The sequence below is a fragment of the Carassius auratus genome, chromosome 14 (assembly GCF_003368295.1).
Source record: "Carassius auratus strain Wakin chromosome 14, ASM336829v1, whole genome shotgun sequence".
In the NCBI taxonomy this organism is placed as follows: domain Eukaryota; kingdom Metazoa; phylum Chordata; class Actinopteri; order Cypriniformes; family Cyprinidae; genus Carassius; species Carassius auratus.
Genome location: NC_039256.1, coordinates 9,623,573 through 9,898,021, shown reverse-complemented (window position 1 = coordinate 9,898,021; position 274,449 = coordinate 9,623,573). Strand labels below are relative to the sequence as shown.

The following is a 274,449-nucleotide window of genomic DNA, read 5'->3' as shown; positions in this document are numbered from 1 at the left end:
ACAGTTCTGTTTTTGCACCAAAATGCCTGGATAATACAGTCTTCCCCATGGCAATTCACAGTTTACAATACACTAACAGGTAGTTTGGTTTTGTGATTATAACATGTATATGTACTGCTGGATGATGACATCACTGAATTCAATGATGAACTGCTTTTTGCATTAATGTCACACTATTTTCTAAATGCAACACAGTTTCTAAAAATAAGTGACAAATTTGCTGTTTTGATGATTAAAAGTCATGAAAAAGAAGCAAGGGGCAATCTTACTCCCTGCCTGCAAAAACATCTGATAAATAGTAAATAATGCTATTTTAATTTTTAAAATAAATGGACACCGAAAAATAAAAATAATACAATCATATAACAATGTAGCCTGGAATGTAGTATCCTGTTAAGTGTGTACTTTTTATGTTTATGGCAGCACTAAATAAAAATAGCATATAGTGATAGATATCAAATGCAGGTGCAAATATAGATAGTGTATCATCTTTATTAGAATTATATACTGTATGCTGCCTTATTGTGACAATAAAAGCCCTCCCTAAACCTACCCTAACCCTAGCCATACTTCATTTTCAGCTTTTCGATTATTTTCTTCATTTTAATAAAAAATAAACACCTTTCTGATAAGAGAAGTGAAAAGGGAGAAGAACGAGTTCAGCAACAGGCGGATTCTAACTGGGGTCAATCGTGACATTAAGACTGCATTAAAGTGCTTTATTATCTAAGCTATTGTATCCATTGCTTGTCGACTGTCTTTTGTAGTGTTGTCCAGCCCAACCACATGTTGGTGGGTGGTGGTAGTACAAATAGCTTTGGTCAACAAGACTGGCTATATGCAATTATTGTAAATAGACATTTGGATTATTTTGACTGTACTGTAGACACAGTGACTGAACTGTAGACACAGTATCCAGTAAGAAGTATGCTAGTGTTTGATTTTGAAAACTGCAGATGTGATGTGGGAGATGGATTAGTTAGTTAGATCAGTAGCTCCTGTCAGCTGAAGGTGAAGGAAGTGCTTTAGCAATGGCTTTATTGACCCTGTGTGCTATCAGGACCAAGGACACAATGTGCTCTGAACGTAATCCATTCACTCTGAAACAGAACTGAAGGACAAGGGTGATGACTGAAGGAGCTGTTAGGTTCGCTAATTAACTACGTCCTTGTGTTTCATCAGTGTCAAACATTAAAATCAATCAAAAAAAATCAAAAGGCTCTGTGATGTTCGAGAAGAAATCTGAGTAATAAAAACACACAACAAGCTAAACTGGATAGCAATAACCTAGTCATTAATGTCACAACGTCTTTGTATTGAAATATGTAGTTATACATTTATATTTATTTATATATTCAGTGTTACTGTTCATTTACCAAAATAATATTTAATAAACAAAATATATATAAAAAAAAAAAATTTTCAGGGGCAAGAAAATACTCTAATCTAAGAGTAGTTTATTTGTAATCTAAATTTAGTATCAATCTTATTTAAAGGTATTATACTGTATGTTCATTCGTTTTATATATATATATATATATATATATATATATATATATATATATATATATATATGTGTGTGTGTGTGTGTGTGTGTTATGCATTGGTGAGGTACAAGCATTCGAGGATGAAGGAGATCAACAAAAAGGTATTTTAATTAGAATATCCAGGTGACAGGTAAATAAATCCACATTAAAACAACGAATAAACATCAACGAGAATGGACAAAATGCAAAAGAGGAAAAAGGCTTTAAATAAGGCGGCTGATGAGGGGAAACCAGGTGGAGGGAGTTAACTAATAATGAATAATGAGCAAATTAATCAAAAACCATGGAAACAAACAAGGCAAGAAAAAGGGAATCACAGAAAACTAAACCAAAACAGATCATGACCATAACAAAATAATATAGAATAATTATAAATTAGAATATATTTAGAATTATAAAAAATATATAATTTATATCAATTTTTGACAATTTCTATATTTTGAAGAAAAACAAAATATATGTATACATTTATATTAAATCTAAATTATATATTTATATATGACCACAGTATTGCTACTGGATGTAGGGAGTTGATGAAATCCAGAGTAATGTGTGCCCAGGGTCAGGACAGAACAGGGAGAGAGAGAGCAGCAGACCAACAGGAGGTAAACTGGAGGCATAGACCGAGTATGTGCCCATAAACTGATGGATATCCTTCACCATGGCCATAGCGCTAACAGTCAGCAGCCAATGGCCTCCTCACTCCTGGATGGTAAGCCAACTTGGACTGTAGAGCAAATTGCCAGCAGACCTGCCAGACAGCTCTCAAATCCATTCTAGGCCCACTTTACACGGTCTTTCGATACACCAAGAAACTCGCCCCACCATACAGGCCAAAAGAGAGATAGAATAGGGGTGAGGAACACTGTCCAAAGCAGCAATGCACAATAATAAAGCCTCAGGCTTACCATTCCTGGAACATTGCTGTTAAAGGGGTCATGGAATGCCTCTGGTTTTTATCTTGTACTGTTATCTGTAAACTCAAAAGGTGTTTTACCGCCTACATTCCTCATAGATGAACCCTGCTATGATTTAGGTCAAAACACATAAATACTCATATCAAATTATGTGTAATAACAGACAAAGCAATCATTTTGGTTTCTGTGACGGGTGGGGCGGGGCCGAGGGATGTGAGAACGAGCGAGGCCGGTGGAGTGATTGGGAAATGAAGTCCTACAGAGGAGATGGAAGGATATAAAACTGGAGCGACGACAGTGAAGGACGAGAGACAGCGAGAGAGGACCAGGCCTGGGCTTTATTTTATGTTTTGCTTTTTATTTGTGCTTTTTATTTTATTTCTTCAGTCGTCCATGAGGGGCTGATGCACTGTTTTGTGTTTATTTTGTAATTAAAGTTTCGTTTTGATTTTCCGCCGGTTCCTGCCTCCTTCTTCCCGATGATTAGGAGGTTTTTATTATTACAGTTTCAATCTCCAATCTTCAAATCCTAACGCTGGGATCAGAAGGAAGGCAACACAAAAACCAAAACTTGTTTTTTCAAACCTTGGCACTGCAAAGCATCTTGTTGTCTTCAGAGCATATTAATAGATTGGTTTCTGTGTAGACCTAAGTTCGTTTCTCCCGTAAACACTAGGCTACATGCACAGATCGGTTGGCAGGGGATAAACAAGCAGTGATGTCAATCTTGTTCTGTGGAGGTGGTGCCTATTCACACTATTACATCATATGGCGCTTTTCCATTACCAGTACCAGCTCAACTCCACTCGGCTCGACTCACCTCGTCTCGGCTCGGCTTGCTTTTCGCTCAGTTTTCCATTGCAGATAGTACCTCCACAATAGTACCTGGTCATTATAGCAATGACAAAGGAAGCTGCCATGACGTAATCTTCTATGTGACACACACCACTACCAACACACACACAGGACAATGGAGGAAATCGAGTGTATGCTGTTTTTGATCCTCAGGACGTGGCTATTTCTCACAGCAAGAAGACAAACATTGTTTCTGGAGAGGCTGAGGGCAGCAAAACGAAACCCTGCTGGCGTGGTTATTCAGGATACTTTGTCTGGCGTGTGCAATAATGACGCAGTCAATAGTGGCGACTCTCTCTGACCAATCAGTAGTCTGCCGTGTTTTCATGTCACATTTTGGTATTGCCTCAGCTCGCTCAGAACCTCACCGGAGTTGATAGAAAAAAAAGTACCTGGAAGCAGGTACAGGTACAACTTTTACACAGTAGGAAACCAAACAAATGTGAGTCAAGCCGAGCTGGTTCTGTGTAGTGGAAAAGCGCCAATAGACTAGAACTTTCCACAAGCTGTCATTTTGGCAGACTGCCCTCAATTTAAGATGTTTTTAGACTAACAACAAAGTTTTGAGTTCTGAAACTTACAGGATGTTTTTATAGATCAATGTCCTCTTACATGTCAAAAGATCAAGGGAATTTTGGTTTCTCAGTTAATTACCCCTTTAAGACATGACAAAGTCACAGCGCCAGAAGAACAATGTCCACCGAGCCTGTTAGGAGTTCATGGTCTGATGTGCACATGTTCCAGTGTTCGTTCCACAGCCTCTGCCAGCTGATGCCATTTGCTCAAGGCAAGAGTTTCCAGTTGCCAGTTTCATAATTTCTCTCTTTGGGAGGCAAATGATGGTATTAATAGTCACAGAGATATAACTTATTTACCTGAGGAGATATCTAGATCCACACAGACTACTGCCTCTGATATGTGTCCATCCCACCACAGTTGGCTCTTAAAAAAAGGAGCCAATGTGAATTTTGTTTTTAAAGCAGGGCTGTCATATTCCATTCCCTGAGGGCTACTGTCCAGCCCTAATGAAACACACCTGAACCAGCTAATCAAACGCTTCCAGCCAGGTGTTTTGGAGCTGGTCGGAGCTACTCTGCAGTTTGGCACCTGTGACTTTAGAGTTGAAGTTAACACCATCAGGGGGGCCTCCTCCTGCTGAAATCGAGGATGAACTGCCAAGAGAAGTTGGCAAAGCTCAGGAATTGTTGCAGTTACTGGCCAGCAGTGACAGCTCTTAGATTTGCTGGATCCATGCGATTCCACTCCACTGAAATAATGAACCCAAGAATAGTATCTGTTCTGAACTCTAATGCAATTCAGCATGCGATAATCCATACTCAGGCCCAAAGAGCTGCTTTTCTTTTCACAGAGAACAACTCCAGGCAGAGATGAAGAGTGACAAAAACAAAAGACTGACAAAGTGCCAGAAACAAACATTTCTCCATGGCTGCCATTCAGGTGCGGACAAAGGGAAAGATGTCCGCTGGGCAGAGAAGTGCCAGGTAGGAGATTGATGGCACAATCATACAGTCATTGTGGAGGAAGAGAAGCAGCTCTAGAGCTCCTGAAGACAGATCATAATACACCGCCTTGACCCGCGTCACCAGATCCACAATCCTGACTGAACTGGAGCTGATGCAGCTGGCCTGAGAGTTCAGAGACTCAGAGAGTGACCAGAGCATCCGCTGTTTTACGTGTTCCACAGTGCTGCATTTATTTATTTGTTTGTTTTATTTTTTTGCTACGTCTACGTTACTTCTAATTTTTTTACCTTTAAGTACAATTTTAAGTTGTACATTTGTACTGTTACTCAAATATTAAAAGTACAGGTACTTGTACTTCTTAATAGTACTACTTAATTGAGTACAAAGTTCATTGAGTATCTGTATTTTCCATTGAGTATAATTTTTGAGAATTTTTCAGGCCTGTGAGAAGCAGACTGAATTGTGCAGAGAGATGGCGTTAGCCCAGGACACACAGGTAATCAGGAGATTTTAACAGACCGAGAGAAAGAGAAGATGAGAACAGACAAAATACCCTGAGACCGAAGAGGTGCAGAGCGAGCCTAGATACAGAGACAAATAATGAGAGAAGAGAGAACAAGTGTGAAACTGTGCTTATCGCCGAAGGCAGTCAATTGTGTGCAGCCAAGAGTGGGGAAATGAAAACAAAGACAAAAGGAGAACAGAGTGAAAAGAACAGATAACAAACCCCAGTCCTGACACCATACTTGCTAAGATATTTACTGCATATATCTTTTTTTTATTAATTTACTTCTTTTTATAACAAAAATTGCATTTAGACAGAAAATCCAAGTCTGTCCACTTAGGTTAAATAATATAATCTCTGCTCAACAAGCAGCATGATTTCATGTCCACCATTACCTTTTATAATAATACCAACACTTGGTCACACTTCATTTTAAAATCCAATTATTGTCATTAACAATCCATTAACTATTACTTTTGCCTCAATAAACTACTAGTTTGCTTTTTTTAAATTTAGGTATTGTCTAGGATTAGGGAAGCAGAACATGCTCAAGCAGAATATGTGTTTCATATGTACTAAAAACAGCCAATATGCTAATAATAGGCATGCTAATAAGCAACCTTTTAATAGTGAGAACTAGTCCTTATACTAAAGTTTTACCATAATAACACCCTAAAATTGAACTATAGTATAGTCTTACTTTGTAGATTCCAAACCTACACTTGACCTCTTCTGAATCACAAGCCGCATGCACACAGTGTTCAGTGTGATCTGTTTTGGGCAATCCTACACAGTGCTCATAACTTAACCAAGCACCTATGCTAAGCCCTCTCAAACAGATATCACCAGCCTGCTAGATAACAGTACTGAGTAAAAAAATAAAAAATAAAAAGCTTCTAGGATTGATCTTTGCAACAGCAGATTCTGAGGAACTGTAGAACACTACTCTCATGCAGATAAAGATAAACTGTATAAAATAGACTATGTACTTGTGCCTCAGAGAAATTCAGACAGATAATACACCAAGACATACAAGGAAATGCACAACAAAACACAGGCCTACTTAATTACAGACAGAAGCAGTGGAGATGAACATGATGAATAACGCTGTAATAATAATAATGCTATAAACAGAATAAAGGTATGTTGGGTAAGCCAACCTTATGATGTATACTACAGTTTGAAGGTTTTTTTTTTTTTATTATAACTATTATAGAACTCCTTAAAGGGGGGGGGGGGGGGGGGGGGTGAAATGCTATTTCATGCATACTGAGTTTTTTACACTGTTAAAGAGTTGGATTCCCATGCTAAACATGGACAAAGTTTCAAAAATTAAGTTGTACGTTTGAAGGAGTATTTTTGTCCAAAAATACCTCTTCCGGTTTGTCACAAGTTTCGGAAAGTTTTTTTCGAGTATGGCTCTGTGTGACGTTAGATGGAGCGGAATTTCCTTATATGGGTCCTGAGGCACTTCTGCCGGAAGAGCGCGCTCCCGTATAACAGAGCACTGAGAGCACAACAGACTTCACTGATCAGAGCGAGAGACCGAATTGTCACAAAAGAAGTGTGTTTTTGGTTGCCAGGGCAAGACAACCCTGCACAGATTACCAAAAGAGAAACAGCATTAGGGGACCAGTGGATGGAGATTATTTTTACAGAGCATCAACGGAGTTGTGCAAGTGTTTGTGTTTGTTCCCTGCATTTCGAAGATGCTTGTTTTACAAACAAGGCCCAGTTTGACGACGGATTTGCACATCGTTTATTTCTTAAGGATAATGCAGTCGCAACGAAAAGGGTCACGATCGTGTGTTGGAACCGCAGGCGGTGAGTAAAACTGATTCAAATATCTCTGTGTTGTCAACTTAGCTATCGGCGCGTAAGCACATCAAGTAAACAACATGCGATGTTGTCATCAAACTGCACTTTCCACATGTACAGCTTTAAGAAAAATAAAAAATAAAAAGACGACATAAAGTGGAACTTAGTCATTTTCCAAAACCGCTAAGCAAATATATACAGTTTCAATACATACCACATAGAGACGTCCTGCTGTAGTCGTTGCTGCTGATGCTGCTCTTGTTCAATTTCAGCCTCTGGATCTGATTCTGGATCATAAATATACGCTGAATCTGACTGTTACCGATGGTTTGTTTTGGATGATGGTTTTTTCCTCACGGTAATGTCACAGCTTCCAGACGCAAAAGCTTACGCATGCTCATGATTCTTTAGCTCCGCCCACACGTCACGCCTCCAGCCGATCGTGTTTTTCCGTAAAAAAAACGGTACAGACTATCTTTCTCTTATGAATATAATAAAACTAAAGACTTTTTGGAATTATGAAGGATGCAGTACTACTCTATAGGTACTCAAGATTAACAGGAGATTGAGTGAAAATGAGCATTTCACCCCCCCCCCCTTTAAATCATTATAATAGATCAGCATTAAAATGCGTATTTCATTGATAGCTATTCAGAATGCTGTACATGTAAAAAAAAAAAAAAAAAAAAAATCATGGTATTACCCACTGATTCGATTGCAGCAGCAGCTGGTGATACACAACATAATCTATCATGGGAAATCCTCTACATTTTACAAATGTTGACACATTATTGTTGCATGTAGCATGTTCAAATGTAATGTTTGTCTTTTTTTCATCTTTTTTTTTAGTACAATTAAACAGATCTCTGCATTTCATAAAGTCGAGCAGAAACGCAATGATGCACAGATGAAATTATATTCAGTGTGAACAGAGCAGTCGTCTCATCTCATCTCTGCTCTTTGAGGTTCATTTATCTAAATAGCTCAGTGTGGCTCAGGCTTAATGCTCCTCTGTTTGGAGGAGTCTAATGGGGTCAGCCTAGTTTTAATGTGACAGCGCCTTTATTAATTCTTGGAGTTAATCACAAAGTACTTACAATTCCCTATTAATTGGGCTTTTTAATATGTCTGTGAAGAATTAATATGGCTGTGTGTTATTATTCAACATGAAAAGATTCATTAGAAGAAATGTGATTGTTGCAAATATCCTTTAAGTAATGACATAGAAACCCAAATGTAAGACCTTACGTTTTCTCAAGAAAATGTGAGTGGTTCTTGCACATACAAGCATTATGTTCCCAAAGCTGAAGTGTTCTGGGAAGTTGCTTGACAGATACTTAAGTCAAAGGAGTGGCTGTTTTTCTTTTCCCTAATGACTTCATGAAATAAAAGCATGAAAAACAACAACTACAGCAACAACAAAAATTGATATTTAAAATTTACTTAAATTATATATCAAAAGCAATCAAAGAATACTTTAATTTTTCAAATGAAAAACTCTGGTCATTGCATTCTTGCATTCAACACTCTCTACAATGGTAAGTGCTTAAAAAAAAACAGCAACAACAACAACAACAACAACAACAACAAAAAAAATTAATAATTTAGCAGATGCTTTTATCCAAAGCGACAAATGAAAAAATAGAAGCAATCAGACCAACAAGAGAACAACAACAGTATACAAGTGCCACGACAAGTCTCAGTTAGTCTGCTGCATTCTGGATCATTTGCAGATGCTTGACAGTACATGCAGGAAGGCCCACCAGGAGAGCTTTACAATAGTCCAGTCTGGAGAGAACAAAAGCTTGGACAAGAAGTTGTGTGGTTTGCTCTATCAGGAAGGGTCTAATCTTCCTAATGTTGTATAAGTCAAATCTGCAGGACCGGGTCATTGTAGCAATATGGTCTGTGAAGTTTAACTGATGACCCATCACAACTCCTAGGTTTCTGGCTGTCCTGGAAAGAGTTATGGTTGACAAACCCATCAATATAGAGTAGTTGTGATGAAACGATGGGTTAGCTGGAACCACAAGCATTTTTGTCTACGGTAAGGTTGAGCTGAAGGTGATGGTCATTCATCCAATGTCTTTCGGACAGGCTGCCATGTGAGCAGCTAACGTTGGGTCATCTGGCTGGAATGAGAAGTAGAATTGAGTGTCATCAGCATTACAGTGATAAGTAAAGCCATGCTTCTGAATGACAGATTCTAATGACGTCATGTAGATGCAGAAGAGAAGTGGTCCAAGCACTGAGCCTTGAGGAACCCCAGTAGCAAAACATTGTGACTTAGAAACCTCACCCCTCCAAGACACCCTGAAGGATCTACCTGAGAGGTAGGACTTGCCAGTCGCAGGGCTTCAGTAACCATGAGCAGGACAGTGTCAGTTGGGTTGGTGCTTTTGAAGGCAGATTGGCTGTCCAGGAGGTTGTTTTGTACAAGAAACATAGAGAGTTGGTTGAACACAACTCGCACAAGTGCTTGCAATGAATAGAAGAAGGGATGTGTACCATGAAGAGAGTTAATAATGTGATTAAGTGAAAGTATGAGTAACGAAGAAATGGCCCGAAGGAGGTGAGTGGGGATATGATCAAGTGGACAAGTAGTAGGATGACTGGAAAGGATATACATTTGGAAACGTCCGTCTCCTAGAGTGGAGAGAAGGAGGAGAGACAATGTGTATTAATCATTATGAAGATATCAGTCTGCGGTGTGGGGATATGGTCACTGATGATTCTTGTCTTATTTGTGAAGAAAACTGCAAAGTCATCAGCTGTAAGAGATGATGAAGGAGGAGGGGGAGGAGGACAGAGAAGAGAAGAGAAAATTTGTAAAAAAGAGTCAGAACAGTTGTTAATTTTGTTGTGGTACTATGTTCTTTTAGCAGAGAAGGAAGAGAGGAGTGACTGATAAACACTGAGGTCAGTAGAGTTTCTTGATGTGTGCCATTTCCTCTCTGCAGCCCTGAGTTTATAGTAATGTTCACTGAGAACATTGGACAGCCAGGGGGCAGATGTGTAGACTTGCTGGTCTGGATGACAGTGGCCAAAAGTTGTCCAAGCAAGAGGTTAGAGTGGAGCAAAGAGTGTCAGTAGCACTGTTTGTGTCCAGTGCTGGTAACTGAGAGGTTGAAGAAAATGAGGATGAAACCACAGAGGTTAGGTGAGAAGGAGAGAGTGGGGATAGGTTGCGTCGAAAGGTGACCTGCAGAGGAATGTGTGCTGTGTCAGGAATAAGTGTGAGGTGTGCAGTGGAGTAACTAAAGTGTTTTCCATGGAACAGCAGCATGTGTTGATGAGCTCCAGTTGGTTACCTGATTTCCGCACATAGTACTCAGCACGTAGTGATTACAGTTGATCTAAATAAGTATTTGAGGACAAGCTGTAGAAAAAGTTAAGAAAAGGGAGAAAAGCAATACTGAAGTGGCTTGTCCTTGCTCGGTGGAGTCGCGCATGTGGAGTCAATGGTCTTTACACTCGTCGGTCTTCACACAAGGGCTGCCGCGACTGCTGCTGCGGTTAAACTAAACACTTTTATACTTGTCTGAGTACTTGTTATTGAAGTCAGCTGGCCACCCCTTATTATTTGGCAAACTGAAAATGCAAAACACTTTGTCCTTTTCTGTTGCTTGACTGCTTCCTGATTAACACTTTACACATTGCTTCAACAGTTCCACATCTAAAACACTTTAAATACAAAGATGTTACAATTATAGCAGAAGCTGTTTACATTTAAGTTTTAAAGAGGACATATCCCTTTAAATGATTGTTAATTCAGAGAGCTAAAATCAGGGTAAAAATAATAAGTGGACCTCAGGGAACATTATAAAATAATTTTAATGAATGCAGTTTATGACCGCATTAAAGAAAAGAACACTCATAATATTTTTTTTGGAAAGCTCGATTATTACCAGGAAGGGAGACAAGCTATCCTAAAATTTAAAGCCATGAGCCTAAAATAAATTCTTTATGAAAAATGTGGCATATGAAGCTTAATGAAACATTTAGCTTTGCAATATGGGGCATATAAATGAGATTTTGAGTGACAATTGTTTCACCTGCCCACAGGCTACTTCTTAGTCTCTTTATTTATTGTATTCATAAACATTGTGATATGTGACCGAAGAAGAGGACACAGTTGGTGAGGTTTGATTTCAGACTTCCAGAGAGGCTGCTGGACTGTAGTGAGTCATGGCATTAGCCCCCGGATACAGACAGCTCTCATAGATCACGCCTTTCCAATGAGTGCTGCTGCAGATTTCATTCATGGCCTTTAATTGGAAAAGTGGTTCTCATCTCTCTCTTTTCCAAAGGATTGGTTTTCCTCCAAGGGCTTGTAATATTAGAGTTCACTGCTTTTGCAAAAAAGTTTAATTTGCTTTATTCCCCTGCTCTTGATTAGTAAGCAAACTGCTTTGAAGGCATACAGTGAGTCAGGTAAAAAGGCCAGATGTCAGAAATGAGGTTTTCAAAGGTATTTCAGTCTGGTTACCTTGTCTCCCAGTCTGAGAAATTAGGATAAGTCTGACCAGCTTTTAAAAAAAATAACATTGATAAAACCTGCCTACTAAACACGTTACGACCAGGCCAGATAACCATCTATGACCACCATTTTTTTTTTCAGCAGGATGTTTGTATAAAATCAGGTACTTATAACAACTTAATCTACACTCAAATCTTCATGTACAGCACATGTTTAGAATTACAATCACAATTATATTTTATATTCATATAGTTTATACTTTTTCAAATGCATGCAAAGGATTTGATGTATTTGACACAAAAGGCAAACAATTATTTAATAGATATTTTGAATGAATGAATGATATTACATATATATATATATATATTATCATATTATATAGTGCTTTATCATGTATTGTTGTACACCCAAAGCACTTTACAAGTATGTGAGGGGTCTCTCCTCAACCAACACCAGTGTGCAGCATCCACATTTTGGAGAACCTATACCCACCCTACTCCAAACATAACTGCTTCTCAACTAAATAAAATTCTTCACAGGCAGATAAATATAAAGTCATATTTATTGCCAAAAATGACCAGAAAACAGTATAAAATATTTCAGAATACATGTCAAATAAACAACCTCCTTGACAGCAACCAGTCTGGTTTCAGAAATGGATATTCAACTGAGGCTACCTTGCTCTCAGTTTTTGGAGCCTTAACACTGGCAAGAGCAGAATCCAAATCCTTAACACTTATCTTGCTGGATCTGTCCACTGATTTTGATAGAGTTAACCACCAGATCCTTCTGTCAACGCTACTGGCAAAGGGCATTTACATTTATGCATTTTGCAGATGCTTTTATCCAAAGTGACTTACAACGCATTCAGGCTATAATTTTGTTTTACCAGTATGTGTATTCCCTGGGAATCTAACCCACAACATTTTGAGCTGCTAACACAATGCTCTACCACTGAGCGACAATTGGCATCTCATGAACAACACTCCAGTGGTTTGAATTTTATCTCTCTGATAGGTCCTTATTGAAAAAAATTCTCATGGCATCTTCTGTCATTCAGAAACATGGCTTTTCATATCACTGCTATGCTGATGACACTCAACTCTACCACTCATTCCATCCTGATGATCCGATGGAAGCTATTCACATCTCAGTTTGTCTAACAGACATTTCTTCCTGGATGATGGACCATCACCTTCAACTCTACCTTGACAAGACAGAACTGCTTGTGGTTCCAGCAAACCCATCGTTTCATCACAATTTCACCATCAAGTTAGGCACATCAACCATAACTCCTTCAAAAACAGACAGAAGCCTTGGAGTTATGATTGATGATCAGCTAACTTTCTCAGACCACATTGCCTGGAGATTTGCTTTATTCATCATTGAGAAGATCAGGCCCTTTTATAGAACATGCTTCACAACTCCTTGTTCAAGCTCTTGTTCTGTCCAGGCTGGACTATTGCAATACTCTCTCGGCAGGTCTTCCAGTCAGTTCTATCAAAACATTACAATTAATCCAGATTGCAGCAACAAGATTCATTTTTAACACGCTGAAAAGAATACACGTCACACCTCTGTTTATCAGTTTGCACTGGCTTCCAGTACCTGCTCACATAAAATTCAAGGAATTAATGTTTCCCTACAAACCACCACTGTCTCTGTTCCCCTTTACCCAAAGTCATTACTTCAGACTTATGTGCCCTCTAGAAGCTTGTGTTCTGCAAGTGAACGTCGCTTGATTGTGCCATCCCAAAGAAACACAAAATCATTTTCACAGACTTTTAAATTAAATGTTCCCTCCTGGTGGAATGACCTGTCAAACTTAGTCCGAGAAGCTGAGTCCTCAGCCATCTTCAATAATCAGATAAGAATATCTCTTTCTATTAAAAAATTAATAAATCAAGGTTTCTCTATTTTTTTCTAACTTTTTGTGTTCTATCTTTGTTTTCTTTTTATTTATTATACAATTAACAAAAGCAAAAAAGGCCTCTAACACTAGCTTGATCTAATCTTTTTCTATTCTGTCTGTTTTCTTTTTATTTATTATATTGATTAAAAATAATAAAACTAGCTTGAGACTTGTTATAGCACGTGAATGTCATTGATCTTTTGTTGATTGTGATTACTCCCAGTGTCCTCATATGTAAGTCACTTTGGATAAAAGTGTCTTCTAAATGTCTAATTGTAAATTAGATCTCAATGCAAACTGGATGTTACAGTCGTTATGTTTGCCACAACAACATCTATGATCAAAACTGTTCACATGCTACAGTCTAAGATTAAATTAATTTCCATTTAACCAGTTTAATATAGTAAGACACTGAAATGTGGACCTTTGTTTATGTTTTTTTTTTTTTTTTTTTTTTTTTTTTTTATTAAACTGTACATGACGTGTGAACAGTTTGCTATTTGTGGTTATACATTAGTATGGACTTAATAACTTTAACGTTAGCTAGTTTTATCAGTGCTGAAGCACAAGATTACATTAACGTTCTGCTTTGTATTAATTGAGACTGGGGTTGAATGCTTAGGGACATTTTTGCACTGTTTTGTTTGAGTTTAGGAAATAGATTCTATTGCCTGTCCTCTCAGGATACCTGGAATCAGTGTTACAAATAGCCCAGGCACATTGCTTTTCCATTTTTGTAGCATTAACACCATCAAACCGAGGAAAGCTTCGGATCATCCATTGTTTCTCTAAAGTGCTGAAACTGAAAGATGTCTGAGTTCTGGTCCCCATACAACTGGTACTCGACTGCCATTGGCTCATCTGCATTCGAGGGGAGGGGCTTACTGATAGGTTTATTATTGAATTATTTTATATTGAAATAGGATTAACTCCTTCATTATTTCTCATGGATGCAGCATGGGAGCGTGGCTCAAGAACATTCTGCTTCAAGCGTCGAGAGAATGAATATGGACAAGTGTGGACCAATGATAATTCTCACAGGCATGAGGTGTGATAAACACTAACACAGAGAGGCATCTGTGAGATACCATACTGAATTCAATTCTAGAGTCAGTCATGGCCTCTATCATGCAGATCATTTATTTTATTCTTCATGGATGAGATTTCTTTTCTAGAGCCATAAAATGAGTGCAAAGCAATTAAATGGTTAATTCGCCTAAAAAAATAAACATTATGCCATTATGCTCACCCTTATACAGTGAATTTCTGAAGTATATCCTGAGCTTACTTTTTAATACAATGAAATTGACTGAGCTAACTGCCAAAATTGCAAATATGCACCATAAAAGCATCATAAAAATGATCCATATGACTAATGTGCCATTCAGTAGCTTTGTGTAAGGAAAAGAGCATAAGTCACTGAAAATCTTGAGATTCAGGCCAAATCATCAGCAGGTTTATGAGAATTCATGAGAGAAGCAACAATTTCTTCTTGACCCATTCTCTTGAGTTGGCTCTTATCAGTGAATGGATTTATTCAGTTCACAAATCTGGCCAGAATTATTCATTTCGATACATGTTTGCAACTTAATGAGGAACATTTTACACGAGGGGAGATTTATCAGAGAATAATGAATCAAATCTAGGGATGTAAACAATGCACCCCGAGCTGGCTGAAAGTCGATTGGGGTGGGACTGTGAGTTAATATGAATGTATCTGGAGAGGAACTGACTGTCTTTAGAAAAGTTTAGATGGTATTTTCTTTTTATCTCATCTCTATATAATGGATATTAAAATAGTGTTCATAATCGCAGTGCTGCTTTGTTTACAGTGGCAACCAAGGAAAAGCTGTATCGCTGCGAATAGTCTAGAATAATCTAGACTCTTCTTGAAAATGGCCAATATATTCAAACAAGTTTTGTAGTGGTTGTTGTGAGTTTTATCAACCGTGAGCTATGAATCATGCCTGCCGTAGCTAACTGCTTTATTACATACTGTGTTTGATTTGTGGATTACTATTTTGTTCAATAGATAAGTGTTAATACAAACACATTTGTTCAGAAAACATTGGCATTCTAATAATGTTTTGCCTCTGTAGTTAATTCTGTAGTGATCATACAAATAGTGAAATGAAACAGGTGTGGTTGGTTCCACTTCACCTTTTTTGACTGAATGTGCTGTCAAGCGAGAGTCTGGACTTAACCTTCTAGTGAAACACTGAGGGGGTGTTTGCCCATAATGATGTCACAGGACAACCCCTCTTAGTCATCTCATTATGAATGCTTGCTATTTCATTGCTAGATATTATTATTATTATTATTTTCATGTGATCTGCTCCGGATGACAATGGTTTAGTGTGTATGGGTTTTTCTGAATTTGAGGAAGTAAAATTAAAAATAGTTATAATAAAATGTATGACTTCACAGGGTGTCCCCAGTTTTGCCAAAAAGGACAACTTCTGGGACAAACAGCATGTTGGTCATTATTGAATAGCATTGCTATCTGTCAGTGGTCATTGATGATGGCTGATTTCTTCCTGTGATCCAAACAGCAACTTGAGCCTTAAACTTTAAAACCCTCAGCCCCAGGAAAGATGAATGACTTTTAACCATTTGCTCAATTTAAAGTCTTGATTGTTAATCAGTTTAGATTAAGAATCCATATTCTGCTCTGTGAATTTGCTGCTGGTTTTATCCTGGCCTTCTTCAAAGTCATGGACATGCATCTCCAGACATATGGCAGATGTCCGCTATCTCTCTCTGCGTGCCTGACAGCCCAGTCGATGCTTTTAATCAGCTGATTGGATGCCAAAGCAAATCCCATTCCACACAGAGGCAGGTGAAGGGAATTGATTCACCAACAAATGGCCTTGGGAGGTTCAGTGCAGATGTTTACTCAGTGTTTGTCCAGCTATTTTTTTTCTGATCCCTGTAATGTTATAGCTCTAAACTGATAAAAATAACCCAGGCTCAGCATAAAACAAACATGCATGTATCTACATTTTTGCAAAACTCCAAAAACTTAAACATCACTGTAGTTTCCAGCTGAAGTTATGAAACTAATGACTTACTAGTAACACTTTAGTATAGGGACCAATTCTCACTATTAACTAGTTGCTTATTAGCATACCTAATATTAGCATATACTGTAGCTGTTTAGTACTACTTATTCAGCACATATTTTGCATCCCCAATCAGTGTTGTAGACTGTATTTAATTAACTTGATATAGGTTGAAAAAATATTATCAGTTAAGGGTAAAAAGGCCACATATCACAGAATGTTTCTTTTTTAGAGTCCTACTGCACACAAACTCTTTGTGTCTCTTATATGCAAACTGAATAACAGATGATGTATCAGATGTTTTAAAAAGTTAATGTGTTAAGTTCATGAGACATCCTGACCTGAGTCCTGCTAGCATCTCACATCACAAGAAAATCACCAGTCATCGAACGTGTCAATCATAGGGCCCTATGAAATCAGTTTTATTTTTTTCCAAATTCAGTTTTTTTAAATTTTAATTTTCTGGATCACATTTTTTTCTGTTTTAATTTTTGTCAACTACTTTTTAATGGTTAAATTTAATTGTATTAATCAAAAAACATGTCTAATTAATTAAAATCATAACGCTTATACATTTTCACAACAATTTATTAAAAGTTTAACAAAAATTACATGGTTAGGGTTTTATTTTTTCTTCACCATATGTTTTATTGTTATCTAATTATGTTTAACATGTCTAATTATTTAAACGCAAAAACGCTTAAAATAGTCTTATGAAATGTTTTTTTCCCCCTTAGAATTTCTGTTGTGTATTTAAATTTTTCTGGTTATCTTATCTTTTAATTATTGAAATTTAAGCAAACTTAATTTTTTTGGGAAACAAAGGGGATTTACTTTTAAAATAAAACATGGAAGAAATGCTGTGTGATTATTCCTTAATAAAATATTTTTTGTTTCATTTTATTAGTAGTAGCAGTAGGCTACTGTATGTACATTCTGCTGAACATTTCTGGCAAATACTTGTCTTTAAACAGGACTTTTATTTTGATGGGTTGTCGTGAACACAGTTCTGTGTATGTAATGTGATGTTAGTTTTACTCAAATAAAACAGTCAAATGCTCATGAAGTGACTCTCAGAGCAGTTCTGGAGATGTTGTTAATGTGTTCACGTCCTCATTTAGTGAGATGCAGTGCTATGGTGGGCCGGTTCGCACCAGTACTCAGTACCGCCACTTCCAAATATAGCTCTTGAGCGTACCGCCACCTTTCCGTGCACCCAGAAAGTGCTTTTAGCGTACCGGTACACTCATTTGGACATCTGTTTTAATAGAGGTTTTAATCCTTTGCCTGCGCTGCCGCTTTTCAGAGCGCCCTTCACAATGCACGCTTCCTATATCGCGTCTTTTGCACGCTCAAGTTCGTTATTTCCAATGTAGGCGCGCGTCATGCGCGCTCATAATGGAAGCGACGCGGTTGCGACGCGGATGCTACTTTTGATTAATTCATTCAAAAATAATTCTGTGACATTCTATGTTAAACTCTAAATTCCGTTTTTATGACTGGATTCCGAGACTCCGTTCGCGTTTTCTGCATCGCGGAAATCATAGGGCCATACAATCATATATAATTTAAAAAAAAAATATTAACATACAGTAATAATCAGAAAATATTTTGATTGGGTCTCGAGTGGACTCAGGAATAAGTCTGATGTTAGAGTCTGAGGCAATACAGAGTCAAAATGCACATGAGTCCATGACAAGACCAAGACCATTAATATACGGTCTTGAGACCAAGTTCAAGACCAAGTCCGAGTCTCGAGTACTCAACACTGTCTCCAATCCTAACCAATACCTAAACTTAATAACTACTTTATTAAATACTAATAAGCTGATAATTAGAAGTTTACTGAGGCAAAATTTGTAGTGTAATGGTTTGTTAATAGTGAGAACTGACCGTTCACAAAGAGCTTGATTGACAGATGATCGGACCAATCATAACACTAAAACATCCATCTTGTTCAACAGCTATAGTTGGAAACTAACAATAAATTCATTTTTCTGCCTATCAGATTGTGTTTTATTTATGTCTACCCTAACTCTAAAAAAATAAGGCAAAAACAGTAATTAAGCATGTGATGGAAATGTTGCGCCCCTTACCATCCTGTGCTGCTGTGTCCTAGTCATGTCCAGACAAAAACAATAAAGCCCATTACAAATAAACCATTTGTTGCATCCAGTGGGGACATAATTACTGATTATAATGACTTATACTGTCTTTTTACGCATTGTGTTGCGTATCTCGCTGCGTAAACAAAAACCATGTCTGCATTTGTGATCGGATAAATGACAAACAACAAGTTTCGCTACTCTACACTGCTCAAAACTCACGTTTGAATCATCAGTGGCAAATTCTTTGAATATGAAAATGTACTTTAAGGCTGTGAGTCAGAAGAATCAAACTGTCCTTGCAAAATTGGAACTGCCTCACTTTATAGAAACAGAAACCGGCATTGTAGGCTCCTCTACAGGAAACAGTTCTCAGTAAAATGTACTGCACACATCTGAATATTTGGGTCGAACTGTTCTGGAACAGTGTTATTAATGCAACTTAACCACTGATTTCTAGTTGCGTCCTCTTTTGGAAGGACAAAAGAAGCAGTTTCGCTTCTCCACAACATGGCAGTAGCGACAACAGTGATAATAAAAGTTACCCCTTCTATCTTTGGTTGAACATTTTGGTTGGCGTTATGCAAATCTTCTCGCAAAGTGACATAGAGATGTGGGGCATTTTAGAACGAGCCATTTTAGGAGGGCGTGGTTGACTCTTAAAGCTGCAGTCCGTAACTTTTGACGCTCTAGTGGTTAATAAACAGAACTGCCTGTCTTGCGGAAGAACATCGTAGCCGGAGCTACTTCTCTCTGTTTATGTCTATGAAGAATCACAAAGGTACTGGGTTACTCCGCCGCGGTACCCCCGAAGCAATCTAAAATATAAACTAAATCTAGATCTAAATATAAACACTTATTATAGGTGCACCCTAGTGATTCAGGACAAGCCAAAAACACGGTTTGGAATTGTTCCACAGTGGAACGATGGAAGGGCATGCCTGGAAAGTCTCTGCTTACATGGTTATGGCTTTGTCTTTATACCATTTTATAAACAAGACTCACTTAAATGAATTAAAGAAAGAAAGAAAGAAAGAAAGAAAGAAAGAAATATGTTGTGTTTCCAGGAAATAAATGCAAACATGTTTTGGAATAACTTGAGGTTAAATGATGACAGAATACACATTTTCAAAAGTATGCAACTATGGCTTTAATGTAATAATACAAAAAATGCAGTTGTTACAATTCGATATAAGATAACAAAGGCAAATCTTTTTTTCTTTTAGTGAAATAGCATTCAGATGAATTGTGCTCAATAAAACCAAGAAAACATGCTTTAAGAAAATAAATCTAGCACAATATGATTGTGTTTTATAATAACAGGGTTAGCTAGGCTAGTGACAATGCCCCTGAATTTTCGAGATACCCCTACCGGAGGTAGAACTAAACCCAACAATGTTTTTCCTCATCTCTAAGGTCTCCCATATATGAAATGGATTCTTGGCTAAAAATATTTTACTGCTAAGATTGTTAAATTAACAGATATTGTTATACACCACAAAATCAATAAAGGACTAAAATATAGCCTGTCCGTATGGGAGTTAAGGCATATAAACTAATGCAGATCAATCACACAAGCTCTGAGAGCTTTGAAACTTGACATGTTTGTAGTCAGGAAGTTGATTTAACTACTAGAAAAGACTGGATGTAAATATCTTGATGTATGGAATAAATAGACACATGTAAACACATATCTAAAATAAGCGGACATGCACAAATTCAATATCTATGCAGAATGTTTTCATTTACTTTGTGTTTGCTTTGCCTGGCATTATCATAGAAACACATATGATGGCTTGTTGGAAAGGTGGGGTTGTGCTGAATCCAGCAATACCAAATATGTAAAAATATGATAAAAGAGAAGTGTTCTGTCACTCAATGTATGAGGTGTCCAAAATGAATGAAAATGGAACACTGACATAATTGAGTCCAAACCCATTCATTATCAGTGGTGAGGAGAATGTTGAGAAATTCAAATATAAGAGACATCAAAAAATATTAAATATGGCACCTTGTACTATGGAAACAAAGATTGAAATCGAAAGATAACACCTTACCATAGCACAAACAGGAGACCAGGAGTTTTAACTTAATGAACTTATTAATAAAACTATAACTTAACTTCACACAATACAACCTAAATTACTGTCTTAAATAAAACAAATGGCAATCTAACTAAAGAAACAAACACTCTTCGGGGAAATGAGCCCTGTCTTCTCAGGCTGTTTAGTTTATTTTCTAGCAGCAACCATTTGGAACATCAACTGCTTTTGGTAACCATTGGAGAAGGGTCTGGCTGCAGACTTGCACTTGCACTCTCAGACACTGCTTCTGCTAGCGACGTCACTTGCAGTCTTTATTTTTTATTTTGTTCTATTTATTGATAACTTTTTGTTTGAATTTCCCAACATTTTATAACAGTTGCCATGTGGCGAAGACAAGAAAAAATAAACTAAATTACAATGTCAATTGCAATCACTACTTGCACTCTCTGCTACCTGTGACTTCACTTGCAATCAACACAAATCGTGCATGTTGCCACTGGAGACAAGACGCTGTGGTGGTGATTAAACGATTAAAACTAATTTAGTACTATAACGTACAGGGTCCTGCAAGAAAAAGACAAGCACAGACCTTGGCCACAGAACAGCAGAATATGAACGCAATGCACAAAGTCTTTTGTTAAGCGTTTTCCTCCTGTAGAAAAAACCTAACACTTAATATGGCATAATGTATTCAGACACATTAAGTTCAATTAAAAGATCAAATTCGATATATAGTTATTATTCAATGTACTGCAAGTCAAGCAGATGGCTATGAACACAATGTGCAAACTTTGTCCTCCCATACAAAATAACGCTTAATGTGGCCTAATAACAGACTAAGATGATAAAGACAATTTAGTAGGCCTAGCCTAGCCTATATGTCTTGTTGTTGACTCTAAGTACATACAGACCAGCAAATATGAACGGGCATTATGCATTAAGTGATTTTAAAAGGATCAACTCCGTACAGGCAAGAAGACGAGTACAGAACGCAGTGCGTTAAATTGTACATTAAACATTTTCCTCCTATAGAAAATCAATATAAATAAAACACATAATGTAGGTTAATGGAAAAAGACAGTGATATAAACAAGTTGTAGACAGTTTATTCTATATGGAAAAATGCTTAATGTGAAACTTTGCGTGTTGCGTTTATTCTGGGCTCACCTGCTTGCCTGTACATATTAGTTATGTATTTTAATAAAGTAGAGAAGCATGAGTTTGGCCTTTCTCATCTATGTCCATTATGCCACATTTTGCGGTATGTGAGGAAAATACTATATACATATTCCTTATATTAATGAACTGTACATTTAATTTGATATTTTAATAGCATCTTAATATATTAAGCCATGTTAAGTGTTTTTTTTCTACGCTTAGCTAGAGACTTTGTGCAAATGTTCATATTCTGGTGTTCTGGCCATGGATTTGCCGATCTTGTCTTTTTCTTGCAGGACCCTGTACGTTATAGTACTAAATTAGTTTTAATAATTTAATCACCACCACAGCGTCTTGTCTCCATTGGCAACATGCACGATTTGTGTTGATTGCAAGTGAAGTCACAGGTAGCGAAGAGTTCAAGTAGCAATTGCAAGTGACATTGTAATTTAGTTTCTTTTTTCTTGTCTTCACAACCTGGCTTTATAAAATGTTGGGAAATTCAAACGAAAAGTAATAAAAAAAATAAACAAAATAAAAAATAAAGACTGCAAGTGATGTCACTAGCGGAAGTGCAAATGTCTGAGTGTGCAAGTCTGAGAGTGCAAGTACAAGCCTACAGCCAGACCCTCTTGAAACATTATGGGGTCAACTCCCCATGATGTTACAACTGCAACACACCACTCATCCACATTGTCATCAGTGACAAAGTGGGTCATATTTGGACAGTCAGGGCAAGAGCAAAACCCTGTGCAGGTCAAGCCCACAGAAAGACACTGGCATTTGGTGGCATCGGTGCAGTTTTCGTTTTTACAGTAGAGGTGGGTGAGGTCTCTAACTCCTTTAGGTGCTGGTGCCTTCTGGAACATCACAGATTAAATGCAGCCACCTTCTCTGAGCCTCCATCCTCTACCAACTGGGTTCCAGAGAAGAGGTTTGGCCAGGTGGCTGTGATGCCACACTGCTGTTTGGTACACGGCTCTCAGCACATGTTGCTGGAAGCCATCTTCTGTTGGGGGTAGTTTTGCTGCTGACACCTCAGCTCATCCAGGTTGGTGCTAGGAAGCCCATCTTGGTGCCTCTTCTTTGTCTTTCAAGATCTTTGATTGAGTGTTGGTGGTCATATCTATCAAAAACTATAACGACACAGCTGTTACCTTCCTTTCCCATTAAAGTTGCAATCTTTTTCCAGACACACTCACCCAGGTCATTGTACGTTTGAAAGGCTGAATCATTGAGCATTTGAAGAAGATCCATGCCATCAATGATATATGCTGATGGTTATTTTACACTTTGCAGCTGCTGTTGTCTTCTTTATGCTTCCATCATCAAAAAACAAAGAGGGTGGGACAAAATCATGTTTAATCTGAGATACGAGATTTTTATGACTTGGGAGTGGGGAGATACGAGGTTATGCACTCATTGATAAGAATGATACAGACACAGACGTCGCTGCTGCCAGCAGTGTTCATCAAAGTCTGCGGTAGTGTCGAGCCTTTTGACAAGAGATAAGGCTTTAAGGGGTAACTAAACCCCTGGTCAGAGCCTGACTCCACCCACTGGCAATATTTGAAAAATGCTGAAAAGTGGGCAGACCACACCGGAGATAGAGGGGACAAACCAAGGGCAGGGCTGAGCCGGTGGGGCGTGAACCTGAGACCCTCAGTGACAGATTAATTGACAGCTGCTGTTAGAGTCGCTAAAATGGAGAGTGACTCTAGTGACGCAAGTAGTTTTGCAACAGAGCGTTCATTTCAAGTAGAGGACTTTTCTCCCCCACCTTCACCTGAAGTGGAGGATGCCGAGGTGTCTGAGGACACAGGGCCAGGGCCTGAGCTATATCAATTCAAGCCACTGGCTCAAACTGCGGTCTTAACTCCCGGATTCTGATAGGCATCCGATGATGCTAGCGAAGCATCCGTGCAAGAGAGAATGGGGCCAGTCTCCGAGTAAGGCACTGCGTCGCTTTTCAGCGTGAGCTGTGTGGAGCCTTACAGCTGTGTGGACCATTACCGAAGCATTACAGCTATGGATTTTTAACAAAACAAGCCTACTCAAATGTATCTAACCTAACGATTTTCATTCGTTATTGTAAGAAATGAAAAAGAGTTATGCAAAGATAGGCTTACTTGGTGCCAGTAGACAGACCTTTTTTCTCCCATAAATAAAACCTGTCGGCCTACTTGGGGCATTTTACATGCACAGTGCCAACTTTGAGTCAGTAAAATAATAATACAAACAATAATTTAATGCTGGTATCCAAAACATTTAATTCAATACAAGTAGAATTAGAAATTAGATACATTTTAAAACTTCAATGCACATGTATAATAAGCCTAGTAATAATAACCCTAGTACTATCGATCATAACATACTTCTACAGAGACTGGAAAACTGGGTTGGGCTTTCTGGGATGGTACTCAAATGGTTCAGGTCATACTTAGAAGGGAGAGGCTATTATGTGAGTCTAGGAGAGCATAAGTCTAAGTGGACGTCCATGAGATGTGGAGTGCCACAAGGGTCAATTCTTGCACCGCTCTTGGTTAGCCTGTATATGCTTCCACTAAGTCAAATAATGAGAAAGAACCAAATTGCCTATCACAGCTATGCTGATGATACCCAGATTTACCGGCACGTCTGCTGCTTTAAATTCTCGAGCTCATTACAGCAGGATTGATTCTGATTGGTTGGCAATGTTTTATCGTTCATCAGGGGGGAAAATCATTCTGAAAGTGATTCCAACGATATTGTTTCTTTATTGTTATAGTTATGGTGTGGACTCTGCTATTCTTTAATATTGAGAACAATTTTTAGAACTATATCTTTATCGTTATCTTTATAGTTATCGTGCTTGGTGTGAACGGCCTTTAGCGGGCAAAATCCTCAATAAATAAGCACTTTAACATCTGAAGACCGGAGGAGGTTTGGAGAGAAGCTCAAAATTTGTATTGGTGACAAAATCGAAGCTATTCAAAGCCCATATGAAATCTGGGATGACAAAAAACGTTGGTCCGACTCGCCCGTGTCTTGGCCACCAATCTGCTGGGGAGACATTTATTCTTATTTAATAGAAACCCCTGGACCCTTCACTCATGAAAGATTAAAGGCTTTCAAAAGTCTGAAGGCCTATGATTATTTTGTTTCTCGAAAAGTTGGGCCAATCTTTTCTGCCAAACAGAAAGCAGTGATCGTGCTAAAAGCAGAGGTTAGACCTGGCCAAGCAGAGTCACAGCATGATTCGCATCTCCCGTGGGTGATCGCCAAAGAGAACGGCAAAATAATCACTGCTCACTGTGACTGCAAATCCGGGTAAGTCTTCATTGATCAGTGTTCTTATTTCCTTATTTATTTACTGAAAATGTAGTGACTGTTGTACCAATTCAATTGTTTTCAGTGTGAGACTTTCAATGGCGTCTGTACTAATGGTGAAAAATTGTATATCACAGCTTACAAATTTCTCCTTCTTTCAAATCCAGTCTTGGAGAATTTAATGTTTAAAGTAGAAGCAGCTGTCAGGATAGGACTTACAAATGCTGCATGTACTAGTGAGGCTTGCAGCAAAGCACAGCTACAGAATGATGTGAGGAACATAGTCTGGGAGCTGTGGATTGCGGTTTGGGACACCTGAATCAGAAAGCGAAAACATATGACTCGGTTGATTTGACTCAGTTTTATTTATTTTTATTCAATCTTCTATAAATACATAGTCACTAAGACTTATCATGAACAAAATGTGCCTCACAAACTCGATCAGAAGCTGCAGGCTTTCTTCGGAACGTCCAGGTTCAATCGCCTAATTGCACGCAACAATTTCTTTCATTTTTCGCTATCCTTTTCGGAGGGAATTCGAAAAAACTTTTTATCAGGCCCCCAACTAACCGTACAATCGACCACACAGCAAGAGTGAACCATCCTCTTCTCTAAATCCTCCTCCAAACGTGCAAAACAATCAAATTACAGGTATCTAGCGGTGTTTCCTGCCACACGATTCCCATGATGCAACGCGACAAACATAAACAATGACGTCACAAAAGATCCGCCTATTGACTCCCTTTGCCAATGCATTGATAAAATTAATAGTTGGATGTGCCAGAGCTTTCTTCAGCTAAACAAGGAAAAAACTGAAGTCATTGCATTTGGAAACAAACATGAAGTGTTCAAGGTGAATGCATACCTTGACTCTAGGGGTCAAACAACTAAAAATCATGTCAGGAATCTTGGTGTGATTCTGGAGACCGGTCTGAGTTTCAGTAGTCATGTCAAAGCAGTAGCTAAATCAGCATACTATCATCTCAAAAACATTGCAAGAATTAGAGGTTTTGTTTCCAGCCAAGACATGGAGAAACTTTTTCATGCCTTTATCACCAGCAGGGTGGACAATTGTAATGGGCTCCTCACCGGCCTTCCCAAAAAGACCATTAGACAGCTGCAGCTCATGCAGAACACTGCTGCCAGGATTCTGACAAGAACCAGAAAATCTGAGCATATCACACCAGTCCTCAGGTCCTTACACTGGCTTCCAGTTAAATATAGGATTGATTTTAAAGTACTTTTACTCGTATATAAGTCACTAAATGACCTAGGACCGAAATATATTGCAGATATGTTCACTGAATATAAACCTAACAAAGCACTCAGATCACTAGGATCAAGTCAGTTAGAAATACCAAAGGTTCACACAAAACAAGGGGAGTCCTCCTTTAGTTACTATGCTGCCTGCAGTTGGAATCTGCTTCACTATACTGATTGCACTATATTTTCACTTTTTTTATGTAAAATCATTTTCTAACTGTTTTTAAATTCATTTTAGTTAAGTAGTGTTTTTCATAATTTTAAAAGTTTTAAAATTGCTTGTCTTTATTTTTATTATTTTTCTTCATGATTATTTTACTTTATTTTATGTAAAGCACTTTGAATTACCATTGTGTATGAAATGTGCTATATAAATAAACTTGCCTTGCCTTGCCTAGTAATAAGTAGACATTTAAAATACATCAATAACTGATATCATAGTTTAAAATAGATAAAATCAGAGTTAAGGCTTGCTTTATGTGTTGCTCGATGAGGATTTCTCAATCGTTGCGACTTTAAATCCTGAGGACACAAAATGGCGTGGAAGCTCCTGCCGTGGAGTGAAGAAGAGGTGGCGTTACGAGGATTCTCAGACAGTTGAAGTGCCCAATGGAGTTAAGAGATTTGCTCTCAATCTATTTTCAACACTTTAGATTGTTTACCACGTGGGGTTTGACCAATAGCATTGAATTGTGAAATAATATGAAATAGACAAAATTTGGACATGCGAGGATTCTGCCCGTCAGTGACGATATTTTAATAAAGGTGTTCCATTCCAGTGTTAACCTGATTCAATTGGATCTGTGGTTCATATGAATTGTATAGTATACTGTGCCTTATGAAATGTATCATTATTAAATGTATCATAAATATAGATCAGCACTTACCTAATGTAAGTTACTTTGCAGTAACCATGAATTTGTCAACATTTCTCTCACCACTGTTAATGTGATTTGGACTTGAGGCTATTTTGTCCATCGTTCTTTCATTTTGGACACCTCATACATTGAGTGACAGAACACTTCTCTTTTATTATATATTTACATATTAATAATTTAAGTTGTATTGTGTGAAGTTAAGTTATAGTTTTATTAAAAAGTTCATTAAGTTAAAACTCCTGGTCTCCTGTTTGTGCTATGGTAAGGTGTTATCTTTCGATTTCAATCTTTGTTTCCATATAGTACAAGGTGCCATATTTAATATTTTTTTATGTCTCTTATATTTGAATTTCTCAACATTCTCCTCACCACTGATAATGAATGGGTTTGGACTCAATTATGTCAGTGTTCCATTTTCATTCATTTTGGACACCTCATACATTGAGTGACAGAACACTTCTCTTTTATCACATTTACATATTTGGTATTGCTGGATTCAGCACAACCCCACCTTTCCAACAAGCCATCATATGTGTTTCTATGATAATGCCAGGCAAAGCAAACACAAAGTAAATGAAAACATTCTGCATAGATATTAAATTTGTGCATGTCCGCTTATTTTAGATATGTGTTTACATGTGTCTATTTATTCCATACATCAAGATATTCACATCCAGTCTTTTCTAGTAGTTAAATCAACTTCCTGACTACAAACATGTCAAGTTTCAAAGCTCTCAGAGCTTGTGTGATTGATCTGCTCTAGTTTATATACCTTAACTCCCATACGGACAGGCTAAATTTTAGTCCTTTATTGGTTTTGTGGTGTATAACAATATCTGTTAATTTAACAATCTTAGCAGTAAAATATTTTTAGCCAAGAATCCATTTCATATATGGGAGACCTTAGAGATTAAGAAAAACATTGTTGGGTTTAGTTCTACCTCCGGTAGGGGTATCTCGAAAACTAAAGCACTTTTTGACCATTTGTCACTAGCCTAAGCTGGCTTTTGCTGCTGCATGCCCCGTGGCTGTTAGTTAACTTTTTGCCAATGAACCAACATAATTGTCTTTCCATATGGCAACTGTTAATTCAAGGTCAAAGGAATAATTTAATGCAATTAATTTTTATCCTGGCTAAATGATGTGAGTTTTTCCAAAGATACTGACTATATAATACAGGCATAGTAGGTATGAAAACAAATTCAGAAGAAGAAAAAAATGCTGGAATTCAGTGAAATATGTGTATTGCTTTACAGCAGTGAAGTGAGTCTTATTAAGTATGTTTAATAAATTTACATTTTGTCATATAAGGAAAAACAGAGAAAGAGAGAGAGAGAGAGAGAGAGAGAGAGAGAGAGAGAGAGAGAGAGAGAGACTTCTTATTTATCATAGTGGGTGATGTGTGCTGCATGTCATCATTATGTCCCTCAGTACCTTGCTGATAAAAGCTCAAATCAAAGGCTTTTTACTCATATGGCATAAATTCATAACAGCTAGAAGTTGTATAATTTGTGTCTTGCAGTGATCTCCCACATTAATTATCACCTGTAATAAATATAATGAAGCCCTGAGTCATTTCACTTTGTTCTCTGCAAAAAGAAAATCAGCAGGTGATGTGGACCATCTAATAACCTGAGGAGGCCAAATGTGACGAAGGAAGACCCTTTTCAGGCAGATAAAACTGTCTGCTTGAGAATCAGCCAATCATGAGCGTCACTGTGCTCTGCGGCTCGCGGAAGCAGACAGCTTAAGTTTCAGTTTTTGAAAGGTTATTATTTTATAAATAATATAATATAGTGTCGCTGTACTTATTTACAAGTTCCTAGTATTGTGTGCGTGCAACTACCAGTAAGTATACTGAAATTTGTTGTTGTTTTACCTCACAATAATTTCGTGGCATGTTGCTGCTCATTGTCATATAATGGCGGAACTTCGTACTGCTCGTGTGTTTAATTGTTGAGGATGTTGTTAATTAATGGAGGTGTTGCTCTGCAAGCCTTACGTGCCACAATTGAAATAATTTATGTTGTTCTTGCACAATGTGTAACATTGTTTATTTTAAGGAGTAACTCTACAGCTCATAATTATTATATATTCAGCTGAATTTGGCATGTTGTATATTGTTGCAGTTAATGGGCTGCAAAGTAATCTTTGCACAGAGCTGTAATGTACTACTGCATTTCTAAATTTGTATTTTCTTAGTAATAAGCATTTATTATAACACTGCATTCAGGTCATACATGACAAAACTATAATTTAATTTTGATTGTGTTTGTTTTATTATATACCTGCTAGGCATGTAATAATTCTTTGATATCCATATAGGCATTTTGCATTTAATGATTTATGCCTGTATCTCTATTCGAGAACCACACACACTTTAAACCGTTATCTCATTAAAACACCTAAACTGAACATCTCATCTGCATTCTTATTGATGCCCCCTGGTGGTCACAACCTTTTAAAGACCAGTCAAATTATACAGTCCTTACCAATCACCATAACACAAAACCTTGATCTGTGATTCACCCATGACATTGTTACTTGGTGCTGACAGGGTTCATTTCTATGGAATGACATTAGGTTCAATAAAAATGAACGTAACTTTATAAAACTGAGCATAACTTTTTCAGAAACTATGAAAAATATGCCATTACAAAAGAAGAATAACACAATGAAAATGAAAAAAATGAACTCGGTCGCAAAAATATAACAGGCGCTTCAAATATGCTTCATTCTTTGTTAATGTTTTTCAAAGATTCGTTTTCGCTAATCGTGGATTCTGAATACATTGCCACAGATTTTGATTATGCATCACAGTTTTTCGTTAGGTATTTCGACACAAACCTTTCGTGGGGGCGGGCATAACAGTGATCTACTCTGATTGGATAGTGAGCTCTTGATGGACAGGTGGTCTCTGACTGGGAAGTCACTCAGTGGCACGCATATTGGAAAGCTCTTGCTGTGGTTAAATCTGGTCTCTACTGCAAAAAAATTATTTTTCATAGACAAAGTGAAAGATATGTATTTTAAGCTCATACACAGGTTCTATCCTGTAAAGAAGTTTATGCAAATATTTTAACCTGACATTGATCCCACATGCTCTTTTTGTTTGATTATTTATTGACTTATTTTGGTCATGTCACTACACTCAGAAACATTGGGATGATATTGGTGTGTTTGTCAAGTGTAAGATTTTGCCAGGCTTCTCAGTACATTGGGTATTATGACGCTGATCCCATTAATTTATTCATTTAATTAAAAAATGTAATTAAAATAAACAAATTTCACATTCAATAAAGCTAATTCTCCAACTGTAAACCTGTCTTCTCTGTTTTCCTAAAAGAAATGGAAAACTATTTGAATGTACTCTTAGTATCTACTAATAAGAAATCTATAATGACTGTTAGAATTTGCTCTGCTTTTGATCTCTTTGTGTAATTTTGTTTAGTTTTTGGCCCTCTATTCTTTAGTTCTATTTTATTCTTTATTGGTATGTTTTTGTTCCCTGCATTAATAAAAAAAGAAAAAGAAAAAAAAAAAGCTCTCACTGTGATTTGTATGCAATACGTCATGCTTTGTATTACTAAATATGTAAATAATATTTGACCTTCGATCGTCTCAGTCTTTAAAGATGAGCTCTTAGGAGAGAACGGAGAGGCATCGTCTTCCTCCTCCGCTTGTCTTTCAAGGCAGCTTGAAGTCAGCTTGTGTTACTGAGTGGTTACTAGTGGTTACTTCAGTAACACAAGCTTACTTCAAGCTGGCAAAGAGCTGTAAAGAGCTCATCTTTACAGACTGAGACAATTGAAGGTCAAATATTATTTACATATTTTGTAATACAAATCATCGCTAGAGCTTTCCAATATGCACGCCACTGAGTGGCGTCTGTACTTCCCGGTCAGAGAGCACCTGTCCATCAAGAGCTCACTATCCAATCAGAGTAGATCACTGTTAAGCCCGCACTAGAGGTTTGTGTCGAAATACCTAACGAAAAACTGTGAAGCATAAGTGAAATCTGTGGCAATGCATTCAGAATCCACGACTAGCGAAAACAAATCTTTGAAAAACATTAACAGAGAATGAAGCATATTTGAAGATCCTGTTAAATTTGTGCGACTGAGTTCATTTTTTTCATTTTCATTGTGTTTTTCTTCTTTTGTAATGGCATATTTTTGATAGTTTCTGAAAAAGTTACGTTCAATTTTATAAAGTTTCGTTGATTTTTATTGAAGCAAATGTAATTCCATACATTTGAACTATGGGTGGACAGTGGCAGCTCCAGACAATTTTGATTGGGGGGGGGGGCAATGGGGGGTCCTGGTGCTTTCAAGGGGGGTCTCATGAAAACCCCCCAAAAAAATACAGTGGGCATGGCTAATAACTGCATATTACTGCATCGAAAATACATTTTGGTGCAAAAATATCAAAAACTATGACTTTATTCAGCACTATCTTCTCTTCAGTGTCTGTTGTGTGAGATTTCAAAACACTGAAGTGTAGTGATATCCGGTTCACGAGCGAATCATTCGATGTAACTGGATTTTCTTGAACCAGTTCTCCAAATCGAACTGAATTATTTGAAATGGTTCGCGTCTCCAATAAGCATTAATCCACAAATGACTTAAGCGGTTAACTTTTTTACCGTGGCTGACACTCCCTCTGAACAGGGCCGTGCAGAGACCTTTGGTTGGGCAGGTGCTCAAAGTATAAAAGAGGCTCATGGAACAAGGCTTTAAATGGCGCTGTTCAAAATATCAATACAGCAATATATTGTGATGCATTCCTTGCTGATTCACGTATAGATATGGATGATTATGTATTGATACAGCAGCAAATGCTTTGATGCAGTTTTGAAAAAGAAACAATAGAGAAGACAATTTTAAGTTTAAAATAATAATAGCTCTGGGATTAGAAACTGAAATGTCTTAAGTTGTCCCAACCTGAAGGCTTTTTCTTCTCTGTTCTACAGAATAATTAAGAACAGTGATTATAATAAAAACTATAGGAAACACTTGTGCCTCTACATTTTCCTCTTTCTCACCAGCCTCTGTCTCCTGGCTTGCTGTTACCTGCTCTCTTTCTGTCACTTGTGCCTCTACATTTTCCTCTTTTTCTTCCTCTATCTCCATCTCCTCATCTGATCTATTACTTTCCACTCTCTGTCCATCTAGGAACAAGGCTAAATGTACCATTTCAGATTTAATCTATTATTTTAACCATCACTACTACTCTTGCACCTAATTAATAAGTCCTCCTTAAATATTGATACAAAACATAAAAAAACTGATACACTGGAATATAGTGATTAATATTATTATTACTGTTGTAGTTGTTATTGTCTAAAATCGAACACCTTTGCAATGTAAACAAATGACAGGCTACATTTGTTATTCATATCCTTCACACTGCACTTTGATGTCAGGTATATTATGCATTTTTTATTGACATTGATATTTTTACATTTATTTCCAGAGAGATATTATTGAGTTTACATGCTAAAGTGATCTTGCTCTTGTAAACACTGTTGTTGTTGTAGAAAAAAAAAACGTTTAAAATATAATTATATAATTAATTTCTGAATTGTTTTTATTCTTATAATGATAATTCAGAGAATGATAAAATCTGAATAAGCCTTACCAGTGTTGTGATAATTATTTTTAAGGCACTCAACATGTTAAAAAATAAATAAGTACTGTAATATAATAAAAGTTTAGTCAAATAACATAAAAAAGACCAGACCCCTCGATGCCTGTGAAACTTTTCTCCCTCAAACAGCACGCTAGTGTTACTTCTACACTACAGACTACAAAAAATAAATAAATAAAAAAATTTGAGGAAATTTTGCTTTGACAAAAGGGCACGTAAGGGGCAAAGGAGCAGGTGCTCAAGTGAACCGGTTCTTTCGGACAATTCGATCAAATAAACCAGTTGAAAAAAAAACGGTTCACCGGTTCTTTTGCGCTCGATGTAATGTCATTAGAGATGACTTGCCCTTCATTCATGCCTTCAGTATACCCGCGCTTATAACATTAGCACAGAATCAGTTCAGAATCAATCACCAAAAGAATCAGTTCGGTTCAGACGAGCTGTGAGTCAGTCTGCTTCACACTGAATCACACATGCGCAGTATCATCGGCTCCTCGGTTCTCGAATCAGACGCGTCTGACAGAAACGGTTCACAGTTCAGTGTACGAATACTTGTCGAAATAATTTTTATTTATTATTGTTTTGCGTAGTTTGAAGATTATTTTTTTTAATCTTCATCCCGGATATATATTTTTTAGTCAGGAAGAGGATGGGGGGGTCAAATGGGGGGTCAGAGCGTTTTTTTTGCAGGGTCTTGAAACCCCCTAAGACCCCCCTGGCGCCGCCGGTGTGGGTGGACAGGACTGAATATTGTTTAAGTGGCACAATCCAATGACAAGATGAGCAGTTTCATCTTAGCTCAAGGATACTCTTTACTTGATCTGATTTGTCAATTTAGACCGGTAGTTACATTAGAGAAACTAAGTACTTTTCCTGCTTTCTTGTCCTGGAGCAGCAGCATGTGTTACAGATCTGTTCTGCCAAAACCAAATTCATTAACATATTTATTAACATACAAAAACATACTCTGAGAGTCACCGTGACAGAAATATAGGTCTGGATTGACTGTCCAGTGTCCTTCTTTGACCCTTTCCTCATTCATCAACTGGGTTTTATTTGGATTTCTTGATTGAGAATTTTGGTAGTCAGGATGCTAACTCATCAGGGTAGGAAAAGGTGACAGACAGGCTAATTTGATACTTGAGAAAGTAGTTTTTTTCTTATTCTTGTTGCTGATGCCGTAGCAATCTCAGGGGTGACTCCCAGATTCACTCCAGTAATTAAATGTTTGTTGCTCCAAAAACATTGCAGTACATGGATGTTGTTCCTCTTAGAAGTATGAAAACAAGATTTTTCTTCAATTGTGATTGGATTTTATACAGAAAGCGAGCAAAGAGTCCTGATACAACAGCATTTCATTTTAATTTGTACGGTTCTTCTGTAATTCTGCTGGGCTAATTATTGGAGCCTACTATTTATTTTCACATAGCATCAATATTTTTGTAAATACTAAGGTCAGGTAAATGTCAGAATTTCTGTCACTAATTATGAAACATAGGTTTAGTGCAGATTTTTGCGTTTTTTGCACTCATTTTGCATGTGGATTTTGCAAGGATGGGAATATTATAATTTCTTTAATATTCTGTAATATTCTAGTGCTTCCTGGAGCATTTCAGAACAATGACTAAGATCATCTACACTTCTGAAGTTTTGGATGATTGACTTATTTAACTGTTTATGTTAAACTTGTTTTCGTTAGCTAAGTATTATACATGTAGAATGCTATTTCTATGCATGAGTACTAATAAATTAACTGGATAAGTTGGAACAAATGTAATTGTTCTTAATAATGAACACTTGGCAGTGAGGGAAACATACCTGTATCATCTCAATATTTAAAGAGTTGGAAAAGGGAAAATCTGTTAATGATGCACAAAATTAACATGATTTTCATATTCAGCATGTCAAACTTTGTAAAGAAACATTATTAATAAAAGTTAAACAAAACTTTTTATAAGAAAAAAAAAAAACATTATTTATCGGGTAACCAATGATTCTGATTAGACACTGCACAAACAATCTCAATCAATTTACTAAGTGGCTAGGCTTTGTTTGTCATAATGAGAGGATCTGTGGGTGATTAGAACTCAGTAAACTTCTAAAAACAAAACGTGTTGTAAGAATACCGAGCAGATTCTGACTAACCTATAGTAAACTCCTCCTCAATGAAGAAAATAAAAAACAACAACACGTACTTATAAAGCAGAGCACATAAAGACACATATACACACAGGTTGGTGCTGAGATTGTATATTTGTATACTGACCTGGAATGCCTAATTATTTGTTATAAAGTCTGGGTATTTTGCAAAGCGAAATGTCATTAAACACATCTGAGAATTTCTAATTATTTTGTCCTCTACCATCTGTTACATGAGAAATGAGGCAACAGAAACTGAGTCATTTTGGCTCAGTCTTCATCTCCTTCTCATTTCCTGGCATTTTGCTATCACAATGCAAATACTCTTCAGTATCTCTCATTAATAACATCTAAATGTCCTCCATAATTTTCCTTTAGCTTAAGACACTTTTTTTCCATCTAGCAAGTCACCTTTATTTATATGGCGCTTTTAACAATATGGATTTTAACAAAACAACTGAACAATATTAAAAAAGAAAATAGTGTGTCAATAAAGGAAAAAGGCAGTCCATCATTGAATTAATTTATGTCATCATCCAGCACAGTTCAGTTTAAATTGTATCTGTGCAATCAAGTCAACAAAAATGCTGGTAATTAAGTGTCCCCAACTAAGCCAGAGGCGACACCGGAAAGGAACCAAAACTCCATCGGTGACAGAATGTAGAAAAAAACCTTGGGAGAAACCAGGCTCAGTTGGGGGGCCAGTTCTCCTCTGACCAGACGAAACCAGTAGTTCAATTCCAGGCTGCAGCAAAGTCAGATTGTGCAGAAGAATCATCTTTTTCCTGTGGTCTTGTCCCAATGGCGGTCTTGGAGACAATGTCTTGACTGCGGATCTGTCTCTGGGGCTCATCTAGTTGTGGTCTCCGCTGTCTTTCAGGACTGTAAAGGTCCTTTCTAGGTGCTGATCCACCATCTGGGCTAGATACGTACTGGATCCGGGTGACTGCAGTGACCCTCTGATCTGGACACAGACTGGATCTGGTGGCTACGGTGACCTCGGAGTAAGAGAAAAACAGACTAATATTAACTTAGATTAAATTTTTCTAACAATGTAGCAAATACATTGTGTGTTATGGGAAGTGTTCCCGGTTCCGGATATTTTAACCATACATGATTTCGGTTTGGATGATTTAACAAGTTTATAAAATTCTCCCTCTCCTATAGTAGAGAATGTGTGGAACTGTTCCTCAGGGGGTCTATAGTGCACTGTCTGATGCAATAGTGTACGGCTGCATGGTCACAATTTTATCTCTAACAGTAACGATTTTGGTAGTAAAGTAGTTCATAAAGTCATTACTGCTGTGATGTTGGGAAATGTCAACACCTGTTGATGCTTTATTTTTTGTTAATTTAGCCACTGTGTTGAATAAATACCTGGGGTTATCTTTGTTTTCTTCTAAAAGAGACAAAAAAAATAATCAGATCTAGCAGTTTTTAATGCTTTTCTGTAAGATAGTGTACTTTCCCGCCAAGCAATATAAAATACCTCTAGTTTTCTTTTCCTCCAACTGCGCTCCATTTTCCTGGCTGTTCTCTTTATGGTGATCTCTTTATAATCGTCTTTAAGCATAAAGGAGCAACCGTATCTCAAATGCAAGAAAAGAGAGAGTCCATAGTTTCTGTCACATCTTCAAGATGTTCTGCATTTTTGGATATGTTAAGGAATTGAGATAAATCAGCAGATTAAGTACAAAGCAGTCTTTTGTGGTAGAAGTGATGGTTCTACCATACTTGTGACAAGAAGTAGAATTTACAGTTTTAGCTATTTGAACTTTACATGAGACTATATAATGATCTGTGAAATGGCTGCATAATTTCAACACCATCAACATAAATTCCATGTGATGTTTATAAAAGTATTCTTGGGGGTTAGACTGATTTAATATAATGTAGCCAGGTTTCTGTCAAACAGAGCACATCTAGGTTATGACCAATGATCACATAATTTACAAAAAATGCTTTCGTAGGAAGAGACCTGACATTCAATAAGCCAAACTTAATCATTTGTTTATCTGTTTTTATTTGCAGATGGTCTGTTTAGCAAGTCTGTCTGCTTCCTGACCTGGGAGAGAGAAGAGTTGCACCCCCCCAGGAGGAATCAGGACCATCTATTTTCAACAGGTCAGGTCTGCCCCAAAAACCTGTCCAATTGTCGATGAAACCTATGTTATTCTGCGGTCACCACATAGACATCCATCCAATGAGTAGCAAAATATATGACCAAATCTTAGCAACACGGACTTCAGAATCTTTTTCTTCCATGAGAGTTTTCTCTATTACCCATGATATCGAAACAGTCCTCCATTTGGAAAATATCCTGAAGATGAGCTTCATGGTGCTGTTTGCTCTTGCAGAATGAAATGAAGCATGCAGGGAAAGCTTAGAGCGACCAAAAGCTTAATGAAGCTAAGGAAACTTTTTTGAAGTCATCTCTATGTGGTGAGGAGCCATGCTGCTACAATCAGCTACAGCAGAAAGCTTGTGATTTTGTTTGGCCAGGGAAATTACAGGAAAACAATCATGCTGTTTACTGATTGTAGCACTCATGAGAGGCCAGTAATGAGACTTTACTACAGCAGTGGATTTTTTCACACTTGGAAGAAGCCCTTTTCTATCTATTTTTGGATCAGACATCACAACTTACCCTTTTGTATTTTGTTTGTTAAGTTTCTATTTGTCAGCTTTTAAAACAATTAAAATTCAGTTAGAGATGCTGCCTTCAACTAAGGTCAGAATGAGATGAGACCACAAAAACCTGCAGCCACCTGTCAGACCAGACAGACTTTTTTAGTCTATGGAAATAATATATGTGTATTTAGATTCAAAACAATGATCGAGAAAAGTATATAACCACAAAGGTATTTTTCCTTCTTTTCCAACTCTTTAAATATTGAGATGTTATGTCGCCCTCATTGCCAAGTGATCATTAGTAATAATGGTAACACTTTATTTTATTGGCCAATTCTCACTATTACCTAGTTGCTTATTAGCATGGCTATTACTTACACATAGGTTGTTTATCAGTACTTATAAATCACTGATTTTGCATGACCATATGCTACATTCCTAATCCTACCCTTAAACCTAAACTTAACAACTACCTTACTAACTATTAATAAGCAGCAAATTGGGAGTTTATTGAGGCAAAATCATAGTTAATGGTTTGTTAATAGTGTGAATTGGACCATAAAATATAGTGTGACCGTAAGAACATTTCCATTTGTTCCAAGGTAAAGGGATCAAATGTTAACACTGTACAATAAGGTTTTCATTTCTTCAACATTTTATTTTAAGCTCCAGTTCCCTCTCGAGGCGGTAACTCAACATTACGTCAGCTAAGACGTATATGGGAACTCTTCCCTTCTCCACTTTCACTGAAATCTTATTGGCTAACGCCAGCTGGGGACAGCTGGCCAATTGACGCGAAGCATGCAAATACTGGCGGGTAAGCGTGCAGTATAAAATGCATGGGCGCGAAAATTACGTCAGAATCTCTTTCTTCACGCTAGAAGTCTTATCTAAGTCATCGTGGAAGTTGCAATAGAGGACTACTCACCCTGTTTTTCCTCTCCGCATCCGATGGCTGCTAATGCTAGATTCGGACCTTCAACAGTTCTGTGTGACCTGCTTGGGATTCTCACACGGACAACACTTGCGCCCAGTGTACCGAGCTGCCAGTGCGCGCCGTCAGAGCCAGAGTGGCTCGGAGGACGGCGGGAATGAGGCCCACTGCCGCCAGCGAGCCGCTGGTGGGCCCTCCCCCGCCCGAAGACGAGTTTGACGTCGGCGTGGTGGACTATAGCTTCCGCGAACTTCGTCCTCTTCGGAGCTGGCGAGGAAAACGACTCCATGTCGCTTCGACGTCGAAAAAGGTTTGGGCCTCTCAGTGGTACCGCCCCGACCAAGAGGGCCCTGAGACCTCCAGGAGAAGCTCGTCAGGGTCTTCGGAAAGGTCGTCTCGGAGCTGAGTCTCGCTTGCAACGCACATGACGAGCCTGTGATGGGTAACTAGACTCGTGGCTCCTCCAGTCGAGCTGCTACCAGATGGCATTTAGGCATGCAAGAGCTCGTGGTGAAATCGTGGGCTGCACCCCAATCGGCGCGCACCCACTCTGCTACGAAGGCCATATCACGCACGTGGACGGGACGGAAACCCTCCCCCCCCCCGTCTAGGAGACTGTTACCACACACCTGTGCTCGTCTCCCTCTGCTTTTGGTCCGGACCACAGTCTAGAAAGAGCAAGTGCAGCTTCTGCTCTTTACCAGGGCAATACTCAAGGTGTTTCAGGCAAACGGCGGCACAGTAGCGCTGACGTCATCAGGATCGCGGCAACTGATCTCGCGCTGATTGCTATTAAGCGCTCTGCTCAGCTGTTTCACGGAGCTCATGGTCATCTTTACAGGCACCTATGGCTTCCCTAGCTGTCCTGAAAGACGCGGACCGTAGGCCGCTCCTAAACGTTCCAGTTGCTCCCTCCGGCCTCTTTGGTGACGTCATGGAGCTATTCTCAGAGACGCAGAAAGCGCGCCAAAGTATGAGCCACGTGATACCCCGTCGCTCACCCCAGTCTTCTTCTGCGAGATTCTTAAGCACCGGGCCAGGCTCTGAAACCAGCTAAAATAACCCGCAGTGGCACCCCGCTCTGAACCGGACGCTCGTTTCTGCCGAAACCAGCAGTGGTAAGAGCCTGGAAGGTAACGTCAGGGTCAGTTGAGGACCCCGCGCCGCGAGAGAGCCAGCGCGCCATACGAGCCGTCTCCCTGACGGTGAAAGAGTGAGTGAGCAGGAGGCCCCGCCCCCAAGCGCCATGTTCATATGCATCATGTCCCCCATTTCCTTCGGGCGACGATTGCTATGTCTGTTTGAATGCTGTTTGTGTGAGTTCCACAATAAAAGCATGTTACAATCAACTAAAGAGCTTTACTTCCTCTTACGCTCATCTCTGTGTCACTCGCCCTGTCTCAGAACAGTGCAGAGCCACAACCCATGAGTATACTGGCCTCGCGAGAGTGCCAACACCACATAAACACGGTGTCACCCTCAATGTTCAAATGCATCATGTCCCCCATGTTTCTTCGGGTGACGATTGCTATGTCTGTTTGAATGCTGTTTGTGTTAGTTCCACAATAAAAACAGGTATACAATCAGCGAAAGAACTTTACTGCCTCTTACACTCATCACTGTGTCACTCGCCCTGTCTCAGAACAGTGCAGAGCCACAACCCATGATTATACTGGCCTCGCGAGAGTGCCAACACCACATGAACACGGTGTCACCCTCAATGTTCAGATGCATCATGTCCCCCATGTTTCTTCGGGCGACGATTGCTATGTCTGTTTGAATGCTGTTTGTGTGAGTTCCACTGTTTGAGAGAAAGGACCACAGGTGCTTAGGAGGTTATAGTTCTCGCCTTGGAGCGTCTGTCAGAACGCAGGACAGGAGGCAGGAATCAGTTTGAACAATTTACTGAACTTTCTTCAGCAGCACAGACATACATTCGACAGCAACATTGCCACACTTTACAATATAGGTACAAAGTTGGATGCAGCAGTTGGCACTCAGCTTATGTTTATGGAGATGGTAGATTTAGATCATAATCATAAGCATGTTGGTTGTGTGTGTGTGGCTGCAAATAAACAAAACAGTAATCAATGTTACATAAAGCATAATTATTGATGTTGATTAGCTAAGCATCATGTCTAGCACAATACAACAGCTTAACCAGGCTGAATCATAACTTAGAAGTCACAATTTCTTCACTTATTAAATTGTACATAACAAATAATAAGGTATGTGTTTCAATAATCCAAGAGCAACACTTCAATCTCTAACAAACAACGTGCATGAACATTTTACAATGACGTTCATCCAATACTAACGATATGGCATGACTCATCAATTCTATCGAGTGGATGTATTACCCAAATTCTCGATTATTTCTAGATATTCACATATATAATAAATCTTAAACAAATGATGAAAAATTAGAGACTCACTTTTCTCAAATGGACGCACACAGTTATTAATAATTAACCCCAACACTGCATCGCGACTTCAGGAACAGTTTTCCTGTGGCGTAGCTGTTATTGTCATGTGCAATCACTTCCAGCACATCTACTAAAAGCCACTAGATGGCGCTTTTGCGCTACCTTTGTAACAGCCGCCCCCACATTTGCAGTGTAAATGTGTTCCAATTGAATTTTAATCATCATTAGGCAGTTCAGGCAGCTTAATTAACCTTACCACAGGTCTGGTAAAACTCTTGTTATCGACCTTCACCTCAGCTGCTCTTACATGTCCATCAGCACTAGGAAACACCCTCACCACTTTGCCAACTAACCATAGAGCCCTTGGCAATTGGGGATCAACCATCATCACGACAGACCCCTCTGTAAGATCCGCAGTAGTTCCTTGCCATTTCTGCCTCAGCTGCAGACCAGGTAAGTAGTAACTTATAAACTTGGCCCAGAAGTGATCCACCAGTATCTGACTTTGTCTCCACCGTCTGCGGCTTAGGCGTTCAGAATCTTGGTAGACAACTTGCGGAAATGAACTACTGGGCCGCCCCATCAGAAGATGATTCGGTGTTATTGGGTCAACATCTGAGATGTTGGATGACACATACCCCAACGGTTTAGAATTCAAGATCGCTTCCACCTCAATTAAAACTGTTCTGAGTACTTCCTCGGGAACGCTCTGTGCTCCAATTGTGGTGCTAAGTGCTGCTTTCACAGAGCGAATCTCTCGCTCCCACACTCCTCCAAAGTGTGGAGCTGTTGGAGGATTGAAGTGAAAGTTGATCTGATGTTTCGCCAGCAAACCTTGCAGGTCAGTACTCATAACAGTGAAAGCCTCTCTCAACTCTTTCTCTCCTCCTCTGAAATTTGTCCCTTGGTCTGAGTAAAGCTCAGCAGGGGTACCACGGCGTGCGGTAAACCTCCGTACAGCCATCAAGAAGGCATCTGTATCAATGGAGGTGAGTACGTCCAGATGCACTGCTCGAGTGGTAGGGCATTTAAATATAATACCCCACCGTTTTTCTGTACGCCTGCCAATCTTCACCTGGAATGGCCCAAAGCAGTCCATCCCAGTGGAATAAAATGCTGGCTTGAACAAACGGAGTCGAGCAGGAGGCAAGTCAGCCATCTTTGGTACAACAGGTTTAGATCTCAACTATCCAGTAAGACCGCCGAAGTTCAGCGAAGACACGCTCTGGTCCAGGGTGGCATAATCTCTGGTCACAATCCTGGATTAATAATTTGGTGATGTAATGGCTCGGATCTAGCACAATAGGGTGTTTGAAGTTTGGATCCAAATCCTCTGCTCTACGAAGGCGGCCGCCAACTCGGATGATCTCATCTGTTGCATCAAATTCAGGAGCCAGAACAAGAAGGCGACTACTGGAAGGGACTGATTTGTTGGCCTTGAGAAGGTGGTATTCCTCCGGGAAACTTTCGAGCTGGGACTGTTTAATGAGGAAAAGGACTGCCTGCTGATAAGCCCTGGAAGTAGGTGAAACATCTTGCTCTGCTTTATCATGCTGAAGTGTGCGTGCTGTGGCCTCCACCAGTTCACTCCATGTAGCATACTGACTTGAATCGGGGACAGACTTATCCGAGCTGGTTGAGATGAAATGACAGAACAAGGACCGTCGCAACTCCGTAGGGTCTTCTTCATATGTCCCAGCTGGAGCTTCAGGCCACTCATGAGGTGGTTGCAAGAGAAAGGATGGGCCTTGACACCACCTATTTGTTTGTGCTAGTTCCACCAAGGATTTGCCCCTGGTCAGGTCATCTGCTGGGTTAAGGGTGGAGCTCACATACCTCCATGACTGCTGATCTGTGAGCTCTTGGATTTCAGCAATCCTGGTTCCCACAAAGACCTTGAATCGACACGAGTCTGACCGGAGCCATGTCAGGACGGTGGTCGAGTCGGACCACAGGATTGTTCTCTTGATGGGTAAGGTGAGCTCACTGACTATCAGCTTTGCAAGTTGAGCTCCAGTGACTGCTGCACATAGCTCCAGTCTTGGCATGGATTGTTGTCTTTTTGGTGCAACTCGAGATCTGGCCAGCAGGAAAGCCAGGTGAACTCCACCATAGGCATCTTCAGAGCGTAGGTAGGCCACTGATCCATATGCTCTGTCAGATGCATCACAGAACACATGGACCTCTCTTGTCCCATCTGGCTGGTCCATTGTTGTGGGAACATAGCAGCGAGGTAAGGTAATACGAGATAATTCAGGCAGTTCTGATACCCATGCATTCCAGGCTTGCAGCAGCTCCTCAGGTAGTAATGGGTCATCCCACTCCCTTTGTTTATCCCAGAGTCGCTGTACAATCACCTTGGCTCGAGTTGTATATGGCAATATTAGCCCCAAAGGGTCATACTGTTTGGCCAAAGTACGGTACACAGTACGCATTGTTGTTGGGCCGTAGTCATCCAGTCTATGCTTATAGCCGATGGTATCTGTAGGGCAGTGCCATCTTAGTCCTAATGTAGACTCTTGAATATCAGCAGAGTTTTGGGTGAGCCACAGTTCAGCATTATCTGAGCGAGCTTCTTGAGGAAGATGGCTGAGAATTTCGGGGGCATTACTAGCCCACTGGCGGATCTCAAAGCCCCCTGATGCCAACAGGACTCGCAATTTGTCAAGTAGTTCTTTGGCTTCAGCTTTTGACGGTAGACTCTGTAGACAGTTGTCTACATAGAAACACCTATCTACCGAATTCCTGACATCTTCTTCCTCATTGCTGTGATCGTGCACATGTTTTTGGAGGGCAAAGGTGGCACAACAAGGAGAACATGTGGTGCCAAATGGCAGGACCTGCCACTCATACACCACAGGAGGCACATCACGGCAGAGGTTTCGCCACACAAACCGAAGAAGGGACTTGTCCTCAGGCAGGAGGCAGACCTGGTGGAACATGGCCTTTATGTCTCCACTTATCGCGATGGCATGCTCGCGAAAACGAAGCAGCACCCCCAGGAGTGACGGACCGAGGGTTGGCCCAGGAAGAAGAGATTCGTTGAGGTTGCGGCCATGAAATTGGTAAGAACAATTGAATACTAGGCGGTTCTTCCCATTATGATGTACTAAATGATGAGGAATGAACCATGATTCCTCACTCTGTGCAACCTCTTCCTCGGTCAGCTTGCGTACTGAGCCTGCCAGTTCAAGTTTACTGATTTCTGTTATGTATGCTGAGGCTTTGTCTTCATCTTTAGCGAGTCGTTTCTCTGTACCTCGGAGACTTGGCATGACAGCATCTCTAGTTGCGTGAAAAGGGGAAGTATTTCTCTTCCGTAGCAAAGGGGTTGCATAGTGCTGGACCTTGTTATGGTCAACACGGATGGTTTTACTTTCCAGCAGTGAGAGTGCCTCTTGATCCTCTCGTGATCGAGTTACCTGTTTCTCTGATTTGAATGGTAGCGTGTCCACCTGCCACAACTTCTCCACATTTCTCAGAAGTTCAGCTGTTTCAGGGTTTACTGAGGTCAGGTAACAGTTCTGAGATCTAGGATGGTGTGGTAGACCTCTGGCTGGGCCTTGTAGTGTCCACCCTAATCTGGTCCGAATAGCAACAGGTCCTCCTGGTGGTCCCAGACGCACTGGTTCTGTTGGAGTTATCAGATGAGGTTGATCGGCTCCAATGAGAAGGAGAGGAGATACTCGATCGAATGGCTCAAGTGGCAAGCCTCTGAGGTGCCGGTACCTTTTCTGTAAGGTGGCTAGTGGGTAGGAATGATCAGCCAGTCCCAGATTCTGAGCAGTGAATGCACCACTAATGTGGTAATTTCGTTTAGGCTGTGAGGCAGAGGAAACACTGAAAGAGACAGAGGCTCCTTGAAGTACTTGGGTTTCTTGTCTGATTGTTCTCAATGCCAGTTCCTCAGGGATTCCACGCAAGCCGAGCTTATCTGCTGCTTCACATAGAAGAATAGTCCTCTCAGAGCCATCGTCGAGGACAGCATAAGTCTCCAGAACTCGTTCACGATACTGCAGACAAACTTTCACCACTTTCAGTAATACCCGGCTGCAGTCTGTTGGACGATTCAAGTAAGCAGTGCCAACTGCAGAGCTCAACATGCATATGCCCTCTTTACCTGCCTTGGAATTGACTTCATGCAGTATCTGAAGGTGTTTGTTTTGACAAATGCTGCATGGTTTCTTAAGAGTGCAATGTGTAACAGCATGAGATCTACCACATTGTATGCACCTCTTGTTATCAGTAATCCATGTACGGATCTGCTCAGCAGTGAAAGTCTGGAAAGTAGCGCACTGACTTAAGAAATGTTCAGAGCTTTCACAATATGGACAATAAGGTAGCACTTTACCCCTTTTCCTACTTGAGGTGGATGTTTTAGTTCCTGGATCTGGGCCCTTTATCTGTGAGGCAGCTTTGGCACCATGGAGGACCGTGGCTGGTCTGGTTAGGCGGGCTGGCTTGGTTCGGCACTCAGGATTTCCTTTGGTGAATGGTTCGGTATGGCCCTGACACCATGCTTCGTACTGGAGCCACTTAGAGAATTCAGGTAATGTATAAACTGAATCGGACTGATAATACAGGTGTCGGCGGAAGTCTGCACGCAACTCTGGAGGTAGTTTGCCAAGCAGTCTGGCAACATGGGAACCACATTTCAACTCCACTTCTCCCTCTACACCAAGGGTTTCCAACATCCCCACAAGAGCTCTGATCTGTAGTGCAAACCTCTGAAATGCCTCATGATCCCCTCGCTTAATGTCAGGAGCATCCATGACTTGGGCAATTCTTTTGAGGGCTAACTGATGCGGTTGACCAAACCTCTCGTTTAAGGCTGTCATTGTATCAGAGTATGGGGTGGCAGAGTTCAGATAAGAGTCAGCAATAAGGGAGGCTTCCTCTAATTTGAGATGGTCAACCAATATCTGGTACTTAAAGAGCTCGGTGGTATCAGCTGGCAGTAGATTCTCCAATGACATCTTCAACCTGGCGAATTCTGCAGGATCTCGATGAACCAGCATGGGGATTCGTGGCTTAGGGCCTAGATAGACTTTCTCCTGTGCTAGCAGTGATGTGGGAAAGGTTTCATAAGGCGATGGCTGTGGCTGGCTGTATGGCATTTCTGAGTGTTTAAGCCATGGTTCAGTCTGTTGCACTGATCGTGGAGCATACATAGATTGTTGCTGAGCTGGTGGAGCAACATTCGGCCAGGGTGTAGAATAGGGCCTTGAATACGGAGCTTGAGTTGGAGGGCGTGCGAGGGAAGGATACAATGAACTGCTCGGACCCTGTGTATCATGTGAAATGGGGTTAGTTCTTATATCCCCTCGATCAGGTCTGAGTGACGGATTCTGGAATGAGTTTACACAGGCTGGAACATAATGAGCATAGTAGGGCTGTGCTACTGCTCTCTCCACAGCTAATTCCACTGGGTTTGAATAACTGATAGAAGTAGCATAACTGACTGGGAATTCACGCTCTTCCCTAGCTCTGTATGGTGCATCATCACATACAGAAGGTGGTGGTTCAGGCCATGACTCGTCCTCCTGAGGAGGTGGATTTACTTCCAATGTTGTTCTGAGTCTCTGTGGTGTTAGGTGGGTAACTGAATGGGACTCGCCTGAGGACACAGCTGATACTTGGGTCTGGAGTGATGAGACTTGGGATAAGGCTGAGAAGGAGGCTGGTGAGGATGATAAGTGAGCAAGGTTTGAAAGGGGCTGCCTGGTTGCAGGCGAAGAAACTCTGTCATCTCTCAGTAATGGGCGTGTATCTGCATGTGGGATTTCCTCCCCACAGCATTTGGATAATACATGCTGGCGCACTCTATCTCGTAAACTCCGTATGAGCTGGGTGTCCTGGCCAAGCTGAGCTTGAATGTCCTCTAATTCAGCATAAAAGGTTCCCCACTCATCTCTTGTCGAATACTGACTTCCAGGTCTGGCCGATGCTGAACCAGCTGAAGGCACTTTCCTAGCAGTTCCATCACTCTCTGCACTGCACTCCTCTTCTCGTCTAAATGTAGTCTGTGCTGCAGTATTTGCTGTATAAGAGGAAGCCAGTTCTCTGTGGCTGGATACATTTACTTGGTAGTCTGACAAATAGGCTGGCAGTCGGACTTGACGTCTTGGCCGCACAGATTCTGGAAGGACTCCACTCTTGTCTTTAGAAGTAGCCATCTTTAACCAAGGTAAGCACTGAGATCCGGCTCGAAGGACCAAATTGTTTGAGAGAAAGGACCACAGGTGCTTAGGAGGTTATAGTTCTCGCCTTGGAGCGTCTGTCAGAACGCAGGACAGGAGGCAGGAATCAGTTTGAACAATTTACTGAACTTTCTTCAGCAGCACAGACATACATTCGACAGCAACATTGCCACACTTTACAATATAGGTACAAAGTTGGATGCAGCAGTTGGCACTCAGCTTATGTTTATGGAGATGGTAGATTTAGATCATAATCATAAGCATGTTGGTTGTGTGTGTGTGGCTGCAAATAAACAAAACAGTAATCAATGTTACATAAAGCATAATTATTGATGTTGATTAGCTAAGCATCATGTCTAGCACAATACAACAGCTTAACCAGGCTGAATCATAACTTAGAAGTCACAATTTCTTCACTTATTAAATTGTACATAACAAATAATAAGGTATGTGTTTCAATAATCCAAGAGCAACACTTCAATCTCTAACAAACAACGTGCATGAACATTTTACAATGACGTTCATCCAATACTAACGATATGGCATGACTCATCAATTCTATCGAGTGGATGTATTACCCAAATTCTCGATTATTTCTAGATATTCACATATATAATAAATCTTAAACAAATGATGAAAAATTAGAGACTCACTTTTCTCAAATGGACGCACACAGTTATTAATAATTAACCCCAACACTGCATCGCGACTTCAGGAACAGTTTTCCTGTGGCGTAGCTGTTATTGTCATGTGCAATCACTTCCAGCACATCTACTAAAAGCCACTAGATGGCGCTTTTGCGCTACCTTTGTAACATCCACAATAAAAGCATGTTACAATCAACTAAAGAGCTTTACTTCCTCTTACACTCATCTCTGTGTCACTCGCCCTGTCTCAGAACAGTGCAGAGCCACAACCTATTATTATAATGGCCTCGCGAAGGAGCGAGAGTGCCAACACCACAAAGACACATGCATCATGTCCCCCACATCACTATGGGTGACGATTGCTATATGTGTTTAAATGATGTTTTTGTGAGTAAAAATTGTACTAAAGAAGCATATATACAAATTCTTGCACCCAACGTTGTGTCACTCGCCCTGTCTCAAACAGCGCAGAGCCACAGTCCATGAATATAATGGCCTCATGATGGCGCAAGAGTGTCACACCATTTAGCGACGCGCCCGCCCTCCCGCCAGTGCTTCCAGCCTCGCGGGGGCGGGGCCCTAATAAAACAAGCCATCAGTGGCTGTAGACGTAACGCGTCCGCCGTGTCATCTCATGGACGGGAAGAGGGCTATCCCGGGCGTTTCACCGTGGATACTGGGAATAATTCACGACGGATATTCTCTCCAATTCAAACGCAGACCTCCCCGCTTCAATGGCGTGGTCCCGTCACTGACTTTGCCCCAAAACCGTCCTGTTCTGCGACAGGAAGTTCTCAGTCTGCTCGAGAGAGAGCGATAGAGCGAAGTTTCCCCTCAGATCGAGCGGAATGCGCATGTTTAATTATATGGACGATTGGCTGATTTTAGCCCACTCAAGAGATGTGCTATCAGTCACGTGGAAACAATGCTTCGCCGTTTGGATACGCTGGGACTGCGTGTGAATATGCAGAAGAGCGTGTTTTTACGAGTCGGACTGTAACATATCTGGGAATATGTTTGGACTCGATGGCGATGCGAGCCCATCTCTCTCTAGAGCATTTCATCGACTCTGCGCTGTTTCTGACTGGGCAGGTCGTTTGCACTGAGGGAATTTCGGAGGCTTCTGGGACTGATGGCGGCGGCTTCTTCAGTGTGCCATCTGGGTCTGCTACATTGCGGCCGCTACAGTTTTGGCTGTAACTCGAGTTCCGCCGAGGGCGTGGTCTTCGGTCCACAAGCACTTACGGTCATTCACAGTTGCGTCAGCACTCTGAGACCGTGGAACAGCCCGGATATGTTCAGCCCAGGAGTTCTTTTCTCTGCGAACGCGATCTAGGCCGGGGAGCAGTGCGTCTGGGCCTGTGGTCGGAGTCACAGAGAAGGTGACACAAAACCGTTTGGAATAATGGAAGCGGTGTCCTAATATCCCTGCAAGCCTTTCGGTCGAAATTGGAGCGGAAACATGTACTGATTCAAACCGACAACACGTCTGTGGTCTCGTACATAAATCGCCAGGGCGGCGTGCGCTCCAGAGCTCTATTCAAACAGGCAGCGAGTTTCCTGTTGTGGGCGGACCGACACTTAATCTCCATAGGAGCGTCGCACATCCCCGGTACTTTGAACCGTGGAGTGAGCATGCTTTTGAGGAACGGGATTCCTTAAGGAGATGTTGGCTTCACCCAAGATCAGATCTAATGATTTGGGAGGGAGGAAGTGGATTGTTTGCCACGAGCGAGAACACGTTTGCTATCTCACTCCCCCCCTGCTGGGAGATGCTCTGACATCGCGCTGGCCGGAAGCCAGGCTTACACATTCCCTCCTGTGAAGATTCTGCCTGTGTTGTGCAAAATCAGTGAGGAGAAAGCATCAGTTATACTCGTGGCCCCGAACTGGCCGAATCAGCCCTGGTTCGCGGACCTGAGAGAGTTACTGATGGCTCCCCCATGGCGAATCCCCCTCAAGCAGGACCTGCTGTCTCAGGCGAATGGCACAATATAGCACCCCAGCCCCGAGCTGTGGAACCTTCATGTGTGGCCGCTGCGGGGACCCTAATGAGCGGGACACTCTGCACTGACGAGTGCTAAACACACTTACTGAGACGCGAGCATCATCAAACATTCGCTGCTACGCGCAGAAGTGGTGAGTTTTCACAAAATGGTGCGAGAACATTTATATTGACCCGGGGACCTGTTCCGTGTCGGATGTTTTGCGCTTTCTACAGCACAGTTGGATAGCGGGAGTTTGAAACCATCCACGCTGAAGGTGTATTTGACCGCTATTGCCGCTTTCGTTCCCCGGTTACGGGTAAACGATCGGTAAGCACGCTCTGGTATTCAGTTTTCTCAGGGGAGCAAGTAGATTGTGTACTTCATGGCCGCCCTCCGTGCCGCCGTGGGATTTCGCTCTAGTTTTGAGGGCTCTATCTCTTATTACCGTTCGAGCCATTAGCTTCGATTGCGGTTAAGGAGCTTCCCTGAAGACTGCCTTGCCTCTTGCTCTCGCCTCAGCGAAGTGCCTTGGAGAATTTCGTGAGTGTTTGGTGAACGATATTGCATTGGTTTCGGGCCTGGCGACTGTAATGATCACTCTCCGGCCGAGACCGGGTTTCGTTTCGAAGTCACTCAATACACCGTTTTGTTTCCCTGCCCGCCTTATCTGTTGAGCCGTCAGCCTCGCGCGACGCTGATACTCAGAGCGCCGGGACCCTGTTAGGGTTTTACGGATGTATATGAATTGCTCGGCCGCCTTTCGTCAGTCGGACCAGCTGTTCGTGTGCTTGGTGGATGTAATAAGGGACGTGCTGTTTCTAACAGAGACTTTCTCACTGGATCGTGGACGCAATCAAATGCCAGGGGAAGGATTACCCCCTCAACATCAGAGCTCATTCTGCGAGGACATTATATATGCTTCCTGATGGGCCTGGTCTAGAGGTATGTCTGTCCAGTATTTATGTTTTGCTGCTGGCTGGTCTTCCCAGAACACAATCGCCAGGTTTTACAAGCTGGATGTACCCTCTGTAGCGTCACATGTTTTTCGGTGAGTTAAGTTTTATTCATTAAAGCTGTTATAACCAGCTATACAGTAGTTACCATGGCTGCTAACTCTGTGTTATGGTTTAAATGGTTTATGCAGCAGTCACCGCAAACGCCGTCGACTCTGTTTAACTCTCATGCTTGAGTGCTTATTGCTTTGTGTCTGCCCTGGTTAGTGCAGATTTCGATATATTGCTTGAAGTTATGCATATTTTGTTAGGGTCGGAGCAGATGTCTCATTGGCCTAGTTCCGCCTATCAGATGCAAGCACTCTTAGCGACACGGCCATTGGCTAGAACTGTACTGCTTGTGTGAGCGTGATTGACTCCGTTCAGGGCTTATCTTCACTGCTCTCACGGCGGGATTTTATACAGTTCCCATATACGTCTTAGCTGACGTAATGTTGAGTTACCGCCTCGAGAGGGAACGTCTCCGGTTACTATCATAACCTCGGTTCCCTGAGAGGCGGGAACGAGACATTACGTTAGCCGCCGTGGTCGCTGTTTGATCAGCTGTGCTAGCGTTCAGTCGTGATTCTGACGTAATTTTCGCGCCCATGCATTTTATACTGCACGCTTACCCGCCAGTATTTGCATGCTTCGCGTCAATTGGCCAGCTGTCCCCAGCTGGCGTTAGCCAATAAGATTTCAGTGAAAGTGGAGAAGGGAAGAGTTCCCATATACGTCTTAGCTGACGTAATGTCTCGTTCCCGCCTCTCAGGGAACCGAGGTTACGATAGTAACCGGAGACGTTCTTTTGCCTCAAACTCTGAATTTGCTGCTTATTAATAGTTAGTAAGGCAGTTAAGTTTAGTTATTGGATTAAATTAAAGGAAAAATATGGTCATCATTAATTTGTGCTTTACGTCGTTTGTCGTTTCTCTGATCACAAATGCAGACATGGTGTTATGTTTATACGTGTTATGTTGATACTCAATGCAATGCGTAAAAATAAAGTATAATTCATTATTATAAGCAATTATGTCCCCATTGATGTAACAAATGCCAATTTGTAATGGGTTTTATTGGTTTTGTCTCATTGCGCCAGTGTCCTGACATTTTGTCCCACCCATCAGGCACACACGGCATCACAGTGTTGAGGGGCGTAACATTTCCATCACACACTTGAGGCATTCGGCCAATCACAATGCACTAGATAGCTGGCCAATAAGAGCATGCCTTGCTTTTCAGAGCCATGAGCTTTGTTAAAATCAACGCATTTCAGAAAGGCAGGGCATAGAGCAGTGGTTTTCAACCTGTGGGTCGCGGTGGTTGTGATGGTTTTGCAGGTGGGCCACCAATTACTATTAAAAGAAATAATAATATTGTTCATATATGTAAAAAAGTCATAACATAATAACATAATTTCATATATAAAATTAAATAACAAAAAATAAAATTTAAACTGTAACTATGCTTCCACTATTCAAGCTCGCTGATTGGTTTAAGAATAAGCCATCAATGTATCTTAGATATTTTTGCTGCATATGCTACAGAACAATAGCAGTTGTGCCAAGCGGTGCCATCCCGAGTTATTTTCTGTTTATTACTAGTTCATTCAATAAAGAAAGTTAACAATCTAACTTCTGAGTACTAAGTTATTAACCCAACAATAGCAGGGTCAGTTAATTTTTTTTTTAAGTGGGCCTCGCAAACATATGTGTTTGGTTGTGTGGGCCGCGGGTTGAAAAAAGTTGGGAACCACTGGCATAGAGGATAGACAATAATGTACAGTATGTGGAAATGTGGAATGTGTTTTCTGAACCTCAAACCACATTACACCAAATACACAAAATAATGTCCTTTTTAGCAATATGACCCCTTTCAGCCAGAACTCCCCCAGGCCATGGATGAGTCAGGACATGATGCCAGAGCTTTCAGTGCTGGAGCACCCCTTATGTCAAGTCAAGTCAAGTCCACAGTTGCCAACTCTCGCGAGACAAATAAGCAACTGGAGCTTCAAAAACAAGCCCAAAACAAGCCCGATATTATTTGATTATTTATTTCCCGCATTATCATTTATTAACAATAAATGAGCCTGGAACATATTAAACTGAAACCACTGCTTTATTAGAAAAGGATAAACTGATTAGGAAAAAAAGGATAAAAATAAATAAAAATCAGGGAACTGCAACAAAGCGGAGAGACAGCACTTTCCTCATCTCCGATCACCTGTGAGGCTGAATCGGATTGGAGAGAAGGAAAAGGACAAAAAGACAAGAAGGGAAAGACAAGAGCATTAAGGGTAGCTGTAACATATATTTAGCTTAATAAAATAAAATTCTCCACTTCATTGGAGGCATTGTTTGTAGAAATTGAAATACGTGTATTTCTGTAGATCATAGAGCGCGCCACCTGCACGTTGAACGTGATTTTACTCCAATGAGGGGGATAAGGGGGCGGATTCATCGGAATGTTTTGTCGAATGTTACGCCACAGCACTTACATGATTGCACTGATTTGGCTATATCTGTAAACAGATAGTGTCAATCAATGTATTAGTATCAATGTACATGATAGACGTAAAGAAAACGAAGTTGCTTGTCAGATTTTCCTAACAAGCAACCATATATTCTTTAATAAGCCCAAAAAACTGCAACCCGCAACCCCGTGCTGTTTTAACGCGACTTACAAAAAAAAAGCCCAAAGTCGCGTATTATAAGCGGACTTGGCAACAATGGTCAACTCACCTTTATTTATATAGCACTTTAAACAAAAATGATTGGGTCAAAGCAACTGAACAACATTCATTAGCAAAACAGTGTGTCAATAATGCAAAATGTCTTGGTTACGTATGTAACCCTCGTTCCCTGAAGGAGGGAACAGAGACGTTACGAATGGGATCTCGCCCGAGAGCCCAATCACCTTCGAGTGGTACAAAACGAGCCAATGGTACACCAAGTACCTTGGTCTGCAGAATTTGCATCGCGAGCTCCGCCTCGCAGAGTGGGTATATAAGGAGCAACGCGAGCAACTCACATTCAAGTCTTCGCTGAGGAGCCGAGCCAGTGACCCGGCCATTCAGCGGAACAGCGATGTGGCAAGGGGATGTAACGTCTCCGTTCCCTCCTTCAGGGAACGAGGGTTACATATGTAACCAAGACGTTCCCTTTCAGTCGGTCACGTTTGACGTTACGAATGGGGTCCCTTACAAAACGCCACATGGCTGTCTTCCAGCGACCCGTGTGAGTGATAGCACCTTGTCGTGAGGCCAGCACGAGTGAGGGCCTATAGCTCGCACAGATTACACTGGGTAGCATATTCCAGCTGGACATATGCTTGCATGCTGCCTGCCCGTGGGAGGATTTACAGAAGGCAGGTATCACCAAGGTAGTGATACATAAGAACTCTGAGGTACCCAGCCCACAGGGTGGAAGTTTCAACAACAGAGCTGGCAAGGGGCTTGCCAAGGGAAAGACACATGCTGCGCAGAGACTTACTGTGGACATACACACGTGGGATTACCCAGAAAGGAACTCACCTGAGGGTAATAGCGCACGCATACAGTCCGCGGAGTGGAATGGCGCAGAAAGCGGATTGACACCGAGCAGGTCCTTCCTGGCCCGAAGGGGCGAGTACTCGGGAGGACATGGGCTCTACACGGAGATTATAAAATCTCGCGAATGTGTTAGGTGTCGCCCAGCCCGCAGTTTTACAGATGTCTGTTAGCGAGGCGCCATGCGCCAGTGCCCAGGAGGAAGCTATGCTCCTAGTTGAGTGAGCTCTCACCCCTAGGGGGCATGGCAGGTCTCGAGCCTGATAAGCCAGGACAATAGCATCCACTATCCAGTGGGATAACCTCTGCTTGGAGACAGCCTTTCCCTTCTGCTGGCCTCCGTAACAGACAAAGAGCTGGTCTGAGGTCCTAAGGCACAGAGTTCTGTCCACATAGGTGCGGAGCGCACGTACTGGACAGAGCAGCGCCAGGGCTGGGTCTGCCTCCTCCAGGGGCAGCGCTTGCAAGTTCACCACCTGATCCCTAAAAGGAGTGGTGGGAACTTTGGGCACGTACCCAGGCCGGGGTCTCAAGATAACATGAGAGTTAGCCGGCCCAAATTCCAGGCATGCTTCGTCAACTGAAAATGCCTGCAGGTCCCCGACCCTCTTCACTGAAGCCAAAGTCGTCAGGAGCGCAGTTTTCAAAGATAAAAACTTTAGCTGTACTGAGAGCAAGGGTTCGAAGGGAGATCTCTGCAGTGCTGATAGAACCACTGCGAGGTCCCAAGAGGGGACTTGCTGAGGGCGAGGCGGATTGAGCCTCCTTGCTCCTCTCAGGAACCTGATGATTAGATCGTGCCTCCCAAGAGACTTACCTTCAACAGGGTCATGGTGAGCCGAAATGGCAGCCACATAGACCTTGAGGGTGGAAGGAGACAGCCTTCGTTCCAACCCCTCCTGAAGGGAAGGTTTAGGTACCTTGTGGTGGCAAGGTACCTAAACCTTCCGTGACCCATCCAGAACCCACACATGTAGGTCCCACAGATCGGTACGTGGGTGCCAGAGGGTGCCCCGTCTCTGAGAAAGAAGGTCCTTCCACAGAGGAATTGGCCAGGGAGGGGCTGTTGCGAGGAGTACAAGTTCGGGGAACCAGGTCCGGCCGGGCCAAAAAGGCGCAACCATGAGGACCTGCTCCTCGTCCTCCCTGATCTTGCACAACGTCTGTGCATGAAGGCTCACTGCGGGAAACGCATACTTGTGCAGGCCCAGCGGCCAGCTGTGTGCCAGGGCGTCAGTGCCGAGGGTGCCCTCGGTCAGGGATTAAAACAACTGGCAGTGGGAATTTTCTGGAGAGGCAAACAGGTCTACCTGAGCGTCTCCGAAGTGTTCCCAAATCAGCTGAACCGACTGGGGGTGGAGTCTCCATTCCCCAGGGTGAGACTGCTGTCGTGAGAGCTCGTCGGCTGCACGATTGAGCCTGCCCGGAATGTGAATGGCACGAAGCGACCTCAGTTGCTTGTGACTCCACAGGAGGAGATGGCGAGCGAGTTGCGAGTTGCGACATGCGGCGGGAGCGTAGACCACCCTGATGGTTGATGTACGCTACTGTCACAGTGTTGTCCGTACGGACCAGAACGTGCTTGTCCTTCAGCAGGGCCCTGAAGCGGTGCAGAGCAAGACGTACTGCTAGCAACTCGAGGCAATTGACATGCCACTGAAGTCGGGGTCCTGTCCAGGAGCCTGACGCAGCATGCCCGTTGCACATGGCACCCCAGCCCGTGGCAGAGGAATCTGTTGACACAACAACATGTCTGGACACTGGTTCTAGGGGCACGCCGGCCCATAGAAACGAGGGGTCCAACCACGGGCTGAAGTATCGGCGGCAGGCCGGAGTGATGGTCACTCGGAGCGTGCCCTGTTGCCATGGCCATCTCGGGACTCGGTTGTGAAGCCAGTGCTGAAGCGTTCTCATATGTAGTTGCCCAAATGGTATGACTGCCGCCGCGGACGACAAATGCCCCAGGAACCTCTGAAACAGTTTCAGTGGAACCGCTCTCTTGCCCTCGAATTGTCTCAATTCAGCAGTGACTGCACGCTCATTCGTAAGCTGCGTGAACATGGTAACCGAGTCTATTTCCATACCGAGAAAAGAGATCCTCTGCACAGGGGAGAGTTTGCTCTTTTCCCAGTTGACCTGAAGACCCAGTCGGGCGAGGTGTCTGAGCACCAGATCCCTGTGCTCGCACAACCGCTCTCGAGAGTGAGCTAGGATCAGCCAGTCATTGAGGTAGTTGAGGATACGGACACCTTGTTCCCTGAGAGGAGCCAGGGCTCCCTCCGCGACCTTCGTGAAGACGCGGGGAGACAGGGCCAACCCGAATGGGAGAACCTTGTACTGATATACCTGCCCCTCGAAAGCAAACCGAAGAAACGGTCTGTGTCGAGGAAGAATGGAGACATGAAAGTACGCGTCCTTCAGGTCGATCGCTGCAAACCAATCCATCGGACGAATGCATTCGAAAATTCGCTTGGGCGTTAGCATCTTGAACGGGAGTCTGTGCAGAGCTCGGTTCAATGCACGCAGGTCCAGGATTGGCCGTAACCCACCTGTCTTCTTGGTTACTATGAAGTAAGGGCTGTAAAAGCCGGACTTCATGTCGGCTGAAGGGACCGGCTCTATCGCGCCCTTTGCCAGCAGGGTCGCGACCTCCGCGCTCATGACAGGGGCATCTTTGCCCACCATCGTCGAGTGGACACCCCGAAACCTGGGGGGACGCCGGGCGAACTGAATCGCGTAGCAGAGCCTGAGCGTCGAGATGAGCCAGCGGGAAGGCCTGGGGAGCTCTAGCCAGGCTCCCAGGAACCAAACCAGCGGGGTCAAGGGGACTACAGGCGTACCCACAGTGGGGCAGCGTGGTGGAGCAGACAGCCCCGGCATGGGAGGCATAGCGTCCCTTAGCGGGGGCGGAGTGCGGGCACTCGTCTGACTCCAAGTGGCAAAGAGGGCATGAGAAGGCGAAGCGTTCTTGAGCCGTCTTTGCATGGAAACTGGCAAGGGGAGAGGAGAACGAGAGCGGCGAGGAAGCATGTCGCCAGCTGTCGTTCGTGGCCTCTTGGGACCCTGAGGTAGAGGAAACAGCTCTTTTAGTGAAGGTTTGGGTACCACCGGCTGCAGGGCCAGTGGCAGAACAAAAAGAAAACGAGAACAAAGGATTCTGAAAAAGGAGTGGTCCTGCTAACATCTCCTGATGAGCTGACATCTCAAACTACAGGTTGCCCGTCTCAGGAACGCCGCTTGGCCTGGCGTTTGGCAGGTTTAGGGGCAGAGACGGGTTGCGCCACCCTTCTGCGGCAATCTCCTCGCTGCGGCCGGGGTGAAGGCTGCTGCTGTGGCCGAGCGGCAGTGGAGGAGGCCGCAGGGGGGTGCCCTCGGCGACGAGCAGGCTGAGGTTGCGCCGGCGGCAAGGTGGAAGCAGCAGTGGGCCGCCGGGGCAAGATGTGTCTGATGGCCTCAGACTGCTTCTGGGCGGCAGAGAACTGCTGGGCAAAGCTCTCTACCGCGTCGCCGAAGAGGCCATCCTGGGAGACCGGGGAGTTGAGGAGCTGAGCCCGATCAGACTTCCTCATATCTGCCAGGTTCAGCCATAGGTGGCACTTCTGGACCACCAAAGTGGACATCACCTGACTCCTGCAAAACCCCTGGGTCAACAAAGCCCTCGTGCAGCTGCCGGAGCATCTTGGCCTGATAGTCCTGAAGTGAGGCCATGGCATGCAGGGCAGAAGTGGCCTGGCCCGCAGCTCTGTAAGCCTTGGCCACAAGCGTGGATGAGAACTTACAGGCCTTGGAGGGCAGCTTGGGACCACCACGCCAAGCGGAGGCACTCTGTGGACACAGTTGCATCGCAACAGAACGCTCCACCGGGGGAATCCCAGCATACCCCTTGGCCGCCCCGCCATCGAGGGCAGTGAAGGCGGAGGAAGAACCAGAATGGTTTCGGGCAGTTAAAGGTGCTTTCCATGAACTAGTTACTTCCTAGTGCACTTCCGGGAAGAAAGGAACCAGAGGGGGGTGCTGGCGATCCGCATGAGCAGCCCCCAGGAACCAATCATCCAGCCTCGAGCGCTCGGGACAGGGTGGAGGATACCAGTCAAGCCCGATGCTCTCCGCTGCCCAGGAAAGCACGGCCGTCAGCTCGGGATCGGACTCGGACAACGTTGGCACTCCCGAGAGAGGCAACGCAGCTGAACCCTCATCTCCCGAGGACTCAAGCCCGCCTTGTGATGCGGCGATCGACAAACGGTCCTCTTTGCTAGCCCCGAATGAGATGTCAGGAGCCTGAGAGGGTCCAGCAAAATCATCCGGGAACTCAACCGGCTGCGGCGTATGTGAGGGGGGTGTGGCCCGAGGAGGTTTGCTCGTCGGGGAAGCCCACACAGTAACCCTCAGATCACCCTGGCCACCAGCCGAAGTAGCCCTCTTACGGCATCTTATGGCATCTACGCTAATATTTGTCTGTTTCTCTCTTGTTCCGAGGTCACCGTGGCCACCAGATCCAGTCTGTGTCCAGATCAGAGGGTCACTGCAGTCACCCGGATCCAGTACGTATCCAGACCAGATGGTGGATCAGCACCTAGAAAGGACCTCTACTGCCCTGAAAGACAGCGGAGACCAGGACAACTAGAGCCCCAGATCAGGGGCGGAGGCAGACAATGTAAACATTTAGGGCTTATCCCAAACCTAGGGGGGTCCAGGGGCAAACTCCCCCGGGGAGATTTTTTCTCCCCATACGTCAGCTAAATGCACTATTTTGGATGCTGTTTGAGATAATAGAATGCCTAAAAATCTATACACTATCTGGGAAAAAAAAATCACCCAGTAGACTAGAGCCTACAACCTACACTTGTCCGCGGTTCGTCTGACGCTGCTTCTGAATCTCTCTCTGGCCGGTGAGGTTTATTGTTAGTGTTCCGTATAAAAAACTTTGTTATGTCCATAACTTCAGCCGGTGAAAAACAGTAGCCCGCCAGTAACAATAGTAGTAACTATAGTAACAATAGCCCGCCAGCCCCTGATGACAACGACGAAGAAGATTTATATTCTTCTTCGTTAGTTTTTATTTGCAGTTGGCAAACAAGCTGAGTGATGCGCGATGCATTACCGTCCGCCACCACGCACGGTATGTGCTTTTGTTTCATTTTTTGCCGCTCCAGTCAGAAAGACTGAGAGGAAATTAAACCAAGTTGAAATTATTTTTAAAAACCTAAAAGATTCGGGGCTTTTGACAAAACATTCGGGGCTTAAGCCCAATTAGCCACCCCCCCGCTCCGCCCCTGCCCCATATACAGATCCCCTGTAAAGACCTTGTCTCAGAGGAGCACCAGGACAAGACCACAGGAAACAGATGATTCTTCTGCACAATCTGACTTTGCTGCAGCCTGGAATTGAACTACTGGTTTCGTCTGGTCAGAGGAGAACTGGCTCCCCAACTGAGCCTGGTTTCTCCCAAGGTTTTTTTATCCATTCTGTCACCGATGGAGTTTCGGTTCCTTGCCGCTGTCGCCTCTGGCTTGCTTAGTTGGGGTCACTTCATCTACAGCGATATCATTGACTTGATTGCAAATTAAAACAGACACTATTTCAACTGAACAGAGATGACATAACTGTATTCAATGATGAACTGCCTTTAACTATCATTTTGCATTATTGAGACACTGTTTTCCAAATGAATGTTGTTCAGTGCTTTGGCGCAATGTATTTTGTTTAAAGCACTATATAAATAAAGGTGATTGATTGATTGATTACGAGAAGAAGAGCTAGAACGGGGTGTGGCAGAGGGGACTCTATAAGGTAATCGAGTCTCGTTCTCAATGCCGAGATGGTCATGTCCCCGCAATGAGAACATGAGCCATCCACGAACGCAGTCTCAGCGTGCTGGAAGCCCAGACACGTGACACAGCGATCGTGACCGTCACGAGGAGCGATATATCGACCGCACCCAGAAACACACGGGCGAAATTATATCTTTAAAAAGATGCAAATCGGCCCGTATCTCTTTTGTGAGAGAAATTGTCTCTTTTAGAGGTGTTGAAGTGCTCAGGGGAACGCGGGAGCTGTCGCAGGAAACCCAGACGAACCGCTGAATCGCGCCGTCACACCAACAACAGCTCTTGCTTGTAAACACTCCGGTGATTGCAGCAAGCGATGTGCTCAGCTCCGAAGCGAAAGCTTGAATGCGAGTTGCTCACGTTGCTCCTTATATACCCGCTCTGCGGGGCGGAGCTCGGGATGCAAATTCCGCAGACCAAGGTACTTGGTGAACCATTGGCTCGTTTTGTACCACTCGAAGGTGATTGGGCTCTCGGGCAAGATCCCATTCGTAACGTCGAACGTGACCGACTGAAAGGGAATGATAGTTAAAGGCAGTTCATCATTGAATTCAGTGATGTCATCTCTGTTCAGTTAAATAGTGTCTGTGCATTTATTTGCAATCAAGTCAACGATATCGCTGTAAATGAAGTGATCCCAACTAAGCAAGCCAGAGGCGACAGGAACCGAAACTCCATCGGTGACAGAATGGAGAAAAAACCTTGGGAGAAACCAGGCTCAGTTGGACGGCCAGTTCTCCTCTGACCAGATGAAACCAGTAGTTCAAATCCAGGCTGCAGCAAAGTCAGAATGTGCAGAAGAATCATCTGTTTCCTGTGGTCTTGTCCTGGTGCTCCTCTGAGACAAGGTCTTTACAGGGGATCTGTATCTGGGGCTCTAGTTGTCCTGGTCTCCGCTGTCTTTCAGGACTGTAGAGGTCCTTTCTAGGTGCTGATCCACCATCTGGGCTAGATACGTACTGGATCCAGGTGACTGCAGTGACCATCTGATCTGGATACAGACTGGATCTGGTGGCTACGGTGACCTCGGAATATCCCCGCACAGCCACTCTCCACCCAAACTAATCCAACCCCTTTTCACACGGGCAGAGGCCCTGCAGCTTTTACTCCAAAAACTGTAATATAGATTGGGACAAAAACAGAAAAAAAAATAAATAAATAAGGGAACACGCAAAAACAAAGACAAAGAGAACAGGGTGTATGTCCAGATAAGCTAACAAGGTAAAGACATACAGCTGAAAGAATGAAAAAATCGAAGAGAAAGGGGTGATGGTAACTGAGGTCAAGAAGTGCGCCCTCTGGTGGATGTCAACAGGACACAAACTGCTGACTGTGACAGTCAGAGGCTGTATCCTCTGTAACTTGGGCAGCTGTCCTGCTGCCTCGCTGCCATATGAGGCACTTTGCATTTAGTGTTTTTGCACAATGGCACCTCATAAAACTGATTTCGGACAGGCTTCTGAGGCAGCATAATGTTTTAATGGATTGCCAACAAAATAGAATGAGATTTGGTGATATTTAAATGAATATACTATAATACTGATTTCTCGCTTGTTTTTGTCAACAACATGCACTTTTAAAACTTTATGAACATTTTCTAAAAATGTTATAGTAAGTTCTGTAAAGCTTGTCTAAATTAGCAATGGGAGTCAGAGTTTTGAGTGCCACCTCTCGACACCAGGGTAAGACAGCATCTGCTGGAGAGGTTAGTGACCTATGCATACTGAGCTGCATTCCTGATGTTGACAACAAACAAGACAGAAAATTCTACCCATTTAGTCAGTTTGTGAAGCGACATGCTGCCTTAGAACTGTTTGGTTACGCAAGGCTGAGAATGGGAAAGTGCATAAATTACACACATAATGCACATACTTTGCACTTTGTTTTGACGCAATAATAATAAAAGCTTCGTGTGTTTGTCTGTAAGTGGAAGCAAGAGAAATAGCAGAAAAAATGCATGCCTGTTCTATTCTAACCAAAATCACTTGAACTGTCATTATCATTATTTTCCAAGTTGTAAGCAGGGACTCCCCACAGAATCAAAAGAGTGACACTGAAGGGAACAAAATTTTAGATTTTGTGGAATGAATTATTAGCTGTTAATGACTTGCAATGGTTTTAAACCTGGTTTAGTAAACAAGAAAGATGGAGGGTAAACGAGTTAAATTTGAATGTTCCTGCCTCTCAGAATCAATACACATTTACAGAAATGGAATGCAGTAGAAAACTGAAGTGCTCATTAAAATAACTGATGCTCATTGTGGTTATGCTTCTGTGAGTATAAAGGATTTAATCTGAGCTCGTTCTGCTGTTCTTGGGCACATTTTATACTTTTCCATTGCTGTATAGTTCCCAGATTGTGATTGAGAGGGATAAATACATCTCAGGCTACTGCCAATACTCATTTAACAGCCCTTCAGACCTGTATTCATTCTTTCCACACACACACACACACACACACACACACACACACACACACACACACACACACACACACACACACACACACAGAGTGCCACATTACGGCTGCTAGGCAACACAGTGAAGAATGAGCCCTCGCTCATTGTTTCCTCGACAATCAGAGCATCTGTCTCAAGGTCTCACTCTTTCTGTTCCTGTTTACTGTAAGACACAATCTACACATCTATTGCCAAGAGTACAGTCAAGGGCTTTTCAAATTCAGACAGCTCAGGGGGGCACAATGCTTAAGTTTTGTAGCAATTTTTATAAAAAAAAAGGCAAGTAGACTGAGAGTTCTGTGTTCAAAATCATACAATTTGATATGACAGGCGTTGTAAAGGCCTTTATGAAGACAGTTATTTGGGCTGAAACTTCAACCCTGTAATATATTACATATTGTTACATATTCCCTGTCTTGGACTTTTAGTTTTTATTTCTGTTTCATTGTTGCTTTGTTACCTTCATGTTTCCCTGCAGCTCTGCCCCTCTTGTTTTTTTTACCATGGACATTCACTGAACTACACCCATCTCCTTGTTAGTTTTCCTGGTTACCATTGATGGCCGCTTTTGAAACACTGCTTCAGGAAGCTTCAAAACCTTTGCCAATCATTTGTTTCAAAATTAGTTTCGGAACACATTTTAGAATGGCAAAGTCACCTGATTTCAGAAAATGAGGCTTTGTTACATTATAACTGTTTCTAAACATTTTGAAATTCCAATAGTTTCCCTTAAGGGGGGGGGGGGGGGGGGGGGGATCTCTGTGAACCTGTGAATTGTGCAAGTTGATTGAGATCGCCTTCCGGAAGGCGAGCAATTGAATCAGCATCTCTGATCTCGGATCAGTTTTATCAGTTTGTAGAGATTTTTAATGAGACATGTTTGTAATTAAAAGCATGAGTAGACATTAATAGTCTCTTACTGGCCTGTTTAGACAAGATCTCCATAAAACAAAATGAGCTCTGCAAATTAATAATACTTATTTTAAAAACACACATTATAGAGACACTTCATATTTAATAGTATTCCATTACTTGGATTGCATTTAATATATTTTAGTAAAAAAGAAAAAAAAAAAAAAACATTTGCATTGTTTTTTTTTTGTTTTTTTTTTTTTTATACGTTTTTTGTTGGATTTACACAGTTTTTACCAGCAGACGTCACCCAGCTTGTGGTGTTTTGAGTGCTTTGAAACAGCGTATCATTTTGTGAAGCATTTGGCACAATTGATTCAAAGCTTCAAAAAGATTAATTTCTCCTGTCACTGCTGGTTACTGATATGGTTGGCTACCGAAATCCTATGTAACTGGTATGAACCGAACCGAATCAGAAAGCTGATTTCGGTGCCTCCTTTCGATGCCTCCTAAATGTCTGAGCGATCGATTGAACAGCATTGACCTTGTCATATACATCAGGGACATTGTCAGGTAAATCAGGAACAAATAACAGCGAGGATTTTGTCTGACGATACACTAGCTGATCTGCATGTCATCTCCATGTACTGTCTCCAACCTTTACAGTGTACATCAAGGGTCCAGTTCTGGTAGTGATGGTACCTGGCTGCCACTTTTCCAGTCTGTAGTCACATGCTAACACTTCTTTTCCTGCTTGGGAGTTTCTTGTTTGTCTATTGTTCATGAGCACAAATTGTTTGTTTTCCACAAACAGGTTTGATGAGATCCAAGCAAGATCTTAAATTCCTCTTCAGGATCATCATTTCTGTACATGAAGAGGAAGTTGTCTATTTTGTGTTGGAGCGAGATGGTGTCATTGTCCATTGCTTTTATTACTTTCTTGAAGGTTTGTACAAACCTTTTTGCCAAGCCATTAGTGGCAGGATGGTATGGTGCGGAAGGTAATGTGCTTGACTCCATTCAGCTTCATGAATTTCAGAAACTCGTCTGAGACGAACTGTCATCCATTATCCGTGCATATCTGTTCTGGCAGCCCATTTCTGGAGAATATTGTTATTAGCACAGAAACAGTCTTTTTAGATGTGGTTGTCTTCATTAGAACAACTTCAGGCCACTTAGAATGCACATCCACGGCAATCAAGAACATGGAGTCTTTGAATGGTCGAACAAAGTCGACTTGCACTCTTTGCCACTCTGTTGACGGCTATTCCCAGGGATGCAAGGCATCTAATAGTGGAGAGTTCTGGGTCCTTTGACATCCTAGACAATCCTTTGCCAGATCCTCAATCTGTTTGTCGATTCCCGGCCACCACATGTAAGTGTGGGCAAGGATTTTCATTTTTACTGTGCCCAAATGCCCTTCATGCAGTGTGTCCAACATCTTACTGTGCAATTAAGAGGGAATGAGGACTCGTAAGCCACAAATTAGAGTTCCTTGACACAAAGATAGCTGTTTTCTCCTCGCTGCAAATGCTGTATACAGTGAGCTCCCTTGTGTCAGCCACCCATGTACTGTGATATCATAGACCTTAGACAATGTTGTATCATTGTGGGTTTTTTTCTGAATAGTGGCATTTGTCACATGAAACTGACTCGTGATGGAGGTTTGAAACACCTCAGCTAGATCCATCACCTTTGACTCTTCTGTCAAATTCAGTGGAAGACGCGACAAGCCATCCGTGTTACCGTGTAGTTTGGTGCCTTTGTACTCGATATCATATTGGTGAGCACCCCAGAAGAGTGACCAACGCTGCAGCCGTGCTGAGGCCATCGCTGAGACCCCCTTCCGAACGTTGAAGATTGAGACTAAGCGCCAATTTCATCGCACACCAGTCTGATATGCACAGATGGATTGAAGTGTGTCAGCATTACATCAAAAGTTATGACCCATTTGGTCTTTTGGAAAGCTTGTTCACAGCTGTCTGTCCATTTCCACCGTGTCTTTGTTTGCAACAGTGCATTGAAAGGATGTAGTACAGTGGAGAGGTTTGGAAGAAATTTGTGCTAATAGTTCACAAGTCCGAGCTATGATCGGAGTTGAGACACATTTTGTGGGTGTGGTGCATTTAGCATAGCTTCAATTTTGTCTTGTGACTTGTGTATACCATCTTTGTCTATCACATGACCAAAGTAAGAAATCTGAGACTTAAAGAAAATTTTTATTTGTATGCTCTTAGTCCATAGTCACACAATCTCATCAGCATCCATTGCAAGTTTTGGAGGTGATCTGTATCATCCTTCCCCATTACAATGATATCGTCAAGGTAACACTGCGTTCCCTGGGATACCCTGCAACACCTGCCTATTTAAGTGTGCATCTTCCTTAGACTTGTGTTCAATCTTGAGCCAATTTACGGTGTGTAATCCTTGCCTAGGAAGTCAAGTTAGTTAAGTTTCTGGTATTGTTTTTGATCAAATTTTGTTTAGTATTTTAACTGAGGAAGCACGGCTTCTTTTACATTGTACTTTGGAAACTTGGAATCTTCAGTAAAGCCCTTTTGTTCGATTGACAAAGCCTGCATGTTATTCCTCTGCTCTTGAGTCCAACATATATCATCATCCGCCATAGTCCAGTGGTAAAGAGGTAGTTCAGTTGACTAGAAGACCTGATTTTGATTCCAACCTCAGACACCCCTTTCAGCAAGATTGAACCATGTAAGTGGACCCAACAGAAGGAGCCCCACCTGCCTCCAATGTGGAACGTGTGCTAGCTGCTCTGTCTGGCCAAGCCTCCACCATTTGCAGACATGAGCAGATCTTACCTGAGATCCTACAACGCTTAGGTGAGCAAACTGGGTCTTGAACCTTTAGTGGTGGTCCAGTGGTGAGACCCGCACCTCCAGTTCCTGGGCTTCTGTCTGAGCCAAGACTACCTGCACCAGAGAGGTATGATGGGAATCCTGAGAGATGTCGGAGCTTTGTCACTCAGTGCACTCAAGCATTTGGATTACAACTTAACAGTTTCCCTACGGAGAGTAGAAAGGTTGCATATATCATCACTCTGCTCACTGGAAAAGCACTGGGCTATGGCTCTGTGGGAACAACAATCCCTGCTTACTGACAATTGTGACCTATTTGTTGCAGAGATAAGGAGGGTCTTTAATCAATCAATCAATCAATCACCTTTATTTATATATTGCTTTAAACAAAATACATTGCGTCAAAGCACTGAACAACATTCATTTGGAAAACAGTGTCTCAATAATGCAAAATGATAGTTAAAGGCAGTTCATCATTGAATTCAGTTATGTCATCTCTGTTCAGTTTAAATAGTGTCTGTGCATTTATTTGCAATCAAGTCAATGATATCGCTGTAGATGAAGTGACCCCAACTAAGCAAGCCAGAGGCGACAGCGGCAAGGAATCAAAACTCCATCGGTGACAAAATGGAGAAAAAAACCTTGGGAGAAACCAGGCTCAGTTGGGGGGCCAGTTCTCCTCTGACCAGACGAAACCAGTAGTTCAATTCCAGGCTGCAGCAAAGTCAGATTTTGCAGAAGAATCATCTGTTTCCTGTGGTCTTGTCCCGGTGGTCCTCTGAGACAAGGTCTTTACAGGGGATCTGTATCTGGGGCTCTAGTTGTCCTGGTCTCCGCTGTCTTTCAGGGCAGTAGAGGTCCTTTCTAGGTGCTGATCCACAATCTGGTCTGGATACATACTGGAAACGGGTGACTGTAGTGACCCTCCGATCTAGATACAGACTGGATCTGGTGGCCACGGTGACCTCGGAACAAGAGAGAAACAGACAAATATTAGCGTAGATGCCATTCTTCTAATGATGTAGAAAGTACGGTGTTATGTGAAGTGTTTCCGGTTCCAGTTTACCTAATTAATGCAGCCTAAAAATCCTTTAACGGATTTGGATATTAAAAGCATATTAGTATGTTATGTGTATGCCAGGTTAAAGAGATGGGTCTTTAATCTAGATTTAAACTGCAAGAGTGTGTCTGCCTCCCGAACAATGTTAGGTAGGTTATTCCAGAGTTTAGGCGCCAAATAGGAAAAGGATCTGCCGCCCGCAGTTGATTTTGATATTCTAGGTATTATCAAATTGGCTGAGTTTTGAGAACGTAGCGGACGTAGAGGAGTATAATGTAAAAGGAGCTCATTCAAATACTGAGGTGCTAAACCATTCAGGGCTTTATAAGTAATAAGCAATATTTTAAAATCTATACGATGTTTGATAGGGAGCCAGCGCAGTGTGGACAGGACCGGGCTAATATGGTCATACTTCCTGGTTCTAGTAAGAACTCTTGCTGCTGCATTTTGGACTAGCTGTAGTTTGTTTACCAAGCATGCAGAACAACCACCCAATAAAGCATTACAATAGTCTAACCTTGAAGTCATGAATGCATGGATTAACATTTCTGCATTTGACATTGCTATCAGGGTGGACTACCACATTCGAGAGTGCAAACGGGAATGCTGTGGGGAGGTCCGGCTGCCAAAGCTTCTAGCAGTACCCTTGATCCACCTCCACTCCCAGGAATTTCGAGGAACCCATGCAGCTGGGAAGGGCCAAACTGTTACAAGCTGAGAGGGAACGACACATGAGGGAGAAGTGCTATTTGTACTGGGGTAAGCCAGACCACTTCAGGTCCAACTGCCCTGAGCTGGTGGGAAAAGACAACTCTCGTCCGAGAAGAGGGGGGCTGGGATGAGAGTAACCACATTCCCCAAACCAACAGCTTCTGGGGTTTCACTCAATGTGACGCTGGATTGGGGCAACCAACATCATAAGCTTCAGGCTTTCCTAGATTCAGGGGCTGCTGGAAATTTTATGGATCATACTTTACCCAGACACCTGAGAATTGAGCCCATCTCTCGTCAAGAACCCCTGACCATAACTGAATTGGACGGGAGGCCTCTGGGCTCTGGTCAGGTGAGACAGTACACTACACCCCTCCATCTCCAAATCGGTTGTCATAAGGAGAAGATACAGTTTTTCTTGATACATTCACTAGAGTTCCCCTTAATCTTTGGTTTCCCATGGTTATCCCTGCAAAATCCACATATAGATTGGACAGCCAGGGCAGTGATTGATTGTGGAACTGTTTGTGGTATTTCAGGTCTGTCTCTCTGGTTTTATTCTGAGTTGCTGGCGAAGTCTGACTCCCCAACTACTTCCAAGTTTCTGCCCATCCCTCTCAAGCCACCAGCCCAAACCACAGATGTGCTGACTATCTCCAAGGTAAGACCTGTATCCTCCTGTGTCCCAGTGATCCTTCCTGAGCTGTCTCGAGTACTCCGCTGCCACTAATGACCATGGCCTTCAAACTCATTCAAGGGGCAACTATTTTCACTAAATTGGATCTTCGGAATGCCTACCATCTTGTAAGGATACGAAAAAGAGATGAATGGAAGACTGCTTTTAACACACCTAAAGGACACTATGAGTATCAGGTAATGCCCTTTGGACTAGTCAATCCTCCAGATGTTTTTCAGGCACTTATTAATGATGTGCTATGGGATATGCTTGACAAGTTTGTGTTTGAACATCTTGATGATATTCTCATCTTCTCACGTTCCTATCAAGAACATTTTCAACATGTACGTACTGTCCTGTCCTAACTGCTGAATAATGGACTCTCTGTCAAGTTGGAGAAGAGCAAATTTCATGTCCCCTACTGTATCTTTCCTTGGTTATATAGTTTCTAGTGGTAAGGTCCAGATGGATCCCGGCAAGATCCAGGCAGTTCTGAATTGCCCCCAACTGTGCTCCGTAAAGGAGGTCAAATGCTTTTTGGGATTTGCCAACTTTTACCTGAGGTTTATTAGGAACATTAGTGTTATAGTGGAAACCCTGACTCTTACCAAGAAGACATCAAGCCCTTTTAAGTGGACTGAGAGGGCAGATCAGGCATTCAACCGACTCAAGCAACTCTTCACGTCCGCACCCATCCTGACTCTCTCAGATCCCGAGTTGCCCTTTGTTGTCGAGGTGGATGCTTCGGACATTGGGCTAGGAGCTGTTCTGTCACAGAGGGCTAGAAAATGGCCACAAACTTCACCCTTGTGCTTACTTTTCACGATGACTTTCCCCAGCCAAGAAGAATTACGACATTGGTAACCGGGAACTGTTGGCAGTAAAGTTGGCACTTGAGGAGTGGAGGCAGTGGCTGGAAGGTGCCAAACACCTGTTCCTTATCTGGACAGACCACAGAAACCTCACCTACATCCAAGAGGCCAAGAGATTAACTTCATGCCAGCTCAGTGTGCCCTCTTCTTTAATCGTTTTGATTTTACCCTGTCATATTGCCCAGGTTCTAAGAACTCAAAGCCGGATGCCCTCTCAAGACAATTCGATCCACCATAAGTGGGAGGCGAACCCGAGCCTATCCTACCCAGCTCCAGAGTGATGGCATCTATCCAGTGGGGAATCGAGATGGCAGTTAAGAGGGACCAACAGCAACATCCCAACCCAGGTAACGGCCCTCCCGGTCGCTTTTTTGTACCTGACCCTATGCGTTCTGATGTTACTGTGGGGTCATGCTCCTCTTTCTTCGGGCCATCCTGGGAGCACAATAACATTGAAACTCATCCAGGAAAGGTTTTGGTGGCCCAACATGCAACGTGATATTCAGGCTTTTGTTGCTGCATTTGCTGTGTGTGCCCAGAACAAGGAACCCAGAACCCATCCTTATTGCCTGTTGCACTCAACACCCATCCCTAGACGCCCCTGGTCCCACATATCATTGGACTTTGTAACTGGTCTACCCAAGTCTCAAGGTAACTCTGTAATTCTGGTGGTGGTAGACCAATTCTCAAAAGCCTGTCACCTCATACCCATACCCAAGATTCCCACAGCAGGCCCGACTGCGGAATTGTTGATGCAACATGTTTTCCGAATCCATGGCTTCCCCCAAGATATGGTGTCCAACCGGGGATCACAATTCACCTCCTGCTTCTGGAGGTCTTTCGGTCACTGGGGCATCAATTAGCTTGTCCTTTGGATTCCCCCCCTACACAAATGGACAGACTGAGAGGGTCAACCAGGAGATCGAGAAGACTCTCAGATGCCTGGTGCCAGGTGCCGTTCGTGGAGGTGGGGTTCCTGTAAGGCTCCAGCCTCTAGTTGCTGCTCATGTAATGACTCTCCCAACCATTAGCCGGCACTGTCACTCATGAGGTGTAATGATTCTCCCATCCACTAGGTGGCCCAGCCTTTGTAGAACTTTTTAGGTCACCACTAATTAGGGATTGATTTCTACCACCTGCTGGTCATTATCTTGTTTGTGTTCTGCCTATTTAAGTGTGCATCTTCCTTAGACTTGTGTTCAATCTTGAGCCAACTTATCATGTGTAATCCTTGCCTAGGAAGTCAAGTTCATTACGCTTCTGGTTTGGGTTTTTTTCATCTTTTGTTTTGTATTTTAACGGAGGAAGCACAGCTTCTTTTACGTTGTACTTTGGAAACTTGTAATCTTAAGTAAAGCCCTTTTGTTGGATTGACAAAGCCTGCATGTTATTCCTCTGGTCTTGGGACCAACAGCTATCTATCATCCACTACAACCCAGCGGTAAAGAGGTTGTTCAGTTGACTAAAAGACCTGAGTTCAATTCCAGCCTCAGACACCTCTTACACTCCATTTGGAGGTAAGCTTGGGCCAGGTAAATTTTTGAGAAGTGTTCTCCACCGGACAAAGATGAAAAATGTTTTCGATGCGTGGCAGGGGATACTGTACTGCATGAAGTGCTGGATTAATGGTCACTTTAAAATCCACACAAATATGCACATCTCCAGCTTTCCTCTTTTTGATCACTGGGACTGTGGGTGTTGCCCATTTACTCCATTCAACCTTTGTCAGAATTTAATTTTTTTCCAAATTATCCAGCTCTGCCTCCACCTAGGGACAAATTGCGTACAGGACTGGATGAGCTTTAAAGAATTTTGGAGAAATGTCTTCTTCCAACTCCAGATTCACTTTTATGCCCTTAAGTGTTCTATTCATTTCTGAAACACAGGTTCTGCATTTTCTATTGTTTGCAATACGGTCTTTTGTGTCTCTTTGTTTGTAAATTGCTGTGGCACATCAAGGTTTTTCATTGGTTGCAATTTTCCAACACCTATAGTACAATTCAATTGCTGCTGATTTTATTGGTAGTTCACAATTACTGCTAATTTCCCTTTCTGAGACACTTTTTCACCAGTATAGGTCTTCAATATCACTAATGTACTTTGCAGTGGTATTTTTTAGAACAGTCACTGGTAATCAGCTGCTGAGATTACCGATAAGGCCGATCCAGTGTCTAACTCCATTTTGAGTTTTACTCCTGACACTTCTGGTGTAAGCTAAACAACTCTTCGATCTGTCTCCTTAATATTGTACAGTTCCAAACATGAAAGATCATCTGTACCTGAACTCGTGTTTGTTTAATTTTCAGTAACTTGATGTACAGTGGCAGATTTACGTTTCACTTTGTGTGTTCTGTCTTTTTGTATCCTCTGTCTGTCCATTTTGCATACATGTTTCATGTGCCCCTTTTTATGGCATTTGCTGCACTCTTTATCTTTGAACCAGCGGTCATTCGCATCTTGAGACATTTTTCTGCAGCGATAACATTTCAGTTTTCTTTCCAATTTCAGTGACAGTTTATTTGTTGCACATTCCATTGTTTTTTGTTGCAATTCCAATGCATCTTTTACTGCAGTCTCCGCGGACATTGCTATGTTCAATACATGATTGAGTCTCAAATCTTGTTTTGACAACAGTCTTTTTTGTGTGCTCTCATTGTGCATTCCACACACAAGCCTGTCTCTTAATGCATCTTCCAGTCCAGCTCCAAATTGACAATGTTTTGACAAATGGAGTAGGTCAGCTATATATTCAGAAATGTTTTCTCCTTTTGCTTGGTTATGCTATTGGAATCTGAATCGTTCCACAATTAATAGGGATTTGGGGTTCAAATGTTAATTTAGAATACCCACTATTTGCTGAAACATTTCGCTGGCTTTTCTGGGGTTAACAAACTACGGAGCAGTCCATATGATTTTGCTACCATTACGCTCAGCAAAAGAGCCACTTTCTTACCATCTGCAACAGCATTAGCCTCACAGTATAATTCCACTCTTTCCACATAAGCTCCCCAATCCTCAGCATTACTATCAAATGAGGTGACTGTTCCAATCATTGACATTTTTGCTCATTTGCAGTTTAGCTTTACACTTTAATTGGCTTCTCTCTCTTTCATATGACTCACGCTGTCTTTTCACGATCCTTCTCTTCCTGTTTCATGTCCATTAAAGACTTGTTGATGCGTCTGTAGATGTTGATCCAGACCTCAATGCCAGTTTTGTTGTGTATGCTGGCAGATTAATGATACACAGCAGACAATTAAGTCATGTTAACTTGTATTGTTTTTACTCTGAACTATTAACTTTAATACATCACTATATGAGTCGCCACTAGAGGGCAGGCTTATCACAGAATGCTGATCAGATCAGAATCAGAATCAGAATGAGCCTTATTGCCAGGTATGTTCACACATAAAATGAATTTGTTTTCATGAAAGAAGCTCCGCAGTGCAACATAATGACAGTGACAGAACAAAAAACAAAAAATAGAATAAAAATTGTTTAAAAATACAAATAGGTAGATAAGGAACGAAAATATACAAATTAACAATGTATGGCAGGTATATTACAATGAGCATTTATGTATGTATAGGTATATTATGTGCAAAGTATGTGCTAAGTATATGTGTTAGATAAATAAGTGTATGTATATATAAATATAAATAGTGTAGTGTGTTCCACAGTTCCACATTGTTCATAAGATGGATTGCCTGAGGGAAGAAACTGGTCCTGTGTCTGGTCATTCTGGTGCTCAGTGCTCTGTAGCGTCGAGCAGATGGCAACAGTTCAAAGAGGGAGTGTGCTGGATGTGAGGGGTCCAAAGTGATTTTGCCAGCCCTTTTGCTCACTCTGGATAAGTACAGTTCTTGAATAGACGGGAGGGTGGAACCGATGATTCGCTCAGCAGTCCGGACTACCCTCTGTAGTCTTCTGAGGTCAGATTTAGAAGATGAGCTGAACCAGACAGTTACTGAAGTGCAGAGGATGGATTCAATGATGGTGGAGTAGAACTGTTTCAGCAGCTCCTGTGGCAGGTTAACCTTCCTCAGCTGGCGAAGGAAGTACAACCTCTGCAGGGCCTTTTTCACAATGGAGTCAATGTGAATGTCCCACTTCAGGTCCTGAGAGATGGTGGTTCCCAGGAACCTGAATGACTCCACTGCAGTCACAGTGCTGTTCATGATGGTGAGTGGGGGGAGTGCAGGGGGGTTTCTCCTGAAGCCCACGATCATCTCCACTGTTTTGAGGGTGTTAAGCTCCACGTTGTTGAAAGTACACCAGACAGCCAGCTCTTTAACCTCCTGTCTGTAAGCAGACTCGTCACCGTCCTGAACGAGGCCGATGAGTGTGGTGTCATCTGCAAACTTCAGGAGCTTGACAGAGGGGTCCTTAGATGTGCAATCATTAGTGTACAGGGAGAAGAGCAGTGGGGAGAGAACGCAGCCCTGGGGAGCTCCGGTGCTGATTGTACGGGTGCTGGATGTGTATTTTCCCAGCCTCACTAGCTGCTACCTGTCTGTCAGGAAGCTGTTGATCCACTGACAGACGGAGGTGGGCACGGAGAGCTGAGTTAGTTTGGGCACGAGGAGGTTTGGGATGATCGTGTTGAAGGCCGAGCTGAAGTCCACAAACAGGATCCTCACATAAGTCCCCGGTCTGTCTAGGTGTTGCAGAACATGATGCAGTCCAATGTTTACTGGATTGTCACCTGTTTGCTCTGTAGGCAAACTGAAGATGGTCCAGCAAGGGTCCAGTGATGTCCTTCAGGTGGGCCAGCACCAGTTTTTCAAATGACTTCATGACCACAGACATTAGAGCCACAGGCCATAGTCATTTAGTCCTGTAATTTTTTATTTAAAAAAACAGTGTGTCAATAATGCAAAATGACAGTTAAAGCAGTTCTTCACTGAATTCAGTGATGTCATCATCTCAGTTCTGTTGAAATAGTATCTGTGCAATCATTTGCAATCAAGTCAACAATGTCGCTGTAAATGAAGTGACCCCAACTAAGTCAGAGGCAACAGCGGCAAGGAACCAAAACTCCATCGGTGACAGAATGGAGGAAAAAAACTTGGGAGAAACCAGGCTCAGTTGGGGGGCCAGTTCTCCTCTAACCAGAGATAACCAGCAGTTCAATTCCAGGCTGAAGCAAAGTCAGATTGTGCAGAAAAATCATCTGTTTCCTGTGGTCTTGTCCCGGTGGTCGTCTGAGACAAGGTCTTTACAGGGGATCTGTATCTGGGGCTCTAGTTGTCCTGGTCTCCGCTGTCTTTCAGGGCTGTAGAGGTCCTTGCTAGGTGATGATCCACCATCTGGTCTGGATACGTACTGGATCCGGGTGACTGCAGTGACCCTCTGATCTGGACACAGACTGGATCTGGTGGCTATGGTGACCTCGGAATAAGAGAGAAACAGACTAATATTAGCATAGATGCCATTCTTCTAATGATGTAGCAAGCACATCAGGTGTTATGGGAAGGGTTCCGGATTACCTAATTAATGCAACCTAAAAATCCCCATTGAATCTGTCTGTTATTACATGAAGAAAGAAGATGAAACTGAAACCAACTTAATCCAGAAGAACTGTGGTCATATCTCCAATATGCTTTAATAAACCTCCCTACAAAGCTGCCTGAAAAAACAATGTGCAAGCGTACCTGGACAAAAGCTATTTTAAATGCAATGGTCAGTCACACAAAATTGACTTGATTTAGTTAATAGTCAGGTTAATTCATAAATAAAATCAATTTCTGACTAAAAAAAGCATCTTTACTTTACAGCATATGCCTAAAACTACTCACAGTACTGTAGCTTTGGAGGCAGGTTTCTTAAAATGTCTTGAAGACGTTGCTACAGTTCTTCTGGAGTTAGTTTGTCTCAGTTTCATCTGTTTTTGTATCAAAACAGTATTGGTTTAGGCACCAGTATCGTAAAAAAAAAAAGGAAAAGAAAACAATACCCAACCCTATTACATCATTGCTCCAGCTCTGTGTATAGAGTTTTACTTTTTATCAACCAGATTTAATAATGCTCAAAAATATTAAAAGTTATAGACATTTGTTTTTTTTATATACAAATACATAAAATGTAGAAAATTAATTGGTTGAAAGTCACATGCCTCATGAGTTTCTATTTCAAATCTGAAAAATATATCATGAAAATTTAGATTCCTTTTTTGTCATTAATGATACCACTGCATATTTTTCAATTATAAAACACTAGACAGAAACTTAGACATCATATAAGTGATTTATTTGAGCACTAGAAAAATAAAATAAGAATAATTTGAGTAAGAAAAATAAATAAATAAAATATTTTTTTTTTAACTTTGTATGACAATTAAAGAACATCCTGAGATAAATGCAGCATTTACAATTAATTACAATGAAAATACGTGCAGATGTGCTGATGGCCAGTTATAGAGATGGTAATAATACAAACGTGCCATAAAGTCAATAAACCACTCTCTATTCATATAGATGGCATTCATCTATATCCATGATAGTCGTGATTACACAGTAATAGCGAGCTAATTTGCACTCAAACAGATGGTAATCATGCAGATACATTCACATTCAACATAAAACACACTCTCACATATATAAAAACTGTTGAAAAATAAAACAAATAAAGAAAAAGTTGATCGCTATAAGTTCCGCCTCCATCAGCTGACAGGTGCGTCAGAGTGCGCCACGAAGGAGTGCCAGAATACAAATATACTATCTTTCGCCTATCTTTCACTTTTTTTTTGTTTTTGTGGATCGTCTCATTCTGTTTGTGACACTGTATGCTGCAAAACCATGCCATTTCTTTACTACCAAGATGCAGTTTCTTAGCATGAATTATTCTATAACGGACACAAACAGTTCTGTCACTGAAGAACTGAAACGTAACAAAGGAATTATGATCCATATTACAACCTTATTGCTTCGTTGGACTAAACGTGCTTCATGAGATGTCGTTCAGTGGACCCTTACCTTCCTAACTAAACCGGGATTTACAGCTGTGGATGTGTTTATGACTCGTTATTACGACGGATCTGGTATGTACAGCGTTTTCATTGTTTATTTTTTTTATGTGTACTGCTTAAACAAATGTAGCAAATACAGTCTTTATAAGCTTTCCATTGAAAAACAGTGATCTGTTGTCGATGCTTGAGGCTTAGATCTTTATAACGATGTATAGTTTGTCAGGATTAAATTTGTCCTGTTTCATTTAATCTATTTGTAAACATTGACACGTGCGAACACGGGGAGTTGAGGACGCCTGCGTCGGGGTGCAGGTTAACAGGTTAAAGAATCTACTCCTCACTCCAGTCAAAATATCATCGCTCCACTCCGTGCTCCGCTCACATACTCTGATTGTGAGTTACTGTTGCTGTCATGATTGATCTTTATCAGAACCCACCACTATCAAAATAATCTGGCTGTGAGCCAGATATTATTGCTGGCAGGCCAGTTTTGGTGTTGCTGACCACTGCTGTAGGGGAAACTGACTGGCAAGTAACAGGACAAGGCAGGGCAGGGCAGGACACAAGGCACACACAACATTCAACAATGAATTGGCACAGGACTGCAAACATGAGGAGAATAAATAGGGAGCAAATGAGGAGGGTGATGAGGGAAACGCAGGTAAGGCAAATTAACCAATAATCAGGTAACAAGATGGGTGGGGTTAGACAATTGACATGAGAGCACATGGCACATAGTAAACAAGTACAAAAGCCATGTGATCGCATAAAACAAAAACACAAGCACATGGCCAGCAAAACAATCATAAGCCATGTGCATGAACAAAACAAGACACAAGCACGCAGCTAATGAGAATACTCATATGCTGCGTGTTCAAGACATAACAACATGAAAGCACATAGCCAATGAAAAACACAAGATCTATGCTACACAATACAAGGCGTAAAACTAATGCACGCAGCTGAAAACACGAGCTGCGTGCAACAACACAAGATGCGAGGACAGAAGAAAGTACTCAAGACTGCATGCTCCCACAACAAAACAGAGCATGGAGCCAAACCGAAACTGAATCTGAACAAGTCATGAGTGCCGGGATCCGAACACCATGCTCCTACAAGAAACAACAGCACATAGCAAGTGGCAAGTTTTTTTCGCTTGCAGAATGCAAGCTTCTAGAGGGCATATTAGTCTGAAGCAATACATTTAGGTAAATGGGTGCATAGCCAGTGGTGGTTTTGTAGGAAAACATCAATGCCTTGAATTTTATGGGTGCTATTTGTAGCCAGTGCAAATTATGTGACGTGCATTATTTTCGGCTCATCAAAAATTGATCTTGCTGCCACATTCTGGATTAATAGACCAGTGACGACCGCACAGAGTAGCATTATAAAATACATTTCAAATGTATCTAGTATGATAAAACAGCATTGGTTTTTTCCACCACATGCGCACTAATGGAAGGAGCAGAAGCAGTTGACTGTGGCATAAGAAAAGCTCCGCTGCTTTCAAGCTATGTGTTGCTCTCATTCAGCAGACTTGTTTCGCTTCGACGGCTTTCAGCCTCACTCCACTTCATTCTACTATGTTAATAGATTATTAACACATCCATGAACATTATTTCTGCCCGAGTGCCATTGGATGCCTTGGCTGTGGGGATGAAGATGACAACTCACATGATTCCTACACTCAGTCACTGTGTCATCAAACTACGCCTTTGCTTCTTTGTTTTGTTTTGAATAGGTGCCCTCCAATGGCGAAAAAATTACATATTGTGGCTTATATATATATATGGGGCTTATTCGATCTACTTACAAAACAAGTGTCCAAAACATGCATATTCCAATTAACTGTTGAAGACATGGATTGTTGTAACAAAAACACTCAACATGCTGAGTGTACATGTAGTTGAAGGAACTAGGCCATATTCATTTTCAGTCAGTTACGAGTTTAAACCACATTAAACGCACAATTATATTATTTTGTCAGTAATTTTTAAAGTATAATAAAACTTATATTTTTCATACAGTACTTCATGATGTTGATTACTAGCGAAAAGACATCAACATGGCCGATATCAGGCAGTGACACCTGAAGACATGTTCAAGTACTAGACATCTCTGCTCAGTAAACAATTAACTAGACCACTGCTTCTTCCCGTCATTATCTGGAGAAGGCACTGAGATGCTGAAGTTGTTTTTACACATCCTGAATATTTAATCTGGTTATTCAGGAAAATGAGAAGCCAGAACTGCAATTCAAATAACACTTGTGCTTAGTCTTATTTGCAGAGATGTATAAAGTACTAGAGACCCATACTTGAGTAAAAGTACAAGTGCTCTATCAAAAAAGTGACTTGAGTAGAAGTCAAAGTGCTCTTTAAGCACCACACTTAAGTAGAAGTACTAAAGTATTCAACATTTTTTGTACTTAAGTATTGCAAGTAGTGTATTTTAAAATTTACTACTCAAGTACTGAAAGTAAAAGTAGAAGTATTGTGTTACATAGCTATTAAAGAAAGTAGTCAAAAGTTTGAACATATTGTTTTTACTATTTCAAATGATTAACCTAAAGGACAATCACAATTCCTTTGACTGTAACTTCTTGTATACAAAAAACGGTTACTAGGGTTAGTTAGCCCAATTTGCAAAATGATGTCATTAATAACTTACCCTCATGTTGTTTCAAACCCGTAAGACATCAGAGGGTCATTTAGAATTTTTTGAAGCATCGAAAATACATTTTGGTCCAAAAATAGCAAAAACTATGACTTTCTTCAGCATTGTCTTCTCTTCCGTGTCTGTTGTAAGACTGTTAAAGGGGGGTTGAAATGCTCGTTTTCACTCAATATCCTGTTAATCTTGAGTACCTATAGAGTAGTACTGCATCCTTCATAACTCCAAAAAGTCTTTATTTTTATTATATTTATAAGAGAAAGATAGTCTGTACCGATTTTTCCCGGAAAAACATGAGCGCCTAGAGGCGTGACGTGTGGGCGGAGCTAAAGAATCACGAGCGCCAGTAGGCTTTTGAGTTGAGAGCATGTGGAAGCTGTGACACAGATCCAGAGGCTGAAATTTAACAAGAGCAGCATCAGCAAAGGCGGTATGCTATGTGGTATGTACTGAAACTGTCTATATTTGCTTAGCGGTTTTGGAAAATGACTAAGTTCCACTTTATGTCGTCTTTTTTTTTTTTTTTTTTTTTTTTTAAGCTGTACATGTGGAAAGTGCAGTTTGATGACAACATCGCATGTTGTTTACTTGATGTGCTTACGCCCTAATAGCTAAGTTAACAACACAGAGATATTTGAAGCAGTTTTACTCACCGCCTGCTGTTCCAACACACAATCGTGACCCTTTTCAGTTGGGACTGCATTATCCTTAAGAAATAAACGATGTGCAAATCCAGCGTCAAACTGGGCTTTGTTTGTAAAACAAGCATCTTCGAAATGCAGGGAACAAACAAAAACACTTGCACAACTCCGTTGATGCTCTGTAAAAATAAACTCCATCCACTGGTCCCTTAATGCTGTTTCTCTTTTGGTAATCTGTGCAGGGTTGTCTTGCCCTGGCAACCAAAAACACACTTCTTTTGTGACTTTTCGCGACGCTCTCGCTCTGATCAGGCTGTGCTCAGCCTCTCAGTGCTCTGTTATAAGGGAGCGCGCGCTCTTCCGGCAGAAGAGCGCGCACTTTGACCCATATAAGGAAATTCCGCTCCATCTAACGTCACACAGAGCCATACTCGAAAAAAACTTTCCGAAACTTGTGACAAACCGGAAGAGGTTTTTTTGGAACACAAATACTCCTTCAAACGTATAACTTAATTTTTGAAACTTTGTCCATGTTTAGCATGGGAATCCAACTCTTTAACAGTGTAAAAAACTCAGTATGCATGAAACAGCATTTCACCCCCCCTTTAAAAACAAAGCAGTTTGTGATATCTGGTTCGCGAATGAATCATTCGATGTAACCGGATCTTTTTGAAACAGTCCACCAAATCGAACTGAATCGTTTTAAACAGTTCGCGTCTCCAATACGCATTAATCCACAGATGAATTAAGCTGTTAACTTGTTTAATGTGTCTGACACTCCCTCTGAGTTAAAACAAACCAATATCCTGGAGTAATTAATTGACTCAAACAGCACACTGACTGAACTGAAGAGGAACACCGAGCCGAGCCAGATAATGACTCGTTCACGAGTCAAGAACCGTTTCTGTCAGACGCGTCCGATTCGTGAACCGAGGAGCTGATGATACTGCGCATGTGTGATTTAGCGTGAAGCAAACCGACACACAGAGCGTCTAAACCGAACTGATTCTTTTGGTGATTGATTCTGAACTGATTCTGTGCTAATGTTATGAGCCCAGGTGCAGTCAACGCCAATGACGCCATTGCATCGAGCGCAAAAGCATCGGTGAACTGTTTTCTTCAACTGGTTTATTGAATCGAACTGTCAGAAAGAACTAACGTTACTGGTCATCCGAGAACCGATGCAACCGGTTCTTGAATCGTGAACGAGTCATTATCTGGATCGGCTCGGTGTTCATCTCTCTCTTCACAGCAGTTCAGTCAGCATGCGCAGTCTTCTTAATCGCTTGTTTCGCTCAATGATGTGGCAGCTTCATCAAACCTGCCATCTACAGTTCTGGCAGTGGTTTGTAATGGAATGATTCGTAACATTATTATAATTGTAACGAGTAACGATGCAGCACATAAAAAAAATATCTGAGTAAAAGTATTAAACTCAGCGAAAATATGTACCGAAGTAAAAGTGGAAGTAGGAGAAAAAAATAATACTCTAGTAAAGTACAGATACCGCCTTTTAGTACTTAAGTACAGTAGTGAAGTAGTTCTACTTCGTTACTATACATCTCTGCTTATTTGCGCACTCACCAACAAGGCTTTGGGGCATTTAGTCTACATATTGTATGAATGATGTATGAATACAAGGTTCTAAAGTATAGTTTCATGATAAATATATAAAGGTGATGATTAGGGCCAGCTGAAGCACATTCAGTGGCCAATCAATCACACAGAATGCTGGTCAGCACAAACCTCTTTTGACTACTGTCATTATAAAAAAAAAAGATCAGCTTACCTTTCCTTATCAATTGCAAATTCTTTGACTTTAATTTAGTGACAGGAACTTGAGTGCACAAAATGAAAGAGATGAAAAAGAATAAAAAGATTATTTCTTCTTATTTTTTTATCAGCTCACTTGAAGGTAAAGGTAGCGACCGTACTATGATTTTCAGACAGGACAGAAATTGCCTCGTTTAGGAGAGGTGACATTGGCCCTTATCTTATACAACACACTCTTTTGCTGTGGGGTGTGCTTTTTCATGCACTTCTACCTGAATTGAAGTGTAAAATTGCAGAATATGGAGAACCATGCCAGCCAAATTTTTCACCTGTAAGTAAAATGTGTTCTGGGCTCATGGCCAGAAACATAGCAAACAGATAGATTGCTATTGATTATTGTGGTTGATAGAAACCGATGCCTGAACATGCAAATGTCTGCTGTCCTACTGGGCATTTATTTGAACTTGTAGCACAACATAATAAAATATGCTAGTGTTTACTGAACAGTCACCTCTTTGTTTTTCTTTATCTGAGGAACTGGTCAAGCACATGGGGCAGCTTCTTCTTTCGCTTCACACTGTCACCATTCCTTCATAAGCGAGCATCTCCGTCATCTTCACCAGGGTAAACAGACCATCACTAACTCTGCAGTTTTGTATACTGACCACCGTCACTAAATGGGTTGCCTTGCAATCTTCTACCAGGGACTGAAAACATATCTTCAGATATGCAATCGTCTGCCTACAAATGACACCATGGCTTTTCATCCAACGATCCATGTGGGTTTCCTATTGCATGAAATCATGCCTCTATGACCCTCCTGGCCTGCAATCCTCATCAGCCAAATGCACCACTCACCCTGAGGAAACTAAAAATCAAGTCAGGAATCTTGGTGTGATTCTGGAGACAGACCTTAGTTTCAGTAGTCATGTCAAAACAGTAACTAAATCTAAAAAACATTGCAAGAATTTTTTGTTTCCAGCCAAGACTTGGAGAAACTTGTTCATGCCTTTATCACCAGCAGGGTGGACTATTGTTATGGGCTCCTCACCTGCCTTCCCAAAAAGACCATTAGACAGCTGCAGCTCATCCAGAACGCTGCTGCCAGGATTCTGACTAGAACCAGAAAATCTGACCATATCACGCCAGTCCTCAGGTCCTTACACTGACTTCCAGTTACATTTAGGATTGATTTTAAAGTACTTTTACTCGCATATAAGTCACTAAATGACCTAGGACCGAAATATATTGCAGATATGTTCACTGAATATAAGCCTAACAGACCACTCAGATCACTAGGATCAAGTCAGTTAGAAATACCAAGGGTTCACACAAAACAAGGGGAGTCCGCCTTTAGTTACTATGCTGCCCGCAGTTGGAATCAGCTTCCAGAAGAGATCAGATGTGCTAAAATATTAGCCACTTAAGTTATTTTTCATATCAAGTAATTTTTTTTTAATTGCTTGTTTTGTTATTGTGATTATTTTTCTTCATTATTATTTTACTTTCTTTTATGTAAAGCACTTTGAATTACCATTGTGTACGAAATGAGCTATTTAAATAAACTTGCCTTGCCTTGAAGAGAAGACTATGTGGGACTCCTTGCAGTTAACAATCTGAGAGGTTATGGGGATAAGGTGTCGTCAGTACACATTTGTGCATCCTTGTTTCCTTCCCTCACTTCCTTTCCTTGCATTTTAGCTATTACTTAGCTGCTAAAGCAAGATGCCTGTTGAATTATATGAAACATTAGCTTTGACCTTCTGCAGGGCACACTGGAGGAATGTGTTATGTGGAGGGGTTGGGATGAACTCAGATGCAGACAGGAAGTACCAAACACAGGATTTATTAAATACAAAAGGGGAAAACAAAACCCACGAGGGGGAAAACAACAACTAGGGTAGACACTAAATAACTTTACAAGACACGATAAACGAGATAAACAAAGACTCTGAACACTAACTACAAACAAACACTCACAGTTATACAAAGACTTCTTAGAGGGGTTACAAGGATACGATTATCTCACGAGGCTGACATGTAGAAACACATATGAGGAAACAATCACGAGTAGGAACAATCTCAGTGTGGAACAATGAACCGACAAAAGACAGAGCACACTAGGGGATCTAAATAGGAGAACTAATTAAGACACAACAGGTGGCACAGATAGGGCAATCACGACAAGACTAGGATAACAAGGGGGGCGGGGCAAGGGAACGAGACAACACAAGCACATGGCCCAAAGACAAGGCCATGTGCTTGTACACAAAACACGGGTCTGTCATGATCCTGCCTCAAGACTAGGGAAAAGTCAGGACATGAAGGCAGAATCATGACAGAATGGTCCAAGATGGATTTGTACAAGTGTCTACAGTTCAGATACAGAAGGGAGATAATGAAATACTGATTGGCAGTGTTGGGGAAAGTTCCTTTTTAAAGTAACGCATTACAATATTCTGTAACTCCCTTAAAAATAAACAAATTACATTGCTGAAATACTTTTTATGGAAAGTAATGTTATGTTACTTTTTTGTTACTTTTTACATTTTGCCATGGTTTGCTTGTTGTTTTTAATATATATAAAAAAGTTTTTATTTTACAAATTTAAAATCCCTTTTACACCAAATGTAAAATGATTATGCCCCAGGCTGAAGAAATGTAAATTCATGTCTGTACAGAAGAGGGCACAACTTTAACAGATTGCATGATGAATATATAGCAGGAAAAGATAGTTCAACACTATTTAGCAATAACATAAATTAAACACAGATGTTTAATTTTTGCTTAGTATGGTTGAATTGGATTATTGATGGTCAGTAGCAAATACATTAGATAATATAATGGGATTAAATGCATAAATTATATTTGTCTCATTTAACATAAATTATTGCAGGTTTATATAATATTCTGCATTTGCATTAGACTGTTTTTCTTTATTTTGCGGAATACTGAATCTGTTTTTGTGCAGGTAATGTGTGTTAATGCATGTTCACAATGCATGTGACAGCCATGGAAATGCCACAAGGCCGGTTGATTGAATGCCTTTTTTTTTCTTTCTTTTTCGAGTTTTTACAGATTATTTGATTGAGTTCATGTTGAGCCAATTCCACCTCCTTCTTGCCATTTCATATGAACTGTGTTAAACTGTTGCTGAACCCAGGAGGAACACGCTATCAAAGAGCCCTACTGAGGTGGATTGTGATGGCAAGGAGGATGGGTGGCAGCTGCTGCTAGCTGAGGTGTAGCTGGAGTGACTTGGCAGAGAGATCGATAAATTAGCTGCTGTCCACTATATAGGTCACAGAGGGGCAGCTGCCATTTACTAGAGGACAAAGGAGGTGTTGCTGTTTGCAAGAAGCCAGAAGTGACAACTGTGGAAAGAGAGAGAGAACCAGGCCTGGGACATTTTATGTATTTTTTTCTAAATATTTGATTCAAGTTTACATTCATGTTGAGTTAGTTCCCACCTCCTTCTTCCATATCATCATATTATGAACTGTGTATCAAATACTACCAATTAAACTATTGTTCTTCAAAATATATTATTTTGTGTTCTGCAGAAGAAAGTATAAAGTAAATATATGAAAACATTTTTGATCTATTCATCCCTTGTGTGCACATAGCAGCAGAGTTGTGTTATCTTCATACATAAACTTGGAAAACTGCACAAATCAGTGTTATCTGTTAATAATGTTATGTTTTGGCTTGATTACTATTTGTATATTCATTATTTCTACCCACACTGTATTTTACCTATATCTTTGTTTCGGACCACACATATGGTATATTTTCTTACACCCATGTCAGAAGAAATAAAAAGCATAATCCATTTCCTGGGTTCTCAGAATAACATTTCAGAATGAAGAAGGTCTAATCTCTGTTATATTATACGCATGGAAGAATTGCAAGTCAGCTGTGTCAATAGTTTAATGTCTACCAGCAAATTAGCAGCTATTCTTGTGAAGCGACTTTACAGTTTATGATAGCACCTAAGTACGTCAGCTGCAGTGCTAAATGTTTTTTTTTGTTTTTTTTCCCCTCCGTCTTGTGAATGATTCACATGCTCAGATTCATTCACACACAGGATAACTCACAGTAAGCAAGAACAGATGCTCTGCTGAATGTTCATGTGTGAAGCCGCTGAAGCAGCAAACTGGGCCTGTTATCCTGCCCAGCATGCATTTACATTTTTATAGCTGCAGTATGCCGCTGGCAGTGCCGGCTTGTAAGGGAAAGGTATGCTGGAACTGAGCCAACTTAATTTTGCCCCTTCTAGGTCCCTTCTGAATGGGGTACAGAGGAGATCTTAAGTGGTAAACCTGATGTATTCTCATGCATTAAGGGGATTACTGCATGATAAGACACTGCAGATATTAAGAGACTTCACTGTCAAGGGATGCGCACAAGGGTTGCCAAGATAAGGAAGTGTTGTCTAATGAGGAACCAACAGCCCTCTTCAGTTCAGGTAGTACTGTTACTACAGTCGCATCCTCTATGATCCCATTTACCTTCTTTACCACCAACATTTGCTTATTACTTCCTTCCATATCACTTAAAATTCACAGGGCCTGTGAATTAAATGTTTTTACTATTTTTAAATTCCATTTAAAGTTAATTTTTATATTTTATTGGCCTTTTTTTTCTTGCACTTGGTTTAATAATTTTAATTTAAATTTAGATTCTAAAATGAAAATCAGAAAAGATCCTATTTCCTTTGTTAATTATATGTTCTTGACTTTATTCTGTGCAATTTCACAACATTCTTCACAATATTTCTCTACAAATTAATAACTACCTGCTCAATTATTTAAAGGCCTTGACTCTGTTCTGGAATAGAAAATGGCCTCCATTACTTTTTGGCAGTTGAGTGTGGCCAAACCTCATGTGCATCGCATAGCATTAAAAATGCACCTCATGGCCTTGTTAAGATGTACTACCATGTGAACTGATCAAATAAAACTGATCAACTGATCAAGCTGTCTCACATCTAGTTTTCTCAGAAGACTATTAAAGAGAGAAAAAAAGTTACAGCTCACCAGATGTCTAATCTTATCAATTTTGAGGTCTTTTTGAGATCAACACTTGAGTACGGCAGTTACTCAGTGCAATTTTTTCAACATTTAATTTCAAAATTCTGTCAATATAACTGTAAAGGTCATTTCACATGATTCATGTCAACATTCCCAGAAGCAGTGGAGCCTGGAGTAAACTGACAAGCTGCAGTGGTCAAGCATGTTAACACAATGCTCAAAGTTCAATCTAATTAATCTCTGACGCTATTTGGTGGTAATTAGAGGACAGCTTGAATAATGTAGAATGACATTATAAATTCTGGTGCAAAAATCTAACCAAGATGGAAGAAAGAGTAATCCTGTGTGTATACAAGATACAATGACATTCAGAAAATAATCATATTACACAATTTTTATATTTCCTGGAAACTAATAAATAGAACAACAACAAAAAAAGTTTTCCTGTGGTGTCATCAGCAGCATTTTGATAGTTAGTAAAATGTCTAAACTGGATTATAAATAACTTTGCAACTACATGTAAAAATAACCCTCATTGCATTATTAGTAAACTATTATTAGTTTAGGTTATTAACATTAGGTTAGTGGGTTAGGTTGACATGTAATTTCAAAGTAACTCATATGTAACGATCGATCACAGGAAACAAAAGATCCAAGTTCAGTGTTTTAATGGGAAATCCAAAAATCAATATCCAAACAGGCAAGAGGTCATAACCATGAAATAAGTCCAGAAACAAAACAAACATTAAACAAGAAAATGGAAGCTTTAGCCTAAGTTCTGCTAGGAAGACTCAATCACTTCGTCACTAATTGCCTTCATCATTATCCAATCACGTCTTTATACTCCTGTATAAAAGATCTTACACATGTTTGAGTTCGCAGATTACGAAGCGATTGTTCCTTGCTCAAGCTGTTGCGTTTATTCATTTACTTGCTATAGTTAAGTTCGTGTCCCGCAAACTATCTAGAGTTTGACGTTCCTCTAAGATGCACACGGGATTGTTGGCTTAGCTCCGTGTCGTGGTGATTATCTGCAGTTGTGTGTGTTGGATGATATACAAGCTTTTCTCGGCAGAGGATGTGAAACATTGGCGGAGTTCCGTGTGCTTTCCAGGGTTGCCAGGTTTTCTTAAAACCGCCAGTTACTACTAAAAAAATAGCCCAATCGCGTTCAAAAAGGATTTGTGTGTAGAATTCACATTCTAGGGGCTATATATGACACTATTGGGGTCACCTCAAACCCCGGACAGAAATAGCAACCCTCAGAAAAAAAAAAAAAAAAAAAAAAACTATTGTTGGTCTATTGAGGCCTTTCCATGTCTGGCTATCATGGCTATTTTTCTGTACGGTCTATCAGGGCCTATCTGTGTCTGGCCATCATGGCTATTCTGTACGGTCTATCGAGGCCCGTCTGCGTCTGCCTATTGTGGCTGTCTGCGTCTGGCCTATAGTGGCTATTTATGTACGGTCTATTGGGGCCTGTCTGTGTCTGCCTATCGTGGCTGTCTGCGTCTGCCTATCGTGGAAATTTATGTACGGTCTATTGAGGCCTGTCTGTGTCGGCCCATTGTGGCTGTCTGTGTCTGCCTATCGTGGCTGTCTGCGTCTGGCCTATCGTGGCTATTTCTGTTGGTCTATTGAGGCCTGTCTGTGTCTGCCTATCGTGGCTGTCTGCGTCTGGCCTATCGTGGCTATTTCTGTTGGTCTATTGAGGCCTGTCTGTGTCTGCCTATCGTGGCTGTCTGTGTCTGGCCTATTGCGGCTAGAGGTTTAATCTAATGTCATCATACTGATCATGCTAACTCTCTTTTTATATCTTCCAGGAACCTTAGGATTCACAACTGGTGGGTATATTTCATCTACTTTTTTGGGGGGGAAGGCTGGCCCCGTCTGGAGGTCTCATAATCCACCTAATTTTGGGGGTCGGCTGCACCCTTGCCTTCGTCTTCAGGCAGGAAATGCAGATTCGCTACCCTCGGATTACGAACCATGGACGGGGCCTTCCACCAAAGAAATTTAAAATTGTGCTTGCTGAGCTGTCAATAAATATATGCTTCGTACATAATTTTATCTCCCGAGTCTTTCTGGTAGAACTAGAAACCACAAGGGAATGTAAGAAAACTGGTTGACGGAAAATAAGGACTCCATCAAAACAGAAAGAGAAAGTCTGGTATTTATAGACAGGATAACGAAGGAGGTGGAGACAGCTGAGTGCAATAACAGGTGTGCAATTAACTGGGACCAGGGGGAGGGACTGAGGGCCAGGTCCATAGAGGGAAACAGAGAGAAAAAAACACACACACAAACACACAACCAAACTCAAGGCCAGGAGGAAACAGAAAGTTCAGGGACCCAGGGCCGAGCCGACAGGTCGGGTATCCAGGGTGGATCAGGTGGAACTGGAGCCGTGCGGTGGAGACAGAATCCCACCAGGGCGGCGCAGAAGACCACCACAGCCATGCGGTTGAGGCAGAAGCCCACCAGGGTGGTGCAGAAGTCTAGAGTCGGCCATCCCACTGGGAGAGACAGGTGTGGCTGGGGTATCCCACTGAGACCGATGTTGCAGGTACATAATGAACCCCCAAACATCTAAGATCTCCAGCTTATTCATCTCCCACTCAGGCACAGGGTTGTCTAGGCAGGTGTTAAAAAGGTATTTTAGTGCCTCATCATTGTACCCCATGCCTACCGCCATAGTCCAGAACACTTGCGCTAAACCACCTACCTCACTCCCCTTTTGACAGAGGGTGGTTAATCTTTGGAATCTCCCCCTCTGCTCCTCCATGCTGGCTGGGGAATGGAAACGAAATCCCACACCGCTGGATCTCGACATGATGGAATCCTTCTGTAACGATCGATCACAGGAAACAAAAGATCCAAGTGCAGTGTGTTAATGGGAAATCCAATATATCCAAACAGGCAAGAGGTCATAACCATGAAATAAGTCCAGAAACAAAACAAACATGAAACAAGAAACTAGATACCACAAAGGAACGCGAGAAAACTGGGTGACGGAAAATAAGGACTCCATCAAAACAGAAAGAGAAAGACTGGCATTTATAGACAGGATAACGAAGGAGGTGGAGACAAGCTGAGTGCAATAACAGGTGTGCAATTAACTGTGATGAAGGCACAAAGCTATGTGGGAAATGTAGTGCCTGCGGTGAAGTGCCTATGGGGAAGTGAGACCAGTAGTGGACACCCAGGGAAACACAGGCCAGACACCGTGACATCATAGACTGTAGAATTTCTGTTAGTGGAGTATCAAAATAAAATTATTTTGGCAGACATTAAGCAGACAGTCTACTAATACGCTAATGACTGTTAGTTGACATGGAGTTGACAAGTTAATTACAGCTGAAGTGGACTATCAAAAAATAAAAATGGCCAAATCTGACGGAAATTTTGTTCTGACAGGCTATGATTATATGCAACCAAATAATCCATTTGTAATCTTCAAGAATTGTCTAAAAACACATCTCTTCCAATTTATTTGGCCCTCTAACTCTAGCACTCTCTATTCTGATTATAGTTTTTTATAGAATATATGTACATAGCTTTCAAATCTTTTTATATTATATCTGTTTCTTTTTCTTTTCATTTATTATACAATTAACAAGAAAAAAAAACCCTAACACTAGCTTGCTCTATTCTTTTTATATTCTATCTGTTTTCTTTTTATTTATGATATTATTTAAAAGGCCCTTGCTAAAAAGCACTCAGGTAAACAACTAAACTGGTTCGAATTTTCTTCCGAATTTCAGTCGGATTGAAGGGATGGAGTAGACATCAATCTAATTTGTATTTTGTCACATTTATATGTGCACATCAACCGGATCAATTTACTTAAATGATCATGAAAATGTGGAATGGAGCATTACAGGTTTTTAACACACAAGCCCAAGTTTATCTGCTTGTAGAAAATTTGACTACGCCACCTGGGAAATTTCACCCAGGAAATACACTGTAAAAAAAGATTAGTTGACTCAACTTAACTAAATCAAGTCATCTTGTTGCTTTGACCGAGTTAATTTGAGTCAACTTATAGTGTCAAGTTTATTACACTTCAAAACATGAATTGATGCAACATGCCGTCGTCTGTTGACTCAACTATAATCAAGTAAGGTTGGACTTTAAAATATTATTTGAGATAACTTTAAGAGATGTTGGTTGAATTTTTTTGATCAAGTTCCTACAACTGTTAATCAAGTTGGCTAAACATGGAATACATAATTGATACAACTCGTGATTTGTTGACTCAACTTTCTGTATCAAGTTATGTGGGCTGGAAAACATTACTTGGGAGAACTTAAAAGATGTTGGTTTAAATTGTTTTATCAAGTTAGGGCAACATTATTACTTTTTTTTCTCATGCTCTATTGCCAAGTTACTTACAGAAATTGCTAGATTTCAAAAATTTAAGCAAATATCTACAAAAAAAAAACTAAAAAATCTACACGAGAATTGGCCAGACAAACTAAAATATTGACACATGAAAAAAAGCTGAAAAGTAAGAGATTCAATTATATAAAAAGTAAGAGATGAAATCCAATTCAATAAGGACCTTTATTAAAACCCCAACAAGTCCAACTTCAACCAGCCTTGCTTTAAAATTGAGACATCAAAAAAGACCTTCCTTGGGACATGTTCAAAATTTTGCCTTTACACTCTCTAACACACTTTTGCTTGGGGCTGCTTTCTAACTGAAATTATACTGTTCCACAAATAATAATATAATACATAAAAATAAGTGCAGCCTTCCTTTGGCGAAAAAAAAAAAAAAAACTCTCCAAATTCAACTGAGTCCATTGTTGTGGATGTTCAGAGTTGCTGCAGTAAATTGCAGAAAGATTTGTAAAAACAAAACAAATAATGTATCTGAGAAACTTGCTCAAATGTCAGCCAGAAAATGAACACGTTCAAACATTACAGAAATCTCCACTTCAGTTTGCTCTACAAGATAAAATACAAATTAGTGTCTGCAAGAGACATTTCCTCCACAGAAAGCAATAGACATCTGTTAGAACATAAAAACATGAACTGTTGTGACCCACAGAAGGGCTTTACATTTATTTCTTCTTACTACATAGTGGACAAATGGCAAGAAAATTAGAAAACTTCCTCATGGCCAAATGCAGAAACATCCTCCTGAGCCATCCCTCTAACTGAGCAGTTTATTCTTTAGAGAGTGGACCCTGGGAGTGTACATCTCAGACCCGATTCCCATGAACAGGTGCTGAATCACCTCAAAAGTATATTTCATCTCTTTTGGATACTCAAGGTTCAGCATGTACAGCAGGCCCATCAGGTTCACAAAAGCGTTGGGTACATCACCAAGATGACGCATGACAATCTTTTCCTCAATGACAATGGCAACATCGTTGTATGAAACTGGAAGGGGCTCTTTCAAGTCTTCAATGACCAAAAGTATTCCAATCACCATTCCTTTGATCAAGTCCTCCCCAAGATATGTTGGCTTCATGCAAAAACAAACAAAAAACAAAAAGGTGCCTGTGCTTTAGACATGTTTTGCTATATAGTGTATCCACATAGAGGGTGCCTGAAATTATGTGTAACCGTGTCCATTGTGAACTAGTTTTTGTATCATTAAACAACATTTTGCTGCTTACCTCACATCTTTTCATCAATGTAAATGGATTGTCCTTCATGTACCATGGCAGTCCCTGCACAGCTGCTGCTCTCTTCCTTTGGTTTGATGCCTGCAAAAACACAATACGTGAATTCAGTTGATATCAGAACTCTGATTTTTGTCAACCCTCAAATGACGGAAACTGAGCTTTCAGTTCAAAGAGGTAACTTGAACTCTGGCCTTCTCTCCATCTACTCCATGTAACAGAGCCATTTTCTTATCTATTCAGTCAGTATCAAATGCCTATCCAAGTACATTAATTAGAGCTCAGACAGGAACCACTTTGGCAAGTTTACTTGAGTTTATTGAACACAATTTATCTTTGGCGGTATGGTTCCTTATGGGGGTTCTTGCTCCCAGAATAATTGAACATACAAGAGATTTAACATTAACCCCCCGGAACCATGAATTTAGAAATACATAATAATTAACACTTTTAATAAAGTCTTTAAAGCAAACGGTGATAATCATGTAGATGTGGCAGTGGGACATCTATCCTGTAGCCTGGTTGTGAAGATGGGTGTCTCTCTGCAAAGAGGTCCATGCCAGCTAAGATTTTTGGAAGCCTTAGTGATCTGAAACAAACAAGACGACAGCCATAAGGTGCGTAGTAATGTGCTCATGCATATAATGGGGAGGGAGGGAGGGTTGCGAGTCGTTGAGCATATTTACCGAGCAGTAGTGGCACGTATATATATATGTCCCGTGTCTAATAGGAGAGATGTGGTGATTGGAGCGATTTGACAGCTGACCGCATCAGCTGTTCACAGCCTTGCTTCCGTGGCCTGACTGAACTGACGCTGTGCTCGATTTCAGACAGGAACCACTTTGGCAAGTTTACTTGAGTTTATTGAACACAATTTATCTTTGGCGGTATGGTTCCTTATGGGGGTTCTTGCTCCCAGAATAATTGAACATACAAGAGCTTTAACAGTAACCCCCAAAACATAATGAGAGTATTACTGCCTGAAGAAGAACCCCCAAAACCAACCTTGTTCCAGTCCTGCAAAGAGAAAAGACAGTGTTATTGAGATATCCTTAATGTAACCTACTGGCTAGCGAAGGGGTATCTCCCTTCTTATGAGGCAGAAAATAGCGGGCCTCTCTATAATTAAGGTAGCTGGTAATAGCAGCAAGGGTATTTTCTCCAGCGGGAGAACCGCAAACGAGTAGCATGTCCCTGAGCTTGGTATGAGTGGTAGGAGAGTAGCGTTTCCTTGTTTCCTTCCTGCAAAAGAGAAAGTTATAGAGATGTCCTTTAGCAGCCTATGGTAGGAGAGGCGTGTTCTCATGTCTAAAGCGAGGGAAAGAATAGCAAGTCCCCTCTTATTTTAAGTAGCAGGGGTGTTCATCCTCTGCTGTAGGATGAACATCAGTCCCCTGCAGCCATAGCAGCAAAGGGTGCTCTCTCCAGCTGGAGAGGACAGCAGGTCCCTTTCTTCTGAGGGGGAGTTCGTCCCTCGCTTGAGGGATAACAGCAGCCCCCTCAGGTATCGCGGCAAGGGGTAATCTCCCAGCAGGAGAAAACAGCAGCCCCTTTTCCTTTATAATTTTTTTTTTAAATCTCCTTCTCATTCAACTTTGCTTTCTCCATCTCCATTAACAAAACAGCAGCCCCCCCCCCCCCATTTTTTTTACGTAGCAGTGAGGGTTTTCTCTAAGCAGCAGTTCCTTCCTCATTCTTCTCATTCTCCATTCCTTCTAATTCGCCTCCTCATTCTTTTCATCCTCCATCTCCTTCTCCTCATTCTTATCCTTCCCCATTTTCCATCTCCTCATCCTCTTCCTTATCCTTATTATCCTCCTCATTTTCCATCTCCTCATCCTCTTCCTTATCCTTATTATCCTCCAAATTCTTCATTTCCTCCTCCTCATCCTCCTCTTCATTCTTCTTCTCCTTCTCATCCTCCTCATCATTCTTCTCATCCTTCTCCTCATTCTTCTCATCCTGCTCCTCATTCTCCTTTTTCCCTTGCGGTCAGTGTCGTATTTTATTATTATTAAATGTACGTAGTATAAAATATCCACTGGTTATAACCAACACTCCTATATTTAGCTGTAAATCAGCTAAAACATTACTCTGCTTCAGAAGCCTGTCCAAAAACGGTTCATGAGGAGAAACAGACATGTCTATAATCACATACTTATCACTATGAAGTAATAAAATGCAGATTGTCAAATACGCAGGCGTTTCAGAATATTTGTGAGCACAGATACTCGACACTACTTAACACGGTGCCATATATTTCAAGAATAAGGTCATTTGATTTATTTTTTTTATTTTTTTATTTTTTTGGGATGACGGGACTCAATACAACAGCTGACTACATTAACGCTCTTACCTTCTAAACGCAGATTTGTGGCCATTTTTTGGACTGAAATTTTGAATAAACCCCGAAACACACGTGAACGTAGTCATGTGGTGAGTCTGGCCAATCGTGAACAGCTGTATTGTCATCGGCGCTCCAGCTGTCACTCTGGAGAAGTGCAGGCTGAATCAGCCGGCTGCTCTCGAACACTCTCGCGATACTTGATGGCACACGTGACGGTCATGTGCGTTGGCGCAGTCTTAGTCGGACAATATTCTACCCGGTATGCACTGCTTCAGGCAGATTTGCGATTGGTTTGCATGGTGCTGGTGAGTCGAACACACCTGATGCTCAGCGAGTCAGCTGCTCAAGATCGGATGCAGCCAGTAATCCTCACTAATGATTCCCGATGGTTTCGGAGGATGGTTAGTCATTGTCGCCCTCTGTTTTTCCAAGAAGGTACACCAGGTTTCTTATGGCCTTGAGTAAATCCAAGCACTTCTGAGACATTTAATTTTCCAGCACTTCTGACCGGGTAAATTACCTTTTTTTTTTTTTTTTTTTTTTTTGCTGCATAAATACTCTTACCTTAGTTAGGCACATGCACAGATACCTGACGGACACCCTTACTTGTAAAACGTTGGTATTTTAAGGTGCATAAGCAATTTCATTTTTCTAGATAAATCATCAAATTGCCAACAGATTGCGCACTTGGCCCGGTACAACGGTTTGTATAGATGTCCTTACAATAATGATGTCCTTAGATTTTGTCCCAATAACGATTAATGTTTGTGGGAGAATGACACATCATGTTCATACGTCCTTCGATATGTGATTTTTGTAGCATAACAGATGGTTAATCCATTCGGGATTTAATTTACAAACTTGCACATTTCCCTGATTGATGACTGACGATTCCACTGCATTTAATTCTTGTTTACATTATTCCGCTGTTGTGATGACGATGTTCGAGAGAGTCCAGTCCAGTGACATGATCTGACACGACTGTAGCATTCAACACTGTGTGTGATTATAAAATGGCAATAATACCTACCCTGATGATGGGGAACCCTGCATATGATTGTATGCATTGCAGTCTTAGAATGTAGTTTAACTGAGCAGGGAATATTTATTTATTTTTGCGTAAGAGCACTCCACAGCCACGGGTGCAGACTTGAGCGGAGCTGCTTATAAAATGAACCATGGTTACCCATATGAGTAAATATTAACTCAAATATGCACATTTCCAAGCAATTATTGAATCCAAGCGCTTATACAATTAACCCTGAAAACACGAGGATTCGAACACCCGTACTATGACCCTGTACGACGGCGAATGTGACGCGTATGAGCCGAAGAGTTAGCCAAGCGTTTGATCAGGTGCGCGCTTAGTCAGCGGAGGCTCGCAGTGGAGCCGGCAAAAGCATTAATCCCTCCGATGCACGGCAGGACTAGCACGTGATTTTGGACAATATATAAACCTCACAAGCAAGCAGTCCCATATCTTGATAGCTTTAAACAAATATCTTCTTAGTGTGTGGAGTGGGGCAGGATCGACCGCAGTCGGAAATAGGAGTAGCGAAGGGTGCGCTTTAAACAGCTGAAAATCAGCTTGCACCTGTAAAGCAGGAAGCCCCTTTTTTATATATGTGTTGTAGTTGTCAGAGAAGTTTGATGAAGCATCCCTGAAGCAGCAGGCGTTAATTTTAACAGCCTTGACCACAGATTAACGAGGCTCGTGGGTATATTAACTGTGTTACCGGTGTGGTAATATGATAGCATGCCTCACAACGTAACTGAACAATAGCTTTTCAATAAACAATGTCTGTTCGCCAAATAGCACTAGTTTGTAAATATGAAATACTTTGCTTAGCTTCGTGAAGACGTCCAAAGATAAATTAAAGTTGAAATGGTCAGTTTTTCGTGGATGCTTTGGTTTGTTGAATATATAGCTTCTTCCAGCGAGGAGCAGATCTCGTGTAGGTTGTGATTCGGTCATATTAGTACACACTGACGATGAATCGCGTGCGAAAAGTCTATATCAAGCTTACTTGTATCAATTCTGTTGCTTGACAAACAACACGGCGAATTCGCTTAAGTTCGCGACTGAAATCTGGAGAGATACTCTGTGGGAATCCTGCCAAACCTGATTTGACGCTTCGTATGGAGATAGATTCGCCGTCTGATAGTTCCTGGGCGAGCAAAGGCTCGTGAGCAGTTTGAGCCTTGCGAGTCGTTGAGCATACTTACCGAGCAGTAGTGGCACGTATATATATGTCCCGTGTCTAATAGAAGAGATGTGGTGATTGGAGCGATTTGACAGCTGACCGCATCAGCTGTTCACAGCCTTGCCTCCGTGGCCTGACTGAACTGACACTGCGCTCGATGAGGTTTACTCTCTGTCATGATCTACATCCATCTACATTCATACTTTACTTTCCCCCTTGCAAAAAACCCACGTCTGATCTCCAACTGGCGGTCTGCGCGACCGTTCACCCCCACTGCTCCGCATTGCCATGGATACAGAGTGTAACAGCACACATATCACTACACATGAAAACAATCACCTATCACTACGTGTTTATACCGCATCTAACTCAACATAAAAAATATAGTCCATACACTATGGCGGTGGTCAGTGTTTTTTTTTTCACTCCTCTTCCCCACGAACCACGAGTTGCTCTGTTATCTCGCTGTCTGTTAATGCTGTGCCAGGTTGATTGAGTGCGGTGCCGAATACTTGTTAATGTCGAAATTGAGGCTCAACCCTGCTGTGACACTCCGGCGCTAACATGCTAATGTATTTCCAAAAAACGATCGAACATGAAATATTGATCACAGGTTATGTTTACGGATCATTTGAGACTGAAAGACTTTAGACGACGAATGCACATTACCAACAGATGAACTAAGTTAAAACAATTTTTAAATGTACTTACTTGGACGGCTCGGCTCCGAGGAAAAAAGATGGCGGTCAGCTCGGATATTCCAGAGTTGAACATGGCACGTGCCGTCACTGCGGGCGCATGCGTGTTGGTTGAAATGTCCAAAACCTATTTTCTGAAGTGAACTGAATGGATTATTATGAGTTTTTAATGAGTTTCCGTGCTTTTTTCAAGTTAAAGTTGTTGTAACTCTTCTTGCTTTGTTGTAATGTGCAATGAGTTCTCTCAGCTTGACAACAATAGTCCCTCTGACTAAAAGCCCAAATCATTTTTAACAGTGTAGAAATAAACCCCAAAGTTTTTGATTAGGTCACCCAAGTCCATCTCTTATACAAGAGTAGAATAGAGATGTAGGTATCGAATAACATTTTTTTTTTTTTTTATATTAACACAGTGAAATAGCCTCAGTCATTCTATGCCACCTTTGGCAGCTCTCTCCAATGACACTTAAATAATAAACCATTTGGTATAACACTCCTGAGGTTGATTGGTGTAAAGTGGAAACAAATATCTGTAGCCTAATTCTACATCACTTTCTACACTAATAACAACAAAGTTACAATTTTCTCTCTAAATATTCTTCAAGCCAAGTTGTGTGTTCCACGCTTAAGATATGGTCCCAGTTTAGACAAAGACATAAACTAACCAATTACTCTGTGCTAAGCCCTCTCTGTAATAACCATTTGTTCCCTTCTGGCAAACTAGATTCCACATTTGTACAGTGGCAGAGGGTAGGCTTAACAAAATGTATATGTGACTGGATGAGTCTTATCATGCACTGAAAAAAAAATTTCATTCAACCAATTAAAAAAATTTAGGGTAATGGTTCACATCTATATTTTATTACTTGTACCAATTAAAAATAAATAACTTGCTCTAAACAATATTTTCTCTGTCTATGAAAACTATTTAGTAAAACCTGATAGAAAGTATATTTTTCTTGTTGATGAAAGTAAATTAATTTAAATTCTATTTTTGATCTAAACAAAAAGATATAGATTTAATTAAAACAAACTTTCTCATTTAAGAAATATTAGAATAATTTAGTTTTCTCAATCAAATATATAAAGATTCAATTAAACAATTGTTTTAAATTTAAGAAATATGTATTAGAAATATTTAACTTTATCCAATCCAACAGATATAGATTTAATTTATCTTAATAGAATAGTTAATAGAAATTTAGTTTTATACAAATAAAAACATTAATTTAATTAAACATGATTCCCATTAAGAAACATCATTAATAGCATCTGATACAAATCTAATCCAAAAAGACATCAATAATTTTCAATACATCATTTTATTAACATTTTACATATCCGTAACTTGCTACTAAAGTGTCAGATTTTTAACATTCTTCTGAGTTTGACATTTTCAGATTTTTTTAAACATTTTTTAACATTTAGTAGCTGGCAAACATTGACATTTTCTTAAATCTGTGGAATTCGACAAGCATTGAATTAGGATTTTTTTTTTTTTTTTCCATCAGAAATCTTTTTTTTTTTTATGATGCAACAAATAATATCCACCGGCCAAAAAAAAAAAAAAAAAGTTTGAAACAGAACGCAAGTATGGAGTTGTTGCGTACACCGTCATAATACAATGTAAACTTAAATAAATTGGCAGCATTTAGAACAGCTGATTGCCAAGGCTTGACAGATTATACTACTAAAAATACTGAACCAACTGCCGAACCATAGCCAGCTACTCAAACACAAAATGAATTGCAGGGTAAACATTTGCAGGGATGTGTGGGAACCCTGAATTAAGATCAGGTGGCTGGTCGTCGCTTTTTTTGTTTAATACGCATGCGCAGGCATGCTCGAAATTGTACATTCATCCAAACAAATATTTTTCCGTTGAGCACTTAATGAAAAATATTTATATTCAACAATGTTTTGAACGAAAAAAATATTATTTGAAAAATGAAACAAATAATTGTAAACTAAATTGAAAGACAAATTATTAATTAGATGAGGTACTGCTTGAAAACTTTTTTTCAGTGTGGATTGTGGATTCATTAGAATCAAAATTCCATTTTAACTTTTGCATATTGCCAATGGGAAGACATGTCCGCTGGCATGGAGTGATGTCTTGTCATACCTGCTTGGTTGTGTTCTAGTGGAGGCCTAGTGGCTTTATAAGGAGCAAGTCTTAGTGTGGCAGGGTCATTTGGCTCCGTGTTTGTCTAAGAATGAGGCAAGAAGCACCTTTTCTTGTGGGTTTCCTTCCTTTTAAAGGGAGGAGATTTGTTTAAAGTGGATGTCTATTCATGTTTTAATTTGTATTTTAGGTGTGGCCTGAGTGCTAGCTGTTTTTTCATAAGCCTGTATCTATGCTGTTTCTCACACTAGTTTCATCTGCGGCTGTTCTTATGGCTGTATTGTATACCATCCAATCCTACGGTCTCATTTTACTTTGCATGCAGCTAACAGTGGGCCATCACGGTACTCGACTGCTGCTCCCCTAAGTATTCTGTGCATTTATATCCACAGGGGAATGTTTGAGCTGTGATACTCCTGAAGCTTAACAGAAGGGAAGTGGATTTGTTTCTTGTTTCTTGCTTATGGATTTGGATGCACTGATTTGTTGTGGGGTTTGTCCCTTCTGTTAATGGTAAAGCTTTATTACAGTCTCTTTGTAACTGGGTATTTAACTGGTAAACCATTGACGAGACCATTCTTGACTGTAAAATAAATGTTTTATCTGGTTAAGTAATGTCTCTTGCTTCCTTTAGTAGTCTCGAACCTGTTCCCTTGAGTAGCACCTGAGGGTGCGAGGTATTTCCCTGGATGCAAGCCCTAGGGTGGAGCATGACGCCGCATTGCTACATATAGATTTCTATATAGACAACACTTTTGCTAGTTTCAGTAAAATTTCAGTTACCACAATCCCATTTGTTCTGCTATATTCAAGCGCGATATTTTATTCAAGCGCAGAGCTCAACTTTTCCTGGTTTGCCACTTGCTTCATTGATGGATAAAATTCTGCAGTCTCCTATTAATCAAAACAGAATAAATAGCAGCAATATAGATGATTAGATCTCCAAATTAAGCTTTAATTTGACCGAATTAGAGGAGAGTAAAAGATGTCGGTATTGAAATACCTAACAAAATATGGGATGAGGCTCAGAGTAGAATAAATGGATCAACCTCCTTTCAAATCATTCACCGTGCCTATTATACAAAATGTAGAGTTTCAAGAATATATCCTGATGTTGATGAGGTGTATGACTGATGTAAATGTGAAACAGCAGACTTTGTCCACATGTTTTGTGCTTTTCAACTATTGTCAACTATTTGTGCTTGAGACTATTGGACACTAATATTTTAAACACTAAATTGTGCCTTTTTAATTTAGAAATAAAAACCCAGTAATGAAATTATTTTTGGTGTACCAGATCACAAAATATCATTGACAAACAAGATAAATGTCATCGCCTTTGCCACATTATTAGCCACAAGAGGAATTACTCGAGTGGAAATCAACAGTCCCACCTAAAGCTTCAATGTGGATGTGTGACCTGGTCTTATATTTGAAATGAGAGAAAATGTAATATTTAATGAAGGATCATTAAAGGATCTGTCCAAAACCTTTATGAGACATGCCCCCTCTATTCACAAACGTCGAACTGAAACCAGTAGAAAGCTGCTGAGGTGAGGAAGTGCTCTCCGTCAGGGTTTCTAGCTGTTGGTGGTTCTTTGGGGTGCTCATGGCATTGTTGATCGGCTACACACTTTTTTCTGGAATAGCATCACGCAGTTGCTGCAGATTTGTCAGCTGCACATCCATGATGCGAAACTCCCACCACATCCCAAAGCTTCTCTATTGGATTGAGATCTGGTGACTGTGGAGACCATTTGAGTAAAGTGAACTCACGTAATGTTCAAAAAAACAGTCTGAGAAAATTTTATCTTTGTGACATTATCCTGCTGGAAGTAGCCATCAGAGGATGGGTACAGTGTAGGCATAAAGGGATGGACATGGTCAGCAACAATACTCAGGTAGGCTGTGGCATTTATTAAATGATGCTCAAAGTGTGCCAAGAAATGCACACCATTACACCACCAGCAGCCTGAACAGCTGAGACAAGGCAGGATGGATCCGTTCTTTCATGTTCTTCATGTAAAATTCTGACCCTACCATCTGAATGTCGCAGCAGAAATCGAGACTCATCAGACCAGGCAACATTTTTCCAATCTTCTATTGTCCAATTTTGGTGAGCCTGTGTGAATTGTAGCCTCCATTTCTTGTTCTTAGCTGACAGGAGCGTCCCCCGGTGTGGTCTTCTGCTGCTGAAGCCCATCTGTCTCAGGGTCTGATGTGTTGTGCGTTCAGAGATGGTATTCTGCATGCCTTGGTTGTAACGAGTGGTTATTTGAGTTACTGTTGCCCTTCTATCATCTCTAACCAGTCTGCCCATTATCCTCCGACCTCTGACATCAACAAGGCAATCTCTTTTTCTGACCATTCTCTGTAAAACTTCGAGATGGTTGTGCGTGAAAATCCCTATAGATCAGCAGTTTTTGAAATACTCAGACCAGTCCGTCTGGCACAAACAACCATTCCACGCTCAAAGTGACTTACATTTACATTACATTACATTTAATAATTTAGAAGACGCTTTCAAACGCAATCAAAAACAACAAAAGAGCAATGATATATAAGTGCTTTAACAAGTCTCAGTTAGCTTAAATGCAATACACATAGCAAGGGCTTTTAAATAATATTACTCAGCTGCTCGGATTGATTTGGGGAGGTAATTCCACCAGGAAGGAACATTTAATTTAAAAGTCCATAAAAGTGACTTTATGCTTCTTTGGGATGGTACAATCAACCGAAGTTCAATTGCAGAACGCAAGCTTCTAGAGGCACATAAGTCTGAAGCAATGAATTTAGGTAAATGTGTGCAGAGCCAGTGGTGGTTTTGTAGGCAAACGTCAATGCCTTGAATCTTATGTGAGCAGCTATTGGAAGCCAGTGCAAACTGATAAACAGAAGTGTGACATGTATTCTTTTCGGCAAATTAAAAATAAATCTTGCTGTTGCATTCTGGATCAATTGTAAAGGTTTGATAGAACTGGCAAGAGAGCACTGAAATAGTCCAGTCTGGACAGAACATGAACTTGAACGAGGAGTTGTGCATCATGTTCCCGAAAGAAAGGGCTTGATCTTCTTGAAGTTGAATAAAGCAAATCTGCAGGATCTGACAGTTTTAGCAACGTGGTCTGAGAAAGTCAGCTAATCATCAATCATAACTCTGTTTTTGAAGGAGTTATGGTTGATGTCCCTAACTTGATGGTGAAATTGTGATGAAATTATGTGCTTTCTGCTAAAACAAGCAGTTCTGTCTTGGTAAGGTTTAGTTGAAGGTGATGGTCCTTCATCCAACCAAAGACATGTCTGTTAGAGAAGCTGAGATGCGAGCAGCTACCGTTGGATCATCAGGATGGAACGAGAGGAAGAGTTGAATGTCATCAGCATAGCAAGGAGTCTGCAGCAGCCAGTACTCCACACAGAGATCTGATCTCAGCATCACCAGTCTGTCTGGAATAACATGAATAAACAGAACAAACTGAGACAGACTCCATCCAGAAGAACTGTGGCAATGTCTCCAAGACACCTCAAGAAACCTGCCTGCAAAGCTACCTGAAAAACAATGCGCAAGTGCACCTAAGACAAAAGCTTTTTTTAATGCAGTGTGGTCACACCAAATTTTAATTTAATTTAGTCATTAATAGAAGTTAATTAATAAAATCAAATAATGACATTATTTTTGATGGCATCTTTTTATAGTATTTTTACACAAGTGCCTAAAACTTTGCACAGTACTGTAGTGTTGCAGGTTTCTTGTAGCGTTTTGGAGACATTGCCAAAGTTCTTCTGGTCTCTTTTTTTGTTCTGTTTCATTATGTTATTCCAGACGGACTGATAATGATGACACCGGATCTCTATGTAGAGCACTTGCTGCTGTCAGACTCCTTGTGCAAACAAAAATCTCACTGGATTATTACATTTAATGGCAAAAATAATGTTTGGAAATGTAAAGTCACTGACACACTTGTGGCATGTTTTAAACAGATATTTTTTTGTTAAAACACAGCCAAAACACCATTGTATTGTGCTTAATTAACTTAAACGGTTTAATTTTCAATTTTACTTAATTATCAATCGTTACACTAAGTTAAATGGTTTAATTTTCGTAATTAAAACAAAAAAACAAAAACAGAAGTGACGATTTCCAACGCATTTGATGATTACTGCGCGGAGGAGGGCAAGAAGTACATTACCAGTCAGTTAAGAAAATCTAAAGTTTTCCTTGTGTAATGTCAAAGTCTTTAATTTCTCTTAGAGTTTCTGTTTAGGGGTGCTTTTGTTTTGCAGTCTAGTATTGTGTAATCTGTTTATTGCACTGTTAATAAATTATTTTGAGCGTTTGGGAGATGTTAAAGCGCACGACTATCTGTAAGGTATTGACTTTAGTATATATATATAACGTCGACAATAACACAAATTGTCTGCAAATATTTTTGAGTAGTGGTTTGGTCTCGTATCTGCCCAATGTGAAAGCCTGAAATATTGTGGTTTATATAACAGTCCTTTATGCGATAGATAGCTGTACAGTATCAGGGGCGTCGGACTGGGGGTAAAACCAGTACTGATTACCAGGGCCCCAAAGGAAGAGAGAGCCCTTAAAGTCTGGAATATTTTATTTTACCTGGATATTTTCATTTCATTTGAGCTGTGGGTCATGATCGAAAGGACAAGATTCCGGATACAGGCGGCCGAAATGTGCTTTCTCCGTCGGGTGGCTGGGCGCTCCCTTAGAGATAGGGTGAGAAGCTTGGTCACTCGGGAGGAGCTCAGAGTAGAGCCGTTGCTCCTCCACATCGAGAGGAGCCAGCTGAGGTGGCTCGGGCATCTATTTCGGATGCCTCCTGGACGGGGGAGGTGTTCCAGGCACGTCTCACCGGGAGGAGGCCCCGGGGAAGACCTAGGACACGGTGGAGGGACTATGTCTCCCGGCTGGCCTGGGAAAGCCTCGGGGTCCCCCCGGAAGAGCTGGAAGAAGTGGCTAGGGAGAGGGAAGTCTGAGGAAGTCTTAAACTGTTGCCACCCCCGGATAAGCGGAAGATGATGGATGGATGGATGGATAGATATTTTCATGGGGGGGGGGGGGGCATGGGGGCCCATCAGGACTATGTATTCATAGGGCCGTGAATTTTGTGCAACATCCCTGTACAGTGTTAAACATGAAAATACAGAGTCAGTGTCGCTAGAATTATAACTTGATTTCCTGTTATAAAGCAGCTCTCCAGTATGGAACTAGCTAATGCTAAAATCATTTTATAAGTTGGGGAAAAAATATTTAATTAAAGTTTTAGTTCTGTTTAAAACTGTTTTGATTATCATAACCCAATAAGGTATTTTAAGAGAGATTGTATTTATCAATAAATGTTTATTTAAAAATATAACATCATATCAACTTTACTTTTATTATACATATGGGTTACAATAAGAGATGTTAATAGGAAGAATGATTCGTCATTCAGCTACTTCCTCCTATAACTGATCAAATGGCAAAGAGGAGTTTCTCTTTCATCTCATTTTGTGTGCCAAATATATTTATCTGTATAAATTAATTTTATAATAGTAATACATAATGACTTTCAAAAGTGGAATTAATTACCTTTGTTTGTTAAAATATGTATATTTTAAGTAATTGCAAAAGCTGAATAATCAATAAATGTCTAACCATGAAATGTCGACCGAGTTTGGAGAGCCAAGAACCTTGAATATCCCCAAAAATAATCAAGTCATTAATTACTCACCCACAGAGATGTATAAAGTACTAGAGACCCATACTTGAGTAAAAGTACAAGTGCTCTATCAAAAAAGTGACTTGAGTAGAAGTTGAAGTGCTCTTTAAGCACCACACTTAAGTAGAAGTACTAAAGTATTCAACATTTTTTGTACTTAAGTATTGCAAGTAGTCTATTTTAAAATTTACTACTCAAGTACTGAAAGTAAAAGTAGAAGTATTGTGTTATGTAGCTATTAAAGAAAGTAGTCAAAAGTTTGAACATTTTTTACTATTTCAAGTGATTAACCTAAAGGACAATCACAATTCCTTTGACTATAACTTCTTGTAAACAAAAAACGGTTACTAGGGTTAGTTAGCCCAATTTGCAAAATGATGTCATTAATAACTTACCCTCATGTTGTTTCAAACCCGTAAGACATCAGAGGGTCATTTAGAATTTTTTGTAGCATCGAAAATACATTTTGGTCCAAAAATAGCAAAAACTATGACTTTATTCAGCATTGTCTTCTCTTCCATATCTGTTGTTAGACAGTTCAAAACAAAGCAGTTTGTTATATCCGGTTGGCGAACGAATCATTCGATGTAACCGGATCTTTTTTAAACAGTCCACCAAATCGAACTGAATCGTTTTAAACGGTTCGCGTCTCCAATACGCATTAATCCACAGATTAATTAAGCTGTTAACTTGTTTAATCTGTCTGACACTCCCTCTGAGTTAAAACAAACCAATATCCCAGGTAATTCATTGACTCAAACAGTACACTGACTGAACTGCTGTGAAGAGAGAACTGAAGAGGAACACCGAGCCGAGCCAGATAATGACTCGTTCACGAGTCAAGAACCGTTTCTGTCAGACGCGTCCGATTCGTGAACCGAGGAGCTGATGATACTGCGCATGTGTGATTTAGCGTGAAGCAAACCGACACACAGAGCGTCTGAACCAAACTGATTCTTTTGGTGATTGATTCTGAACTGATTCTGTGCTAATGTTATGAGCCCAGGTGCAGTCAACGCCAATGACGCCATTGCATCAAGCGCAAAAGCATCGGTGAACTGTTTTCTTCAACTGGTTTATTGAATCGAACTGTCAGAAAGAACTAACGTTACTGGTCATCCGAGAACCGATGCAACCGGTTCTTGACTCGTGAACGAGTCATTATCTGGCTCGGCTCGGTGTTCATTTCTTTCTTCACAGCATTTCAGTCAGCACGCGCAGTCTTCTTAATCGCTTGTTTCGCTCAATGATGTGGCAGCTTCATCAAACCTGCCATCTACAGTTCTGGCAGTGGTTTGTAATGGAATGATTCGTAACAGTATTATAATTGTAACGAGTAACGATACAGCACATAAAAAAAATATCGGAGTAAAAGTATTAAACTCAGCGAAAATATTTACCGAAGTAAAAGTGGAAGTAGGAGAAAAAAATAATACTCTAGTAAAGTACAGATACCGCCTTTTAGTACTTAAGTACAGTAGTGAAGTAGTTCTACTTCGTTACTATACATCTCTGCTCACCCCCATGTTGTTTCAAACTCGTAAGACCATAATTAATCTTCAGAGCACAAATTATGATATTTTTTGTGAAAATGTGAGAGCTTTCTGAACTTCCATAAAGGCTGCAATGCAACTGAAATGTTCCCAGACCCAGAATCGTAGTAAGGAGATCAGTAAAACAGTTCATGTGACATCAATGGTTCAACCAGACTTTTACAAAGCTACAAGAATATGTTTTTGTGCAAAGAAAACAAAAATAGTGACTCAAATCACATTCCATTATGGAGAGTAACAAGAGGCATGAATATTGCTTTCCTCTGCGTGTAAACAAGGCTCAGTGCATGCGTGTTCTAGGTCAGCAGCACCATGCGCATGCATTATTTACGTGCTGTTGATAATGCTGGAAGATAAAATTTGGAGAAGAATTGTTGAATAAAGTCGCTATTTTTGTTTTGTTTGCACAAAAAAGTATTCTTGTAGCTTTGTAAAATTACGATCGAACCACTGATATCACATGACTGTTTTACTGATGTCCTTACTATGACTCTGGGTCTGGGAACATTCCAGTTGTGTTGCTTACCGTGCAGGGTCAGAAAGCTCTCGGATTCATCAAATATCTTAATTTGTGTTCTGAAGGTGACTGAAGATCTTGCGGGTTTAGAATGACAAGAAGGTTGAGCAGTTAATAATATAATTTTCATTTTTAGGTAAACTATCCCTTTAATTGGGAATATTGCTAAACTCTGCAGGACAGTGGCTTTCTGTGCTGATCTGGCCCAGTACCATTTTCCACTGTAATGTTCGTTAGAATCCCATCTTGACTGCTTGCCTGTATTTCCCATAAGGAAATAGATGAATGACTGACTTTTTTTAATTTTAGGGGGAAAAAACAAAGGCAAAATTTTGTTGTTTTCATCTTCAGATGAAATTGAAGTATACAAATGAAGACCCTAGCAGTATGGAGTATATGGTGAGTTTTTTTTTTTCAAGGTTAATAAATTCTTTGTTAAAGTTAACCCTTTTTAAAGTAACTAGAACTAATTGGATGGAACCAGTGTCCATAATTTTAATGAGTAATTTGAAACAAACCTCCTTATGTTGATAGAGTGAAACAAATTTGGCTAGATTGTAATAAACCAAAACATGTTCAGTTAACTTAACCGGTTTAAGTTAAAGCATAGTGAATAAATTGATTTGGTTGGACACTATTACTACTATTTCACATAGAATTTTCCTCATTCAATTGTGTTGTCACAACACAAGGAGCTTGCATAGATTCAAAATTCCGCTGTCCATAATTAAATTAAGTTTAAAGAGTCTTTTTTTTTTTTGAGTGTACAGCAAAACAGAAATAACTGACTGAATTGTTTTGTTGGTGAAAATAGTTGCCTAAGAATTTTCCACAGTACTATGTGTATGCATGTACTGTATGTACTCACTGTTAAAGAGCCAGTGACTGGCAACTAGAGGTCTTCTGCACACGAGACCCGTCGACCCCGGACTCGACCCGGAACCCGTACGGGTTCGGGTCTATATTTTAAATCATCAGCCGTGTCCGGGTCGGGTCCGAATCTATTACCTCGGGTCCCGGGTCTGTTTAACATTGTGTGTAATACCGGTGCGATCGCCGATCGGAGTCATCGGACTCGGAGAACATCCGGCCGTTATCAAAGACTGCTTGTGTTTATTGTAGCTTGCAACTTGTAAAATTAAGAAAAGAAAAGAATGAGCCAAAAAAAGTGATCTCTCTCTCTCTCTCTCTCTCTCTCTCTCTCTCGCTCGCAGACTCAAGAGTTAATACAAGTGCACACATGGTAATGCTTGCAGACTTGACACACTCATGTTTAATATATTTCAAATCAGCAACACAATCTGAGGTGAACTGTCACATGAATGTTTTCTATTACGCTCAAATTGCGTTAAGGCATTTTAGGTTGATAAAGCTAGCACGCATGTGCAGTGCAGTCATGTTTCTATGGCCAGCAGTGAGGGACACTTCGACCGCCAAACCGCGTTTTACATTTTCTCCCATTTTTATAATATTATAAATGAACCGTTTAATCTTAAAGTTTTAGTGGTTCAGATTCAGACTCGATGCTGAGCAGAGAGCACAGACAGAGATCAGATGATAGTAAATAAATAATGTCAGCGGCCATGGCATTGCACGAGCGATCGTTATTATAGTTCAAAAGGCAAACAGTGTAAGTTATTATGCGAATTAACTCCAGTCAGAATGTACATGCGCACAGTAGCATTTGTCATCCGTCACCGTGACATCAAGTGGACTTTTGAAGCTGAAATAATGAGTGGATTCAGCTTGGACTTGGAATAACGAGAGGAATAACATGAATAACTTTCTTGACGGAGGATTGTAATGCATCACAGGCAGTCAGGTACAAGGAAGAGAGACCACGGCTCTTTAAATTAGGTAAGACAAAAAGCTGTATTCTTCGCAACAGGTTTATTGACTTGTAATAGCAATTTAAGGTGGAATATGTCAACGTCGGGTCCAGGCGGGTCTGTGTCTTCCCGGCGGGTTCGGGTCCAGATTTCAAGTAATATACGGGTCCGGGTCGGGTCCGGGTAGGCATTTCTCGGATCTACACGGGTCCGGGTCCAGCTTTTGAAATAATAGACGGGTCCGGGTCGGTTCGGTGTATTACATTACGGTTCTCTGTCGGGTTCGGGCAAGAATTTTTGGACCCGTGAAGACCTCTAATGGCAACTGATTCAAAGAATAAACACACAAAAAGTCAAACAACCACGAGGAAAATGTTACATAAAGACTAATTTACAAAATTAGAAGAATAAACAAAAGCAAATTTCACAGAGAGAGAGAGAGAGAGAACAGAAAAAAGAACTCTGTTCAAAATATGTGGAAGACAGAACTGCGTAGTCCGTTTGTCTGTTCAAATAAAAAATCCTCCAGAATTTTCTACTCATAACCACATACAAGACACTTACCAAATGTAGCAAGGAGTCAGAGACGTTCGGATCCATATGCTGTGGTTTAATAAAGAGAATTTGTCAGACAGGCAGTAATCAGAGCACAATGTCAAGTATGTCAGGGATATCCAGAATCAGTAACAGTAACAAGCAGGGGTCAGGGCAGGCAGCAGAGAATCGCAGTCTGTATAAACAATCCAAGATCAGAAAAGATAGGAACAAACACAGGGAAAACACTCCGAAATGCCAGACAGATGTAACCCAGGTTACTAGTGGTTAGTAGCAGAGAGAATATTAGAGCAAATATGAGATTAAATATGTATCTGTGACTGAATAAAATAATTATAAACATAAATCTTTATAAATAAAAAATATATATATTAAGGATTATAATCTCATTCAATGAAATTGCATTTTGAATGACGTCATTACGTTTTCCAAGTTAAAACGCAGCGTGCGATCTAGATTCTTTTTTTTTTCGTGAAATTGAGAGGAGAGCAGATGGCTGTTGCTGATCCAAGAGATTAAGTGCTTCAGAACTGAAAATAAATGACGACTGAGAGAAAAGCAGGGTGTGTCTGAGGGTGATATCTTCAAATGTGGATCATCTGGAGTTTTCCGGATTTTTCATATACATTTGAATGAGTTTTCCTTGGCCAGGTTTTTTTTTTCTCTCTCTCTTTGCTGCTCCATGTGATGTTCTGTTGATGCTCATCTACTGCATGTGGCCTGTTCTGGATACGGATCAAGTGTAGTGTGAACCTTTTCCTGGATCGTGAACTGTCTCAACTCTCTCCTGTGCGTGTAACGGTGGAGTTTGGACTGGCGAGCCACCCATTGGCTGAAAGTTGTGAACATTCCTGTTTTGAAAGAGCACCGAAGTTGAACTTGTTCATCTTCAAATGGTAGGAGTGGAATTTTAGACTTTAGAGACTATGGATTTCATTACTTCCTGGATTCTTGGACTAAATTTATGGACTGCCTGGTTTTTTTTTTTTCTTTTCAAAGAATCATTCTGATTTGTTAGTTGCAAGCAGTGGACTCTTGTTAAATTTTGAGTTGTTCAGAGTAAATTAAATTTTGTTTATTGGGTGTAAAAGTATCTTTCAGAAACTTGTTTGAGGTTTATGGGTAAATAATTGCTGAATAATTAAACTAACATTTAAATTTATGAACAGAACATAAAAAAAAAAAAAAAAGGTTGATTATATGCTTAATGATAAACTACTATAAAATTTAACCTGTTGAATTAGATATCCACGAGGTAGAAAAACGGAAGGGAAACGTCAATTTACTTTCATGAGTTATATTGCTATAAGTTTGTGAGGGAAAAAAGAACGTGGTACAAATACTGAATATTGAATACAACTAACTGAGGTTATTGTATACTGAGTGTGAGGAAACAAAACTGATTTTTTTTTAAATTCACTGTAAAATATACTCTTTCTTATTCGTACCTCAACCCCCGTGTCTGAGTGGTTCACTGCTGTCGCAGGAAACATCCTCCCTACATTTTGCGTACCTCTGTGTGGAAATTCATCAATATATAACCCGGAGATTGCTTTATTCTTCTGCTGATTATGCGGATCAGCATCAGGTCAGGTCCACAGGGATTTCTTCTTTCAAACACAAACCACTCAAATATGCAATACTTTTCATTTTCGAAGAGCTGGTTTTGTTCTGACTGTTATGTAAGATCAATGTTTCTGACTGTCAAATGAGACGCACAGAGATGTCTGATAAAGCAGGTTTTATTAACTTTATTTGATAACATAATTTATAACTAACTGTTCAATTAAACGTAATATGGTAGGTTTGCATTAAATAAAAGATCGCTGTTTGCATTCATGTGTGTTTTCTATGTTTATTTGTTTTGTGAAAGATCTGCAGCATAAATCATTATCTGTCTATGAGCAGCCATGTATATTGCTATTCTTTTGCATTAATTATCAGATTAAACAGATATTAAAATTAGTCATGTATTTTTTTACTGTGTAAAATAATAAAATATGTTGTGAAGATAACGATGAAACAGACTGATGTATGTGAACAATTGAGAAATGGATACTTCTGAAGATAAATCGCAGCCCACGTCTCATGAGGTAAATATTTAATATATATATAAAAAAATAATGCAAACATTTTCGTGAAATAAGTAATTTGTACATTTACATATTTGGTAAGATAGAAATACATTATATAGCTGTGTATACACACCATGAGTTCAACTTTCATCTCGTGAACAGTAGGGAACATTAGTGTATTTATGGGGGGGGGGGGGGTTACACTGTTAAAGAGTTGGATTCCCATGCTAAACATGGACAAAGTTTCAAAAATTAAGTTGTACGTTTGAATGAGTATTTTTGTCCAAAAATACTCCTTCCGGTTTGTCACAAGTTTCGGAAAGTTTTTTTCGAGTATGGCTCTGTGTGACGTTAGATGGAGCGGAATTTCCTTATATGGGTCCTGAGGCACTTCTCCCGGAAGAGCGCGCGCTCCCGTATAGCAGAGCACTGAGAGCACAACAGACTTCACTGATCAGAGCGAGAGCGTCGCCAAATGTCACAAAAGGAGTGTGTTTTTGGTTGCCAGGGCAAGACAACCCTGCACAGATTACCAAAAGAGAAACAGCATTAAGGGACCAGTGGATGGAGTTTATTTTTACAGAGCATCAACGGAGTTGTGCAAGTGTTTGTGTTTGTTCCCTGCATTTCGAAGATGCTTGTTTTACAAACAAGGCCCAGTTTGACGCCGGATTTGCACATCGTTAAGGATGATGCAATCCCAACGAAAAAGGGTCACGATTGTGTGTTGGAACCGCAGGCGGTGAGTAAAACTGCTTCAAATATCTCTGCCTCCTTATAAGTGCGTCCGCCTCCCATCGGAGACCTGGGTTCGAGCCCCGCTTAAGTCTATGCGTGCATTCCAGAATTTGCTCCTGTCTATGAGTCCGCTCCGTTCTAGTCCATTAATCCACTCCTGAGCCCTCTCAAGTTTATGAGTTCAGTTCTGGGTTTGTTCCAGTTCCTCCCGAGGTGGCGACTTCTGCTGCAGAACCTCTTCAGGTGGCAGCAGCATCCACTCCAGTTCCTCTGATGGTGACGGACACTCCTGAACTCCACCTCTATTTTGTTTTCTAGTGTTCTGTCATATGGAGTAGTCCAAAAATGTATCTTGTACCTGTCACATTCACAGTCTAAAAGAATATTGGCAGAGGAAAGACTAAAAAATAGAGACATTTGTCTCAGACATTTTCTTTCTTAAGACACTGTGTGTGGTGTCTTAAGAAAGAAAAGTACAGCTTTCACATCTTTATTACTTCTCTATTAAGAGGCATTACAGTAATAGAGACATTTCATTCATTCACATTAAAGCTTTCTTTAACCGCATTTCTGCACAGTTTGATATTGAAGGTTAAATTCCAATTATCTGCCATGGCAACGCATGCAGAAAGCCCTCTGTATTTCAGCACTCATATTGTATGTAACCCTGATGTCTGGCCTGTGCTATTCCTGGTGTCTTTTTTTCTAAAGTTGTTGCCAATTCATTGCAGACAGTTTTAATTGGAAGAAAGGAAATGTAAGGAAATGGCTAATTCTAATTACACCTCACATCAAGAAAAAAACACTGTGTGTGTGTGTGTGTGTGTGTGTGTATATATATATATATATATTCAACATTCTATAAAATATAATGAATCTAAAATGCAGATCGACTGTGCTGGTGGTTGTTGTCTGCCACAAAAGCATTTGATAAGTGGTTCTTCTCAGCATTCACAGCTGAAAACCCTCGCTCACGCTTGACTGAAAGAAAGCCAGATAAGTTTGACTGCCGATTAAGATCTTGGAGAGAGATTTACCATGTAGCACTACTTTCTGTAATTTGCAGTGTGGACAAAAACTTTAGCTGCAGTATGTCTCTTGATTGTCTAAATATATGACGTATATGTATACCTTTTTATAAATACAGAACATAGACACAAGCAATCCTTGAATTTCATTGAATTAAAAAAAAAACAACAAAAAAAACAAGCAAAGCATCACATGCTGAGTCACAGGCCCCACAGGTGAAGCAGTACTGGAGAATGTTATACATTTGGCATTATATGATTTTTAAGAGCTGTCCCAAAAGAGCTCAGGCATCGGTAAAACATTTACTGTAATAAAGTAAAAAATAATAATTAAATTTCATTTAACTTAATTGAATACCTTGTTTAATAAAAAAGACAATGTGCAGGACAGGCACTTGGTTCTATGCAACCTTGTTTCAGTGATTTTAAGTTGACTGAATGCTGAGATGTGGGCGCAAATGTAAAGGTGAAGTTTAAAAAGTCTAAATACTGAGTTCCTGTGGCTCAGTGGTAGAGTATTGTGTGAATGGCGCAAAATCTTGTGGGTTCAATTCCCAGGGGACACACATACTGGTAAAAAACAAAATGTATAGCATGAAAGCATGCTTTAGCGTCTGCTAAATTCATAAATATAAATTATTGAGAAGTCTTATATACGTCACCTGAGAATCTTTTTCATGGCCAAGTTTATATATTTTTATTAAACATTATAAAGTAAATTTAAGCATTTATTTTTTAAAATTAACAATGAAACATGCAGATTAAATCTATCTATCTATCTATCTATCTATCTATCTATCTATCTATCTATCTATCTATCTATCTATCTATCTATCTATCTCTCTCTCTCTCTATATATATATATATATATATATATATATAGAGAGAGAGAGAGAGAGAGAGAGAGAGAGAGAGAGAGTATTGTCCCCACGATATTGTAAATACATCCTGGCTAATTTGGTCACTTGGCATATTAATCTTGATAAAGTTTGTACTGCATCTACAGTTGTGAGGAGCTTCTTTCTGAGAAATTAAGGCCAGCTTGTATTTCCAGATGCATGCCAGTTCCTGCTAAACTTGTGCAGCCATTATTGGTAAGATAGCAGTTCTCAATGGCATAAATGTAAAATAAAAAACAGAAATAAAATCGAACTATTATAATAAATGATAGCATATAAATACAGCTTGCAAAACCTTGGTTAAGGGATTGAAAATATGGTCGTGCAGAATAAGACATTAATATCTGCATTATTAGGAATAATAAACATCAAATATGCTAATAATATGAAAGCTAGTAAATACTGGTCCCTAAACAGAATTGTTACACTTAACTTGCATACAGCCCATTGGAACACTAGAACTACAGGGACTTTTTGGTTAAAATTTTACACAGCTCCATGTGAGTGTCTTCTGTAAGGGCACAATAAATACCCTCCTACACATCCATTCGTCAGCCTCTTTGACCTGAAGACAACGGTCTCCACCCACTCAAACTGAACTTCTCAGTAGGTGTGTGGTTCTACCACTCAGAGTCCGTTCATCGTCTGATGCATACTGCTCACCAGGACATCTGCCGCAGAACCTCCAGAAGTGTACAATGTTAAATTTATATATTTGAAGCTGGAGAAGACCTGGAGTATATAGCACATATAGATTTATACATACATATAGAGTTTTCTTGGTAATGAGCCACATTTCATATGTATTTTGGTGTGGTGTTTGGAAAAGGGTTGTGAACATCCATTGGGAAGCCTTCACAGGACACTTGTGATGTAAACATTAACCTCAGTGAAGGGTAAAGGCCTAATGAGTTGTTCATTTGTTGCAGATACTCGTAGGATCCAATTATTGGGGAGAGCTGGTTTGTTCCTGGCAGGCTGTTGTTGTCATCACCACTGGGTTTCTGGCCTCTAATGCACTTTATGACTGAGTGCAGAACCCAGTTTGATCTTGGCAGTACAAATAGGGATGGTTTGTTTAACCTTCTGTGTGTGTGTGTGTGTGTGTGTGTGTGTCTTTCAAATACTAAGAGCCAGTAAGAGCAAATGAGGGCCCCGTGTCTTCCCATCTGTCATGTGCCTGTGGATCTAATCTAAAATATATATTACATACATGTTGGTAAACTGCCATTGTTTAAAATCATGTGCATTGGTGGCTTATTAATTAAATTAAGCACACTAAGAATTTACTCATAATAGAAGTTGTGGGGTAACGTTTCTAAAGTGCTTCTGGGTAAGCTGTGCCAGGGAAATACAAGCCTTGTGTTAGTTTTGCCAGGAATACTTTCTGATACGTCATTAATTCAAAACACATACTTAATAGGAATATGTTGTTGTAGATAGTCACATTCATAACTGACATTTTATGCTTGGAAGAGACCTTTTCAGTGGAGCAGGATTTATAAAAACTGAATTTTTGTAATAATAAATGTAATGGGCCTCAGGACTCTACAATGGACTCTGACATGAGGATAGAGGAAGAATACCAGGGGTTGTGGTTATCCCATGGACATATACATTATAAAAATCTAAAGCAAGGCTCATAAACTAGAATCAATTCTTAAACGCAACATTACAGACTTCAGAGTTCAGTTACAATTGCTGTTCATCATTCATTAATGACTTGTAATATAAAAGCCACAAGCTTAGAGAGAGGCTGGTGTGAAATATTGCAAAAGCTTTTAGTCCATTAAGATGTCAATGAGGGTTGTTCTCCAGTGCCACCTACATGGCTGCAGTTAGACTGAATAACAGGATGTAGGAATACATTTTATTCATGTTTATCAGTCTCTCCCAGAGCATGCTAACTGAAGAAAAACAAGTGAGCAAGTTGTACAGCAGTATACACTCTAGCATACATCCTAATCATGCCTCTAGCCTATGAAAAGCTGTTCAATGCTCCACTGGCTCTCAATTGGAGCCCAGTGCTGCTTTTCAATCAGCTGTGTGTCTCCTGTGGGTTCTTAGACGAGAAAGAGAAGGAGTGGAGACACATAATAAAAACACATTCTCTGTGATTAATATGATTCTCCCTCAGCCTCAGAGCAATTGACAACTACACTCAATCAGAAACAGACTCTATTAAAACGTATCGATTCCAAACACCAGGTGAAACAAACTAAACAGGCTTTAAGTTCTGGAAAGAAACGTGGAAGTACATGCATCACTCACTGAGTGAGTGTGTTAATGCATACTGATGAAGAAATTATGGATCGTAAAATGCAGAGCACCGTTTTTCCCAAGTGCCTTTAAAATATTATAATGCATAATAAAATGTTAATGCATTTAACTTGCACAGAATAAGATAGTAGTTGACTGGGGTTGAGGGTGGTGTGGATGAACAGAAAAGATGGAGATTTACTGTTGATGATTTATTTGAATGCATAAACATTTACACTATGACGCTTCAAATTGGGACTTGACTAACTGAGGCTCTAGCCCCATATTTATCAAGCTTCTCAAAGTGCCATGCTAGTCTTGAATGCTGAGAATTTATTACAATTACTCCTACTTTCAAACTTAAGTATAAAAGCAAGTTATCACATTTCTCAAAGCTAAGAATCACTCTTACTCTTACAGTTATTTAAGACAGCTCGAGAGGTCTCAAGTGGTCAGGAGTTCCCGGTGGGGGCTTGTGATGGAGACAGAATCGTATGTGTGCGAATCTTTCAGAAGATGTTCTTGAAATGTTTGATGACAAGCAGTTAACCAAAACGTTACATTTCCTCAGTTATTCAAACAGAAATGAGCGAAGAATAGAAATAATATTATAAATTACTTGATAGCGCAAGTATTATAAGTGACCCTGGACCACAAAACCAGTCTTTAGTGTCAATTTGTTTATTATATATATATATATATATATATATATATTTTTTTTTTTTTTTTTTTTTTTTGATTTATACATCATAAATAAGCTTTCCATTGATGAATGGTTTGTTAGGATCTGACAATATTTGGTCGAGATAAAACTATTTGAAAATCTGGAATCTGAGGATGCAAAAAAATCTAAATACTGAGAAAATCACCTTTTCATTTTTCAGATGAATTCTTAGCAATGCATATTAGTAATCAAAATTAAGTTTTGATATATTTAAGGTAGGAAATTTACATATCTTCATGGAAGATGATCTTAATTAATATCCTAATGAAAAATCACAATTTCTGTAATTTTGAGCCTTACAATGTTTTTTTGGCTATTGCTAAAAATATACCCCAGTGATTTTTTTGTGCTCCAGGGTCACATATAGAGACTTTGTTTGTTCCATGAACTAACAAATAAAATAAAAATAATAATAATAATAATAATAATGAACAAAAACTTCCAAATCTATTTAAAGGTGATAATTTTATTGATGATAATCAAAAACAAAACAGGTAATACAGATATACAAATGATAATGCTTGGCAAACTGAACATTAGCTAACTTTCTTCAAAAACACTTTTCACAAATCAGAGTCAACCTGCTTTAAATGACTTTTTCCACACATCAGTCTACAAAGTATATACAGTATCTATCTATAAAATCTAACAGCTGAAAATCCATTTCAGAGAAAAATCAAGGAAGGGGAATTGCAGAAATCCTCCAATGCAGATGTGCAAAGCTTGTCACATAATACCCATAAAGACTTCAGGCTGTAATAACTGCCCAAGGTGCTTCATAGGTATTTCATTAAGAGTATGAATACTTATGCAATATACACCAGTGATCACCCATATAATAACTTGTAGGACCTGGGTTAGCCCACGAAACTGCATGAATGTGGGAAGGTGTTGATTATACATTGTGGGGTCGTGGTGATAAAACTCAAACCTGCTTTTCCAAATTGAACCATAAATATTCAACTGGGTGTATTTGGAGGCCAGGGCATTAACAGAAAGGCATCAACAGTGCATCCAGGTGTTTGGCCTCTATTGGTAATCAGCATATCCACACTCAGCCATCAACATGATGCACCAGGGATGATCTTGGGCCCATTTCATGCGCTGTTGGAAATGGTGTGCAGTCACATTCAACTTTAAACTAAATGAGCCAATGCATTTTGGCAACTGAGATTTGCATCTTGAGCTGAAATGCACATTCATCTGTTCTATTGTTCTGCCTATCATACAAAGATGCTTCAGCACTGAAAGAGCTAGTTTCACTAAAAGAGCAAAGAGTGTCTTTCTACCTATGTGTTTACCTGGTACTGGATGACAGTCCTAATCGTTGCCTGTGTTTGGGCATTACGCACACTGAGGCTGCTTGGGTGAGTAATACTCTCACTGTGGGAGGATGACCATCTCAGCATTGTGGCTGAGACTCCAATACCTCAAGAGAGGTGAAGTTCCCTTACCTATGACTCAATATAGTTCTTCTTCTGTTCCACAGAAGAGGATAACTTTTGTGAACAGTAGGGCCAAACCCACCAAGTAAATCTCTCTAGCACTCCACACACTGTGGAGTTGGGTGAACGTGTTGGTTCTTCTCATGGGAAATGGCTGTTTTGAATTCATTAATTATTTTTCATTGAATTAAGGTTTTATTGGAGCGTGCTTTAGCAAGCTTCAGACATTTGTCCCTGAGACAAATTTGTATAAGTGTTATGCACTAGCTGTAGTCAAGGCTGTGTTTTTAAATGATAGTAATGGAGTACAGGCAAAGCAAAACCAACCAATGCTTGAAGCTTGTGCAGTGCATTCACATAGAGTGAACACCCACGCTCACATTTCTCTTACTCAAGCCACACACACACACACACGCTTGCTGTCTCCAGCCCACACCGCCATCTCTGCGGGTTGGCCATCATGCGCTTTCTTCCAGAATTAATAAAGCCACTCTTGACTCAGTTTATCTGTCCGTTTATAATGCTCCCTTTGATTACCATTAGTGCCAGCTTTTCTTTTCAGTCAGTCAACACACATCCCAACACATTCAGATCTCTGCAGGAAGCAGTCAACACATTTCCCACAATATGCAATCATAGAAAACTTTCTCAGGTTGTTTCAAAACAGCATTTATCGGCATATCGACTGAAAGTCAGGTGCATGTTAATAATTATCCATTTTTTTAATACTTCTGTGAATGCAGATTGCATTTTTATTTATTTATTTATTTATAAATAAATAAAAATTATGTAGTGAGAAACTTTACTGTACTTATGGTGGGGGTTTCTGAGTAATTAATGTGTTAATGTTAAAGTGTATCAGTCAGTTCTCTCTTTCTTATCTGCTAATGTCTCCACTGCTAAAAGTACATACTATCATAACAAAATTGACAATTGGTCAGTCGTATGCACTTTAAAACATTTTCCTCATTCCTCCTCCATCATTTCTAACAGCTGACGACTTTGCCACATTCTTCAATACAATTAAAACAATCAGCGCACAATTTTTCACTCCTCTGACATGCATTCTTTTTGGCTCATTAAAATGTAATCATGCTGCCGCATTCTGGATTAATTGTAAAGATTTGATAGAACTACCGGTTTTCTCCCAAAGTTAATATACAGCCTATTATGATAGAGCTGTAAACAGGAATCTGAAAAGAAAGTACTGTCATATATACACATACTATTATGAAGAGAAACACTGTAAATGTTTAATGTTTAGCTGTCGTTATTCCTCATGTTGTTGAGTTAAGAAAACGTCCACAAAATGAGTTCATTCAGAGCCGCACAGATGAGATTATTCCCACTGATTAAAAACTTGCTTTCAAATGCATCACTCTACTGGCAATCTTCAGTGTGCACAGCTAAAAACACATCTCTTCAATATTTATTTGACCCTCTAACTCTAGTACCCTCTAGTACTCTCAATACTAAAAACAAACAAAAAAAAAAACCACTTGCTTCACTAATCTTTTTGCATTCTATTCATTTTATTTTTTACTTATAATACAATTAAATATTTCAGATTTTCAGATTTTTGATTAATAAAAGCAAAAAGGCTTCTAATTCTGGCTTGCTCTATTATTTTTCTATTCTATCTGATTTCTTTTTATTTATTAAATGATTTAAATAATTAAAATTGGTCATGTCCTCCATTAAGCTAACTGAGACTTGTTATAGCACTTATATATCATTGCTCTTTTGCTGTTTTTGATTGCTTCGGTTGTTCTCATTTATAAATCACTTCTAAATGCTAAATGTCTGAATGTAATTTAATGTAATGTCAGTTGATCACATCTGCCAAAGTATTATTATTATTAATTGTTAATTATTAAAATACATTGTAATTATTATTGTTGTATTTAATTATTAAATACATTTACAAAAAATGTGTAATAAACAAAAATAAAGAATTATATGAATTATAAGGTATATCTGTTATATCCTAGTACTGAAGGTGAACAAAACTGATTAAAAAAGGCTTTTCGTGTGGTTTAGAATGATTTTTTAGATTCAGCCACATCCTCATTTGATTTAACCCAAACGCTTGATACAAATAATTTCAACATTGTTACAGATACAGATACAAATACTGACTTTGCTTAACAACATAGAAAACACAACTACCCGCAGCTCTCTAGCTTTGTATTGGGGAATTGTGCATGGTCAAGCATGACTCACATTTTCTTCAGAAAATATACTCTAGGTTCATGTTTTTATTTTTACAGAGAGGAGTATGTCTTTTATTGTAACAGCATTTAACACATGCTGTTTAGTTGCCAAAACATCTTGCACAGTTGCACTGCTGAAAGAAATGTTAATCTTGTTGAGTACATATTTGCTCTGTGAAGAAAAAAAAAACAAAAAAAAACCCTCTCAAGCAATCTGTGAAGATTCGTTTTTATGGATATTTGAATTACATGTGCAAATATGTTGTGCAAGAAATGTTATATGCCAGAGAGCGCAATCACGTTAACAATGCAGCACCCAGCAGAGAGAAGCAAATGATTGCATCACTTCAAACAGAGAAAGCAAAATGAATATTCTTCCAAGGTATGGGAAAGTGGCACTTTAATGCAATCATCCCCAACTGTCAGCACAACTCAGAGAAATGGGCAATGAAACACTAGATATAAAATGTATCTATAAAGGTGAATTATAATGCTCTCTTTCATGCTTGAGCTGTCATAGTTTGCAGCAAAGAGTCATGGGCCGTCCTGCTGTGTAAATGCTGGTGTGGTGATCAATTAGGAGATCTGAGGCCTGTTGTGTTGTTGTCACGTCATCCATTACACAGCTCGCAAGACACGGATGACAGACAAATGCTAACAAGATGAACGAGTGGATCTCCATTTGGCATTTATCAAAGATGTGTGCCTCTAGCTCTTGTGTCTGAAGCAGATGCTCAAATGCTTACCCTGTGATGTGATTAAACCATAAATATCTAACACTTTATATGACAATGTTTAAAGTTCAGTGTGCAGTTTGACTATTTTTTTTTTTTTTTTTGCAGTTACAAAGATTATTTGGAATATAATCCTTAGATTTCACATATTCTATACTGGCCCATAAGTGGTTTCTCTATTTAGTTTTGTGAACAATATTTTCTCTGCAGTATCAAATACCACATTACAAAAACCGTTTAGGGAAACTCCTAAATGTACTGTACATTATGTGTATGATTGGCCAAAGCTTCTCCAGCAATGAGCCGTTTGTTTGAGGTTCATCGTGGATACCACTGCTGCTGTTCTTAAGAATCAGACTGAGAGCATTTCCAGCCGAATTCCCTCAATTTAACATGTGACTTGCAAGTCAATGAAAATATTTCTCCAAGCTTCCAAAATGATTTCCTTATTAAGGTAATTTTCCCATTTGTCCCTAACATGCTCAATTTGATCTTTTTTAATGTGAGACAAGGCTGGTATATAGTATATACAGTTTTACCTAAACTCCTTAAGGTGAATTGTTTTGAAATATTGTTCTATTTGTGATAATTGTTTAGGTTTAGGATTTATTTTATTTATTTATTTATTTTTGGGAGGGGGGTTGAAAAGAAAATTTCTTAATGGAAGAAATCTGTAAATGTCAGCTCCTAGTACACCAAACTCAAGTACCATGTGTTTTTTTGTAATTTTTTATGTACTACCAGCAATAAGTTAATGAATAAAATGTAAATCATACAGTTCTTTAAGTGTGACATGTTGTCACAGTGTCTGGGTTGTTGTTCCCCGGGGTTCCACTAGATGTCCTCCTTCTCACGGTGTCTGTCCCAGATCACTTCCTGTTCCCTTATATGGTCACCTTCCTCCTTGTTACGTAATTGATTGTTCACCCCACCTGTCTCCTGTTTCCCCCTGTGTATAAATACCCAGTCTGTCTTAGTCTATGTTACGGAGTCCTTGTTTAATGTTATGTATTATTCATGTCCGTCAACTCTCGTCTTGCCTTGCTCTGCCTTGCCTTGTGTTCGTGTCTTGTTGTATGTGGATTGATGTTTTGGTTTCGACCCCTGCCTGGACTGTTTACCCCTCTGGATTATCCCTTGAAATAAATCATACTTACCTGCAATTGGTTCTCGTCGTGTTTCAAGCGTCTCGTAACGTGACAGAAGGACTCCGTCACATCAGAGAACCAGCGGTATGTCTACTCATGCCTCATCCCTAGCCACCGAGCGGGACAGAGGCGGTTTTGAGGGAACTCGCCTGGTGGTTTTCCGGGGGACCAGGGGAGGTCGCCGAGGAGGAAGTGGTCGAGAGGAGACTCGTCATCGCTCTCAACCATGTCCTCCCTTTGACCCGGGGCTCGTGTGGGATGGATCAGAGCCACCCTCTCACCATGGCGAACGGAGAGGTGAGAGGAAGCACACACCCTCCATGGTAGCGCCACAACCCAAGATGGCCGCCAGCCCAGCTCCACAGCACCAAGTGGTCGCTAGCCCAGTACCACAACCCAAGAGGGCCGCTGACTCATTCTTAGATTATTTCGCTACACTATCAAGGATCCTAGAGGTTCCCAAGATGGTTCATGTCATGGCTGCTGAGCCAGCGCCTCAGCACAAGATGGCCGCCAGCCCAGCGCTACAGCATAAAAGGACCGCCAGCCCAGCGCCACAGCACAAGATGGCCGCCAACTTAGAACCACAGCACAAGATGGCCGCCAGCCCAGTGCCACAGCACAAGATGGCCGACTCAACGCCTGAGTCGCCAGTCCAGGTGCCACCGACTCACCGTCATAGAGGACGGAGAACGAGGAGACGGGCACATACCGTTCCTCAAGGCCTGGAGAATGTTCCCGAGCGGACCGCTGTCGTCCCCGAGGACTTTCCCGAGTGGGCCGCTGCCGTCCAGGAGGACATTCACGCTGTCGTCTCCGAGGCCGTGCCCGAGGCGGTGCCCGATGCTGAGGCGGTGCCCGAGGCTGTGCCCGATGCCGAGGCGGTGCCCGATGCCGAGGTGGTGCTCAGCGCTGTTCCAGAGGCCGAGGTGGTGCTCGATCATGTTCTGGAGGTCGAGGTGGTGCCCGAGGCTGTTCCCATTGCAGTTACCGAGGCGGTGCCAGAGGCTGTTCCGGAGGTCGAGGCGGTGCCCGACGCTGTTCCAGAGGCCGAGGTGGTGCTCGATCCTGTTCTGGAGGCCGAGGCGGTGCCCGAGGCTGTTCCCATTGCAGTTACCGAGGCGGTGCCAGAGGCTGTTCCGGAGGTCGAGGCGGTGCCCAACGCTGTTCCAGAGGCCGAGGTGGCACCCGATGCCGAGGCAGCGCCCGATGCCGAGTCGGTGCTCGATGCTGTTCCGGAGACCGAGGAGGTGCCCGATGCCGAGGCGGTGCCCGATGCCGAGGCGGTGCCCGATGCCGAGGCGGTGCCCGATGCCGAGGTGGTGCTCGATGCCGAGGCTGTTCCCGAGGCGGTGCCCGATGCAGTCCCCGAGGCGGTGCCCGATGCAGTTCTCGAGGCGGTGCCCGATGCAGTTCTCGAGGCGGTGCCCGATGCTGTTCCCGAGGCAGAGGCTGTTCCCGAGGAGGTGCCCGATGCAGTTCGAGAGGCCGAGGCGGTGCCCGATGCGGTTCCCGAGGCGGTGCCCGATGCGGTTCCCGAGGCGGTGCCCGATGCGGTTCCCGAGGCGGTGCCCGAGGCGGTGCCCGGTGCAGTTCCCGAGGCGGTGCCCGGTGCAGTTCCCGAGGCGGTGCCCGATGCTGTTCCCGAGGCCGAGGTCGTTCCCGAGGCGGTGCCCGATGCAGTTCCCGAGGCGGTGCCCGATGCAGTTCCCGAGGTGGTGCCCGATGCTGTTCCAGAGGCCGAGGCTGTTCCCGAGGAGGTGCTCGATGCTGTTCGAAAGGCCGAGGCGGTGCCCGAGGCGGTGCCCGATGCAGTCCCCGAGGCGGTGCCCGATGCTGTTCTGGAGGCCGAGGCAGTGACCAATGTGGTTCTGAAGGCCGAGGCAGTGACCAATGTGGTCCCGAAGGCCGAGGCAGTGCCCGATGTCGAGGCAGTGCCCGAGGTGGTTCCAGAGACTTTGGCAGTGACCACGAGGACGTGGTGGTCGTCCGCTCCGCCCTGGGGGACTCTGGCGGTGACCACGAGGATGTGGTGGTCGTCCGCTGCGCCCTGGGGGACTTTGGCTTTGACCACGAGGCTGTGGTGGTCTTCCGCTCCGCCCTGGAGGGCTCTGACTTTGACCACTAGGCTGTGGTGGTCTTCCGCTCCACCCTGGAGGGTTTTGACTTTGTCCACAAGGCCGTGGTGGTCTTCCGCTCCGCCCTGGAGGGCTCTGGCCTTGACCACACGGCTGTGGTGGTCATCTGCTCCGCCCTGGTGGACGCCTCAACATGTCCTTCATGGACTTCTGTTTTGTGTTTTTTGAGTTCTGTTTCTGTCTGTTCCCTTTAGTTTAGTCTGGCCCTCCATCCCTCCCCCTGTACCTCCTCCGGTCCTCCTCCCTCCTGGTCTCCCTGTTTTATGTTTACATTTCTGGTGTTTGTTCCCCATGTGTTCCTTTTCCGGCCCTCCGTCCCTCCCCCTGAGCCTCCACCTGTCCGCCTCCCTCCTGGTCTCTGTGTGGTGTTTTGTCTTGGAGTGTCTGGGAGCCGCTCCGTAGAGGGGGGGTACTGTCACAGTGTCTGGGTTGTTGTTCCCCGGGGTTCCACTAGATTTCCTCCTTCTCACGGTGTCTGTCCCAGATCACTTCCTGTTCCCTTATATGGTCACCTTCCTCCTTGTTACGTAATTGATTGTTCACCCCACCTGTCTCCTGTTTCCCCATTATCCTTCTGTGTATAAATACCCAGTCTGTCTTAGTCTATGTTACGGAGTCCTTGTTTAATGTTATGTATTATTCATGTCCGTCAACTCTCGTCTTGCCTTGCTCTGCCTTGCCTTGTGTTCGTGTCTTGTTGTATGTGGATTGATGTTTTGGTTTCGACCCCTGCCTGGACTGTTTACCCCTCTGGATTATCCCTTGAAATAAATCATACTTACCTGCAATTGGTTCTCGTCGTGTTTCAAGCGTCTGGTAACGTGACACATGTCTGATGGGGCAGTGTCTCTGTTTGACTGCACGTCTCTCCATGCTAAAAAAGTAGTCACTGTCCATCTCTCTAAACAGCTCTTTTCTTCATAAAAGGGGATAGCTGACAATGGCACACAATGGCACACTTTGTCCTCTCTATTTCTAACCATATTGTATGAGACCTATCTGATACCCACACTGTCCTGGCTTTGTGAAGCCTCTCAGATATATGTACAGTATGTGGAAAATAATGTTTTTTTTTATTTTATTTTATTTACTTATTTATTTTTATTAGATGAAGAAATGATCACAGACTCCTCTAAACATACTAGGATGTGTGCGAATGACTCCAGACCCTGGTTTACATGGCAACCACGACACCTCAGCCAGACCGGATAACATTTAAGATCTAAAAGTATGTGCAGAGAATTGTCCTCCTACTATTTTCTCTGAGAAATACTGCTATAAAAATTGACTATTTAGAATGAACAAATATATACTTCAGGTCATTGTGTATGTTGTTACTGTTCTTGTATATTGTCTTTCTGTCTTGTATACTGTTTTATGCATGCTTATGAACCTCTAGTTTATGTAATCTTACCATGTTTAGTTTCTATGAATTTGTCTTCTGATGATCTTAACGAGAGTTTATATTATATGTCAAAACCTATGCAACATATCAGTGTTCTAAGAATCCTTACTATCTAATCTATTACTGATCCAATTACATATGCAAATTACCAGGCTTTCACACAAAAGTATTTCCAAACTCCCGCTTGGATATTTTTCTGCTGGTATCTTAACGAGCACACTTTTTGATGCACCTAAAATATTTACTGCATTGTTGTCAAATTGCTTCCTCATGTAACACCTTTGTCAGTCCATACACTGTTCATAAGTTTAAAGACCACACTAACAACAGAATAGATTTAATGAACTTTACTGAATATTAATACTTTTTCTCATCATCATTTCTTGACTCTCTGTCAATGCCTCTTTGCTTGTTGCTGTATTTGTCTTGACACTTATGGATTTAGTACACTGGTCAGTTCCAATCTTCTTGGGTGCAATTTGGAGAATATGTTCACAGCTTCATCCAGGTTGATTGCCGTGTCATAGTGTGTATGGATGAGGGCCAGGGATGACAAGCGGTCCTCTCCCATGCTGCTACGCATGAATGTGTTCAGTCTCTGGAGAGTGCTGGCCGACCGTTCACATTCACATGAGGTGACTGGCAGAGTACAAGCTATTTTGAGAAGCTTGAAGATGTTTGGGTAGATCAGAGCATCACATTGTTTGATTGTCTCAGCACATGAAGTTGGCCTTTGTTCTGATGGCTTGTTTTGCCACTTCAGTGTCCAGCGTTTCAGTTCCTGGTCAATCAGCTCTGGTGAAGGTAAGTCATCTTGGTAAAGTTGGACTACTTCAGAAATGTCCACTGTCACACCTGAGTTGCACTGTATAGACGGAATTAGACCCAGGAGACTTGATGCGGTTACAGATAGAGGACTGAATCTGGATTCAAACTCCAAGATGACATGGTCTAGGAAAGGTATAGCCATGTTGCAAAGATAGTAGTCCTTCACAGTTTCAGCAGGTACATTTTCTCTGTGTGTCTGCCTTCCAGCAACACGTGGTTGACTGGTAGGCTGAACATCGACCTGAGCAGACCTCCTGATGGCTTGCTTGTAGATCTGGTTGAAGTCATCCTCAAATGTCTCACGTAGCTCCTTGTAGATATTCTTGACCTCATCTACCATGCTAAATGCCTCCACGATGTCAACTGAGGTTTTTTGCAGCTTCACTGTGATGCCTGTAAGGTGGGACAAGACTTGATAGATGGTGAGGAAGGTCAGGATGAAATCGAAGTTTTGGAGCCCAGACAAGAGACTATAGGCCTCTGCTTTGTACTTGCCCTGCCATCCAGTGGTGACATCTTGGCTGTAATCTTCTGTATTGAGACCAAGTGCGATGACTTCTAGAGCCTTAACAATAAAGACGAAGGCACTATAAAAGTGGCTGTATGCTTCATGTCTTTCTGCCCATCTTGTGTGAATCCTTATGTACAACCTCCATGAGTAGGTGTTCCCTCTTTGGGCTGTAGGTGAAGAATATGATGGTAGACTTCATCTTGTCAATCATGTTGCGCACAACTGGAAGAGCACAGGAGCGTGCAATGACAAGGTTCAGGCAATGCCCACTACAGTGCATGTACACTGCTTTAGGTGCGTCCTTCTTGATCAGAGCCTGGACGGTTCACGTGCCACTATAGCGATCTGTCACGTCACATTTACAATCGCCAAAACGTATTGCTTGAATTTTGTAATAAAATTGACAGAATCTGAGAGCTGAGATTATTTTTAAGTATCCTGTTCTGTCTTGTCTGTCGGTCTCCGTGTCCTCTTTGCTTTGCGATTTTACTGTGCGTGAGAAAATGGATGTGTGGCGTAAGAGCATGTGGAAAATGTCAATTGCGTGTGTCTCACGGTGAATGCGTGAGAGTTGGCAAGCATCGTAAATCAATGAATCATTCCAGATAATTTACCTCAAGCGGTCTGCTTAGAAGTTCTCAGAGGAATAAGACGCTCACGGAAGGAGAAGCATTTCCATTGGCTCCAGTCTGCCGGTCTTGTCCAATCACAAAAGTCGATATTGCACAGCCAATATCACTGAATTTCCCACTATGTTTTATTATTATAATTACGCTACATTTATATGGCTATTATATTGTAGACTATTGAGTGGATAAAATATATAAAACCTTTTAATAAAGATACCCCCCCCCCCCATCATTCAGAGGCGATGCTTCTTCACCGTTGCTTTGAAAAGTGTATTGCGAGAAGAACTCTCGAACTCTCTCTGAACTGCACGCGCGGCAACCACACGTACACGTACGTCCAGCTACAGTAATCATATTTATTTGAAACAGCAACCATATATGTCATAAGCATTGATTAAAACAATGATGACAATAATCACATGAAAAAAAAAAAAAAACGACAGAAATTCTGGACCTTTGGCAGTGACTACAGGCATGAGACAAGTATCATACATTTAACTAAACAAAACAGAGGTTTAGTAGCTATAGACCCCATTATAAATGGTGCTGATGGTTAAATGTATTCACCCTCAGGTCATCCCAGCGAAGTTGATAACTATAGTTTTATTTTTATTTTTATTTAATATTTATTCAACAAAAAAATTTTAATCACCACAATTTAATTATACTTAAGAAAGCAGAAAAAAATAAAAATGTACTCTACTCATATTTTATAAACTATGAATTAACTATAAACTAATAATTGTTAACCATTTGTATGTACTTTATTATTGTATACTTATTATAAAGTGTGACCCTTATGTTGTGCATGGATAAATCATTTATAATAGCACTGCAATAATTCTTAAAAATAAGAATTGTGAGTTTTGATTTAATGGTGACTTAAGAAAAAATTAAGAAAATCATTGTTTGGCAAGACATCATGGAATCATTTTCAATAGCAGGATGTCACATTTTTCCTATTTTGTGTTTATAGTTTTATGGTGTTCACAGTTGTTTCTCATGATGTTTGTTGCCTTATGAACCCTTGTGTGTTTACAGCCTGATTTACCCATGTTTCCCAGTGTTCCCAATGTCAGTTGTTGTATTTGGGAATATGTGTTCATGCTAAACTCAGTTGTTTTGTTACTTGAATCTGAAAGCATGTAGACCAGATCTGGGCAACTCTGGCCTCCTAGATCCACTTATCTGCAGAGTTCAGCTCCAACCCTAATCAAACACACCTGAACAACTAATCAAGCTCCTCTGCATTACTAAAAAGCTACAAGCATGTGAGTTTGATTAGGGTTGGAGCTAAACTCAGCGGGAAAGCAAATCTCGAGGGCCAGAGTTTTCCAGCCCTAATGTAGATCCTTTTTCTCTTTAGTCTGGAGTTACACATGGCATTGCAGATACGAGCTGCTACATCTTTGCTTTTGCAAGTTGCTTCACCAGTATTTTCATTCTAAATGGAAATTCTTATGGAAACGGCATCCAGGGATAAATTCTGGCTTAGTGATCTACTGTAAACATCATTTAAATCTCACATATTATTATCTATTATTTTAAAATATGATCAGTAGATTCTTTCAATATATAAATATTTTTTTCAATTGTTTTTTTTTCTTTCTTTTTTTTCTTTTTTTTAAATGAATGATTTGATGTTTGTGAGTTTTTAAAACAACTTAAAAAGTCACACTGTGAAAAATGTTTAATAGTAACCAATGAAGTAGCAAACATATCAAAACAGTATTATATTATAACAATATTGTGGCTAAAACAATAAAAATTAGCATATAAAAATATTTGAAATATTTTATAATGATAAATGTTTTTATATTCACAAACTGTGAATGTAAACAGCAATCCAACTGTGAAAGTAACGTGTGTAGTATAACTTGAACATGAACTGTTTTAGGAGTATAATTCCTGATTTGGCATAAATCACTGGGGCAAAGGGTTAAGTGTTTGTTGAGGGCTCAGGACCTACCCCATCAAAACCTAAAATACTATCTGGAGGATGCACGATAAAATGACAGAGAAAAGGAAACCTGAAAAGGAAAACATATTTGTGTCCCCTTTAAAACCTGCTCTTGAGAAATGTTATTTTTATTTTGCCCTCCAACTATGAAATGTATGCCCATGTGTGTGAGATGTCCTGGTAAGATGTTCAAATCCTAAACAAGCCTCCCTTCTACTTTGAAACCAATAATGAAGAAATCAAGTGTGAGGTGATCAAGAGGAGTTTTTACACATATTGACTTAAAATAAAGATGCAACACTAATATGAGGTGCATTGTAAGACATTTATCATTCATGGCTTTTCGCACACTGACAGCTGTCTGAGTGACAGAGATGTTTTACAGCTGATTTGGACTGAATCACTCACGGCTCTCACTGACAGCTAGCTGAAATGTCCCCTATATTTACACAAAAATATCTTCATAACAGATGTGTTACTGGTTATATTTCTATAAGTATTTAAATTGAATGCATTATTTTAAACCAAAAATATATAAAAAAATTTCCAAGAAAAGTAACACAATCACTCTTAATTTTACATTCCCCCCAAACAAGTACAATAAATTGATACATTATAACATCCTTCTTAAAAAAAAACCTTGCCATTAGGTTAAATACAAAGCTTCACAACTCAATTTGTATTTTCCACAAGTTGTTTCACAATGTGGTTTATCTAAACTCAGCATGCTTACCGAAACACATTAGACCATGAAAGCGGAGCTAGCAGCCATTGTGTTTCAATGGGTCTATTTTTACGAGTGAGTTCAGATTGTTTTACTCACTGGATTCCAATCCTTCAGGACAGTTGAAATGCCTAACTGTGAAGCGCTGTGCATTCTTAATGTTCATATGTCAGAGAGCAGATTGAAAGGAGCTGCCCTACTCATGGCTCAGATGCTAAAATTAGCCTCCATCTCAATCACACCAGCAGATCTAGCCCCAGTTTGTCTGCTATCACATTATCATGTTCTTCCTGGCCTGTTCAGTCATGAAGACACACGGTACACAGGGAATAGATGTTACTATAACCTTTGCTTTTATAACTTTTATGTGAGGGATAATCTACATCCCTAAAGTGAAGCACTAAAGCGGAGTCAAATGTCAGTGACAACTTGAAGAATGTATGTCTGGATTATATTCATACCATATTGAACACAATTATTTATTTATATATGTATTTTTTAATGGTGGCTATGCTATTACTTGTTGAAAAGAAATACCAAGGGCCTGTCCAAATACGCACACTTGTGGCCAATTGTGCAACAGGAAGTGAGTGCTTGAGACAGGTCTTAAAAACGCTAATTGAAAATGTTGAATAAAGATTCAGAGGCTAAGGATATCCCATAACACACCATGTTCTGGAAATAAATTGTGAGATCTCACAAGATGTCATGGAAACCTTTTCATTGTAAGTTCAATATCAATGGCAATTAGATATTACATGTAACTTGGTAGTAAAACATGAAGTGTTGCAAATGTTATTGTTGCAAAAAAAAAAAAAAAAAAAAAAACAACAACAAAAAAAAAACAATAAAATGGGCAAAACGTATTTGTAATATCTAATTCCCATTAATATTGAAGTTGGTAACACTTTATTTTAGGGTCTCTTAAGTAGTTGCTTAGTAGCATGCATATTACTAATATTAGCCATTTGTTAGTATTAATTAAGCACAAAAAATGCCTTATTCTACATCACTTTATTCTACATCCATAATCCTACCTAATACCTAAACTTAACAACTACCTTACCAGCTGTTAATAAGCAGCAAATTTATTTGTAATTAATAGTGAATAAGTGTTCCTTATTTTAAAGTGTTATCTTTACCTGCACTCTCTCTGTCATGTGCCTTGAGCTGCTTTACTTGTTTTTCTTTTTTACATGACCTATTTGTATATTTGTATAGTTGTGCTTTTTATTATTTTATTATCTGTTTTTAAAGTTCTACTGTTAGTGTTATCACCAAGACACCAAGGGTCTGAGAGTAACACAATTTCAATTCTCTGTATGTATGTATGTATGTATGTACTGTACATGTGGAAGACCTGACTTGACTTGATAGCACTGGAAGTGAACTTCCCACCCTCCTGCAAATAACTGTCCAAAGCAATGCCCACTGAACACATGAACGTGAACAGATCAGACGATCAGAGACAACATTAACACAATACATCATGTGCCATCCACCGGTGAGAAAACTTTATAACACAGTAAAAGTAAGTACTACAATGCTATGAAGGAAGATCAGGTTTAATGTTTGCCTGCCATTCTCGCTCTGTCTCCACAGTGTAAGTGAACACATTGATGGCGTCTCTCGTCAGGTGCGCAGAGCTATGCAAATACATATGTTGACAGACAGGTAGGAAAGTCAGTCAAAATACTTGGAACAAGCATTTTGATTGGATGAACATTTCTTGGTCCTACGCCTTCCACAGAATATATAAATACATTTAGACCACTTAACTTAATGATTGCTATCGGGATGTGAAGAGAGTTTCAACCAGCATAACAAAAATGTTTCTCTAGACAATATTTCAACTTTAATAATTTATATCATTTAATTTAAAATTTAATATTTAGCATTTACTGGGCTTCTGAGGTATGGCGGTTTTCTTACCCTGACATACACACAGATGCCCCTGCATACAAAATAAATGGATATAACATTAATTTGAAGCTAGTTTATTATGTTAGAAAAAAGAAAACGTACTGTAGTGTTCAGGAACACTGAACTCTGTTTCATGTGGGATCAAGCCGTCTTTATGACAGGGCGGTGTTCACTGAGAGATGAGACTAACTTACGCATACTATGACCTCTGGTGCCTGTCACAAATTAATCGATGAAAACAGCTTAAAAAATTAAATCATAGTGCCTTTTAATTATTTTGAATTATTCTTAGAATGTGCAACAAAATAGTTTCCATTTAATCTTGGACCCTGTTGTCAAATAACTGCAGAGCATGAACTAGTTCCAGCTCATCTTGTTCCTGGCTGACATTTTAGCCATCACATCTCAGTTTAGCACAGAAATAGGACAGATGAGTGTTCCCTCGAACACAAACGGAGCCCATTCTCTGGAAGTCTCTCTTTTTGTCTATTTTTTTAAGAAGACCCTCTTCCATTAAAGGTTATCCATAAAAGACAGAGTTATTATCCCCTTTGAACACTCTATGTTTATTGAATTTCAAAACCTTTTGCTCTGACAGGATCTTGCTCAGTGAAACTTGCAATCCTTCATTGAGAAGCACACGGCAATCTACATGTTTCATTTACATGTTACTTACAGAGTTCACGGCCCCACGAGTGATTATCGTGATTCTGGATGCACCTGTCAAAAAGAGAACAGGTCGCTGTGACCAGACCGATCAAGCCTGAGTTATTGAACTGACGGATCTTCATGTGCTTCTCCTTACAGTGTAGTGCTTCATTTTTCATCACAGTGTGACTTCATTATTTCAGCTAATTACCCAATCATTCATATTCAACTATCTCAGCTTAACCAGTCCAAAACCATTATAATCATACAGATAAAACAAGACAGGGCACATGTTAACACTCATGTCCTTCAAAAATGTGAGGAACCAGAAAAAAAAAGTACAGAGTGATGGTTATTATTATTATTCTTATTATACAGCTTACGTTAGGGTGATTTCAAAAAATGTAAACTAGTTGTTTAGTACTCTTAGATTTAAATGTATACTTTTATAAACCAAAAAGTGGGCAAATTGAGTCCCAGGAAGAACTGAAATACCACACGTACAAGTATACTAGTGTTGGATTTACCTCCTAGACTCAACAGACTAATTGACTTGGCTCTATGAGTTGATGCCCGCATTTGTCGGCTGGAGCAACACACTCGACCCACTCACACTCCCGGAAGCACTGTAGTTTGAGGCAGCAGTGAGGAAAAAAATGGTCGGTCCCGTCATCGATCACGAGCCCATGCAGGTGGGGAGAGCTCAGCTGTCCCGGGAGGAGAGAGAGAGGTGGAGGTCCTGTGGACTCTGCCTTTACTTTGGTGGCTCTGGACATTTTTTACACTCTTGCTTGGTAAAAGAGCAAGCCGGTAGTAAGATTGAGGCTACTATCGGGTGGGATCTCTGCCAGGAAGTCCTCATCATCTACTCTCCTTCAAGTGTGACTGATAAGGGCCAATGACACCTATCCCTGTCAGGTTCTTCTGGACTCCGGAGCTGAGGGTCATTTTATGGACTTACGTCTTGCACACCAGTTAAAAATTCCCATTATGCCTCTTTCCCACCAGATCTATGTTAAGGCTCTTAATGGTTAAGAACTCCCCAACATCACACTTACTTTCTTTTTTAGGTTACATCATCTCTTCTTAGAGAGTGCGCATGGATCCTGACAAGGTTAAGGCTGTGATGGATTGGCCAAGTCCAGATTCCCTTAAGGCCCTACAGCGGTTTCTGTGATTTGCCGATTTCTATCGCCATTTCATTCGTAACTTTAGCCAACTAGCCGCACCTCTGACCACCTTGACCTCCCCCTACTACATCCAGGTGGTCCAATACACCTGAGGCTGTATTTACCAACCTAAAGAGCTGCTTTGTTTCGGATCCCATCTTAGTTGCCCCAGATCCCACACCTCAGTTCGTGATGAAGGTCAACACATCAGAGGTGGGGGTAGGTGCAGTTCTTTCCTAACGTGCTTAGTCAGATGACAAGATGCATCCTTGCACTTTTTTTTACCATCGTCTTTCACCTGCCGAACTTAACTATGACATTGGTAACAGAGGATTGTTGGCCGTAAAGTTAGCATTGGAGGAATGGTATCATTGGTTAGAAGGGTCGGGGGTACCTTTTATCGTTTGGACCAACCATACGAATCTCGAATATATTAGAACTGCTAAGAGACTCAACTCTAGGCAGGCTCGGTAGGCACTTTTTTTTCTGACATTTAGATTTTTTTCTCTCATACCGCCCGGGTTCCAAGAACATCAAACCCCCAAGTGCATTTTACCTGAGAAAGTAGTTATCTCCACATTCATATGCGAGGTCAAAATCGAGGGTCAGGACGGCCTTAGAAGTGGTAACACGTGGTAATTGTTCTGGAGGGATTACGGTCCGACGTCATTCGATGGGGTCATTGCTCCAACATGGCTTGTCATCCAGGAGTAATCCTCACTAGCTGCCTAGTAAAGCAACGATTCTTGTGGCCATTAATGGCTCGCGATATTCACGATTTTGTTTTGGCTTGCTCAGTTTGTACCAGTGGTAAGATGTCTAACCTGCCTCCGGAGGGGTTACTCCAACTGCTGTCCCACATTGTGCTAGATTTTGATACTGCCATCCCGCCCTCTAATGGCATGATGGTTGTTTTGACCGGAGTGGACCGGTTCTCGAAGGCGGCACATTTAATTCCCTTGCCCAAATTACCCTCAGCCAAAGAGACAGCGGTTACTGTAATTGATCATGTCTTTCGGTTACATGGCCTCCTGATGGATGTGGCTTCTAATAGGGATTCCCAATTTGTGTTAAAATTCTGGCAATAGTTTTGTAGATTATTGTGGGCTATGGTTAGCTTGTCTTCAGGTTTCATTCCCAGAGCAATGGTCAGTCCGAGCGAGCCAACCAAGATTTGGAGAGAATGTTGCCATGTTTGGAATCCAAGAATCCTTCATCCTGGAGCCAACAACTTTCTATGGTTGAGTAGGCGCATAACTCGTTACCAGTGTCATCCACGGGCCTCTCTCCATTTGAGTGTAGTATAGGTTAGCAGCCACCAGTTTTCTGGAATCTGAAGTCGTGGTCCCCTCCGCTCATGCCTTCATCCAGAGGTGCCACTGTACTTGGACCTGAGACTCTGCTCCAGGCGAGGGCGTGCACTAAGGCTAAGACAGATCGCCACCGGTCAAGGCCTCCCATATTCGCCGTGGGTCAAAAAGTGTGGCTCTCTACCAAGAACATTCCTCTCCGCTCCGTTTCTAAATAACTTGCTCCAAAATTTATTGGCCCGTTCCCTGTCACCAAGATTATTAGTCCAGTGACAGTCCGACTCAAACTTCCTCCAGCGTACAGGAGAATTCATCCCGCCTTTCATGTATCAAAGATCAAACCCGTGTTTTACTCTCGTTTTACTCCGCCGACCCCGGTCGCCCAACCCCCCCTTGTCTTCAACTCTTCACTCACCTCAGGATTGCCCATCTCAGTCCCTGCATCACACTCTCCTGCTGTCAGGTTTCCGGACCTGATCCCTGGTCACGAGAGATTCTACTGCCCTATATTCATCATATGACCTTCTGCTTATTCTCTGTTCTGTGTGAACTTGGTTCATTAAACTTCACTTGCACTTGCTATTGCTTCCGTCCTATTTATCATTACAGTATGTAAAAAAATAAATAAATAAAAAAGTTGTATAAGGTAATTGTCCTTATTTAAAAAAAATAATAATAAATACTGTAATTTGTCATTATTTTTATAGTCTCCTTAAAATAATTGTCAAATTGTTAATTTACAGATATTTTTAGTAATTTAATTAAAATAACAGAAGTATACTGTAAAAAAAGTTCCTATTTATTTTCCGTAAAATTAGGATTTATTTTTTTTAACCAGTGTATGCAGACTGTTTATTCACAAATATTGTTTTGCCATTTTTATGAGTGCATCTGGCCATAATTGATTAACAGCTTGCGAGGAGCTTATATAAAACAGATGGCATGTTGGTGTAGTGGAAATATTTAACAGCACAAACAGTTCTGCAGGATAAAAATTATAAATCTTACCACACATAACCTAATCAACATTTGGTAACTGTTAATCTGAGAACCTATTTGCTGCCTCTTATGTTTAGATTTTCCAGTGGATATCACTCAGAGGCACAGTGATTAGATTTGTGACATGTTCAGACCACTTTGTGAATCCTTTTGACCAGTTGGTTAAAAAAATAAAAAAATAAAAAAATAGTTTTAATCATAAATCGGAAAACGTCACAGAGCCACCGATTCAGTGCAAAGATAGTCTGTGGTGTGAAATGACAAAAGAAAAGACTCTGGAGAAACTGAAACAATGACATACTTGTTGATGCCTCATTATGTGTTGTTTGTTTATAGTCGCTGAGATATTTGAGATCAATTGTTGCTACTGTCTGATAGTTACAGCAGAATTTGGTGATGAAACTATGAAACTGGCATTGCATTTTCTTGAGGGAGTAATCAGTCAAATGCAACCCAGTAAATTAATTGCTTGCTTTCTTGATTGACTTAATAAATAAATACTTGAGTCAAAATAAGATTTAATTATAAATTGTTAATTATAAATTGGTTTTAGTTTTTTTCTCTCTCCATGTTGGAACCTTTAGATACACCTTAGTATCACATTTACTCCTAAAGGGGGTGTATAAGTACCTAAATGGTGACTATTACAATCTTAAAAGGTACCACTCCAGTAAACTTTCGTTGTATTATTTTTTTTTTCTCTCTCGAAGATAAATATATATTTATATTGTGTTGCCTCAAAATTTTGTGCAAACACTGAATCATGCATAAAAGCTGTACTAAAATATGCCCTTTCAAACCAGTCGTGGTTGCCACCAGGCATTGATGGATAAGAGCAGCATAAAACTTTGTTGTCAGTCAGTTTTTATCTACAGGCATGAAAATCAGCAATAGGACAGTTATCTCCAGATGTTTCTGAAGTGATTGGCTGAATGCTTTATCTGGATGTCTGTCCTGATAACACAAACACTGCTGGTCACAATCAGCATGCAGAGCACTGATAAAGTTCTCACGCACAGGCATCCTGCAAGGACAGCCATTTCATTATAAACATAAACAAAGGGAGATTGTCAGCTACTGATACATCTTTTGTGCTGCTGCTGTAGGGAAGCATAACAACAATAGTCAAAAATCTGACAATGTGAAAAATTAGCCACTTGGGTGAAATCCAAAGCTAATAGAAAAAAAACATCAACACCACGAGCAGCATAAAATCAAAGCAGATTTTTCATTTTTGGAGTAGTTTCTTCTTGACTACCCCTAAGGAGAGGTGCTTCATGAAAGGAGGCATGGCAAGCTCCGGAACATCTGAGAGAATCTGTCTGAGCAGCTTTTTAATGCATTAGGTATGAAGGTCAGCCTGTGGCAAGTTGGTAGATGCAATGTAAAATACCGGGACGTTGATCAAATATTTTCTTTGATTTTCAGATTATTGACTCGTTATGCTGGAAATATTAATTAATTGGTAATATTTGGTGTACCTGAGGCTGATGTTGCAGCATTATGAATATCTAATAATAATAATAATAATAAATCAATTCACTCCATTGACTCCTGCTTGATTACATTTTTGGAAAATTTGCAAGATGGGTACTTCTGGTAACTTGAGTACATTTCTAATTAAATTAGAAAAATTAAAATTAGTCTGTATTGGTTTGCAAATTAGTTTGAATAATTGGACTGAAGCAGTTTCTCTTCTCACTGTTAATGGAAAATTTATGAACACAGAGTTTCTTTTTATTTATTTAAAAAAAAAAAAATTTAACGAAAGTGAGCTACACCAGACAAAATCTCGGATTTCATCAAAAATACCTTAATTTGTGTTTTGAAGATGAACGAATCTTATAGGGTTTTAGAATGACATGAGGGTGAGTAATTAATGACAGAATTGTTGGGTGAACTATACCTTTATAACTATACCCTGGCTTTTGGATTAGACTGAGCTCAATATAGTGTATCTCTCAGAGGGGTTTGATGAATGCAGAAAATTACCATATAAAAACAATATAAGTCTTCTTCATATATATATATACTGTATATATCACAATTATAAAGTGTATAAAGCTGGCAATGTGCTTCTGTTGATTATCTCAAGACCTCCAGTCTGTTTGTGGACTTCCAGCTTATGTTTCTGTTTCACGTCATGGCTATCTGCTCTCTGAGCTTTGACTGGCTGGAATCAGCAAGCTATTTTTATCACTATTCCCATGACAATAGAAAGGAAGTCCTTGACACAGTGCTCTGATGCAGCCCGTGTTTGCTTTGATGTGGTTAAAAGTGACAAAACCAATCAATCATTTATTCAGTCACTTGCAGAGGGAGGACATTTTTTAAATGATAACAGAGATTCATGATTCCCCCACCAGAGGTCCCAGGTATCAGGCAATTGTCCATCTGTTTCCATAGTTACAGGCATACCACAGTGACATCGACATGCTTCGCCATGAAATCGCACCCTATTCATAAAAGCAGAATGGATTTGAAGGTGTTGGAAAAGCCACAGAACACATTCCTGATGGTGTTGTGAGTCCAGATGGGAGGATGCTCTGTGGAGAATTCAGATCAGGGTGTCATGCACATCTGCAATAAAAACTGCAGTGAATCCAGATGAGCGGTGACCAGAGGGTGGAAACAATACAAAGAAAAGCCTTTCAAAGGTCCACATGATGCTGTCAGAGAGAGCAGTTGGATTGTAACCCAGTTTCAGCACTGGAAACTGCAAGATGTTTGACACCTTCATCAGAGGTGCTAAATCACACCACATCTGGCACGCTGGCTGCACATTAAGGTCTTTTCCGCTGAAGTCTGGGAAAAGGAGCAGTGCTAAGGACAGGGGTGCTGTCTTAGATCAGGTGCCACCTACAGGGAAAGGAAAAGGTAGCTACTGCGGAAGAAGATGAGAGAAGAGCACAGAAATAGACAGGTTGTGATATGCTACGGCAGGGGTCTGCAACCTCCAGCAACTGTAGTGAAAGAGGTGCATGTTTTTAATTTAATGTCCCTTACACCTGCATACCAATGCATATTTTCAGATAATCATTCCCACAGCCTCTTCTATTGAGAAGCTATAAATACTGTTAAAGTGTGAGAATGTTCAGTGTTCTTCATATAAATCACATTGCGCAACACACAACATTCACACACAGAGTAGTGTTCAGGATGATTTAAGTCTAATTTAAACCTAATTACAGGTTGTTGTTTTTTCAACTGATTACTCACAAAATCCTTACTTGTCACATAATTTATCAAAAGCTGGCACTCAAACAGCAGAAGCACACACCAAATATGCACTAATTCTCAGACTTTGACTCAGTTTTCAATTTCATAAAACACTTTTTTGCAAAACACAGCACACAAAAATCGAACAGGAATCAATATTATGGCAAAGGCGTTTGCTTTTGAGATGTGTTTGAGATATTTTGAATGCAGTGCTTCATTTTGCAAGAGATGTGAGGGGTTTTGCAATTTGTGTGTATAATTCTTGGATTTGTGTTTAACGTTTTGAAAAAAAAAGCAAATCTTTGAAAATGTATGTAAGCCACTGGGGAAAAAAACTGCATAGCAAAATAGCATTTTAAAATGTTATAGAACTTTTTTTTTTCTTTTTTTTTTTTTAAAGAAAATATGAATCAACAAGTACTTACTATAGGGTTAGGCTTGGGGTTAGAGTTACTTGCATGTATTTGTGCATAATTCATTGTTATTATAATGGTGAGTACATATAACTTTTAACAAGACACCTTTAAATAAAGTATTAACCAAGAATCATTTATACACACACCAGACACTTTATAAGGTACACCTGCTCAACTGCTTACTAATGCAAATGTCTAATCAGCCAATGACCTGGCATAAACTCAATGGTTCAGGCATGTAGACGTCATCAAGACAGTCTACTGAAGTTCAATCCAAGCATTAGATCGGGGAAGAAAGGTGAATAAAGTGACTCTGAACATGGCATGATTAATGGTGCCAGACTATCTGAGTGTTTCAGAAACCGCTGATCTGCTAGGATTTTCACACACAACCATCACTAGGGTTAATGGAAAATGGTCACACACAAAAAAAATACTGTGTGCCGCAGTTCTGTGGGTGAAAATGCCTTGTTGATGCCAGAGTTAGACCAGAATGGCCAGCCTGGTTTGAGCTGATAGAAAGGCAAGAGTAACTCAGATAACCACTTATCTGATCTGGACCAGATGAGCTGCAGCAGCAGAAGACACCACCGCTGTCACTCCTGTTAGCTAACAACAACAAACTGATGCTACAAATCAAACAGGCTCACCAAATCAGGACCATAAACTGGGAAAAGCCTAGTCTGATAAGTCTTGATTTCTGCTATGACATTAGGATAGTAATGTCAGAATTAGTTGTAAACAACATGAAAGCATGGATTCATCCTGCCTTGTACCAACAGGTCAGGTTTGTGGTGTAAGGTCAGGTTTTGGGCCTCTTAGTACCAAATGAACATTGTCTTAACATTACATTGTTGCTGACCACAGTGTACCCATCTTGTGGTGGCTTCTTCCAGCAGGATAGCACGCCATGTCACAAAACTCAGAGCATCTCAAACTGGTTTAGTGATTAATGAGTACACTACATTCAAATTACCTCCAGATCTCAATCCATCAGAGCATCTTTGGGATGGTAAGGAATGTGAGACTCACGTCATGGATGTGCAGCAAACAAATCTGTTATCATGTTGATATGGATCAAAATCTGTGAGGAATGTTTCCAACATCTTGTTGAATCTATGCCATATGTAATTAAGGTAATTCTGAGTGCAAAAGGGGGTCTAACCCACTTGTAGCCAGGTGTACAGCACCTAATAAATTGGCTGGTGTCTGCTTTTAAAACTGTCAAGCCATTGTATTTATCATTGAGGTGGTTTGTGTTCTTTATTTTATTGATTTGTTTATTCTATAATTTAACAATAACAGTAGCAGAACATGATTTTACCAAGTACAACATGTTCCTGAATCAACATCTTTTTTAACTCTGGAACAACATTGTGATTAACCAATCAGATTTGAAGAACCAGTTTATAGTTTTCATGAAGTGTAGGCTTACAATCAGTGTTTGGTGCTTGCTCATCAGTGTCATTCATCTATCATTTCCTCTGATTTTAGGGATTACTCGTGGTTAAGGTTAGGTTTAGTTGTAGGGATATGGCCAGGACTAAATTTATGGCTTAAAATGATGTTCCAGGGTCAACAAAATATATTGACCTAGGTACATATATAACTCAGCAAAATCAGTACATGCAACAACAACAACAACAACAAGAATAAGGGTTCCATTAAAAACAACAGTGTAGAATTTGGCTGTTGGTGTTGGTAAATTAAGCTATGTTTTACCCTACTTGACAATATCGATTCAAAGTGAAGCCTGTTATTTTGACTCATCAGCTGAATACAAATACCCATGAAACAGTTCACATATGTTTCTTCTGGCTGTTGCATTGAGGGGCACTGAGAGGTAATGTAATGACAGGGCTAACATGGCTTTGTTTAATACGAAGAGTTGAAATGAAGTGTAAGCATGAGAAGAGGGAATTATTTGACATGGTAACAAAGGCAACAAAAGGGACGAAGCTGGTCAGTTTGGCAGCTCATTGGGCAGATCTTTAGAGTGTGGTGTCATATTCCAGTCCATACAAGCTGTCAGGTGAAGATAAAAGTGTTGACTTAGAAGTTTTACTTAGATAATATTAAGAGCACAAGTAAAGGTCCTCTGTCAAAATAATTTCAGGTACAATGCAGTGCATGTTGATGAATGATGATTTAAAATGATGTTTGTCACTAGCATTTCAATAACAATGTATACTCACATGTGGTTTTGTCCTTTCACACATCTGGTCACATTTACAGGAAAACAATCATCTTTAGTCAAGTCCAAAAAGCAAAATTAAAACAACTAATGCAGAACCTTCAATTTCTGATGTTTTGTCATTTTTAAGAACACACGCATGTCAACATAATAAGCCTGGGTAAATCAAAACTGCTCTGGAAGTATTAGCCTGATGCAGCCTGAGGTGCTGATTGACAAGGGAACCTATTTGCTCACAAGGAGAGTCAGGCGAGCTGCTTTGTATCCTGCCACATGCCTCTGTAAATGTCTCCCATCTTGCATTTCGTCTCAGGCTTTCTCATTTCTCCAACACACTCATTTATTTATGCCTTGAGTGTCATACCCTTGCAATCACATACATTTAAAACAGCACATATTCATTTTCTTAAAGCAGATTTCTGACCTTATTGTTTGTGATTCATTGCTGGATGTTATTTCCAAAGAAGGTAAATGTATTAATTAATTTCTATTTCAGCTGGCATCACCTAGTTGAGCAGACTACTGTATGCAGTAAAACTTACTCTGTAAATCACAGCGCTATACTTGTAATGCAGAGAGCATCAATGTACATGAAATACTCAACAGAATAACTCAAAACCATGTAGAAGCATGAATAAGTTAATGTATTCTAATGTTTGTATTTGCTCTTGATTTGAGCATTGTATTTTGTTTCAATTCTTAAATCTGCTTTTTTTTTAGTTACCCTTTAGACAGAAAAAAAAAGAAAATGAAAGTGAATGTAACAGTAAAAAAAATATTTTATAACTCCAATGGTGAAATTAATGAAACATGAAATTAATAACTAGAAGTGTTATTATCAACCAATTTTTCTTCATCCATTTTCCACTGAAAATATTTGAGTAGGCTGTGTCTCCCTTGCCTCTGGTTTAGGGGAAATTTCGCTGGTATATTATTTCCAAACTACCATGATACATACATTAATCATCAAATCATGTTGATCCATTTAGGAGAAACAAATATCAACATTAACCCTCTGGAGTCTAAGGGTATTTTTGGGGCCTGGAGAAGTTTTGACATTGCCCTGACATTTGTGCTTTTTTCAGTTTCTTATAAATATCTAAATAGGTAAAGTCTGAAATATACTGAAATGCTGTCAAGGTTGAACTTGACCTCGGGTTTCATGTCCCGATCAAAAAGCTTCCCCAAAACGTAATAGTGGTGTTTCTGAAGAGTAGTAAACCTCCATAACTCAGTGCTATTAACAATCCAATCAAAGGATCCAATATCTCAATGGATAAAATCAATCCATATCTCATTCAATACACGTTTCACTCATAAAAACGTCACTTTCTAGAAAAAAAATGGCTTGTGAGTGCCATTGAATGTTGGCTTCAAGGTCCCGCATTCCTCAAGGCTAAGTACTTGGACCACTTCTCTTCTCCATCTACATGACATCTTTAGGATCTGTCATTCAGAAGCATGGCTTTTCTTATCACTGCTATGCTGATGAAACCCAACTCTACTTCTCATTCCAGCCAGATGACCCGACGGTAGCTGCTCGAATTTCAGCCTGTCTGAGTGACATTTCTAGCTGGATGAATGATCATCACCTTCAGCTTAACCTTACAAAGACTGAACTACTGGTGATTCCAGCTAACCCATTGATTCATCACAACTTCTCTATACAGCTGGGCTCATAAACCATAACTCCTTCGAGGACAGCCAGAAACCTAGGAGTTGTGATGGATCATCAATTAAGCTTCACTGACCATATTGCTACAATGACCCGGTCCTGCAGGTTTGCCTTATACAACATTAGGAAGATTAGACCCTTCCTGTCAGAGCAAGCAACCCAACTTCTTGTCCAAACTCTTGTTCTCTCCAGACTGGACTATTGTAATGCTCTCCTGGCGGGCCTTCCTGCATGTACTGTCAAGCCTCTGCAAATGATGCAGAATGCAGCAGTGAGGGTTGTCTTCAATGAGCCAAAAAAAGCTCATGTTACTCCTCTCCTCATCAGGTTACACTGGCTACCAGTAGCCGCTCGCATCAAATTCAAGGTACTGATGCTTGCCTACAAGACCACCACTGGCACGGCACCAACTTACCTAAACTCATGTGCCCTCCAGAAGTTTGCGCTCTGCAAGTGAACAACGTCTTGTGGTGCCATCCCAAAGAAATTCAAAATCACTCTCACGGACCTTTTCCTGGACTGTGCCCAGCTGGTGGAATGACCTCCCAATCTCAATTCGTACAGCTGAGTCTTTACTCATTTTCAAGAAACATCTAAAGACTCATCTTTTTCGCCTGGACTTAACTGCTAACACCAGTACTTTTCCTTTTCTTGTCTTTTTCATTTAATAAAAAAAAATATATATATATATATATATATATATATATATATATATATATATATATATATATATACCTGGCTATGCGTTCTATACTAGACTAACTGAGACTTGTCATGGCACTTGTATACTGTTGTTGTTCTCTTGTTGACCTGACTGCTTCTATTGTTCTCATTTGTAAGTCGCTTTGGGTAAAAGCGTCTGCTAAATGATTAAATGTAAATGTAAATGTAAATGTCCCGGACAAATGGGAAACCTCAGATCACCTCGCTCAGAGAGCATCTTCACTCCGTAATCCTCCACTGGTTTGAGTATTTAACAATGCAACTTTGCTGGCTTATTCGATTAGCAATCCAGTTTTATCTCTGTCCTCTCCCAGGAGGTTTTCAGAGAGCAGCAGGATAGCTCACATCCATCCCATTTTCCCTGTGGAAGTCTGTAATGTAAATTTTCTCCTGGGGAGACACATACAGCCACTTTGCCTCAGCCTCAGCCTCAGCCTCCTTATGTGCTAGTGCACATGATTGATTGTCTGGTCTTGGCACGTATATATGAGTTTTGTTCGTGCAAGCAGTTTCATGGTACAAGGACAGACAGGGAAACCCAGAATGCACTGATATCAAAGCAACATTACACATAATCACACATGTCCAGAGAGCATCTCTTGGGACGTGCACACATGCTCTAAAGTGAACATATCTGACATGTACTGTAGTCTCTCCACAGACCCTCCTCTTCTCTCCCCTCCTGATTTATGCCAATAAATGAAGCATCTCTCTCCTGCGACTCCCTCCCTCTCTCTCTCTTTCTCTCTCTCTCTCTCCCTCCCTTTCTCTCCTCCTCTCCTGCCTTCATGCTCTATCCCTCCCTGCATCTCAGTCACACTCGCCGGATCTCACAAAAGGAAGGGAAATGCATACAAACCCAGCGAGGTGGAGAATACGGGGGAAAGTTGCATCCAGCAGTCGCTGAGAGTGAAAGCACATTGCAGGGATCCGCCAGAGATGTGAGAGTTCCAAGTGGCCGCCCATCCCCTGTCTGCTCAAGAAGACACCGGGGCCAGCTGCAATGACCTGGGTGAATGGGAAAGATCTCTCTCTGAACCTCCACCTGTGCAACTGCCAGCAAGCACTTGAGCTGCCCAAATAGGAGGGCATGATTGGTTGGGCTGAAAGTGGCTGCTGCATGCCTCAGACACAGGTAAGGTGCCATCTAATTCAACAGATTTAACCTCCGAAAGGATCAATGTAATCCATCGTTGGGGATATCGGGCTACTTCAAGCTGTTGTTCTTGGTTTTTCTTTGTTTTTCTCTCGGGGAAACTGTGCATATTGTTGTCAGATTGGCATGTTTGAGCGAGAACGTGGTTCCAAAGAAGTTTGAAAATGCAAAAGATATGCATGTAATCAAAACTCATGCCTTGGAGATGCTGGAAAAGATCCTCATTAAAATTCAGTGTGTGTGGCAAAGCAGACAGTAAAATGAAAAAGGAACTGTACCTCAAGCAATCATATCTACTTTATTTTCAAATGCACAGCAATGCCAGCTGTAGTCTTCCTCTTGCATAATCGTAATTAAAACTCATGAACCCGTAAATGAACTATTACTATGCCGACCAAAGGATGCCAACAATATCATCTGGTGGCTTTGACAAGTGGACATCCCTTTTCGCTTGAGCTTGCCTTGCATTATAGAACTGGAATATTGGGTTAGCAAGCATTAAATGCACTATTGACTGAGGTGATGCTTAATTTGCAGTGGGCTGGGGATCTGTTAAAGCCCTTGTGGGTGGTGGTGAGGGGTCTCTCAGCTGCAGGTTTAGTGCATGTGATTGATTTGCACATGTGTATATTGTACCTCGGCTCTCAATATCAATGCAGCCAATTTGTGCTAATGAGCTAAATAGCCCCATTCAGTACACAAAATGAGCTGTGTTTACATGTGCATGCCTTTTACTTGCGTCATTATGAATAATAATGATGCTCGTTTTTTTTTTTTTTTTTAAAGATGAATCTCTGGCGATCTTTCAGGAAATCTCTGTTTCTAACTGGATGAGTTGCAGTATTTTTACGGTAGGGGAAATGTTTATCCCTGGCATAAATTAATGACGTGTTTAGTGAAGAGTGGGAATCTCATTTTAAATGAATAGGAAGGTATGACTATGTGGTTTTACTTTTCTCTTTAATTTGCTATAACGATCAAATGTGGAATTTACTTAGGGACCCAACAGCTTTGAAAACTGCACCATCATGTCCTCTATTCAGGCACTGATATTCTCTCAGGTCTCTGCTGTTCTGCTTCACGTTTACTCACATGTCCAATGCAATCTAATTTGAAAAGATTAAAGCTGTCATATGGTCTCCTGAGGAATACACAGTTATATGATCTTCAGTGTCTCGTTAACGCAGTAGTTGGCCGGCATCCCGAGTCAGACACAGGAGTTCATATGTTTGCAAATGCATATTCCGAATTTTTAGTTACACCACAACCCGTTAAAACCAGTTTATGACGGAATGAGGAAGCACCACATTGCATTTCTGAGATTGAATCTGAGATAGAAATGTTGTATTTAGAGGTGACTTGGACTCCACAACACTGCTGAGCAGCATACTGTACAATGGCCATACCACCTGCTTTAAGGGGACAGAAGGGGAAATTGCAGGTTTGTAAAAAGGAACAGTAATGGCATGGTTCTTTTTTTTTTTTTTTTTACGTGTAAGTGCTCATTCTCTTTTGGTAACAATTTACAATAGAGTTCCTATTTTCCTAATTTGTTTACATTAGTTAACATAAAATGACAATGAAAAATGCTAATAAAGCATTTATGAACCTTATTTAATGTTGATTAATAACAATGTTAGAAAATCTGTTACAAATGTATTGTTCACTGCTAGTTATATTGTAAGGTTTTTTTTTTTTTTTTTTTTTTTTTTTTTATATATATAGGTGACAAATGGAACCTAACTGTAAAATGTTACCCTAATGTATATATTTTAAATTAATACAAAGTTTTTATTTCGTTTGATATGCCTATATTGAACCTAGGAGAAATTAATTACAATGACAGATATTTTATATATTTAATTTCACTATATTCCTTTCTTCATTCATCATTCATCTCAATGATTGATTGATTGATTGATTGATTGATTGATTGATTGATTGATTGATAAACTGGACAGCAGTGGTGTTTCCTGTTGCTGTGCAAAATGTGTTTTTATTCCTCACAGTGATATCTTCATTAGCAGCCAAGAAATATGACCTTCTACCAGCAGGGAATGGTATTGTATTGATATAGGATGTTTGCTGCAAAAGTAATACATCATTCTGGCTGCTCATGAAATAATCACAAACTCAGGATCATATCTTGAGTCAGAGAGAACGTTTAGGCTGGAGTGTAGTGGAAGTACTTGATTCTGGCTGGATCTGTTTAGTTTGGTTTTCTCAAACCATTTTTACGACTCTAATCATGAGGTGCGGGCCCCAGATCACTTGTCAGGGTTTATTTTGTGATAATAACCCACTGACTGTACATTAGCTCTAACACAAGTTACAAGATGATAGGATGACAGCTAGACTTTGTATGTGACTTCAGAAGGGTCCTGGTGGTTTGGCAGTCTGGGCACGTTCTTAGTCTTTTGGGTCCTACATGACACAAAGGAGGTCAGAGGCTGCGTTAAAATTAGAAACATGTCTCAAGCTTTTCAGGCTGTAGGTGCTGAAGGAGTCAAAGGACAGATGATAATAAACCAAGGGTGATGTTCTAGACAAACAGGCTTCTGCTGTCTGAGACACATGTACTGGATCTGAACACAGAATTGAATTATCCAGTGTGAGGTGGATAACCAAACATTCTATATTTTAAAATGTGTTGTTTTACTTTTCCCATTTAAATGCTTTAATTATCATAACCACCTGTCTCATTTAGATTGTATTTAGGTTGAAGTGGAGGCCAGCTCATTTGAAGGGAGTCCAGGCTGAAACCGGAGTAGGTTGAGTCAGAGTCAAGCCCGAGACCAGAAGAGGGTCTGAGTGATTCAGACAGTGTAAATATGCTATCCTTTGAGATGAATGAAGCCTGGTTTTCTGTCAGTGTCACACCAACTTCCACAGTATGCTCCTTTCCAGAGACACAATAACACAGAGCCAACAAGAGACACAGACAACAAGAGCTCTCCAGACTGAAGTCAAGCACGGTCCACAGAAGTGAGAATTTGGTCTTGTCTCGGAATGTGAGATCTAGTCAGGTCTTGAGTTCAACACTGTGAAATACACTTTTTAAAGGAAAGAATTCTGATCAAATATTTGGGTGAAAAGCGCTAGCTTATAATTGGAAATCTGCTCCACCTTAAAAGGTCACAGCTAATATTTTAGCAGGACTTGAACCAAACCTCCAGTCTTTTTAGCGTAGCAGGTGTATGTCAACAGAACACGACAGGCATATCAAGAGGTCAGTGTGTCATATATTGCTTATTGCAGTCACACAAAAGGCTATTACACAAAACACATCTACTCCAGTCCAAACTTCACCAATTAATGCAGATAATTAAATTTGTGATTTTGAAATGTGTGAGGTGTGCAAATTTATGCTATAAGACTTATTAAAGAACCCATGCATTATAGTTAACGTAAACAAAATAAAGACAACAGTGTATGTGTATGTGTGTGTGTGTGTATGTGTGTATATATATATATATATATATATATATATATATATATATATATATATATATATATATATATATATATATATATATATATATATATATACACATATATATACACATATATATATGAAGAAACTTATGTATTCACAATTAACATTTATATATTCAGTTTTACATATATATATATATATATATATATATATATATTCAGATTTTTTTGCCACTTTCCTGTTTGCCACTTCATAACAAACACACAGACACACGCACACACACATACATATAACAAAATATTATATGATACAAAAACTATCATACATTTATACCAGGATTTATTGAAGACACCCACTAAAATGTCATCCAGTTTAACAAGATTTTCTAAAATAAATAATAATAAAAATAAAAATAAAACCTTGAATAGGGCAAGAATCATTAGATTACAGTGCATACCCAAATAATTAGCAATTAAATAAGTAATTTTAATTTTATACAAATCAACAAAAAAGTTTTCATTCATTTAAGATATAGTCAAATTTTGTATTTAATTTTTATACATTTTACTAAGTACAGGACAGCATTGATTAATTTTTACATAATTATATCTGTACTGATGATGGAACATTATTTTACCCTTTAGTTGGCATTTAATAATAATAATAATAATAATAATAATTATTATTATTATTATTATTATTATTATTATTATTATTATTATTGTTATTTATTTTTGAAACATTAAATAAACACTTTACTTCTGGAGAACAATTCTCACTATTAATTATTAACAGTAACTATTTATTATGACTTTTGCCTTTAATAAACTTCTAATTTGCTGCTTATAAATAGTTCGTAAGGTTGTCGTTATGTTTTGATATGGGATGGATTAAGGCATCTAATGTGTGGTCCTGCAGAATAAGACATTAATATCTGCTTTATAAGCACTAATAAAGATATAATTTTCTAGTAATATGCATTCTAGATAATAGGGAAAATTGGTCTTTAAAATAAAGTGTTTTTACATTTGTGACCCGTCACGGAAACCAGTGACACAAGTCGGCAGCACAACTTTCGAGCAAAATGAGAAAGCAGCGTTTTTTTTTTTTTTTTTTTTTTTCACAATTGGTGATTTTCGTTTTTTTGCAGAATCTGTTAGTTGATATCACAAAGAAGCCTGTCCGTGTTTGAGATAGCAGTATTGGTATATTTAAAAGTTTACTTTTTTTAGGTTGAAATCAGGTTGTTTGTCGGAGATTCTAGCATGCAGTAGGGGCGCTTCACTGTCTGTGTATTTCCATACTGGATAAGCCGGCTCTTGTTTCTTTTGTTATTGCCCCCGCCCTCCGAGGGAAGCGTGGCTACTTAGTATGCAGTGCTCTGGCCGGCTCTAGCGAACAAGCACTCACTGATTCTGAAGACGATCTGAGCGACGATGAAAGTGACATAATAAGACTGTATAATATCCCTAATCTACAACTGAGCAAAGATGACGACGAGGAAGAATGTATTGGACTGGCGTCAGACGAGTTGGACCGTAAGATATCAGAGGCTATATCGATAGCAACATTTGATGGGGATAAAGACAGAGAAATAGGGAAAATCCGTAACATTTAGAGGCAAACAGACGCACAGTGCAAACTTCGGATCTGCAAGAATACTTTTCTGTTTCTTATGGGGTGAGTTTCCATAAACATCAAAGTTTGTTGTTTTGTGTTCATTGTAAGAACACACGTTATCTCATGTTTAGTCCATGTTTAGACCTTCCCATATCTAACGTTACCTAATGTTATTAGCTAGCTCATCGGTTATCACAGAATCCTGTTAAAAAGTCCTAATGCTACACAATGAAATCAATTCACCAAGTTTTATGTAGAAAACCAGCAAATAACAAATAAAATTAGCATCAATATGTACTTTTTGTTTACATAAACATTAAAATTATAACATTAAAAATGATGGCCACATTTGAAAGATTAAAGATTTTTTATAAAAAGATAAAACTCACATATTTCAGCCTCTAAATAATTTTTATAAAAGTCAAAAAATATAAATTACTGACATTTACAATGCACATTCTCCTTTATTATTAATAGTATGCGGTGTGATTTTTCCCGTTGTGTCTGTCGTTGCTATGCAGGGGGTATGGCTAATCTAAATGAGATGTAAATGAGCCCCATTGTCACTCGCAGCAGTGAGAACTGCACAATCTTCAGAGGCTATTTCTGCTGTTTGAGCTTTTTTGAGTAACTACCTTTAAATGGCCACAACTTCTCCAAATATTATCAGATTTCCATGTGTTACACATCGTTGGAAAGCTTGGAGACTACACTTTCAGAATCTGTGAATAACTCAAAATGCCCCAGAACCGACTTGTGTCCCTACTTTCCGTGATTGGTCACATTTATCAACTTGATTTGTGCTGTATTTCTATCTTTTACAGTAGTGTGTCATTAGAAACATTCCTTTGCCATTAATCATAGTAATCCAGTGAGATTTTATGTGCACCAGACAGAGATGACATGATGACGACATGAAGAAACAGAACAAACTGAGACAGACTCAATCCAGAACATCTCCAACATGCTTAGAATCAACAAATCAATATTACAATTCACAAATCATATAATTTAATCACATAATAATATAACATTATTTGCTTTCGCATTACTATAGTGAAATATTTCTATGATAATTAATGACATAATTTAGTTCCTTGTCTGTGTAGCAATCATCTCAAACTCCATTAATGACGTAGCAAGCCTCTGGCTATCACCACATCACATGCACAACCTTAACTACTTAATCTCCATTTAGTTCCCATGGAAACCTTTAGTAACTCGTAGCAGGAGAGATGAAAACAAAGATCCTGTGCGCAGACGGAGAGAAAGAGAGGGAACTGTGGATGAGAGTCCACCTACTCACGGAGCTGGAACAGAACAGCTCTTAGTGCGGTCAGAGAGCACTGCCGCATCAACACTGCTGCTCTCACACTCCAGCTGCTATAAATACAGCTCACAACAGCAGCTAATTCACACGCTAACTTCATCGTCTTCACAGCAACTCACTGCGCATGATCCATCACTGCATGCTGTTGCATGCATCATCCAGGATCAACAAGTCCCATCCTGCACTGTTTTCTGCTGAATATACATTTCATTGGGATGTTTGGTATACTTATCATTAACTTTTAAATATTTGTGGAGGAGAAAATCTTTAATTTACCCAATTAGATGCAAATTACTTCTTAACTCTGTCGATGAGGAACACATTTAAAGCAACAAATTGTTATTGTTCCATACAGTACCGGTGAAAGGTGATGTCTGGCTTAAAAGTGACTTTGAATAACTTGTTTCTGATGTTATGCTGATGTCGATTTCTAAGCATATTGCGCATGTGTGTTGGGAGAGTAAAGCCTTTCTGTGTGCTCTACATTTACTATGTTGTTAAATAAACATTGGGTTTATTTAACAAATAGTCAAATAAACCCAAATATCTTTTTTAATTTATTTTTTTCAAGCCAAGTAGTGTTTTCCTCTACCCACGAGTTCATTATTCTGATGATTTAATTGAACTTAATCATTAGGGGTGGTGTTGATGTTGATTAAAATAAAATAAAAAAGAAGTTGCTCTCTGACATAATGGAAATATATATTTTTTTCCTGCCAGCGTTTTTTTTGTTGTTGTCAGCATTGATCATTTTCATAAAACTTTCATGACCCCCAGAATATTGTATACTGAACATGCAAAATGTAATATATACATATTTAACAGAGCCTTTGCTTGAAAAAAAACAAACATCAGCATATGAATGTACAAGTTTCATTAAAAAGCTGTTTAAAAAAAAAGCTGAGAAAACTGTTTTTGTAAAAGACGATGCCTGATTCAGATTCAGAACGATGATCAAAACAAAAATAAAGTCAATCGTGTCCATCAACACATCCAAATCTTCACTTCCTGCATCAGCATTCATTCTGTAACATTAGGCAGTTTTCATTATATTCAGTATAAAAAATGTTGAAAGTTAGTCAACTATGTTGTTTATTTAAATGTAGCTAACCACTTACCTTAAATGTAGTTGTAACCACTTACCTTAAAAAATATATATAAATAGTAAATTCAATTAATATTTTTGTTTTCAGTGAATATGGTTGTTTCTGCTTCTTCTTCACTGTGTTTTGATCTAGAGATTCAGTAGTCTATCACAAGATGCATGATAGCGCCCCCTACTGTATAACAGTGAAAAGACACAGTGTATAAGACTCTACAGTATGTTCACAGACTATTGGTCACATGGAGTTTTTGCCGAATAACCCTGAAGTGATTAACTACAGTGTGTCCAGTCGTAAAGTACTCTGCTTAGATTCAGTCCACTCTTCTAGACAGTAACTTTCCATTTTAGAGAAGGCAGCTGAGAAATGAGGTGGAGATGGGGAGCGTGTCCTCAGGTTAACATCGCGCTAAAGCACTTAAGAGTCCTCCAGATGAGAAACTACTGTAATACAGACTCTGAGAGCGCAGACCTCACTTACAGCAGATCGACACAGAGGAAAATTAGGTCTCTTTGATATGCTGTTCTGTCTTATGTCATGTCTAATTTTCACAACTCATGTTTTATTCCACTGGAGATCTGTGGAAACATGTGTTTTCAGTGTTTTGTCAAGTGAATGTACTGCAACATATTAAATGAACTGTACTTCATCCCTCAAAGCCACAGTTTTGTTCCTGTCAAATTAAACATGCTGTTGACTCTGACTGAGCTCTGTTCTTTGGGAACCTGTGAGTAGTCATTTCTCAACCACAAACAGAACGCCAGGGGCACGTCGGGGCAAGACAGGGCAGATTTATTTCACTGAGGTACCAGAGGACCGGCATATAAGTATCGTGCTTTTTGAGTTGCAGTGCTGCATACTCCATTTTGATATTTTTTATTTATTTATTTTTATATATAATTTTAGTGGTGGTTGATGGAATTCATTTTTATTTGGACTAATTTTCAATATGCAATCATTTCTTTCTTGAGGCTCTGTTTCAGTAAATCTGCAGAAGTTCTGTTTCAGTAACTCTGTAAATAGATGTGCTCTACGTCACAGACATCTTATCAGAGTCAAGTGTGCTCTCGAATGCAGAATGGCAGATACTTGTGCGAAAATACAGCATTTTTGAAGGAAATGGATTGCAAATATCACTGCTCGAAGATGTGTAAAAATAACAGCAAAAGCTTTAATGCTGATTAGACAATTAACTAACGCTGCAAAGGCCCTTTTCAATCACTGTCAGTCTCGGCTTCAGACATTTGCATGGTTCACTGCCACAGCCAGCCGTGTGTGTGTGGCGTGTGTTTGTGTGTGTGGTGGTGGGGGGGGGAGAGCAAATAAAGCAGTATAGCTGCCATTTGCCATTTAACGTCGATTGTTAATCATGATGTTTGCTCCATGTATAGTGGGGTCCAAAAGTTCAGATAAAGAAGGTGGATTTCTGCCCATTGAAACTGAAGCTCACAGAGAGTCTTAAAAAGTATTTATAGAATGTGGCTGAAGTAAAGAGGTGTTTTAGACCGAGCTCAGTACCCAGTGAAGTGCAGAATGATTGCAGATCACGCTGAACAACTTGTGCTCCAGTGCGCTGAACAAATTGTTCCTGGAGCCTGACGAAAACCTACTGGACGGAACATTGCGCTTAGTTGTAAATGGAGCTTTAATTTCAGTGTGCAGACATTAATTTTCTTAGTATTATTGTTATTTGTGTTCTACACCTGTGCCATTTTGGGTTTTAGATGTGCACACTTATTCAATATTTCATTTTTGCCCCCCCACCCCCCAAAAAAAGAAAACAGTCCAAAAAATGTGCATGAATTACATATAGCATTTAATATTTTTTTTTATTTTATTTTATTTTATTTTATTTTATTTTATTTTATTTTATTTTATTTTTAAATGCTGAGTGAACCCTGAAAAGACACATAAACGTTGAAAGCTTTGGATGGGACAACAGGACGATTCAGTCTCACCATGCCTTTTACTGAGACACAATCCAATACTAGTTTAATCTTTCATAAGGTTTTTATAAAATAAAAAAGGTAAAGAGATGTGCAGAAAAAAAAACATATAGATATATTCGCTCAATATTTCAATAGAATTTAATGGATTTCTCTCTCTCTCTTTCTCTCTTTCCCTTGCTCAGAGCAATGTTCATTTCCTCTCTGTCTACTCTCTGTCCATGTAAGAGTTCAGTAGCAGAGAATTGCAGAGAATTTCCAAGACATATTTGCAAAAGGACAATAAATAAATCACTGAGAGGTGTAACTATAAAACGAAATATTATTTATTCTATCATAACATTTGTTTGATTCTTCATAAGCAAAAATCAATAAAAAATTGAATAAACTTTATTTTAAAGTGTCCTTGTTACAGTGTAATTATACAGTTAGGCACTGAGTAACATTAATTAACTAAATGTCTTACTATAAGGTTAAGTTATTATCATAAGGATTCTGAAGACCTGAATTACAGCACACCAATAAAACAAATTACTTTTATGATCATTTTAATTAACTTTCTTTTTTTTTTTTTATGGTCACTTTTTAAGTGACAGCACACTAAGAACATAAATGTTGTGTCCAATGGCAAACAAAATAAACATTACATACAGTAAGTCACGGTTAAACAATTACAGAGATGTTTTTCAGAATGTTATTTTAAAGTATAATCAGTTACACTTTATAATAATTGTATGCAATGAATCATTAGTTAAAGCATTAGTAAATAGTCAATTCATCCTTTATGAAGCATTATCCCAATATGAATAGACAGCAGTGAGCAGTTTATAAATGCAGCTGTAAATGCTTTGCTAATAAATGCTTTATTAACATGTATTCCTAATGTAATTCATGATTAATTCAGGCAGTTATAAAACATTTAGTAGTTGTCAGTTAACTGTTTTTGTGAGCTCATCTAAAGTGAAAACTGTTTATACCTTGTAAAACTTTTATAAATATCATATAAAATTAAAAAGGAACTACAAAAAAAAAAAAGTAACCATAAAAAAGCAACAATACGAATATATGTCAATAAAATAAGCAACACAAATAAGAAAAAACAACAAAATGAAGAAAATAAGCAAATCTTTTGGTGTAGTAAGGTGTGCTTGCCCTCAGTTTTATGGAGGAGTAAAAAGACAAACATCAGCTGTGTTTACATGGACACTACTAATCCGATCTTATTAGGACTAGAAGCAATCAGAATAAAAAAGTCACATGTAAACATATCAGTCTGATGGAATTTGCTAGATCCAACAAAATTTTTTATCAGATTGTAAAGGGTGGTTTATTCCTTTTGTAATCCGAGTGAGAGGACATGTAAACACTTGATCGGATTGAAAACCGAAATTGGAAAGTACTGCACAGTGACGCAGAAATAGCGTACTGACGTACATCCACCAGAGTCCTTGTTTAAGACTCTCATCAACAGACGACTGGTTTTGTTTTTTGTTTGTTTTTTTAAGTAAGCAGCACTGCACAACAGTTCATGTGCTGGTCTTCGCCTAATTAGAACCTGAAGTAGATCAATATCATGCGTGCTTTTTAAAACAGTATGCGATCAATCAATCAATCACCTTTTTTTATATAGTGCTTTAAACAAAATACATTGCGTCAAAGCACTGAACAACATTCATTTGGAAAACAGTGTCTCAATAATGCAAAATGATAGTTAAAGGCAGTTCATCATTGAATTCAGTTATGTCATCTCTGTTCAGTTGAAATAGTGTCTGTTTTTATTTGCAATCAAGTCAATGATATCGCTGTAGATGAAGTGACCCCAACTAAGCAAGCCAGAGGAGACAGCGGCAAGGAACCGAAACTCCATCGGTGACAGAATGGAGAAAAAAACCTTGGGAGAAACCAGGCTCAGTTGGGGGCCAGTTCTCCTCTGACCAGACGAAACCAGTAGTTCAATTCCAGGCTGCAGCAAAGTCAGATTGTGCAGAAGAATCATCTGTTTCCTGTGGTCTTGTCCTGGTGCTCCTCTGAGACGAGGTCTTTACAGGGGATCTGTATCTGGGGCTCTAGTTGTCCTGGTCTCCGCTGTCTTTCAGGGCAGTAGAGGTCCTTTCTAGGTGCTGATCCACCATCTGGTCTGGATACGCACTGGATCCGGGTGACTGCAGTGACCCTCTGATCTGGACACAGACTGGATCTCGTGGCCACGGTGACCTCGGAACAAGAGAGAAACAGACATTAGCATAAATGCCATTCTTCTAATGATGTAGAAAGTACGGTGTTATGTGAAGTGTTTCCGGTTCCGGTTTACCTAATTAATGCAGCCTAAAAATCCTTTAACGGATTTGGATATTAAAAGCATATTAGTATGTTATGTGTATGCCAGGTTAAAGAGATGGGTCTTTAATCTAGATTTAAACTGCAAGAGTGTGTCTGCCTCCCGAACAATGTTAGGTAGGTTATTCCAGATTTTAGCAGTTGATTTTGATATTCTAGGTATTATCAAATTGCCTGAGTTTTGAGAACGTAGCGGTCGTAGAGGAGTATAATGTAAAAGGAGCTCATTCAAATACTGAGGTGCTAAACCATTCAGGGCTTTATAAGTAATAAGCAATATTTTAAAATCTATACGATGTTTGATAGGGAGCCAGTGCAGTGTTGACAGGACCAGGCTAATATGGTCATACTTCCTGGTTCTAGTAGGCTCTTGCTGCTGCATTTTGGACTAGCTGTAGTTTGTTTACCAAGCGTGCAGAACAACCACCCAATAAAGCATTACAATAGTCTAACCTTGAAGTCATAAATGCATGGATTAACATTTCTGCATTTGACATTGAGAGCATAGGCCGTAATTTAGATATATTTTTGAGATGGAAAACTGCAGTTTTACAAATGCTAGAAACGTGGCTTTCTAAGGAAAGATTGCGATCAAGTAGCACACCTAGGTTCCTAACTGATGACGAAGAATTGACAGAGCAACCATCAAGTCTTAGACAGTGTTCTAGGTTATTACAAGCAGAGTTTTTAGGCCCTATGATTAACACCTCTGTTTTTTCTGAATTAAGCAGTAAGAAATTACTCGTCATCCAATTTTTTATATCGACTATGCATTCCATTAGTTTTTCAAATTGGTGTGTTTCACCGGGCCGTGAAGAAATATAGAGCTGCGTATCATCAGCATAACAGTGAAAGCTAACACCATGTTTCCTGATGATATCTCACAAGGGTAACATATAAAGCGTGAAGAGTAGCGGCCCTAGTACTGAGCCTTGAGGTACTCCATACTGCACTTGTGATCGATATGATACATCTTCATTCACTGCTACGAACTGATGGCGGTCATATAAGTACGGTTTAAACCATGCTAATGCACTTCCACTGATGCCAACAAAGTGTTCAAGTCTATGTAAAAGAATGTTGTGGTCAATTGTGTCAAACGCAGCACTAAGATCCAATAAAACTAATAGAGAGATACACCCACGATCAGATGATAAGAGCAGGACATTTGTAACTCTAAGGAGAGCAGTTTCAGTACTATGATACGGTCTAAATCCTGACTGGAAATCCTCACATATACCATTTTTCTCTAAGAAGGAATATAATTGTGAGGATACCACCTTTTCTAGTATCTTGGACAGAAAAGGGAGATTCGAGATTGGTCTATAATTAACAAGTTCTCTGGGGTCAAGTTGTGGCTTTTTTATGAGAGGCTTAATAACAGCCAGTTTGAAGGTTTTGGGGACATATCCTAATGACAATGAGGAATTAATAATAGTCAGAATAGGACCTATGACTTCTGAAAGCACCTCTTTTAAGAGCTTAGATGGTATAGGGTCTAACATACATGTTGTTGGTTTAGATGATTTAACAAGTTTATACAATTCTTCCTCTCCTAGAATGAGTGGAACTGTTCCTCAGAGGGTCTATAGTGCACTATCTGATGTGATACGGTAGCTGACGGCTGCATGGTTGCAATTTTATCTCTTATAGTATCGATTTTAGAAGTAAAGTAGTTCATAAAGTCATTACTGTTGTAGTGTTGGGAAATGTCAACACTTGTTGAGGCTTTATTTTTGTTAATTTAGCCACTGTACTGAATAAATACCTGGGGTTATGTTTGTTTTCTTCTAAAAGAGAAGAAAAGTAATCAGATCTAGCAGTTTTTAATGCTTTTCTATAGGATAAGCTACTTTCCCGACAAGCAATACGAAATACCTCTAGTTTTGTTTTCCTCCAGCTGCGCTCCATTTTTCGGGCTGCTCTCTTTAGGGTGTATGCTCATTATACCATGGTGTCAAACTGTTTTCCTTAACCTTCCTTAAGCGTAAAGGAGCAACTGTATTTAAAGTGCTAGAAAAGAGAGAGTCCATAGTTTCTGTTACATCATCAAGTTGTTCTGGGGTTTTGGATATGCTAAGGAATTTGGATACATCAGGAAGATAACTTAAAAAGCAGTCTTTTGTGGTAGAAGTGATGGTTCTTCCATACTTGTAACAAGAAGTAGAATTTACAATTTTGGCTATATGAAGTTTACACAGAACTAAATAATGATCTGAGATATCATCACTTGGCTGAATAATTTCAACACTATCAACATCAATTCCATGAGACAGTATTAAATCTAGAGTATGATTTCGACAATGAGTAGGTCCTGAAACATGTTGTCTAACACCAATAGAGTTCAGAATGTCTATAAATGCTGATCCCAATGCATCTTTTTCATTATCGACATGGATATTAAAATCACCAACTATTAAGACTTTATCTGCAGCCAGAACTAACTCGGATGTAAAATCACCAAACTCTTTAATAAAGTCTGTATGGTGCCCTGGTGGCCTGTACACAGTAGCCAGTACAAACATAACAGGGGATAACATGCACATGTCAAAAGAGTAAATCCAATCAGAAGCTTGTGACATATCAACGCTGAGTCACAAAGAAGGACCAATTCTGCATTTCAAACAGAAGACTCACAATTAGCTGAAATAGAAAAAAAAAATGTATTCAACAGATGATCACAAAAAAATAAACTAAATATATATAAAATATTCTGTACAGTTCTACAGTTTTGTGTTTTTGAATCTTGAAATATTTATGTTCTTTATCAGTCTGTTGTTTGTTTCCTTTTCTGTTTAGAAGAAACGGAAATAACCTGAATACCTGAATTAATAGTGAATTACAGGAACAATATGTGCTAATAAAGAATAAAACAGTAACAATTACTATACGCCTAAATAATACGTTTAAATATGCATTTAAATAGTTTATTAATCATTTAGTTATTATTTCTAAATGATCTTATGAACTACTGACAACTCCTAAATAACTGGTTTGTTAATTAAATAATACCAATTTTATAAATTGATTATAATTATATAAATGATGAAAACATTATAGATGTTTTTTTTGTTTTTTTTTAAATCAGGAACAAAGTATTTATAAACTACTTCCTACTGTCTATTAGTTTGAGGATAATGCTGAATAAATGAATTGACTGATTGTGCCATTTACTAATGTTTAATGATTCATAGCATGCAGTTATTATAAAGTGATACCATATATTATTTTTTTTTAACATTAAGTATTTCTTAGAAACAAGTTAAAAAGAACAGAAATGTCATCATTTCAAATTAAGCTTCATTAAAATAACAGCTACTGAAAAAATGCTAATGATTATTAATAAATATGAATGTCTTAAGTTTTTCGTTTTCATTTTAAATACCTCAGCATTGTATGTTTTATTCTCTGTGCAAATATGAGTAAATATATGAATGGTAGAAACACACTGGATGTGAAATACAGAAAATAACTCGTGAGAAAAAAAACATTTCTGTGTTTTCTGCTTTTAATCTTTTAATCTGAAAATACCTTCTTGTGAGTAAAACCCATGTCACTGTACGCTCTGGGGGTAAAAACAGAGGTGCTGATAAAGTTCATGTGTTCCAGCGGGCAATGCTCAGCTCGGAGCACACAAGCTGGCCCTTCATTTCACTGAGTATACCAATCAGAGTAATGTCATTAAGCAAATTACAACACTAAAACAGACAATGGGTACGTGAGCTCCATGCATCTCAGGTATACGTGGAGCTCCTACCAGAGGCAGCATGAACATGATCGATAGGTTTGCATGAAGAAGATGAAGCACGAGCGTTAATAACGTTCAGTCGCCATCTAAACTAGACATCTGCTCATAAATACTCAAGATTTCTGGAGCGCCTCCATCTTGGAGATGGAAAATCAGATGTGTGTGGCGTGCGGTGAGGCTGACTCCAGGACTGGTGTGATTGATTGCACCAACCTTTTCCAGCGCTGCCATTTTGTGTTTGTATTGGGAGGCACAAAAGTCCCTGGACCGTTGGGGAAAGTGTTGCATGACATTGCATAAAGCATGCATAATGACATATGGGAGCTCACAATTCTATTTATTTGCTGCTTTGCATGCTGTTTGTTTGACTTATTGCATCATTTCCACAGCACAGTCTGTTTGCTGACTAGTTCTGTCGCTTGCACAATCATGATATCCCAGTCCAAGTGACTTTTGTGAAACACAAGAAAAATAAGCATTAAAGATGGTTTCCATACAATTCAATGAAGGGTCATCACAAGTAGTAGCACAAATTATGCATAAAGACCATTAAAATGTCACGAAATACTCCCCAGAGTGCCAAGTGCATGTTCTTCTGATAGCTGTTTGTGAAAGTGACTGCATTATTGCGTCAATGAGTTAAAATCCTTCTTTGTGAACAAATCATCCAGACTGGCTTTGTGAATTGGATAAGCAGGTGTATTGAAAGGGTTAAGTATTGGATATTGCTACTTCCCTCACAGACTCTGATGAATGTATTGAAAGGGTTAATGATGAATGACATCAGTGCAGGGAAGTAACTGTGTGGGATTACGTCATCCGATTCCAAACATTACTTGAATCATGTTACATATTGAAATGCTATGTTTTTATTGAATACATGTTGTTCACACAATACCAATAAGTTATTCAAAATATATTGCTTATTCATTGTACTTCCTTTTCGTCTTTTAAATTGTGTACCACAAAGCTGCTTATGATAGTGCACAAACTGACTTGTTTTAAGGCCCCATTCACTGTAGTTGTGTGGACAAGAAGAGGATTATTCTTGTGTGTGTTGTAGATGAAGAAAAGTGGTTCAGGTACAACACGATGGTGAATAAATGGGGATTTCAGGTGAACTCTGGCTTTAAGAGCCACATGTGTGAATCTGGCTGCCATCTGTCAGTGCCATCTGTCAGTGTTTACAGCGTGTATTGGGCCAGTGCTCTGGGAAGTGTTCAGATGAACAGACACTCTTTACTACATGAAAAGTGTGGAAATATGCTCATATGTTCAGTTGAAATGAGTCCTATATGGTCTTGTTACCTTCAAATAAAGTCTGTTTTATTTGTAAAATCAAGACATAAAATACTCACCAGGAACAAATGTGTGTAATTTGTGAGCACATGAAACTCACCAGACAGCCAGTAACTTTTTTCATGAATTCTGACCATGCCTGAGAACACGATATATCTGTGCACAATTATCAATTCATAAGCTACGTTGTAAGTACATAAATATGTGATCTGTGTTTCTGCAAAATGCTGTGAATTTGAGTCACTGATCATGTGCATCTGAAATGCACAAAACATCTAAGAAATCTGTTGTCAACCAAAAGAAGCATTTCAAAACAGAAGATTGTCGTTGGTTTTCCATCAAGGCAATGGAAAATAACACCAACAAGAAATGAATATTGTAATTGTACTGTTGTTGTATAAAAACAATAAGTTTTACTTTCTTTATTTTTAAATAAAATAAAATAAAATCACTTTTATTCAGGAAGGATGTGTTAAATTGATAAAAAGTGATAGTAAAGAAAATATATTATTAGAATATATATTATTAGGATTTTTTTTTTTTTTTTTTATAAATGCAGTTCTTTTTACCCTTTTATTGATCAAATATATTAGACAGCAGAACTGTTTCCAACACTCATAATAAATCAGAATATTAGAATGATTTCTAAATGATCATGTGATCGACTGATGTTACATGTGACACTGAAGGCTGGAGGAAAGATGCTGAAAACTCAGCTTTGCATCACAGGAATAAATTATTTTTTTAAGTATATTCAAATAGAAAACTATTATTTTAAGTTGTAATAATATTTCACAATATTATTTGTTTTTCTGTATTTTTGATCAAATAAATGCAGGCTTGATGAGCAGAAGAAACTTCTTTCAAAAACATTAAAAATAGTAATGTTTCCAAACTTTTGGTCTGTACTGTATATATATACAGTATAACTGTTTCAAAGCAGCTTTACTAAAAGTTAAAATGTTAATGTGTATATTATCTCTATATTTTCATGCCTTATAGTCACATTTCACAAATTAGAACTGAGGATAATATAGTTTACACATGATATTTTTATCAATTGATGTATTGTCCATATGATTTGTGTGCTTTTTAGATATTCATAAAGTGTGTGTTTAAAAGCAACATTCACTGATAAAACGAGTATATTGGAATATTTGGATTTTTAATGGCTTGAGACCTTTAGAGTATTAGAATCTTTGTTTAATTTGAGAGGAGAAACGTCTTGGAAAATAAGATTAAAAAATCCATGCCAGCCGGCCCCTCAGAGAACGATCAATATTTCATGTCTTAAGCATGAAAGATTGTTAGCTACATTGCAGCTTTAAATTACAACTTCGAAGCATGACTCACAGTATGTGTGAGAGCTGACATTAGCTGGGAAATGAGAGCACCTTTTTGTGTCTTTACAACCCCTCATAGAAAAGCTTTTAAAGCTGGAAAGAATCAGACACATCCGGATTGGGATCACCAAAGGTCAGTGTAAAGTGTTTTGAAATGTCAGTGAATTACATCATGAAGTAAGAGTGAGTGATAATGACAATCTGAAGAAGTTCAAACTTTTGCACATTGCCCTGCTTATAAACATGCCGTGTCCATGTCCAGTCTTTGATTATTTCTAAAGAACATTTCTGTTTTCTTTCTAACTCTCAGAGTTTTTAAGGAAAACGTTGATTACCTAAATGTGTGTTTTCTCTTGCTGCGTTGCATGCTGGTTTTAATCACCCTCTTTAATTGTGATAAATAATTTCTCAGTTGTATAATTTATTTTGCAAAAAAAATTATATATATATATATATATATATTTATTATTATCATTAATTATTTATTTATTTAAGGAAAAAATAAATATTTTAAATAAATATTGTATGTGTAATAAAGATAGAAAAGCAGTGAGGCTACACAGAGTAGGACACATTACTTCAGAGTGATCATATTTTCCACTTGTTGAGATTTCAGGGAGAACTGGAGTGTAGATTGCTTGCTATTAGAACATCACTTCACTCCAAACATACACAGCTGATTATAGTCAAAAATAACTCAGAATGTGACCTACATGCCCACCTAGAAAACTGAATCAAAACCCCAGGCTGACACACACACACACACACACACACACACACACACACACACAGTACAGTAGAAGCAGGAGGGCTGCTTCATCCATCAGAAGCAACTACTGATAACATATTTATCTCAGCACTGCACATGTTTCACAATGATTTACAGAAGGAAACCATAGCACTGATATGATTAGCATTCTGGCAACACTAGTGTGCACATGCAAGTCAATCAGAGAGCGCCCACAACTTCACGAGTGTCATTCCCATTCATTTCCCCTTGGATTAAAACAAATAAATAAATAGAAATCAATAAAGTGTCTGAAAATCACAAATAAACAAACAATGTTACAAAGCTAATCACAATGTCATTTATCAACAGATTTTGCCAATGATTTCAGATCCTTTATGTAATCTTTGGAAACTCACACAGTCTGTCCAGTGTTCACTACACTTGATTCTGCATCCATGTCTTTAAATAAACCTTGAACTTCAAGAATAAGTGTTAAACTCACTCAGCCATCTTAAAATCCCAAGAACATGCATTTAGATCAAACATGCACACACACACACACACACAGGTTTGTCTCTGTGAAACTTTCCATAGACTTCTATTACTTTTACACTGACCAAACAAGATTTTCTATCTCCTAAACCTATCCCTTACAGAAAACCTGTTTGCATTGTTACACTTTCAGTTAAACATAATTTACTATTTTTAATCACATTTTTTCCCTATGTCAAAAATGTCAGGTTTTACTATCCTTGTGTGGACACACACATGTTGGGTTTCAGTATGGATGAAATACAATCAAATCACAATTTTACCTCTTTTTGCATTGTCTGTGTTAGTGTAATTGTACATCATAGTACAGAGAAATATGGATTCACTACGTGTATACGATTAAGATTGGGATTCGGTTTAGGGTTATCGCATTTATGCAAACTATGCTTAATTTGTGGTTACTACAGTAATTAACATGTGTTACAAATAAACTGTCTCAAGTAACGTGTTACTCATTAGTCTTGTGGATTTGGCTAGATACTCTCATTAGCAGGGCCTGAATACATACAGAAATGTCAGATCTGAAAATATGGTCAGGGGAGGTGTTATTTAGGACCATAGAAACAGTGCCTGAAAAAGAAAGATCACATATAATTTATATTCACAGTAATTTGGATGGATCTTGCCATCCTGAACGTTCATGATCTAAATATGGAATTTCATTGATTCATTTCCATTAAGAACAACGCAACAGTTACTCATCATTTGAGCAGCTGTATCGATTTCAGTCTTAGGTTTATGTGTATCATTCCCAAGCAACTGTAAATAAATAAATAAATAAATAAAAGAAAATATTTTGTGAAAAAAAAAATTGATTTTGATCACAACAAATTGCACATCAAAGTTCTGATATTAATGCTAGAGTGACTGTAAAATTATAATAATAATAATAATTGCTGTGATGAAGCTGTCAGTGATGTAATTGAATGAAAAAGTGCATTACTCTGACATGAGTTTATTGCACAGCAGTCACACATGTGCAGACTGACTGGATCCTGTCATTCGCTGTACTTCATGGGAGCGGCTGCTCTGCTCAGCTCTAATGCTGCAGCTCTCATTTCCATGGTAACAGAGACTTCTCTGATTGGTCAATCTCTCTCCAGCATTCACTGTGATAGGTTTATACATTTTAGTAAAAAAAAAAAAAAAAAATGAATGGGACTTTTACTTCCAGAGCTGCTGCACTCCATATGAAGGAATCTGAGGAGCAAACGAAGTCCATAGAAACTGCATGTTCATGTGTTCCAGCTAATCAGATCTCAGGAACAGAAATTGTATTTAATTGTATTTAAATGACTAAATTTTTCCCATTGACAATTCTTAAGGGATCCCTACACTGCCTCATCTACACAGCACTTGACTAAAGCATGTGAAACTACAGGAATAAAAGCGTCAGAAGTCTGATTAAACTGCAGGTTCTGCTCAGATGAAAAGTAATGATGGAAGTGGTTTCAGGACGCAGTTTAAGCTTGTGAGACGAGGGAGCAGTGAATAATGAGGAGGGGGACTGAGATGAGGTCATTAAGATGAAATCACACAGTGTGGAACTAACTCTCACAACACCACCATCTTACATCACTAATTATTTACAGAGTAATTAACCACTAAATAACATAGTAATAATTAAGTGTTAAGTGGAAGTCAGTGGATTCAGAGTCCAGAAAGTGCTTAAAAATGCTCCGAAATCTTTTACTAATATTTACACTTTGCATGTTGATCATACTTAAGTTTAGTCATGTTGATATTTAAAGGGATAGTTAACCCAAAAATAAGAATCCTGTCATTATTTACTGGGGACAATAAAAAGAAAGACTCCTTCAAATGAATGCTTTCGTATTCTCTTCATCCGAATGCATTGGGGAACACACATTTGAAAAGCTCCCCATGTGATCTGCTTTAGAAGTGTTTGTACTGGGCGTGCTTTGCCTAATAAAAACCTAGTGAATGTTATTACATGTGTGTGGTGTGATGACTAATGAGCATGCTGTTGCCCTAGCTCAGTGTCTTCAAAATGAGTGCCTCTTCATTAAAGTGAACATCATAAACTAGCTTCTTATGGACAATGTAAAGTCATCTTAAGTGACTTATCTTATCTGAACCTGAGGTGCCTTGGCACTACATGACATTAAAACACTATGGTATTTTTCAATTTATATATATCCAACTGGTCAAGGGTTTGATAATAATTATAATAATTCATAAATTAAGTGGTTTTGAAAGAAGTCTCTTTTGCTCACTAGGGCTGTATTTATTTGATTAAAACTTTAAAATATATCATTTATATTTTAATGCAATTTAATGAATGAACATTAACCTGTAATGAAAAGACCTAATACCTAATGCATTAACTAATGTTAAAATCCTTTAGGAAGGTTATTTCTGCAACACCAAGGATGAGGTCAGTTTGCAGCATTTAAGGATGAAAACTTAAAATTTAGCCCAAACATTTAACCTGTGATAGAAATGAACTCTTGCCCCCTTAAATTAATTTCCAGGCACACATTTTTCTATTCTTATGTATATATATATATATTCAGAACACCAGTATCACCAAAATAAACCTTTTCACTGCAGATGTGGCATTAGATGCATTTCCGCAGATTGCTTAATGCAACTCACAGGTGACATGCATGCATTTACCTTGCAATTACATTAATAATTGACAGATTCTGACCTAAAACCAGACATATGGCCATCCAAGAAGTTTTAAATCAAAGCTTCCATATTCTGAAGGTTTAGAGGATACCACAAACTTGTACAATGCCTCATTTACAATTACTTAATTGTAGTTTCCTGAGCTTTCAGTAAGTTTACAATGAGAAAAACATGGCTGATACTCACACCTCTAAATTCTTAGCAATGTTGAAACAATGTTACAATTTACACTGTACCACAATACAATTTACCAGAAAATCTCAGAAAAGCTATTCAGAGACAGATTATGTAGTTGAAACAGTCCAAGAAATGCACAAGAAGGAGATCATTTCTTCTGTGGTCAAGATACAAATAATTGCGAGTGATTTTGATCGGTGAAACGGCTCTTGTGTTAAGCCTGGGGGTTCACTAGGGGCAGAGATTAATTGGCTATCAGCTGTGAATGTAATTACATGTCACATATATTAAACATGCCTGCTTTTTGAGATGAATTGCAGGTCGATAGGTTGGAAGACTGGTCCCGTCCTGGACCTGTGTACATCCAGAGACCTCTGCTATCTGTGATAGATGACTACAGCCTATAAAGAGGGAGCTACACACAACCATTACCCTGTGAATTCAGCAGCGCCTCCCATGGCTTCTCTTAATCTAATTGTGCCTGTAACAATAGCACTGAGCACGGTGGTTCAGGTAGAGCTCTGTATTCATCTCATCTTTGTCCCTTCAAAGCACTCAGAGTCTAAATCCAGCGCCACAGCTGGGAGCGATTGTGTGACAGTGGTGGGCAGACACACAAATTGAGTTTATTTGAATTTTTATGGGTGATGCAAGCTTTATCAAAGTGATTGAGATGAATCTTCTTTTCAATATCTGCACCCCATGGGCTACACTGAAAGTGCATTGTGCACTGTGTGTTGAATTGTGCATGCCTTCTATGGTATGTATGCAATAGTTAGGGTTCAAATGAATTGTGCCATAATACCGCTGTCTATTTGCTCATGATTCACTAGAGGAATTATGCTAATCAGGTATTGGTGCCTACAAACATGCCCACAAAATTGTTGATTGCAGTTTGCACAAGGGGAAAAAAGCTACAGTTACTGCTTCGACAATCATTGTACAATGTACATAAGCATCCTTCAATATATCACCAACTATAGGCTAGTCAAATTGTGCTGACCTTTGTGAATCTGCTTCATTATATAATGCACCTCGTTTGCATAGAAAGAAGTCTGTCCAGAAAGAAAATAATGTTATATAAGTGCTTATAGAGCCTGATTATGTTGGACTGTGAGTGGCATATGAATAACTGCTGCATGAATAAATAAGTGTGTACAGTAAGAATGAATGTATTGTGTGTGTGTGCTGCAAAAAGATTTGATAGATCCGTGGACTCATTTTTGGCAAACAAATCTTAAAGGCACAATATGTAAGATTTATTTTTTTAATTAAAATAGCCTATCCAAAAACCACTAGAACAGTGTTATATATTTTTCTGACTTGTGTACTTACATGATCCTAAATGTTTCGAAAAATGTTTAAATCCCGAGAAATAAGCAGTTTTAACTAGTGACAAAGACGAGTCATGTGTTGCACTCGTTCAGCAGACTCGTTTCTTTTCAACGTGTCAGGAATCGAAATGCTACAAGTGATGAAACTTAAGTCCATAACCAAAAAATAAAATAAAACATGCATTTATTTTGATAACAGTCATTTTGCTAAAAATTAAGAATTTTCACATAAAAAGCTAGAGCCCAGTATCTAGCCATGGCTGTTTAATTAAGAGACTTTTCACACAGGACACATCTTGCATTTAATAAAGCTACTCAGTGGAGCAAAATAAGACACATTTTTCAGTGCTACCTGTTTTGAACTTGACAGCACCTTAAAAAGAAATAACATGAGATGCTGACTAAAAGGCAACACAAAGATTTTCTGTGTAAATTACATTTACATTTATTCATTTAACAGACACTTTTATCCAAAACAACTTACAAATCAGGACAGTGGAAGCACTCAAAAACAACAAAAAGAGCAATGATATAATAAGTGCTATAACAAGTCTCAGTTAGGTTAGCACAGTTGGGGAGGTCATTCCACCAGGAGGGAACATTTAATTTAAAAGTCCATAAAAGTGACTTTGTGCTTCTTTGGGATGGCACAATCAAGCGACGTTCACTTGCAGAACGCAAGCTTCTAGAGGCACATAAGTCTGAAGTAACAAATTGAGAATGAGAATGAGAGGTAGAGTTGAGTAACATCAGCATAGCAGTGATATGAAAATCCATGTTTCTGAATGACAGAACCTAATGATGCCATATAGACAGAGAAGAAAAGTGGTCCAAGAACTGAGCCCTGAGGCACCCCAGTAGTTAGATGTTGTGATTTGGACACCTCACCTCTCCAAGATACTTTGAAGGACCTATCTGATAGGTAAGACTCAAACCATTGAAGTGTGGTTCCTGAGATGCCTTTTGCCAGTAGGGTTGATAGGATACACACAGACACACACACACACACACATACAGGTGTGTGTTTACCTTTATCCAGCTTTGTACTATTCTAATGAATAGATTTTTGAAAAACCCTGGTTGGGGTTGGAAAACCCCAAATCAAGTGACAGCATTTCATCCGTGCTTTTTGCTTTTCAAAGCCCTGTGTTACTGGATTATCAGGGGTTTGCACTACTCACATTTGAGGATTTTGGAGCTCACAGAGTTGCTCCCCGCATTACATCACAGACATCACAAGGCCTAGCAGATCTGTTTGCAAATATCTGCGGAAGATTAGCTTCACCACGCAATACAAACATTGCCATCTGAGCCATCAGAAGCATGTGTTCGCCATATTCCCCTTGCTTAATCAACACATATCACTGACATTTGCTGTCTGGCAGCATTGATATGTAGCATTGAATAAGCGCTGAATGATTTATTCATTGGATCAAGAATTTTGATCCAATTAGGCATCCAAACAGTTCTCAAGCTCACTCGAGATTTGAGCTCGGCCTTCAGATTCTCAGCTGAGTCTTTTCAAAGATTACTTGCTGCTATAAAGACCTTCCGTCTCAATGTGTTGCCTCTAACTGCAGCACATACAGAGGCAGTACATTAGGTAATGCTGGGCTGCTGTTGGTAATGAATTAGTGGTGTGAGGTGCTCGGGGGAGCCATTTCAGAACACACACTCCATGCTTTCATTAGCAAGTCGACAGAGCAGCTCCACTGATCGATGCCTTACAAACCTATAGGCTGTAATTAATGCAGGGATTTATGCAATATGAGCACAACGCAGGTCCCTCACTGGGTAATTAATCCAAGTGCTGCAGGGGCACACCTCATGTCAACTGCATTAAAGGTGCATAACTTTTCTAATGGATAGAGTCAAGAGCTGAATTTAAGTATTGCTCTGAATGAGCCTTGGCCCTGTTTATAGCTGCTATAATGTTCCCTGTCTAGGGTTATTCGGTTACATGTGTGGACAGCTGAAACAAACTGGCATTAACACCTTCTTATGTGTGTCTCCGGTGCCTCCAAAAATGCACCCGGGAGTTAGTTAAGTTAATGTTCAGTTTTGCTCATACTGCAATTACAAATGAAGTCAGATGTACGGGTGGACTAGTATTCGAACTTGACACAAGGTGCTTCCCAAATTGCACACTTAAACAATATCCTATGCTGTTTTGTGGTATAAATAGTGGGAGTAGTGTGTTCACACTGAAAAAAAAAAAAATGCATGCACTCACCCTTTGCAGGTTTCATTATATACTGGAGGGGGGGGGGGGGGGACTCAGTCTCCAAATATGAAAGACAAAATAAATGTTTAAAATGTAAAACTACATCGTTGAGTAGACAGTGCATAACTATAGTGCATAAGTGCATTGGGAAAGTTTGCCCACATAGATAGATAGATATGTAGATAATCTCAATTTTTTGGAACCAAAAGTTGTGGTTATCTGTTATTTGATTCATTTGATTAAGCCGCATGTTATATCTGAAATGTTATAAGGTATATATAAAGTAATGTTGATATATATATATTTTTTTTTTACTTTAATAATTATTAGCTTTTTATCAACTCCCTATTTACTCACTATAAACTCACTATTGTAATGTTTAATACATTTTACACATTTCATTTATGTTCAATGCATATAAAAATTTTAATATGTTTTCTTTCTCTTTTTTATATCATTATGGTATTTCTAATAGTAAGTAAAAACAAATTTGATAAAAAAAAAATAAAAATAAAAAAAGGTCAGTAAAAATCTAAAAAGTAGTCAAAATACATAAAATGAGTAGCCTAAATCGCTTTACCAACTATGGTTTTCTGTCACGATTGCTGCCTTAAGGAACACTAAGCCGAGGATAATTGAAATAGTCTTTAATTAATAAATCCAAACCACAGGGTATATCCACATAGAGATCTGGAGAAAACATACAAACACGACATAGTAGACATGACAAACAGACTGAACAGACTCGAACTTCAGTACAAAACTTAATTTGGGAACAAAGAGAGACATCTGGAATCAAATGACCAATCAAACACACAGGAAACTGGGTCAGGGCAGGCACATGGAGGGGGAAACACACAGATACATTTCCATAACCTTGACATATCACCCCCTCCCAGAATACGTGTTCTTGTGCCGTAGAATAAGAGGAGGTGCACAGGAAACAAAGAACAGTGTAGAACAAAATGAAAACAAACATGGGAAACAAGCAGGAAAAACAGTTTGGTCGGGTCTTCTGTCATGATCGCTGCCGGAAGGAACACATAGCAGTAGATAATCGAAATGGTCAATTAATCTAAAAAACAGGGTAAATCCACAAAGGGAAGGCACACGCACACACAACACAGTAGACCTGACAAACACAGATTGAATAGATTCAAACATAAGTTCTCAACTTAATTTGGGAACAACAAAACACACCTGGAATCAAATCAACAAGCAAACACATAGCACATAGGTCAGGGCAGGCACATGGAGGGGAAAAACCCAGTTACATGTCCATAACCCTGTCATTTTCCTCATCTGCAATCACTAACATAAATTTGTAAGTAATCTACCCAGTTCTGTATCAAACCTATCCATCCTAACCACTAATAATTATGTTTAATTTATTACACACTTACTACACTACAGAACGTTTCTCATAACTGCTTGTTGCCACATAAAATGCTTTCAGAGAGCAGCTCACAATTGTTACATCACTTGCGATGGATCCACAGCAGACAGATGCAGGAGTGCATGCATGCATTTTAAGTTTGGGTGACAAATCCACCAGGAGCAAATCTTTCAATATCACAAAAAGTGTAAAGTAAAGTGGCTTCTCTGAGTTGTTACCCAGCAAAACCTAAAATACGTCTAGCACCACGGGGAACTCATGCAACGGTAACACAGTTTGGAGAGGGGGAGGAAGAATCAGGACCAAACAATCCATCAAAATCAGAAAACTGATTGAATTGTAAGAGTGAGTTTACTGGGAGCACAGACAGAAATGTAGCGACAGCACTGCTGTACAGATTTCAGTGTAATTAATCAGAGGCCCTGTAGTTACTCTAACAATGGCACATGCTTTTACCCTTAATCATTAAATTATATCTCTGCCAGGGAGACGTGTGGCCCCATGGGATGTGGATGTTATGTTCAGTCAAAAATTATCACAGTCTCTTCCAGAAGATTTATCTAAGTGTTTATCTTTGTCAAGTCCGAAGTCATTAAGTGATAACATTTTGATTCAAAAATTATATCTGCCACTTCCCAAACAAACAAAGGCAGCCTATTACATCACTCCAGATGCTATTTTTAGTTTGGCCCATTACCATTTCACATGCATCAGAATTCTTGAGCTCCTGATGTCTTGTTTGTTGTGAATCTCTAATGGTCTCCTTCACTTCAAAGCCCCGCACAGCTGGAGAGAGGCAACATCTGGCTATGAAGAGCTTGTTTTGTGCGGCTGAAACTTCAGAGGCAGATTGAATCTTTCTTGTAACACCTATCAGCCCTGGAAGCCGCTGGTGTCTCCCCCTGATACAGGCTGTCTTCCCTCAACACAGCATCAGTCTGCTAGGCGCCAGGTGCTGGTGATGAAACACTGCCAGTCACCAAATGTTCGTCATCAGCAATGACGAATGGAGAGCAAAACTGGAAATATGAAGGTCGTTTATTTCAGTCAAGTCATATCACATCTATTTATACAACATTTAATACAATACAGATCGTTTCAAAGCAGCTTCTCAGTAATGAACAGGACAATGCAGTTCTGCTCAAAGTTTACATTAACCCTTGCATTGCATGCAAGATGTATTTGTTCTTTTCCTCAATTTTTTTTTTTTTTTTTGCAAAATACCAGGTATCAGAGACATATAGTCCACAAGATAAAGTAACTGAATTTACCCAAATGAAAGACTTTAAAATTGAGCCTGTCCTCCAACGAAAAATTACCAAATAGGTCGTTTGTGCAAGCACCTTATTATGACCTATATTTATGTTTTAAAGTTAAGCGGCTTCTAGCTGCTGTAAAAATAATTACAGTATCGCGTTGTGTCTGTCGTCATGAATTGAAGTATAGCGTCATTACCAATCAAAACGCACGTTTATTTAAATGCAATGTATGGCCGTTTTACACCGATCTCACAGTATTTCCTACATATTTAACTAGGTGGCATATTCGTTCGAATGACCACACCTAACCCCAAGCCTAAACCTAATCCTCACAGAAATCATGCTAAATTATGATTTATTGAACATATACATTTTCGTGCACGTCCATTTCCTGGGATCGAACAGATGACAGCATGATTACATATGAAGGTATAACACAATAATCTACTAACTGAGCTACACAAAACGCAAATCAGAGTGCAAATAAAAGGGTAAAAAACATTAATATGAAAATGACCTTTTGCCAATAGGAGCGCAACTGTAGTGTACGCTCTGATGGGTCCATTGGCGTATTGGTTGGAGGACAGGTTGTCAAAATCTTAATACTGTGTTTGTTTGTTTTTTCTGTACTGTTTCATATAAACATGCTTTTCCCATGTAGTACTGTCCTTTACATCAAATATTTATAAGTGTGATTTTCCCCCGATCATCCAATTCACTAAATTCACAAAATGTCTTCTTTTGTTGCTTTCTATTAAATAATCTTTTTTTTAAATAATCTTTTTCTGTAGTACTTGATTATGATTGGCTAAGCTATGTTCAAAGCCATTGTAAACTGTCATATAGAGTGCAATTATCTTTACCAATGATGCTGTGCAGGATGTTCCACCAATCAGAGTTGTGGCCAGCTCATCATGCTAAAAGAGCTTTAATGCGTACTCCTCTGAAGCACCTCAAATGTTGTAGATAAGTACAGAGAACCCATGAAAGTACCAGGATGTGTTCTTGATATTAAAGATGCATCAGATGCAGAGAAATGAATGAGTCCCAAAACATGCTGGGGGCGGATGACATATGGAAACTGTATACAATTTTACATTTCTAGCTTCTTTCTTCCTAGAGCAAGCTTGCAAATATGTAATGGCTCATGAAAGTAAACTTTTGCCATTTGTGTGGCATAATTTTAAGTGATAAAAACTTTTACTGGCATATATAAAAGAAACAACTTTGACAAAGCACAGATGAGCAGTGTTTGGGTAACACTTTAACGTGAGTTACATAATCAGATTATTAGTATTAGAATTTTATTTTTCCCAGATAACTAGTAAATAAAACTCATTACTTATTAGTTTACAAGGAAATATAAGGAAGTAACGGCAGTTCCTTTGTTTGCCATGTATTTAATGACAGCTCTTGTGTTTGGCATGTTGAGAGAAATCAGGAGTAAGTGGAGAGCGTTGTGTGTGAAGTCAAGTCAAGTCAAGCTGAGCTTTATTGTCATGTTGCTACATGTGGACATACAGTGGAACGAAATGTCATGCCTCGCAGGACCACGGTGCTACATAAATACAGACAACAATGAAGTAAAACAGTATAAACCTATACACCACTAACCCACTGACAGATATTGACTATAAATATACTATAAATATATAAATTCAATTCAATTCAAGTTTTCAATTCAAGTTTATTTGTATAGCGCTTTTTACAAAACAAATCGTTACAAAGCAACTTTACAGAAAATTATGTTTCTACAATATTTAGTAGTAGCTAGTAGTTTGTGCACATTTGACAGGATTTTAGAAAAACTAAAAAATAATAATAATACAAGACGTAGTCAGCTAGACGATGAACTATCAATATTATTAATTAAGTTATTATATGATTAAGTCACACATTTAGGAATAATTGTTAGTTCTGTTTGTTCATTCAGGGTTAGCATCATCTGAGGTCCTCTGAGGGTCAGCATCATCTCTTCTCAGGTGTTCTGGATCCAGACTGGAGCTTGTGTAAATCCTAGTTACCACGGGATGTGAATCCCGTGGCAAAACATAGAAACAAAATACAGACATCATTAGCATAGCTGCTGATCCAACAAAGTAAAATTAGTTTAACCCTAGCTAATGAATAAAAATGCACCTTTGATCAGATGCAACTACACTCACAATTAAAAAGATACATTATTCGAATGCTTGGCGAAAGAGATGTGTTTTTAATCTAGATTTAAACAGAGAGAGTGTGTCTGAACCCCGAACATTATCAGGAAGGCTATTCCAGAGTTTGGGAGCCAAATGTGAGAAGGCTCTACCTCCTTTAGTGGACTTTGCTATCCTAGGAACTACCAAAAGTCCAGCGTTTTGTGACCTTAGGGTGCGTGATGGGTTGTAACGTGGTAGAAGGCTAGTTAGGTACGCTGGAGCTAAACCATTTAGGGCCTTATAGGTAAGTAATGATAATTTGTAACTGATGCGGAACTTAATAGGTAGCCAGTGCAGAGACTGTAAAATTGGGGTAATATGATCATATTTTCTTGACCTCGTAAGGACTCTCGCTGCTGCATTTTGGACGACCTGTAGCTTGTTTATTGAAGAAGCAGGACAACCACCTAGAAGTGCATTACAATAGTCCAGTCTAGAGGTCATGAATGCATGAACTAGCTTTTCTGCATCAGAAACAGATAACATGTTTCGTAGCTTGGCAATGTTTCTAAGATGGAAGAATGCAGTTTTTGTAACATTGGAAATATGATTTTCAAAAGACAAATTGCTGTCTAATATAACACCCAGATTTCTGACTGTAGGGGAAGTTACAGTACATCCGTCTAGTTGCAGATTGTAATCTACAAGATTCTGTGTAGTGTTTTTTGGTCCAATAATTAATATCTCCGTCTTATCCGAATTTAATTGGAGAAAATTCTTTGTCATCCAATCTTTTACATTTTTAACACAATCTGTTAGCTTAGATAATTGGGAAGTTTCATCTGGTCTCGTTGATATATATAGCTGAGTATCATCAGCATAACAGTGGAAGCTAATTCCGTATTTTCTAATAATATTACCAAGGGGCAACATGTATATTGAAAATAGAAGGGGACCTAGGACGGATCCTTGTGGCACTCCATATTTTACTGATGATAAATGAGATGACTCCCCATTTAAGTAAACAAAATGGTAGCGATCGGACAGGTAGGATCTAAACCATCTTAGAGCCTGCCCTTGAATACCTGTATAGTTTTGTAATCGATCTATGAGTATGTCATGATCTATGGTGTCGAACGCAGCACTAAGATCAAGTAAGACTAGAAATGAGATGCAGCCTTGGTCTGACGCAAGGAGCAGGTCATTTGTAATTTTAACAAGTGCAGTTTCTGTGCTATGGTGGGGCCTAAAACCTGACTGAAATTCTTCATACAGATCATTTTTATGCAGGAAGGTGCTCAATTGAGCAGACACAACTTTTTCTAAAATTTTAGACATAAATGGAAGATTTGAAATAGGCCTATAATTTGCCAGTACACTAGGATCTAGTTTTGGTTTCTTAATAAGAGGCTTGATAACCGCCAGCTTGAATGGTTTTGGGACGTGTCCTAAAGATAACGACGAGTTAATGATATTGAGAAGCGGTTCTTCGGCTACAGGTAACAGCTCTTTCAGTAATTTAGTGGGTACAGGATCTAATAAACATGTTGTTGGTTTAGATACAGTGATAAGTTTATTTAGCTCCTCCTGTCCTATGGTTGTAAAGCACTGCAGTTTATGTTTGGGTGCGATGGATGAAACTGAAGTGTTAGATGCTGTAGAATCTACATTCGCTATTGTATTTCTAATGTTATCTATTTTATCAGTGAAGAAATTCATAAAGTCATTACTATTTAACGTTGGTGGAATATTTGAATCAGGTGGCATCTGGTAATTTGTTAACTTAGCCACTGTGTTAAATAAAAACCTTGGATTGTTTTGGTTATTTTCAATGAGTTTGTGTATATGCTCTGCCCTAGCAGTTTTTAGAGCCTGTCTATAGCTGGACATACTGTTTTTCCATGCAATTCTAAAAACTTCTAAGTTAGTTTTTCTCCATTTGCGTTCAAGACTACGAGTTAATTTCTTGAGAGAGTGAGTATTACTGTTATACCATGGTACAGTACGTTTTTCTCTAACTTTTTTCAATTTGATTGGGGCAACAGCTTCTAATGTATTAGAGAAAATAGTGCCCATGTTGTCAGTAATTTTGTCTAATTCATGTGTATTTTTGGGTACAAATAGCAGTTGAGATAGATCAGGCAGGTTATTTGCGAATCTGTCTTTGGTGGCTGGAACAATAGTTCTGCCCAGACGGTAATGCTGCGACATATAGTTAATATCAGTTATACGCAGCATGCACGATACAAGGAAATGGTCTGTAATATCATCACTTTGAGGTACAATATCTATAGCAGTAAGATCGATTCCATGCGATATAATTAAATCTAGTGTATGATTAAAACGATGAGTGGGCCCGGTGACATTTTGCTTGACTCCAAAGGAGTTTATTAGGTCAGTAAACGCAAGTCCTAATGTATCATTTGTATTATCAACGTGAATATTAAAATCTCCCATGATTAGCGCCTTATCAACTGTAACTAGAAGGTCTGAGAGGAAATCTGCAAATTCTTTTAGGAATTCTGTATACGGCCCTGGTGGTCTATACACAGTAGCCAGAGCAAGAGATACATTAGATTTCTTTTGCATGTCTGACAGAGTAACATTTAGCATTAGTATTTCAAAAGAGTTAAACCTGTATCCTGTTTTCTGGGTAACATTGAGAATATCACTATATATTGTTGCAACACCCCCGCCACGACCAGTCTGACGGGGCTCATGCTTATAACAGTAGTTTGGTGGAGTAGACTCATTTAGACCAAAATAATCATTTGGTTTTAGCCAGGTTTCAGTCAAGCAGAGTAAATCAAAACTATTATCTGTGATCATTTCATTTACAATAACTGCTTTTGGTGTGAGTGATCTAATATTTATGAGCCCAAACTTTAAAAATTGTTTTTGTTCATTTACTTTACATTTTTCTGGTTTAATTACGATAAGATTTTTTCTAGATCCTACATTATATTTATATTTATATTTTGACCTCACTATTCTGGGAACAGACACAGTCTTAATAGGTTTTACAGCACAAGTACTTTTATCATTTAAGCGGGTGGAACAAAACTCATCATAATGGTTATTTGAGAATTGACTTACTAGTCACATGGAGCGAAGTGTCCTGGAGATGTTGTCAGAGAGAAGCTCCGCTCCAATTCTGCTGGGGTGTAATCCATCAGCGCGAAACAGTCTAGGACGCTCCCAGAAAAGATTCCAGTTATTAACAAATAGCAGTTTCTGTTCTTTACACCATGACAACAACCATTCATTTAAAGCAAAAAGTCTACTGAACCTTTCGTGTCCTCGTCGATACGTGGGCAGTGGTCCTGACACGACGATCGTCGCCGCGGGCGTCGTGCTGCGAACCGTCTCGATCAGGCTCCTGAAGTCCCTCTTCAGCGTCTCCGTCTGCCGCAGCGTGGTGTCGTTAACCTCGGCGTGAAGCACGACCGCTCTCGGGCTCTCGTCGTCCTTCAGGATCGCAGGTATCTGCGCAGAAACATCGAGAACACGAGCACCAGGCAAACAATGAGTGTGCACTTTACCTTCGGCTAACGTAGCACTTACGTGTCGGACGATGGAGTCTCCGATGATCACAGCGTCGCGTCCTGTCTCGCGGAGGGGAGCGAAGCGGTTCTGGATGGAGATCTCGAAGGCAGGAGGGGGAGATGTCGTCGCCCGGGACCCGGCTCGCATCCCCCGCTGTGGATGCACCCAGGGTCCGTGGTGTCCCGGCGTCGCAGTGAAGGACATCTGGGAAGATCGCGTCCTGGGTGCACCGGGCCTGCGCAGAGAAACACACGGAGTAGACGTGGTGGGACTGTTAACAGCACGCTGTATACTTACCCCGGACTTGTGAGCGTCAGCCCGGGATGATTCCAGCGTGGCTCTCCGCTCTCTCAGCTCGGCCTGCCTCCGTTCCAGGTCGCGAATCTGCTTCCCCACGGCCTCGAGCTCGAGCTGCACAGAGTGGAGACATTCATCCGCCATTAAAGCAAGTAACAGTGAGTACAGCAGTGGTAATGTGTGTGAATAGAGTATTAGCAATGTAAGCTCAGTTAGCAGCAACCACGCTTGCTGATGCTAACTGGCTAAAAGCTAATAGCGGACCTGGGAGATCAAAATAAATCTAGTGATAGCGAGTCGCTCTAATTGATTTTGTTGTAGAATACAATAGAGGATATATTCACGCGTTATATAAACGGAAACGATGGTGTATAAAATAGATTTTTAAGTTAAAAATAGTCAATGAAAAGAATATAGTGACGGAGCTCAAACGCAGTTCAGCCGTCAACAACAAATATACTGTATGTTGACCTATACATAAGCTAAACAAATACAAACAAAAGAGGGGGACATCTAGTGGAGAAGATTTGTAATTAGATTAACGATAATCTTACGTTCAATGTCTGCAGAAATAAATATGGAAAAAAATCGATTCATGGCCTTTGAGAATCGATTTTGAATCGACCACATTTTAAAAAACGATTAATCAAAAAATCTTTTCCTTTTTTTTACCCAGCCCTAATTGCAATGTATTTGCCTAAACGTAACTTTCCCCAACATTGCAGAAAACATTAATATACACACTCATTTACACAAATACACATAGTAACATACAAATATATAAAATACTATACAATACATAAAAAAATTACGTTTTCATGACTTACATTTGAAATGTTATGTATTATTTTGTGCATTATTGCTGTCCTGCTACTTATAGTCAAGAGATCACATCTGAATCCTCATAAAGATGCACTGTGTGTCCTCACGTCCGTCTGAGTTTGTTCTTTCAAGGTAACCTGGTGAGAGCCGTCTCCATGAGAACACAAGTCTGTTCTAAGAATGAACAAATAACCATGTCTTGCTCCATCTGTGTGATTCTTGGCAAGCATTCTGCTAAATACTAGTGAGGATAAATCACCCAGCAGTAGAAATATTATTTGTTATTAATAAATTATTACACTTCTGTTGCAGCATGTTTATTTGATGAAACTTTGTCTGGTGTGTGTAGTAGCTGTTGTATAAAGGTAATAAGCCAAGTGAAGCAATAGCTACAGCCCCTAAAAATTGTGCGTATTCCTTTATAAGATTACCATTAAAACAAAAATATCTGATCCTAATATGTGTCTTGAACTATAAACTCCCATATGATCAGTAACTGTAGAATTACATAATTGTAGTTCTAATTAAAATCTTTAAAATACGTAAATAATAAATATATTCAAGTATAACGTTGAAGGCTGTTCTTGACTTCTAAGGTGCATAAAATAAATACTCATGCACAAAGACCTTTGATTTAGCAAGAAATGTTGCATCATCATAATAAAAATAATAACAAGGATCTTTGTTCTCTGTTCTCAAGTGTTTATCATGTTTCCTCACCTGTCTGCATCGCTCTATAATTCTGTTCAGTTATTATGTTTCACCTGTTCCCAGTTGTTCTTTATACTCTGTGTGTTTGTCTGTTTGTTGCAGATCTTATTGAGTATTCTTCTGTTGTGGGGTATTTTCTGTCTGTATTCTGCTGCGGAGCACCTGTTCACATTCGTTTGATCGCTGCAGGTTCTGTGGATGTAGTGCCAGCCTGCTGATTTTGGGTTTGTCTTCTAAATGCTCTATTTGGATTATGGGAGGTTTGCGCCTCAGTCACATGATTTAGCAATGATTTCCTGAAGATTATCTTGCTCTCTGCTTTAGAGAGGAATTTCGTGGGCAATTTGCCAGTGATCTAAAACCTTTTTCCTCTGTACATTATTTAAAGTTCAGTGGAATGGTGGATTTCGAAGAGATTGAAAATGGCTTCAAATACCTTTCCAGATGTAAAAGCCATAGCAGCGCTGCTTCTGAAGTACTCCGGAAAGTACTCAACTTTTGAGCTTAGCATTATGGTACAATGTACTTAAATAGTTATGACTAAATCATATCAGTTTACTGACAAGGTGTGGCTTTCACCTTTAAACAATGATCTACGAGGGATGGGATTGTAGTGGAAATGGAAAATGTAAATCTTTGTGTTTTTGAAGAGTTTTACATATACATATACTACGAGCCTGTCCTCCAACAAAAAACAACCATATAGGTAGTTTGTGCAAGCACCTTATTACGACCTACATTTACGTTTTAGTTAAGCGCCCTCTAGCGGGTGTAGAAATAATGACGTATCATGTTGTGTCTGTCATCAAGAAATGATGTAAAACGCCATTACCAATCAAAATGCACATTTATTTAAATGCAATGTGTAGACTTTTAAACACCAATCTCAGAGTAATTCATTTACATATTTTTACTATTTACATATTTTACTAGGTGGCTTATTCGAGTGTATTGATTGGATGAGAGGTTGACATATACATATAACTTTACAAAAACGACTAAAAACGCTTTATAATGGCTTCCAAATATCTTAGCGCGTAAGAGCGTTTTCTACAAGTAAATTTTTTGAACGTTCGTTTTTGTTTCACGTGCGTTATTTTTTCAGACCATTATATTGAGATCAGTCATACGATTGGTTTTTTAGGCTTCCGAAGCTTTTCTGAAACGCAGCCCAAGTTTTGAGAGCAGAATCCGAATCTCCTGTGCTCATGAAATCTCATTACTCTGGCTTATTTGTCATTGGCGAAATTTAGTGTGTGACCATTTCCCCTGCAGGTCTCCGCTATCTTCTCTCTTGTTTAATTAGTACAAGTTTTATTATTAAATATTCATAAAAACGCAAGGGTCCAGCTGTGTGGCTGATGGATTTTCATTGGGTTTGTGATTCTTTTTTGCTGACTCTGCATTTATTTTGAAGCCACTGGGCCGTGTTGACTTCAGCCAATATAACCTTTACAGCGTTTACAGCCTCACAGGCTTTATGAAAGCAGGAGAGGCACAGAATGTAAAGTGCGAGGTTAAAATGAAATGCTGAAGAGGCAAATAGAGGGGTGGGGGAAAACCTCTCTTCTCCTCACTACGGCCTCCTGTGATTTACAGCTACTCAAGTCACAGAAGACGCCATTTTGCATAGTGTTACTGCGCTTTAACCACAGTGACAGATGAAGATGTGCTGCATTTCACAAATGGAGAGGCACATTCATGAGAATAGGTCGAATGAGAAATGGAGAATGCAGTGTCCTTAAGCACTTGTTTCTCATTGAGATGAACATTGATCAGTGTTCATGAGTATTAGATTGTGCTGTGAGGTGACAGTGTGCTGCAGTCAGGGTTATTAGAGTTAAAACTGATACTAACTTTAAAACCCTAAGAAAAGCTAACACTTTAGTATAGGGACCAATTCTTAATATTAAAAATAGTTGCTTATTAGCATGCATAATACTTGTTTACTAGTAGCTACTTATAAAGAACATATTAATGCTTTATTCCTCTTTACCATATTTTATATCCTGTAATCCTACCCAATACCTAAACTTAAAGACTACTGTACCTCACTAACTATTGATAAGACGCAAAAAAAATAAAAAAATAAAATAAAATAAAACAGTAGTTAAAATTTAGTTAATAGTGAGAGCTGACCCCAAACTTAAGTGTGACAAAAAAAAAAAAAAATTACAATGATAAAGAATTATATAACTAAACCTAAAATTAAAATACAAATTAATACAACATATTTTTAAAACACACACAATTACAAACAAAAACAAAATCTTAAAATAAAAACTCATTCCAAATATTAATAAAAACTATATACAGAATCTCAGTGATACTAAAATACCATGGCTGCAGTGAAAACACACGATGATGATGATGATATGTAAAAACCTTGTTTCTAAATGATAAAAAAAAATATAATTGTAAAAATGTTGAATACAAACAAATAAATGAATGCATACTGTAAAATGATTTGTTTTTTTTGGATGCAGATGAAGTCTCTGTTTAAGTGCACAGCAGCAGTTTTTAAAATCATCATGGAATCAAAATGGACTGTTTTTATGTTCTCAATGCACATTCCTGGTCTTATTCATTCTAAAGAAAGAGAAGAAAGAGCTGTTCACATACAGTAACTCGCTCAAGCTTTGCTACGACTTTCCTTTTAACCTCAGGAAGAACAGAAGTCTACTAAGTGAGGGACCTTTGTAAATATTAATGCAGTAAAACAAAAAATTAAGTCCCCAATCTGGTCTGAGCCGAAGTGCCTTCTCCTTCCATAATATTCAAAAAGCTATTAAAAACATATTTGGTATTCAGTGTAACCTGGCTCGTGAGGTCACAGGCTGTACCTTAAGCAGAGAACCTGATTGAAGACTCAGAAGTGTGATGGTGATGGAGGTGTTGTTTCATTTATTGATAAAGCTGAACGCTGGAGGGGCTCTGCTCTGCTGTTTCAGTGACATTGCATTACATGAAGTGGGCTTTTTGCAGCCTGGCAACTCTGGCTAAAATGGCTCTCCAGCTCTGCATTTATGAGTGCGTTTGCACTCTATCTCAGCCTCACATACTTTCCCGGGGAGGAAAGGCTTTTGCAGTTGACTGGCTTGCTGTCAGGAATAGCTGCTGGTTCTGTCAAAGCACTTTAAGAAATGGTGCCTCACCTCAGTAATCACAGATAACTTGTCAGTTTGAATAAAATGGACAGCCTACAGCTGCATGAAAACAATACCTCCAACACAATGAGATACTACAATCTCTGGCACAGATGATGACTGTTTATTGATAGCTTGCAGAATGAAATGATTTTGTCGCAAACAGCATCTCCAAACATAATACACCTGAATAAATCCATGTAATTGCAATCTGCTGTTGCAAAAAAAAAAAAAGGCATCTTTAAAATGATTGGCAATGGCTATTAAACTGCAACAGATAGAGAGAGAGAGAGAGAGAGAGAGAGAGAGAGAGAGATTTATCTAAACATATTGCTGCAGATTTTAATGGTATGCAAGATGTGATTCTGATGTGAGAAGAAGAACATGGCACTGAATGAGAGCACACATCATGAGATATAATGACACCAGAAGACCTGAAGTTGTTAATGCTTTTATTTAGTCCTGTTTGGAGATTGACAGGCCCTGCAGGATTTAATTCCATGTTTTCTACAGCCATTGAACGATTTAAAGACAAGTTAGAGACATTTAAAGATATCAGTCCAGTTTTAGTTCAGATTTTGAAATACCATGTCTGCCTATCACCGAGGGTTGAGCAGGACATGCATTTGTCCTCATTTAAGGTCACTATTCTATACTTTATTCTATGGCATATAATTAATAAATAAAAAATGTGGTCACACTTTATTTTAGGGTCCAATTTTCACTATTAACTAACCATTAACTATGACTTCTGCCTCAATTAACTCCTTATTTGCTGCTTATTAATAGTTTATAATGTATTTGTTAAGTTTAGGGTATTAGGTAGGATTATAGATGTCATGCACTATATGTACTTTATAAGCACTAATAAACAGCCAATATGTTAATAATAGACATGCTAATAAGCAACTAGTTATTGGTGTGAATTGGACCCTATACTAAAGTGTTACCAAAAATGTTATGTTGGAGTTAGATGCAACTTCAGACTCAATACTGTTGAGAAGGACTGTTTTGCAAAGATGTATTTTGTTCTGGAATGATTCAACATTTATGAACGAATCGAGTCAGTCAGTGATTCAATATGCCATTCATAAAATGAATTTTCATATTTAATGTATTATTCCATAGTTCTTTATTCATATCATATTTACAAACTTTAATCTCATAAATTGTAACAGTAGTGTAAATGCATTCGTGGCATCTCTGAGCAGCATTAAATATAGTCTGTGTAAATATATGTCAAATATATTCCTCAGTGCAAATATGTTGAAATTGATTTTGTTTGGTTGGTATCAGCCTTATAGTGTCTGGTTATTAAAATTGTAATAACTTAATTTAGGAATTTACATGAAAGATAATACATCTTTTTTACTAAGGTTATAAAGGTAAAAATGCCACTGGAAGTCTTCTTAATGGTCTAAATATCTCTCTTTAATGGAAAAGTTCATTCCTGTCACTGGTTTAGGATTATTTTTCAGGGTTTATTTGTTTGTGACCTGCTTTTTAGCCCTATGTTCAGGTGAACTATATATTTAATGTATTTGACATGATGTCACCATTTTGCCATGACACTTATGGATAAAACTGCAGTTTGAGTGTTTTAATAATAATAATAAAAATATTAATAATAAAAATATGATATTTCCCAGATGAACATTTTCATTGTCAAAGCTATTATGAGAATGCACTGAGACAGCACAGCTCTTTTCTGAGCTAAACTTAGACTGCTTTACAACTGAGCTGTAATAAATTCAGGATGCTGACTTTTTGGAGCACAACTGGAAGTAAATATATTAATAAATAGGGTACGGTGTTAATGCTGGAGGTTGTAATAGTCTAGTGGTTAAGGATGTGTGATAATAATGTATGCCCCTCAGCTAATCAAAGCATTCATAGCAGGCAGCTTGCTCTAGATGATGAGGATAATGAGCCTAGCGTGAAAATTAGATCTGATTCCGCTTAAGTGATGGAGCTAAACTGATTGCTGAGTAATTTAAAAAAATTCACCCCCTAATTGTTATTCAGTATTAAATAATTTATTCTAAAACGGATGGTTCCGGTCCTTGATTCTGATTGGTTGATCTGCATTCAAAGCGGTTGTAAATTTCACTGCAAACATACACATTTGTTTACATCTACATTGCTCAACAACCACATTGTTGAAATCACAGCTGTTTCTGAGGATCTACATTGTTCGGTGGAAGAATACTGTTTTATTTGTATCATTACACTTTATCTGCTCTGCTTTATTCTGTAAAATCTTATTGTGAAAATTGAATAACTGTTTAATAAAAGCAATAAGCACCATGTTGACATGGGAAAATAAAGCAATAAGCTCCGAGAATCAGTGGATTACAGTGGATTTATAACAGCTACGATGCCTGTTAGGTACGACGTGAGGGGGTTTTCACCAAACATCAAACACAGCAGTCAAAAAAAATACATATATTTATTAGATTATAATTTTCATGATTAGCATTATATGATTAGAAGTGATTAGCAACATAATAAAAGTCAAGACCTTCTCAATAATAGGTCTACATAAGATGTGAAACTTTGTGCACGTTTCATCTCGAAAGATACTTTATGACAAGCATCTGTTAATGCTAGTAAAAGTGGAAATAAAAGTGCTTTTATTCAATCTCAAATCAAGTTTCAGTTATTACTTTGTTATTATTATTCTTAATATTATTATTATTTTTATTATTTATTGTATTTTCGTTAGTTTGCTAAAGCAAGCATCACTATTTTCCTGCTTGGGGTATAAGTGAATTAACACCCCTAACATTAAAAGGCCTGTAAGTATTTTTTTTTTTTTTTTTTTTTTTTTTATGCTTAATAATAAATAATACTTTAATACTTTAATAAAAACCATAATGTGCAGAAACATATTGAAATCACAGACTGTAGTTGTTTCTGTGAAAAGCAATGCTCCAGCCACTGAAATGTGAAAGGTGTGTTCTGTGCAGGAACTCTGTTTTTGTTTTGGTCTGCGTGACTCCACCCACTCACAGCTTACCCAATAGTATTTTGAGAACCCGGATTGAAACTCACTGAGTGGCATTTATACTACAGACATTAATTTTTCAACAAATCATTCAGTTTGATGATGAAGGGTGTTATATCACCTTTCTGAACAATCTAGCATAACAATATATGCTGTCAGTAAAATAAACAAATATATAAATAATCAATCAATCCCCAAGCAAACCTGGTTTTCATAGTGCCCAGAAATTGTAAACTAAGGATAGGAATTTGGTTGATTCTGGCATCAGATATCACTTTGCTACACATTAAATACATATGTTAGTTTCTATTGCACAGCCTTATATCATATATCACAGTTGTGTCTGGGCCGGAAACCTTGTTGAGCTCTTGGGAAGCACGTTTTCAAACCAAACAAACCTTGAACGGAGAGTCTGCGATCAAAAAAGAAAACAGACAGTGTGCCAAAGTGAGATCCAAGTCACAACAACACTTGCTGCTCATATGGTTTTTCTGATGAATGTTTTGTTGGAAGCTCTTCTTACTGTCAGTGGGTCCCCACATGATAGATCTGCTCAGACCAACAGATTCACCTGCACAGATCTATTCTGCAAGCATCATGCGGTTTTATGTATATATCAACCACAGATGGTGATAGAGTTCTGAAGCGCTGCAGGAATGAGTCCTAAAACCAGAATATGAGCTGACTTTTTTTGTACTTCCAGTACCATTGTCCCAAAATCAATGGGTTCTAACTTATAATCCTGCCATAAGGTCTGTGGTGAACACAGACTCAAGATTTCAATAAGTTTTATTTTCCATTGCAGGAAACAAACTCCAGCTCTGTATTGCGTGTGCAGCTGGTGTACCTTATACCGCAAATAAAGACAAACAATAACAGGATCAACAATTGAGTTTTGAAATATAGGGGTGACTGTACCCCTAGAAATGCCCCTGCACGGTTAAAAGAGTTGAAGTCTTCAACGCCGCTGAGTTAGACATTGCAGTGTTACTTTAAAAGTAATGCATTACAATATTGTGTTACTCCCTAAAAAAGTAACTAATTATATTACTTAGTTACGTTTATGAGAAAAAATTAATACATTACGTTACTATTGCATTACTTTTTATATATGAGCAGGGCTTGATTGTTTTTAAGAAAAGAAGTTATATTTATAGCAAATGTAAAAGCCCTTTCAAAAGTGTAATGAATAAACCTCAGGCTGAAGGAAAAGTAAATTCACGTCTGTACAGTAGAACACAGGAGAAGAAGGTTCAACTCTTCAGCAATAAATAAAATAAAATAAAATAACATTTGTGTTATTTAACATTTAATAATTTCAGGTTTGCGTCATATTCTGAGTTTGCATTTTACTGTTTTAATTCATTTTGATGAATACTAAATCTGTTTTTTGTGAGTGGGATGGATCATTGCACATTCACATTTAGTCTAGAACTACATCATGTTCACACAGCGCACATAACTCCTCTGTACTTCTGATTTCTCCTAATATGGGAACAGGAGACTTGTCAGGCAATAAATGGGAAAACAAAGTAACTGCGTTAGTTTTTTTAAAAAGTAACTCAGATATTTTCTTGTAAATTAAAAAGTAATGGGTAACTTGAAAAAAGTAACCAGATTACGTAACTTGCGTTCCTTGTAATGTGTTAACCCCAACACTGGTCATGTGTTTGAACATCTGGAAGAGGGAAGGTCACATCTGCAGGACGTCAGTGATGGAGGTAATTACTCTCTCAGATGAGTTTTCCCCAGGGTGCTTCTGCTGTGAATCATTTGTGGTAAATTTAACACAGTCTCTCTGATTTACACCTCCGGCATCCAGGAAAGCCAGTCTGATAGCTGATAACCAAAAGCTAATTAACTGCTGGGTTGCAGAAGGACCTGCGATGTCTGCTTTCCTTCAGTGAGCCGTGCGATTAGCCTTCCACCTCAGAGCAGAAAGCTAAACTATGGACCGTTCGGTCTCATATCCCAAAAATCAGACCGTTTGCTTTTGCATTATTTTGTTGAAGGGCACTCAGGGCTCATCAATTTAACGTCTCTATACGAACCTACTTTCGGGGTAGTTTAATTAGTCCCTCAATAAAGACAAATGGAGTTGCCAGCTCATATGCAGATTACTTTTACAGTTACTAATTTAAACATTCATCATGTTTTCTTGATTATTTCACTGATTGCTTGCTTAAACTTCTCCCATCTGTTTTGAAAGGCTTGAAGCACGCTGTCTAGTTTCATTACCGATCTGACACTCAAAACTGCTCATTTTTTTGCTTTTCAGTTATTGTGATTTCAAATCGTACAAGCGTATTTGTCTTGATGACAGACACTGTAATTGAAAAAATAAAAAATAAAAAATAAATATTATATATATATATATATATATAATACGTGCCCTTTTTCAATTTCCCTTTAAAAAGACTGAGGTCACCAATTAGCAGACTGAAGTCCAGCATTATCATCATTATCATCCAGCAAATTAAACAAAAGTTGACAGCAATATAACAAATAAACAAGAATAAATAAATTAAACTAAAACTGAAAACAATATTTTCTGTTCGGATTCGGATTTGTTTAGCCAGTAGCAGACTATGAGAGTTTCGGAAACCCCAAAGATTATTGTTTTGTTATCAATATACTCTTGTTCTGTTTAACAGTGGAAAAAAAGAGTCACTTTTAGTGTGTATACAGTATATATATATATATATATATATATATATATATATATATATATATATATATATATATATATTAAACAAGGCTAATCACTAGGGTTGAAGAGGTCTAACTGATTTTGGGGAATGAAGTATTTCCTGCTTCAATCTTGGATTTTTTTTATTTATTATTATTTTTATTTTATTTTTTTCATTAGTTTTGTGTGAATCTGATGCTACTGGTTCCTCGGCTCTCAGAGGAAATGATGAATCCTCAGCAGGCAGTTAGGAATGGAAACATTACGTCTTGGCTGATCCTTCAGAAGAAAACTCAAACCGAAGGCTCGGTTACAGCCTAAAGACTTGAGCAGATTTGGTTTTCTTCTACATCCTCTGTTCTACATTAATTTTTCATTGTGTTTCTGCAGAGCGGTTCTGAAAGCCACGGGCTGGTTGTGTGGCTCTGAGAACACAGCGCAGCAGGAGTTAAACATTACTGAGTTCATGGCAGAGTAATGATCAGAGTAAATGTGAGGGAACAGCTAGTGTGTATTTGATATTTTCCCTGACGCTCTGTTGTAAAAGCTTTCGTAGCATGAGAGTGAAACTCCGTAATCTCAGTGTCTTCACCAACTCTTTCTGGAACTCCTTGAGCTCTTTGAATGTGCTCATTAAAATAAGGACAGCTTGGCAATCTCAGCAGGTCTCAACTTTGACACTTCATGTGTTTATTATGCGTCCGGTTCTGAGAGCTGTGGGGAATTCATTTCAAGATCACCGCTCTGCAGGATTATTCATGTCTTCAAATCAACATGAAACCAATCTTTACTTTAAGGGGTCTTAGTATATTATATCACATATTGTATTTTAGTCAGTGTGTAGTGTGTATGTTTGGGCATAAAAAAAGATCTACAAAAGTTACAAATCTCAAAGTCCACTCAAAAGGGAGATATTTTGTTTAACAAAAAAAAAAAATCGGCATGTTTAGACTACTGCATTGTTTTCTGGGTTTTATAATATAACAAAGCAGCCCATTAGAATATGATTAGAATAATCCCTGCCTATGGAAAGGTAGTGGTTAGAACGCTTTTGGTTGAATACATGCACTTGAATAATTATGTATATGTTATGTAGGTTACAATTCTGAAAACATTTTTATGATAAACTGCTGAAAGTCCAATATGGACAATTATATAATCTGCAGAAATCACATTTCAGTTATGAGACAACAATGTTTTTTGAGTGCAAGTGTTTTTATTTCACTCTATTTCTGAAGGAAACAACTGTCTTCAGAAAACTGAATGTCAACTTGCATGTAATTTCTGATAAAGTGTCACAAATAGAGTGTAAGTCTGTGGAAAACACTGGACTATGGTATAAATAAATGTAACTGTATAACAGTTTCGCTGCAATTCATGTTATAATATGAGAATTAAAAGAAGAACAAAAATAAGTAATGAATCTGCACACTATCAATACATGCAAATTCTTAAACTTTATTTATCACCATGTTTTGGTCCACTGACCTTCATTATGCAAATGAACAGAATTAAAAACAAGACATTATTATATACTCTCCCAAACAATTAGTGTAATTCACAATCATATGTGGACTAATCAAAAACACACACGTAATAGATAGCAATGGCTCAAATATACACTAGAGGACACTTGATCCCCAACATCCCCGACGAAAGATATAGCATTATTCACAAACGGAAATAATAATATTTATAAAATCACAGTAGTTTATCAGAAAATGCACATCTTAAGGTTTTTGATGAGAGGCTTAATAACAGCCAGTTTGAAGCACAGTAAGTTATTGTGTTGATTATTTTACATTTGTGGAACTATGCTTTCATTTTAACTTGATTACATTTCAGAAATTTAGAAATTGGTAAACAGATCTTTAAGAGAGTCACTAAATTGGACTTTTGGCCATGTCTTGCCAGAAATGATCAACACTTGAATTTGTAAAGGAAACTTGTTAATAATTTGCTGAAATAACATTTTGTCATCACACATATAATTATATTATACTCATAATAAAAATGTATATAAAATTGAAAAATAATTAAAAGTAAATTTCTGTTTATTGCCATCTTGCTCACAGCTAATAAATGTAAAAAGTATCTCCCTCTCCCCAGACACTCAGTAAAAGTTTAAGAAGTACACATTCCCAAAAGATAACATTTACCTGTGTAAAGAAAGTACAGTTACTCAATATTTATGCTCCTTGTGCAGAATATCCTTATACAGGGGAATGGGATATTGTGAATTTCATAACGCTTTGCACTTGCTGCTTTGCTAGAAAAAGGGTCAGACATTGGCATATTCCAGGATTACTAATGTGAAGGCTTTGACTGGACAGTCTCACCCTGTTTGACGAGCCAATGCTGCAGAGCTCTGACAGAAGCCCTTGTTCCTAATTTATGTGTGCGGCAGCTCTTCTCTGAAAGATGCTTCACAGAACCTTGGCTTTATCAGCACTGCGTCATCTGACCAATGCATCTTTAAATGGACACGTCCAAAGAACAGACAATGGCCGCACACTTGATGGGACACGCAGCCTTCGATCAATAGCTGTCAAAGATAAGAACATACTTTTAGAAAATGTGACGTGACTTGACTTTAAGATAGTTTTCTTAGAATCTTAATGAATTTAGGCAGAAAGAAAGGGAGAGTCGTGTCCTTATGTTATTTAGGACTTGCTCTTGCTCTTGCTCCAACTATAATTTATGTATTTAGGTAAATATGACTTTCCGTGACATTGTTCACATGTTTTCTTGATATCTTTCTGTGGATGAAAAACATTGAGTAATTACATGAGACATCATACAGTTTAGTAAGTCGAGGGGCACAAGGAAAATCTCAGACACGGCCCTAGTTACCCCAGACATGAAAAAAAGTTTTTGAGTTTAGCATGTTTTCCTGTCAGTTGGCATTGAAATGATTCAGAACTGCAGACAGTAAGTGAAACCGCATCAAATGTCTGTGTTTTGTTGGCAGTCGGAGCCAAGTGCTCATGACTCTTTAGCTCCGCCCACAGTGTGCCTCCAGGAGCTCTGCTTTTTCTGAAGAGAATCGTAAGGCTGTCTCTTATTTGTGTTTTGTGTGCACCTCTTATAAATAAGGGGATGCCACTTTACTTTTTGAGTTTGTTTATTTTGTTATTCAGTGTTTTAAATGTAGCTGGAGCAACTGGCTCCTGATCATGGCTTTTATTCTCTTTAAGATTGTGTGATTGATTACACATCTACACATCTAGAAACTGAGACAGGTTCAGATCTGCCAGACGTGTTGCCAAACATTCTATACGACTCAGAGAATGAGTACAAATGTAACAACAGATTTCTGCTATCTTGCACATTCACTCGAGCTTGTAGCTGACTTGCATATGTTTAAGATCTACAATTTACTGTAGTTGATATTTTAATGGTATGCTATTATTCTGCATTACATGAGTGTCAGTGTTTTTATTGATCAGCTATGTTTTTGAGCCCAAACGATACTGTACAGTGTAAGTATGTATACTGCAGATGCTTCTAGCTCCCCAAGCTCATTTTTACATCTGTTGTGTCCCGAAATGTGTCTGAGTGCAATTGTGATCTTAGTGTTGGTGTATCGAGGTGTTACTGTAGATAATAGTATAGAGTCTTTACTTTTGTCTGTCAGGTCAACTTCTGTCGAAGAACAACAACAGCAATAGTTTGAAGAGAATCTTTCTGAGCAAGTTATTTACAGTTACAGTAGCTTGTTACCTGAAAAATAACAATTCGGTTTAACTGTATTTACAGACGGTAACTATAATAACCCCTTTTGAACACAGCAATGGAAGAATTCATACTAATTGTGTACAGTGAGTGCTTGAAATGCATGGGCTAAGCATTTGCAACTGTATTATTGGTTATCCTACTGTGTGTTTCTGGCCTTAAAGGGGTAGTTCACCCATAAATGGGTTCACACATCAATGTATCGGCATGAGCTGCAGGGTTTAATTTGGTTTTGTTTGTGTAGGTTTTATTTTATTTATTTTTTTATTGTTTTATTATTTTTTATTGTATTATTATTGATTCCCATCCACTTACATTATAAGAGTGATAAACTGCAACGGTTTTACTCAAAAATATCCGTTTGTTTTCTACTGAAGAAACAAGGTCACCAACATCTTGGATCGACTGGGGGTAAGCAGATAAACATACCATTTTTATTTTGGGGTGAACTATCCCTTTAAATGTATCCCTTTGACTATTTAACAAACTGTAACACTTTATTGTCATAGTTTACTTCAGACATTCTACTAACTATAACTTACATGCCAATTTTTCAATATCAAGCAGCAAAACAAGCTGTTTTGTACAGGTATAATAAGCTGATGCAGAAGAGACTGAAAGCTAGACCCATAGAATTTACAGGTCACGCCAGCTCTTAAAGAAAAAGGTATATATTGTTATATAATCTTGCCAACTACAGCACATTTCTAGCAATCATTAGAGTATTAGTAGACTGTCTGCTTAATATCTGCTAACACTTTATTTTAATAATTTACTGACTATAGTCAGTAAGTCAATATCTGTCTATCCATCTAACTTACAATATTATAATATTAACATAGCCTTGTCATTTGTGGTGTAACAAAGCTTATGTAATAAAAGTTTGGAAATATATACGTAATTGTTTATTTGCTAATCAACAGTAATTTTCTGCAAATCTTTGCCAGTTTTGGAGGGATGCAGATCCTGCTCTCTATTGCTATGAATAGACTTTATTGGAAGTGTCAGGAAGTGAATTGCTGACCTAAGTGAAAGAAAAGTGCTGTTGCTGCCAAATCTCGATTACCAAAAATTATTTATTTCAACAAACTCGCCCAAATCAAACAGAAAAAAAGGTTACACTTTATATAGTGTATATTTATTTGTTTACTGTTTACTGAAAACATATCTTCCTACATTTTGTGTGTGTGTGTGTGTGTGTGTGTGTGTGTATGCATGTTGAAGATGTTATTTGTCAAAATACTTGAGCAAACAAACAAAATGACAATCTGTACATATCAGTATGCCTTGAGAGGGCCCTGCCACCTGTTCATCATTTTGGAAACTTAACTATAGATTCTGATAAAAAGCAGCTTTAAAAGACAACAGTGCCATTATTCATTACACGTCACTTCAGTATTCAGTTCAGTTCAGACAGGGCTGCATGATTAATCATATTTTAATTGTTATTACCATTTATGCTTCTCTGCTTTGGATGTATTAAGCATAATCCTTTGTGATATTTGCATATTTTCTCACTGCTATTTATACCAAAAATGTTTCATTTTAATTTGGCATTTGTGTTTTCTTGCATTGGTAACATTCATCCACATGCTTTTATGGTTGCCCAAGAAATCTGAAGGACCAGCTTACAGCAAACACAAATAGTAACCCCCTACATCCCCCATACCTTTTACAATGTATCTATATACTATATGGTGCAAAAATAAATAAATAAAATAGTTTAGAAGCATTTTTAATACAGTTAAGCACTAGTCAAGCTGCTATTTCAAACAGGACCACAAACGATCACTGAACCTACTGCCTTGACCTGACTGTACCGGCTAACATAGATCTATTCAGAATGTACAAACATCTTCTGGCTTCAGCAGCATCCGTTATAAAACATTTGGGCTTTTAAGCCAAATACAATTCCTCAATAGGCGTCCCGCGAGAGAAAATTGTTAGGCCCGTGGTCATTTCAAACAATGTGCCATGAGGATTCAGAGCCAGCATCAGAAAGCGACACTTACATTGTGTCTATGCAGGACACGAGCGACACGGCACACAACACAACACAACAGAACTTATTATAATCAGTGATGCTGTCTACACTGGATGTGGTGTGATAAATCCCCCACAGAAAACTGCTGACTCAAGATCTGAGCTAAAATATCTATTGTTGCTTTCACTATGGCTATAAAGATCATGCAAAATAATATTCACATTGGATAAAGCATATAAACATTACCTGTCATATTGTTGTTCATGCCACGACATCACAGAAAAAGAAAAAAAAAGCATTTCTAAATGTGGTTAGAACAAAGACTACATAAAAAAGATTATTTTTATTGCATCATGTTTGTTTGGGACACACAGTGTTAGAGTTTGTTCATAATAATAATAATAATAATAAAGTGACCAGTTTCTTAATTCAGGGACATCATTTTCGGTGTGTCGTGGGCTCTGTATGGGAATAAATGTGTTGAACTTGCTGAAATACATCAATGAATTATTAAATGTAAGTTTCAAGCCTTTCATAATTTGTGGCATTAATGTTTGTGCCAAATTATGTGTAAGAACTAGGCCTAGCCTATAACACTCATCAATAAGCCACATTTTCAATTGTTTTATTTTTTATGGCATAGGATAATGTATACCTCCTTAAATGTAATCTAAACATTTTACTTTTTGTAAGATTTCTAGGCATTTTAGCCTATTAATATTGATTTCTCCCAACGTACTTATTTTTATTTTATTTTATTAATTTTTTGTATTTTTATGGTGTGAGTCAGAGTAAATTTCGATGCAAATAGAGTCGTGTACAGAGAACCAACTAACAAGGTCAGGATTTTTTGTTCCAAAACTTATGTTGATATGACAACCCCTTCACACAACATAAGGAAATTGTGTATTTTTAATCATTTTAATAATGACTGTTTCATAACCGTGACATGCATTAGGAACCTTTATGTAAATTAAATAAATAAATAAATATATATATAGACCCATCTGAACAATCCATGGCCACTTTAAAAGAGCAAAATGTTTCTTTTTATTCTGAAAATAAAAACATATAGATTTGTTTATTTACCCTGATAGTTTAATTTGAAGTGCTCTCGTTCCTTTATGTGTGCGGCTGTAGAAACTGCAGGCGGTTCAGGATCCATTGCTGTCTGCCAGTCTTCTGAGATCCAGAACTTCCCGAGGGTCCGTGTTTCTGATAACGCATGTACTGGGTTAGCAATGAATCCCACCGCTTCTGGAGCTCTTTCTCTGAGGGATAAGGTCCAGTTCTGTAAGCATTATGTCTAGTTATTTGTCAGTTTCAAGACTATTTGTAGACAAGACAACATTGTTTACTTTTTGCTCTACTGGACGTACACTAGATGCTAGCACATAATATTAATAACTGCCTATTTCCATAAACCACATTTCTTTTGGTACACACACAAACACACAACTCTAACACATGTCATTATTTTTAATTAAAGTTTTCTAAAGACCTCGATTGCCGAAACGAAAATCTTACCTGAAATGACAATAGACTTTTATTAAGAATATCACATTGGGTTTGAGACTTTAGTCTTTGAAACTTTAGGGATCTCATCTATTCACAAGCAGCTTGTAACACTCCAAAGAGAAAGGAAAACTTGAAATCACATCATATGAACCCCTTTAAAGGGAAAAAGGCCATTTTAAACATGTTGTGACTGGTTGTGCCCTGAGGATTGAATCAGGGAAAGAGCTCTGTTTCCATGTACAGGAGGAAATGCATTCTGTCACATTTCACTGGTTCAAACTGTTCATAGATAGCAAATATGACTAATTTTTTCCTTCTAATGTCCAGGTTTCAGTTTTTTCTGCGCTTGAACATGAAGGTCCAAACATTCACTGTGTTCACCGTTGCCGTGGGAACACTAAACTACTAGTCCCCATCTCTCAACATGAACACACTGTGAACAGAGTGCCCTCGAAATCCTTCAAATATCTGCTTCATTTCTGGGGGCAGCAGGACTGTAGATGCTCTCGTATTAATTAATAGGGTTATTGCATCAGTGCTGTGCTTCATCTCAATCTGATTTCAAGCAGGATAAAAACAGCTTTGAAGTTTGCAATGTCACATTAGAGGAAAGATGTGAAAGAAGCATCTCTCATTAGAGAGTGAGTCCCAGACATGTTATGTTACTCCTCAGTAAGATATGTCCAATGAATGAATTTGCTAGTTCTAAAGACTCTTCAACATTCTATGCTTTAATAATCTGTAAATATCCACTCTCCATATAGTTTAGAGACAGCTGGATCATGCATGTGTGGTGATGGTTTAGAATTAGGGAAGACTATAGCAACTTGTTATGCAAAGATGCAACTTTAGAATATGGTTTAAAGAATGTGGTCTTGAACAGCACAGACATCTGCAATCAAAGACCAAAATTCCACACTAATGTCCCACTTACTGTAGATGGAGAACCAGACAGGAGAGAGTAAACAACCTCAAACTTGAAAATATTAAAGGGTTAGTTCACCCGAGAATTAAAACTTGTCCATCTTCTAGGGGAGAGCAGGGGCGAAAGTAGCATTTTTCAGAAAAACTTCATTTTAAAAGATACTGTTGTATACAGAGATATATTTCTGCTGTGGTCAGTAACTCAGACGTGTGGTCTAACAATACAAGGTGGTATTTTGTAGAAATGTAGAAAGACTTCAGTATAATTTCACTTTGAACATAAGTTGCACATTGTTACTTTCGACCCCATCGGTTGGGACAAAAGTAACACAACAATATAAGCTAGATTTTTTTCTGTTAGTCTTATTTTTCTTAAGTATACCTGATTGTGACCGTGTTAACAAATAACTGCAAACATATTGTGTCCTTTATCTTTTCAAAAATTACATTTTCATATTTTCATTTTAAATGTAAGTTTAAGTTTCATCAGATGTCTTAAAACCTGAATTTCAATGCATTTTTATATAATAATAAAAAAATTCTACAGAATGCACAATATAAAAATTTAATGACATTAGCATAATAAAAAACCTCTAAACATAATGCAACAGTAGGCCTATTTATGTTTCCATCCAGTTGTTTTTATGCATGAATTGAAAATGTGCATTAAAACATCTGGAAACACTGCAAATTCACAGTTGGAGGTGTAAAGGCTAAGATATGGCTAAATCCTAAATATAAATGTGACGTAGCACCTCTGTCTGTCTTTCTGACCCTCACTCAGACATATTCTTTTGGTATAATATGACATAAACATTTGTAAGAAATGATGCAAGACACAGAAATTCACAATATAGTCTGCACTGGAACAAAAGAAATACTTTTTTTGACTGTAGCAGGACGAAAGTAACAGTTGACAGGAACTCCTGACATTTAAACTCGATTTAATTTTATATAAAAAAAATGTGAAAATGCAAACTTTAGGATGTGTTAAAGCACTAAATAACCTGTAGATTTATCATTACTGTGACACATGAAACATGAAAAACAACACGAAATTACCGCTTCAATAATTTACTTTTTGTACTCGAAAACAGTTTTACGGACCTAACTTCGGGAAACGATGAGGAAATCGCGTGATATTTCTCAGCTCCGTCAAGGATTGCATGCCGAACATGCTGTCGTAGCTGGGAATGCAAATGCAGAAAGAGGCTCGGAGAAAATCGCTTTGTTTCTTTCGTCCCGTGTTACTTTCGCCCCGGTTCTCCCCTACTCACCATCGAAGCATCCTAAGTGTATGTGACTTTCTTCTTTCAGAATAATCCAATCGAAGTTACATTAAAAACAGTCCTTGCTCTTCTCAACGGGGGTAAGCGGTGTTTGTTGTCAACTGTTCAGAAGACGTGAAATAAAGGGCACAAATCTGTAATAAAACGTCCCTCACATGGCTCCGGGGGGTGAATAAAGTCCCCCTGTAGTAAATACAGATGTTTTTGTAAGATAACTAACCAGATTTTAAATGCAATAAACACTTTTTTCTAACTCCTGCTGACTGTTGGGAACTGGAAGTAGAAGATGGATGAACTAACCCTTTAACCATAAGAGCTATCTCTACAGCGTGCATCTTTCCTCTCGCCTGTCTTCTGTTTGTGTTTCTTATCTATTGTCATTGTTTAGTATGTTAATTCTTTATAGTTTTTCATAATATAGTTCTGTAAGTCACACAACATTGTGTTCATTCGCATAATAGTTGGACGTGCATATAGATTTCTTTATTATGATAATTTAACCAATATGTCTCTCTGATTGTTTGTGTGGCTTATTTTTCTATCATACCTCTTTCATCACTAATACTTTGTTTAATATGCTGTGCACATCTATGTTTGTTGATATCAAGCCAAACGTTTATTAACAATAACAATAATACAACAATAATGTCAGTAATTTGTTATATGACTAGAATCAGGATTCAAATGAGCCATCATTGAGCCAGGAAAAAACAGAAGTGAACATTACTGGTAAAGCCTTAGTGGTTAGTTCTGATTTACTGTTCAGATCCGATTTCTGTTTGTTTGTTTGTTTGTTCTCTCTTTTTTCATATTAGAGTGTGAACTTGGTCTTAAACTGACCTGCATGAGTGAAAGAACAAAGAACAACAAAGATTGCATGCAGCATGCTGTCATACAGAGGTCTACGGAGGCCACTGCAGTTCATTTATTAGGTAATGTCCAGTGGAACCAGTGAATTTGTGCACAGTCAGTAATGGAGACAAGGATGAGAAGATAATATTTAAATATCCCCTCAAGTTGTGCTTGCATAGAGCTGTCCCTGTTATAATTAAGAGTTGTAACACCTCATTGTTCCTCCACCGTCTACTAGTATAACAACTACTGGTGTTTATTACACCACTCTCTGGAATACTTTACTCTGATTTAATTGTTTTCTTTGCAGAAGCTTTGTGTTTATAAATGAGCTAAATCAATATTTTGTGTCTAATTTCTTTTTTTCCGTGTGGCAAGTATCTATATAATAATAGGGATCATGTAGATCCAGCTGATTGTTATGGCAGAATGAATCCCAACAGACTGATCAGGACCTGACGCGGACAGGTTACGTACTGTGACCTATTTTGAGTGACTCCAAGGTCTCACTGAAAAACACCTTTTCATGTTTAGTGACACAAATCAGAATTGGCAAAATAAGAGTGGAGTAGCATGACCTTCTCATGTCTCCTACTCCTACTCTGTCATCCACAGTTTTTGCTAATGACTTCACACACGCCAAAACAAAGCGGTCATCATCTGCAACTCATTCTACAAAAACCCTAGATACATCTGCACCTGTTATCTTCTATGCTGAACGTAAAACATACTCCAGCTTTTAAAACAGTGGGAAACATTCCCTTTCCTCCTGTACCAGAGGTTTTGTCCATTTTTTGCCCTATATTTAAATTCTACACCTAAACTTTTCTTTATTACCAAAGCTGTGGACTGATTGGTTTTCCTCTGACCTATCTGGAAAATAGTAACCTGTTTGACCTCTATCAGTCAGATTAAACCTGCTCTTCTGGATTGAAGCATCAATGTGTTAAACTTGATGTAAATTGCAGAGAGATGAGGAAATGTGTGATGAGGGAACGTCTGTGCACACTGCAGACCAGTCATGCTGCTGCTTTCTGGATCATGTGTAGAGGTATAATTGAACATTTTGGAAGGCCAGCCAGAAGAGTATTGCAAAGGTCAAGCCCAGAAATGACAAGGGTCTGGATGAGAAGTTGTGCAGAAAGGGCCTGATCTCCCTGATGTTGTGTAATTCAGACCTGGATTAAAATGCTGTCAGAGTGGTCTTTAAAGATCACCTTGTTATCAAAGACTGCCAGAGATTTGTGACTGGTCTGGTTGAGATTATTGTTGATGTTCCCTAGCTGGATGATAAAGTTGTGCTATACAGTTGGAGTGGGTTGGAAGTAAAAAATGGAGAAAATGAGGGGTCCAAGAACCCATCTCTGAGGTACCTCATGACAAGTTGATGTACTTTGGATGGCAGAAAATATCTGAGGTAGTGATTCTGAATTGTAGCACAGCAGTGTAAATGCACTGTGAATAAAAACATCGCTCCAGCCAAGCCATCGCATCACTTCAGCAGCTGTTAGATGCCCCGGATCCCAAAGAAACATTCACACCAGTGCTTTTTCAGTAACATCTGTGAAGTTGAGGGGGGGGGAAATAATAATAAATAAATAACACAAATTGGAAATGCTTGTGGGATTTCCTAACATATACAGATAAGGATATAAACGTAAAATGTTATGTATAAGTTATGTGCTGAGAAAAACAGGTATCCAGATGCATTAAACAGCACACACATCACCCAGAGCACCTAACAGGGAAAGCCTCATTGTACTATATGCCTATGAGCTTGTTTGAAAAGCATTATATAAAGCATTGTCATTTTTTGGATAACTTGTTTTGTCCACTTTTCCACCAGCAGCTTGGTTTGTGTCCTCTGCAATACAGTATTTCAGATGCATTTTGTTCATAGAAATGTGTTATTCACAGCTGTAAAGTGACATGACTGACATATGTTTTGTGAACAGAGCACAGACATGATTAATGGATAATCAAATTCATGTTCAATTATTTTCATTATTGATTTCATCTATTAGTTCCTGCGGCCTTAAATCTCATTATCTGTGAGTCACATACAGTAGAATGATGGGAGTTGGAACACAGTGCCCAAGACCATGGTCAGTGCAATCAACCAGCAAATTGTGAGCTAGCTTACTCAATATTTCAAACTATAGAAGTTCAGATTACATTCTTGTGTATTAAACAATCTAAAGTTTTTCTAATGTAAAACTTGTCTTTATTAACAAAGCGTTTGAGGCAATATCTCTTTCAGCATCTACAGTATCTTTTCTAGATGGTCTCCTTTTGAATAACTTACCAGGTTCAGCCTTACCAGATTACCATTCAAAAAGTAATTCAAGACAAATGTATTTCAGCAGATTTGTTTGATTTATTTCCCCCAATTAAATGTGTGTGTTTTTGAAAGGCCACAGTTGCTGAAGTGCATATACTATTTATAAGTTTTGTGTTTCATCTATGGTAGTGTATGTTCATTGAATTATACTTTTTAATGATGTTTCTTAGGAAGACTCGTGCTGTGCTGTGAAACGCTCTGGTTGAAACAAAAAGACAGGAATGTTTTCTCATGCTGATATACAGCAAAAATGTTCGTACTTTATTGCTTATATATATATATATATGTACGCCAATGTTAATCACAGGTCAGTTTCCATCAATGTCAGTAAGTGGCTCATGGGTGTTCTTCAGCACACAAGCTTATGTGATTAGAAAAAATTACATTTCTGTGTCTGACTGATGTAACTTGTTAAATTAAGTCTGTTTTTAAATCCATCATATTCGCATGACTTCTCAACAGTCTTGGTGATCCACCGCTCTGCACATTTTGTATGTATTCCTTATTTAACACAGACCAGATACTAAGTGCGCAGAACAGTTGATCACCAAGACTGGAGTTGAGAACCACTTCCTTAAAGCAATAACTAATTAAAAACAATACAGTATATGCTACTACTACACTGTAAAAAAAAGATTAGTTGACTCAGCTTAACTAAGTCAAGTCATCTTGTTGCTTTGACCGAGTTAATTTGAGTCAACTTATAGTGTCAAGTTTATTACACTTCAAAACATGAATTGATGCAACATGCCGTCGTCTGTTGACTCAACTTCCTGTATCAAGTAAGGTTGGACTTTAAAATATTATTTGAGATAATTTTAAGAGATGTTGGTTGGATTTTTTTGATCAAGTTCCTACAACTGTTAATCAAGTTGGCTAAACATGGAATACATAATTGATACAACTCGTGATTTGTTGACTCAACTTTCTGTATCAAGTTATGTGGGCTGGAAAACATTACTTGGGAGAACTTAAAAAGATGTTGGTTTAAATTGTTTTATCAAGTTAGGGCAACATTATTACTTTTTTTTCTCATGCTCTATTGCCAAGTTACTTACAGAAATTGCTAGATTTCAAAAATTTAAGCAAATATCTACAAAAAAACCTAAAAAAATCTACACGAGAATTGGCCAGACAAACTAAAATATTAACACATGAAAAAAAGCTGAAAAGTAAGAGATTCAATTATATAAAAAGTAAGAGATGAAATCTTTATGAGAGATGACCTTTATTAAAACCCCAACAAGTCCAACTTCAACCAGCCTTGCTTTAAAATTGAGACATCAAAAAAGACCTTCCTTGGGACATGTTGAAAATTTTGCCTTTACACTCTCTAACACACTTTTGCTTGGGGCTGCTTTCTTACTGAAATTATACTGTTCCACAAATAATAATATAATACATAAAAATAAGTGCAGCCTTCCTTTGGCGAAAAAAAAAAAATAACTCTCCAAATTCAACTGAGTCCATTGTTGTGGATGTTCAGAGTTGCTGCAGTAAATTGCAGAAAGATTTGTAAAAACAAAACAAATAATGTATCTGAGAAACTTGCTCAAATGTCAACCAGAAAATGAACACGTTCAAACACTACAGAAATCTCCACTTCAGTTTGCTCTACAAGATAAAATACAAATTAGTGTCTGCAAGAGACATTTCCTCCACAGAATGCAATAGACATCTGTTAGAACATAAAAACATGAACTGTTGTGACCCACAGAAGGGCTTTACATTTATTTCTTCTTACTACATAGTGGACAAATGGCAAGAAAATTAGAAAACTTCCTCATGGCCAAATGCAGAAACATCCTCTTGAGCCATCCCTCTAACTGAGCAGTTTTTTCTTTAGATACAACATCGTTGTATGAAACTGGAAGGGGCTCTTTCAAGTCTTCAACGACCAAAAGGATTCCAATCACCATTCCTTTGATCAAGTCCTCCCCAAGATCTGTTGGCTTCATGCAAAAACAAACAAAAAACAAAAAGGTGCCTGTGCTTTAGACATGTTTTGCTATATAGTGTATCCACACAGAGGGTGCCTGAAATTATGTGTAACCGTGTCCATTGTGAACTAGTTTTTGTATCATTAAACAACATTTTGCTGCTTACCTCACATCTTTTCATCAATGTAAATGGATTGTCCTTCATGTACCATGGCAGTCCCTGCACAGCTGCTGCTCTCTTCCTTTGGTTTGATGCCTGCAAAAACACAATACGTGAATTCAGTTGATATCAGAACTCTGATTTTTGTCAACCCTCAAATGACGGAAACTGAGCTTTCAGTTCAAAGAGGTAACTTGAACTCTGGCCTTCTCTCCATCTACTCCATATTACAGAGCCATTTTCTTATCTATTCAGTCAGTATCAAATGCCTATCCAAGTACATTAATTAGAGCTCAGACAGGAACCACTTTGGCAAGTTTACTTGAGTTTATTGAACACAATTTATCTTTGGCGGTATGGTTCCTTATGGGGGTTCTTGCTCCCAGAATAATTGAACATACAAGAGATTTAACATTAACCTGTTAATTGTCACTCACGTTTTTGAAGATAGACATGAATGTGCATGATACAAACCTAAATTTTTATAATTCATGACTGAAAACATTTTGTAACATGATTTTGATTTGCCATTTACATGGTAATGCAATGTCTGATTTTAAAATGGGTTTTGAAGGATGAATTTTGAGATTTTATGTTTTCAAGTGATATATAACTTGTGATGATTTCTAAAAAGTGATAGGGAAAAAGGCAACGAGGAAGTCTTTTTTTTAAACAAAGGTAAAAGCTCCTTTTGTAATGTAGATTTCTGAGGGTGCACTCTTGTCATAAATTCATCTATTACTTTTCCTACATAATTTTTAATAAAAAATATTGGTAAAATATATATTTGGGAGTCTTAGACCTTTCCAACGATATATAGTTTGTCAAGATTAGATTAGATTTGATTGTAATATAGTATAGTCAACGTAGGTGTCCCGTATACGGGACGGGGGGACATTTAACAGGTTAACCCCCCGGAACCATGAATTTAGAAATACATAATAATTAACACTTTTAATAAAGTCTTTAAAGCAAACGGTGATAATCATGTAGATGTGGCAGTGGTACATCTATCCTGTAGCCTGGTTGTGAAGATGGGTGTCTCTCTGCAAAGAGGTCCATGCCAGCTAAGATTTTTGGAAGCCTTAGTGATCTGAAACAAACAAGACGAAAGCCAGGAGGTGCGTAGTAATGTGCTCATGCATATAATGGGGAGGGAGGGAGGGTTGCGAGTCGTTGAGCATATTTACCGAGCAGTAGTGGCACGTATATATATGTCCCGTGTCTAATAGGAGAGATGTGGTGATTGGAGCGATTTGACAGCTGACCGCATCAGCTGTTCACAGCCTTGCTTCCGTGGCCTGACTGAACTGACGCTGTGCTCGATTTCAGACAGGAACCACTTTGGCAAGTTTACTTGAGTTTATTGAACACAATTTATCTTTGGCGGTATGGTTCCTTATGGGGGTTCTTGCTCCCAGAATAATTGAACATACAAGAGCTTTAACATTAACCCCCAAAACATAATGAGAGTATTACTGCCTGAAGAAGAACCCCCAAAACCAACCTTGTTCCAGTCCTGCAAAGAGAAAAGACAGTGTTATTGAGATATCCTTAATGTAACCTACTGGCTAGAGAAGGGGTATCTCCCTTCTTATGAGGCAGAAAATAGCAGGCCTCTCTATAATTAAGGTAGCTGGTAATAGCAGCAAGGGTATTTTCTCCAGCGGGAGAACCGCAAACGAGTAGCATGTCCCTGAGCTTGGTATGAGTGGTAGGAGAGTAGCGTTTCCTTGTTTCCTTCCTGCAAAAGAGAAAGTTATAGAGATGTCCTTTAGCAGCCTATGGTAGGAGAGGCGTGTTCTCATGTCTAAAGCGAGGGAGAGAATAGCAAGTCCCCTCTTATTTTAAGTAGCAGGGGTGTTCATCCTCTGCTGTAGGATGAACAGCAGTCCCCTGCAGCCATAGCAGCAAAGGGTGCTCTCTCCAGCTGGAGAGGACAGCAGGTCCCTTTCTTCTGAGGGGGAGTTCGTCCCTCGCTTGAGGGATAACAGCAGCCCCCTCAGGTATCGCGGCAAGGGGTAATCTCCCAGCAGGAGAAAACAGCAGCCCCTTTTCCTTTATAATTTTTTTTTTAAATCTCCTTCTCATTCAACTTTGCCTTCTCGATCTCCATTAACAAAACAGCAGCCCCCCCCCCTTTTTTTTTTTAAATCTCCTTCTCATTCAACTTTGCCTTCTCCATCTCCATTAACAAAACAGCAGCCCCCCCCCCCCCTTTTTTTACGTAGCAGTGAGGGTTTTCTCTAAGCAGCAGTTCCTTCCTCATTCTTCTCATTCTCCATTCCTTCTAATTCGCCTCCTCATTCTTTTCATCCTCCATATCCTTCTCCTCATTCTTCTCCTTCCCCATTTTCCATCTCCTCATCCTCTTCTTTATCCTTATTATCCTCCTCATTTTCCATCTCCTCATCCTCTTCCTTATCCTTATTATCCTCCACATTCTTCATTTCCTCCTCCTCATCCTCCTCTTCATTCTTCATCTCCTTCTCATCCTCCTCATCATTCTTCTTATCCTCCTTCTCATCCTGCTCCTCATTCTCCTTTTTCCCTTGCGGTCAGTGTCGTATTTTATTATTATTAAATGTACGTAGTATAAAATATCCACTGGTTATAACCAACACTCCTATATTTAGCTGTAAATCAGCTAAAACATTACTCTGCTTCAGAAGCCTGTCCAAAAATGGTTCATGAGGAGAAACAAACATGTCTATAATCACATACTTATCACTATGAAGTAATAAAATGCAGATTGTCAAATACGCAGGCGTTTCAGAATATTTGTGAGCACAGATACTCGACACTACTTAACACGGTGCCATATATTTCAAGAATAAGGTCATTTGATTTATTTTTTTTATTTTTATTTTTTTGGGGGATGACGGGACTCAATACAACAGCTGACTACATTAACGCTCTTACCTTCTAAACGCAGATTTGTGGCCATTTTTTGGACTGAAATTTTGAATAAACCCCGAAACACACGTGAACGTAGTCATGTGGTGAGTCTGGCCAATCATGAACAGCTGTATTGTCATCGGCGCTCCAGCTGTCACTCTGGAGAAGTGCAGGCTGAATCAGCCGGCTGCTCTCGAACACTCTCGCGATACTTGATGGCACACGTGACGGTCATGTGCGTTGGCGCAGTCTTAGTCGGACAATATTCTACCCGGTATGCACTGCTTCAGGCAGATTTGCGATTGGTTTGCATGGTGCTGGTGAGTCGAACACACCTGATGCTCAGCGAGTCAGCTGCTCAAGATCGGATGCAGCCAGTAATCCTCACTAATGATTCCCGATGGTTTCGGAGGATGGTTAGTCATTGTCGCCCTCTGTTTTTCCAAGAAGGTACACCAGGTTTCTTATGGCCTTGAGTAAATCCAAGCACTTCAGAGACATTTAATTTTCCAGCACTTCTGACCGGGTAAATTACCTTTTTTTTTTTTTTTGCTGCATAAATACTCTTACCTTAGTTAAGCACATGCACAGATACCTGATGGACACCCTTACTTGTAAAACGTTTGTATTTTAAGGTGCATAAGCAATTTCATTGTTCTAGATAAATCATCAAATTGCCAACAGGTTGCGCACTTGGCCCGGTACAACGGTTTGTATAGATGTCCTTACAATAATGATGTCCTTAGATTTTGTCCCAATAACGATTAATGTTTGTGGGAGAATGACACATCATGTTCATACGTCCTTCGATATGTGATTTTTGTAGCATAACAGATGGTTAATCCATTCGGGATTTAATTTACAAACTTGCACATTTCCCTGATTGATGACTGACGATTCCACTGCATTTAATTCTTGTTTACATTATTCCGCTGTTGTGATGACGATGTTCGAGAGAGTCCAGTCCAGTGACATGATCTGACACGACTGTAGCATTCAACAATGTGTGTGATTATAAAATGGCAATAATACCTACCCTGATGATGGGGAACCCTGCATATGATTGTATGCATTGCAGTCTTAGAATGTAGTTTAACTGAGCAGGGAATATTTATTTATTTATTTATTTTTGCGTAAGAGCACTCCACAGCCACAGGTGCAGACTCGAGCGTAGCTGCTTATAAAATGAACCATGGTTACCCATATGAGTAAATATTAACTCAAATATGCACATTTCCAAGCAATTATTGAATCCAAGCGCTTATACAATTAACCCTGAAAACACGAGGATTCGAACACCCGTACTATGACCCTGTACGACGGCGAATGTGACGCGTATGAGCCGAAGAGTTAGCCAAGCGTTTGATAAGGTGCGCGCTCAGTCAGCGGAGGCTCTCAGTGGAGCCGGCAAAAGCATTAATCCCTCCGATGCACGGCAGGACTAGCACGTGATTTTGGACACTATATAAACCTCACAAGCAAGCAGTCCCATATCTTGATAGCTTTAAACAAATATCTTCTTAGTGTGTGGAGTGGGGCAGGATCGCCCGCAGTCGGAAATAGGAGTAGCGAAGGGTGCGCTTTAAACAGCTGAAAATCAGCTTGCACCTGTAAAGCAGGAAGCCCTTTTTTTATATATGTGTTGTAGTTGTCAGAGAAGTTTGATGAAGCATCCCTGAAGCAGCAGCCGTTAATTTTAACAGCCTTGACCACAGATTAACGAGGCTCGTGGGTATATTAACTGTGTTACCGGTGTGGTAATATGATAGCATGCCTCACAACGTAACTGAACAATAGCTTTTCAATAAACAATGTCTGTTCGCCAAATAGCACTAGTTTGTAAATATGAAATACTTTGCTTAGCTTCGTGAAGACGTCCAAAGATAAATTAAAGTTGAAATGGTCAGTTCCTCTTCAGGAACTCGAGCTGCGTCGAGAACGATTGGGGAACGCGTCCAGCGTGACGTCTCTGAATAGTATGTATAATCAGTCCAAAGGAAGGGCGAGACGTCATAGGCGGGTGACGTCAGAGACCAGGAAGCATAAAAGCAGGAGAGGCACAGCCGGCCCCAGCCTTGTGTCTTCAGCAAGCGCTCTGTGTGTGTGCCGCTATTTGTTTGTGAGTCTTATTTAGTGTCGTTTGTCCACTGATAAACTCCATTGTCAAAGCTTCAATCAAGAGAAGTTTTGGGCGAGAGCAGGCAGCGCTCAGGCTCGTGGATAGGCGTCGACGAGCTCGCCAGTCACACAAGCACCAGTTACACAAGCATGTTATGCCTAATATTAACATAAGCAGCATTAATGAAGAGTGGAGCTCGCGCAGTCAGCTCTCGGGGGGCTGACTGTGCTTTTTCTCACTGTTAAGCGCTCCGCTCTCGCCGGGCACGCTCTGAGGAGTGTGTCCGTGCATGCGATCTTGCGGTCGCAGTCTCGCTGTTGCTGAGGCACGGCGGCGACCGCGATAGCAGGAATCGCACATGATCTGGCGAACGGGTTGGAGACGGTTCGTCCTATCTCCGCCCGTGTTCACTAGATCTAGAGCTCGTGCTCGAGGCCTGGAAACCAGCGCTGCGGTTCTTTCGCCCTCTGAGACAGCTCGCTGCTGCTGCTGCATGCTCTCTCGCCGGGCACGCTCTGAGGAGTGTGTCCGTGCATGCGATCTTGCGGTCGCAGTCTCGCTGTTGCTGAGGCACGGCGGCGACCGCGATAGCAGGAATCGCACATGATCTGGCGAACGGGTTGGAGACGGTTCGTCCTATCTCCGCCCGTGTTCACTAGATCTAGAGCTCGTGCTCGAGGCCTGGAAACCAGCGCTGCGGTTCTTTCGCCCTCTGAGACAGCTCGCTGCTGCTGCTGCATGCTCTCTCGCCGGGCACGCTCTGAGGAGTGTGTCCGTGCATGCGATCTTGCGGTCGCAGTCTCGCTGTTGCTGAGGCACGGCGGCGACCGCGATAGCAGGAATCGCACATGATCTGGCGAACGGGTTGGAGACGGCTCGTCCTATCTCCACCCGTGTTCACTAGATCTAGAGCTCGTGCTCGAGGCCTGGAAACCAGCGCTGCGGTTCTTTCGCCCTCTGAGACAGCTCGCTGCAGCATCCATATTTCTCTGAGGAGATTTATGTTATTTGTGTGACTGAGTAGCATAAAATAATATATATATATATATATATATATATATATATATATATATATATATATATAAAAAGACATGAGCGCTGCCGAGGCAACGCGTGTATTACATGGTTTCATTTTTATGTGATTTTTTCTACACCAGATCGCGTTGACTAGTCTGGTTGCTGACTACATTTAATTCTAAGGAATAAAATGTCATATTTATCTGACTATGTGAAGTTAGATGTACAGGGGCTCTAGGGATGTGATTTCTTTTGTGAGAACACGTGTGTACCGCTCTTCCTCTGAGGAGGTTGAGGCGGTCAGGGGCTGCTGGGCGGAGCAGTCCCAAAGTGTTCCAGCCCCACGTGCCGGGGGTGTCACTTTTGTACTCCGCAGACGCTAGAGTCATAGTGGCGCTCCCAGGCCGAAGGCTTCTAGTGGAAAGCAGTTCTACGGACTGTTGTTTTCGCTGGATAGCCTTCATCATAACGTCCTGACGCCTAGGACGTTTTGAGGGCCAGCTCCCTCTGGGGAAGAGTGGTGTACACCGCATTACACGGTGCCCGTCTCTCCCCAGTGCCCTCAGGAGATCATTCTGCCAACCCTGCCGTTGTTCCAGGGCGCAGCGATCTCCGGCAAGCGCTTCTCTCAGTTACCGCCCGGAAACGTAGCGGTGCTGAGAGGCTTGCTACCTCTACGGAGGTCTCTAGAGCAGCTAGTACGGTCATCCCCTGCCGGTCCACGGCTTCAAGGCACCGAGCTAGTGGCTCTAGGCGCACTAGAGGCCAGTCTCGCGAGACTGGTTCCCTTAGGAGGTCACATGGCGTTGTGGGAGCCCCTGCCAAGTGTACTTCACGGGGTCCTGCCCCGAGCAGGCTCTGGTCTAGTCTTCCTGACAGACGATACGGGTCTGAGGACCGTCGTTTTTAGGAGACTTCAGCTATGATAGTCCTGATGCTGCGGCTCAGGACCTCGGAGGGCAGGCCCCTCTGGGGAAGAGCGGTGTACACCGCATTACACGGTGCCCGTCTCTCCTCAGTGCCCTCGGGAGATCGATCTGCCAACCCTGCCGGTGTTCCAGGGCGCAGCGGTCTCCAGCGAGCGCTTCTCTCAGTTACCGCCCGGAAACGTAGCGGTGCTAAGAGGCTCGCGACCTCCTGGGAGGTTTCCAGAGCAGCTAGTTCGGCCGTCTCCTGCCGGTGCGCCGCTTCAGGGCACCGAGCTAATTGCTCTGATGCAACCAGAGATCAGTCTTGAGAGGCTGATTCCCTTAGTAGACTATATTGCAGTGTGAAAACTACTGCCAAATGTGTCTCAGTGGGTCCTGCACACTGTAGTGAGAGGCCACAGAATCCAGTTCTGGTGGGCCCCAAGCAGGCTCTGGTAATGGAACAGAAGTAGACTCTCTCTGAGGATGGAGACCATCAAGGTGGTCCCTCCTTGGGTTGCAGAGTCCGGATCCTACAGCCGGTACTTCACTGTTCCGAGGAAGGATGAGGTGTTGTGTCCTTTTCTAGATCTGTGCTTTGAACCTCTCAGTCAGGGGACTAAAGTTTAGCACGCCTGCACAGGCCAAGTCCGAGGACTCGTGTGTCACGATCTATCAAAAGATGCACTTATCTCCATCCTTCTTCATCGGAAGTTCCTGAGGTTTGCTTTTGGGGGCAAAAGCCTACCAATAAGGATCTTCCACTGGCCTTGCACTCTCACCCCACACTTTCACGACTCAACCACATTGACGATTGGTTGATATCAGCTCAATTTGAGCAGATGACGGTTCGGCACCGAGGTGTCGTTCTCGCTCACATGAAAGAGCTGGGGTTAAGACTTAACGCCAAGGAAAGTGTGCTTTCTCCAGTTCAGAGAACCACTTATCTTGGCATGGTGTGGGATTTGACCACGATGCAGGCACGTATGTCACCTGCTCGGATCGAGTCGATCCTCACTGCAGTCGCGAGAGTGTGAGAAGGCCGGTCACTCACTGTCAAGCAGTCACAGAGATTGCTGGGTCTGATGGCAGCTGTGTCCAACGTGAATACTATTGGCCTGCTGTACATGAGACCCCTACAGTGGTGGCTCAAGACCAAGGGGTTCTCCCTGAGGGGAAACCAACTTTGCATGCTAAAGGTCACGCGGCGCTGCCTACGTGCCTTGGAAATGTGGAGGAATCCTTGGTTCTTGTCCCAGGGCCTGGTGCTGGGAGCTCCTTGTCGCCGCGTGATGCTAGCGACGGATGCGTCCCTCACCCGCTGGGGTGTGGTCATGAGTGGCCACCCTGCCCGTGGTCTGTGGAGTGGTCGCCATCTGACATGGCACATCAACTGCCTGGAGATGCTGGCCGTGCTTCGTGCACTTCGTTAATTTCTCCCAGACCTAAGAGATCACCATGTGTTGGTGCGCACCGACCACACAGCGATGGTCTCTTACATCAACCACCAAGGAGGTCTGCACTCACCCCGTTTATACAACTAGCGTACCAGATCCTTGTGTGGGCCCAGGACGAATTCCTCTTGCTCAGAGCAGTTCACATTCCTGGGCATCTTAATATGGGAGCAGACATCCTGTTGAGCAGGGGCCGAGGCCCGGGGAATGGAGGCTTCACACTGAGGTGATGAAGCAGAGTTGGAAATGTTGGCCAGACTCGGGTGGATCTGTTTGCGACTCGAGAGACATCGCACTGTCCCCTCTGGCTTCCTCTGACTCATCCAGCTCCACTGGGGCTGGACGCCATGGTACACGACATGGCCGAGGCTTCATCTGTACATTTTCCCCTGATTGCTCTGCTCTCGGGAGTTCTGGAGAGAGTGTGCCGGGACGGAGTCCGGCTGCTGTTAGTAGCCCCGTTCTGGACGGGCCGGGTATGGTTCCTGGGCCTGATTTCTCTTTTTGATGGCACTCCATGGGAGGTTCCCGTCAGGAGAGATCTCCTCTCGCAGGCGTAGGGTGCGCCCCCGCATGGAGCTTAGAGGCTGTAGGTGTTGTCTCTGAGGAGGCACGACTCTTAGCTTCCGGTCTCGCAACCGAGGTTGTATGACCGTTCTCCAATCCAGAGCTCCCTCAATGAGGAAACTGTATGCCTTGAAGTGGAGGCTTTTCACTTCTTGGTGCGGAGACCGCCAGCTCGACCCAGTTAACTGCCCGGATGGTACAGTGCTGGAGTTCCTGCAGGCTCTCCGCAGGGTTGACCCACTCCACCTTGAAGGTCTACGTGGCGGCCATGGTGGCCTACCACGCCTCTCTCGGTGGCCAATCAGTGAGCAGAAACCCTCTGGTTACATGTTTCCTCCATGGTGCGCTGAGGCTGAGGCCTCCGACCAGAAGAAGCTTATGCTAAGCGGTGATCAGGATGCTGTCCTAAGCCTCGAGTCCTCTGATCTCCCCTCTCCTGGGGGTCAAGGCTCACTCCACTAGAAGTGTGGCGGTCTCCAAGGCCTTCCTAGCAGGTGTCTCTATGCGTGACATCTGCGAGGCTTCGGGGTGGTCCACGCCCTTGACCTTCGTAAGTTTTTACGGACTAGATTTACGAGCCGCTCCAGGCCCCTCTGTTCTCTTGTCCTAGCTGTGCAGTTTCCCACACTGGCAGAGATTTGTAAGTCTGGCGGCGTGGGCATTCTCGTTCCCCAATCGTTCTCGACGCAGCTCGAGTTCCTGAAGAGGAACGTCTAAGGTTACGTATGTAACCCTGGTTCCTCGAAGGAACGAGACGCTGCGTCGCAGTGCCACACTTCCGGCATCTCTGGCTGGCGCTTGCTTCATCCTTTGAGGCTGGGGCCGGCTGTGCCTCTCCTGCTTTTATGCTTCCTGGTCTCTGACGTCACCCGCCTATGACGTCTCGCCCTTCCTTTGGACTGATTATACATATTATTCAGAGACGTCACGCTGGACGCGTTCCCCAATCGTTCTCGACGCAGCGTCTCGTTCCTTCGAGGAACCAGGGTTACATACGTAACCTTAGACGTTTTTCGTGGATGCTTTGGTTTGTTGAATATATAGCTTCTTCCAGCGAGGAGCAGATCTCGTGTAGGTTGTGATTCGGTCATATTAGTACACACTGACGATGAATCGCGTGCGAAAAGTCTATATCAAGCTTACTTGTATCAATTCTGTTGCTTGACAAACAACACGGCGAATTCGCTTAAGTTCGCGACTGAAATCTGGAGTGATACTCTGTGGGAATCCTGCCAAACCTGATTTGACGCTTCTTATGGAGATAGATTCGCCGTCTGATAGTTCCTGGGCGAGCAAAGGCTCGTGAGCAGTTTGAGCCTTGCGAGTCGTTGAGCATACTTACCGAGCAGTAGTGGCACGTATATATATGTCCCGTGTCTAATAGAAGAGATGTGGTGATTGGAGCGATTTGACAGCTGACCGCATCAGCTGTTCACAGCCTTGTCTCCGTGCCCTGACTGAACTGACACTGCGCTCGATGAGGTTTACTCTCTGTCATGATCTACATCCATCTACATTCATACTTTACTTTCCCCCTTGCAAAAAACCCACGTCTGATCTCCAACTGGCGGTCTGCGCGACCGTTCACCCCCACTGCTCCGCATTGCCATGGATACAGAGTGTAACAGCACACATATCACTACACATGAAAACAATCACCTATCACTACGTGTTTATACCGCATCTAACTCAACATAAAAAATATAGTCCATACACTATGGCGGTGGTCAGTGTTTTTTTTTTCACTCCTCTTCCCCACGAACCATGAGTTGCTCTGTTATCTCGCTGTCTGTTAATGCTGTGCCAGGTTGATTGAGTGCGGTGCCGAATACTTGTTTATGTCGAAATTGAGGCTCAACCCTGCTGTGACACTCCGGCGCTAACATGCTAATGTATTTCCAAAAAACGATCGAACATGAAATATTGATCACAGGTTATGTTTACGGATCATTTGAGACTGAAAGACTTTAGACAACGAATGCACATTACCAACAGATGAACTAAGTTAAAACAATTTTAAATGTACTTACTTGTACGGCTCGGCTCCGAGGAAAAAAGATGGCGGTCAGCTCGGACATTCCAGAGTTGAACATGGCACGTGCCGTCACTGCGGGCGCATGCGTGTTGGTTGAAATGTCCATAACCTATTTTCTGAAGTGAACTGAATGGATTATTATGAGTTTTTAATGAGTTTCCGCGCTTTTTTCAAGTTAAAGTTGTTGTAACTCTTCTTGCTTTGTTGTAATGTGCAATGAGTTCTTTCAGCTTGACAACAATAGTCCCTCTGACTAAAAGCCCAAATCATTTTTAACAGTGTATTACTACATATATCCAGCCTAGGCGATTATTTTAAAGACTGTTTTTCTTCTTATTTTTGCAGTGGCTCTCTCTACCTGTGCAGAGGTTTTGAGGATCTCTGACCCTGAAAAACATACCAGCTATCCACAGCACCTTGTCTAGAAACTGTAAGTCGTTGACACTGCACACACATCAAGAAATTAAAAAAAACATATAAACCTAGGAGCTAAAGACATATGAAGTCAAGTCAATTCAACTTTCCAACAGTCCAAATGGGTCAAAGCAACTTTACAGTATCAAATAGGAAAACAGTGTGTCCATAATGCAAAGGGACTATATTAAACATACAATTTTCAGTTAAATACAGTACTTCATGGAATTAATTGATGCTATGATCCAGATGAGTTCAGTTTAAATGGAATCTGTGTAATCCAATGATATCGCTGGAAATTAAGAGTCCCCAACTGGGCAAGCCAGAGACCACAGGGGCAAGGAACCAAAACTCCATTGGTGATAAAATGTAGAAAAAACTTCGGGAGAAACCATTTGTTTGTTCCATTTTGCAGCAAAGTCAGATGTGTCCTGTGGTCTTGTCCCGGTGGCAGGTCTTTACAGGGGATCTGTATCTGGGGCTCTAGTTGTCCTGGTCTCCGCTGTCTTTAAGGGATGTAGAGGCCTTTCATCTGGTCTGGATACGTACTGGATCTGTTGGCTACAGTGACCTCGAAATAAATAAATATATATATATATATATATATATATATATATATATATATATATATATATATATATATATATATAAAAACAGACTTATCTTAGCGTAGATGCCATTCTTCTTATGATCTAAGAAATACATTTGGATTTATGGAAAGTATTCCCAGGTGCAGTTGATCTAATTAATGCAGTCTAAAAATCCTTTAAAGGATTTGAATATTAGAAATGTGTTATTGTGTTATGTGTAAGCCATGTTAAAGAGATGATTTAAGATTTAAACTGCAAGAGTGTGTCTGCTTCACGAACAATGTTAGGTAGGTTATTCCAGAGTTTAGGCGCCAAATAGGAAAAGGATCTGCCGCCCGCAGTTGATTTTGATATTCTAGGTATTATCAAATTGCCTGAGTTTTGAGAACGTAGCGGACGTAGAGGAGTATAATGTAAAAGGAGCTCATTCAAATACTGAGGTGCTAAACCATTCAGGTCTTTATAAGTAATAAGCAATATTTTAAAATCTATACGATGTTTGATAGGGAGCCAGTGCAGTGTGGACAGGACCGGGCTAATATGGTCATACTTCCTGGTTCTAGTAAGAACTCTTGCTGCTGCATTTTGGACAAGCTGGAATCAAGATAATATCTAGAGTAAAAACGTTTCCACTTCCAGTTGCTTATTTTAAGGAGAAAAACTACTATCACAGCCAGGATTACAATCGATAAACAATGGAGCAACAGCATGAATACAAGTTAACAACTGATAACACAATACTGACTAACATCATAACCGTTTCTGAAAACCAAGCATTTACAACAAAGCATGTTATTCTGCAACATTGTGACAGTACAGCAGTATCAGCCCACAAAATGTCATTAGTCCACCATAGAGCATTAATCCAATTGAAATCCAGTCCCTGAATGTTTTCTGAAAGCAATTTTAGAAGTTACATTTCTGTCATGTTGAATCAGGAGTAACTTCAGCAAGAGACCGGGTCTGGTACCAGTTTGATAACAGGCAGAGAAGTTCCCCAGTAGAATATGTTAAAACAAAAAGACAGCATAGAGTGACTCAGTTATGTCAGCATCCTCTTCTGCTGTCTTTAGGCAGTGTCCCCTCCCCTCATGCCTTATATTAAATTCTTCAGCTAAATCATTAAATCTACTAAAACTCCACAGAGCTGCCCACTTCACGTCCTCCTCCCGCTCTCATTCTCTGAGTGCATTAAAAATGAGTCACGCGTGTGATGGAAACCAGTGCATTAGAGCTCATGAATTTGGCATGCCTTGCTACGCAGAAGCAAGACTATTCAATCTGAACTTTACTGAGTGATACTCATGAACTTGTGCTATGTATAGCTCAGGTCAAAGCACCACATTAAACATTGATGGCTTGGTCTATGATGTCATGGAGCATTATTTCACTGCTGGAATTTCATTTTATCAGAATTAAGATCTAGGAGATACAGTAACAATCTGTATTTGATCAGGAACATAAAAACAGTGTAATGACTGTCAAAAGCTATTGGACGTCTGTCTCTAAGATGCATTTCACCTTTTTGAATTACAACCAAATTGTTTATCATCACTTAAAGAATACATGTTTTGGTATGAAACAACACCTCCACCATGTGATTTTTATGTCTATAAGAAGACTATAGTCCCACTATCTTAATCGTTTCAAAGGGATTTTAGATAAATGGTCTCTAAAATATGTTTATGCAAAATAAGACATTAGTATGTGCTTTATAAGTGATAAACAGCCGATATGCCAGTAATACACATGTTAGTTAATAGTGAGAGGTGCTCCTTAAAATAAAGTGTTACTAATTTGGGATACTATCGGTGGCAGATTTTGGGGCGATTAAGCATATTTTTGAAATGTTATCATGACAAACTGTTTAGAGATTTTGTTCTTTTGCCATTCTAGAATCAAAAAAACTGTGCCTACGTAGGAAATATCTGCACAGGGGTGTTACTAAGATGTGAAACGGCTTGCTCAAGGGTTTTTAGTTCTTCTTAACAGAAAGAGGCTGGCAAAAAAAAGTGCTAAGCAATACTAGGAAAATGCTTTTTCTGGAGATGCTGGTGAACAACTTGTTGTAGGAGGCAATGATCGTGATTTTGCCAAGTGGAACGTGTTACTGGATCAACATTTTTTTTTTTTTTTTGCCTGACCTGGAACAGACAAGTGTATTTTCTGCAGTTTTCCATGTTTAACCTCACAAAACTCAAAAACACTTACCTGTAACAGCAAACTGGAGTTTATATACTAGCTAAAGCAGAACTGGCCCCTCTCAAATGATCTGTATTGTGAAAAGCTCTTCATAAAACTGAAGCATGCAGCTTGGCGAAAACACAGTAAGAGTCTGCAGCTGCCATGTGACCTAGAGATGGTCCATGGAGAATTTACTACACAGACACTACATTCAGAGACACTCAAAATCCATGTTGCCCACAATGAAGAGAGAGAGTTTAAAATGATCTAACTTTGTGGTTTATTCCCCCAAGAGCTTGCATGCAGCCTTCCTGAGAGAGCGAGAGTGTTTGAGTTGAGGTTTGAGGTGTGATGTGTGCTCTCCCCAGGGTTTTGCTCAATGATCCCCAGAACATACTGCTTGCTCATTCAGCCGTAGAGCTTCTGTATCAGAGTGTTTTAAACAATATGCATAAATTAGACATGAGGGGAATACATCTTGTTAACCTCTGGACAATTTAGCATTCGTCTGTTGATGTTGTTTTTGTTTTTTAAATCGACATCCACTATATTCTGCCAAATAAGGTGTGCTTGAGGTGAAATAACTTGTGGTTTTTGTGCAGATATCTAACATATCTAGAATCTTGTTGCATGTATTTAAACAGCAAAAACAAATGAGATCAGATTTTTGGGGGCCTGATTTGGGCCACTGTCGAATGTGATCTGATACAAGCTATTTTGCATGCAAAACATAGGCTAGAGGTCTGGTCCAAAACCAATATTTGGTGTTCAGTAATGGAGAGTGCACAGATTGGATCCAAAGCAGAGTTGTTTCTAATTGTTCAAATTTAGATTTATATCTTTTTTAGGTTTATATCTTTTAAATATCTACATATCTTTTAAAGGCAGAGCTGGTACTGGTTATGGAAAAACACCATGAAACTGGAATAGTCCAGCTGAGAATTGGTGGTCCAGTGTTGACTTTTCTCAGAGCATTTGGAAAGTCTGGAGAGCAAAAAACTAAACAAAAAAACACTACTGGCATGCACACTGATACAAATTAAGGCCACTGACATATACAGTATATAAGGATATGTCAGTGCAAGTTGCATTGAGTTAACAGCTCAGACGTGCATTTTAGTCTGTGACTAGGCTTAAACCTTGTCTGTGAAACCAGGCAATTCAATATTTCACTAACATTTTACAACCACAAAGTGTTACACTATAACTATAGTCCTCTCTCTAATAAGTTTTAGCGTTTTGAAGATTAACAAATTTCTTTCTGTGAAATGCTTTGCTTGAAATTGTGCTTGTTATTTTTTAAGTAAATTTCATTGCCTAATGCAATAACATGAAATGTGACTCAGTCTATGCTAATACATTTAATTAACAGAAAATGATAAGTTACTTACAAAAGCTCTGTTGAACTTCTAACTTCTGAATGCAAATAAGTTGGTCTTTTGATTGCTCTCCAAAAATGCCATTAAAATAAATAAATATATAAATAAAAAGTGAATGTCTTAAGACATGAAGTGTTAGTTTAATGGTCTCGGACATGTCACACTATGAATGCCTCGTGGCACTAGCTCATTTGAGTTTATTAAAATGCCTTTCTTCACAAACATTGTCTGAGGTGTCATCGGCTGAGAGAGCACACTCTCACGCCCGGGCCACTAATGAGACGTATCTGTCATCGTGGATGATTTGCTCGATGAGACTAATTACTGTGTTTCACCCATAGATGATAATGAATTCATTATTTATGTTGTGGCTGTATTTTCAATCATCTGATCCAATCTAGAGATGCAGACTTCGAGCAGGTTTATTATGGGAGTGCTGTGGGTGTGTAAGTGTGAGTGAATGGTTTTAAGAACACACTCTTGAGCTTGTGAAGAGACAGCAGAGTGTTTTCTCCTCTCTCTCTGTCTCTCTCTCTCTCTGTCTCTGTCTCTGACTCTCGATCTCTTGCCCGGGGAGGCCAGACTGTCTGCTGTGGTTCTGACCTGTCTCAATGTCTGATTGACAGCAGATTGACATACGAAAACATGGGCCGCTTTTTTAAAAGTCTGTTCTTGTGGTCTCAGAAATAGACTCTGACAGGCTGCCATTGATGTTATTCATATAATGATATTCACAGACAGGCAATAGAAGTGAAGGGTCAAGTCATTATTGCAGCTAGAAGGAAAGGCATGGCAACACAAGAGAGATAAAACAAATATAAATCCATCAATTGAGTTCACTTAAATGGTCAAATATGGCCAATTGTATGTGACAGCACTGCCAAAATGGTTAAACGGAAAAGTAGATTTTGTGTTTTTCAAAAATTCTTATTGGCCTAATTAGATTGTTAAATTGTTTAGATTAAAAAGCCAAGTTACTATTAATATTATATAAAAGCATATAAAAAAAAATCTTTACAGAAAGTGAATATTAGATGTCACAATTAATTTTAATGCCTCCTAGTCTGCACTTACTTGTTTATTGCTGGCTTGTCAAAGGAATACATACCCACTTTTTAATTGATTTACAAGCTCTATCCTGGTTAACATTCTTTTACTTAAACTTTGAAACTAACTGACAGGATTGATTTCTTGATTGTCATGCTACCCCTCATTGTATTTAATTTGTAAAATTTGTAATATATTTCAATATGATTTTACTGTAGAAATAACAGTTACAAATTGCTATTTTGTTCAGTTTTGTATTATGTGTTCTTAAAGGAGCCTTGCTATGATTTTCACTTTTTTCCATTTTAGTAAGTGTGTAGTGTGAATGTTTGGGCATAAACAAAAATATCTACAAAGTTATAAAACTCAAAGTCAACTCCAAAGAGATATATATAAAAAATGTAAATGCTTGGGAGGTGGGGAGGGGCAAGATCTTGGTTTGAACACTTGTTTGAGTGCATCAGAGAAGACGACGACTAAGAAGTGTGTTAGCGGTTGTTGACATTGTATCTAAAACATATTTTGGCCCAAAAAAACAACAACAATAACGTTACCACTCTAATATTTCTTGCATTATCTGTGCATGCAAAAGTTCTAAAAGCTAAACTCTGCATGCATTGGCCCTCCAGGGGTGCATTCCCAAAAGCATTTTTGGCCAACTATGGTCGCAAGGTGCGTCATTACCAACGTAGTTCAACAATCCGGTGTTTCCGGAAACCATAGTTCAAACGAACATTGCATCGCAAACTTGTGTCGTTGGAACGACAGCCCTTCACCTGTGGTTAGAGGCATAGTTCGTCGTTAGTTTGCTGTGTTGACGTCACTGATTGTGCCGCACATGGGCTGTGTTCTATTCAGAGTTATCGACCCTATGCCCTATTCCTTTAGAAGATTTGACCATCCACTTTGAGTGATTTTAAACACTTAAAGTTGTGGTTTAAGTTTATTACCTAATTCACCTTCTTTATTATTATTACAAATTCAGGGTGTCTGATGTTAGAGGCCCAGGATGGAGAGGGCCTGATGTTGGTGACCTGAACTTTGAAGGCAAAGGCCTGGTTGATGCACATATATCTATACCTCCAAGGATCCTTCCATTGAAACAGGCCCCAGGATGTCCCCATAGGGACATGAGAAACTGAATTGATACCCCATCAGTCTTTTTTGTTTCCCTCTTATGTGCAGCAGCCCTCCATTTTGTCACACTTGCTAAGTCCCTTTTATTTTTTGTCAGTATTTGTAATGCTGTTTTTCAGCTTTGAAAATAGCTGGGCTTTATTATTTTCCACCTCCTACAAAGGAACTGCAATTTCATTCTTTGAAATTTGGGGTTTTCGTGTAATTTTCATTAACACATGGCTGAATAAGCAACAGGTGTCCACAACACTACATCAGTTTAAAACAAAAATACAAAAAAAACATGTATTTTCAATTGTGGTTAGGTAGCCTATCAATATTAAAAAAGAAATTGTATTTATATGAAAGTGTGAAATTATTGACATTGGGATCAGAAAAGAGCACATTTTAACGCCATGTGTGTATATAATGTATAGCTGAACAAATGAATGATTAGTTACGTACCGTCATTTGAAAAGCGTATTTTGTGTCGAAGAAAAGAGAAAATAAAACCAAATTACTTTAGGTGGCGGTATGTGCTCATGGCTCCAGTCAGCCATTAGATCGAAGAAAAAGTAGACCAAAAGCTCAAACCAACATTGTTTGAACTATGGATCTGTGACACCATAGTTTCGTGAAACAGTTGTGACGAGCTAGTTTGTTTCCATAACGATGCACTGTACTATGGTGGTTAATCTGCGAGTTATGTAGTTGTACGGGAAACGCACCGCAGGACAAGATTTGAGGAACCCTGGTCTTAGCTGTCCGCCAATCACAACGCACTGAGACAGCTTACCAATCACAACACATTTTGTTTTTCTGAAGGCAGGCCTTCATGCAACCCAGAACTAATTGAGCCGGCACTGGAAAGAAAGGTAAGAATGAGGTTTTCCCAAAAAAAAAAAAAAAACAAGCATGAGAGCATGTTCTAGTACACCCCCAAAACAAAATCAAGAATTGAGAAAGAGCATAAAAGGACTCCTTTGAGTTGAACAGTTTTGAAAATTGGATGTAAACGTGTGAAAATGCAGGCCTACATTCCACAATCAAGCCTAATCTTGATTTAGAAACTATAATGGGCAGCACACCACATCTGTTTTACTTCTATTTTGCCTATGATTATGAGATCACATGAAACACATGAAAGCAACTTCTTATTTGTTTGCTTATCAATCTTTTGGCAGTGCTTTAATGCAATTGGTTATGTACAATTGTCTGCTGTTTCCTACATTATCAACTGTTTATGTCACACTGATAAAAATAAATTACACTTATACATTGAGGAATCTTTCAGATTACTTACAATAGAACAACGCATTTTTTGGATGACTGTTTCTTGAACCTAGGAGGGGAAGTACTTCTGACTTTGCTACGACAATCTGGCGCTTCTTAATTAACTACTGGAAGTATGTTTTGTTGGTAGTTTTTACTATTAAGTATTTTCTATTATTAAGTTATTAAGTATTTTCTATTGACTTTTCGAACACCGAGTTTGTGAGAGAGAGAGACATCTCAGCTGTCTTTACATTTATTTTGTTAAAAATTAAGCTTGCGATAATGGAAAGGGGAGTTACATTTCTGATGAATGTTTGCGGTTTTCGGCCAATCACAATGCACTGGGACAGTTGGCCAATCAGAGCAGACTGTGCTTGTTGGAAGGAGGGGCTTTGTAGAAAGTGACTCGTTTGAGAGAGAGACCGGGCATAGAGGACCTACAATAATGTACAGTATTTTAGAAATAATGTGTTTTTAGAACATTAAAGCATGTCAACATATTCTGTTACACCAAATACATAAAATAATGATAAAAATAATAAAAAGCATCATATGACTCCTTTAATCGAATGCATAATTTGTTAAATGCATGATGTTGTCATAATCTGTCTAGTGTGTTTTCTATTAAATGTGCCCTTATGTAATATATTGCTCTCAGGTTAATCTTGACTAATGCAGCTGAATGTGTGAAGCATTAGATTCTTTCTAGCATATGGCTCTCCGCACATTTTATATTCAGTCATGTTGAAAAAGTTTCCGTTTAATTAATTCAATCGATTACTGATTTTTTTTTTTACCCTGTATTAACATGGACTTCTCTGGAGACCGGAACACAAGAGCACCCAAACAGAAGTTAGAATCCATCAAGGCAGCACTCATCGGTTACTCTGGAAAAAGGTAGATAGATCAGCCATTCAATTAGATTTGAGCTTTAATCACGTTCCCGGAGGCACAGCAGTTTCACAAAAGATTGATGGCACTATTGCACTGAAACCCATTTTGAAAACCAGTGTAAACACAGAAGGAAAACATTACATAATTGTGTTAGAAACACAATTCAGAAAAAAGTCACATTTATAGCCTATTCTTTAAACATACTGCTTTGTTTCTTTTTCTAATAGAACAATAACCCACTCACCATCAATCTATGAAACTCCCAGTGCTCTTCACCTTCTCTAGAATAGGATGGTGATTAACGCCATCTTTTTCTTAGCCTTTCCTCATTGAATGAAACAAAAACAAAGTAAAATCTGCCTAATTTAAAGGGCCCCTTTTTACAAGATGTAATATTGGTCTTGGGTGTCCCCAGAATATGTCTGTGAAGTTGCAGTTCAAAATACCACACAGATCATTTATTATAACATCTGGAAAACGTCATTTTTGGGGCGGCTATAAAAAAATAGCTGTTTTGGCGTGTATGACATTTAAATGCAAATAAGCTGCATATTCCCGCCCCGTCTCCTGTCTCTCTGAATTGCATATCTACAGCAATAAACAGTGGGTACAAGCAATATGAGCGAGAACAAGAGATCCTGTGTTCAGTAGTACATGTGGGAAGCCGAATGCACTGAAAACACAGCGCTGATCAGTTAAAATACTTTGATAATGTACACACATGAATAGATTAAGAGCACTCTAACAACAAGATATTCACTAAGCAGTCTAGAGTCTCATTTTTTTTTTTTAAATAAAAGTAGTTTAATGCATCCTCGGTGTCTCCGATATTGGGAGAAAATGAAGACTCTTATGTTCAGTCTTACACCCAAAGACTGCTTTTATTGGCATTGCAGCTGCTCGACAGCGGAGAAAATGGAGGACAGCATACAACCAGACATAACTCGCTGAGGGTGGAAACTACAGTAAGCAGGACTGTCAGTCAGCGGCTGTGGGCGGGGCCTAAGCAATGTGATGTCACATTGCTCAGAGAATCAAATCCACTTGCCTAGTGAAACTGATTTGATTTAAAGAGGATTCAAAAATAAGGAGTGTGTGGATTTTTATTATTGAGAGATGGTTGTGTTCAACACGCTGCCAACACACGTTTGTGTCCAAACAACATGTAAAAGTGTACTTTGGATAATATATTTAAAAGCTTCTGATTGGCCATTGTGCTCAAAGAAATCTATAGACATGCCTATGATTTGCTGCACTGCTCAAAAGTACAAAAGAAAAAAACATTTTGTAAACAGAAACCTTTGTGCAAACACAAATATACATTAATGGGTTGCACTTTATTTTACAGTACGTGTACTAACATGTACTTATAGTGTACTTACAGTGTATTTATCTAAGGAAGGTCTGGTAATACAAGGTAACTGCATGGGGTAGGGTTAGGTTTAGGGGTAGGTTCAGGGTTAGTACCTAGTTATTACATAGGTATTGTAATTATATACGTACATAGTATGTACATGAAGAAGAGGATTGTAAGATAAAGTGCTACCCATTAATGTTTATTTGTGCTTTCCAAATCTGTTGCTTTATATACTGTACAGTATTATGCATGTATTATATACTGTATATATATATTGTGATTTGTAGAGTGTTAGGATGAGAAAAGACAGGATTCAGAATGAAAATAACCGATGATATCAGGAACAAGATATGGCAGAATTCAGATTTAATATGGTAGAGCAGAGAAAGGTAGGAAATGAGAATTCAAAATAATATATATATATATATATATATATATATATATATATATATATATATAATTCTATTTACTTCTACTGAGTACATACTTTTAACTATCAATCAAGAAATCAAATAATTCTTAAAAACATTATAATAATACAGGTCCTTCTCAAAAATTAGCATATTGTGAAAAAGTTCATTATTTTCCATAATGTAATGATAAAAATTAAACTTTCATATATTTTAGATTCATTGCACACCAACTGAAATATTTCAGGTCTTTTATTGTTTTAATACTGATGATTTTGGCATACAGCTCATGAAAACCCCAAATTCCTATCTCAAAAAATTAGCATATCATGAAAAGGTTCTCTAAACGAGCCATTAACCCAATCATGTGAATCAACTAATTAACTCTAAACACCTGCAAAAGATTCCTGAGGCTTTTAAAAACTCAGCCTGGTTCATTACTCAAAACAGCAATCATGGGTAAGACTGCTGTCCAGAAGGCCATCATTGACACCCTCAAGCGAGAGGGTAAGACACAGTAAGAAATTTCTGAACGAATAGGCTGTTCCCAGAGTGCTGTATCAAGGCACCTCAGTGGGAAGTCTGTGGGAAGGAAAAAGTGTGGCAAAAAACACTGCACAACGAGAAGAGGTGAGCGGACCCTGAGGAAGATTGTGGAGAAGGACCGATTCCAGACCTTGGGGGACCTGCGGAAGCAGTGGACTGAGTCTGGAGTAGAAACATCCAGAGCCACCGTGCACAGGCGTGTGCAGGAAATGGGCTACAGAGAAGCAGCACTGGACTGTTGCTCAGTGTCCAAAGTACTTTTTTCGGATGAAAGCAAATTTGGCATGTCATTCGGAAATCAAGGTGCCAGAGTCTGGAGGAAGACTGGGGAGAAGGAAATGCCAAAATGCCTGAAGTCCAGTGTCAAGTACGCACAGTCAGTGATGGTCTGGGGTGCCATGTCAGCTGCTGGTGTTGGTCCACTGTGTTTTATCAAGGGCAGGGACAATGCAGCTAGTTATCAGGAGATTTTGGAGCACTGCATGCTTCCATCTGCTGAAAAGCATTATGGAGATGAAGATTTCGTTTTTCAGCACGACCTGGCACCTGCCCACAGTGCCAAAACCACTGGTAAATGGTTTACTGACCATGGTATTACTGTGCTCAATTGGCCTGCCAACTCTCCTGACCTGAACCCCATAGATAATCTGTGGGATATTGTGAAGAGAAAGTTGAGAGACGCAAGACCCAACACTCTGGATGAGCTTAAGGCCGCTATCGAAGCATCCTGGTCCTCCATAACACCTCAGCAGTGCCACAGGCTGATTGCCTCCATGCCACGCCGCACTGAAGCAGTCATTTCTGCAAAAGGATTCCCGACCAAGTATTGAGAGCATAACTGAACATAATTATTTGAAGGTTGACTTTTTTGTATTAAAAAACACTTTTCTTTTATTGGTCGGATGAAATATGCTAATTTTTTGAAATTTTGGGTTTTCATGAGCTGTATGCCAAAATCATCAGTATTAAAACAATAAAAGACCTGAAATATTTCAGTTGGTGTGCAATGAATCTAAAATATATGAAAGTTAAATTTTTATCATTACATTATGGAAAATAATGAACTTTTTCACAATATGCTAATTTTTTAAGAAAGACCTGTATAAGTTGTCAAGGTTGAATAAATAATAATAATGCATGTTCAAGGCTTAGCTAACATAAAAGCATAATGAATGTATGTCTGCCTGTCTCATTTAAGCCACAGATCCTGCTGTACACTAGATACAGCTCCTGCAGTGCAGTGATGCTTTTCCTTATTATTAACACGATTTCACTGTAGCTAAACTTCTGCTCGTTTCTCTCATTGAAAAGGATCTGTTTTAGCAGATTACTTTTACCAACCAGGTCTCTATGCTATAAATACTCCCCTCATCACACTTCTCCAGCTAAATGTCTGCACATGGATGTCTCCCCTGACAGAAACCAAACATTACCAAATGGTACAGTGTGAGCATATGAATTTATTTTTATTTATATTTTTGTGCATTTTGGTGTGAGAGAGATGATGGAAATTTTATTGTATGGATTAAGCTCTGTGTAGATTTTCTATGTGAAGCTTGCCTGCTTTTGTATTTCGCTGAAAATCAGCAATCTATGAGTCTAGAACAACATGAGGATCAGTGAATGATGCTATTAACCCTTTACTTTTAGTAGCCCTATAAATAAAACATTCCTTTCTAAATGAATCTGTGCTCAAATTGCCCTGATGCTTACAACTAGTCTGACAACACGCTTAACCTCCCTGCATCATCGAAGGATTTAAACAGGTAGAAATTCACAAAACTAACAGATTGCTGCAAATACTCCAGGGACACGGAGGTCAAAGTGAGGTCCTTACAGTTCTGCCGAATTACCATTTTAATGTCAGAGTCTTCCTGAGAAAGCAGTGCAGAAACAGAAATGCCAGATGCATTTGTGTGTGCGTGCTCGTAATGTGCTCCGTCTATGAGAGCGAGTGACATTGAGATGGAGGTATTCAGCGAAGCATGAAATAAGCTTTTCTGGAGAACAGTGCCGGGTTGGGAGGATGGGGGTGGGAGTGCGGGGTGATCGCTCATGTTATTTCTTAATTAACAACTAGCTGTTCTTAAGCCAAGCTCGTAAAATGTGTTCTATTCATCCTTTCTGGCCAGTCGGCTGCTAATTTCTGCAAATATTAATTTCCATCAGAAATTCTGAGTATCTGGAAAAGAAGATTTAAAATATATGAATTACTATACGCTCAACATTGTGTATGCAATTAAAATTGATTTAAATACAAGCTTTCCATAACCGTAGTCTCTCTTATTGAAGATTTACTAGTGTGTGTCAGTGGGGTGATGCCAGCAAGAATAATTAGTTTTGTCTTTATACAATCAAGCCCATACACTCCTTTTGGTTATTTGGGTGAACTATGCCTTTAACGGCCCCAAAGCCCATTGAAACCTTGGGAGGAAATATGCACACTTTCAATGCTTGGGCCCTATTGTTCTCCTAAAGAGTATTACAGATTTCCTCCCAAGGTTAAAATGGGCTTTGGGGCCCTTAAAGGCATAGTTCACCCAAAATTGAAAAGTAACTGAAAATGTACTCGCCTTCAGGCCATCCAAGATGTAGATGAGTTTGTTTCTTCATTGGATTTTGAGAAATGTACTATTGCATCACTTGCTCAGCAATGGATGTTCTGCAGTGAATGGGTACCGTCAGAATTGGAGTCCAAACAGCTGATAAAAACATCCAATAGTGTACATATATGTTTTTAATAGGGATGCACAAAATTATCAAACAGATATCAGAACCGGCCGATAATGGCTTTAAAGGTAAATACTGGCATCGGCCCGATATGAAAGTAAATGCAGATACGTCTTGCCGATAAGATGAATACATTAACTCACATGTGCTCAGGGTGTGCTAGTGATTAGATCACGTCAGAAGTGTGGCTGATCCTTGAAGCTAAGTTTTGTCTGAATGATGATTAGATTCACTCTTTTGGATCGCTGCATTTAATCTGTGAGAGCATGTACAGAATGCATTAGGTGAGTGATGGAGTAAACAGTAATAGCACACGCAGTGGCAGCCTCCCCCAGGTCCTAACGCCTGCTCGGTACGGAGTTATAATCTGTAGGGAGCACTGCTGACCTACTTCTAATTAAATTAAAGTAAAATAGCCTACATAAAAATTGTTTTCAGCATAAATAAAGCAGTAATTGATGTCATAAAATAATGAGTGTGTTTTGATTTAAAGGTCAGAAGCTATAGCTTACATGACCAAAAAATAAATAAATTATTATTATTATTATCACAAACATGACACTTGTAAATTAAATAATTGTATATATACTGATTTATTCATTCATGTGTGATATGTTTTATTTTTTAAACAAATCATAAGCTCTAAAAGAGTTGTGGAGTTTTTGCTACAAATGTTAAATCTTAAAATAAAACATTAGGGTAAGCAACACCAAAAATGTAGCGATTGATTATTTAGGCTATAGTTATTTTAAAAGCTTCAATGTACTGTCAAAAAAACTTCATTATTGTTTATTTAATTCTAACATGAGAGACTTGGTGTTGTTTCCAAACAAAAGGAAATATATTGGTATCGGCCAAATTATGAAAATAAATATCGACATATCAGATATCGGCAAAATCCAATATTGTGCATCCCTAGTTTTTGAAAATTTGGACAGACACTAAAACAGACAATATCATTGTATTACATAGCATCTAAATAGCATCTAAAATGTGCACCCTATTACACGTGTACTGTTACATATTTACAACTTAGTAAATAATGGAGATATTTTGTTCTGAGAAAGACCTTGTATTGCTAAATAGGTTTCTAAATGAAATCCAGATGGGACCAATAACAGCAGAGTCATTTGCACTCTGCATAGTGGCATATGATTATCATCAAAGCTCAAGAAGTATGAATTATGTGAATTGCAACAGTGTACCATTAATGTGCGTTGACTGGTTTGTGTTTTTGTGTGCTGTCACAATATCTCTTAATAGCCTTTAGAAATCACAGAACAAAATGAAACCTTTAAAACGCCTAATTAGGTCAGTGCATTAACTGTGATCAATAAATGTGGTGGAGTTAATTCATCTTTATTTACTTAATTCATTATTCGTGCAATGAAATCTCCCTATAAACTAACTTAGCCTAAAAGGATCTGTAAAAATGTGTTTATCTCTAAAGCTTACATTGATGTTCTAAAGTAATGAAAGCATATGTGGCTAGACCCTGCAAATCTGAACGATATCATGATGTGCAATTCTATACTTGAAATAAATCAGTCCAGAGAAAGGTGATGGTGCACATTTTGACACAAAGACTTCAACAAATAGCTGAACAGAAGTTTGATAATGTCCTCTAAAAATCCTGATAATACTCACTTAACCCATCTCAAACATCCTTTTCTGTCTTTGAGCTGCTGAGATCTAGTGAGGCGGTGTGGACAAATGAAGGGGAGGAGAAGTCAAGGGCAGCAGGAGCTCAGCTGATAAACATAATTTACACTCTCCACAACCAGAGTCGTTAATTATCTTCACAGTCACTGACTAATGCACAACTCATGGAGAAAGAGATAGGAGTTGAGACAACACAATCAAAGACAGTACTATAACCTTCCTCCTGTCTAGAAAAATATATCATTACACATCCTTAAAGTTCGCACAAATATGATAGTTGTGTCATCATTTAGTCACCCCATGACTTCCTTTCTTCTGCAGAACACAATTGAGATTTTACCTGTAGTGTACAGAAACAAGAAAAAATGGGACCGTTTTTCAAAACATTTTGTTCAATAAAAGAAGTCATACAGTTTTGGGTGAGCTATCCCTTTAAACATCCATACACAATAAATAAATACTTCTCTATCATGGCACCATAAGCTCCACTCACTCATGTTCAGTCATTTAATGGCTCAGACCTGTCTACACCAGGTGCAAGCGTTACACTGCGTCAAAAGTGAACAAAAACACCCAAGCTTAACATGTGGCACCCTGGGTGTATGTGTTAACTTTAGTTGTGTTAATGTTTGCCTTTAAATCTGTTGCATTTTATTCATTTTTTGCACAATGCAGTTGTTCTTCTGTCAAGGTAGATCCAGTATGACTGCACCACCACTGTGCTTCCACCCTGTAACTGGTTTGAGAAATGCACTGTTCAGAATGCATGAGTGTTCATTCAGCTGTAGGTGGAAATGGGGGAAATGGAAAGCATGACAGTTACCAGGAATACTGCAATGATGACAACAACAAGCTTTGACACAGAGCCATGGCCTCACAAACTGCAACTTGGCAGTAATGTAGTCAATGGCACATTAAACTGTCAAAGGTCATCACCCTGAGTGTGTTCAAGAAACAGCATGGCAGTAGACAAGGAATGCTATCCTGATTGTGGAGCCATCCTTTTTCAGTTGGGAGAAGGATTTTTGGGGCATGCACATCAACATCCAAACAAATAATTGCCTATCACCCATCACCAGACCAGACAAGTGTGTCGGAGCAGGGTTAGAACTAAAATCTGCAAGACGGTGGCCCTCCAGGAGCTACTGTAGGATTGACATCCCTTTCACAAAAAGTTCAATTTAACAAGGAAAAATAGTACGTAAGAGTTTGTTTACCTGCCCAAGAGAGATGGCTGTGATAACAGTTGGTCAGGATCTGTAGTTAACAGACTTAATGTTGGACTGTGCATGCTCTCTTTTACAGCTAGGTCTGATGTCTGAATCTCTCCTGAGCTGGAATATAAACTGAGGACCTTGATCTGACGCAGTACAGAGACAAACAGATCACATTCAGCAGCAGCGGTTCTGTTACGCCTTGGGAAGACAGGAGTTTGTCACAAATGAGGCATAAACCTGCGATTGAAAAAGGCAGTTTGAAACCAGGAGTGTCAGAACTGGAGTCGATGTGAAACGTGATTCACCTTAGAAGTGCTGGGTTTCCAGGTGAACAGCTGAGAAGCTCCTTTTAATAAGCACAGAGAAAGGGATGGTGGTGGTGCTGATGGTTGGAAACTGGAAATTGAAGTAAGTCTCTAATCATTTCAGGCTCCCAAACGCCGGATCTGTCTGAAAGAAATGCTGATTTGATAAAAAAATTATGTATACAGATAAAATCACTGCCTATAGCAGTGGTTCTCTAGGAGAGATATGTGCAGAGCGATGGGTCCCCAGATTAAAGACCTGAAAATGGTTTGTCAGACAAAGGAGTCAAGCAGACAAACATTTATAATGTTCAGAAGTGTTGGGGCTCTAGGAACAGGATTGACAACCACTAGCCCAGGGATCTCCAACCTCACTCCTAGAGAGTTACCTTGCTTCAGTTTTAACCCTGCTTCAACACACCTGTCTGTTACTTTCAAGTAACTCTGAAGACACTGATCAGAGCTGGACAGTGCTTAATTTGTAAATGAAGAATTGCCAGATCCAAAATAGTAATTAAAATGTGCTGTGACCGGTACTGAAAATGCAACTTATGTTTTCTGCATTAACCTAACAAGGGCACAGCTTCAAACCCTGGGTCAAATGTTTTTTTTTTTTTTTTTTTTTTTTTTTGGTTTTGTTAGGTTTATATATTTTTCACTTAATTCTTGTTCTGTTCTGAATACCGTTATATTTATATGATTTGTTTTGGAGTGAGCTATAGTAACATATAGCTATGTTCATAATGTTTATACATGACAATATTTCACTTTATTTGGTATTATTACACTCTCTCCAACCTCCAAATATATAAACCTGCGCTCGCTCTCATATGCACACACACTGTCACAATCTAATCTAATAATCGGACATTTTCCGGAACCGGATCCGGCAGGATCTGGCTCAAATTCAGCACTGGTACCACTCCAGGAACAGGGCTAGAGACCCCTGCACCAGTCTATAGTATTACCACTGAGGTATTGGGATTGCTGTGCCACCAACTAACATTTAGGGAAGCCAATGACCATCTCTGGCTCATTTGAGTGCATGGGATGTAAGTGAATCTTCCACTAGAGCTTTGAGTATATAGGCAAATATGACTGTAGTTACTTGTATCAAAGCACAGAAATACTTTAAGAATAAGCCACATAAATCCTGAGGATATGAATGTTCCTAACAATTCTCCAAAAACAGCAGGTTCAGTTGAGATAAAAAAACTTGTGGCAGTTTTCTAATGTCCAAGATCTGACTTGACAGAGAAACTCAGAAAATTTTTATTCCAAGGGCTTGCTCAGATTAAGCTACCTATATGATCCGTTTGTAATGAGAAAACAATGGTTTAGTTGGAGAACATATGGCTTTAAACTTGCATAAGATGGTTTAATGGTGTTAGCTGCTCTGCCAGTCAAGTCAGGCTTGTTTTTTTCCCTCAGTGTATGTGGTTTTTGGGCACGTCAGACTAGGGGATGAACTAAACCAGAATACCACCACAACTGAGAAATAATTTAGATCATGATTCCTCAAATACAGTCCTGGAGTACCGAAGCCTTGCAAAGTCTATGATCAAACACACCTGTGTAAGCTAGTCAAGGTCTTTAGGATCAGTAGTACAGGAATGTATTTCCCATTAGCCAACTATGGTCACAAGTTCCGTCATTATGGTCATAGTTCAACGATTCACGAAACCACAGTCCAAACTAACATTCGCAAACTAATGTGGTTATATATACACACTCAAACATTTTAATCTAATCTAATGTCTTATCATGTCCTCAGTAAGTGCCGTTTCTGTGTGCATGTGTATAAATGCATAAGAGAACCTGCGATTAAACATCAAATAAAGCAAAATGACAGGAAAAAAAAGAAAATAGTAAACAAGTCATCAGTATGCATACCCCTGAGGGTACATGAGGTGACGGAGCGGGTAAACAAACAAAATTCTGAGTTTTGGAATCCATTTAATTCTACCCCAACTTAAAGTAACAATAAAACCGAAGATTTATTTTTGAAAAGCAAAATGCCGATTCTAATGTAAAAAACAGGAAAAGTGGTAGTGCCATAAATGTTCAAATGCATGATATCCAATCAGCTTGCCTCATCTTTTGCAGTCAGAACTGACTGCATCCACACACACAGCATTCATATGATAGGATGCCGCTGAATATGCTGATTTAGCAAATCGCAATGCTGTTCAATGTTTAAAGCATATATTCACGTAATAGCATAAAGAGCAAATTGACATGGACTATACATTGAAATCGTTTTAAACTCTCTCCAATACAGACATATACCCTGTGCGAGTTATTGTTTTCATGTTTAAAATATGAGCAAGCATGAGCTGTTGATATGTATGGCCAGCCTAAGCATATTGCAAACTTTACTCGCTTAACAATTAGGTTTTCCCAGAACTGGCATGTAAGTGATGAGCCATCATTAGTTGATGCCTTGATGCAATGGATAGCAAAACATTTTTGAAATTGGTAGTATGTCCTCAAAAAGTTATGCTTATATTCAAAGCAAATCGTCTAAAGACCAAAAACTGGACCAGAAGCCTCTATCATCTATCAGCACTGCCCAAGAAAATCACATCAGCGTCTCTACTTCCTCCACAAACTGAGGAGAGCCAGAGCCCCGGCCCCCATCATGTACACCTTCTACAGAGGCACCATCGAGAGCATCCTGACGAGCTGTATCACTGTGTGGTATGGAGCCTGCAACGCGTCCTGTCGACGCATAGTGAGAGCAGCTGAGCAGATCATTGGTGTCTCTCTCCCCTCCCTTCAGGACATCTATGGAACCCATCTCACCCGTAAAGCCCTCTGCATCATAGGTGATCCCACCCACCCGTCACACAGCTTCAGTGCTGCCATCAGGGAGGAGACTGCGGAGTCTCCAGGCCAGGACCAGCAGACTGAAGGACAGCTTCATCCATCAGGCTGTCAGGAAGCTGAACTCGCTCCCGAACCCCCCATCCCCTGTCCCTCTTCTGCCCCAGGCACCACTGAACTACTGTACATGTGGAAAAATTGACAATAAAGCAGACTTGACTTGATCTGAGGATAATGTCACAAGAAGTGGTGTTTTGGGAGCAGTTTTTCTCTGCAGGAAAAGGTCAAGGAATCGATGTGTGTGGTGATATCTTTAAGTCAGGATAAATAATTCTTTCTGCAGGTGACATGACCAGTTCAACGATCAGATACTTTTCCACCAAGAACAAAGGAGGCTTATGCATTCATGTTCAGAGTGTAAAGGAATATCCTACACTGACCAGTTGTTAAAAATGGTTTGTCCATTGACAGACAAACGTAGACATTTTCACTTTACTTCTGCTTGTCCCACAGGCATAGCACATGACTTATTTGAAGAAGTCATTCATATGGAGCTTGCACTGTGCTTCACTGTCTTGTGAAGAATGAGCATTTCACTTTATGTGAAGAGTTTAGCTCAGTGCACCCCATTGTACTTTCCATACATCTGTAAAGACAAAAGTAGCCTTCAGACAATACACCCTAAAATCTGACCAAATGTTGAAGTTTTGGACCTTGGCCCCTATCAATTTTTTGCAATTTGTTATTGAGTCCAAGATACTTAAAGATAAACCTGCATGGCAAATAACTGGTCAAATGATGATAGGACACTTGAACATTGTTGAGACCTTTTCAGACTCAACAACTGCATGTCCTGAGAAAAGGAAGGGATAATGTCTACTTTCGGTTTCATCCAAAAATATATTTCACAGGTTCAACAACTTGAAACTCTCTTTAAGCTATAAACATAAAGAGCCCAGGAACCCCCAACTTTAATTGCTGTCAGATTAAAATGAACCAAATCAACCATAACAATTGCTTCAGAGGGCACTGCCATAGCTTTCAATGGAAGATTTTAAGAAAAGCTAGCAGCAAGAGAGTAATTAAGAAAAGTGTCTGTTGTGAAATGAGACGAACAAACACAAACATTCTCGTTCAGTCACTCAGACACATTGTTAAAAATAAACTTCAGCCATCCATTTCTAATAGTTCTAATGCATTTCTAATAGTTCTAGCCATGCATTTCTAATTAACCTCGGGATGGATATCCACACTTTTTGAGGAACAGTTGATCGACATCCAGGGAGAGCAACATTAGATAGTCTTTCTTGATAACAGCATCACGCTTGTGATCGGTTGACAGAAATTAGTTGTCATCATGTTCAAAAGTTTACACCCCTGGATCTGAAAGCATCAGTTGTTGATCATCCAGGTAACAACACAATTGAATGAAATTATTTTATTCATTTTCTAAATGTATAACACGTGTTGTCACTGTTTATTACTCATGCAAGACACACTAAATGCCTTTAATTTTGCAAGAAACAGTAATGATCAATGGCAGAGCTTTCCTGACAAATGTGTAATTTGTGAGTGGAACATGTTCTCACCTCATTGGAAGCCTTGAGAAAGTCATGTAATAGAGAAAAAACACCTGTGAGACATAATTTTTACCAAATTTATGTAAGATAAAACATGTTTGCACCAACCAGACAGTGTCTGATGTATGAACCTAACAAACACACAGTATCTGGAGTTAAAAATATATGCCTAAATATGCAGACACTGAACCATTCATATACATAATGATTCAACAGAATGTTTTCCACATATAGATTTGGAGCAAATATGTCACTGACCATAAATAGACTAAAGCTCACAAATTATGTTACGCCAAGTCTGTAGGAACAGAAACTGTAAAAAGTAAAACAAAAATATTAAACACTATGAACTAGTGATGCAAGGACATTGACACGTTTCCAGGAACCAGTATTCCTGACATATATTTAAATTCACATTGCATGTTGTCCAATAGTATGTTATAAGTAGCTGTAATAAGCACAGAGGTCAGGGCATGTCAAAACATCTCAAGGGCCCCAAAATCACCTCAGACCCCAGAGGGTTAAAGCATTATAGACATTATGACTTTCTGTAAACTTCTTTGAATACTAATAAACAGTCAATATGCTAATAATATACATCCTAATAAACAACTAGTTAACAGCGAGAATTGTTGCCTAAAGTAAAACCATCTTAGAACTTTATATATATATATATATATATATATATATATATATATATATGTGTGTGTGTGTGTGTGTGTATTTATATATACTGGCAAAAACTTTACAGTTACAAACTTTATAAGATGCAAATAATACATTGAAATGTATGGTGTGGGTTGACTTTATCCCCAAATTCAACATTCATCACACAAAACAGTAGCTACAAATGCACTTTTGGGTGCCTGAATCCAATTGTTTCTGCAAATTGCAGTGATCCATTTGCTTCTATTTTCTGTCGTTCCAATCGTTTTTGGCAGACTGTAAAAGATAGCATATTTTCTTATTGAACCCATTTGTGCAGTCAATTGAATAAGAGCTCTTTCCCATTTTACAAGTGTTTCAAGCTGAACACTAATGCTGCCACCCAGTCTTTCTGCCACTCAGTTGGTTTAGCTACTGTGACGTCATGTGTACACCATCTATACAAATGTATAATATACCTTCCAAACAGCCAATGGTCACCTGAAAAAGGCATTGCATTACTGCTGCTGCTGTTACAGGTCCCCATAGCAAACTGAGAAGAACAGAATACATTATGAATGCAAATAATTCTTTCCACTTGAATGTAGTGATCAATGATGATGGCTTGTTGATATACGCTGCTGTTAGTTTTGTGTGCTGTAGCCCACTGTTACTGGAGGCACAACAACAATCCACATTTGCAGACTCTTCCTAATCAAACACACCAGATTCAACTCATCAGCTTGTTAGTAAAGACTCCAAAACCTGCTACAGATGGGTCAGATAAGGGGTACATCCAAAACGTGTAGTGTTGGTGTGCCTCCTGGAACAGGGTTGGGTTCTGTGCATCTAGGTGACAGTGCAGCCTTACAGCAACAAAACTCTTGCCACTGAGATACACTTAGGCTAGGAGTAATGTTACAGTCAGTGTAAAGTTAAATTTCTTCTAAACACATTATAAATGTTACAAATGTGTTGCTGAAACATGTTAGAAAGATTATGAATTATGCAGTACTTAATTGTAGGGATGCAACGATGCACTCAACTCACGATTAAATTCAATTCACTATTTTGATTTCACGATTTGATTCATAATTATTATTATTTTATTATTTTTATTTTTTTTACAAAATGAGATTTAAGACCAAATATAAATTAAATGTGTCCTTTTATTATTGCGTGGACTAAATATAGCACTCTTTTGTTGGTTTTGACCGCTTCAATTGTCCTCATTTATAAGTCACTTTGGAAAAAAGCATCTGCTAAATGACCAAATTTAAATATAATGTCAATGTAAATAACAAAACTAAATTGAAATTTTAAAACAAGCCTTAAATCAAATCAATAATTGACACAAATAAAATAAATATCTTCATTTAAACAAAATAAGGTTAAACACTGCTCTTTTCAGATTCATTCTTTGCCAGCAGGTGGCGCTTAAAGCGTTTCTTTGGTTACCGCTGTAAACAAAGCAGCACTGCACGAATGAACTTTAATATGCATCATACAGAGTATAGTGCCCCTCTCATAACACTATAAGAGCTGTGTTCGACTTACACTAGCGCTGGGCAGACCATTGGGTGAGCCACACCAAAGCACAGTGAGAGCCATAGAACACAGCTCCTTCGAATCACTCATGCGGTACTTTGATATCACACACTGTTTGGTCTGTGCAGTGCTGCTTGAAGTAGAACACAACTAATAAATAGAGTGCATTAACATCAGTGCCTCAACTCAGTCACCAGTTACTGTCATTACCATTAGTTACAGTTTACAGTTTACAGTTTGCTAACTACTAGCTATGCGTTCATCACGCAAATGCATATTTGAATTTTTAAGATAATAAAAAATAAATAAATAAAAATCAAAAACAGCCTGTCTCCTTGTTTAACTTACTGCTTGTAGCAGTATTTGACAGTGGAAAGAGATGGCAGTGTTCCTGCAAGTGGGCGTGGCTTCAGCACCACCAGCAGACACGCCCCCAGTATTTGAGAGCAGAGAATAATGCTTATTTAAAAAAAAAAATTATACCTTGTTTTATTTACTTTGCTTTTTTATCATTCAAATTCAGTTGGATGGTTCATAACATCCAACCAAATTTTATTAAACATAATTTTTTCTTTGATGTGACAAACTTAGAACATACATTTAATATTGCATTGCATGGACATTAAATTCTGCAAATGATGATACAAAAGGAATAGATATATTAAGTGTGCATGCACTTCTTCTGGTAGCATCATTTTATTTACAAAAATATCTTTTAAATTTATCCACTTTGAAAAGTGTTTAAAAAGTTCAATTTTCTTTGGCAAAAACACTGTCTCAGTGTGGACAGCAGAGAAAAGATGTGATTTCATATGGACAAAGCCATCCCTGCAGAGTTGAGCTCCCACCCTAATAAAACTCACCTGAACAAGCAAATCAAGCTCTTCAGAGTTGACAGGCAGTTGAGTTAGATCAGGGTTGGAGCTAAACTCTACAGGACAGAAGATTTGGGGGGTCTTGCAGGAATTAGTGTGTTGTGTCTGGTTGCCATGAGCTGCAGTAATTTTAGATTTCTTAATTAAGATGTGAATGCTCCCACCCTGATAAAATAACACTAGTGTGCCTGAAAGACAATCTTTCGTCAAAGCTAATCAGGCTAACAATTGCTTAGCCCAGTTACATGTGAATAGATAACATTTCTAAGTGCACAAATTAATTCATTGTCTTCTCTTCATAAAAACATAACCCCAATCATAGCATTGTTTAGTTACTTAATATTCACAAGCAACAACCTTATTATTCCATTAAAATGAGAACCAAACTTTGAACACAAATTACATTTTCTCACACTAAGTATTGCTTAATATGCTTAATTAGTACATTTATATTTAGCTTCTAATGGACGATTGAGCTTCAAATGCACATTTCTTTATGAGCACAATGCACTTGTGCCAGCTTTAACTCTCTTTTGTTTTTCACTACTTGATTAAGCTCATTAACAGCTATATCTAAAGGTCTAATAAATATTATTGCTTTTACGTTTTCCTGCATAATATAAGAGCACCTTGCATGCAAACCTTCTACTTAGCATTGCTTATATAACCCTATGTTAATATTCATGCTGATTTGCACTGCATAAATAATCTTGTTGCTCTTCATGCTAAGCTACAGGAGAGTGATGTTGTGGCCAAGCTGGCACTCATAACCTCATCCAAAACAATAAGTGAATGCTTCTTCTCCTCACTAACTGCAGATATGGTTCCCATGTGTGTCTGTAGCTCTGTGGTCTTCTGCATCAGCCTGTGTATGCCCTGCATTCATCTCATGTGAACGATCCCTCTCTGATGGATGAAGCTGTGCTGAACATATGGCGTGATGTGCACATGGCAATAGAAGAGATCCACAGTTGGTTGCTGAATGAAGAGTGTGTTGTTTCTGAGGGGTTTTGAGATTGATGACATTAGTGTGAAACGTGAATCACCAAGATAAAGATAGATCCATGCTGCTGCAGTCCATAGATTCCTCACATTTAGAACATAATGTTTTCAGTATAGTCACAACATTTTGCACTAGAAACTAAATTAAAAATCAATCAAATGTTTAGTATAGAAATTGATTAGCTCTCTACCAATACAATAATAATAATAATATAACAGTAAACAGAAACATTACAGGAGCAAATGGTGTGAGATAGTGTTTTTAAGGTGAATGTAAATTAATGTTGCATTTAACATATGTCACAGTATTTTGTTTTTTAACAGTTTTAAGCATTAAACATGTTTCTGTTTATACTAAGTACAAACAGCCCATCTTTTTTCTTTTTTTTTTACTTTTGACTGAACCAAACTGAGTTTGAATTGGATTTTGAATCCATCTGTTTCTGATCCCTTTCCCATCATATATCAGGTCCAATAGGCATTTATTTTAAGACATTTTTTTTTTTTATAAAAAAGGATGATGAAAAGTGGAAAAAGAGCACAAAACATATTTAAATATAAACAAACAAACATATAATTAATCTCAGAAAATACTGTTTCACTTAGTATAAATATCAGTTAGTTCACTAAAAATGAAAAGTAAGTCATCATTTCCACACCCTGGTGTTGTTCCAATGCCGTGTGCTCTTCTTTCTTTGTTTGGATCACAGAAGATTTCAAAAGAAAAGAAATGAAATGCTGCTCACACTCCGTGAATGGCAACAAACATCAAGCTTTTAAAAAAAGTTGCCAAAGTAACACCGATTTGTCCCATGTGACAACTGGCATACATTCATTCAATTTAAAGTAGTGTTTTCCCCCGAACAGAAATCCAGCTCTTCTGTGCGTGACTCCATTAGCTGGGCAGCTCATGCCGACTCAGAAAACGCACACAAAGTTGTGAGATATCAAAATATGACACAAAATACAATCCATGTACTTTCTATCTTGAGTACTAGCTCACTTAATCACTTAGTCATTTCAAGCTTGTTTCAATTCAGGCGTGACCAAAAGTAAATAGGTTTTATTTACTCCATCCATTTCCACTGCACAGAAACATATCTGTTATTGACAGATGTGCAGCGTTGTGGAAACTCTTGCTCCTCTCACGTGACTTTCTCCTGTATTCTGTGCCTGTCCTCCTCACATAGGTGCTCGCTGAGATTCACTCGTGTCTGTTTTGTGTCTGTGAGAGCCACAGGCAAGAGCACCTACAGTACTGATCTGAGATCATTAAGTGTTAGTAATAATGTTCTATATGCAGTATATATATACAGTATTCAGCTGATAACAGGCAGCTCTGACAGATTCCTCACATGGCCTCCCACACGAAGCTCAGATACGCCAGATTCCTAAACTAGGTTACGTTTTCTCTTTATCGTTCACACTATTGCTGATGTGCCACTGATTGTCTTGTCAACTCGCTGTACTTCTGTAGTATAAGCCCTGGAGAAACACGGAGCTACAGAAAAGCTTTATGTAATAATCACTGGGGTGCTTTGTAAACCTCTCTAAACTGTGAGACAGGGGTAGTTACTATGCAGATACACATACAGTATGTTGGGCAAGGTCTTGTGAAGAGATGCTGTAATCTCGTCTCGTCATGGAGATGCATTCATTATTTTTTAAAGAGTGGAACCGAGCAAAGCTCAAATTGAAGACCTACATGTAGAAAAACAATCTAAGCAAGATTTTATTTTATTTTATTAATTGCAATTGCTAATATATGTAATGAGTAAATGATGACAATTCACAATTTTAGTTTTTTCATAGTTTTCAAGATTTAGATTGTTGACTACATTAGTAGTTGTTATTTAAAGCAGCCTTCTGTTAGCAGATTTTTTTTTCATCTTTTTTTCTTACATTTTAAAAACTTTGCCTCTTTACATACAATTGTATGCACAAATCCAAGAATTGCACACACAAAATGCAAAACCCCTCACATCTCTTGCAAAATGAAGCTCTGCATTCAAATGATCACAAACACGTCTCAAAAGCAAACACCTTTGCCGTAATATTAATTCCTGTTAGATTTTTGTGTGTTACACAGAGAATTGTGTGTTGTGTTTTGCAGAAAGTGTTTTATGAAATCGACAACCATGTCAAAGTCTGAGAATTAGAGCATGGTTTTGCAGATTTGGTGTGTGCTTCTGCTGTTTGAGTGTCAGCTTTCAGAAACTGTGTGATGTGAAGATTTTGTAAGTAAAGAAAACTGTAAAGAGATTACAAGTCAAGTCAAGTCACCTTTATTTATATAGCGCTTTAAACTAAATACATTGCGTCAAAGCAACTGAACAACATTCATTAGGAAAACAGTGTGTCAATAATGCAAGGCGTTTCATCACTGAATTCAGTGATGTCATCTCTGTTCAGTTTAAATGTATGTAGAGATGTAATTCAGATGTAATTCATCATCACCGTTACATTGTGAATGTAACTTCTGTTTGGGGAGAAAAATGCGGTAATGAAATGCTGGGACAGTGCTTCTTCCAGAGGTTGGGGTTAGAGTAGCTTACGCCACACACTCATTAGCTCGTGTGTGTGTGTGTGTGTGTGTGTGTTCGTACAGAAAGAAGCTAAAACCCCTGCAGGCCAGTCTGCTCAGCCTGCCAGATAATTGCACACTGGCGTCCGAGGCACTTGGTATTCTCAACACACACGGGAAGAAAACACACAGCTGAAATGAACATCCATCACCCTCGGTGCAACATGAAGTCAGACAGTCGGTGAGAGCGCCCGGACCATGCCAAGACTCCAGCCGAAGGGAAAGCGCTGTGTTTGCTATAGTTTAACAGATGCACAGGAGAGGCTCATTTCAGTGATATAGTGAGACAATGCACTGCTCGGCTGAAGAGATCGTAGAGCTTGCTCTTCTGTTCATAACATCTGAGTCTTGCTTGAGTGACTCGCTCCATGAAGCTGCCTCAGACGGTACCGTCTCATGAACACAGAAGAGGTTTGGTGACAGTGTCAGGTGTGTGATGATTAGGGTCAGGCTGAATGAGAGTATAATGTGTTTCTGCCCCTGCCTGAAGCAAGACACTGCTTCTGTGCCTCGTTGTTCTTGTTTTACTGATCTACATTTATTTTATATATCATTTATTTATTTGTATAGAGTTGCTGAACAAGTGAGTGACCTTGCTTCCTTGTATATGAAGTTTGAATGTGGCGTCAAATCTTGAGGCATCAGATGTTTAAGGCAATGTAAAAAGTGGCCCAATGTTAGAAAGCCAGTGGATTTTAGGTTAACTGGGACATAGTCATATGTTCCAGTTAACCTGAATTTTCCATATTATGACATTATTATATTTTGAAGAAATATTGCAACCCTTTTTATATATATTGGATTGAAGGAGCACTAATGAATCATGCAGAATGAGATCAGAAATGCACATTAAGACAGTAAATGGAGAGAATTTAGATTCATGTTGTCTTCCAGAAGTGTATTATTGGCTGAGCGAGTGAGTGTTATACCTCCCACCTGATGGTGTAGAAAATCCCAGCTCCCAGAGACATCTCAGTGACGGTCAGGCCAGGTCCTGCAGACTTGTGCTCACAGGAACCAGGGATTTCAGCCATGAGACGCCTGAACGATGCTCACATCATTTAGACTCTCTTAAGGATCCAGTACATTATAACATATATAAAGGGACATGCACTTCATAATAGAAATGACAGAACAGATTAAACACCTTGTTACTGAGAGCACCTGACACTTTTAACTAGGCTCTGTTGGTGCGGTCTGTTATTCAGAAGAGATTGACAGCCAGTGATGTGGTGGTTTCCCAATCCACAGTAAGAAGAGGACTCGAGCACAGACAGACTGAAGCCTCCCGGACTCTCTTATACTAATGACTTTATCTCTTCACAGCTCAGTCCGTGTGTAAAGTCTTCTCCCGGTGTTAGTGAGATCGTGGACTGCTGGCCGTCCTGAGCCAGAGCCGCTGACAGCGGGACGCTCCGTATATCATGAGAACGGACACATCCGAGCGTCCGCTTCACTCTCAGTCCTCTGGACGTCCAGGCTGCAGATCACGTCATCTCGAGCGGCCGAGAGCGTCAGTATGGCCCCGGTCTGACTGCTTTTGCTGAGGGAAATTCTCCACTCACATCTGCCAATACTGCAGATTTCCATCGCCTCCATCTCCATCCACCCTCAGCACTTTGCAGCGTCTCATTCTTCATTTCCCCTGCCGCCCACATCCAGCCGAATAACCCTCGTCTTCTGTTTGTTCCAGAGGAACTCTTCATTCCCTTTGACAAATATACAGTCATCATGTGCTTCTGGAAGTATTTGTTGTCTGGGAAGTCATTGCCAGTCAACTCTTAATGTCAGTGTGGTTAGTAAGTTTGGGTCTCTGAAGTCATCTTGACTAGGCCTTTGGACCACAGCACAGAGATGAGTAGGTTACACACTTCATATTTCTGGATCAGTTATTATATTGTTTTCATGTCCACTGTGAATGTCTGTCTGTTTGTGATATAATTGGGCACTTATGGATGAAAGACGCTGCCTAAAGCAAGAAACTGCACAAGTGTCTGCTTGGTTTTGTTATTACGTCTCATTTCAGGGTTATGTTCTGGAGAAATGTTGAGCAGGCTCTTCAAGGATCTCGAATGATCTTAGACCGTCAGATCTTGTCTGTGTTCATCAGTCAGCTTTAGAGATGCTCATTTCAATTCATCTTCCTGTTTGACATCCGCTGCTCGTAATCCCAACATTAACCAATAACTGATACCATTAGAATAATACATTAGTATTAAATAAAAATAGAATGGACAAGCATCTGTGATGATACATTAATAATACAAACAATTGTTTTATTGTACCATGCAAACAGCAGCATACAGAGCGACTGCAGAACCTGGATTCACACGTCCTCAAATCATCACACACCAGCAGAGAATAACAGAATCTAATTATATTAAGAAAGTAATGTGTCAATGCGTGCCGGCCAGTAAACAAATACTGCATAGCATTATTTTTTTTATTTATTTTGCCATGCAGCAAAAAAAAAAAAAAAAAAAAACATACCAAAAAAAAGATAATTAATGGGTTAAAATTCAGAAATAAACTGAAACACTTACTTTCAGTTTAGGGTTAAACAGTCCATATGAGCATAGTCAGCATGGATTATTACCTTAAAGGGCCACCTGATACTTGTGTAACAAAATACAATACTGTACAAATATCTGGGATCAGTAAATGTTTTTTAGCGCTTTTTTTTTTGAGAGAGAGAGAGAGAGAGAGAGAGAGAGATAAGTAAAATTCAATTATTTTGAGATATAGAGAGAGAGAAAATGAGTTAAATTGATTTAAAACAATATACTGTATATCAAAGACTTATATTGTTAGAAAAGATATCTGTTTGAAATCTGTTTTTTATTCATCAAAGAAAACTGTAAAAAAAAAAATTATAATAACAAAATGTATTACAGGTTCAAAAAATATAAAAACGAAAAAAGAAAAAAAAGAAAAGAAATAAGCATCTGTTGTAGCAGGAATAAGCAGGATCATGTGACATTAAAGACTGGAGCAATGACACTGAAAATTCAGCTTTGCATCACATAAATAAATTATATTGTAAAGTATATTAACGTGGAAAACCATTATTTTAAATCGTAACAATGTTTCACAATATGATTGTTTTTCTTCTGTATTTTTGATCAAATAAATGCAGCCTTGATGAGCATAGTAGACAAAAAACACGTATAAATCTTCAATCTATATTAATTCCCACATTTTTGAACAAGAATATATAATTGTGGTGTATTGTATCTTTTGTAAACTGACTTAATGGTGGAAGGTGGACATTTATGATTTTTTTTTTTTTAACTTTCCTATAATTGTTTTACTTAGACCTCAAAATGAATGTCCAGAATTGAGCTATTCAAATCAATCTTGTATTGAGCATTAACAACAGACCTGTGTGGTTTGCAGATCCTGACACGTTTTCTTATTGTGCTGGGAAACATCCCTAAATCCTGCTACATTCATAAGAGTCTGCATGACCTCTAATCTCTCTGTTCCTCTTGGAGAGATGCTCTGTCGGGGGTCGGTGAATATTCGGATACATCATGTGTGCTGCTTAAAGGAGGCAGTGCAGTTCCCAGCCGCTGACAGCTATTTATTTTAAACGCTAAGATCCATTTTGACCCTGAGATAAACATTTGACGATTGCTTTTTCAATGGCTGTGTATCACCCAATACCTCTGCAGACATAATAATCTTCCCTCTGGACAGGGATTGCTTAACTCTTCTGGACCCATTGCAGTTTTACTAACAGATGGATCATTTCTTCTCTAGAAAGACACTGTCCATCCGGTTGGGTCCTAGTGTTTTGGTGACCAAGCAAGGTTGAGACAAACTCATTTTGGATGCAGCCCTTCTCAAAAACACCTGATCCAACTCCTCGTTTAGGAGAACTACGAACTAATTAATGGGTGTCAGACACGTGAGACACCCAAAACATATGCTGAAATGCATGAGATATAAAAACATCAGCATCTCTGCTCATTCAACTTAAATTCAGATATGGAGTGTATTTCTTACCAAAGCCTTCAATTATTCACCATCCACCCATTATTAAAAATCACATCCTGCAATAACCTTCTTCAGTAAAACTCTTATTAATACGCTGAGTCACGCTTTTGTAAGCGGCGTTGAGTCTAGGCTTCTGTGAATGGTGCTTTTAAGGAGAAATATCACCGTTTCTGTTGCATCTTCTGTCTCTCAGTGTCACAATACAGCTGTAAGGCTCTGAGCTGAATAAGTGTGCAGGTCTGTCAGCTTTGATGAATGAATAATGCATATGTACATAAGGTTAATTAAATAGGAGCCTTTCATTTCTGTAATATAACCTGCATTGAAATGACTCAACGATTCGGCGTTCTTAAGTCCCAGGTTATTAACCAGGAGTGCACAATTAATCAATATAAATATTTAATCAAGGTTTCTAATCATGAAAAATGTTCATCATGTGCATCATTCCAGGTTTCTATACATCTCTGGTATGAAAAATGCATTTAGTCATTAAGCAGAAGCTTTTACATTAATGAGGAAGATCACAAGTAATGTTTCACACTCACTAGTGTGCCAAAAACAAGCATCAAGAGTTAGCTATAGAGCACAGAAGCTAGATCAAAAGAAAAAACTGCTCTTATTCATTTTATGGATGTCATAAAATGTCAGTGTCACTTTTTTGTCACTGCCTTGATTTACTAATGTATTAAACAATAGTACAATAAAAAAAATCAGAAACCAAGTTCTTAGCTTATTTTGACTGTGTACATGAAAAATATAAACACCCAGAAAATGATACCACACATGATTCAAAGTATCATTCATGCACTTATTCTTAGGTTACACACTAAAGCTTCAAACTGAAGATGGATCTCTAAAACAGTGGGTCAGAGATGGTCACAGGACCTGAGTGAAGCCAGCATGCTTCTTGTGGTTTTGTGGGCGCTGATGCTTATGATGAGGAGACAAGAAAGCATGATGGGATACGCATGCTCACACTGTATTGCAGACTTTATTGGGCATGACTCCATGACCTGTAAATATTGACCCATGGTGCTGCTTCACTTTCTTTCGAAGCCATTTTTTCGGCCTTTGCAACTGTATTTAGAAACTCACAGAATGAAAGAGAAATGGGCACGTGCCAGTAGAGCACTTCTTCGGCTCCCATTGAACATCTATTCGGAAATGTATAAATAGTAGATAGTGGAAATAATTCAGTTATACAACTTGAAGTGGGACAATTCATTTCCAAGCACCAGATGGGCTTCGGATGTAGCTTTCAGACAGCTGAATCATGACCTTCTGTGGTGAGCATGGCCTCCTCCGCAGTACCAGGGAGCAGACCGCTCTCAATCGGGTTAAAACAGCATCATTTATATAGCAGATTACAGAGAAATGACCAGTAAACGAAAGCGTACACACAGGACTCTTAACCCTAAAGTGCTACATAATTCAATCATTCATTAATAACTCATGACATTCTGTTGAAAACATGTTGTGCGCTAAGCTTGTTACATTCAAAATGCATGGGACTGAACGCTGTAAGAATCACTAAAACAGCTTTAATTAGCATATTCTCATTCCAGAACACATAACGCACACTCAATATTATTATTCTTATTGAAAAAAAACCCAGAAAGGATGGGATGCAATGGGCAAAAATGTGCACATTGACCAATATCCAGTTATTGTATTAGAAAGTGACGTGTCTCGATAAATTCTGACCATGCCTTAATCGTTCTTGGGTCAGCTCTGTTAGTCCTTGCTGTTGAACGTTCTAGCAGCGCAATATTTTATTTAAAGATCAGAATCATCGTTCAGAAAACAAATATCGGAATGTTGAGGAGAAACCCTGTCACGAAATTCTGTCAGTATAAGAAAAACCACATTGACCAATGTGCAGAAACATGCAAAAACATGAGACTTGAACACAAACTGACCAAACTGAAATCAAAAGTGCTGCTATTTACTTTAAACGTCTCTGATTTTATTGTGCAGGATTCATTAGTGCATGCTAATTCAAAGAAGATTAGAAACCCATGAGATCAGGTTTCTGTCCTTGCTGACAATTTTAATGGTGAAAAAACTCAAATATTTTCCGGTTGGATGTCACAGGCAGACATGTACTGCTTTCAAATGACAGAATCTGTCATAGTTTTTGGCCGTCTGCATGCTACAAACTTCTCGGCCTAGCAGTGGCGTCTAGACTCTGGGAAGAAGGCTACGAGAGCGGTGAAGACGACACTATGTGAAGACAGTGCAGCCATCATCTCTTGCGGTCATATTCCTCACTTTTCATCAGCTGTAGCCATGGCAACACTTCAGCTAGTCATGCCCTTGGGATGCATTTCTTTTGGGATGCATTGCTGAAAAGGTTGTCCTAATGCTGAAGCATTGTTTTGCATGCATGTGTCCTCTCTTCTGGGTCTCTGGTTTTGCGTATCCTCCTCTGATAAGGATTTATTTGATTTAAATCTAACTGATAATGACAGCAGCTCTTACGGGTCGTCTCACTAATGTCATTACAGTATTGTACATCCAAATTACAACTGATGTTCTCTAAATTACAGTTATTTACCGGAATACTGTATCAGTCAACTAAAACCTGTCAGAAAACACTCTAGTCACTGTACTACATTTAAGTCATGTAAATCTGAGATCTGAACAAAAGATCTGGCTAAACTTATAACAAAATATCAAGTCTGCATTGGTATTTGTGCTGTTAAAAACACAGGCAGACAAAAAGGTGCTAGAACTGGTGAAAAACTAAACCGATTTTTAGGAATTTTATGAGAAACACCAGGGGCAAAATGAATACATGCTTTCAGTTAAACATAACTGAAACTGAAATGAGAAAAACTCATTATGAATGAGTAACCTTTAAGCAATAACAACTTCCTCTGCCAAGTTTCCAGACCAAATAAGATTTGTATGCAAATTGATAAGCACACCAAGCATGAAATGCTTCATATATTAGAACTAAAGCAAGCATCATTATTACTATTGTTGATGGTATTAAACAGAACTGGTGAATCATTGCTGGGACTGTGGTGGCCAGAGGTTTGCTCAGACATTCACCTGATGGAGAGTAAACCCTGGTGACACATCCCCGTCCCGTCCCGAGTGCAGCGCCCCTCCAGCGCATGAGTCATCCTGCTGGGTGAAGCTAAGGTCACCGCTGCCTCAAACACAGATTTCCACAGCCGCCTAAAGTGTTTTAAACCTACAGCAGGAATAAAGTGCTGGAAAGAGTCTGAGGTGAATAAACAAGCTGCTGTAGCCGTGACCTTCAGAAACTGCCGGGAGGAACTTGATGACTGGAGATTGTCACACATTCACAGCCTCGGCTCTACAACATTACCATTCCTGCTAAGACCTCTCCATTTGTCTTTCCTTTCTCACTTTGTCTCTTTCTTTCGTACTCTTGGCAAATCCAGTGCTCAGAGTAATCTATTATTTCACCCTCCATCAACATGGCCATGTGTGACTCACACCGGTGCTTTTCACGTTTTAAGTGTTTTTGGCATAATGCATCTTAGAATATTCCACAATGGCTCTGTTTGACATTCAAGTCTTTTATATATGGCATGGCTTTAAGAGAGAAACTAGTCATTATGTGTTATTGCATTTATTAAGAAGTTAGTTCAGTTTGCAGTATGAAATGATGGAAACTCTGCATAATACACATCATAGACATATGGAATCTATGCTATACGTTTACATTTACATTGAGTCACTTAGCAGATGCTTTTATCCAAAGAGATTTACAAATGAGGACAATAGAAGCAATCAAAAGAGCAATAATATGTAAGAGCTGTGACAAGTCTCCGTTAGCCTAATGCAGTACACATTTTTTGCTTGATCTTTACAATAAATAGCTTCTCAACATTATGAGAAACAACTTTCAGCCGTTCAGTTTGAGGCCGTGTCTCCCGTCCACTTTTCCTGATGCGCTCTGGACTCTCTCATGTGAATTCATCCAGAGAAATGAAGTGACAGAGAGAGGGAGAGAAAGGGAAAAGCCTCCCGCTCAGCATTGGATCCCAAAAACCCTACTTCATGTGTTGCTTTGGCTACTGCAGACTCAGAGCCATAGCAATTTACCTCCTTCCGCTGGAAATAAGCGAGCCGGGAGCTTTCGTCCTGAAATGATCAGTGTGCATGCAGTCGGAGGTGCCATCATGCTTCTCACCAAACACTTAACACACCTCTCATACGAGTCCTCACTCATAAAAATGAGAAGATGGCAGTAAACACTTCCTGAACGACACCGTGTTTCCCCCTGAGGAAATACAATATCTACTTCATGATGGTCACTGAAACATGAGAGCAGGCTTGATAAACCGCTTCTTGATGAAGAGAAATCTGAACCTTTCTGGCAGGAGCACGTCCTTGTCTCAGAGGACAGCACTAGAACCATCTTCCAGTGCCTTGCCATGCTTTTAGTCGAGATTCAGAAAATGTTCATTCCTGGAGGTTGTTCCCATAGCATCAGCTGCAGATGCAGTATGAGTCAACTTCTGAGAGGGAGCGTACTCGTACTGAAGCTCAAAATATTCTAACAAGCACTCTTTCTGACATCAGAAACCTAGTGGTGAAGACTAGACCGGAATTTGTCAAAATTGTAGGGTAATGTCAAGAAATCTTGGAGTACGACTCATTCAGTTTTTAAATATTAAATGACTTTTATTGGACTCCCAAGAGCTGAATGTTGGCAATGTGATACAAGCTCTGGCAATTTTGGTCTATGGTTCATGATTTTATTTAAATAGTATCAGTATGCTGCTTTTCATTTTGCCCAAGTATTTATGTCCAACGGGAACCATCTTTTTCACTCAGCGAATGGATCCAAATATGTAGGAAGATCAAATATTATTGTGAGAGACTGGCGGTCAGTGCGGGTGCCATCGAGGAGGATAATAGAGATAGGAAAAGATGTCTTACAGCTAGCTAACATGGACTTTTATAGGAAAAGGTGAGCCTTTTTTTTTTAGCAATCTAAGCCTAATTGTGACTGATGTATGAAGTATTGGTCATTTAGTGTTAGGGGTTTTGACCTCAATTTTACAAAACAGTACACTCCAATTCAAAATGAAGTGTACTGTTTTGCCTATTAGATATGCATGACTTGACCTCTTATGAATTATAACTCATCTTCTCTCATCTTTGTCCACCCAGGTGAATGTGTAGGAAACAGAGGCAGCCTTCTGAAGCGGTTCACAAAGTCCGGTTGTGTCCTTTCGGGGGATGGCCCAGGTCCAGGATGGGCACACAGAGGAATATGACAGGTGCAGTCATTAATAATCCTCTTACGTCAAATGAGAACTGTGGGAAACATAAAAGAGGCATTACCATATCTTTCCACACGTACAAAGGAAATCACCTCATCTGTACAACACTGAATCAAAAAATGGCACAAAGCATTGATGTTTTTATTAATGGCCAGCTGTTAAATGAGATACAGAGAAAACTGTCTGTGTGAATGTAATGTCTAGTCCATATTTGATTTTGGAAACTAGTGTTGGCCAATATGGTCCATAGATATGTCGTCAACCTGTAAGATCGCCGATACACAATATTATCATGCTAATTTATTTATTTACTTAGTTTTATAGCCATGAACATAATGTAAAGTTGTTTAAATGGGGTTTCATTTTACGGTTACTCAAGACCTGTGTTGTCTTATTCGGTAGCTCTGTGATGTTAGAGGACGGTCAGGATGGTATGGACAGTGGAAGCCTGACTCGACAGGTCTGCATCCAACGCCATCCAAGCCACGGCTTCGGGTTCATTGCCGGCAGCGAACGGCCGGTCGTCGTGCGCTCTGTCTCTGCGGGTAAGACGTGTGTCTCTGTCTGGAGCTATGGGACTCTGGTGTGCCAGGCTTTTGAGTTCTTCAGATCTGAGATGAGTCTAATCAAATGGGACTCCAGATACTCCGGGTGTACGATAAAGTTGCTGTTCGATGCCTTGATAAGATAAGTGTGAAAATCCACTGTAGGACAGGTTAGTGTAACTGCCTTAGGAAACAAGTGTGACTAAAATGATTTAGTGATCAGGATATATTTTAGGACAAGAAAAGAAGACAACAATGTCACGGGCTTTAACTAATCAAGTCTATAAAGAGCAAGACAGGTTTACAGACTCCTCCCTTACAGACGGACCCTCAAACGGCAAGCTTTACCCCGGAGATCAGATCCTAGCCATCAACCAGGAACTCGTGAGCGGCGCGTCCCGGGAGAAAGTCATAGACCTTGTAAGGTAACACCCTTTACTGTCACCAGGGGAAAGGCCTTGTCTGGACGCATGACTGTGCTTTATGTATTTCTATTCCATGTGTCTCCATCAGATAAGAGAAATCATTTCAGATAAGACACTCTTTCCACATTCTGCATCTCACTTGCCAAAATGTCTTCTTCTTCTTCTGCAGGCAGTGCAAGGACTCGATTGTTCTCACTGTGCTGCAACCACAACAGGTAGTTAAGGACGTCATGTCTTCTCCGATCCAAATGGCATTAAATCAGTCCCCAATTTCAGTCTGTACATTATTACAGGAATTTGACATTCAGGTTCAGCTTTGTGTATAAATGTTACATAATTACTACACATAACATAATTAGTATATTGAGACTAAAGCTCAGTGGTGAAAATGTCATGGGGACGATTTGTGTCAGTGTTCCTCTGAGCTCAATGGAGCATTAACCCAGTCGCCACATTGCAAACAGGTCAAGCTATAACAGCGCTCAAAAGTTTAAACTATTTCAACTTTGACCTTGGTTGCTACTGAGCTTGCGGCCCGGCTGTTGTCAGAAGAAAGACTCATCCTCTGTTTATACAACTCCTGCTATTCTTCCATTCTAAGTCGAATCATGACAGTCAGAGGACAGTGCTTGGTAGATTACTTACAAATTATAGTCCGTTACTGATTACAGATTACATGATGAAAACTGTAGTTAGTAACATACTCTAGGTTACTCATTTTAGGTCATGGACTTGTTTTAAATTTACCACTAAATGTACCATAATTATATATTTTTTAAAAATAATTGACCTTTTGGGTGCTGTTTTAACATTTGTTGGGGTCAAAGCAACTCAATATATTTCTGAGTTAAATTATATTTTGAGTTAAAGATGGGATGCAAGTCATGTGAACAGGGCTTCAGCATGTATTCACCAATTACAAATCTACACTGTTAAAAATATTCCGTAAAATATATGGTAAAAAACTGGCAGCTGTGGTTGCCAGAATTATACCGTAAAAAATATGGTAAAACCATTTTTGGTTTAACGGTTTTATACCGTAAAAAATACAGTTACACTTAAGAAAATACAGTTACACTGTTGTAGGTTTAACGGTTTTACTTTATATTTACAGTTTGATACCATAATTTAACTGATATAATATTAATATACAAACTTATTGAAGCACTGAATCCTGTTTTGTACCGTTGTATTACACTGGTAACCACCAAGTCACGTGGTGAAACAAAGCCCATCACAAGCAGCTTTTATATAATAAGATACATAGAAGGTGCACGTTGTCATTCACACAAGCACTAAACACCATCCTGGTGAGACTCATTAAACTGAAATATGCAATAAACATTAATTTAACAACATTTTATCTAACATACAAACCTAATACACATAACAGATGAGAAAAAATTAAGAAGAAACATAGTTATTTCAAAGAAAAAACAAAATTTGAAATTCAACGCAGAGAATACTGGGAACGTAAGTTTACAGTTTTTCCCTGTAAAGTTTACAGGATATTACCGTTAACCAGTAAACAGTTTTGTACTGTAGCATTTTCACAGTTTTTTTATTGTTAAACTCACAGTCATTTTTTTACAGTGTATACTGCTAAAAATTATTATTTTAATCCACATATTTGTCTTGTCTTCAAATAAAAATGAATGAATATGGAAAAAAAATGCTTTTACTTATAGATATTTAAGACCAGATAAATGATTTTAAAGGTTTTTTATCACTCTGCATGAATCTAATCTTAACCTCTGTTTTCCTGTCTATTTCTCTTTCTTTCCTCCTACTCTCTCTGTCTTTCTTTTTGTTTCCTTAGTCACCTAAGTCTGCCTTCATAAGTGCAGCCAAGAAAGCTCGTCTGCGAACCAATCCCCCCAAAGTGCGCTTTTCTGAGCAAGTGTCCATCAGCGACCCAGACTCAGTATGTGCTGCTGTCTCTTGCTCACATCACACCCCAGTCATATGTGTGCTAACACAGCTGTCTTTATGTGCTGTAATGAGACCCGCACAACACTGACTGACACCAACGCTTCCTGAAAGACTTGTATGGATTGTAAGATTTGAGTTTGTCGATTAGACTCGAGTTATTTTGTGACATGACCGTTCGTAGTCTGTTAATGCTAATATTTGTTAGTATTAAAAAATCAGTCAGTCGTTACTGTTTCCTTTTCAGAGTGTTACATGGCTGTCATTTCAGTTTCAATATTGAAGTGCGATTCACTCCGCATCTCCTGCTCATTTCATTCATGAAACTGCAGGTTTTTTACCCAGAGGGGCAAAGCATAAATCCCTCTCCGATGGTATTTTCTAGATGTAGTCCACCATTTCGAGAATCTGAAAGTATTCATCCAAAAAGATGTGCACTTCTGCTGTTGTTTCATCTTCCTCCACCATCCATGAACTCAGACTTTATTAAAGTGCATACATGAAAACACAGGCCTTGGAATTGACTACGCTTGGTTTGGTTGGAATTAAAGGGATCTAGAGTTTCTTTGTTTTATAGGCGTACTGCATTGAAGTCAGTCAGGCAGACACTGACGGATGTTCTTTTTCTGAATAGAATATGAGTCCTAGTTTGTTTGTTTGGTTGGTTGCTGAGATTTATTTGGATCTACTATAGAATGATTTGAACAAGTGCAGCAGTATTACAACTATGACTTTCTGAAGCAGTTCATGACTAATGAAAAAGACGTTAAATAATTCCCTTTGGTTCTAATCAAGGTGTTTAAGTTACAAAGTTGCATGGAGGAACTTAGCGCCAGCTTCCTTTGAACCGTTTCAGCCTACTTAGTGGTAATTTAATAAGGCAGGATTGCATCTAGAAGAAGGGCAGCAGGCTCCCCATGACCTTAAATGTTGTTACTAGACATTCATTCATTCGTAGCTTTTCATTAGCTGTACAGCCACCATCTCCTCTTGGTGAACATGGGTCGATGGCACCCATGTTAATGTCAATGTCCATGGATTATGTCCCATACAGTTTGATATCTGCCTTGTGAGCAAGGAAGAGTCAACACTACACCCTTGGGTGCTGGTCGCACCAATTTAATAAAGCGGACCGATGGGAGGGGTGTGCAGCTCTCCTGGAAGAAGAAACTTGCTGATCAGGCCTAGAGGGACAAAATCGGTAAAGATCAAACCACCCTCACCTGAGCCTCCTCTAATCATGTCAATCCATCTTGTGTGATCAGCAGGGGTCAGTGGGGCTTTCTTCATTAAAACTCGCCTGTCAGCACAGAGTACATAAGCTGCTACCTTTTTATTAAATGGGTTAGGCTTAAAGACAAATACCAACGTGGGACTTATTATTCATATCACATCATCTCACGCCGTAGGTTACGTGCAACTGATTGGGATTGTGCTCAGTGTATGAGATAGAGCTAGCCAACCTGCTCACATCACCGCCTGTCATAACATGATCCCAACCGACTCGCCAAACTGATGCTTGCTTACAGTGTTGGGGCTAGTTACTCAAAAAAGTAATATATTACATATTACATATTACTCTCAAAAATAGTAATGCCTTACTTTACTTTATTACTCCCTGGAGAAAGTAACTAGTTATATTACTAGTTATATTACTAGTTAGATCTTTTTTTCTTAATTACTCTATGATTGCCTGAGATGCATCAGATGGAGGGAGAACATACAAAGGAGGAGTGTTCTTTAGGGTCTTTATCAGTGGCGGCTCCTGCCAATTCTCTCAGGGGGGGCAAATGTTTGCTCTATTAATGAGGATAGGTCACCCATTCAATTGATAAATTAACGGGTAGTTAAAGATGTAAAGGGAACCGAACTACTGTAGTATTAATTAAAAATAAACTGACATTAGGAATCAATCTCTTGCACTCCTTATTTTTCTATATCCGTGTTAACACTATTCAGCAGCATATGAAGACTAACACCAGGATGTGGTTTTTCCAAAAAATACTTTTTACTTTTCGATTTCAGTTTAATAAGAAATAATTGAAGTCACATAAATCACTGTTTACACAACTCACTTATATTACTGCTCGTCAGTACACCTGTTCTCTAATCAGCGGTTAATTCCATCAGGTGCGTGATTTCACATAGAGCAGCTGTTACTACACAGAGCCGTTATTAACTGAGAAGATGCGCAAATCCACGTTCATTTTCAGCGTTTATTGGCACGGTTGTATGAACATATGGTTCACGCACCTGATGGAATAAACCGCTTTAGAGAACCGGCTTTACTGAGATGCGCATTAACGAGCGGCCGATCGTGATCGGAGCACTCCTACAAAATAATTACTGAATCTCCACCCGTCGAAACTAGCTTTCTGTTGCTGGGAACCTTCCTCTGAAAAAGAGCTTGCCGTTGTTGACGCTTCCATTTTTCCCCATCTGTCTGAGCGTGCCGCTCTGCTGCCGGCTGTCGACCAATCAGTGATGGTAAATGATACCTCGTGCCAAACCCAGACCAATCACTGTTCCATTCACGCCCTCCTTCCCTTCCCTTCTGTTCTCTGTGTTGTGTGCCTTGTGTGTGATGAAGGTGCTACTGGCAAATGTAACGCAAGTAACTAGCTTGGGAAAACTGTAATAATATTACCATTTTCAGACGAGTAATGCCTTACACTACTAGTTACTGAAAAAAGTAATATTATTACAGTAACGCGTTACTTTGTAACGCGTTACACCCAACACTGCTTGCTTATTTGTTTCCATTCTGTATATGTGTATAACATGTAATAGTGCTTTGCACATGTCTCCAGAAGCAAGCCTAAAGGGACTTTGGTTAAAACTCTTGCCAAATGTACAATGCTTTCATGGGTGTATCAGACCCCATTAAGTGTCAACATTTGATTACATTAAATAATTGTATTGATGACACTCAGTGGAAGATCAATGGACAGCTGATAATATGGAACCTGGTATAAATCAATATGATTCTGACTAAAAGTAATGACCTCTCATTCTTGATACAATAGTGCCTTCAGGGTCTCTGACCCACTTCAAGGTGCACTTATATTTGTTTACTTACAACTTCAAAAAAGTTGGTAAAAAAGACTTTGACAAATATTAAAGAAATTGATAGTTACATCAGTGAAATAGAAACTGGCAAATATCATTCACCTTATATCAGTAACTTTCCATTATACAATCACATAATCATGGATGAGAACTGTCCATCTAAATAGGATATTTCTTAAATTCAGTATTAAAACTTTGCTTTAACCCTTTACTGAATCTTTGGCAACAGGTGTCAAGATAGCATCCAGAGCCATAGTCACTGGTGGTTCGGAAAGATTTATATTTACAATTATTCATATCTCTTAAAGGTCTAAATAGTCGTTGTACCAAGTGTGACATGGACCTTTTGGTTGAAAACCAGATCCACTGCTGTGTTCTTTATCATCAGCAAAAAGAATATTGCAGTAGTCCAGTCTTGGGAAGATAATAGCCTGTGCAAGAACTACGCATGTAGGGTCTGATTTTCCTAATGCTCTAAAGAGGAAGGGTCCAAGCCCTGAACCCTGAGGCACTCCACTACTTGATGTGATTTAGAAACCCTCTCCAGGATACTTTGTAAGATCTGCCATTAGGTTAGGCTCAAAATAGTACAATGTACTTCTAGTAATGCCCAGTTCAGGGAGAATGAGTGACAGATAAATCTGGTGACTCACTGTTTCAAAGACAGCAGACTGTTACAGTTTAATGAGGATTGATCGTTTGGGATTGGTTTTGGCCAGCTACAGGGTTTCAGTGATGGCACCATAGGCTTTGAAACAGGATAATGAACAAGCCAGTTCAACATGAAATAAAAAAAATAAAAAAAATAAAAATAGCAAACAATGCCACTTTAACTTTTCTTATTGGAAATGAAGTAGATTCCTTGAATAACTCCTTTCTTAGCTACAAATATATCTTGCAACTGAATTCAGTGTTTGTGTCCAGTTGATCAGCATTTATAGGACACAGTTTCACATTGGACATAGAATGAATATTATATGACTTCTGCTTAATCTTATAATCTGTATGTTTAAAGTAGAGTTTTGGTAGTTATTCCAATTCATTTAAACTATTGCGCATAAGTTAGACAGAGATCTTCCTTTTAACCATTGTTTCAGACTTAATGTTTTTCTTTTCAGGTTTTCCATACAGTTAAAGTCTTGTCATGTGTTTCTACATTCTTTCTTCGTCTCTTAGATATTAGATTTCCTTATTTGAGACTCTCTATTGACCTATTGAGTCTTTTCTTTTCTTAATTTCTCATCCAAGGTTCACCGCCTGCTTTCTCTCCTCTTTCTTGCCTTTGTCTCTTTCAGACCATGCTTAAGGACGACTCTCTGCTTCTGATACCAAATGTGTTGAAGGTGTTTCTGGAAAATGGACAGATCAAATCCTTTACATTTGACAGCCGCACCACTGTTAGGGTGAGTGTGAATGGAAAACTCTTCCCAGTAACACTTTATTTTAAGGACCAATTCTCACTATTAACTAGCATGCATATTACAGTTTTTTCAATGGATTTGACACATTTCTCCAAACTCAGGTCACTGTTCCCAAAACAATTAACACAATGATCTGAATACTTTGTAATTTTCCCAAACAGATTGAACATTTTCATTAATTTCATACAAATTACCAATCATGCAAATGATTTTCTCAAGACAATGTGCACAAACTCTATTATATATATTATGTATTATGTTTTCACAGTATACTATTATTGAACTTGCTGCAGAAGGTACTACAAACGGATATTAATGTTTAAAGGGGCAGTCTCATGGGTGATAGAAGGTGTTGGTACAATTTTTATTTCATTCAGATACGCACAATATATGTCAAACAAAACTCCCTGTTGAAGAATTGCAATAAACATATTTTCATTAGCCTATTTGTGCACCTACAGTTGAATGTGTTTTATAATCAGTATAGAACACTATAGATTTTATGTTAATATTTACTTTTAATAAATGCATTACTAGAAAAAAAATCAGTACTTCATTTTGCTTCAGTAAAGTTTGGTTGAGATAATTTTGTGTTTGAACGGCTGTGCTAATTGTTTTGAGAACAAGTATACCGCATTGAAGAAAAGTGTCAAATGGATTGAGAAAAACTGTAATAACGTATTGGATTTTTACTAGCACAAATTCTTATTCATTGCCTTATTCTGCATACCAACATATTTTAGATCCCTTAAACCTACCCCTTACCTAAACTTAACTACCTTACTAACCATTAACAAGCAGCAAATTAGAAGTTTACTAAAGTTAATGTTTAGTTTTATTATAAGCTAATAGTGAGAATTGGGCCTTAAAATAAAGTGTACTCTTTCCTGTTACTAAAACACAACAGGGAGAATACAATGCATTGATTTGTGCTTGTTTGTTTTGTTTTATGTTTAATAGGGCAATGCATATAAATGAACATGCCATAGTATAGTATAGAAACATTGCTATTTATATATTTAGTCCCTATACAGATAACACAGGAATATGGCAATGTATTTAATACTGAATAAAAAATAAAAAATAAATAAAATACATCAATTACAATGTAAAATTGTAACAAAACAGTACAAGTGATCAGAGATCTGGTTTACTTCTGGGTCCCGTCTAAGATGGCTCCTGAAATTGGTAAAATGTAGACGCATGGAATGACATCACAAAGCAATCAGTTATGTCAGTTATGTAGATACATTGGTTTGCATTTAACAAGCTATCAAAAGAATCTGGTTGTGACTTCAGCTAAGCAGAAACTTGAATCTGCTTAATTAACAAAACATTTCTAAAAAACATTTTAACACCTCGATTCAAATGCTGCTGCCAGTCCCAAATAGTGTGAACACAGCCATCATAGACACTTGTTTTCCACGATGAATCTGAATTCCAAGTGCTATGTTATTCTAATATATATGTCCCTTTCCTGACAGCAGTTTTTCCAGTGATGGACATCACTGACATTGTTAGTGCCCTGTTCAATTAATGCATTTAAAGGGGGTTTCATTTAGTGTAGGTACATGGCAGCATTAAAAAATTAGCTTGAATTTATTTATTTTTATACAATTTTACTGATTATACATATACAGTAGAGAGAGAGAGTTCAGTTTAGTTTCTTGAGCTCCTCTGCTTTCAGTTTTGTAAACATCATATATATTATTTTATTATTTATTGCTATTAAATAATAAACATGACTAAGTAAGCCAAGCAGAACACAGGCTGAATGCATTGAGACTGAAGGAAGCTTCTTGAATGTCATTTGCATGAATAACAAATACTCCATCATCTGCATACATTTGAATATTGAGATTTGGACATGCATGGGGTAAGTCATTAATATAAAGTTTAAATAAGATTGTGTCTAGAATAGAACCTTCTGGGACCCCTGTGAAGCATTCAAGGTGAGGTGATTTAGTGCTGTTCGTGCCACATATCACTTTCTATTGAAAAGGTATGATGTCATTTAAAGAATTCTAAGTATATTAAAAATGGTTGTTTTGTAAGCTTTGATTTGTAAAAGGATCCAGAGCACTAGTAGATCTAGGTAACACTACTAAGTATAAATGCATGATCATGTTCAGGGTGTGTGTGTGGGGGGGGGGGGGGTCCATGTCTCAGACATATTGCTGTTGTAATTAATTAACTGCCAGCTCTTTATAATTGCTCATAGTTAGTAGTTCTCAATGATGCTACTCTCAATTCAATAATTATTGATTAGCAAATAATTGCCCTGAATTGACCAGTACTTACTGATTAGGTAATCTTGTTCCAGTATTAGTTAATAGAACAGCTGATAGTTATTGTAGTTCTGTCTATTTGTCCTGTATTACTTCCTGCATAGGTACTTTACCTACAGAGCATCATTCTAAAACGTTACTGAATAGATTAACATGGTTTGGAAAAGTCATTAGCCAACATTATATTGTTCTTTCTGAAAGCAAAAGTGATAAACGAGGAGAATCACTTTCTTTTGTACACTGATCTTACGTTATGTCAGAATAAAGCATGGATTTCAAGAGCTATGATCAACTGAAAGAAATGCAATACCATTTTTATTCAGCTTTCAAAGGTGTTTGAATTTTTGAACGTGTAGATGAGTTGAGGTTTGATGGTTTCAGACCATTAAAAAAACCTAGTGAGCTTTTTTCCCCTCCTAGATTTGGGGTTTTGCAGCATTGTTGACATTTCTCCCAATCCCTCCTGAGCTGATATCTTGAGCCTTTGGTCAGTATCACCAAACAGATTATTTCAATCCTGGTGACAGAACACGGTGTGGTAATCTCCCTTAGCTGGAGTCACTGTCATCAGACACTAAGTATATAATGCATCACACCAGCAGTGCTCAATGGTGCTGCCTTCAGCAGTGTTTGAGTACAGGATTTGCTTTGGTTACATGGAAACCTCATTAAATATGTGGCATCCACTTCAGAAGTAAAGCCACTAGTCAGTAAACAGCCTCGTTGGTCTTCAGAGCAGAGTCCAGTGATTGGGATTGTTGATTTCACTGATGGAAAGGTCAAGCCTGTGCTCCTGTAGTTTACACACTGCTTTCCACTTCATTTACATTGCACAGTATTATCTGAGATATAGTTATACAGCAGAATTCATGCTTTAGGAGCTAAAAACACCAACCACCAGAAGAGTTACTACAGAATACTAGACCTTGTTCTCCTTTTCTCATTCGCTCTAGGATGTGATATCGTCACTGCAGGATCGCCTCTCTCTGCGCTACATCGAGCATTTTGCTTTAATGCTGGAGTCCGGTGGACTGGCCCAGAATCAGAGGCTTCATCTGCTCCAGGAAAACCAGCCACTGTCTCATGTGAGTAAATGCCACCCAAAAACCACTGATGCATTACCTTTCACTCTAATGTTCAAAAGCTTTCAAAGCAGCCTTGAATGTGGCGTACAAGGTACTTTACACCAGCTTTCTATTGCGTTGCAACTAACAATCCTAATGAATAAAATAAAAAATAAAAACTTTTGTTTTATTTTTTTTGCCTTCAAAACATGATTTAATTTCATAATGTTCATGAAACATGCAGATGGTTGCTCTGAGCACAAGAAATAATCAGATGAAGTGATTCATACTGTTTTTAACCACTTTTAACTTTAATGTAAAAATTGGACATACTAAATATTAGTTACAGCAGCACATTTCTTTGGCATAGTGTCAGTATATTTCCTGAGAACTTCAACACTAATGTTATCCAATGCCTTCTGCATTCTTTGAATGTACAATAGATCTGTCTAGTTTATTTCTCAACTCGTCACAAATTAGCTTGATGTTGGCTGAAGTCCAGACTTTGAGGGGGCCAGTCCATCATTTTTAGAGTTCCAGCGGATTCCTTCCGTCGCTGGTAGTTCCGACATTTTTTTGTTTTATGGGTATTGTAATGGCCAATTCAACAAAAACAATTGAAACCTCTTAAATATGCCAAGTTTTCAAACAATTTTGGCCACCATTATAAATAAGCATTATATTGTAGTAGCATTAGCATTTTAATTTAATAGTATTTATGTCTAATGTTATCCAGCATGATTTAAAAAGATTGTGTGCTACAATAGAACATCTGACCATCTGAACAAAGCAGTTCTAATGCCCGGTCAATACTTACGTTCATTTGATTAGTGGCAGAAATTACATTTTCAATTATACTGAATAATCTTAAAATGCTCTGCGGTTTAAACTGGATTTTAAATCAGATTTTCTATATTCAGTGTGGTCTCAGACTCTTAGACGCCATTGTATATGAATATACAGTAACAGAACATTTAATAAGATCGTTACAGGATATTGACATTGATTTGTTATGGCTTTCTAACTTAAGTAATGCAATGTGACACTTTAGTACTGGAGTATTTGTTTCTGTTTTATTTCAAAGTTGTATTTTATTCTGTATTTTTTAGGTAGTTCACAGGACCTACTTCCAAGGAATGAAGTGTCTTTTCCGTATTTGCTTCTTCCCAAAAGACCCAGCTGACTTATTGAGGAGAGACCCCGCTGCATTTGAGTACCTCTACATACAGGTGGATTAGTCACGAATATTCACCTAATATGAAAGTTGACTGGTCTGATATTTATAGCCCCTTGATTTGTTATTTGTTCTAAATACTCCCAGAGCCGCAATGACGTCATTAAAGAGCGGTTTGGGATGGACTGGAAGTCTGACGTCACGCTTAAGCTGGCAGCCCTTCACATCTACATCACTGTGTCGATCGCGAGACCCAATCAGAAGATTTCTCTCAAGCACGTCGAGTAAGTCTTTCATGATTGCCTGAAAAGAGGAAATGTAATTTATTTATATTAGACCTTGTTTTAAATATTATGCTATGAATTAAGGTCTCTGTTCACACTAAAATAGGATGTTTGAAAATTCAGTACACTTCATTGGAATGGAAGTTAATGTATGTGTCAAAAATACAAAGTTGTTTATGTGAACAGGCAATTTAGAGTAACCAAAGAAGCATGCATTAGATTTTGGATGAGCACTATAAGCAGCGTATAGTTTTACCCCAGTGGCAGATCAAAGAGCACTGGAAGGTCTTGTAACTGCTTGCATTCTTTGAAGACTAAACCCGCATCAATATCTTTAGAAAAGAATGGGGGTTGGAACCTTTCCTTCCTTTGACTCTGTTGCCAACTGTCAAGGAGAAGAATGTGTGCAAGACTCTCTCACAGCTGTTGAAGACTTATCAGCATCCTCCACCAGCTGGTAACAAGGTATATGTGCTTACTGAGAATATTTGGTGCAAATATCATAAAAGATTAGGGCACCATTTTTTGTATTTGAAAGAATTTTCAATACTTATTTTGTATGCGTTTACCTGTATTTTAAATTTTGCACTGCATTCTGTTGTGTTTGGAGTTAATTGAAATTAATGGAAAAATGACCAGTTCTTTCTTTTTGTAAACAGTACATCTTAAATGGAGGTCTTTTGTGGTCAAATGTGAATCAAGAAACATGCAACAAAGAAACCTTTTATCTCTTAAGTCTAATGCATGTTTTTGTATGTGTGTTAATTTTATGCCCTGAGAACAAAGTTCATATGTGTAATGGTGGAAAGAGATATGCAAAACAGTGTGCTATTAATTTCATACCAACCATTGATACACATAGCACACCTAATAGCAGCGAGACATTGCCCTCTCCTGGCCAGAATATTAGCATCTGTGCACTTGCACAAATCCCCAATCTTATTCTCTTTATCCGTGTTTCTATGCAGGTTTCTCCTCTTCAAGGAAAACTACAGTACATGCGTGTCTTAAATGACCTTCCCCCATTCGGAGGCTTCTTGTTTCACACAGTTGGCTTGGTAACACAAATCTGAGATCACTTCTTAAACTATAATCAAGACGCATTTGCATTGATTTTATGGTTTACAAAAACATTCTTAATATTACCATGTTACCTTACAAACCTCAAAAGTAAATAAATGGCTTGTCCTTCTGTTACTAAATTTCTCATTATTTTGTTTTTTTCTCTGAAAGGACGAGAAGCAATCAGACACTACATTGTTGGTTGGGCCGAGACATGGTATCAGTCATGTGATTGACCTAAAGAACAACCTAACAACGGTCTTAGCAGAGTTCAGCCGTGTGGCCAAGGTCCAGCTCTTCAGGGAGCATCATGGAGTAGCCCGGGTTGAGGTTGTTATTTTGGATGCAAAGGTGTGGAAAAAGCTCTGAAACCAAATCTGAAACAGTATTGCATTATACAACATCCTAAAATGTCATGCTATACTAATATCTGTTTTCATACTAATAATTGTAGCCCTTGGTCTTATTAATGGAGTGGCCAGATGCATCAAACTTTGCCTGTTTGATATCTGGCTATTACAAGCTATTTGTGGACCCTAAAAGGACAATCTACTGCAGGATACCTGGTCAGCCTTATATGATCAAGGCAGGTATGGTAGAAATCGTATTGTTATTTTTGCAAATTCATTAAAATACAACAAAAGTCATTGCATGTAATTTTCTGGCAGTGCATTTGCTTTGCATTTCATCTTTCACTGACTAGCTGAACTAAAATATGGTGCGTTGCATATGCAATTTGGGACATTTCAAAATAAAATAGATGTAATAATGGTGAGAAAATTTTGGTGCTGGCATCTAAAACATAGAACAAAATAAATGTAATTATAAACAAAAATAAATAATTGAATCAGTCATGACATTAATTGATCAGGTTGCTTTCAAAAGGATCTTTGATGATATATTACAAGGACTTGTCATGGCAATCATTCATAATTCCAGCTTGATCCCTCCATCTTCTTGAGCTCTCCATCCTCATCTTAAATCAGTTTATGCAAGCTTTACTGAAATGCTGATGAAGATAAAAGCATATTTCTGGAAGTTAAGTGTTTGTTGCCTCGTGTTACTAAACCACGTATTGGATGCTCGCATCTCCTGTGATCTGCCAAAGAGAAAGATCAAAGCACGCCATCACATCCCACAAGGCTCTTTTCCATCTCTGAGAACTATATTCAGCAGACTCACCTTTGTCATCTGGACTCATTCCCATCCATCATGTTTTCTGCTTGTTCAACCACTCAGACAGTTCTGTCATTTAGATTCCAGAAGCTCCCATGCCCAATTCCGCTCCGGAGCCACTGTGCCAAGTGGGAGTCGGCGAGAAGAGAGAGAGGGGTCGTCTAGAGAGCCAACACAGAAGACATCACCATCACCCAAACCTCAGCACCTTGGCCTGTGTCACATCCATTTAAAAGAGCAACAACAGCTGCAAGAGCTTCAGATACAAGCTGAACAGGATCTTGACATTAATGAGAACCTTATCTCGCAGGTACAGAGTCGCTCACGGACAAAGTCTGACCCCACTCTAAAGAGCATAGAGTCGGTGGCTGAACAAGAAGGTCCCGCCAATGACAATTCAAGCTTCAGAAACAGAGTGAAAACAATGGAACCTTCACAGAGGTTTTTCTGTGACTCCTGCAAGGCAAAACTCCAAGCTGAAGGTTTGATCTCAGACACTGGGGAGACAGGAAGGCTCATTTTGCAGCAGTGCACAAATGCATGTGCTTCCCGTGAAGGAGGTGCTGTTGATCTCATTGCCTTACCGCTACCTGGAAATGAGGAAGATGAGGAGATAGATGATGGAGGAGGAAAGCTCCAGCCTCCCCCTCCTGCCATAGCAGCACCGCCTCCTGGGTTTCGTGACAACAGCTCTGACGAAGATGACCCTAAAAAGGGTCGTAAAGGAATCAAAGCCTCTGCTGCTGTGGCAGAGGGTCGGGAGGATGTTCCTGTAACACTGATTGATAATGTGACCAGTAGGACGGTTCAAGACCATGCTCAGGAGTTAGACGATGCATTAGTGTCCACCCTCCAGGCGCTGGAAGCACTAGCTGCATCAGAGGATTACCCACACCATCACCAACAGACACAACAGACAGCAGGTGGACTATGTGCTATTAAAAGTGCTGGTTCTTTACATGTCTATAAGTAAAAAAGACTTTTAAAATTAAATCAAGAAACAGTCATTAAAACTAGTTGTTTGTACATCTTACAATTACAGAAGTCTAACATATTAAATTATAAGTTCCCAAAACAAGTATCAATGCAGTGTTACTCCTTACCAACAAAATAACAAACAGGATCTTGACACCTTTTTAATTAAATTTTTGACTTTCATTTCTTAATTAGAACATGCATGTTCTTCTTATAATTTTGCTTGCCTGAAGTGACCTTATGAGATTTCTTAAAGAGCATGTTTTGTTTCTGTTCCCTTACAGGGTTGATTGTGCTTGCTGCCATTACCCCAGAATCGTCCCTAGACTCTGGACATGAGACAAATTCATCAGAGCTAACTGATGTGTCTGAGATGGTGTCCGCCATGAAGCAGCATCAGAACCAGGCCTATCTACTGGCCCACCACATCAACAAAGAGCGACTTTTCAGTCCGCGAGATTTTCCCTTGACAATCCCTGGCTGTACCACACAAGCAATTGGTGGGGGGGCTTTTTCAATGAGCCAGATCCGTGGCGGATGTCCACCAAAATCTGTGATCTTAAGCAAGACTGTGCCCTTCAAAGTATGCCCCAATCAAGGAGTTAGTGCCTCTGACAACTCTGTGGAGCAGGGGAAGAGCCATGAAACAAAAGGTGAGAAAGATATAGAAAAAACAGAAAGAGACCCTGTCAAAGAGTCCTTGGAAAAGTCTGAACCGCAGACATCTGAGGAGCTTAAAGCATCTGATCAAGAGAGTGCTCCCAAAGTCAACACAGATCAGTTGCCTCAGGCTAATAAAGAAAAAACAAGCTCCGTTACCTCAGAAGGTATCCAGGAAAAAGAATCTGGTACAGTCACCCTAGAAACTACCAGTATAGCCTTACCTGTTATTTTACCAGTGGATAGAACTGCATCTGCCAAGATTGGTCCAATAAATATGTGCCAAGATGCCGACAATGCCTCAATTGAGACCACTAAGCCTTCAAGTTCAAAGGGCCTTTTGCCAGCTGCTGACTTGTTCTGCACCTGTCCAGTACGACCAGAGCCTGGCCCACAGGTGCGTCTGAAAGATTCACAGGCCCAAAAACTGGTGGTGTTTCACTCATCATCTCCCACAGATGATGAGCGTCTCCGTGCCAAAGGACTTCAGTTAGCTAACAACAAAGAGATCGCAGCAAAGACACCTGATGCAAGTTTGGCTAAGCCTAGCACCCTGCCCCCTACCAAGTACTCACCAGCTATGCCTGTTAAAGTAGAACGGAAGGAGATGCCAGAGGCGAAGGCAGAGAACTCCCAGAGTAAAGCCCCTGTAGAACCACAGAAACCTGTTAAAAGTTTGCCTGTTCTGGTAGACCCAACACCTGTCCTAAGTTGTGCAGAAAAGGGTGCAACTATCCCAGGAGCAGAGTATAAGAAACAGGCAAATAACAAAGTCAAATCCCAGCGTAGTACACCCTTCCTGAGTTTTAGGAACTTAATTTCAGCAACTTTCCCAGCACGTTTGCGCAGAGAGACAGATGAGCGTCGTGCTCAACTTCAGAAGGTCAGGCAGTATGAGCTAGAGTTCCTGGAGGAGCTTCTAAAACCTAAAACATCCCAAGGAGAGTTCATACCACAGGGATCCTCTCCTGTTCCCTCATTTACCCCATGTGCCTGCCAGCTGCGCACAAGTCCCATTCAGAAAGTTCCTGGGATTTCACGAGAACAGCGACGCAGCTGTGATTGTAAGAGAATGTGCCGCGGAATGCGTCTCCCAGATACAGCTGTTGGTTCTGCAGCAGACCAGAGAGGGCGAGAGAGGACTGTCTCCAAATCCCCCCCAGCTATTCCAAAGTCTCCACATGATCAAGGAGAATTACGGAAACCTCAGACATTGGAGATCAAAACCACTCGAATCCGCTCCACAAGCCTAGAGTCAAGGGATCCCAGAGATACACCCACATCATGTTTGCCTATATGCGCTACCCGTTCAGAATGCATTGGTGCACCACAGTACAAAAAGTTACAAAGGAGATATAGCATAGGGGAGATTGACAATAATGACAACACCCCCCTGTATGCTGAGGTCAAAACAACAAAAGCAAAGAGCCTTGAGAAAGAAATGGAAAGAGTCAGGGCCACTGGACTTAGACTTCCAACTCCAGTAGAGCCTGTACATAGTAAGGATGGGGATGCAAAGAAGAAGGGGATATTTTTTATTCAGGGAGAGGAGCTGCTTCAGGAAAGTCGAGAGGGTACCGCTGAGGTTCTTGGATTGCCGAGTGAGGATACTGAGGACAGAGAAAAATGCTGTTCCTTCTGCTTCTGTTATCGCAAATGTGAAGCTGCTGATGAGAGTAGTGAAAAAGATGAACTGTCTTATTCCATACCCCTGCAGGTTTTGCCCGGGATGCACCTAGACTCAAGGGCAATGCCAGTAGTCAGCAAAACACTTCAGGTACTCAATGCAGAGGATTGCAGCGGGGAGGAGGAGGAGGATGAAGAGGAGGAGCCACAAACACAGAGGATTGATCTGCGGGCCTGTGGGAATCTGGAAACTAGCCTAGCAAGGGTACAGTGCTTGCAGGGCAAAATATTCCTGCTCCCTGATGGATTCCTAAATGCACAACTTGATGCCAATGAGTTGCTCTCAATTTTAAGGCAGTGTGCCAACTGTCCCCAAATCGAGGGTGAACCTCGTATCCCTCCTGCACAACTGGCAGAGTACAAGCAAGAACTTGCAGTCCATTTTAAAGAGTTCAGGGCATCATGTAGACGAGTGGCAAGTGTTGAGAAAAGTCCCTCTCGAATGCTAAGTGCTGTCACAGCTAGCTTCCAGGTGCTGTGTAACCTTACTCAAACATTCATTCGGCTGGTCAGGGGTGTGCGATCTGAAACTCAAAAACTGCAGCTTTTACGCAAGGTTGAGGAGGTAGCTGTCAACTACACCCTTCTTCTTCGTGCTGCCGAAGAAGCAATGGGACACTCTAGTAGCCTCCCTAATAAGAGTGTAAGTCCTCAACTCCACACATCAACCAACATGGGCTCTCTTAATCGCCCTATCAAAACCTTGCCCAGCAAGTAATGACTCTTTCACTCATGAGATTGTGGGGCAGGCCGGAAAGACAGCTGCTCAACACTTTGGCAGGAATCTCTTCGGATCCTTCATCGGTTTACATTTTTACTCGCCTTTCTGTTCACCTACTGCTAAATCCATAACTGCAAAACTATATACTGTTATAGGTTTATGAAGGTTGTGCTAACTTGTACACACAAAGGATCTTTTACAATGTGCACAGAAATTAGGAAAAATTTAAAACACATCTGATCCTGTGCATTACAGATGACCAACAGGGCTGTTCACTCATGTTCTTAGAGAAAGGGTACTGTGAAATGGACTTAGTTTTTGTATATTTAGTTGTTCCTATATTTAAATAACAAAGTGACTGTCTAGGGAAGGGCTGATGGGGTTATTTTGTGTCCTAACAATGGTTTATAAAGCATATTATGGAAAAATTATATTATCATTATTGCAGTTACTGTAGAGAAATTATAGCTACATAATCTAAAACATGCCCTGTGGGTGGCATATATATATATATATATATATATATATCACAAAAAATTTAATGATAACAGATTTTGTAAATTAGGTAGAGAGAGAACTGGTTATTTGGTAATGTGCTTGTTTTTAAATTTTGTTTGCTGTGACATGAAATACTCCCTTTTCACAATATTGCATTCACAATGTCTAGATTTTTATCTCTGTAAGCGTCTGAATTGACACTTTTTTTTAATGAATATTTATGAATACAAGAGCCCACTAACAAGATAGTGGAAGGAAACACCTGCCCAGGGCAGACAATGTAGCAGATTTAAATTCAGCAGAATATTAATTGAAATGATACACTGGTTGAGCTGAGACCAAGATGAAAAAAGGCGCTCCTGATTGCTAATGCACAATAATAATAATAATAAAATCCTCTCTCGCTCTCACCCCCACAAACTCATCCAGATCCATACCTCATACTTGTAGTGGCAATCAGTGGCATCATTTTTTTTGTACTGGAGGAGTGGGCTGAACTCATGAT

General features: G+C 39.4%; 1 protein-coding gene across 5 annotated transcripts; it reads left to right on the top strand.

The window, feature by feature from the left end:
• The first annotated feature begins 146,234 nt into the window (after positions 1 to 146,234).
• On the top strand, positions 146,235 to 273,958 carry LOC113113562 (FERM and PDZ domain-containing protein 3-like). Of its 5 annotated transcripts, XM_026279822.1 has the most exons (17): positions 146,235 to 146,905; positions 217,858 to 217,942; positions 254,855 to 254,964; positions 255,370 to 255,512; positions 255,835 to 255,937; positions 256,107 to 256,152; positions 257,757 to 257,861; positions 262,231 to 262,338; positions 265,598 to 265,729; positions 266,818 to 266,937; positions 267,030 to 267,166; positions 267,505 to 267,631; positions 268,135 to 268,224; positions 268,400 to 268,579; positions 268,683 to 268,818; positions 269,485 to 270,327; positions 270,664 to 273,958. In XM_026279822.1, exons 3-17 carry the CDS (start codon positions 254,924 to 254,926, stop codon positions 273,441 to 273,443), a joined length of 5,091 nt encoding a protein of 1,696 aa, XP_026135607.1. In that variant the 5' UTR covers positions 146,235 to 146,905; positions 217,858 to 217,942; positions 254,855 to 254,923; the 3' UTR covers positions 273,444 to 273,958. The 5 variants fall into 5 exon arrangements, with proteins under 5 accessions (XP_026135607.1, XP_026135611.1, XP_026135609.1 ...); XM_026279826.1 differs by lacking the exon at positions 269,485 to 270,327 and having other exon boundaries at positions 146,552 to 146,905; XM_026279824.1 differs by lacking the exons at positions 146,235 to 146,905; positions 217,858 to 217,942; positions 254,855 to 254,964; positions 255,370 to 255,512 and having other exon boundaries at positions 255,842 to 255,932.
• Positions 273,959 to 274,449: the final 491 nt, after the last annotated feature.

Bases quoted from the DNA above. Each gene is read 5' to 3' on its own strand.
- LOC113113562 (XM_026279822.1), top strand. From the start codon at position 254,924: ATGGCCCAGGTCCAGGATGGGCACACAGAGGAATATGACAG. The intron at 266,938-267,029 runs GTGGATTAGTCA...AAATACTCCCAG, and splicing joins TTGAGTACCTCTACATACAG to AGCCGCAATGACGTCATTAA. The intron at 270,328-270,663 runs GTGGACTATGTG...GTTCCCTTACAG, and splicing joins ACAGACACAACAGACAGCAG to GGTTGATTGTGCTTGCTGCC.